The sequence below is a fragment of the Bufo gargarizans genome, chromosome 4 (genome assembly GCF_014858855.1).
Source record: "Bufo gargarizans isolate SCDJY-AF-19 chromosome 4, ASM1485885v1, whole genome shotgun sequence".
NCBI lineage: Eukaryota > Metazoa > Chordata > Amphibia > Anura > Bufonidae > Bufo > Bufo gargarizans.
This window is the reverse complement of record NC_058083.1, coordinates 415,819,023-416,107,380: the sequence shown is the minus strand read 5'-3', so window position 1 is coordinate 416,107,380 and position 288,358 is coordinate 415,819,023. Positions and strand designations below refer to the sequence as shown.

The following is a 288,358-nucleotide window of genomic DNA, read 5'->3' as shown; positions in this document are numbered from 1 at the left end:
CCCACATTCCTCCTCTGACTCCTCTTCCTCATACTCCTCTTGCAGCGTTGCCGCAGGTCCAGCAAGCGATAATGACAAGGCTGTTTCTGGTGGTGATGGTGACCACAACTCTTCCTCTTCACGCTCATCTACAGCCTGATCCAGCACTCTTCGCAGGGCACGCTCCAGGAAGAAAACAAATGGGATGAGGTAGCTGATGGTGCCTTTGGTGCGACTGACTAGGTTTGTCACCTCCTCAAAAGGACGCATGAGCCTACAGGCATTGCACATGAGCGTCCAGTAACGTGGCAAAAAAATTCACAGCTCCGCAGAGGCTGTCTCCTAGCACCCCGAGCTGTCCTAACACACCTTCCTGGCCTGCTTGAGGACGTCCTGTAAGCCTGGGTACTTAGACACAAAGCGTTGTACGATGAGATTCAACACATGTGCCATGCACGGCACATGTGACAACTTGCCCAAATTCAATGCCGCCAACAAATTGCTTCCATTGTCACACACCACTTTGCCGATCTCCAGTTGGTGCAGGGTCAGCCACTGATCCACCAGTGTGTTCAGGGCAGACAGGAGTGCTGGTCCGGTGTGGCTCCCTGCTTTCAGGCAAGTCAACCCCAAGACAGCGTGGCATTGTCGTATCGGGATGTGGAATAGCCCATGGGGAGCTGGGGGGATTCAGTTGATGTGATGTCTGCTGACTGTGAGGTACAGGGTCAAAGTTTACTCAATGATGATGTATAGGGGCGGACCAGACATCGTATATGTTCGCCCGCAGCGGCGAACTCGAACAAGCTATGTTCGCCGGGAACTATTGGGACATCACTGGTCGTAGAGAGAAGAGGAGAGGGCGGACCATGTGACACGGCCACATCCACTCAGCATCAAGGAGGCTTGCCAGTTGTCATGGTAACCTGGAATGGATCACACGGCTGTCCACTGTTTTCCCAGCTGACAACCCGAGGGCCCGTAGTGACACCCACGGAGGCATCTGTGACGATTGTGTGCATTTTTGCTACATGCAATCTTACGGGTTGCCACACTGATGTTTTAGCCTGGATGTAAAAATTCCAGGTTACCATGACCACTGGCACGCCTCCTTGATGCTGAGTGGATGTGGCCGTGTCACATGGTCAGCCCTCTCCTCTTCCCTCTACGACTTGTTCGATGCGCTCCACGGTATGATGGTGCGTTCTAGGGAATGTAAGAGCTCGGGTACACAGTGTGGGCTGGGAGGAGGGGGAGGACTGTCGGACAAGGCGCATGCGTACAGAAAGGATGGGGATGCCAGCACTCGCGGTCACGTTGAACCATTGATGGTAGGCGCCACTATTTTAATACTTTATAGGATGCAGCTGTATCCCTCTTTTGATAAGAGATGTTTTTAACCTTTGATGTAATTGCACTTAGCACTTTTGTATCACAATCTATATAGGCCCTTGGCTTTGGATGTATATGATTTACACTATGCACGTTATGATAATATTTGTATAATCACTGGATTTTTTTATATACTTTTGTATTTACATGGATTTATTTAGAATATGGAAATGACATAGAGAGTGTCATGTGACAGAGCACTTTGAACATCATGTGATTGATACTATGTGATTGATAACATGTGAATTCACTAATTGCACTATGTGATTGCACTGGCTTGTGGGTATATATACCCTGTGTTTTGCACTGTTGTATAGCTTGACAAAGGCCTCATTGAGCAGGCCGAAACGTTGCTGGGGAATAAAGTTTGGGGTCTTCACCCTTTCACTGAAATCTGGAAGTACTGCCTCGTCTTTTGAATACCTACACATATATATATTGTGGAGGTTAGCTGTACAAATGGTAGGCAGTCGGCAGGATTGGATGCAGCATAAGGGTTTTATTGGAAAAAACACAACTCAAATTTGTTCCAACAGGATGGCTTGGCTTCAGCCCATCAAAGTTCAGTCACATAAAGCACTTATCTTCAGCCCTCATGTGTCATATAACAGTTCATGTTTTACACAGGCAAAAATACAGGAGTCACCTTTCTGCAGAATCTTGTCTTTTCCCTTCTCAGGAACACTGTGGAGATGAATGCTCCTAAGTCCTCTGCAGACCAACACCAACCACACACTGACAGTGTGTCTTTTAAATTAGCTTCCAGCTGGGTGAGGTGGTAACACAGGCGATGGAGTATGGGAGTGACCTTCCCACCCAAACTCTTCAGTCACTCCTAAATCCTGGACCCAAATTCCAGCTATCACAAACTCAGCAATCTAACATCACTGGTTGCCATTTACCTCCGGGATTTACATCACTGAGAGCAGCAGCCTCAGTGACACATACTTACCATCAATAACCTCACCCTTTGGATGCTTACATATCCCCCCCCCCCTCTGCCCAAGGCCAGGGGACTGGGCACTTGACCCTGATAGACAGTAAATCCTTGACAAGGCATCAGCATTAACATGAAGCTTCCCTGTCCTGTGCTCTACCACAAAATTAAAGTCCTGCAACTCCAGGAACCACCGTGTTACCCTTGCATTGTTTCCTTTATTTCGGCACATCCATTTTAAAGGGGCATGGTCAGATACCAAGCGGAACTTCCTACCTGCCAAATAGTACCGCAAAGCCACGAGGGCCCACTTTATTGCCAAACACTCTCTCTCCAAACACTCTGGATTTGGTGGGACCTAACTAACGGCCCCACCAAATCCATAGCTATTCTGTCAAATGGAATCTCAATTATTGGCAGGGGAACCAAGGGGCTCCGAAAGTGACTCACAGGAGCCGTTATTTGGCAAGTTGGGCAGGATTGGCAAAACCTTTCAACCTCTTGGTAACAACCTGGCCAATAGAACCTTTGCAGGATTCTTTCCTTTGTTTTATCAGTCCCCAGATGACCCCCAAGTAAATGGGTGTGCGCCATATCAAGGACCATCCTTCTATAAGGTATGGGTACCACCAATTGCTCCACAATTTCATCACGCATCTTAGTAACACGATACAGTAAATTATCACTGACAGCAAAATGAGGAAACCTTTGATCAGCATTAGGCTCCTGAGGTACCTCATTTAGTACAGTTACATTTTCCCATGCATGTTTCAGGGTGGAGTCTCGTAACTGAGCAGTCCCAAAGTTCTCCCGAGACACTTCCAAGTCCGGTACATTCTGCTCAGGGTTAGACTCCTCACCCTCATCCCCAGCCAATACTGCCAGGGGAAAACTGTCTGATACCTCATTGGTCACCCCTACAGCATCTGTTTGGGCTTCTCCCCCTAAAGGAATTGCGCTGAAAGAAGGTGAACATGCAACAGGCGTATCATTACAGTGGGAATGAGACCAGAGATCCCAGAACAACGGAAAATCACGTCCCACAATCAATGGATGTAATAAGTCTGGTACCACACCCACTTCATGGGTCACTGTCCTGCAGCCAGTCTCTACAGTCACTTTGGCCAGCGGATAATGCTTAGTGTCCCCATGGATACAAACGACCCCCACCCGCCTTTCAGGGATGACCAGGTCATGGGGTACGGCAGCACACAAGAGGGTGACCAGGCTACCCGAGTCCAAAAGGGCCACAACACTTACCCCGTTTACCTGGAGTTGACGCTCCTGGGGACCTGGTTCCTGCAGGGGTGTAGCACTGCAAGCAGGATGAGCCAACATGGAGAGGCGGCGGGTGGCACCACACTCCATTGGCTCCTCCCCCTGGGAACAGTGTGCTGCAATATGCCCCGGTTGCTGACACTTCCAACAATGGACCTTAGGTTGGCCTTCGAGTGGGGCTTCAGAACGGGAGGGTACCTTTCTTGGAATGAAAAACCTCTTTCCCCGGAGAGGTAGAAATGGCTGTGGAGGTTGCTCTCTGTCGACGACCACCAGAGGATCCCATGAACTGCTGTGGTTTACCTTCAGGCCTCAGACAGGTCTCGGTAGTCGTAAACCGCTCCACAAGTGAAACCAATTGATCCAGGGTTTTGGGGTCTCCTTGAGCAACCCAGCGGTGAATGTCCATAGGAAGTCCACTCACATAGCGGTCGAGCACGATTCGTTCGACAATGTCTGCTGTACTCAGTGTCTCAGGTTGTAGCCACTTGCGCACAAGGTGTAACAAATCAAACATTTGAGAGCGGGGCGGTTTTTTCTCTTCAAACCGCCATTCATTGACTCTGCGAGCACGGACAGATAAGGTGACTCCCAGCCGGGCCATGATTTCTGCTTTAAGGATATCATAGTCTTTGGCCTGCTCTGCCTTTAAATCAAAATATGCTTTTTGCAGCTCCCCAGTCAAATAAGGCGCCAGAACCTCAGTCCATTCAGCCGCAGGGAGTTTCTCCCTTTCCACAATCCTTTCAAACACCGCCAAATAGGCCTCTATGTCGTCATCTGGGGTCATTTTTTGCAAGGCGCGGTGCACTGCCTTTTTTACATTCACAGTCCCAGCTAACTCCTCCATATTCCTTGGCTGAGCTGACACACTCTCTCTCAGGACTGCGATCTGTTCCAGCAACAGACGGTTGGTTTCCTTTTTTCTTTTCAATATCTTTTTATTGATTTTCAAATAGAAAGGAAGGGGTACAAACAGTTGCAAATCAGGTTTACAATCGTCATATTCAAAATACAAGAAGGCAGTAATAGCAACAAATTAGCGTAGTAGTGTGTAGACAGGTATGCATCAAACCTGAAAGTTGAAGGAAAAGTAACAGGGACTTTAACAACCTCCAAAAATTAGAATGACTGGCTATCATTCCTATGGCTTATAATATTGTGGCAGAGGAAGTAAGGCAAGAGGATTATCAAATCTTCACGTTCCTACATCTCCGCCAACCTCCTTTGATTTTGATTACTAAGGGTAACCATAGCACATGATGATAATGGACTGTTAGGTGAGGATGTCAGCAAGGGTATTCGGGGAACCCTACTACCTACCACACTTATGATGGAGGCTATAATCAAAGAATAGGATATCATAACCTATAACGATAAAAGATTAAGGAGGACAAGAAAACAAAACTAATCAAAACGAAACAGGTGTAAGGGGGGGGAAGAGGAGGAAAGGGGGGGGGAGGTTGAGGTACCTAATGCAAGAGTTACCTAGCGAACTATGTGAGTGTTGTAGATTGAAGTGGAGAAAAATGTGTTGGAATTGTATCAATCAAGATATTCAACTGTATGAAAGTCAATATCTATAGCTATGGGAAAGTAAGCCGGGCCGTGAAGTATGGGTTAAGGTGATGAGGATCTCCAGTTATACCAACGGGACCAGATTTTCTTATACTTGTGATGTGATCTCAATTCCCAATGAGACAATTCTTCCAATCTGGAAATCGATGATACCTTGTGAATCCAGAATGTGTCTGACAAAGGACCGTTTGACTTCCAGTTTGTTGCTATAATAAGTCTGGCTGCCGCTATAAGGGGTCTCAACAGTCCTTTCTCAGATACCGATAATGAGTTTGGCATCATATTCAGTAGAGCGGTTTTGGGACAGCATGTAATTCTTTTGGGGTCTCTTTTGTCTAAAATGCGATTTATATGAGTAAAAATTTGATCCCAGAAGGATTTTGCAAATGGGCAAGACCACCATATGTGGAAGAAGGTGCCTCTCTCATTAAGGCATCTCCAGCACATGTCTGAGGTAGTGCTATACATTCGACTTAACAGGAGTGAGATACCATCTGGATATCACCTTATATGTGTTCTCTTGTATATTAGTACATCTTGAGGAGAGTTTGGGTGAGAGTAAGATTTCTTTAGTGTCTTCACTCGTGAAAGTAGCGTTTAAGTCTTTTTCCCATTCTTTCAAGAAGTACAGGGATTTTGGCGAATCTCCTATAAGTAGATTCTTGCTTATCAGATGTATGAGTTTTTTTGGTGTCTGTGTTTGAGAGATCAACTTTTCAAACCAAGAAAGTTCTCTGGTTTGGCGGTCTTGCGTTAAGGCTAATTTTATAGATTTCACTATAATATTGTGCTGGAGGTAGCTCAGCTTGGGTGTATTAAAATAATTTCTCATATCTGGGAGGTTCAGTATAGCTCCGTCTGAGTCTAGTAGATCAGAGGGAGCAGCATTACTGTTTTGTATTTGTGCTGGAAGAGTTGTGTAGCCTTCACCAATTGTAATGAGAAAATCACTGAGCCTACTTAAATGAGAAGGGAATTCCGAGCAAATATCCCTGATATGTTTCATTTTCCAGACTGATAAAGTGGCATGAACCAATAAGTTGTCCTTATTTACAAAGGGGGTTTTAAGGGGATCTGAAAGCACTAGTCCTTTTAAAGGAAGTCCTGTTAGTTCTTTTTCTATTGAAATCCAGATTTTATGTGAAGGGTGTCTCAACCAATCTATAATTCTGCTCAAGTGGACAGCATAAATGTATTTGTTTAGGGAGGGGACGCCAATTCCTCCTTTGGTTATGGGCAATTTTAGAATGTCATGTGAGATCCTCGGTTTTATGTTGCCCCATATGTATTTAGAGCTGATTTTCTTGAAGGAGGTTAGGAAGTGTTTTGGTAGTTTGATTGGGAGAACTCGTATGAGGTATGTTATTTTAGGTAGGATCAAGGTGTTAAACATATTTTTTCGGCCAAGCCAAGAGATAAATGTAGGATTCCAGGAGTTCAAGATGTCTGGTATAGTTTTAATAAGAGGAGTAAAATTTAGGGTGAATAACCTGTTAAGGTCTGGGGGAATGTTAACCCCTAAAAATTTCAGAGATTTTTGGGTCCATTGGAAAGGTGAATCTTTCTCTAGGGAACTTAAAGTTTTAGGGGAGTAAGATATACCCATTGCCTGTGATTTTGTGATATTTATTTTGAAATTTGAGATTTCTCCAAATTTGTCTAGTATATCAATTATAAGAGGGAATGCTTGTTTAGGATTTGAAATTACTAGTAATAAGTCGTCTGCATATGCGGCTTGTTTTATTTCAATGGTGCCACATCTTAAACCTTTAATATCAGTATTTTGTCTAATGGCTTGCAATAAGGGTTCCATTGACAAAATAAACAGTAGAGGGGATAAAGGGCATCCCTGCCTTGTTCCATTGTTTATGTGTACTGCCCGGGACAGAACGTCATTTACCTTTATATAAGCGCAAGGGGATGCATACATAGAGAAAATAGCCTTAATAAATGAGGTGGGAAAACCAAATTTCTCTAAGGTGTTGTTAATAAAGGGCCAAGCCACTCTATCAAAGGCTTTCTCAGCGTCTGTCCCGAGCAGTACAATAGGAGTTTTGTTCTTTTTAGCTAAAGAGATAGAGTTGATGATATTGTACATGCCATCTCTGCCTTCTCTGCCTAAAACGAAGCCTGTTTGATCAGGATTGATCAACTCCTGGAGTAAGGGTTTTATTCTGGCAGCTAGAATTCTGGCATATATTTTCAGATCCAAGTTCAATAAGGATATAGGTCTGTAGCTGGAACCAAAGTGAACAACTTGGAATTGATTTCTCCTTTGATCATTATATATCTCCCCTCATCATCTGATTTGGTAGATCTGTGTAAGAAATCGGTATTTCTGTGTATTCCTATACTAGTTCCGGATTTGTTGGAGGATGGGGAAGTGTTATGGAAGACGGTTGGTTTCCTGCTGGGCAGCACTGACCTGCACAAACTGCTTAAAGGGGTATTCCCATCTTCATGATCAGGTTTTAAATGTTTTCACTGATCCCATACTTCATTTTTCTAAATTGCTTCTATTATTTATAATGCACCCATTTAGCTAAATTGCCTTCCCACCGATCCATTGTTTACACTTGGCAACCCATAGATACGGCCATCGCTCCAGGGCCGCATCTATGTGCCGCGCTTGCGCAGACCGCACTTACTTTTCACCCAGGCAGCCGATCATTCCCACGAGAGCGCGCACGTCTGCTACAGAGCCACGCATGCGCTCCCCATCTTTCTTCAGGGGAGAGAATTGAGGAAAATTAGCGGAGGAGCAGGGGCTTTGTGATCTATTGGCAGCTCCCAGCAGGGCTGGTGCAAGGATTTTTGCCACCCTAGGCGAAAGCAAATTTTGCCGCCCCCTTGACCCCGCCCCTTGACTCCGCCCAGTCAGACCCCCACACTGCCCTCCATTATGTATTTGCCCCCCCAGTGCCCCCACTAAGTAATACTGCCCCCACAGTGCACAATGCCCATTATGTAATTTGCCCCCACTAAGTAATACTGCCCCCACAGTGCACAATGCCCATTATGTAATTTACCCCCCAGTGCCCACACTTAGTAATACTGCCCCCACAGTGCACAATGCCCATTATGTAATTTTCCCCCCAGTGCCTACACTAAGTAATACTGCCCCCACAGTGCACAATGCCCATTATGTAATTTGAAATTGCCGCCAAACAACCCCCCGTACGTACTTGTGTCGCTCGCTGACGCTGATGATCCTGTAGTGATATTTCCCTACCCCGTAATATTTCAATACCCTGAGTCGTCACGTCACTTCCTGTTGTCCCCCGGATATGACGTTGGATAAGATACGATCATGAGTATCGGCACGAGACCCGTGACCTCCGGTCTCGCGTGATTTTGCGCCGAAGTGACTGAAAAAAAACTCATGCCCGCGCAGGCGCACATCCCAGGACATCCTTGATCCGGCCGGCAAGTACAGGAGGAGTCAAGAAGCCGCAGATGAATGATGTCAGATTTGGATCACAAGTAGGGGGCGTGGCGCGGGCGGTGGCTAGTCGGGAATCAGAGGAAGATGTTACTTAGATGGATCACAAGTAGGGGGCGTGGTGGCGGCTAGTCGGGATTCGGACTCCAGAGCGCCGGCGCCCCCAGGCAGAGTGCGCTCTACGCGGTGGCCTACTCTGCTTATGGGTAGCGCCGGCCCTGGCTCCCAGCGCAGCCCTGATGTCCTCTGTGAGTGGTGAAGAGATCGGGGGTGCGCTGCTGTTTATAACTATGAACTTTGTATCGGGTGAGGGCAGCTGGCAGCTGAGCCGGAGAGGCGGGGGAGGGTAGTGCAGAGAGGAGATCCCGGGGAGAGAAGTCCTGCTGCTGCCGCTGCTGCCACAGGTGTCAGTGACAAACAATCATGATAATGGGCAGGAGAGGCTGTGAGTAATGGACTGTTTATATTTATGAGGTCTCCGTACAGATAGCGAGCTCAGTCAATGCAGCAAGAACCCCCCCCCCCCCCCAATGAGGCTTATAAAAGTGCAGTTTAACCCCTTAAAGGGTTTCTACCACCTCATTTGGACCTGCTAGTGTCTGCTCTACCTAACCATGCTATTCTAAGACCTCTGTATTCCGCCCCGCTCGTCAGTCAAGCCCGCCCATCTCCTTTAGATTGCCAGCCTCCATCTCATTCATTCGCCGAATTCTCGCGCCTGCGCCGTGTGAGTCTGTATTCAGCACAGGCGCAGTGACTGTCTGAACGCTCCTTGCGCCGACATCTCCACTGCGCCGATTACGTCAGAGTGCTCCGAGGAACAGACGGCGCAGACGCAGTGGAGATGCCGGAGCAGGGAGCATTCAGTCACTGCGCCTGCGCAGAATACAGACGCACACGGCGCAGGCGCGAGAATTCTGCGACTTAATTAGATGGAGGCTGGCAATCTAAAGGAGATGGGCGGGCTTGACGGACGAGCGGGGCGGAATACAGGGTGAGTAAACTGAGCCTCTAGGTGCTGAAAAGACACCCCCATAGCACCTAGAGGCTTATTTGCATAGCAATAAAAGTTGTTTTTTTAGTGTAACGGCTACACACAAAGAATAGCATGGTTAGGTAGAGCAGACATAGGTCCAAATGAGGTGGTAGAAACCCTTTAACCGCCGACACGCCAGTGAAGACTAGAACCAGTACTAATTAAATCGGGCCGAACAGTGCGGCTATAGGCTGAACGCTGTGTATAGGGGAGGCCGCATGGGATCCAACTACAGATTAGGGGATTGCATTCTAAGCAATTTCCTTCTATAATAAGGGTGGAGGAGTAATAGCAGAGCCGTCCTGCCGGCCATTTACAGAATACAGGCTGCCCTAAGCAGCACTCGCTAGACGGTGAAGGGCACAATGATGCCACCCGGTTCTGTGCTGGCATTATTCCTGCGTGTAAAGGGGCCACTCTGAAAATAATGTTCTATGAGGCAACTGCTCAGAAACATGTTTTTTAAATTTTTTATTTGGGTTGGGGGGGGGCATTTTTAAAACTTTTGGTGCGTTTTTTTGAGTCCATGACATTTTTTTCAAGCCTTTTCCCATAAACTTTGCTACTGGAATAAAATGACTAAAAGAAAAATTTTAAAAAAAATGTGAACAAAAACTGCTTCAACAATAAGCTGCTGCTGTTCAGCCACAGTACTAATGGTGAAGGAAATAGACGGAGTTAGCAGAGATGTGTATATGGCGGTTTACAATCAATGCGGGTGAAAGATAGATTTAGATGTAGCAGAGCTGAATAAGCGCTGTTCAGCCACAGTACTAATGGTGAAGGAAATAGACGGATTTAGCAGAGATGTGTATGTGGCGGTTTAGAATCAATGCATGTGAAAGATAGAATCAGATGTAGCAGAGCTGAATGAGCGGCTGTTCAGCCACAGTACTAATGGTGAAGGAAATAGACGGATTTAGCAGAGATGTGTATGTGGCGGTTTAGAATCAATGCTGGTGAAAGAGACACAGATGAAGCAGAGCTGTATATGTCGCAGGTCAGCATCAATGCTGGTGAAAGTGAAACAGATGTAGCAGAGCTGAATATGCGGGTGTTCTGACACAGTGCTGTTTGAAGAGAGAAACAGATGTAGCAGAGCTGAATATGCGGCTGTTCTGATACAGTGCTGTTTGAAGAGAGAAACAGATGTAGCAGAGCTGAATATGCGGCTGTTCTGATACAGTGCTGTTTGAAGAGAGAAACAGATGTAGCAGAGCTGAATATGCTGCTGTTCTGATACAGTGCTGTTTGAAGAGAGAAACAGATGTAGCAGAGATGAATATGCGGCGGTTCTGACACAGTGCTGGTTGAAGAGATAAACAGACAGATGTAGCAGAGCTGTATATGAAGCTTTTCAGACAATGGAGAAGACACATGTAGCTGAGCTGTATATGCATCTATAAAGATACATAGTGTAAGGTTTATACACAACTGGAGCACAGCTGTAATGGAAACAAATCTGCATCAGTGCTGGTGGGTGGGGGTTGGTCAAGCTTTTGGGCTAATGTATAATATGGAATTATAGTTTTTGATGCACAGAATGGGTTTGTAAAAGATCAGACAGAGATTTTGTGTGTAAAACTGTACACTGAGCTCACTTCACATGGCTCTCTGAGTGACCATTCCCCTCAGACACTGCAGACTGATGAGTCATACTCTTCACATGAACTAGCACGCAGGACTCAGCTCTCGGTGTGATGTCATAAGGAGGCGTGGCCAGCAGTCACTCTAGCTGCCTAAGCCCGCCCAGCCTTATCTGCAGAAAAGCAGGAAGTTACCAGCTAGCTGGCAGCAATTGAGGATGAAGTAGCAAGATGGGAATACCCCTTTAACCAGCTCCTCCATGGCAGGAGTCTCACTGGGCAACAATGTAGCAGCCTTTATCCAGGACATAAGCAGATTACAGAGCAAAAAAAATTATGCAGCCGTTACCCTTAGCAACCACTTGCCCGCATCCGACACCATATGTGGAGGTTAGCTGTACAAATGGTAGGCAGTCGGCAGGATTGGATGCAGCATAAGGGTTTTATTGGAAAAAACACAACTCAAATTTGTTCCAACAGGATGGCTTGGCTTCAGCCCATCAAAGTTCAGTCACATAAAGCACTTATCTTCAGCCCTCATGTGTCATATAACAGTTCATGTTTTACACAGGCAAAAATACAGGAGTCACCTTTCTGCAGAATCTTGTCTTTTCCCTTCTCAGGAACACTGTGGAGATGAATGCTCCTAAGTCCTCTGCAGACCAACACCAACCACACACTGACAGTGTGTCTTTTAAATTAGCTTCCAGCTGGGTGAGGTGGTAGAACACACGAGATGGAGTATGGGAGTGACCTTCCCACCCAAACTCTTCAGTCACTCCTAAATCCCGGACCCAAATTCCAGCTATCACAAACTCAGCAATCTAACATCACTGGTTGCCATTTACCTCCGGGATTTACATCACTGAGAGCAGCAGCCTCAGTGACACATACTTACCATCAATAACCTCACCCTTTGGATGCTTACTATATATATATATATATATATTGTTTTCCTGATTTGGGTCGGCGCCACAGAGTACCTTATGGCATTCTACAATTTTCTCAATACTATTGACCCTAGTGTCAGGTTTACCTTGACTTATTCCAGTGAAACAATACAGTTTCTGGATACTCAGGTCAGTATTTGTGGAGAGAGGTTAGCCACTGATTTATACATAAAGCCAACTGATAAAAACACTTTATTACGTTTTAAAAGCCATTGTCAGAACTATTGAGTATGAATAAAGTCCATAATTATAAGGCCTATATAAGTGTATGGACATGAGCCTAAGGGACAACCATTTTGTCTTATTTTAAGGCAGAGTGAATTCAGGATTTTTTTTTTACTCTGAAATTGCTAACCTAAGGTTTACAATATATACCAAAGTGTTTACCTAAGTCTGTTTTGTGAGAAGGAGATGTCCCAAGGTCTAATGAAATGTGATGGCCTAGATAAGACAATGTATTTGAATTCTGATGATTTTAGTAAATAGAAAGACTCTAATCTTTCTTTGTGATTTTTATATTAATCAATATAGGAGTAGATTGATTTTATATAATCAATTTTAATAGGTGTGCTGAATATATAGTATATATATAAGAGTATAGTCCTCATAGATATATTCAATTGTAAGATTAGAAATGAGGTATAAACTCCTCTGTCATGTTTAGAATCTGTCTCAGTGGAACACACAAATTAATTATTTCTTTCCTGGAATGGAAAAATGTGGACACAGGTGATCATGAACAAACCCTGTCTCCTCCACGAACAATAAATTGAGATAGCCCTATTTATCTTGATTTAATCAAGTTTGGTCAAAAGACTTAAGGATACACAAGTTAGTTGACCAAGTATAAAACTCATTGTCTCTTCAAGATCTTCTCAAGGTTTCGTCTGAAACCTTAGATTACATTTTATTGCTAGTATATGAATAAGAGAAAAAAATGAATGCTTCGATTTTTGTATGGAATACTAGTGCCATCTAGTGTTAGGGTAACAAAGATCTAGGGTATATTTTTCCCTAGAGGGAGGTTCTATTAATTATAAAGTGAGGTCACTAGTTAATGATAAAACTTGGCCAAGCCCTTTCTAAGAGAGGATAAAAAGATGGTATGGGCTGACAGAAGGGGTCGATCTGGCTCTCGCTCTGAACATCATCTTGACCATCTGGCCAGTCATTGGAGGCAGCCATCTTAGAACCATTGAAACTGATTTCTGCTAGCTGACATTTTGGTATAGTATAACCTTACCTATATTTTATAGGATAATTAATTAATATAATACATATCTATAGATATATTCAATTAACCATACTTTGTGTATAGTATCTGTTTTGGAATAAGATTGGGGTGTACCTGCAGCATCATCCTGAAAATTAATCCAATACAGGGAGATTAAAAATATACTAGTGAAAACACGGTATTATCTCCAAGGAACTGAATTCAGTTCTAGACCAGTATGGTTGATAATATATATATATTTATATAGATAAAAGATAAACCAGATTTGGGTTTAATCGGACATTTGTCGGCTGAGAGAAATCAAGTATTAAATTGACTTTTAATATAAGTGAGGGGTATTATTATAAGAAGGCATAATTACGTATATATAGATATATGTTCTCAATTATTTTTGTCTTTACCACTATTTTGCATATCATTGATTGAATTTTATTACCGCCAATTTTGTTATATATATATTATTTTGCACTATAAATTGTATTAATAAATTACATATACAGACGTGGACAAAATTGTTGGTACCCTTTGGTCAATGAAAGAAAAAGTCACAATGGTCACAGAAATAACTTTAATCTGACAAAAGTAATAATAAATTAAAATTCTATAAATGTTAACCAATGAAAGTCAGACATTGTTTTTCAACCATGCTTCAACAGAATTATGTAAAAAAATAAACTCATGAAACAGGCATGGACAAAAATGATGGTACCCCTAACTTAATATTTTGTTGCGCAACCTTTTGAGGCAATCACTGCAATCAAACGCTTCCTGTAACTGTCAATGAGACATCTGCACCTCTCAGCAGGTATTTTGGCCCACTCCTCATGAGCAAACTGCTCCAGTTGTGTCCGGTTTGAAGGGTGCCTTTTCCAGACTGCATGTTTCAGCTCCTTCCAAAGATGCTCAATAGGATTGAGGTCAGGGCTCATAGAAGGCCACTTTAGAATAGTCCAATTTTTTCCTCTTAGCCATTCTTGGGTGTTTTTAGCGGTGTGTTTTGGGTCATTGTCCTGTTGCAAGACCCATGACCTGCGACTGAGACCAAGCTTTCTGACACTGGCTAGTACATTTCTCTCTAGAATTCCTTGATAGTCTTGAGATTTCATTGTACCCTGCACAGATTCAAGACACCCTGTGCCAGACGCAGCAAAGCAGCCCCAGAACATAACAGAGCCTCCTCCATGTTTCACAGTAGGGACAGTGTTCTTTTCTTGATATGCTTCATTTTTTCGTCTGTGAACATACAGCTGATGTGCCTTGGCAAAAACTTCGATTTTTGTCTCATCTGTCCACAGGACATTCTCCCAGAAGCTTTGTGGCTTGTCAACATGTAGTTTGGCATATTCCAGTCTTGCTTTTTTATGATTCGTTTTCAACAATGGTGTCCTCCTTGGTCGTCTCCCATGTAGTCCACTTTGGCTCAAACAACGACGGATGGTGCGATCTGACACTGATGTTCCTTGAGCATGAAGTTCACCTTGAATCTCTTTAGAAGTCTTTCTAGGCTCTTTTGTTACCATTCGGATTATCCGTCTCTTAGATTTGTCATCAATTTTCCTCCTGCGGCCACGTCCAGGGAGGTTGGCTACAGTCCCATGGATCTTAAACTTATGAATAATATGTGCAACTGTACTCACAGGAACATCTAGTTGCTTGGAGATGGTCTTATAGCCTTTACCTTTAACATGCTTGTCTATAATTTTCTTTCTGATCTCTTGAGACAGCTCTTTCCTTTGCTTCCTCTGGTCCATGTCGAGTGTGGTACACACCATATCACCAAACAACACAGTGATTACCTGGAGCCATATATATAGGCCCAATGGCTGATTACAAGGTTGTAGACACCTGTGATGCTAATTAGTGGACACACCTTGAATTAACATGTCCCTTTGGTCACATTATGTTCTGTGTTTTCTAGGGGTACCATCATTTTTGTCCATGCCTGTTTCATGAGTTTATTTTTTTACATAATTCTGTTGAAGCATGGTTGAAAAACAATGTCTGACTTTCATTGGTTAACATTTATAGAATTTTAATTTATTATTACTTTTGTCAGATTAAAGTTATTTCTGTGACCATTGTGACTTTTTCTTTCATTGACCAAAGGGTACCAACAATTTTGTCCACGTCTGTATATTTTGTCTGTAACTGGGTTTTGTCTTCAATTCAACGCAGATCACGAGCTTGTTTTAGCTTGGTATTTATGATAATAAGTTAGAATCTCCTTTATTACCGATTTTAATTTATTCACATAAATCATATAGACTGTCAATCGGAGACAGCATAAATATTCCGACACCATCACCCCAGACCCATGATTAGATCATTACCGTTTAGCCAGATGCTGCGGGTTAAAAAGAATGTATAGGAAAAAGCCCTGGTAGAAACCAGATTGCATGAAATGGAGTCCAAATTTCGTACAAGAGAATATCAAAAAAACGTATTCTACAAAATCTAGAAAAAACTAAATCTTTAAGTAAAGAGGAGATCAGAAAGGGGCCAGGAGGCGCTAAACAAGCAAAAGTGAGAATTCCCTTTATGTCAGATTACAGTACAAATAGTGATAATATTTCTGCTATTTTGAAAAAGCACTGGAAAATACTCACCAGCAATTTTGAGAATGTTGAAGAGTTTAAAGTTCCGCCTCTGTGCTCATACCGTAGAAATCAAAATTTGGGTAACAGACTTGTAAAATCCGATATAGGATCCTTTAAAGTGACTTTTGAGACATATTTTGGGTCTAACCATAGAGGGTGTTATTCGTGCTATAATTGTGTCAATTGCGCACTCATGTTATGAGGCGACTCGTTTGTTCACCCTACTTCGGGTAAGATGATAAAAATCAAACAATACTTAACATGTGATTCTGCCTATGTGATTTACTTATTGATGTGCCCCTGCCACCTTTTGTATGTGAGCGAAACTACTTGGGATTTAAAAACCCGGTTAAATCAACATAGGTATACGATCAGGAAGTAAAAAATTTATTTACCAGTATCAAAACATTTCACTAAGGCAAAACATTCTGAATGAGACTTACGGTTCAGGATTCTAGTACAAATACCCAGAAGATGTGGGGGTGACAGGACTGCATTATTAAAGAGGAGAGAGCTTTATTGTATTTATACACTAGAAACATTGAAACCTCAGGGCTTAAATGTGGAATTTAAGGTAATTTAGAAAATCTCTGCCATTGATGTATGCGTATTATTCTGTAACTCTAATATGTGGGAAACATCATGTGCCGTTTTATAATTTATTCCTTTTCTTTGTTATTTACAGGACAGGATTGTCTGGTTGCACATCTCGAACAGTCACACTGGGGGTTGAACGGAGGGACCATGCAGGCGATCCACGATTCTAATATAAAATATGTTTTTGTAAAGTGTTGGTTGGGAGGCCACATAAATTGGGACCGCTTTGATTCTTCGTACGCCATTGTCTCTGACTCCATCGCTCCTCTGCCCCCCTCCCCTTTTCAGGGGCAGTGATGGACTCGTGACATTGCCGTTTGCTAAACAAGTTATTATGAAGTAGTTACATGATTTATTATGCTCCGATCACGTCTGGACCTATGCTCCCCCTTGAATTGGGAGGGCACCCGGGATTGGGTGGTTCCTGTATACCCTTGGGGTGTTAGCATGGGTATAGTCATGCTAGAAGGTCTGGGAAGGGTGTGCGCTGTTGGCTAAGGCTGTATAGCTCCCCCCCTACAAGACGTGGAGACACAGGAACTGGTGATCACTCATGGGTTCACTGTGGTCCTGCCAGCTAAATCTATTGTGAAATGCAGGGCAATGAGTTACTAAGTTAATTTAGGTTCATTTGTATATCTCTATATTGCTCATATGGAGGATAAAGGGTGTTCCGGCAAGTATTGGCATGAGCATGTGCCCTGAACACAGTCGAGCAAGCGGTCATCTTTGATGTGGTTCCCATACCCTTTGACATATTCTCGTGTCTCGCCGCTCAAGCCGCTTTTCTGGATGCCAAGCTGGTTCCAACATGCCATCAGTGGTGTAGCTATAGGGGTCGCAGCGGTCGCAGTTGCGACCAGGCCCCCAAGCCAGAGGGGTTCAGAGGGCCCCCATTGCCAGTGGCAATGTATTTTCCCTTTATAAGATGCACTGCATCTTATAAAGAGAATTCTAGTGAGCGCTTCTATTATGAATGCGCTCACTAGTATGCAGGAGGCAGGGAGAGAAGCGCTGCGAGTGCTGTACTTACCCCCTCCTCCTGCTCACTCTTCTCAGGTCCCACGCTGCTCTGTCCGGGCTGCTTGCTGATGGGGGTCTATAGGGTCTAATGGGGGGGACTGGAAGTATGATATGGGAAGTCTGAAGGGTCTAATGGGGAGACTGGAGGTATGATATGGGGGTCTGAAGGGTCTAATGGGGTGACTGGGGGTCTGATATGGGGGTCTGAAGGGTCTAATGGGGGGACTGGAGGTCTGATATGGGGTCTGAAGGGTCTAATGGGGGGCCTGAAGGGTGTGATTGGGGGTCTGAAAGGTCTTATTCGGGTCTGAAAGGTCTGATTAGGGGTCTGAATGGGGGTCTAATCAGATGATTGGAGGTCTGGAGGTTTAATGAGGATCATAAATTGGGGTTTGGAGGTCTAATGGGGGTCTGGAGGTCTGGTCTGAGGTCTAATGGGGGTCTTATCTGAGGTCTGATATTGGGGCTGGATCTGACAGAGGCCTAAAGGGGGTCTGGTCTGAGATGGGGGGGTCTCATCTGGGGTTTGTTATGGGGGTCTGATCTAAAAGGTAAGGGGGTATTTTTTTTAGTTCTGGCACACTATCTGTATGATACCAGCATTTTCAGGGGGACTGTTTCTGCAGTATATTATGGGGGGGGGGGGGGCAGGATGGGATGTTGAGAAGGTGAGGAGGATGATGCAAAAGTAGGAAAGTAAGATGTCTGTTTATTAAACTCTGTAGAGACAAGACGCGGCTGAAAGAAGTCACCATAGCAGTCTGGTCTGAAAGGAGAAGATGAGGAAAGAGAACATCTACATCAGAGAAGAGAAGTCACTGGATGTAAGAGGTACATATGTGGCGCTGTATTACCCTGTATGTTCTGTAGCGCTGTATGTAATGTTTTCCAAGTATGTCTTTAAAGGGGTTGTCCGTTTTTTGTTTTTTCGTACGAGCGCTGCCTTCTCTGCTCTGTTTACCTGCTCATTATTGCAATTGCTGCAGCGAGCAGGTAAACAGAGCAGAGAAAGCAGCTTTCATATGAGCGCTGCCCTCTCCTCAAACCAGCTGATCAGCCAGGGTGCCTGGAGACCCCTGCCAATCTGATATTGAGGACCTATCTTGAGGCTAGGTCATCAGTAATAAAAAAAAGGACGACCCCTTTAACAGTAGGACTGGAGGGAATGGGTTAGGTTGAGAATTTGGCATGGGGGGGAAACGTTTTAATTTTTGCCTCAGACAGCAGAAAGGCTAGATGAACCCCTGCCCCTTGCACTAAGGCCCATGAGCAAATCATGGTATCCAAATAAGACTTTGATCTAAATTTCCTAAAATGCAGTAAAAAAACAAAACTAACACACCTCATACAATATGCATCCAAAGAGGCCGTCGTGACCATCTTGATTGCAGAAACCGCACAAAATCTTAAAATCTCATGTGGGGGTGACGTGCTCATATGCTGTGATCAGCGATGAACACATCATCTGAGGGGTTCAATGACAGGGGTGGTGCAATCTCCGTCCCCGTCATTGCCCCTGCTACATACAAAGGAATGAGCTCCTTGGCAAAGTAATTCGTCACAAATCGAATTTCTTTGTTAAATTCATTGAAGCAACAGAATCAAATTTTTTATAACTTCGCTCATCTCTAATTATAACGGCCTCTCTCATCTATAAGCATTGATCTAGCCTATATCCCTATACCGTATTTTTCGCCCCATAAAACACACTTTTTCTTCCCCCAAAATGGGGGAGAAATGCCCCTGCGTCTTATGGGGCGAATGCTGCCACTTTTACATCGCAAGCTGCGATGTATGAGCAGAGCGGGGACTCGGGGAGGGACTGGGAGGAGCTGGGGGCCGGCAATAGCGGCAGTCAGTGTAGTATAGCACCGCCCCGCCGCTCCGGTATAGTAATATAAGATATAAGATCTCATATTGAAGTAATAGTTATTAAACATGCCCCCCAACTGTTATTACTACCTTACCTCCTAATCGCTGCTGTAGAATTCAGGCCAGGCGGGCGGGCGGCAGCGTAACTTGTGTCACGTGCCTGCGCCGCCTACTTTATGAATGAAGTAGGCGGCGCAGGCAAGTGACGTCAGTGAGACACACCGGCCGGCCGTCCTGCCTGCCTGATTTCTACAGCAGCGATTAGGATGAAAGGTAGTAATAGCAGTTGGGGGGCATGTTTAATAACTATTAATTCAATATGACAACTTATATTTTGTGCGGCGGCGGCAGCGGCGGGCGGGAGGGGGTGGGAGGCGGTTTGGATTGCGATCTGTGGATGGCACTGTTACAGGGGGGGGGGGATCTGTGAATGGCACTGTTATGGGCTGGGGGGTCTGTGGATGGCACATATATAACAGTGCCACCCACAGACCCCCCCCCCCCAGCCCATAACAGTGCCATCCACGGATCCCCCTGTAACAGTGCCATCCACAGATCCCCCCCCTGTAACAGTGTCAGCCACAGACCCCCCCTGTAACAGTGCAAGCCACAGATCCCCCCCCATAACAGTGTCAGTTATCCACAGATCCCCCCATAACAGTGTCCGTCATCCACAGATCCCCCCATAACAGTGTCTGTCATCCACAGATCCCCCCATAACAGTGTCTGTCATCCACAGATCCCCCCATAACAGTGTCTGTCATCCACAGATCCCCCCATAACAGTGTCCGTCATCCACAGATCCCCCCATAACAGTGTCCGTCATCCACAGATCCCCCCATAACAGTGTCCGTCATCCACAGATCCCCCATAACAGTGTCCGTCATCCACAAATCCCCCCCCATAACAGTGTCAGTCATCTACAGATCCCCAGTAATAGTGCCATCCACAGACCACCATTAGTTCCAAACCCACCAAACACACAGCACACCTTTTGGTTAAATTTTTTTTTTCTTATTTTCCTCCCCAAAAACCTAGGTGTGTCTTATGGGCTGGTGCGTCTTATAGGGCGAAAAATACGGTAATTTATTTTCTCACAATATAGAAGAAACCTACAAACCTCACAAGAAATTCATGTTTTCTCTTAAAGACATCAAAATAAGACATTACCTTTCTCCCTGTTTTAAAATTCATACTGTAGTTCTATGTTTACTTGGCCTTTTATTTTGACCCAAGACTCATAAGCAAATATCAATGATAATTTATCTCAGTGCTTCACCTGCAGTATCCGCTTTATATTTTCTCTATGTACATTGGATTTAGTAAATCTAAAATACCTATATTTTTCTGTTAGGAAGGCTCCTCACATTACACATTTTTCTTTCTTATAAAACTAAAAGCATGGTTCATTGTGTCCATTATTTTTGCCTTTAGAAACAAACAGAATGTCAGAACAAAACCAGTGGTGCACGAGATTTAGCATTTCAAGATAGTGAAGAACTAATGGTCTGTTCAAGTAGATCCAGCATGTGGATTAGTTTTGTGACTCATGAGAAATTGGTAGATGGCATTTTTTTCTGTATTGTCACGACATTTACATTCTTGAATTTATATCTTTCTTGTCAGGAATCTTTTGCCTTTAACATATAAGTATATGGCTTTGCAGGTCACAAGAATTTTTGAAACCATATGCAATACAAATTAGTGTTGATCGAACACCTTGGTGCTAGTGTGCTCGAGTAGAACACTTTGCGATGCTTAGGTGTCCTACCAAGCACCCAAGCACAATGGGAGAACCCCAGGCACCCCTGCTCTGAAGAGGGAAGGGTGTAGGGACTCTAGTTCGGCTTAGGTGTCACTGCTCTGACTTCATATATGACGTCAGTGCTTGGGGACTATGTTCAAAAAACCTCATAGTAGTTTTCGATCTAGTGAGTATTCCTATTTAGCCGAAGACTTATTTTATATTTCTGTGTAGGTTAACATGTAGCTATATAGTGTAGTGGTTAACATTCTTGACTCTAATGTACAAGGGTGGGAGTTTGAATCCTGGCAGAAACATTTCAGAAATTGAGATTCAATTTATATATTTTAGATTTTTTTTTATTTTGTAATTGAAAAAAAAAAATGATGGCACCAAATAAATGTGTAATTACCAAAAAAAAAAAATATATATACATATACATATATTATAATATATTATATATTCTAAATATATAATAATATCTGTAAATATATTATAGCCAAAAACATATATATATATATATATATATATATATATATATATGTTTCTGAAGGGATTCAAACTCCCTACCTTGTATAGTACATTAGAGGCAAGGACATTAACCACTACACTATACAGCTAAATGTTAACCTGCACAGAAATATAAAATAAGTCTTCTGCTGAATAGGAATTTTCACTACATCAGAAACTACTATGAGGTTTTTCAGACACAGTTTAGCATTCAGCTTTATAGCTGGATAAGGTCCTTGCCTCTAATGTACAAGGGATTGGGAGTTCAAATCCTGGCAGAAACTTTTCAGAAATAGATGCTAAATTACATTTAAATACACTGACTTGAGCATAGTGCTGCTCGAGCCAAACTTCTGTTCGGCATGCTCGATCAACACCAATAAAATATTGTTAATCAATATTTTAAAAAAAACTTTGTATATTGTCCATAATCTGAAAATGTGTATTTATGGTAGCATTTCATGAGAAATAAGTGATTTCTAACAACTATAGTATATCAATAGCATATTTTAATGTTGTAACATTTTGTGTAAAACAAAGGTGTTTTAACAAAAGTTATTTTTATGGCATACTTTACCCAAGAAAAAACAGTATTAAACCAGATGCACTACAAGGGAACAAGTTTGATTTTAACCCTTTCACTACCTAGCCACTTTCATCTTAAATCCCAGGCCGATTTTTGCAAATCTGACATGTGTCACTTTATGTGGTAATAACTTTAAAGAGCTTTTACTTATCCAGGCCATTCTGAGATTTTTTCCTTGCCACATATTTTAGTTCATTACAGTGGTAAAATTGAGTCAAAAAATTTCATTTTTATTTATTAAAAAATATTATATTTACCAAAACTTTGGAAAAATTAGCAAATTTAAAAATTTAAATTTCTCTACTTTTACAATAGATAATAATAACTCCAAATATAGTTATCACTTTACATTCCCCGTATGTCTACTTCATGTTTGGATTATTTTGAAAATTACATATTTTTTGGGGACGTTAGAAGGCTTAGAAGTTTAGAAGAAAATCTTAAATTTTGCAAGAACATTTTCAAACCCAAATGTTTTCAGGACCAGTACAGTTATGAAGTCACTTTCTGGGGCTTACATACTAGAAACCACCCATAAATCACCCCATTTTAGAAACTACACCCCTCAAGCTATTCAAAACTGATTTTACAAACTTTGTTAAACCTTTAGATGCCCCACGAGAATTAAATGAAAATGGGAATGAAATTTAAAATTGTCATTTTTTTTTTTTTGCAGAATTAAAAATCGTTATCTATTTTTTTCTGCAACACATCAAGAGTTAACAGCCAAACAAAACCCAAAATCCATTACCCTGAATCTGGAGTTTACAGAAACACCCCGTGTGCTAAAAAAACGGATGTATGGGTGTATAGAATGCTTCAGAGTGGAAGGAGCACCATATGGCTTTTGGAGAGCGGATTTAGCTGGAATGATAATTGGGAGCTATGTTGCATATGAAGACACCCTGAGGTGACCCTACAGTGGAAACCCAAAAAAAGTTACCCCATTCTGAAAACTACACCTCTCAAGAAAGATTTCAAGGTGTGGAGTGAGCACTTTGATCTATCAGGCATTTCACAGAATTAGGAAATGCTTGGCTGTGAAAAATAAAAATTAAAAGATTTCCAGAAAAATTGACTTTAGGGCCAAATTTTTTACTTTCACAAGGGGGAACTGGAGAAAATGCACCCCCTAATTTATTGCCCATTTTCACCTGATTACAGCAATACCCCATATGTGCTTGTATATTGCTAAATGGAAAGGTGCACCAAATGGCTTCTGGAAGGCAGATTTCACCAGAATAATTGACAGGCGCCATCTTGCAAATTGAACACACTCTGAGGTACCCCTAGAGTGGAAACCCCCAAAAAGTGACCCTATTCAAACACCCCATATGTGCTAAAAAAAAAATGATGTATGGGCGCAGAGCAGGGCTCTAGAGTCAAACAATTAACAACTAAATATGGATTTTGCTGACCTGAATTGGCAGACATTTATTTTAGGTGCCATCTTGCATTCCATAAATTCCTGAGGTCCCCAGAAATGAAAAACTCCAACAAGTGACTCCATTTCGTAAAAAGCACCCCTGTATGAACATTTTAACCACTTCAGCCCCCCTATCTTAAACACCCTTAATGACCAGGCCACTTTTTACACTTCTGCACTACACTACTTTCACCATTTATTGCTCAATCATGCAACTTACCACCCAAATGATTTTTACCTCCTTTTCTTCCCACTAATAGAGCTTTCATTTGGTGGTATTTCATTGCTGCTGACATTTTTACTTTTTTTGTTATTAATCAAAATTTTTGCAAAAAAATGACATTTTTCACTTTCAGTTGTAAAAGTTTTCTAAAAAAAACGACATCTATATATAAATTTTTCTCTAAATATATTGTTCTACATGTCTTTGATAAAAAAAAATGTTTGGGTAAAAAAAAAAATGGTTTGGGTAAAAGTTATAGCGAATTTCCGCTTTTTGAAGCAGCTCTGACTTTCTGAGCACCTGTCATGTTTTCTGAGGTTCTACAATGCCCAGACAGTAGAAAAACCCCACAAATAACCCCATTTCGCAAAGTAGACACCCTAAGGTATTCGCTGATGGGCATAGTGAGTTCATAGAACTTTTTATTTTTTGTCACAAGTTAGCGGAAAATGATTTTTTTATTTTTTTCTTACAAAGTCTCATATTCCACTTGTGACAAAAAATAAAAATTTGTGACAAAAAATAAAAACTTCCATGAACTCACTATGCCCATCATGAAATACCTTGGGGTGTCTTCTTTCAAAAATGGGGTCACTTGTGGGGTAGTTATACTGCCCTGGCATTTTAGGGTCCCAAATGCGTGCGAAGTAGTTTGAAATCAAAATCTGTAAAAAATGGCCGGTGAAATCCAAAAGGTGCTCTTTGGAATGTGGGCCCCTTTGCCCACCTAGGCTGCAAAAAAGTGTCACATATGTGGTATCGCCGTACACAGGAGAAGTTGGGGAATGTGTTTTGGGGTGTCATTTTAAATATACCCATGCTGGGTGTGATAAATATCTTGGTCAAATGCCAACTTTGTATAAAAAAACGGGAAAAGTTGTCTTTTGCCGAGATATTTATCTTACCCAGCATGGGTATATGTAAAATGACACCCCAAAACATATTCCCCAACTTCTCCTGAGTACGGCGATACCACATGTGTGACACTTTTTTGCAGCCTAGGTGGGCAAAGGGGCCCACATTCCAAAGAGCACCTTCCGGATTTCACCGACCATTTTTTACAGATTTTGATTTCAAACTACTTTGCACGCATTTGGGCCCCTAAAATGCCAGGGCAGTATAACTACCCCACAAGTGACCCCATTTTGGAAAGAAGACACCCCAAGGTATTCCGTCAGGGGCAAAGTGAGTTCATGGAAGTTTTTATTTTTTGTCACAAGTTAGTGGAATATGAGACTTTGTAAGAAAAAAAACAAACAAAAAAGTCATCATTTTCCGCTAACTTGGGACAAAAAATAAAAAATTCTAGGAACTCGCCATGCCCCTCACGGAATACCTTGGGGTGTCTTCTTTCCAAAATGGGGTCACTTGTGGGGTAGTTATACTGCCCTGGCATTTTAGGGGCCCAAATGCGTGAGAAGTAGTTTGAAATCAAAATCTGTAAAAAATGCCCTGTAAAATCCGAAAGGTGCTCTTTGGATTTTGTGCCCCTTTGCCCACCTAGGCTGCAAAAAAGTGGCACACGTGTGGTATCGCCGTACTCAGGAGAAGTTGGGGAATGTGTTTTGGGGTGTCTTTTTACATATACCCATGCTGGGTGAGAGAAATATCTCTGCAAAAAAAAACTTTTCCCATTTTTTTATACAAAGTTGGCATTTGACCAAGATATTTATCTCACCCAGCATGGGTATATGTAAAATGACACCCCAAAACACATTCCCCAACTTCTCCTGAGTACGGCGATACCACATGTGTGACACTTTTTTGCAGCCTAGATGCGCAAAGGGGACCAAATTCCTTTTAGGAGGGCATTTTTAGACATTTGGATCCCAGACTTCTTCTCACGCTTTAGGGCCCCTAAAATGCCAGGGCAGTATAAATACCCCACATGTGAGCCCATTTTGGAAAGAAGACACCCCAAGGTATTCAATGAGGGGCATGGCGAGTTCATAGATTTTTTTATTTTTTTTTGGCACAAGTTAGCGGTAATTATTATTATTTTTTTTCTCACAAAGTCTCCCTTTCCGCTAACTTGGGACAAAAATTTAAATCTTTCATGGACTCAATATGCCCCTCACGGAATACCTTGGCGTGTCTTCTTTCCGAAATGGGGTCACATGTGGGGTATTTATACTACCCTGGCATTTTAGGGGCCCTAAAGCGTGAGAAGAAGTCTGGAATATAAATGTCTAAAAAAATTTACGCATTTGGATTCCGTGAGGGGTATGGTGAGTTCATGTGAGATTTTATTTTTTGACACAAGTTAGTGGAATATGAGACTTTGTAAGAAAAAAAAAAAATCAATTTCCGCTAACTTGTGCCAAACAAATGTCTGAATGGAGCCTTACAGGTGGGTGATCAATGACAGGGGGGTGATCAGGGAGTCTATATGGGGTGATCACCACCCTGTCATTGATCACCCCCCTGTAAGGCTCCATTCATACGTCCGTATGTGTTTTGCGGATCCGATCCATGGATAACATTTTATTTACCTTATGGTCAGCATTAGGCGTTCTGCTGGGGAAACACAAGGGCGGAAAGTGGTGCCCTGTCTGTGGATGTGAGGTGATACCCATTGTAAGAGATCATCAAAACTTTCAATGCTCATCCGTAAGTAATTAAAAAACTTTTCTGAATAATCCCTCAATTCAGGAAACAGAGTTTCAAAAGCTCACATTCTTATTCTTGCAGAGGTTATTGGATGCACCCAATAGCGACGCTGCCACTGCCATCTGGCTCTAAGGTGTCTTCTCCAGCAGGAAACAAGGATTATAGCCTGAAATCCAAAACGAATATAGTCCGCCATCATCTTCACAATATTCAGAGGGAGCATCTGAGGGGTAAGTGACCTTTGCTTGTCTTTTATAGCCACTGTACTATGAATGTGACAGATCCGGTATTTCAACTGATCCGGCAGACTGATCCGGCAAAAACGACCTCCTTTTTCATACGGTTTGACGGATCTGGCAGTTCCTTCCGTCGCCGGAATTACGGATCCGGTGTATGAAAACATGTGCGGTAACATGCGTTTTGCCCGATCCGGCAGGCAGTTGCTTGCCGGCTCACTCTGTCGCAAGTGTGAAAGTAGCCTAATGGACACTACTGATCGGTGCTCAGTGGTTGCAAAATGCACGCACGCAGATTGTGAGTTCGTGCAAAATCCTAAACTGACACTAAGGCCTCATGCACACGACAGGGGTCCTGTTGTTCCATGATCTTTTTCCGTTTTTGTTTCCGTTGTGTTTCTGTGTGTCTTCCGTTTTTTTTGCGGACCGCAAAAAAACAAAGAATGATAAACAAAAAAAGTGAGATTTGAATATCCACACCCAGGATACAGGTATATATTCTGGTCATCTGAGTTTTGTTTGGTGGCCATTTTTTGTAATCTTTACAGGGTACAGAGGTTTGTTTGGTTGCTTGGCTTTGCTTTTCTTGGCTTTTCCCTTGTTGCGTCTTGGTTTCACCATGGCGGATGACTCTGAGGAAGAAGTTGTACTACACTGGTTAGTTTCTCGGCGATGGGGACAGCGCTCCTTTTGTTGGACTAGGAACCGAGTAGAAGGTGGCGATTTTGGATCCATCCGATTGTTTCCCAACGTTCCCGGAAAGGACACTTTCATACCCTCTACCAAGATCTTCGGCAGCATCCTGAGAAGTTTTTGGACACCAATATGAAGCGCAGCATTACTCGTGAGTAGAGTTGAGCGAACACCTGGATGTTCGGGTTCGAGAAGTTCGGCCGAACATCCCGGAAATGTTCGGGTTCGGGATCCGAACCCGATCCGAACTTCGTCCCGAACCCGAACCCCATTGAAGTCAATGGGGACCCAAACTTTTCGGCACTAAAACGGCTGTAAAACAGCCCAGGAAAGGGCTAGAGGGCTGCAAAAGGCAGCAACATGTAGGTAAATCCCCTGCAAACAAATGTGGATAGGGAAATTAATTAAAATAAAAATTAAATAAATAAAAATTAACCAAAATCAATTGGAGAGAGGTTCCATAGCAGAGAATCTGGCTTCCCGTCACCCACCACTGGAACAGTCCATTCTCAGATATTTAGGCCCCGGCACCCAGGCAGAGGAGAGAGGTCCCGTAACAGACAATCTGGCTTCATGTCAGCAGAGAATCAGTCTTCATGTCATAGCAGAGAATCAGGCTTCACGTCACCCACCACTGTAAGAGTCCATTTTCATAAATTTAGGCCCAGCACCCAGGCAGAGGAGAGAGGTCCCGTAACAGAGGATCTGGCTTCATGTCAGCAGAGAATCAGTCTGCATGTCATAGCAGAGAATCAGGCTTCACGTCAGCCACCACTGCAACAGTCCATTGTCATAAATTTAGGCCCAGCACCCAGGCAGAGGAGAGAGGTCCCGTAACAGAGGATCTGGCTTCATGTCAGCAGAGAATCAGTCTGCATGTCATAGCAGAGAATCAGGCTTCACGTCAGCCACCACTGCAACAGTCCATTGTCATAAATTTAGGCCCAGCACCCAGGCAGAGGAGAGAGGTCCCGTAACAGACAATCTGGCTTCATGTCAGCAGAGAATTAGTCTGCATGTCATAGCAGAGAATGAGGCTTCACGTCAGCCACCACTGCAACAGTCCATTGGCATATATTTAGGCCTAGCACACAGGCAGAGGAGAGAGGTCCCGTAACAGACAATCTGGCTTCATGTCAGCAGAGAATCAGTCTGCATGTCATAGCAGAGAATGAGGCTTCACGTCACCCACCACTGCAACAGTCCATTGGCATATATTTAGGCCTAGCACACAGGCAGAGCAGAGAGGTCCCGTAACAGACAATCTGGCTTCATGACAGCAGAGAATCAGTCTGCATGTCATAGCAGAGAATGAGGCTTCACGTCACCCACCACTGCAACAGTCCATTGGCATATATTTAGGCCTAGCACACAGGCAGAGCAGAGAGGTCCCGTAACAGACAATCTGGCTTCATGTCAGCAGAGAATCAGTCTGCATGTCATAGCAGAGAATGAGGCTTCACGTCACCCACCACTGCAACAGTCCATTGGCATATATTTAGGCCTAGCACACAGGCAGAGCAGAGAGGTCCCGTAACAGACAATCTGGCTTCATGACAGCAGAGAATCAGTCTGCATGTCATAGCAGAGAATGAGGCTTCACGTCACCCACCATGTCCGACCATGTCCACGACCATGTCCACGTCCGCGTCCCTTACTAGATGTTTTTCTCATTGTTATGGTTCACCACAACAACAAATATATTATTTGGCCCAATGTATTGTATTCAAATTCAGCGGGATATAAATTTGAGGCCTAGTATTTAGGCGCTGGGTGACCGGTATGGATTTAGTGACAGAATTAGACTTGGAAATGCACAGAAGCGTGTGTGTGTGAAGTTATTCTGAATGACCCAATGTGCACCTTGAATATTATATACCCTTTTAGGGATAGATTTCAAATAGCTCTGATATAGCAGAAACCACTAAATTATGAAATTGTTAAATTGGGAATTGTATTTAAACCCAGAACAAAAAATGTGCTTTGACGGACACTAAATAACTTTCCCAGCCACAACAGGACAGCGTTAACGAGAGATTTAGCAGGATATAAATTTGAGGCCTAGTATTTAGGCGCTGGGTGACAGGTATGGGTTTAGTGACAGAATTAGACTTAGAAATACACAGTAGCGGGTGTGTGTGAAGTTATTCTGAATGACCCAATGTGCACCTTGAATATTATATACCCTTTTAGGGATAGATTTCAAATAGCTCTGATATAGCAGAAACCACTAAATTATGAAATTGCTAAATTGGGAATTGTATTTCAACCCAGAACAAAAAATGTGCTTTGACGGACACTAAATAACTTTCCCAGCCACAACAGGACAGCGTTAACGAGAGATTTAGCAGGATATAAATTTGAGGCCTAGTATTTAGGCGCTGGGTGACAGGTATGGGTTTAGTGACAGAATTAGACTTGGAAATACACAGTAGCGGGTGTGTGTGAAGTTATTCTGAATGACCCAATGTGCACCTTGAATATTATATACCCTTTTAGGGATAGATTTCAAATAGCTCTGATATAGCAGAAACCACTAAATTATGAAATTGCTAAATTGGGAATTGTATTTCAACCCAGAACAAAAAATGTGCTTTGACGGACACTAAATAACTTTCCCAGCCACAACAGGACAGCGTTAACGAGAGATTTAGCAGGATATAAATTTGAGGCCTAGTATTTAGGCGCTGGGTGACAGGTATGGGTTTAGTGACAGAATTAGACTTGGAAATACACAGTAGCGGGTGTGTGTGAAGTTATTCTGAATGACCCAATGTGCACCTTGAATATTATATACCCTTTTAGGGATAGATTTCAAATAGCTCTGATATAGCAGAAACCACTAAATTATGAAATTGCTAAATTGGGTATTGTATTTCAACCCAGAACAAAAAATGTGCTTTGACGGACACTAAATAACTTTCCCAGCCACAACAGGACAGCGGTAACGAGAGATTTAGCAGGATATAAATTTGAGGCCTAGTATTTAGGCGCTGGGTGACAGGTATGGGTTTAGTGACAGAATTAGACTTGGAAATACACAGTAGCGGGTGTGTGTGAAGTTATTCTGAATGACCCAATGTGCACCTTGAATATTATATACCCTTTTAGGGATAGATTTCAAATAGCTCTGATATAGCAGAAACCACTAAATTATGAAATTGCTAAATTGGGAATTGTATTTCAACCCAGAACAAAAAATGTGCTTTGACGGACACTAAATAACTTTCCCAGCCACAACAGGACAGCGTTAACGAGAGATTTAGCAGGATATAAATTTGAGGCCTAGTATTTAGGCGCTGGGTGACAGGTATGGGTTTAGTGACAGAATTAGACTTGGAAATACACAGTAGCGGGTGTGTGTGAAGTTATTCTGAATGACCCAATGTGCACCTTGAATATTATATACCCTTTTAGGGATAGATTTCAAATAGCTCTGATATAGCAGAAACCACTAAATTATGAAATTGCTAAATTGGAAATTGTATTTCAACCCAGAACAAAAAATGTGCTTTGACGGACACTAAATAACTTTCCCAGCCACAACAGGACAGCGGTAACGAGAGATTTAGCAGGATATAAATTTGAGGCCTAGTATTTAGGCGCTGGGTGACAGGTATGGGTTTAGTGACAGAATTAGACTTGGAAATACACAGTAGCGGGTGTGTGTGAAGTTATTCTGAATGACCCAATGTGCACCTTGAATATTATATACCCTTTTAGGGATAGATTTCAAATAGCTCTGATATAGCAGAAACCACTAAATTATGAAATTGTTAAATTGGGAATTGTATTTAAACCCAGAACAAAAAATGTGCTTTGACGGACACTAAATAACTTTCCCAGCCACAACAGGACAGCGTTAACGAGAGATTTAGCAGGATATAAATTTGAGGCCTAGTATTTAGGCGCTGCGTGACAGGTATGGGTTTAGTGACAGAATTAGACTTAGAAATACACAGTAGCGGGTGTGTGTGAAGTTATTCTGAATGACCCAATGTGCACCTTGAATATTATATACCCTTTTAGGGATAGATTTCAAATAGCTCTGATATAGCAGAAACCACTAAATTATGAAATTGCTAAATTGGGAATTGTATTTCAACCCAGAACAAAAAATGTGCTTTGACGGACACTAAATAACTTTCCCAGCCACAACAGGACAGCGTTAACGAGAGATTTAGCAGGATATAAATTTGAGGCCTAGTATTTAGGCGCTGGGTGACAGGTATGGGTTTAGTGACAGAATTAGACTTGGAAATACACAGTAGCGGGTGTGTGTGAAGTTATTCTGAATGACCCAATGTGCACCTTGAATATTATATACCCTTTTAGGGATAGATTTCAAATAGCTCTGATATAGCAGAAACCACTAAATTATGAAATTGCTAAATTGGGAATTGTATTTCAACCCAGAACAAAAAATGTGCTTTGACGGACACTAAATAACTTTCCCAGCCACAACAGGACAGCGGTAACGAGAGATTTAGCGGGATATAAATTTGAGGCCTAGTATTTAGGCGCTGGGTGACCGGTATGGATTTACTAACAGAATTGGACTTGGAAATGCACAGTAGCGTGTGTGTGAAGTTATTCTGAATGACCCTATGTGCACCTTGAATATTATATACCCTTTTAGGGATAGATTTCAAATAGCTCTGATATAGCAGAAACCACTAAATTATGAAATTGCTAAATTGGGAATTGTATTTCAACCCTGAACAAAAAATGTGCTTTGACGGACACTAAATAACTTGCCCAGCCACAACAGTACAGCGGTAACGACAGATTTAGCGGGATATAAATTTGAGGCCTAGTATTTAGGCGCTGGGTGACCGGTATGGATTTAGTGACAGAATTAGACTGGGATATGGCCAAAAAATAACTACACTATTGCTGGTTAAATGCACTTGGTGACGGGCGCAGCTTGCCCCTGATGTAGTATATGGACAAAAAATGAACAGACTATTGCTGGTTAAATGCACTTGGTGTCACAGCTTGACCAACCACACTACTGAGGGTTAAAAGCACTTGGTGACGGGCGCAGCTTGCCCCTGATGTAGTATATGGCCAAAAAATGAACAGACTATTGCTGGTTAAATGCACTTGGTGACGGGCGCAGCTTGCCCCTGATTTAGTATATGGCCAAAAAATGAACAGACTATTGCTGGTTAAATGCACTTGGTGTGATAGCTTGACCAACCACACTACTGAGGGTTAAATGCACTTGGTGACGGGCGCAGCTTGCCCCTGATGTAGTATATGGCCAAAAAATAAACAGACTATTGCTGGTTAAATGCACTTGGTGTGACAGCTTCACCCTGATGTAGGCTTTAGCCAAAAAACAACCACACCATTGAGGGTTAAATGCACTTGGTGACAGGCACAGCTTGCCCCTGATGTAGTATATGGCCAAAAAACAACCACACCATTGAGGGTTAAATGCACTTGGTGACAGGCGCAGCTTGCCCCTGATTTAGTATATGGCCAAAAAATGAACAGACTATTGCTGGTTAAATGCACTTGGTGTGACAGCTTCACCCTGATGTAGGCTTTAGCCAAAAAACAACCACACCATTGAGGGTTAAATGCACTTGGTCGCAGCTTGGATGCACTTGGTCGCAGCACCGCACAAGACACAAAATGGCCGCCGATCACCCCAGAAAAAAGTGACTGACAAACGGTCTGGGCAGCCTAAAAACAGTGAGTGAGCATTTGAATTTCAGCAGCTCAATGATGCACAGCTGCAGATCGATCGATTAATCAAGTGAAGTCCTTTGGAGGAGTTAATCTGCCTAATCTCGCCCTACTGTCGCATCCGCAACCTCTCCCTACGCTAATCAGAGCAGAGTGACGGGCGGCGCTATGTGACTCCAGCTTAAATAGAGGCTGGGTCACATGGTGCTCTGGCCAATCACAGCCATGCCAATAGTAGGCATGGCTGTGACGGCCTCTTGGGGCAAGTAGTATGACGCTTGTTGATTGGCTGCTTTGCAGCCTTTCAAAAAGCGCCAAGAAAGCGTCACAAAAGCGCCAAGAAAGCGACGAACACCGAACCCGAACCCGGACTTTTACGAAAATGTCCGGGTTCGGGTCCGTGTCACGGACACCCCAAAATTCGGTACGAACCCGAACTATACAGTTCGAGTTCGCTCATCCCTACTCGTGAGGAAAGGCTTATGGTCACGTTGAGGTAAGCTATATCATTTTTTTTTTATAAACATTTGTTATTGATTTTTAGTTTATAAATCAACGGATAAAGGATACATTACAGTTCTGAGAGTATCTATTTTTCCCTGACGCAGCAGGGGGTATGGTGTGAAATATAGGCATTATAGTGTACATAAAGACAGAACAGGCGTCAAATGCAAATGGCTTATAGTAAGGCAATAAGTCAGTAACCTAGTAGAGGTAAGCTATATCTTATTCATAGTTCAAACAGTAATGTGCACTGATTCTGTCTCAGTAACATGTTTCTGGAAATGGCTGGTGTTAGACATGTGCTAATGTTTGTAGAAGTTACCTTTCTTTGTCCATAATATGTTTGGCCCATTGTCAAATATATTTAAGGTGTTTAATCCCTGACACATAACATGGCCAGATTAAAGGTAGTCGTGTATTTTAAAATGGTTAACTATTTGTGTTTAGCTAATGTCATCATCATGCAGAGTGTTCACATCATCCTTGAAGTCGCCCATACATTCTGCATGAAAATGGCATAAACACAGTTGCTCAAGCATAGCTTGTGTGAGTAATGCACACACCCCAATTTCTGAAAGTGTTTTTTTTTCAGTTGGACCCATATGTCTCATATCAAACATTAGACAAATCATGTATTGTATGTTACCTTTTTTAGCTGCTTACTGATATTTTTTTCTACATATTTTTCAACAGATTCCTTGCAACTGGGAACTCTTTTGCATCCCTGCATTTTGAGTTTCTTTTGGGAAACTCAACCATTTCTCGGATTGTCCGTCATACTTGCCATGTCATCTGGCATCAACTCCGAGAGACGGTGATGCCACAGCCCAAGACTGATGATTGGGTTCGGATCTCTGAGGGTTTCAATCTTTCTGCACAGTTTCCCAACTGCATCGGGACACTGGATGGCAAGCACATCTGTGTGAAGAAGCCTCCTCACTCAGGGTCCCGATTCTTCAATTATAAGCAATATTTTTCGGTAGTGCTTATGGCTGTTGCTGACAGTAAATATCGGTTGAACTAATGGTTGATATCAGGGCCTATGGAAGCACAGCAGATGCTCACATCTTTAATGCTTCTAGAATGGGCAAGCGGCTTCGTGCCAACCAGCTTGCCCTGCCCGAGTCAAGAAGACTGCCTGGATCAGTTGGTCCGCCTGCTAAATTTGTCATCGTGGCGGATGAAAGGTTTGCATTGACTCATCATGTTATGCGGCCCTTTCCAAAGAGTGGTTTGGATGTCAGGAGGCGTATTTTCAACTACCAATTGACTCGTGCCCGTCGGTATGTTGAGTGCGCTTTCGGCATACTCTCTAGCAAGTGGAGCGTGTTTTTGTCATCCATACAGATGGATCTGGAGAATGCTACCCTGGTGATTCAAGCTTGTGTACTTCTACACAACTTCACCAGGAGTCACGAGGCTTCCTTTTCTGTTGACATGGAAGATTTTCCTACGTCACCAGGTTTGGGTTTGGATAGGACCCTGTATAGACGACCTGGAACTGCAGGCATTGCAGTTCGTGAACTCTATGCAGACTACTTTTTCAGCCCAGAGGGGTCCTTGCCATGGCAGAGGGACGCTATTCGTGGCATTGTTTGATTTCTTCTGTGCTCAATAGTTTTTTTTTTGTTTTCTAGATAGCTTGTGTAATTTATGTCGTAGTTGAGTGTAGGGACTCGCAAGAGAATGAGGACCCTTGACGTGGGCTTGCGGGCTAAGGTTTTTTGGAACAAAAACATAATCAAGTTCACTATAAATAATATATATGTTTATGGATTTTTGCATTTATAAACATCATTATTGTATTTGCTATATGTTTGAAAAAAAATTCTAATACCTAATTTTTTCATAATTTTTTTTTAACACAGAAAATAAATTTTGGTTACTAGAAGTATTGTGTGTGTCTATATAATATCTAAATATGCTGAAATGTGATATATTTTATGTCAAGCTATAATCTAACAATAACAATATCACATTCTCATGTATTCCTGTAACAACATATTGTTTTTTTTTCAAAAATAACACTCAATTCAAAGTGGTGGTAGGAAAATGTACATACCCAAGTGGTTGGCTGGTATTAATATTTCTTTCAACCCATTAGTTTTAGTGTGTTCGTACATTTGTGCCATTTAGTGTCGACCAATATTAGGTTAGATTTATCCCCGTACAAACAGATGTTTAGACTACCCCCGATTCCTTTGCCCTATATAATCTGTATTGCTACTTCACCATCAAAAGGTTGAGTTGTTTGTTGAGCCCCGTCCCATAGTTATTATGTTTGGTTAGAGCCACTATCGTTGAAGTTTATGATTTAAAAAAAAGACACATAGCTTTTGTTACTAGTCAAATTTACTTAAACCCAGGCCCCCCAAATAAAAAAAAAGGCACACAATTTTGCCAAATATTAAGGAAACATAAAGAACAATAAATTAAAACAACAATACCACACATATTTTTATAAATCAAATAATTCCCTGCTGAAGGGCCCAGGAGGAAATGAGGTTCCAGGCCTAACCTGGCCAGGTTGTTGTGCCACAGTCGAATAAGTGGCAGCATGAGAGAATGGGAAGGAATTTGGTTTGTGTCTTGTACCACCCGAGAAGCTGGCACAAGTAAACGTGGGCCATGGGGTTGTGGTTATGTGTAGCTGGGAGCGTGCTGCGAGGGTGCAAACATGATTTGGCAGAGTAGTGTATTTAGTTGGGTTAGAATGTCTCCCTGATATGGGGATGCAAACATGTCTAGTACCATTGCCAGTCCTGCTACACACACGCTATACTTTTCGGGATTAACATGCCTCAGTAATGGTGCAATCCCCCTCAGCATCGCTTTCTTTTGGCCCTTACTCCTCCTCTGGGCAAGGAACTCAATGACTCGGGCGTCTATCATCTGCCTAGGCTGAGGCTGCTGTGACCTTTCGGGGCTCCCCTGGGAAACGGTGGGTGGCTCAATGGACTGTTGTTCAGTCTCCTCTGCAGGTGTTGGAGCCGAACTACTTTCTGGGGAGAAAACCGCTGGAGTCTCACTTCCACCAAAATTTGACTAGTCTGGTTCATCAAGACTGTCCACAGTACTGTATAGAAAAATAACATAAAAACATATATTACATCATTTGAGTACAACATTTCAGTAGTACGTAATGATTTTAACCAAATAAAAGCTTTGTGTATACTATATACGCTGAGCCTGCATAAATGACATATTGTTTTTGAATGTGGTTTTTCCACTTTAGATGTTATTTTATAACATCCACCAAAAATACTTTACTTTTTTTTTTTTTTTTTTTTTTTTTTTTTCGGAGCCTAAACACTAAATGGGAAACACTGCTTGGAGATGATCAGCCCGAAACCAGGTAGACACATTTAAGGAGCTAACCAAGTGCTGAGATTCTGTTCATTTGGATCTGGCCTGTTTCTACCATGCCAACCTCATTATGTCGAATAATAAACAAAAAACCCTGACCAAAAACATGTATCATGCATCACAAGGCCTTGGTGGTAGTTGAATGTCAAAATCTTCTGGAGGGACACAGTTGCAGCATCAATACTCAATATAGTAGGAGTATGTATTTTGCTTTTTATTATAACATGATTAAATTCATTTTGTGGTTTGTACCCCAACATAAGAAATATGTAAATGGGAAATTACAGTATTGAAGGGTTACAAACACAAAAGAAAATAAATCAAAATACACAAATTAGCATCTATGTACCCAAACATATGAACACAAATAACCATACCAAAATCACAACACTATTCAGGCCCTAAAAAATGCAAAGGGCTTGGCCCAGAATTTTCATATTTGGGACACATGATCAGATGGACCAACACCTGGCAAAATATGAGTAGAAAATGCATGCAGTGCACAGGTGCCATCTCCCTTCTCTATTCCTGCACTGATTGCAGATATCTATGTTATTTGATCCAGAAAAAAGTGCTACACAAGAAGAGATACGGGAGACTGCATGAGCGCTGTGCACGTGTTGTCTCGTCATACAGCTCCACACTGGTGTTGCCAGGTGTTTTTCAACCCCAAAAATGAAATTGATCACCTACACAGAGGATAGGTCATCAATAGCAAAACGTCACACAACCACTTTAAGCATTTACTACTAGTGTTAACCTACATTATGAACTATTAAGACCCTGCAAATAATGTTTTATTAGTATCACAAACATACTTACAACCCTCAAAAATTGGAATTGGGCCGTATATAAATATGGCCTTTTTTTGGATCCTCCTTCGCCACTACGGCCACTTTCATTTAATTCCCGGCTGAATTGGTCCCGGCAGCTATTCCATCGGGTCTTAGTCTGTTTCACTATGAAGAAATAAAACAATAAAAATCATAAATAGCACAAAGAAATATTAAATAATAACAGGACTAATAGCAAAGCAAACATTTGACCAAAATGAAGCGGACAACTAAGATAACTGTCCGATAATGCACAATTAGACATCACATGGTACAGTAGTGCAGGTGTGGGTATACTAATATGCAATACGTTCAGGAAGCCTGAGATTAGTCGTGCTATACATTTGTATAATAATACTTTTTCAAATATGGGATAGGGACAACTATTGTATGCTCAATTACAACAGGGACATGTGTCACCAAATAAAAAGTGCACATGCATGTTATCCATTACTACTGTTTGCTGTAGCAAAGGTAGACACAGGCATTTAAAATGCACAAATTATGGAGTATGCTATAAATTGCACGATTGTTACAAAAACCATATATAGGCCTATATAAAATTAAGCAGGCCCACAAACTATACAGTATATTATGACATCATGGAATTAATAGCTACTTCATTAGTGACAACACAGGCCCAGGACAGTACAGCAATATTGCTGGCACTTACCTAAATCTGCTCGGCCTCTGCCATCAGGTTTTTGCCATTTGGACCGCCTCATTGAATGGGCAACTTTCATGCCACCTCCTTCCGTACTCGGTCCTGGTATAAATTTATCCTGCTGTCCCATAATTCGGGCCTCTCCTGGACCAGGGCAATACATTTTTCAATGTTCCAGCGAGGCATATTTGCATGAACACTGAAAATCCTCTGACTGCCAAACCAAATGCCACACTTTTGCCACAGGTGCCTAGCAATCAGCTATCTAAATAACCTGTGACCTTCAGCTTCCTTCCTGTGTATAAATTTATTTTTTAATTTGCCACAAGTTCTGGCAGACAGGTTGCCATGAAAATGAATGTAAAAAAATTAATAAAAAATATATGTAAAATGGGACGCGGATGACATACAGTTGTGCATCCGCACTTTTTGCGGACCCATTGACTTGAATGGGTCCGCAAACTATTTTTCGCGGACAAGAATAGGACAGGTTATATTTTTTTGACTCACTGGAACCACGGACGCGGATAACAAACGGTGGACTATCCACATTTTACACGGCTCCATAGAAATGAATGAGTCCGCATCCGAAACGCTAAAATAGGCAGAACGGACGAGGAAATAACATATGATCGTGTGCATGAGGCCTAACTATAATCGATTTATATATTGTAAGGGGTAGCTACCGTATCTTTCAGGGGATCATCCTCACAGATACAGCTTCAGGACACCAGGTTTCAGGTCCAAACAGTGCATTTATTGTGGCACACCAGCACAAACAAAACAACAAAATAATAAACACTCGCCCTTCCAGGATCTAACTAATACATGAATAACGTGTCCCTGTCTCACCTTGTGTAACACAGTTCACACCCGTGATGAGATGCGGCTTTCCCAGCCAAGCCTCCAGGCTGCTCCCACACCAGTGTCTCTTGGGGGATAGTGGTCTCTCAGCCCTCCTGGCTCGGACCACACAGAACCACTCCAGCCTTCTGTGTGCAACTCCCCACCCCCTCTCACTCTGAGGAATCCTTTATCCCCAGGTGATTACTGCATCTGGTCTTGCTTCAGACCTGGTGATTGTGGAGAAGACACAACAAATCCTTCCATATATCTCCCCTAACAACCATGAGGCCTGTCACTGCCTCACAATATATATATAAATATATATATATATATATATATATATATGTAAAACTAACTACCACTAACTGCAGGTCTTTTTTCACTGAAGTAATAAAAAGGAGCAGATGTTATCGGTGCTCTGCAGCGCGCACCCACACAGATCGTGCATACGTTCAAAAACTATGAAAATTCATTAATTATACTTAAATCTACATATTTAGAAATATAGAGCTCTATATACTGTATACAGTGAGGAACCGAAGTATTTGAACACCCTGCGATTTTGCAAGTTCTCCCACTTAGAAATCATGGAGGGGTCTAAAATTCACATTGTAGGTGCATTCCCACTCTGAGAGACAGAATAAAAAAATAAAAAAAATAAGGAAATCACATTGCATGATTTTTAAAGATTTTTTTTGTCTTGCACTGCTGAACATAAGTATTTGAATACCTAATAAAATCAGTGTAATATTTGGTACAGAAGCCTTTGTTTACAATTACAGAGGTCAAACGTTTCCTGTAGTTCTTGACCTGGTTTGCACACACTGCAACAGGGATTTTGGCCCACTCCTCCACACAGATCTCCTCTAGATCTGTCAGGTTTCAGGGCTGTCGCTGAGCAACACAGAGTTTCAGCTCCCTCCAAAGATGTTCTAATGGATTTAGGTCTGGAGACTGGCTAGGCCACTCCAGAACCTTAATATGCTTCTTACGGTGCCACTCCTTGGTTATCTAGTGCTTCGTGTCGTTGTCATGTTGGAAGATCCAGCCATGACCCATCTTCAATGCTTTGAGTGAGGGAAGGAGGTTGTTGCTCAAAATCTCACAATAAATGGCCCCATTCATCCTCTCCTTAATACAGTGCACTCATCCTGTCCCCTTCGAAGAAAAGCACCCCCAAAGCATGATATTACCACCCCCATGCTTCACAGTAGGGATGGTGTTCTTGGGATGCAAATTATCCTTCTTTTTCTTCCAAACACGACGAGTGAAGTTTAGACCAAAAAGTTCTACTTTGGTCTCATCTAACCACATGACTTTGCTCCAACAGTTAATCTATTTTCACCAAGCTGCTTGGCAATTGCCCTGTAGCACTTTCCAGCCTTGTGGAGGTCCACAATTTTGTCTCTGGTGTCTTTTGGCAGCTCTTTGGTCTTGCCCATGGTAGTAGTTGGCGTCTGACTGACTGTGGGGTGGAGAGGTGTCTTTAACCCCTTAGGGAACGGGCTCATTTTTACTTTAAGGACCAGGCCATTTTTTACAAATCTGACCAGTGTCACTTTATGTGGTTATAACTTTAAACCGCTTTGACTTAGGCCTCTTTCACACGGGCCTAAGATAAGAGGCAGGTGCATTGCGGGAAAATGCACTATTTTTCCGCGCGAGTGCAAAACATTGTAATGCGTTTTGCATGCGCGGGAGAAAAATCGGCATGTTTGGTACCCAAACCCGAACTTCTTCACGGATCGGGGTTGTGTAGATTGTATTATTTTTGACGGCATGTTTTTTGACACCATGTCCCATTTGAAGTTCCCCTGATGCACCCCTAGAGTAGAAACTCCAAAAAAGTGACCCCATTATAGAAACTACGATATAGGGTGGCAGTTTTGTTGGTACTAGTTTAGGGTACATAGAAATAGCTGTTTTGGCACCGTTTTCATTTTTTGTTATTTACATCATTAATCTGACAGGTTAGATCATGTGGTATTTTTATTGACCAGGTTGTCACAGACACAGCGTTACCTAATATGTATACAATTTTTTTTATTTATGTAAGTTTTACACAATGATTTCATGTTTGAAACAAAAAATCATTTATTAGTGTCTCCATAGTCTGAGAGCCATAGTTTTTCAGTTTTTGGGCGATTATCTTGGGTAGGGTATGATTAGTACGGGATGAGATGACGGTTTGATTGGCGCTATTTTGTGGTGCAAATGACTTTTTGATCACTTGCTATTACACTTTTTGTGATGTAAGGTGACAAACAATGGCTTTTTTTTTTACACTTTATTTTTTTACGGTATTTACCTGAGGGTTAGATTATGTGATATTTTTATATAGCAAGTTATTACAGATGCGGCGATACCTAATATGTATACTTTTTTATTTATGTAAGTTTTACACAATGATTTCATTTTTGAAACAAAAAAAATCATGTTTTAGTGTTTCCATAGTCTGAGAGCCATAGTTTTTTTCAGTTTTTGGGCGATTATCTTAGGTAGGGGCTCATTTATAGCGGGATGAGATGACGGTTTGATTGGCACTATTTTGGGGTGCATATGACTTTTGATTGCTATTACACTTTTTGTGATGTAAGGTGACAAAAAAAGGCTTTTTTTACACCATTTTACACCCCATGTGGGGTTAGGTCATGTGATATTTTTATATAGCAGGTTATTACGGACGTGGTGATACCTAATATGTATACTTTTTATAATTTACTTAAGTTTTACACAATAACACCTTTTTTTAAACAAAAAAAATTATGTTTTAGCGTCTCCATATTCTGAGTTATATATTTTATATTTTTTAAGAGATTGTCTTAGGTAGGGGCTCATTTTTTGCGGGTGAGGTGATGGTTAGATTGGTAGTATTTTGGTGGGCATACGCCTTTTTGATCGCTTGCTGTTGTACTTTTTGTGATGTAAGGTAACAAAAAATGGTTTATTTAGCACAGTTTTTATTTTTTATTTTTTACAGTGTTCATGTGATTTGTTTATAGAGCCGGTCGATACGGACACGGCAATACCTAATATGTCAACAATTACATTTTTGTTTATTTTACTTGAAAATTTTTGTGGGGAAAACTTTATTTTTTTAACTTTTTTATTCACTTTTTTGTCTCATTTTGGGACTTCAACTTTTGGGGGTCTAATCCCCTTTACAATGCATTCCAAAACTTCTGTAAAACTTTGTATTACTCATACAACTTCCTGCCTGTAAGATCCAGGGGGCTGGATCTCTCAAGCTCGTCACCGTAAGGCAGCGCCGATGCCTAAAGAAGGCATTGTGCTGCCTTCCATGTCATCGGGTCCCTCTTACAGTCGCACGGGGACCCGATTGCACCACCGACCGCCGCCACAGCAACCTGTAAAAGCAGTAAACAACAGGTCTGAATTGATCGCCGACACGGGGGGGTCAAAGGACTCCCCCACGCATTGTCCCCAGGTGCCTTCTCAATGATTTGAGCAGGCACCTTGCTCCGATCACCGCCGCCCAGCGGCGGTGATCGGAGCTACACATGCCGTGCCGGTACGTCATGTGTCCTTAAGTATCAGGACATCATGCATACTGGTACGTCATGTGTCCGCAACAGGTTAAAGAGCTCATACAGGTGCCACTAAGTTAGATTAATGAGTGGAGTGGAGGTGGACTTTTTAAAGGCACAGTAACAGGTCTTTGAGAGCCAGAATTCTTGCTGTTTCTCAGGTGTTTAAATACTTATGTTCAGCAGTGCAAGACAAATTCTTTAAAAATCAAACAATGTGATTTCCTATTTTTTTTTATTTTTTTATTCTGTCTCTCAGTGTGGGAATGCACCTACAATGTGAATTTCAGACCCCTCCATGAATTCTAAGTGGGAGAAGTAGCTAAATCGCAGGGTGTTCAAATACTTCTGTTCTTCATTGTATTTATATAAACTACAGTTGCTTCTTTTTGACCAAACAAAAAATAAAAATTGGCAAAAAAATGAACACAGATGTGGGAAAAAAAAGAAAAAAGTTAACTGAACAGCACTTGGCGGTCATAGCTCGCACGCAGAAAAAGTTGTGCAGTGCTGGAAAATTGTAAAAAAAAAAAAACAAAGAATAAAAAAAACAAAAAAAAGCACGGATCAAATGGCACCCGTTAAAAAAGGACGGGGGGAAGGGAGACAGGAAGGGACAGGGACAGAGGGTGGTTTAGGGATCTAGAACTGCTGCAAATGGAAAAAAAAATCACTGCAGCAGTTGCACTGCACCAGATGTTCTTCTTTTCTTATTTCTTCTTCTTTACTTGAACAGTTGAAGTCGCAGTGTTGGTGCACCACAAGTCCCAGCAAGCCAACCAGCAGCACAGAGGGGCACAGAACCTCTCTGCATGCAGTCACCAGCTAGAATGGGTTCATGCAGGGAAGTTTAGCCCTTTCCTCTGCTGCTGTAGCGCTGATATTGGCTGGAGCGTTGTTCCAGCCAATATCAGTGCAGGCAGGGGATGCCAAACACTGGTGTCCCCTGCCTGACCTAGGGGGGACAAGTGCTGACAAGTTCAGAAGTCACCCCTGTACAAACCCTGTTGCACCCCCTGCAGCTTCCTGGATGAATAAAAATTCACCCTGCGCTGCGATTGGCCAGTCTGCAGAAATTGACCAATCGCAGCAATCAATGTTGCAGGGGAGCGGAAAAACATCCCTGTACCCCTAGGTAAGATGGCTGCCTGCCATCCTGAGCAGCCATCATCACCCGGTCACCGAGCGATTTCTGCGCTGGTATTTTGTACCTAGTTCGCAGTGCCGTACAGCTACGGTGCTCGTAGCGAACGGGTTTATAAAGCTGAAAACTTCAGTCAGTTACAGTCAGGGTATTTTCACACTTGCGTTAAAATTTTCCGGTATTGAGTTCCGTCACAGGGGCTCAATACCGGGAAAAGCGCTTCAGTTTTATCCTAATGCATTCTGAATGGAAAGCATTCCGTTCAATATGCATCAGGATGTCTTCAGTTCAGTCACTCTTACGGTATTTGGCCTGCTGCGGTATTTACGCTGGCCAAAATTATAGAACACTTGCCTCCATTGAAATGTATTAATGCTGGTACCAAGTGTTCCGGAAAACCAGATCCAGTTTAAAAATGTGGAAAAAAAAAAAAAAAAAAACACACTGGATCCGTTTTTCCGGACGACACCGGAGAGACGGATCCGGTGTTTCAATAAATTTGTCAGCCGGATCTGCATCCAGATCCGGAAACAAATGCTATCCGTTTGCATATGGATTTCTGGATCCAGCAGGCAGTTCCATTGCCGGAACTGCCTGCCGGAATCCAGCAACGCAAGTGTGAAAGTACCCTTATTTTAACGTGCAACTGTCGTTTCAGTTTATTTTTAATATAGTGTAGGACAAAGATGTTAAACATATTTGTATTATACTTTAATAGTGAAAGATGTTTCTTTGTACTAGAAAAGGGTGTAAAGGGTCTTCTTAGCAAAGTTCTATTAGCATTGCTAAGTCAAATCTGTCTTCAGTCTTCAGTTCTACTGAGTGCTTAAGATGTCTGTGTGTAACATACAGAGGCTTCCAGCCCGCCTCTTGTAACCATGCTAGTCCCTGACAATGGACAGGCACCCTATCATTGCCCATCACCCTGCCTATCTGACTTGTTAAACACAGGTATCTTCTGCACAATAGACTGAAGACAGACTCTCCTTAGCAATGTTCAGTCAGAGCTGTGCTAAGAAGACTTTTTACACTTTTGACTTGTTTTAGGTACAAATAAACATCTTTCCCTAATAATGTAAATTTAAAAAAATATTTAAAGGGTTGTCTCACTTCAGTAAGTGGCATTTATTATGTAGAGCAAGTTAATACAAGCTACTTACTAATGTATTGTGATTGTCCATATTTCCTCCTTTGCTGACTTGATAAATTTTTCCATTATACACTGCTCGTTTCCATGGTTACAGTATGACAACCCTGCAATTAGGGATGTGCAAATTTCATGTTATAAAATGTGTTTGCGCTTCGTTTGCTGGTAAAAGCCAAACTGCGTTATGGATTCCGTTACCACGGACCATAACGCAATTCTATGATGAAATGTATAACGAAATGCCTTTACAGTCATTCCGTTATTCATTCCGTCATAATAGAAGTCTATGGCCTGCATAACGGAAACGGGACTGATCCGTGATGCAGGCCACAGACTTCTATTATGACGGAATGAGACAACCTCTTTAACATGACAGTCCCTATACTATATTAAAAATAAACTGAACAGTTAGGCCTCGTGCACACGACTGTTTTTTTTCCGTTTATTGGCCGTTTTTTGCATTCTGTATATAGTCTGTATACGGAACCATTCATTTCAATGGGTCCGCAAAAAAAAAACAGAATGTACTTCGTATGCATTCCATATTTCTGTTTTTCCGTTCTGTTGAAAGATAGAACATGTCCTATTATTGCCCGCAAATCACGTTCCGTGGCTCCATTCAAGTCAATGGGTCCGCAAAAAAAAAATTCAGTTTTTGCGGAACTATCTATTGAAAATGTTATACTGTATACTGTATATGCCACACGGAAAAATCGGAATGGAAAAACGGAACAGAAACGGAAACAAAAAATGGAACAACGGATCCATGAAAAAAGGACTGCAAAACACTGAAAAAGCCATACAGTCGTGTGCAATAGGCCTTACATTTTAAATTAGTATTCATACACTCTACTTTGAGTTAATCAGAACCTGTACAGAAGTCAATAGTTCTGCTTTCCCTACATATGACTTTTCGGTTTGGAATGAATTAAGAAAAGTTGCAGCTTGCTCTATCAGGTATCATATTATAGGTGTATTCTTCTGTATTCTTCATTCAGAGATGTAGTTTGGTGGTTGATAGAGCATTTATTCTGGACTCTGGGGAGAGTGTGGAAACAAAAGCCACCCATACTTGGACAAGATTTTCAGAGATAGGGCTACAGCCGTGAATTCATTCTGTATTCCATTCTAGCCTAAAAACTTTGTAGGGGTTGGAGTCCTCAGACTTACAGTTTGCCATTTAAAACGTTAGTGCCTTCTCATATGGTTCTGCTTTGTAACCTAACCTACTGTACTTTGAAAAGAATAAATAGGTTTGAGATATATCTACCAAATGTCTCCAAACGACTCTAAAGCATTAATTTACAGTATTTATTGAAACAATACAAAGCACAGTAAAGAAACATGATTACTGTTTATAAATGATTCTGCGGTAGGCATAGTCAAACTGTCATGTGCATACATGCAAATGTGATTAGATAGCGTAACTTTAAATTAATTATAATATTTTACTTAAAATTCAAACTAAAACAACTTTGAGATATTTGTTTAAGCCAACGACATGCATTTTGAAGCTATGAAAGCATTTTTATCTCTTTGTGCGTCAATTTATTACAGGTTCAAGAAATTAAGGCTGCTTATGAGAATAACTTCAGAGTCCCAATGGCAATACTTATTCCGGCCTGCTCGGGCAACTCAGTATTTTTCAAAAAGACATTGAGATTAATTCTCAGTTGGTGCCATAAAACCAATTATTCCTATAATAACAATAAGCTGACAGAGCACAGAATTGTGGTCATGGTGATATAGGCACAAAACTGGTTCCCACAGGAAGTTCTTCTATTAATTCTCCATTTATAAATGACATTTCGCTATGGCACAGGAATTTGTATCATAATCAAAAAATGAAAAATATCATACATTGAAATGAAGCAGAATTATTTTATGTTAATTGTTATATTACGTTTTTTTTTTTATATACAGGAAGATTTAGTTCCTTTAAGTAGGTGTTTTATTTTGCTATCATTTATTTAACAATAAATTCTATGCATGTATTTTAAAATTAGAAGGAAGCAAAAAAAAGGAAATTTACATTATTTTTAACAAATAGTAAGGCTGTTAACAGCCTGCATTTGTGGGAGGGGTGTCTGGCTATTTATGCCCCCAGCTACCGCTCAGCCAGGCGCCCGAGCCTCACGCATACCTGCGGTATCGCGTTCCTTCCTCTCCAACCCGAGTCCTTGCTTCCGGTATCCCGTGCACACACGCCGCCGCCGTCCGGACTGCCGCTCGCCAGTCTTCCAGGTAATCAGGGGAGCAGCTGGCTCCGCTCTAGCTGTGCCTCACGCCTGGTCTCTGGCCCCCTGGTGGTTCAAGTTAGAGGCCGCTCTCCCCCAGCATGATCCGCGCGCATGTCTGGGGAAGCGGCATCTGGGTTAAGCTGTTCTGCCGGTCACATGCCGGCACGAATTGGGGGATCATAAGTGAGCTTTATTATAGGTAGGTAGTTTGCTCATTCACTTGCACCATTCAGGAACTCACCGGTATCTTACTCCTGTTTTCAGGGGGGCGCTGTTTCTTTGCGTTAAGACACAGGTAAAAAAAAAGGGGGGGGGGAGACGAAAGGGCATCCCTTAGTTTAAGGGGCTTTTTCCACATGCTCTTCAACTGTTAGCCTGCCTAGTTCTTTGCCATTTGCATCATAATACCAGAATGTGCGGTTCATGTGTAGTTGGAGATTTCACTTTACGGCTTAACCAGCGGTTTCTGTGTTCTGTCGGATCATCCGGGGTCCTGTGCCTCCTGGATCGCCCAGGTTGTCAGTGTTCCTGGATCGCCCAGGTTGTCAATGTTCCTGGATCGCCCAGGTTGTCAATGTTCCTGGATCGCCCAGGTTGTCAATGTTCCTGGATCGCCCAGGTTGTCAATGTTCCTGGATCGCCCAGGTTGTCAATGTTCCTGGATCGCCCAGGTTGTCAATGTTCCTGGATCGCCCAGGTTGTCAATGTTCCTGGATCGCCCAGGTTGTCAATGTTCCTGGATCGCCCAGGTTGTCAATGTTCTGGGATCGCCCAGGTTGTCAATGATCCTGGATCGCCCAGGGTGTCCGACTCTGTTTATTCTGGGTTATTACATCTGTTCTGATGTCGTTTTGTTCCTTTCTTTAGATTGGGCAGTAGTTATTTTTTCTTCTTCTCCTTTGCTTCGTCTAGGAATTCCGAGGCGCTCCCAGGTAAGTCGGTTCAGAGGTGGTTTCTGGGGCAGGGTCAACCATCAGTTCCGATACTCAGGTCCGTTCTTTCTCATTAGTTCCATCATAAACGATCGAGGTTTTGGAGCCGTGCTTCCAAACCCGTTCCTATCCCGTCAGGTAGGTTCATCCGTTGGTCACTTTCACACTCCTTCAGTCTCTCACATTCCCCCGGTCGCTCTCTTCGCATTTCGTCTGTGCCTATCTTTTCCGTTTTATAGGTAGCCATAATTCACCTTTTCTTTCTCAGGTCAAACATGTCTCACGTGTCCGATATGGATGATAACATCTCCCTGCCAGGAACTTCCATCTCGGGGCTCAACAGCAGCTCTTCATTAAGAAATTGGACAGTGCCGAAGTTGATTGCCGAGCTCAATCGCAGGGGGATTCGGCATCCCGCGTCTGCCCGCAAGGCCGAGTTATATCGTCTCCTAATGACCACTCCGGGTCCGTCAGCTGAGCAGTCCAATATCGACTCCATCCAGCTGGCGTTGGCTCAGATCCAGTCTTCCATCGCCGGACTCGCTAGTTCGGTCACGGACATCCAGACTAGGGTAGCAGTCTTGGAGACCAGGCCAGCAGCCTCACCGCAATATCCAGGTTCGGCAGTCATTCCTGCCATTCCTCAGGACGTTGCAGGTAGGCCTTCTGCCACCCCCCAAATTGCTCCTTCCCATTTTGTCCCGGAGCATATCAAGAAGGATATCCTGGTAGGCAAGGATGTAAATTTGGCATCCATTCTGATTGCCTCCCAGGATATTTCCGAGAACCAAGTCATCAACTGCAGAGAGGTTTCTGTGGTTTTGAAGGCCAAGGATGCTCGGCTAAATAGGAAGTTGTCTGTTTCCGAGTTTGTTCTGGCCTTCAGCCTCTACAGGGACGTGGTGTGCTCCGCTCAGCCTAATCGCAGGGAGGAGTTGGACACCTACTTGTACCGGATTACGGATTTGGGGCACAAATACGGCGGCTCGGCATTTTACGACTACCATCGTTCGTTTTCTGCCAAAGCCGCCGCTGCCCTGAACCAATTTCAGTTCATGTCCAACTGGGCAGACTTGGACATGGAGCTGTTCTGCCAACACTTTGCGGGTCTGAAAGCTCCTCTGTGTGCCACCTGCCAATCCATTTTTCATTCTACTGAATGGTGCCCTAATCCGGTGAAAGATCCGCAGTCAGCACCCACGCCAGGTCCTTCCGGGTCCTCCAGGTCTTCCTCTTCTTTAGACAAGCTGGGCAGGCCAATTGTGCACCTTGGCAGTAGCCAGGTGTGTAATAATTTTAATGCCAAGGGCTGCGCCTTCAATGCTTGCCGAGCGCTTCACATTTGCTCCCTTTGTTTTTTGGGCCCACCCCCGTCCTTCCTGTCCCAGGAAGACAGCCAGGGACTCCTGACTAGCCAACCTCAATTTGGAGTTACTGGCTGCGCTTCTGCAGGGCCATCCCGACCGTCCCTTCGTCGCCTTCTTGCTGGATGGGTGCAGAGAAGGGTTCCACACCGGTCTTGTCACGCTCCCCCAGGGCTGCTGGGTGGGCCCCAATCTGCTATCCGCTTCCAGTGACCCTGAGGCGGTGACCACCCTCATTCAGGCAGAAGTCGACAAGGGGTTCGTCATTGGTCCCTTCCTTAAGATTCCATTCCAGTTATGGCGTATTAATCCTATTGGCCTTGTCACAAAACTATCTTCCAATAAAAAGCGTCTCATCTATGACCTCTCCGCGCCTCATATGTCCCCCATCCCCAGTCTCAACTCGCTCATCCCCTCTGACGAATATTCTATGCAGTATTCTTCAGTTGATGAGGCCATTCAGTATATTCTACAAGCAGGTGTCGGGGCTTGGCTGGCCAAGGTAGATATCGCAGATGCTTTCAAGCTGCTTCCAATACATCCGCAGCTTTGGAAGTACTATGGCATCAAGTGGGCAGATAAATTCTACTTTGCCAACCGGCTTACTTTTGGGTCCAAGAGCAGCCCTTGGCTTTTTGAACAACTGGCCAAAGCCCTGCATTGGATTCTCATCCATCACGGTGGGTTACCCATGGTCGTCCACTACTTGAACGACTTTCTGCTCATTAAAAAGGCCCAGTCAGGCCCCGTCCATCCCCCATACACTCCTGGATATTTTTTCCCGTCTTCAGGTTCCTGTGGCTACGGCCAAGACTGAGGGTCCGGCCACTAAGGTCACCTTCCTGGGCATCATATTAGACACCGTCAAGATGGAGGCCATCCTCCCCAGCGAGAAGTTGCTTAGGATCCGCTCAGCTATTTTCCAGGCGGTCCAGTCTCACTCTCTGACCAAGGTGGAGCTGCAATCCTTGCTGGGGATGCTCAACTTCGCCACCAGAATTATGCCTCAAGGCAGGGCCTTCCTCTCCAGGTTGTTATGTCTCCTGCCCTCTGCCCCAGAGCAGGATTCCGTTGTTCATCTGGACAGCCAGGCCATTGCAGACCTTGTCATGTGGAACAATTTTCTCTCTGACTGGAATGGCATTTCTTTGTTCATTCCGCAGAGGGATTCTTCTTCTCCCATGGTTTTCTCCGACGCCGCTTGTTCCTCCGGGTTTGCCGCCATTTTCAGGTCTCATTGCCTGGCTGCCGGATGGCCGCCAGAATTAGCCTCAGACTCAGCAGCTCTCAAATCCTCCCCCCTTCTGGAACTGTATCCCATCGTGGCAGCAGCCCAGGTTTGGGGTCACCATTGGTCTAACACTTCTGTGACGTTCGTTACGGATAGTCAGACCTTGGTGCATATTGTCAACAAGGGCAGGGCCCAGTCCTCCAGGATCATGGCTTTTTTGCGCAAATTAGTTTGGTTATCCCTCCACCACAATTTCCACATGCGTTGTGTTCACATTTCAGGTGAACAAAATAGGGCCGCGGACGCTCTTTCCCGTTCTAATTTAGCGATTTTTTTTTTCAGGAAATGCCCGACGCGGATCGGTCAGGCACGCCCGTGCCCCAATTCAGCACTCTCTTTCTGGATTAGATTCGCTCATAGACGAGGCCAAGTGCCTGGTTGCAAAATCATTGTCACACAATACGGCAAGGAACTATCAGGCCGGCTTAAGAGCTTTTGACAAATTTTCCAAGAGTCATCCGAGGGGTCAACACTCCGAAACCTCCTACATCATGGCCTTTTTGGCCTATTGTCACTCACATCTATCTCTGTCATATAGCACCATCAGACTTTATTTAGCTGGACTACAACATCACGCCATGCTGGCCACTCCTCATCGCAGGTCCTTATTCTCCATTCACGCTATTAAAGCCACCCTTCGGGGTATACAAAAGGAGGGTAAGGGGTCCGTGAGCCACAGGCAACCAGTGTCTGGCAAATTGTTTAGAGATCTCTCCACGTTTTTGGATGGTAATCCTTTTGGGCCCTCCACTAGCCTGATTCTGAAAGCGGCCATGTATCTTACTTTTTATGGGTTCCTTAGGCCCGGGGAGGTTCTGGCTGGCCCAAATCGTCAAAACCATCCTTTGAAGCAACACTTGTCATGGGGCCTGGGCCATTACACTCTCCTGCTACCCTCCACCAAAACCAATCAGACGGGTCCCCCCACGGAGGTCAAATTCTATCCGACCTCAAACAATTGGTGTCCAGTTCAAGTACTGCATCAATTGGTAGCACTGATCCGAGAGTCACCACCAGATAGCCCGCTCCTACCGCACGCAGGCAAGCCTCTCACCACCTCTCAGTTCATATCCTACATCCGTGCCCTCGCCCAGGGTCTAGGTTATGACCCCAAGGTAATTTCGGGGAATTCGTTCCGCATAGGGGCGGCCTCCGCTGCCTCTCGGCATCAGGTGCCAGCCCATGTCATTCGGTCCATGGGGCGGTGGCGGTCCTCCTGTTTTACTAGATACATACCCAATCCTCAAGTAGAGATATCTTGTGCCTTTCGTTCTCTGGCTTTGTAACTTATAATAAAGTGTTGTACCTAACTATTGTTTTTTGCCCCCTTTTTCATTGGTGTACCCGCGCCCGTGGCTCCCATCACAATCCAGCCACTATGTTCAGGGCAGGCTCCTCTGCGTACGCCGACGTTCTCCTAGCCCTGACCATAAATAGTAAGGCTGTTAACAGCCTGCATTTGTGGGAGGGGCGTCTGGCTATTTATGCCCCCAGCTACCGCTCAGCCAGGCGCCCGAGCCTCCCGCCCCTTTTTTCTCAGCTTCCTTCAGGTATGCCCCCTTTTTCATTGGTGTACCCATGTCCGTGGCTCCCGGCACAATCCAGCCACTATGTTCAGGGCAGGCTCCTCTGCGTACGCCGACGTTCTCCTAGCCCTGACCATAATGACAATATTCAGTTTCCGCCTAGAAGTATTTATAATTTGCAATTAAATAAACAAGTTACATAAATGTGCTGTGATTCTCAATATGTACTTTTCACGCCACTTCTTAATGATTTGGAGAAAATAAATGAACACACAAATTGCTACCTTGTGGTCAACTGAAATATTATGCACACACGTATCCAATAAATTGCATATACTTCAAAGCTTGGCCAAATAAATGTTGGTGAGACTCTTGAGCACAGAATTGGATCTCCTTTTTCAGGTTTCCACATAATATTAGGAAAAAAGGTAATACATGTATATAAAAATGTTTTAAAAATATAAAAAGTATCTGTTTCTATTGTATTGTGATGGTAGTATAAGGCATTGGGACATCTTCTCTAGAGATGAGCAAATTTTTCAAATATTTGATTAACCGGTTTGCCGAATTTTTTGAAAAAATTTGGTTTGATCCGAATATACAGTATTTGTGGCGAATTTTGTTAAAAAACTGCTATTTCCCCAGCTGATTGTAGTACATTCGTATGTAAACCTTCATGAATATATGTTGTTAAAATAATGTGTATTCTCTCCCTTTCCCCGCCATTTCTCATCCCCCTCTATTCCCCTCCTCCCCTACTCCCTCCCCTCTCACCATCCCCCCCTTCTAATTGTTCTTCATCAGATCTCATTAATGTAACGCTTATATGTTTGATAACATAGCATCTTCAATATATTGTCATATATTGCTTGTCAAATTGTTATACTTTCTCAATAAAAAGAGATTTGTCAAAAAAAAAAAAACTGCTATTTCCTGGCTACAGAGAGCCTTTACAGTGATGTAGAACACTGTGCCTTGCAGTACCACGCATAGGAAATCTGCTTTGGTTGTGCAATAACACTGTGAGTCTGTATGACATGCTGATGATAGGGGTCGCTCTTAGAATCACTGCACACTTCACTTATTTGGGCAGTCACGGGGCCAAAACTGACCAAATAATGAACTCAACCTTACAGGTCGATGTTAGTGGCAAGAAGAAGCGCTCTCCTTTTACCCCGTCGCCTGCTGATTCCACATAGATATCTACAGACCCTGTTCTATTAAACGTTTATACATGTAGAGCCCCTCGACAGAGTGGAGAGGGTGTCAGAAGTAAGTTTGTGTTGACGTCACTGATTATTTTGCCCTAACTCTGAACCGTGATAACAATAACCCACAAAAAACGGATCCTGTCTGTGGAGCATACGCCTTCACTCGGTCAGCATTTGGTCAGTAATCCATCAGTATTGCTAATGCCAAAAAAAACAGGAGTGGATCCAAAACAGAGATCACACATGAACAGAATATTTGCAAGTCTTCTGTATTTTGTACCCACTCCTGTTTTTGGCTACCAAATCATAAGCCAATTCTCATTGGACCATACAGGCCTTATGGCTGATGCACAGAGAGGATCCGTTGTGCGTCTCATTTTTCCTTCATTCTGTCAGATCAGAAGACGGGTCAAATAAATGATGATGTCAGCCAAGCCAAAAAGGCTAAATAGTGGCTAAGTCATGAAGTGGGGAGGGTGGGAACAGCATGAGAAGTCCACAGAGTGGCCATATAAAATAGTGGTGAGTAGTATTGATCGTTCACCATAGTGCTCGGGTGCTCGGGCCGAACACATTGGGATTCTCGGATGCTCTACCAAGCACCCGAGCACAATGGAAGTCAATGGCAGAACCCAGACATTAAACCAGGCACCCCTGCTCTGAAGAGGGGAGGGTGCCTGGTTCATAGGAAAAGGTCAGAAATTGATTGAAACACCACATAAATAGTTCGGGAACAGCGTGGGGAGGATGTCTGGATGCATCTTGGACTCCTAGGTCACTGCTGGGAACGATGTTGTCCGAGTAGTACGCCACTTTTACAGACTGACAATAATACACACAAAACTAAAAATAAAATCGATTTTAGAGGAAAAATTGTTAGGAAACATTCTGTGTATTCTGTATGTTTTCTTGTATATAAAGTGAAAGTACTGTCAAAAATTACAAGGAAGAGGCACTCCGATACAACCTGTATATCACATAAAGGAGGGCCTCATTCACATTGTGGTACAATTGTTCAGGCACTGGGACTCCTAAACTCATAAAGCCTATTCACTAAGTGAAAGGGCTGCCAAAAGTTACAAGGAACCGGCACTTTTGTTACACCTAAAGGAGGGCATCATACACAGTCTTGATAAATTATGATTGAAGGCCTGCTGGTGACCCTCAAAAAGATTTGGAGCAAGGGCCTGCTGATCTGACCAGCTAAAACATTATGGGCGGGGGCCTGCTGCCGCTATAGTGACTTTAGCTAACCTGGGCCCGATCGCATATCCCCGTGACAGCGACGATCCATTCGGATGTCTGCCCTATCAACTTTCAATGTTATTTTCAGGGTGAACCACGTTGACCATGGGTAATGGGGAATCAGGGTTTAATTCAGAGAGGGAGCCTGAGAAACAGCTTAGGCTACAACTTCCAAGCAAAGCAGCATGCGCGCAAGTTACCTATTAGGAATAATTAGGTGACGGTCTGCAGGTGATTTAACCCTGTAAAAGATTGTAGGTGAAGGCCTGCTGGGGAGCTGACCCTGTAAAACATTATATGCGAGGGCCTGCTGGTGAGCTGACCCTCTAAAAAATTATATGCGAGGGCCTGCTATTGAGCTGAGCCTGTAAAACAATGTAGGTGAGGGCCTGCTGGTGAGATGACTCTGTAAAACATTATATGAGAGGGCCTGCTGGTGAACTGACTCTCTAAAAATTATATGCGAGAGCCTGCTGGTGAGCTGACCCTGTAAAACATTGTAGGTTAGGGCCTGCTGGTGAGATGACCCTGTAAAACATTATATGCGAGGGCTTGCAGGTGAGCTGACCCTGTTAAAAATTATATGCAAGGGCCTTCTCTTTAGGTACCCCCCCTCTTTAGGTAGCCGCACTCGGGATAACATCTCCATTACCTCCTTAGCTATAAGTTTAGCCGATGTATGTCGCAGTGGCACCGCCTCTGGGTACCGAGTGGCGTAGTCTAGGATGACCAGGATGTGTTGGCGACCTCTAGCGGACTTCGGTACCGGGTCTACGAGGTCCATAGTGATTTGCTCAAACGGTACCTCGATGATCGGGAGAGATACCAAGGGACTGCGGAAAAGGTGCTGGGGGCTAGTTGCCTGGCAGGTCGGGCAAGATTTATAGAATTTGTCCACCTCTCTAAACACATTGGGCCAATAAAACCGTTGTAATATCCGATCTTGTGTTTTCTGTATTCCCAGATGACCCTTGAGAACATGTTGGTGGGCTAATTCTAAAACGAGTTTGTGGTAAGCCTGGGGCACCACCAACTGTTCAATATGTTCACCCCGTAGTTAGTTTACCGGATACAACATATCCTAATGAACCACAAAGTGAGGGAACACTGATTCTGCCCCCGCTTGATGTTGTTCACCATCTACTTTCATTACATTTTCCCCGATTCAGTATAGGGTTGGGTCTCGGTGTTGGGCGGTATCAAAATTATCCCTGAAGACATAAAGGTCTGTCAGCTCAGGCCCTGGCAGAAAGTCCTCCACGTCTCCCACTATTACACTCAGTAAAGTTGTCTCCCTCTCTTACACCGAAACTGGCGGTCACCCCTACCGCTGGCCCTTCGGCCTCGGGTTCCCATGGTTCTGGCATCCACCTGGAGCAAAGCCACTCTGCCGGCACTCGTGGTTAGAGACACCAGGGATATTTTTTTAACTCTCCATAAATGTACATCACCCCAACTTTCCAGCCAGTTTACTCAGCGGACCGCACCAGGGTTGCCCTTTCCAGGGTCATCAAGCTCCATGAGTCCAGCATCGCCTCCACTTGAGTGTCTCTCACTTCCACCTGGCACAAATGATTTTGAGTTTCTGGGGTACCCGCTGCACACAGCTTCCTGGCATATAATGACTGACGGAAGCCATAGTCTGTGTCCATGGGTTCCACCTGATGTGGACAGTCAGCTCGCACATGGCCAGGCTCCTGACACCGCCAGCAGACTATCAGAGATGGGTCCATAGGGGGTACATCCCGCACGGGTTTGGTTGACACAAGTCGCTGGGTCTGCGGTGGACATTCATGAGATTTGACTGCCCCCCTCCCAAAAGAACCCCCCTGTAGATTCCGGGTAGCCTCGTGGACGCTCGGGATTGCTCCTGCTGTCTGCAGAGCCATCACATGTTGTAGCAGCAACTGCTTGATCTCTTGCTGCTTCTTATTAGCCTCGCATTGGTGCAGGTTTGTCTCCTGCTTCTGAAGATTAGCCTCCATGAGGGCCGCTACAACAGCCTCCATGTTGTCGTGGAGCACGGGTTGTAATACAGCTGGTTTAATGTACAACATACAACCTTGCCTGAAAAAATGCAGAAACCAAAACCAAAAAATATCGGCATTCACACTAGCCTCACTGCTTTGCACGCATCCTCATCCAATTGTCTGGATTCGCTCTAGTAAACAGGACAAGCGGGTGCAGCATAGAGGCAAAGACATGTTTGTAACTCAAAAACTGCAGTATTTATTCACACTAGTTGCAGGTTCACAGTATAAAATTCAATTTTCAGTATTGGTGTTAGTTCACACCCAAAACAGTTTATACAGAAAAAACATTCACCTTTGATCCTGGGTGTTTAATCCATACCGGGCTTAATGCTCAGCCTCAGAAAGTCTGCCTGCAGGATTTAGGCGGCCTGCTCGCCCAACACACTGTCTTCAACTTTCAGCAGAGTTTAACACAGCTTCAGTGTCAAAGAGGAGTAATCCACCTACCTTACACTGCTGGCTTTTTTTTTAGGCCTGTCAAAACCCGGCCTGGACAGTTGGGAGTAGTCACCCACCCAGCACTTTGACTACTCCCAGTAAGAGCCATCCCGGATCAGCTATTTACAGCCATTCTAAATAGCAAGGTGTCAAGCAGCAACTGCTGCTGACACAGAAAACTGTCTCTTACTCCACCCAAGGTCAGTAACCTCGTGAAACATACCTATCATCTACAATAATTATTTGTACCTTCTTTCAATGCACACACTTTACACAGAAAATGTGGCGCAGCTAATGTCACTATCCGCAGCGGACACCGTCTACAGAAAATGTACACTGGTTGTCAGATATTTTTTGGATGCGCACACTTTACACAGGAGATGTGGCACAGGTAATGTCACTGTCCGCAGCGGACACCGTCTACGGAAAAAGGACACTGAATGTGACAGATATTTTTGGGATGGGCACACTTTACATAGGAGATGTGGCGCAGCTAATGTAACTGTCCACAGTGGGCACCATCTACGGAAAAAGTACACTGGATGCCAGAAATTTTTGGGATGCGCACACTTTACACAGGAGATGTGGCACAGCTAATATCGTTGTCTGCAGCGGCCTAACTATTGTACGCTATTTAGCGCAGGTTGAGCTAAAAATATAGATTGCTGCTGCCACACACAATAGTCCTTAAAAGGACTTTTGGGTCTATGAAAAGTTTTGGTGGTAATAATATTCTTAAATCACTCCCTACACTGTCTGTCCCTTCCTCAGCACAGCTCTCCCTAACTAAGGCTACTTTCACACTAGCGTTCGGGCGGATCCGTTCTGAACGGATCCGCTCATAATAATGCAGACGGAGGCTCCGTTCAGAACGGATCCGTCTGCATTAAAATGGCAAAAAAAAAGCTAAGTGTGAAAATAGCCTCGGACGGATCCGTCCAGACTTTCAATGTAAAGTCAATGGGGGACGGATCCGCTTGAAGATTGAGCCACATTGTGGCATCTTCAAACGGATCCGTCCCCATTGACTTACATTGTAAGTCTGGACGGATCCGCACGGATCCGCACGCCTCCGCACGGCCAGGCGGACACCCGAACGCTGCAAGCAGCGTTCAGCTGTCCGCCTGTCCGTGCGGAGGCGAGCGGAGCGGAGGCTGAACGCCGCCAGACTGATGCAGTCTGAGCGGATCCGCTCCATTCAGACTGCATCAGGGCTGGACGGCTGCGTTCGGGTCCGCTCGTGAGCCCCTTCAAACGGAGCTCACGAGCGGACCGATGAACGCTAGTGTGAAAGTAGCCTTAGAATGAGCTGAATATGCGTCATCTGGTGCGATATAGCACTCAATGACGCGTTAAGGCCAGCCAATCATTGTAATGCCATCAGCCAACATGGCTACAGCATTACAGTGAGGGCAGTACTTACCTGCACGTTTATTGGCTGGTAGCAGCCAAGAAACTTGCGGGGAGGAGACTCGAGCATCGCGCTCGAGCACATGAGGTATTCGGCCGAATATCGCCATGTGCCGAACAAGCTCGATCATCACTAGTGGTGAGGTGGAAGCAGCATGAGGAGACCACAAAGTGGCCAAATGACATATTTTGGAGGTGGCAGCAGCATCAGGAGGCCACATAGTGGCACAATGACAGAGTGTGGAGGTGGCAGCAGCATGAGGAGGCCACAGAGTGGCAAGGTGACATAGTGTGAAAGTGGTGGCAGGATCAGTAGGCCACAGAGTGGCAAGGTGACATATTGTGACATGGCTGGCAGGGTGCACTCCACGTATGCCACCACCTGCTAGTTTATGTTCTGCTCCAGGGCAAGATGCTGGTGAGCAGTTTCTTTACTAGGCGGGTGAAAAAATTCTGCTCATCAGTGACTCTAGACTCAGGCTACTTCTGATGGAGCTGGTACTGCACCTGCCACCTCAACCCTCCCCAGCAGCCATGGCCGTGGAATGTTAGCACAGAGGGCCCCCCGGTCAGACCTGTGAGAAGATGAACGAAAGGGCAGATAGGCAGTGGCCAACTGACTACATAGGATGTCTCTATAGTAGTTCAGTTTGTCCTCCCTCTCAGTGGGTGTAAAACAGGCCCCTATTTTGGACGGGTAGCAAGAGTCCAATAAGGTGGAGAGCCAGAAGTCATCCCTCTGCCGAATGGTGACAATTCGTCTGTCACTACGCAAGCAAGTAAGCATGCAGTGGGGTATTTGCGCAAGTGACTCGGAGGGACTCCCTGCCTCCATCTCCACGGCATAGTGTCACGGTGTGTCTGGGTCCTCTGCCTCATCTTCCTCATCGCCCTGTAGCTCCTCCAGGTGTACCTCCTCCTCTCCTTTCTCCTGTGTAGAAAAAAACACCCATTTCGCTACATATTGCTTGTGCTCCAAAGCCCTCTTCCTCCTCCAGTTCAGCCCCCACAGGGGGGCCATGAGATATAGGGGCCATGTCTCCAGTTCCCTGAACAGCCAGATTTACCATTATCTGTTCCAGGACATGAAGCAGTGGAATAACGTTGTTCATCCCGTAGTCCTGGCAACTGATGAATAATGTGGCATCCTCAAAGGGCCTGAGCAAATGGCAGGTGTCATGCATGAGCTGCCACTGGCTGACATTGAAGTTACAAAGGGGAGTACTCCTGTCCACTTGGATCATCAGAAAATCGTTTATGGCCTTTCTCTGTTTGTATAGTCCGTCCAACATATGGACGGTGGAATTCCAACGGGTGGAAACGTCGCATATCACACTATGTTGGGGATGCCGTTCTGCCCCTGCAGCACAAGGAGGGTGTGATTTGTGGTGTACGAGTGCATGCAAAGTTTCCTGGCCATTTTTAGGATGTTTTTCAGATGGATGGAAGACTTCAGGAACCACTTAACAAATAGATTGAACACGTGTGCCATGAAGGACGCATGGCTCAGCCCTCTTTGACACACCGCCAACACCATTATCTTCCCGTTGTCGATCACCATGGTTCCAATTTTCAGTTATCGCGTAGAAAGCCAGGATTCGATTTCTTGCTATAGGGCATGGAGCAGTTACTCCCCTATGTGACTCAATTCGCCCAGGCAAGCCAGGTGCAGAACATCATGAAAGTGATGTCGCACATGAAAGAGGAGTCGCACATGGCTTGCATACACTAAATGCCTTACAACTAGAGTTGAGCGAACACCTGGATGTTTGGGTTCGAGAAGTTCGGCCGAACTTCCCGGAAATGTTCGGGTTCGGGATCCGAACCCGACCCGAACTTCGTCCCGAACCCGAACCCCATTGAAGTCAATGGGGACCCGAACTTTTTGGCACTAAAAAGGCTGTAAAACAGCCCAGGAAAGGGCTAGAGGGCTGCAAAAGGCAGCAAAATGTAGTTAAATCCCCTGCAAACAAATGTGGATAGGGAAATGAATAAAAATAAAAATAAAATAAATAAAAATTAACCAATATCAATTGGAGAGAGGTCCCATAGCAGAGAATCTGGCTTCATGTCAGCAGAGAATCAGTCTTCATGTCAAAGCAGAGAATAATGCTTCGCATCACCCACCACTGTAACAGTCCATTGTCAGATATTTAGGCCCTGGCACCGAGGCAGAGGAGAGAGGTCCCATAACAGAGATTCAGGCTTCATGTCAGCAGAGAATCAGTCTTCATGTCATAGCAGAGAATCATGCTTCACTTCACCCACCACTGTAACAGTCCATTGTCAGATATTTAGGCCCTGGCACCCAGGCAGAGGAGAGAGGTCCCATAACAGAGAATCTGGCTTCATGTCAGCAGAGAATCAGTCTTCATGTCATAGCAGAGAATCAGGCTTCACGTCACCCAACACTGGAAAAGTCCATTGTCAGATATTTAGGCCCAGGCACCCAGGCAGAAGAGAGAGGTCCCATAACAGAGATTCAGGCTTCATGTCAGCAGAGAATCAGTCTTCATGTCATAGCAGAGAATCATGCTTCACGTCACCCACCACTGTAACAGTCCCTTGTCAGATATTTAGGCCCCGGCACCCAGGCAGAGGAGAGAGGCCCCATAACAGAGAATCTGTCTTCATGTCAGCAGAGAATCAGTCTTCATGTCATAGCAGAGAATCATGCTTCACGTCACCTAACACTGGAACAGAACACTGTCAGATATTTTTAGGCCCCGGCACCCAGACAGAGGAGAGGTTCATTCAACTTTGGGTTGCCCCGCAATATAATGGTAAAATGAAAATAAAAATTGGATTGAATGAGGAAGTGCCCTGGAGTACAATAATATATGGTTAAGGGGAGGTAGTTAATGTCTAATCTGCACAAGGGATGGACAGGTCCCGTGGGATCCATGCCGAGTTCATTTTTATGAACGTCAGCTTGTACACATTGGCTGTAGACAGGCGGCTGCGTTTGTCTGTAATGACGCCCCCTGCCGTGCTGAATACACGTTTACACAAAACGCTGGCCGACTGGCAGGCCAGCACCTCCAAGACATAAAAGGCTAGCTCTCGCCACGTGGACAATTTGGAGACCCAGAAGTTGAATGGGGCCAAACCATCAGTCAGTACGTGGAGGGGTGTGCACATGTACTGTTCCACCATGTTAGTGAAATGTTGCCTCCTGCTAACACGTTCCGTATCAGGTGGTAGTGCAGTTAGCTGTGGCGTGTTGACAAAACTTTTCCACATCTCTGCCATGCTAACCCTGCCCTCAGAGGAGCTGGCCGTGACACAGCTGCGTTGGCGACCTCTTGCTCCTGAACTGCCTTTGCCTTGGGCTTCCACTTGCTCCCCTGTGACATTTGGGAATGCTCTCAGTAGCGCGTCTACCAACGTGCGCTTGTACTTGCGCATCTTCCTATCAAGCTCCAGTGCAGGAAGTAAGGTGGGCACATTGTCTTTGTACCGTGGATCCAGCAGGGTGGCAACCCAGTAGTCCGCACACATTAAAATGTGGGCAACTCTGCTGTCGTTGCGCAGGCACTGCAGCATGTAGTCGCTCATGTGTGCCAGGCTGCCCAGAGGTAAGGACAAGCTGTCCTCTGTGGGAGGCGTATCGTCATCGTCCTGCGTTTCCCCCCAGCCACGCACCAGTGATGGGCCCGAGCTGCGTTGGGTGCCACCCCGCTGTGACCATGCTTCATCCTCATCCTCCTCCACCTCCTCCACCTCCTCCTCATCCTTGTCCTCCTTGTCCTCCAGTAGTGGGCCCTGGCTGGCCACATTTGTACCTGGCCTCTGCTGTTGCAAAAAACCTCCCTCTGAGTCACTTCTAAGTGACTGGCCTGAAAGTGCTAAAAATGACCCCTCTTCCTCCTCCTCCTCCTCCTCCTCCTCCTCCTCCTGGGCCACCTCCTCTTCCATCATCGCCCTAAGTGTTTTCTCAAGGAGACATAGAAGTGGTATTGTAACGCTGATAACGGCGTCATCGCCACTCGCCATGTTGGTGGAGTACTCGAAACAGCGCAACAGGGCACACAGGTCTCGCATGGAGGCCCAGTCATTGGTGGTGAAGTGGTGCTGTTCCGCAGTGCAACTGACCCGTGCGTGCTGCAGCTGAAACTCCACTATGGCCTGCTGCTGCTCGCACAGTCTGTCCAGCATGTGCAAGGTGGAGTTCCACCTGGTGGGTACGTCGCATATGAGGCGGTGAGCGGGAAGGCCAAAGTTACGCTTTAGCGCAGACAGGCGAGCAGCAGCAGGATGTGAACGCCGGAAGCGCGAATAGACGGCCCGCACTTTATGCAGCAGCTCTGACATGTCGGGGTAGTTGTGAATGAACTTCTGCACCACCAAATTCAGCACATGCGCCAGGCAAGGGATGTGCGTCAAACCGGCTAGTCCCAGAGCTGCAACGAGATTTCGCCCATTATCGCACACCACCAGGCCGGGCTTCAGGCTCACCGGCAGCAACCACTCGTCGGTCTGTTGTTCTATACCCCGCCACAACTCCTGTGCGGTGTGGGGCCTGTCCCCCAAACATATGAGTTTCACAATGGCCTGCTGACGTTTATCCCGGGCCGTGCTGAAGTTGGTGGTGAAGGTGTGTGGCTGACTGGATGAGAAGGTGGAAGAAGAGGAGGAGGAAGCCGAGTAGGAGGAGGAGGCAACAGGAGGCAAAGAATGTTGCCCTGCGATCCTTGGCGGCGGAAGGACGTGTGCCAAACAGCTCTCCGCCTGGGGCCCAGCCGCCACTACATTTACCCAGTGTGCAGTTAGGGAGATATAGCGTCCCTGGCCGTGCTTACTGGTCCATGTATCTGTGGTTAGGTGGACCTTGCCACAGATGGCATTGCGCAGTGCACACTTGATTTTATCAGATACTTGGTTGTGCAGGGAAGGCACGGCTCTCTTGGAGAAGTAGTGCAGCCTGGGAACAACATACTGTGGGACAGCAAGCGACATGAGCTGTTTGAAGCTGTCTGTGTCCACCAGCCTAAATGACAGCATTTAATAGGCCAGTAGTTTAGAAATGCTGGCATTCAGGGCCAAGGATCGAGGGTGGCTAGGTGGGAATTTATGCTTTCTCTCAAATGTTTGTGAGATGGAGAGCTGAACGCTGCCGTGTGACATGGTTGAGATGCTTAGTGAGGGAGTTGGTGGTGGTGTTGGTGGTACATCCCCTGTTTGCTGGGCTGCAGGTGCCAACGTTCCTCCAGAGGCGGAGGAAGAGGCTGAGGCGGCAGCAGCAGAAGAGGCCGAGGCAGCAGCAGCAGAAGAGGTAGCAGGGGGAGCCTGAGTGACTTCCTTGCTTTTAAGGTGTTTACTCCACTGCAGTTCATGCTTTGCATGCAGGTGCCTGGTCATGCAGGTTGTGCTAAGTTTCAGAACGTTAATGCCTCGCTTCAGGCTCTGATGGCACAGCGTGCAAACCACTCGGGTCTTGTCGTCAGCACATTGTTTGAAGAAGTGCCATGCCAGGGTACTCCTTGAAGCTGCCTTTGGGGTGCTCGGTCCCAGATGGCGGCGGTCAGTGGCAGGCGGAGTCTCTTGGCGGCGGGTGTTCTGCTTTTGCCCACTGCTCCCTCTTTTGCTACGCTGTTGGCTCGGAGATAATGTGAACGTGCTGGATCCACTGTCGGCCACCCAATTGACTAATGCCTGTACCTGCTCAGACCTTACCATCCTTAGAACAGCATTGGGCCCCACCAAATATCGCTGTTAATTCTGGCGGCTACTGGGACCTGAGGTAGTTAGTACACTAGGACGTGTGGCTGTGGCAGAACGGCCACGTCCTCTCCCAGCACCAGAGGGTCCACTAACACGACCATGTCCGCGTCCCTTACTTGATGTTTTCCTCATTGTTACCGTTCACCACAATAAGAAAAATATTATTTGGCCCAATGTATTGAATTCAAATTCAGGCCTTTTTTTACAGACACCTAACACTATTTGGCTATCTATTTAGGTACCGTATTACACTAATACAGGCACAGCAGTTATGACAGATTTAGCTGAATATAAATTTGAGGCCTATTATTTAGGCGCTGGGTGACAGGTATACGTTTACAGACAGAATTAGACTTGGAAATGCACAGTAGCGTGTGTGTGAAGTTATTGAGAATGACCCTATCAGCACCTTGAATCTAATATACCCTTTTAGGGATAGATTTAAAGTAGGCCTGATACAGCAGAAACCACTAATTTAGAGAATTGCTAAATTGGGAATTGTATTTCAACCCAGAACAAAAACTGTGCTTTGACGGACCCAAAATAACTTGACCAGCTACAGCAATAACCAGAGATTTAGCTGAATATAAATTTGAGGCCTATTATTTAGGCGTTGGGTGACAGTTATACGTTTACAGACAGAATTAGACTTGGAAATGCACAGTAGCGTGTGTGTGAAGTTATTGAGAATGACCCTATCAGCACCTTGAATCTAATATGCCCTTTTAGGGATACATTTAAAGTAGGCCTGATACAGCAGAAACCACTAATTTAGAGAATTGCTAAGTTGGGAATTGTATTTCAACCCAGAACAAAAACTGTGCTTTGACGGACTGTCACGAGGGTGTCAAGAGCCACGCCTGACTCCGTTGTACCCGGGGTCAGGAGGTCGCAGCGGTTGGCTGCACGCTCTATGTCAGATAGGGAAGTTTCCTTATTGTAGTTTTCTGGGTTTGCTTTACAAACCCTTTTGGCTCACTCAGGGATCCGTAGCTCCTTCTCTCAGCTGTTCCTTGTCTAGCACTCCCAATCCTCCTTATATTCCCCTCTCACACTTCTCTGGTTGCCAGATATAGAGCTTCCTGCCTGGACATCTATTCTGACCCACTGGAGCTGTGTTGCTGCGTTCTCTGAGTGTTGCCTTAGAACGCTACCCTCCGGATCCCTGTTGGACCTTTGTGGACAATTGTTGCCATCCACCTGGGTGTTTGTGTTTGTCTGTATTGTCTGTCCTCTCCCTGCTGTTTCCCTCTTAGTGTCAGTGGTGAGGACTAGCGATCCCACCGGCCCGTTCATTATCTAGGGCTCATTTCAGGGAAAGCCAGGGTTTAGGCACGTGATCGCCGCACGGGTGAGGAACCCGTCTAGGGACGTCAGGGCAGGCAGGTGCCAGCTGCAAGGTGAGTTAGGGGTCACCACCTTTCCCTCTCCCTTGGGCAGGGCTTTCCCTGTTTTCCTTCCTGTGCGTGTTGCCGGTCATTACATTATATCTGGCCCTTATTTTTGTGTAGGTAAAAAAAAATATATATATTTTTTTTACCTACTTAGAATCCAGTATGGATCCAATTGCTGCTCTGTCCGAACAATTTCATGGCCTGTCTTTGGAGGTGGCAGGATTGAAGGCGTCGGTCCTCCAGCAACAGCAGCAATTACAACAGACCGCAAGCCCAGCGGTTGCTACTGGTAACCAGGTTGTTGCGGAACCCAAGGTCCCTCTCCCTGACAGATTTTCTGGGGGAAGGGACAAGTTTTTGACGTTCCGTGAGGCCTGTAAACTATACTTTAAACTGCATCCTTACTCCTCTGGTAATGAAGAACAGCGGGTGGGTGTTGTTATTTCCCTGCTGCAGGGGGACCCGCAGTCCTGGGCGTTCTCTTTACCTACTGATTCCCAGGCTCTTCGGTCAGTGGATGAGTTTTTCGGGGCCTTGGGTCTCATATATGACGACCCTGACCGAGTCGCACTGGCTGAATCAAAATTACGGAGACTCCTACAAGGAGAGCGGCCGGTAGAGGAGTATTGCTCTGACTTCCGTAGGTGGGCTATGGATACCCAATGGAACGACCCGGCTCTCAGGAGTCAGTTCTGCTCTGGGTTATCCGAAAGGGTTAAGGATGCGCTTGCATTGTATGAGACCCCCTTTTCCCTTGATGCAGTTATGTCCCTTTCTATCCGTATAGATAGACGCCTTAGGGACAGGTTGAAAAAACCGGAGCCATTGGTAACCCCTCCCAAGCAGCAGTTAGTCTGTATGGACTTAGACGAGCCTATGCAGCTAGGAGGAACTACTCGTCAGGTCCGTCCTCCTGAGGTTCGCCGTAGGCGTGGGGGTTGTTTTTTTTGTGGGGAGAGGGGTCATTTCATTAACGTCTGTCCTTCTTTCCTCAGAAACAAAAAAACCGTCGGAAAACTACTAACCCCAGGCTGTGTGGAGGATGTCAGTCGGGGGGTATACGTTTCCTCCATACGTACATCGCAATTTGTGTTGCCAGCGGTTATTGTTTTTGGTGATAAGACAGAGACTGTTTCTTTCTTTCTAGACAGTGGAGCAGGGGTAAATTTGATAGATGCCCATTTTGCCTGCACTATGGTTTGTCTCTCTGTACGTTACAGAGACCTATTCCCATATTTGCTATAGATTCTGCTCCTCTGTCTCAGAGAAACCTCACCCACATCGTTCATAATTTACACCTTCGGGTAGGGGACCACCATAACGAGATGCTCTCATGTTATGTTCTGGAGGGGCTTCCCACTCCGGTGGTGCTGGGCCTTCCCTGGTTGGTAGCGCACAATCCAGTGGTGGATTGGCAGGCCAGGGAGATATTGGAGTGGAGTGAGCCGTGCAGAGAAAATTGCTTAAATAGCAATTGCTTAGTCGCCTCCATAACTACCCTACCTACATTTGTTTCGGACTTTGAGGACGTTTTTTCTGAAAAGGGTTGTCAGAAGTTACCACCTCATCGTCCTTATGATTGCCCGGTTAACCTTATTCCCGGCGCAAAATTACCCAAGACCAGGTTATATAATCTTTCAGGTCCAGAGAGACAAGCCATGAAGGATTATATCTCCGAGAGTTTGGCTAAGGGACACATCAGACCCTCTTCTTCACCCGTGGCTGCAGGGTTTTTCTTTGTTAAAAAGAAAGATGGGGGCCTGCGTCCTTGCCTAGATTTTCGTGAATTAATTCGGATAACCATCCGAGATCCATACCCTCTTCCTCTCATTCCTGACCTGTTTAACCAGATTGCGGGTGCTAGGTGGTTCTCCAAACTCGATCTTAGGGGGGCCTACAATCTGATTCGTATTAAAGAGGGGGATGAGTGGAAAACAGCTTTTAACACCCCTGAGGGGCATTATGAAAATCTAGTTATGCCTTTCGGCCTGACCAATGCTCCTGCCGTCTTTCAACATTTCGTTAATGACATTTTTAGTCATCTAATCGGCAGGTTTGTGGTAATATACCTAGATGATATCTTAATTTATTCGTCTGATCTGAAAACACATGAGGAGCATGTCAGACAAGTACTGCAGGTCCTACGGACGAATGAATTATATGCTAAAATTGAAAAATGTGTTTTTGCCGTTCAGGAGATACAATTCCTAGGTTATTATTTATCTGCGTCAGGTTTCCGTATGGATCCTAGGAAGGTCCAGGCAATTTTGGATTGGGATCTTCCTGAGAACCTCAAAGCACTACAACGGTTCTTGGGCTTCGCGAATTTCTATAGGAAATTCATTAAAAATTATTCGGTGATCGTAAAAAACCCCTTACTGACATGACTAGGAAGGGACTGATTTTTCTAAATGGTCTGACGCCGCTAAAGTTGCTTTTTCCTCTCTAAAAGAGAGGTTTACCTCAGCACCTGTACTAGTCCAACCTGATGTCTCTCAGCCTTTTATTGTTGAAGTCGATGCATCAGAGGTGGGAGTGGGGGCTGTGCTGTCTCAGGGTCCGTCTCCTGGCAAATGGCGTCCTTGTGCTTTCTTTTCTAAAAAACTATCTGCAGCAGAACAGAACTACGATATTGGCAATAGGGAACTGTTAGCTATTAAACTTGCGTTTGAGGAGTGGCGTCACTTTTTAGAGGGGGCAGTCCACCCCGTCACTGTGTTTACGGACCACAAAAATCTGCTGTACCTCGAATCGGCTAAGCGTCTCACCCCTAGACAGGCTAGGTGGTCGCTATTTTTTACCAGGTTTAACTTTGTGATTACCTATCGTCCTGGGGTAAAGAATACCAAGGCTGATGCACTATCTCGTTGTTTCCCTGGAGGGGGTAATGTGAGTGATCCGGTACCCATTCTACAAAGAGGAGTGGTTGTCTCTGCGGTACACTCTGCTTTGGAGGGGAAGGTGTTAGAGGCCCAGGGGGACGCCCCGGTCTCTTGCCCCTCAGAGAAATTGTTTGTACCGTTGAACCTACGTCTCGAATTATTAAAGGAACATCATAATTCGGCACTTGCTGGGCACCCGGGTAGTAAAGCAACCTTAGAGCTATTGTCTCATCGTTTTTGGTGGCCAAGGTTGCGTCAGGATGTATTGGATTTTGTGTCTTCTTGTTCTACCTGTGCGCGCGCAAAAGTTTCACATACACGTCCTGCAGGGTCTCTATTACCACTCGTCATTCCCAATAGACCATGGACACATCTGTCTATGGATTTTATCACTGACTTACCTTTGTCTGCGGGTAAAACAGTGATTTTGGTAGTAGTGGACAGGTTTAGCAAAATGGCACACTTTATTGCGTTACCCGCACTACCTAATGCTAAAACTCTTGCTCAGGTATTCGTCAGTGAGATCGTGAAGCTTCACGTGGGCCCCTCCGATGTTGTTTCGGATCGGGGAACCCAGTTTATTTCTAAATTTTGGAAAGCTTTTTGTTCCCGTTTGGGGGTTCACTTGTCCTTTTCCTCAGCTTTCCATCCTCAGTCGAATGGACAGACTGAGCGTACCAACCAAAACCTGGAGACATATCTAAGATGTTTTGTGTCTGAAAACCAAGAGTTGTGGTCGTCATATTTACCGTTAGCTGAGTTTGCCATAAATAATCGCCGTCAGGAATCCACTGGCAAGTCACCTTTTCTTGGTGCATATGGTTTTCATCCCCAATTCTGTACTTTCAAAGAGGGGGGGTCTTCTGGGGTTCCCGAAGAGGAACGGTTTTCGTCATCTCTTTCATCAGTATGGCAGAAGGTGCAAGCTAACTTGAAAAATATGGGAGGTAAATACAAATGCATGGCTGATAAGAGACGGTCGCCAGGTCCGGACCTAGGAGTGAATGACTATGTGTGGTTGTCTACTAGGAATATCAAGTTGAAGGTTCCCTCTTGGAAACTGGGTCCTAGGTTTATTGGTCCTTACAAGATTGTAGCCATCATCAACCCCGTGGCTTTTCGCCTGGAGTTACCTCAGACTTTTAAAATCCATAATGTCTTTCATAAGTCGTTACTCAAAAAATATGTTCCACCTCTAGAACCGTCACCGCTGCCACCCCCTCCTGTTGTCGTGGATGGTAGTTTGGAATTTCATATATCCAAAATTGTTAATTCTCGTCGGGTCCGCCGCTCTCTCCAATATCTGGTGCACTGGAGAGGTTACGGTCCCGAGGAAAGAATGTGGGTTCCTGCGTCTGAGGTAAACGCCGACAGGCTAGTCCGGATTTTTCATGCCTCTCATCCTGAGAGACCTGGTCCTGAGGCCCCTCGTAGAGAGGGGGGTACTGTCACGAGGGTGTCAAGAGCCACGCCTGACTCCGTTGTACCCGGGGTCAGGAGGTCGCAGCGGTTGGCTGCACGCTCTATGTCAGATAGGGAAGTTTCCTTATTGTAGCTTTCTGGGTTTGCTTTACAAACCCTTTTGGCTCACTCAGGGATCCGTAGCTCCTTCTCTCAGCTGTTCCTTGTCTAGCACTCCCAATCCTCCTTATATTCCCCTCTCACACTTCTCTGGTTGCCAGATATAGAGCTTCCTGCCTGGACATCTATTCTGACCCACTGGAGCTGTGTTGCTGCGTTCTCTGAGTGTTGCCTTAGAACGCTACCCTCCGGATCCCTGTTGGACCTTTGTGGACAATTGTTGCCGTCCACCTGGGTGTTTGTGTTTGTCTGTATTGTCTGTCCTCTCCCTGGTGTTTCCCTCTTAGTGTCAGTGGTGAGGACTAGCGATCCCACCGGCCCGTTCATTATCTAGGGCTCATTTCAGGGAAAGCCAGGGTTTAGGCACGTGATCGCCGCACGGGTGAGGAACCCGTCTAGGGACGTCAGGGCAGGCAGGTGCCAGCTGCAAGGTGAGTTAGGGGTCACCACCTTTCCCTCTCCCTTGGGCAGGGCTTTCCCTGTTTTCCTCCCTGTGCGTGTTGCCGGTCATTACACAGACACAAAATAACTTGACCAGCCTCAGCAATAACCACAGATTTAAATGAATATAAATTTGAGGCATATTATTTAGGCTCTGGGTGACAGGTATACGTTTACAGACAGAATTAGACTTGGAAATGCACAGTAACGTGTGTGTGAAGTTATTGAGAATGACCCTATCAGCACCTTGAATCTAATATACCCTTTTAATGCATAGATTTAAAGTAGCCCTGATACAGCAGAAACCACTCATTTAGGAAATTGCTAAGTTGGGTATTGTATTTCAACCCAGAACAAAAATATATCCTTTGTCAGATAGCAGACAGTATTACAATTGGCTAGCCACAGCTGAAACACCAGATTTAGGGTACTGCTATTTTGGCAATTGTATTTCACCCCTCAATAAAATAGCAAGCACAGCCAAGCCCCTGATGTAGGATATAGCCAAAAAATAACCACACTATTGATGGTTAAATGGACTTTGTGACAGCTTGCCCCTGATGTAGGATATAGCCAAAAAATAACCACACTATTGATGGTTAAATGGACTTGGTGACAGCTTGCCCCTGATGTAGGATATAGCCAAAAAATAACCAAACTATTGATGGTTAAATGGACTTGGTGACAGCTTGCCCCTGATGTAGGATATAGCCCAAAAATAACCACACTATTAATGGGTAAATGGACTTGGTGACAGCTTGCCCCTGATGTAGGATATAGCCCAAAAATAACCACACTATTGATGGTTAAATGAACTTGGTGGCAGCTTGTGCTGGCGCACCACAAGACACAAAATGGCCGCCGATCACCCCAGAAAAAAGTGACTGAAAAATGCTCAGCCTAAAAACAGTGAGCAATTGAATAGCAGCAGTTCAATGATCCACAGCTGTAGATCGATCACTGACTTAAGTGTTTTGGAGGAGTTAATCGGGCGCTACGTGACTCCAGCTTAAATAGAGGCTGGGTCACATGCTGCACTGGCCAATCACAGCCATGCCAATAATAGGCATTGCTGTGACGGCCTCTTGGGGCAAGTAGTATGACGCTTGTTGATTGGCTGCTTTGCAGCCTTTCAAAAAGCGCCAAGAAAGCAACGAACACCGAACCTGGACTTTTACGAAAATGTTCGGGTCCGTGTCACGGACACCCCAAAATTCGGTACGAACTATACAGTTCGGGTTCACTCATCCCTACTCACAACATAATTCTTGGATCTCTACATGAAAATAATGTATTTGCTGGAAATCGCAAGAGGGGCATAGTTGGAGACATTGACTTCACAAGAGATACAGAGCAGTGGAGTTCAGCCACCTCTATTTGCTTCCCGCTTTTTACTGCTCCTGAATTAAAATTGGGGCAACCAGCTTCAGCTTCCTCTGATGTGTATGCCTACGGAGTCCTTTTGTTATGGCTTTGCACAGGGAGCAAGAATGTTATGCACAATTCTGATGGAACTACTGATTTTAAGAAACTGGACTTGGACTCCAAAGCAGAGGCTCTCCTGTCATGTCTTGTGTGCTGTGGAGATCGAATGCAGATGGAGCAGATAAAAACACATGAATATTTTAAACTTATGGAAGCTGCTTGATTTAATTGTGAATAGATGGTAAAGGCAAAGTTTGCTGGTGTGTTGTCATCAGCGTCTTCATTATTTTTACTGCATGACCCACAACGATGTAATTTGGTCCATACAGCAAAATGAGGTGTACAATCACCCATCAATTTTCCCCCAAAAAATGCCTGTTTCACATAAAAAATTTCACCACTACGTAATTCGGTACATACAGCATAAAGAGGTCTGCAATCACCCATCAATTTTCCCGAAAAATGTTTGAATTAGAAAATGTCACCAATGAAAGGATAATGGAATTAAGTTCATACATAAGAAGGTCTTCAATACCCATCAATTTTCCCCAAAAAAGCCTGTTTCACATTCACAAATTTCACCACTACGTAATTTTGGCCATAATGCAAAAAGGGCTTTACCACATATAACTGCACCGCTGAACGGCTAATAGGCCCTTATTTTTTTCCACTTTTACAGTACACAAGGCTTTTCAACATATAAGTGCAACGCTGAACGGCGAATATATTCTTATTTTGCCTCTAATACAGGACAAACAGGGCTTTAGAATATATAACTGCACCGCTGAACGGCAATTAGGCCCTAATTTTTTTCTACTTTTACACTACACAAAAGGCTTTTCAACATATAAGTGCAACTCTGAACTGCAAATATGTTTTAATTTTGCCACTAATACAGGGCAAAAAGGGCTTTAGAATATGTAACTGCACCGCTGAAAGGCAACTAGGCCCTATTTTTTTTTTTCACTTTTACACTACACAAAAGGCTTTTCAACATATAAGTGCAACGCTGAACGGCGAATATATTTTAATTTTGCCACTAATACACGGCAAACAGGGCTTTAGGATATATAACTGCATCGCTGACCGGCAAATCTATTTTTTCTTTTTCCATTAATACATGCCACAAAAGGCTTTAGAACATATAACTGCAATGCTGACCTGCAAATATATTTTTTCTTTTTCAAATAATACACAACAAAAAGGGCTTTAGAACATATAACTGCACCACTAAACGGCAAATATATTTTACTTTTGCCTGTAATACACGACAAAAAGGGCTGTAATTTTAGCACTTCACCACACAACGTCTAATAAGCCCTTTTTTCCCACTAACACAAGCTAAAAAATGTTTTAGAACATATAACTGCATCGCACATGGGCAAATAAGGCATAGAAATATTTCCTTGTAATAAACTCTGTTAATACCTGTTTCAAACAGCACTTGCACCATAATAAGAACAATTTGCTGGAATTACAGAGCTATATAATGGCAATTTGGATCCCCAGTCAGTGCAGCAAGGTGTAATAGGAATGTTCCTATTACCCAGGCTGTAACCTCCGCTACTGAACCCTGTTCAACATAAATGCTATGGAATGATTCCTCCCTATCCTTTCCCTACACCTTGAATAATCTTGCCCTACACTTGCAAATCGTTTTTTTTAGCACAATAAGGTTTTTTCTAACACTGTCCGTAGCGCCCGCTGACGTCTCTCCCTGCACTAAGTACACTGGTAAATGGCAGGATCTAAGATGGCTGACGCTATTTATAGGACTGTGACATCACAGGGCTGGCTGGCGGCTGATTGGCTGCATGCATGGCATTATGGGTGATTCGGCCTTCCCAGAGTTCCTTTCTCCATGTTCTCACACGTGCAGCAGACATTTCCGGGAAAAAATGCGATTCGTTACCATGAAGGGCAAGTCAATTCGGCTTTGGTGCGAATAGAATTTTTCCTAAAATTTGGAACGAATTCCACTTCATCCACTTCAATTCACTCATCTCTAATCTTCTTATTGCATACACAGTGGTATATTAGCGACCTGTCAAAGAAAATCACCATGCAAAAGAAAACTAAAATGAGCCCAGGTAGAGTTGTTGACAGTTTGTCTAGAGATTGAATGCTAATTAGTGTTGGTCGAGCACCAACGTGCTCGTGTGCTCGAATAGAACACTTCCCAATGCTCTGGTGCTCTACAGAGCCAGTTACTTTAAAAAAATAAAAAAATAAATGTACTTCTGCTGTATAGGAATACTTACTAGTAGTAAAACAGCAGAAGTCTCTTCTTTTTTTTTTTTTTAAGTAACTGGCCATGCAGCTCTATAGTGTAGTGTTTAGCATTCTGGGTTGTAATGTAGAAGGTTGTGAGTTTGAATTCTGTCAGAAATAGAGGCTAAATTAAATTTAAACACACATATATATAGGTTTTTAGCCATAATATATTTACATATATTATTATATATTTAGAATATATATTATAATATATGTAAATAAAATATTATGCATTCATATATATCAGAAGTATGATTTTATATATATATATATATATATATATATATATAACTTTTTATTTTTTGCAATTACATATTTTTTACAATTACTAAAAAAAATATAAAATATATACATTTAGTTTAGCCTATATTTCTGAAAATCTGACAGGATTCAAACTCACAAACTTCTACATTACAGCCCAGACTGTTAACCACTACACTATAGAGCTGCATGGCCAGTTACAAAAAAAAAATATATATGAGACTTCTGCTGTATAGGAATACTTACTACTAGTAAATATTCCTATACAGCAATATTTACTACTAGTAAATATTCCTATACAGCATTTTTTTTTAAAGTAACTGGCTGTGCAGCTCTATAGTGTAGTGGTTAACATTCTTGGCTGTAATGTAAATGGTTGAAAGTTTGAATCCCGCCAGAAACTTTTCAGAAATAGAGGCTAAATTAGATTTAAATACACTGTCTCAAGCACGCGCAATATCTGGCCAAATACCGCGATGTTCTGAGCATAGCAATGCTCGAGCCAAATTGTTGTTCAGCCGAGCATGCCTGCGTAATGCTAATTTTCTTATTCGTCATTTTTGAGGCTAGAAATAAAAGTGAAAGTGATTATGAATCCAGACAGAACAGATAAACTCACTCAGACTACTGCAACACAGAAATGCATTAACAATCAACAATATTTTTTCAGGCAATGCTCTAGATTAAAAAAATTTACATGATCTTCAATTCTCAGTATATCTTAAAATTCATACAATTTAATATAATTTCTCTACTAAAATAAATGCATGACTAGATGCAGATATTAGCTTCCTTTACATAAAAGTAGAGGACTAGGGGGGCGTGGCTTGGCTGCCGAGTCTGATGGACGCTTAGCACAGCAGCTCCGGCACCATAGCGACTTAAAACGAGCAGAAATCCTGCAATTTCACCTGATTCTGTCCGAAAAAGATTCGTCTGGACCTGTACACGATGGGGAAGAATAAAAGGCTACTCCCAAGGCTGCACAGTGAAAACTTGGAGAGATATTTTGAAAGAGGGAAAATCCAAGATGGCGCCCAGAGCCCTGAAGCTGACTCGACTCCCGCTTCTCCACCGATGAGCGCTCCATCTCCTTCACCGATGGCAGAGCATTTCCCCTCGACCTCTCCCCCTGCATTATCGGATCCCTCTCTCCTCACTACGCCTCAGTTCCCTGACACTCCCGAGGATGTCAGAGCGGCGGGAACGGGACACAAAGACGCGCAAGATGGCGCAGCAGGCACCTCTAGATCTCCTTCCTCAAGCACACACAAGAGGAGACCGAGGATAGAGCTAACGGAGGACACTCAGGTTAGTCCAGTTTCCTCTCCTCAAGAGACTGAACTTTTTACTAACTATCCGGTCTCTGATAAGTTAGTGTCAGAAGATTCTCTAAAGCAAATGCTGTTAGCTTTGAAATCTGCAATGCAACAAGATTTAGCAGCCCTAATTGCTCCCATGTCTGCCAAGCTACACAGCGTTGAACAGAGGGTGACGCATATTGAGTCTAAAATGTCAGACTTTGCTTCTTCCCAAAACGAAGTGATCGACGCACATAATGAAATGGCGGATGAAATGGAAAGCATAAAACTGAAAATGGCAGACTTAGAGGATCGCTCGCGAAGGAATAACATCAAATTCCGCGGCATCCCAGAAGATATTTCTAATACTAAGCTGCCTGCTTATATTCAAAAGCTTTTTGTGTCTCTTGTCCCCAAACTTTCTTCACATGATTTAATTGTGGACCGAGCCCACAGAGTCCCGAAGCCGAAACACCTGGGCCCGGATGTATCAAGAGACGCTCTAGCTCGCATACACTTTTTCTCCACAAAAGAAGCGGTGATGTACGCTGCTCAGAAAATGGGCTCTCTCCCGGATCCTTATCAATCTGTCAGATTATATACTGATCTCTCAGCAGTAACTTTGAAACTACGCCGTGAGCTTCTACCTATCACTCTCTCCCTACGCAAACATGAAATCGCTTACAAATGGGGATACCCTATGAAGCTGCTTATATCCAAAGATGGACGCTCTTACCTTGTCCGGTCTCTGGAGGAAGGGAAATCCCTACTAAAAGGATGGCGTATTAATATTTCTGCCCCGGTTCAAAATACTCCATATGTTTATCAACATCAAAAATGACCTGCACAGTTGTCTTCTCAAGGACATTTCTTGTTTTAAATATTACAAGTTCGTACCATTACTTACTCCCTCAAGATGAAGGTAGTGCCGCTGATTCTCCGTGGGCAAGCCGAGAAGATCTCAAAGGAGAGGATATTGAGTCCTCAGATTCTACCTTCAACAATTCCACCAATTGTTTGTTCTATATCATACGTTTTCCTTAGTTTATCTACCTCCCTCAGGTGACGCAACGCGTTTTCAGTTAAATACGCGCTTATTAGGGATGAGCGAACTCGAACTGTATAGTTCGGGTTCGTACCGAATTTTGGGGTGTCCGTGACACGGACCCGAACCCGGACATTTTCGTAAAAGTCCGGGTTCGGGTTCGGTGTTCGTCGCTTTCTTCGCGCTTTTGTGACGCTTTCTTGGCGCTTTTTGAAAGGCTGCAAAGCAGCCAATCAACAAGCGTCATACTACTTGCCCCAAGAGGCCATCACAGCCATGCCTACTATTGGCATGGCTGTGATTGGCCAGAGCACCATGTGACCCAGCCTCTATTTAAGCTGGAGTCACATAGCGCCGCCCGTCACTCTGCTCTGATTAGCGTAGGGAGAGGTTGCGGCTGCGACAGTAGGGCGAGATTAGGCAGATTAACTCCTCCAAAGGACTTGATTAACTGATCGATCTGCAGCTGTGGATCATTGAGCTGCTGATCCTCAATTGCTCACTGTTTTTAGGCTGCACAGACCGTTTGTCAGTCTCATTTTTCTGGGGTGATCGGCGGCCATTTTGTGTCTTGTGGTGCGCCAGCACAAGCTGCGACCAAGTGCATTTAACCCTCAATGGTGTGGTTGTTTTTTGGCTAAAGCCTACATCAGGGTGAAGCTGTCACACCAAGTGCATTTAACCAGCAATAGTCTGTTCATTTTTTGGCCATATACAAAATCAGGGGCAAGCTGCGCCTGTCACCAAGTGCATTTAACCCTCAATGGTGTGGTTGTTTTTTGGCTAAAGCCTACATCAGGGTGAAGCTGTCACACCAAGTGCATTTAACCAGCAATAGTCTGTTCATTTTTTGGCCATATACAAAATCAGGGGCAAGCTGCGCCTGTCACCAAGTGCATTTAACCCTCAATGGTGTGGTTGTTTTTTGGCTAAAGCCTACATCAGGGTGAAGCTGTCACACCAAGTGCATTTAACCAGCAATAGTCTGTTCATTTTTTGGCCATATACAAAATCAGGGGCAAGCTGCGCCTGTCACCAAGTGCATTTAACCCTCAATGGTGTGGTTGTTTTTTGGCTAAAGCCTACATCAGGGTGAAGCTGTCACACCAAGTGCATTTAACCAGCAATAGTCTGTTCATTTTTTGGCCATATCCCAGTCTAATTCTGTCACTAAATCCATACCGGTCACCCAGCGCCTAAATACTAGGCCTCAAATTTATATCCAGCTAAATCTGTCCCTAGTGCTGTAGCTGGGCGAGTTATTTAGTGTCCGTTCAAGCACATTTCTTGTTCTGGGTTGAAATACAATTCTCAATTTAGCAATTTCATAATTTAGTGGTTCCTGCTATATCAGAGCTCTTTGAAATCTATCCCAAAAAGGGTATATAATATTGAAGGTGCACATAGGGTCATTCAGAGTAACTTCACACACACCCGCTACTGTGTATTTCCAAGTCTAATTCTGTCACTAAATCCATACCGGTGACCCAGCGCCTAAATACTAGGCCTCAAATTTAATTCCCTCTAAATCTCTCGTTACCCACCGCTGTACTGTTGTTGCTGGGCAAGATATTTAGTGTCCGTCAAAGCACATTTTTTGTTCTGGGTTGAAGTACAATTCCCAATTTAGCAATTTCATAATTTAGTGGTTTCTGCTATATCAGAGCTATTTGAAATCTATCCCAAAAAGGGTATATAATATTGAAGGTGCACATAGGGTCATTCAGAATAACTTCACACACACCCGCTACTGTGTATTTCCAAGTCTAATTCTGTCACTAAACCCATACCTGTCACCCAGCGCCTAAATACTAGGCCTCAAATTTAAATCCCTCTAAATCTCTCGTTACCGTTGTCCTGTTGTAGCTGGGAAAGTTATTTAGTGCCCGTCAAAGCACATTTTTTGTTCTGGGTTGAAGTACAATTCCCAATTTAGCAATTTCATAATTTAGTGGTTCCTGCTATATCAGAGCTATTTGAAATCTATCCCAAAAAGGGTATATAATATTGAAGGTGCACATAGGGTCATTCAGAATAACTTCACACACACCCGCTACTGTGTATTTCCAAGTCTAATTCTGTCACTAAATCCATACCGGTGACCCAGCGCCTAAATACTAGGCCTCAAATTTAATTCCCTCTAAATCTCTCGTTACCCACCGGTGTACTGTTGTTGCTGGGCAAGATATTTAGTGTCCGTCAAAGCACATTTTTTGTTCTGGGTTGAAGTACAATTCCCAATTTAGCAATTTCATAATTTAGTGGTTTCTGCTATATCAGAGCTATTTGAAATCTATCCCTAAAAGGGTATATAATATTGAAGGTGCACATAGGGTCATTCAGAATAACTTCACACACACCCGCTACTGTGTATTTCCAAGTCTAATTCTGTCACTAAACCCATACCTGTCACCCAGCGCCTAAATACTAGGCCTCAAATTTAAATCCCTCTAAATCTCTCGTTACCGTTGTCCTGTTGTAGCTGGGAAAGTTATTTAGTGCCCGTCAAAGCACATTTTTTGTTCTGGGTTGAAGTACAATTCCCAATTTAGCAATTTCATAATTTAGTGGTTCCTGCTATATCAGAGCTATTTGAAATCTATCCCAAAAAGGGTATATAATATTGAAGGTGCACATTGGGTCATTCAGAATAACTTCACACACACGCTTCTGTGCATTTCCAAGTCTAATTCTGTCACTAAATCCATACCGGTGACCCAGCGCCTAAATACTAGGCCTCAAATTTAATTCCCTCTAAATCTCTCGTTACCCACCGCTGTACTGTTGTTGCTGGGCAAGATATTTAGTGTCCGTCAAAGCACATTTTTTGTTCTGGGTTGAAGTACAATTCCCAATTTAGCAATTTCATAATTTAGTGGTTTCTGCTATATCAGAGCTATTTGAAATCTATCCCTAAAAGGGTATATAATATTGAAGGTGCACATTGGGTCATTCAGAATAACTTCACACACACACGCTTCTGTGCATTTCCAAGTCTAATTCTGTCACTAAATCCATACCGGTCACCCAGCGCCTAAATACTAGGCCTCAAACGCAGCCGCCTGTCTACAGCCAATGTGGACAAGCTGACGTTCATAAAAATGAACCAGGCATGGATCCCACAGGATCTGTCCGTCCCTTGTCCAGATTAGACATTAACTACCTCCCCTTAACCATATATTATTGGACTCCAGGGCACTTCCTCATTCAATCCTATTTTTATTTTCATTTTACCATTATATTGCGAGGCTACCCAAAGTTGAATGAACCTCTCCTCTGTCTGGGTGCCGGGGCCTAAATATATGCCAATGGACTGTTCCAATGTTGGGTGATGTGAAGCCTGATTCTCTGCTATGACATGCAGACTGATTCTCTGCTGACATGAAGCCAGATCCTCTGTTACGGGACCTCTCTCCTCTGCCTGTGTGCTGGGCCTAAATTTATGAAAATGGACTCTTACAGTGGTGGGTGACGTGAAGCCTGATTCTCTGCTATGATATGAAGACTGATTCTCTGCTGACATGAAGCCAGATTGTCTGTTACGGGACCTCTCTCCTCTGCCTGGGTGCTGGGCCTAAATATATGCCAATGGACTGTTGCAGTGGTGGCTGACGTGAAGCCTCATTCTCTGCTATGACATGCAGACTGATTCTCTGCTGACATGAAGCCAGATTGTCTGTTACGGGACCTCTCTCCTCTGCCTGGGTGCTGGGTAGTGTTGAGCGCGAATATTCGAAAAGCAAATTTTTTTCGCGAATATCGCAACTTCGCGATTTCGCGAATATTTCGAATATAGTGCTATATATTCGTAAAAACGAATATTCGTTTTTTGTTTTTTCCCCCCCCCACAAAATTACAGTACACATATAATTGATTGTTTCCCAAAGGTCCAACAGCTCAGATCTTACTCACATTGCCTAGAAAGTGATTGAGGCGCGAATCTTCGTAAGGCGATTTTATTAGCGCACATGCGAATATCGGCACGTCCCAGAACAGAGGCAAAGGGCTTTGCATTCATACATTAGTGAATTGAGTTGCGAATCTTCGTAAGGCGATTTTATTAGCGCACATGCGAATATCGGCACGTCCCAGAACAGAGGCAAAGGGCTTTGCATTCATACATTAGTGAATTGAGTTGCGAATCTTCGTAAGGCGATTTTATTAGCGCACATGCGAATATCTACACTTGTCCCAGAACAGAGGCAAAGGGCTTTGCATTCATACATTAGTGATTGAATTGAGCTGCGAATCTTCGTAAGGCGATTTTATTAACGCAAATGCAAATATCTACACTTGTCCCCAGAACAGAGAGGCAAAGGCCTGTGCATTCATATAGTATAGCACCATATTCGCGAATACGTAGAACTTCGTAAAATTCGATTTACGAATATTCGTATTTTTTATTTTACTTTCCACCTTACAGATTACATTGATCTGTACTCTGTCAACTACTGTCATCACCCCCCACTGTATCTCGATTGATTCCCAAAAGTCTCACATTCCCTAGAAAGTGATTGAGTTGCGAATCTTCGTAAGGCGATTTTATTAGCGCACATGCGAATATCTACACTTGTCCCAGAACAGAGGCAAAGGGCTTTGCATTCATACATTAGTGATTGAATTGAGCTGCGAATCTTCGTAAGGCGATTTTATTAACGCAAATGCAAATATCTACACTTGTCCCCAGAACAGAGAGGCAAAGGCCTGTGCATTCATATAGTATAGCACCATATTCGCGAATACGTAGAACTTCGTAAAATTTGATTAACGAAAATTCGTATTTTTTATTTTACTTTCCACCTTACAGATTACATTGATCTGTACTCTGTCAACTACTGTCATCACCCCCCACTGTATCTCGATTGATTCCCAAAAGTCTCACATTCCCTAGAAAGTGATTGAGGTGCGAATCTTCGTAAGGCGATTTTATTAGCGCACATGCGAATATCTACACTTGTCCCAGAACAGAGGCAAAGGGCATTGCATTCATACATTAGTGATTGAATTGAGTTGCGAATCTTCGTAAGGCGATTTCATTAGCGCACATGTGAATTTTGCATAGCATATGTATTATGCGATGCGAAAATTCGAATTATCGCATATGCGAAATAATAACGAATTTGAATAATCGTGAATATTTTACGAATATTCTTTCGAATATTCACAAAATTTCGCGAATTCGAATATGGGACATGCCGCTCAACACTAGTGCTGGGCCTAAATTTATGACAATGGACTGTTGCAGTGGTGGGTGACGTGAAGCCTGATTCTCTGCTATGACATGCAGACTGATTCTCTGCTGACATGAAGCCAGATTGTCTGTTACGGGACCTCTCTCCTCTGCCTGGGTGCTGGGCCTAAATATATGCCAATGGACTGTTGCAGTGGTGGCTGACGTGAAGCCTCATTCTCTGCTATGACATGCAGACTAATTCTCTGCTGACATGAAGACAGATTCTCTGTTACGGGACCTCTCTCCTCTGCCTGGGTGCCGGGGCCTAAATATCTGAGAATGGACTGTTCCAGTGGTGGGTGACGGGAAGCCAGATTCTCTGCTATGGAACCTCTCTCCAATTGATTTTGGTTAATTTTTATTTATTTAATTTTTATTTTTATTCATTTCCCTATCCACATTTGTTTGCAGGGGATTTACCTACATGTTGCTGCCTTTTGCAGCCCTCTAGCTCTTTCCTGGGCTGTTTTACAGCCTTTTTAGTGCCGAAAAGTTCGGGTCCCCATTGACTTCAATGGGGTTCGGGTTCGGGACGAAGTTCGGATCGGGTTCGGATCCCGAACCCGAACATTTCCGGGATGTTCGGCCGAACTTCTCGAACCCGAACATCCAGGTGTTCGCTCAACTCTAGCGCTTATACTTACCATAGGTGCATTCTAGGTTATGTTATACCTTTCCAAAAGCTGAATAGATTTCTATTCTTTGCTTCAACATAGAACTTTTGCCCCTAATCGTAGACACGATGCTATGTCTACTTCAGTTTTTCTTATTATTTTATGTTCATTTTTTTAGTATACCGGTACTAATGCTTCACTTGGTGATGTTTCTAAATTTGTTTATGTTTCCTTAAGGTCTTTTTGAGCAGAGCGGGGGCCGTCTTCAGCGCCATGGTTTAAAACCATGGGATTGACGATTCTTTCTCTCAACTCCAGGGGACTAAACTGTCCGCAGAAAAGGGCTTATCTTTGGAAAGAGGCGATGTCTGGTAAAGCTGATGTGCTGTGTATTCAGGAATCTCACCTGTTACAGAAGGATGCATACAGGGTTAAACATCGCTTGTTTCCAACCATAATACACTCCCATAATACACAGAAAAACAGAGGAGTATTTATTGCTATTAAGAACTCAGTGTCTTTTTCTTTAATATCGCAGGTGGTAGATCCCCGGGGCAGATACGTTGTCTTGGTATGTGTGGTGAACAATATCAAATACACATTGGTGAACATTTACGCGCCAAATGAACATCAGATTTCCTTCTTACACAAGGTTATGAAGAAAGTTCACAAAATTAAACAAGGTAAACTAATCGTCTGCAGAGATTTCAACTCAATTGTGGATCCCTCTCTTGACTCAACTAATCCCTCCAGACGCTCTCCTATGGGCTTAGCAGCTTTCCTTCACTCCGAAGGCCTTATAGACGTCTGGAGGGCTCAGCACAGCCAGGAAAGGGACTACACCTTTTTATCCTCCTCACACCTCTCTTACTCTAGAATAGATATGTTTCTAGTAGACCAAACGACCCTCTTTCACACTTTAAAATCCTCCATTGGTATTATTAAATGGTCTGACCATGCCCCTATTATACTTCAACTAGCGGAGCAATTCCAATCTCCCCCCCCCCCCCCCAGTGTGGAGGAACAACCCATTCCTTTTTTCCCATTCTAAATACAAGATTGATATTTCCAAATCCCTACAGGAATACTTCCATTTGAATGCAAACTCAGTTCCCGACCCTTACGTGGTCTGGCAGGCGCACAAGGCATTTATCAGAGGAGTCTTGATAAAAATCAACCACATTGAAAAGAAAAAAAGGGAAAAGGAAGTATTAGAGACTCTAGCACGGATCTCATCTCTAGAGTTTAGAAACAAGCAATTCCCAACTGCAGGGGTAACCGCCGACTTGCGTGGTGAAAGGGACAAACTGATGTGTCTCCTTAATAATGATTTTGCTAAATCCCTCATGCGCTCTAAGGCCAAATTATCCCAGTCTCACCTTTCACAACTAAACGCTCCAATCACAGATTTTGAATTAAACAAGCTAGTCTCCTCCCTCCCCTTGGGAAAATCCCCAGGCCCTGACGGGTTATCGAATGAATATTATAAACACTTTTATCCTACTCTAGCCCCTTTTCTTCTTCCGCTGTTTCCGAACACGATGTCTGGCTCCCCCTTCCCCTCAGACATGTTGATGGCGTTAATCGTCACTTTACCCAAACCTGGTAAATCCCCAGATTCACCCCAAAACTTTAGGCCAATATCCCTCCTAAATTCTGATATAAAAATCTTCGCTAAGCTGATCGCATCAAGGCTTGCCTTAATTCTTCCTAAACTGATAGGTGATGACCAATCAGGTTTTGTGAAAGGCAGACAGGCTTCTGACAACACCAGACGCTTATTCAATATTATCAATGTGGCGGAAACACGCAAGACTCCTGGTCACCCTGGATGCAGAAAAGGCATTTGACCGCCTTCATTGGCATTATGCTTTTGCGGTTCTCGACTCCGTGGGTTTTGCCGGCCCTATTACTCATGCAATCCGCGGTTTATACTCAGATCCCATAGCGAAGATTTTTGTTAATGGAGTTCTTTCACAAAGCTTCCATATCACTAATGGTTCCCAACAGGGATGCCCTCTTTCCCCCCTCTTATTTATCCTAGCTTTAGAGCCCCTGGCCCAACACATTCGCCTATCCTCCGACATACAAGGTGTGAAAATAGGCCCAAAGTCCCACGTAATTTCACTATATGCTGATGATATCATCCTGACTTTAACGAATCCTACCCACTCCATGACCCATGAGTTCTCCACCATATCTCACTATGGTAATCTATCATACTATAAGATCAACACTTCAAAGTCTCAGGTACTCCCTGTTAATATTCCACTTTCAGAATTGAGAATTCTAAAAAATATGTTCCCGCTAGATTGGCAAACTTCATATCTCCCCTACTTGGGTATCAAATTGTCTTACCCTTGTTCACTTGCATACCAACACAACTACGCTCCTTTACTCACAACTATGACTAAGGATTTTGCCTCCTTCAGCATGCAGGAGATTTCGTGGGTTGGCAGGATTGCGTCTTTCCAAATGATGACCTTACCTAAACTCATCTATATTTTTAGAGCGCTGCCTGTTCCAGTCCCTGATTCCTTCTTCAGAGATGCCCAAAAGATAATCAACAGTTATATTTGGAAATCTAGCCATCCTAGAGTGGCCCAATCTATTATGTTCAGAAGAAGACAAGTGGGAGGTCTGGGCCTTCCTTCTATTAAGGATTACTATTTAGCTATCAATCTTTCTTTTACTAGAGAGTGGTGAAACCCGCTTTCAACAAAACCATGGGTGGAGATGGAATCCATACTTACCCCTAATGGATTGTTGAGAGACTTACTCATTCTTTCTCTATTAAAATCTAAGATGATAGAGCATCCCCTAATTGTGGTTAAGCAGGCTATCACGGTATGGTCCAAATTTCATCTATCGCAGGGCTTACCCAATCTTAATTTTTTTTCGCAAATATCAATGAGTACCTTAAGTTTATGCATAAATGACATTGACTTGTCAACCTGGATCGGGGCTGGCGTTTTATCCGCTGCCCAATTGGTAGAAAATTCAGCAGTGATCCCTTTTGATAAATTATGCCAACTGTATTGCCTGCCTTCCTCTCAATTTCTCTCTTATATGAGAATGGAATACTGTCTCAGTAATTTCCTTGCCTCCCCTCCCAAATCTCATACAGAAATGATGAGAATCTATAGGACACCTTCATTATTTAGGCATCATACTACTCATCATATATATAACATACTTAATGACAAGGCTAATTTTATCAAATCTCCTCCCCTATTGAAGTGGGAAAGAGAACTAAAATTATCCTTTTCAGAGGAGAAATGGGCTATGGCAGTTAAATTTATTGGGAATACGTTTAAATGTGTTGCACATTATGAGGCTGGGATCAAAACCCTTTTAAGGTGGTACTACACGCCTCATCGCCTAAGCATCATTTATCCTGGTACCTCAGCCTGTTGCTGGCGTGAATGCGGTAATACTGGCTCTCTCCTTCACATACTTTGGGCGTGCCCAAAACTCACTCCTTTTTGGAGATCGATATTTGATATGATAGCCCACATCACGGGTGTACGGTTGTCCCCTTCACCATCGTTAGCTCTTTTATTTCTCAACATAGAGGACTTACCGCCCGATAGTAGACGCATGATAGGACATATCCTGCTCAGTGCTAAACTGGTCATCACCAGACATTGGAAAGAGGTAACTGCACCAGCTCTCTCTAAAGTAATTCAAACTATAAATACTACATGTAGACTTGAGAGTCTACTGCCAGGCTCAATGATTAGCCTGACTTTGAAGGAAAAGACTTGGTCCCCCTGGAGGTTGAGCTCCTACTACACTCCTTGAATCACATATTTTCTAGATTGGCTGTCGCTCTGCTCATGAGACCCTACAGGTTAAGGTATTAATTTTGTTTTATTATTATCTTTCTTTTTTTTTTTTTTTTTTTTTCATTATATTTTTTTATTTTTTATTATGTGGTTATTCTTTGCTAAAGTGAAGTACCCAGTTCTTAGTTCTTCCGATACATTGAGCCATGCTTCTTGACTATTTGGCTCCTGATGGTTATTGACCTCGGTCATCATTGTGAGGCAATCAGAGGGTATGTGCCTCCCCCTCAACTGTATTGTACTACAATGCTCTCGGTATCAACCCGACTGTTCTTTGTACCAAAAATTTTTTTTTGCATAATGTACAACGTCTTTATACGTATGCTTTGAAAAATTAATAAAAACGATTAATCATAAAAGTAGAGGACTAATCAAGTAGTTTACTATTAAATATTAGTCATGCGAGCATTGTATTTCCTTAATACAAAACTAACATTTATAATAAATAGATACATATATTATGATGAATTTATGTTTTCTAAGCATAATCTATACCATTAATTTGCTATTATTCAGTATGTAATAACGGCAAGTGTTAAAATGTAACCCTGCATATCTTAAGGCTATAAAAACAAAATGTAGCAGTTCATTCACGGTAGCTATAATTTTGTAAAGTATGATGTATAATTATAAGGAAAGAGTACTATCACTTTTCGGAATCACAGTATAGCATTCTGCTAATTGTCTACTAGTTTTCTAGTTTGTTTTAGATTTTTGATCTATAGAGAGAAAGAGAGAGAGAGAGCCCACCCGACATATAACAACACCCTTAGCAAGAGATGTGCAAATCAGTCTTTTTTTCAAATGCAAAGGAAAATAATTATCCAAAATGTTCAGCCTTTGAAACAAGCCATAAAGCATGGTACAACAATCGTCAACACTCCAGCTGCTATGAGTTGTAGTCATTGTACCTACTGTGAAACATGTAGTAGGCATGGTTATGTTTTGGGCCTGCTTTGCTACATCTGACACAGGGTTTCTTGAATCTGTGCAGGGTACAATGAAATTTTAAAACTATGAAGGCATTCTGGACAGAAATGTGCTGTGCAGTGTCAGAAAGCTTGGTCTTGGTCGCAGGTCATGGCTCTTCCAAAAGGAAAATGGCCCAAAATGCACAGGTAAAAACATCCAATAATACCTAAGAGCAAAGCATTGGACTTCTGAAGAGATCTTCTATAAGACCTGATCTAAATCCTATTCAACATCTGTGGAAGGAGCTAAGGCATCCTCCAAACCTGACAGCTGGAGCAATTTGCTCACAAGGAGAGGGCCAAAGGAGTAGACAGGTACAGAAGTATTATTTAGAGGTACAGTAATCACCTGATTGCAGTGGTTGCCTGACAAGGTTGTCTAACAATATATTAAGTTAAGGCCTCTTTCACACAAGCGTGTCCGGATAAGATCCGGATGCGTTGCGGCAAACCCGTGCGAGTAGGTGCCCAATTGCAGTCAGTTTTGACTGCGATTGCGTTTTGCTGTTCAGTTTTTATCGCGCGGGTGCAATGTGTTTTGCACGCGTGTGATAAAAAAAACTGAATGTGGTACCCAGACCCGAACTTCTTCACAGAATTTCAGGTTTGGGATTGGTGTTGTATAGATTGTATTATTTTCCCTTATAACATGGTTATAAGGGAAAATAGTAGCATTCTGAATACAGAATGCATAGTACAATAGGGCTGGAGGGGTTAAAAAAATAATAATAATAATTTAACTCACCTTAATCCACTTGTTCGCGCAGCCGGAATTTCTTCTGTCTTCTTCTTTGAGGAATAGGACCTTTGATGATGTCACTGCGCTCATCACATGGTCCATCGCATGATCTTTTAACATGGTGATGGATCATGTGACGGACCATGTGATGAGCATAGTGACGTCATCAAAGGTCCTATTCCTCAAAGAAGAAGACAGAAGAGAAGCCGGGCTGCGTGAACAAGTTGATTAAGGTGAGTTAATTTTTATTTTATTTTTTTAACCGCTCCAGCCCTATTGTACTATGCATTCTGTATTAAGAATGCTATTATTTTGCCTTATAACTGTGTTATAAGGGAAAATAATAATGATCAGGTCTCTATCCCGATCGTCTCCTAGCAACCGTGCGTGAAACCTGCACCGCATCCGCACTTGCTGGCGGATGCTTGTGATTTTCACGAGGCCCCATTCACTTCTATGGGGCCTGCGTTGCGTGAAAAACGCACAAAATAGAGCTTGCTGCGATTTTCAATCAACGCATAAGTGATGCGTGAAAATCACCGCTCATGTGCACAGCCCCATAGATGAATGGGTCTGGAGTCAGTGCGGGTGCAATGAGCTCACTTCACGCATTGCACCCACGCGGAAAACTCGCCCGTGTGAAAGGAGCCTAAGAGTACCATCATTTTTGTCCAGGCCAGATTCATTAGTTTGTTTTATAAATGTTTCTGTTGAACCACAATTCAAAAACAATGTCTGATTTCCATTAGTTTATGGTCATTAAATTTTTATTTATTATTACTCTTGTCAGTTTCAAGTTATTTTAGTGACCATTGTGGGTTTTTCTTTCTATAACGGAAGGGTACCAACAGTTTTGTCCATGTGTGTGTGCGTCTCTCTCCTCTCTCTCTCTCTCTCTCTCTCTCTCTCTCTATATATATATATATATAGTGCCAAAAAAGTATTTGTACCATACTAATTTCTTATAAATTTGTATAAAATACAAATGCAAAAGGAGACTATATATATATATATATATATATATATATATATCTAAGATATAATATAACTAATTCATTTGGCAATTGGGTTCAGTTTTACTTACCACACCCAGACATGATCAGACCTGTTGAATCTAAATATCAATTAAATAGAACTTTGAAATATGAATTAGGCTGGAAAGTTTCAAATAAGATTGCCAATTAGCACATTCTAAGGATATTCAAATACAGAAACAAAGTCATTTAAAGGGTTACAAATTCATTGTTATTCTTCTAAGACTCTTAACAAATCACAGTGAAAGCGGTTATACACAAATGTATAAAACTAGGAACAGTGTTGAATCTTTCCGAATTTAACAAATCGTGCATTGACAAGTCATCCAGAAAGTCACAAACAAACCCAGATGATCATCTAAAGAACTGCAGACCTCACTTGTCTTAGTTAACAGCAATGTACATTATTTCACAGCAAAAAACACACTGTGCAAATGGCATCTATGGGAGAGTCTCAAGGCACACAACTTCTGACCAAAAAGAATACAGAAGCTTGTCTCTAATTTGCCAAACATCTAGATTACCTCTAAGAGGTGTGAGATAATATTCTGTAGACTGATGCCTCAAAAGGTGGAACTTTTAGGAAGACATTGGTCCCCTTACATCTGCAGTAAAGCTTATACCACATTCCACCATAAGAATGTAATACAACAGTCAAACTTGGTGGTGGACGTATGATTGTCTGGGGCTGCCTTGCTTCTGCTGAACCTGGATGATTTGCTATAATTGATAGAACCATGAATTCTGCTCTGTATCAGAAAATTCTGAAAGATAATGTCCACCCATTAGTTTGTGACCTAAATCTTGAGCAGAGTAGAATTATACAGCAGAACAATAACCTGAAGCACACAAGCAAGTACACTTCTAAATGGCTCCAAGAAAATTAAATTAAGCTTCTGGAATTGCCAAATCAAAATCCTGATTTGAATTCCATTGAGATAGTGTAGCAAGATAAACATGCTATTCATGCTTGAAAACCCTCCATTGAACCTGAACTAAAACAATTCTGCAAAGAAGAGTCAGCCAACATCCGTCCACAGCGATGCAAAAGACTCACTGCATGTTATCACAAATGCTTGATTGCAGTTGTCACCTCCAAGAGTGGTACAACCAGTTATAATGTTTTCATTTTGTGATTACTCATGTTGTCCTTATCTTGGATGATCTGAAACATTTAAATGTGACAAATTAGCAAAAACAATCCCAAAGTAAGGAGGGAGGGTTCTGCAGAGGCCATTGTTAAGGGGTGGTGCACTATGGAAGTTACAGTTAAGGAGGCGGGGCACTGCGGAGGTGACTGTTAAGGGGGACAAAGTGGATATCTTTTAATCACATACACAAACATTAAATAAAATAGACAAAATTTACCTGCGCAAAGCCAGGTCCTTCTGCTAGTCTTTCACTCATATCTCTTGTAAATGAATTTACATTTTTTTAAATGAATTTCTGTCTGTTTGTTATCTGTTTGAACTTTATGCATGGTCAAACAACTGGACTAATCTGCACCAAATTTGGCACATAGGTACATGGGGAGTCCAGGAAGGTTTTCATAAATGTATCGGCTCTTTAGAATGTACAATTCCTGAGATATTCACAATAAATATATTAGCCAATAAGAGCTTGCAGCTTCACTCATATCCTGTCATATATAAAGTTACAAACCTAATAGGTCACTGTTAGGGGGACAGAGCATTGTTGAGGTCGATGTGAGTGGGACAGGATGCTGTGGAGGTCACTGTTAGGGGGTCAGAGCATTGTGGAGGTCACTGTTAAGGTTCTGGACAATGTTGCAGTCACTGTTAAGAGGGTGAGGAGCTGTGGAGGCCATTGTTAACCCCTTAGTGACCACAAATACATGTTTTTACGGCAGTCATTAAGGGGCCCTAAGTTGGGCCGCCGCTTTTTTATGTGCTGCACGGATCACCCGGGGGAGGTGCCGATCCAGGCTGTTTTACACTTTACATGCCACGTTCAGCTCTCTCTGTCTCCCATGTGCACCCCGCAAATGCGAACATGGGATACCGATGTGTGTGAAGGCTGGCTAGGTCTTATGTAATTTACAGCAGGCTGCACCAATGTTAGAATAGCATTGCCATTAAAATGCAATGCACTATGGGGATAGTGCATTGCATTTTAAAAGCAATCAAAATACTGTCTGTTATAGTCCCTTTGTGTGACTATTAAGTGGTAAAAAAAAGTACATTTATTAAATAAAAAATTCCATTAAAAAACACTTTTTTCCTATTGAAAATATGCTTTTCAATAAAAAAAAATCCAAAATAAATCTCCCCGATATGTTTGGTATTTCCACATCAGTAATGACATGGAGTACATAAATATCATGTAAATTATACCCTACGGTGAACACCGTAAAAATAAAAAAATAAAAAAGACAGAATTGCTAATTTATTCTTTGTTGCCATGAAAAAAAAAATTTAAGACAACCAGTCAAAAAGCATAATTTACTCCAAAATGATACCAATGGAAAAAAATGTCCTTTTCGAAAAAGGGGTATAATTGCAAAAAAGTAGTAAAACGTAAAAAAAAAAAATATATGTACTTGGTATCACTGTAATCGTACTGACCCAGAGAATAAAGATATTATGTTATTTATTTATAGCGAAAAATGAATGCCGTAAAATTAATAACGTAAAAACGCAGTGGCAGAATTGTTGTTTTTCCCATCTCCCTCCCAGAAAGATTTAATAAAAGTCAATCAGAAAGTTATGTGTGCCACAAAATAGCGTTATTAAAAAGTACAACTTTTCCCACAAAACACAAGCCCTCATACAGCTATATAGACAGAAAAATAGAAAAGTTATAGCTCTTGGAAAAACGTTTGGTCACTAAGGCCAAAAACAGGCTGGTCACTAAGGGGTTAATGAGGTGTGTGCTATGAATATGTATGCTAAGTGGGTGTGGTGCTATGGGGGTCACTGTTCAGGGGGTGGGTCACTGTGGAGATCACAGTTATGGGTTTAGTGTGCTGTGCAGGTCACTGTTAAGGGGGTGGGAGCTGTTGATGTAATTGTTAAGGAGTATGGCACACTGTGGAGGTCATTTTTAAGGGGTAAGAGTGCTGTGAAAGTCATTATTAAGTGGGGCTTTGTAGAAGTCACTGTTAAGAAGGCAGGAACTTGTAAAGAACACAGTTAAGGGGGAAGAATGCTCTGTAGGTCACTGTTGGGGGTGTGGTGCTGTGAAGGTCACAGTTAAGGTGGCAGGGTGCTGTGGAGGTCACTGGTAAGGGAGCATGGTGCTGTGGAGGTCACAGTTAATAGGCAAGCACTGTGAAGGTCACTGTCAATGAGGTGGTCATTGTTAAAGGGGTGAGGTACTGTGAAAGTCACTTTTAAGGGGTCAGGGATCTGTGGAGGTCATTGTTAATGGAGAAGGTCACTGTGAAAATATCTGTTGTAAGGGAAATTGTGGAGGTCACTGTTAAGGGGGCGAGGTGCTGTAGAGTTAACTGTTAAAGGTGTGGGGTTCTATGGAGGGTATTGTTAAGGAGGGCGGGGCACTATGACAGTGTGTGACTGGTGGGGTATATAGGGCTAATAGAGATTTCCCTGTAAAAAACAAGTGCATTGATTGGCATCCTAGGCATTATTGGATCAAATCCAATAAACACACAAACAGAATAACACTTCATACTCGGGCAGCGATGGGTCATTTTTCGAGTACTATATATTTTTTATTACACTCAATGATACTTAATTATATTATATTAAATTACAGTGAACAAAAATATAAAGGCAACACTTTTGGTTTTGCTCCCATTTTGCATGAGTTGAACTCATAGATCTGAAACATTTTCTACATACACAAAAGACCCATTACTCTCAAATATTGTTTACAAATTTGTCTAAATCTGTGTTAGTGAGCACTTCTCCTTTGCCGAGATAATCCATCCCACCTCACAGATGTGGCATATCAAGGTGCTGATTAGACCCATGAATATTGCACAGGTGTGCCTTAGACTGCCCACAATTAAAGACCACTCTGAAATGTTCAGTCTGATCACACAGCACAATGCCACAGATGTTGCAACATTTGAGGGAGCGTGCAATTGGCATGCTGACTGCAGGAATGTCTACTAGAGCTGTTGCCCGTGCAATGAACGTTCATTTCTCTACTATAAGCCGCCTCCAAAGGCGTTTCAGAGAATGTGATGAGCGGCAGGTCCCATATTCGAATTCGTGATATTTAGCGAATATTCGCTAGAATATTTGTTTCATATTCTCGAATATTCGTATTCAAGATTATTTTTGCAATTGCGATTAATCTAAAATGCAAAAATCACGGAATGAGAAGTTGATTAAAAAAGAATATATAGCAGTAAATATAGTGCTATATATTTGTTTTAAGAATATTCATCATATTCTAAAACAAGAATATATAGCAATATAGCGAATATTTGAGAAAATACAAACAGAGCAATTTAACTAAGCTAATATAGTGCTATAATATATATTTTTTATAGTGTACATTTTTTCCAAATCTGAAGTTCAGAAGAGAAAAAAATAAATAATACTATAAAAAAGGTTATAGCACTATATTTGTAAATTGCTCTATATTTGTATTTAGCAAATATTCACTATATTGTTATATATTATTGTTTTAGAATATGACGAATATTCTAAAAAACAAATATATAGCAATATAGCGAATATTAAAAAAATACACATATAGACTCCAATTTAGCTAATATAATGCTATAACCTTTTTTTTTAGTCATACTAGCTAATATAGTATCTATATTAGCTAAATTGCAGTCTATATCTGTATTTTACAAATATTTGCTATATTGCTATATGCTATATATTCTTGTTTTAGAATATGATGAATATTCATAAAAACAAATATATAGCAATACATCGATTATATTCGTTATTTATTTATTTTTATTTTCAATCTGTACAGTTGTTCGGCATACTCCTCCCCGACAAGCGTCCCAACGCCTGTAGGTTAGAATATACCATCGGATCTGAGTTTTCATGATCTCAGGGAAAACTCAGATCCGTTAGTATATTCTAACCCACAGGCGTTTTCATGGTGATGGGGACGCTTGTCGGGGAGGAGTATGTGAACAACTGTACAGATTGGGGAAAAAAGACAAATATTCAAAATAATGAATATATTCGCTAAATTACTATATATTTAGTTTTTTTGAATATTTGTCAATTTTTTCCCTATATGAAAACATGACTCCTTCCTGCTTAAGTTGCTTGTGGGCAAATGACTCATTGGCCCACAAGCAAGAAGCAGTGAGGAATCATGTTTTAAAATGTTAAAAAATTACAAATATTAGATATAGCGAATATATAGCACTATATTCAAAATATTTGTTGCGATATTCGCAAAAAAAAATTGTTATTCGAATATTTGCGCTCAACACTACTCACTAACACAGGTTTAGCCAGATTTGTGAACAATATTTAAGAGTAATGGGTCTTTTGTGTATGTAGAAAATGTTTCAGATCTTGGTGTTCAGCTCATGAAAAATGGGAGCAAAACCGAAAAAAGTGTTGTGTTTATATTTTTTGTTCAGTGTATATTTATTCAATTGCAGACTGAACAAAATATTCAGTGTAATCCGAGCTAGTAGGTTTTCAGACAGGCAAAATTCTTACAGTATTAGAAATAGTAGCTTAAGCCATTATATTAAACGAATTAGGCACTTAGGCACTTAAAAATACAGTATATAGTCATGATAATTTTACAAATAATTCTAACAACATAATGATGATGATGATTATAATTAGACTTCAGTGAATCAACTTTCGGATCATAGATCCAGTCGATTTGTTCAAATAATTATATTTTAATGCTGCATCCGTACAGCATTAAAATGTATTGACTCAGTAGAGCCAAAGTCAGTTAATTCCTACTATATGCATATCTGCATATTGAAAAACAATTTAAAAATGCAATCTGAACGGTTCAGATTGCGATTTTAAATTGTTATTCAATAAGCAGATAGGATACAGCATTAAAAATGTAACTATTTGAACTAATCAACTTTAAATCTATGATCTGACGGTCGATTTGCTCAAGCCTAATGAAAAAATTCAATTCAGATTCACCGAACTTCAACAAGAAATTTGATTCATTATAAATTAATTAGTCATGAACCAATGTAAATTAGGTATACCCAGGGCTCTCAGTATGAAGGCCTGGAAATGAACCCTTTCCTGCCCACTGACAGTATATATACGTTGACGGCTGAGCTTTTAAAAATGGCACCCACTGGCATGTGCAGCAGACACCCACCACTACTATCCACGACCAGCGGTAATGACGGTCACAGAGTTTTAACTCTTTAGATGCCTTCACCCCATACCAGCAATAGCCCATGTTTGGTCACCATCTTATATGGCAGCTAGTTTTCATGCTCTTGTCCCTTATGGCAATAATCCAGCAGCCATGTTTAATCCATCCACCAAGTTCTGCATCTGGTTTTAACCCTAATACATTTTGAAAGCAAAATACAATTAGGGTCATAGTATGGAGGGATCCCAGACCTTATGAGGGGATCCACATGGGTTAATATTTTGTTGCACTGCACATTGACATAGAATTTGTTTAAAATTTGTCGTTGCTGCCGAGTGAAGGAGAATAACATTTTTGCTAACAGAAAGTGGTAGCTAGGAATGATGAATTTGGGTTCAGTTCGTAGAGTAATTTGTCTGGTAATACTGTCGTATTTTCAACGATTGCAATAACAACGCGGACAAATTTTTTCGCTAAAAGAGTGTATTAGCTGCGATAAATTTGGCTGGAGTTGGTGGAGCGATTTGGAGCACATTTTTCAAAAGTTTTATTCGGCTGAGTTGCCGAATCTTCCAAAAAAATTTGCTTCGTGGCGAATTACTTTGTCACGAAACATATTTTTGTAAGTAGTGTGTGCAATGACAGGGAGCTGCAATTGCGGTGTCCCCCATTATTGTACCCCTCAGGATGCCGCGTTCTTACATTATCGCGGCATCTGAGTGTAAAAACTGTGTGAAATCAAGATAAAATAAAAATAAATCAAACTTATTGCTTGCAACAGGCCAGCCGCCACAATCTTGCTTGAAGATCTGGCTGCCACGCCTTGCCCTGTGAATGTGCGGAGATCTGCCAGGCTGGCTGCACATGTCTGACTCTTCTCTTTGTTTTGGTTTGGGTTTGAGCTGGATCCATCTTCCCTCAGGTGTACTGGGTTGATTGTTAGCGAGACTATTTATTCCTCCTTCTCACAGTGGCCTGTGAGGGTTATAGTTAATTCCTGTGGGCTTTGGATGTGTTGTGGATCGTCTGCTCAAGCTCAAGATAAGTCCTCTCTGTTTCTTCCCTTGGTGTCTTTTATCCAGGCCTCTAGTGAGACGCTTGCTTTCTCCTGTTTGAAGAAGCAGGACGCCTCTTCCCCTTTCCCTACTGCTCAGGGTTTTCCCAGGGTATATAGACTTAGGCACGAGGGCATGTGCATATCCACCATAATGGTATGCACATGTGTACAGCAGTATAGGGAAAGCCTTAGGGATCGATAGGAGGTGACCCTTTTCTCCCTAGCTTTTGGGCCTAGTCAATTGTTTTGTTTATTTTCCCTGTGTTTGGTTATTTTCCTGCTTACCTACCTACCGTGACACTTGCACAAAATCTTGCTCTGTCCCTGCACTCTTCCTACACTCTCCCTATCCAATATTCTATAATTAAAAGCATGGCATTATGGGTCATATCACATTTCCTGGCTTCTTGCTTTCAATTTTTAACAAATCTGATTCATTACCATAAAGCACAAGGAAATTCTGCTTTGAATCAAATTTTTCCTAAACTTCGTATCGAATTCCACTTTGGATGCTTCGATTCACTTAACACTAATCATTATGATAGTGTCAGTGATAGTAAAAAAATATATATAATGTTAAACGTGTTACTCTTTCTTTCATAAATTACATTCTCCTATAATAGGAAAATGTATTGACCTCTAGTAATTATATTCACATGTATATTTGTCTTCAGAACCTTTACAGTATGTTAAAAATAACTCTCATATAACAGAACAAGTTTATTAATATGATTAATGGTAATAAATTGCACAGAATGGGGTAGGTCATAGCTTACATGTTGTACACACAGCATTTCAGTAACATCATAGCTGAATTACCAGCATTCTAGAAAAAAGTGTAATACTCCACTTTTAATTAGCTAAATTAGTCATACAACAATTAAAATGTAATTTTCCAGTTGTTAAAAATAGCTTCATATATGTCTATATATGTAATATGCTTATCTGTTTTTACAAATTGTATCATTAAACATAGTTTTTATTTTTATTTTTAATCTAGGGATCATTCATTGACTGTAGATGATATACACATAAAATCAATGTCAAGAAAATACTGTTTCATATTTACAAGGGGTAGTCATAAGGCATCACACAGCATGAATCACAATTTTCTTACTTTGTGCAATTGTTAATGTTAAATAAAAGTAAAAGAATAATCCATCATTTTCATTTTTATTATTTAATATATTAACATTTAATAATGCTCAACTTACATGGTTATGTCATCATGGAGTGATCATATATAGCTGAAAATATTAGCCACACCATCAAGGAAAGCACAATAGGCAAATGGAAATAAAATGCAACTGAACAACATTAACTAGTTCTTCAACAATGGCTAAATTTCCAACTCTTATAAAAGCTCAACAAGCTGAATGTGTTTTCCTATTGCTATATGTGTATATTAAATGAATCATTTGATGTTTACAATAATCTTATCTGTCAGATATCTTTTTACTCCTTTTCTGAATTCTTTGCATGCACCTATATTGTCAATGACCAGCATTTCCACCCACAAAGTCTGGGTGTAGGCATGCAAGCGGCACCTGTCCTTTTAATAAACTATACAGCCACTGATATAAGTCATTGTTTACATGTATTATTAAAGGTTCAAGGCATACTTCATATAATTTACAGCAAGTCCTATATGTTTCAAAAAGTCCTTATCAAGGCAAAAAAGTCCACAAGATCCACTAGATTAACTTATCTGCACTTGATGACATTACAAACATTGTGTTGATTTATGGCTTTTAGGTTGTTTTAGAATTGTCTGTTTTATCTCGTATATTATATGTTCTAAATAATTATTCTACTCTGTGCTTGGTAGATTGGCTTGTTTACCAGCTTGGCTATACCTATTGGTGGCAACTTCATTAGATGAATATCACTGAGCATTTTATTGATGTGCATGACCAAACAAGAGTCAAGAATAACCCTGTGAAACAGTTTTGAAGTGGCACAGACAATTGTATGTAGAAAGGTTATTTACAGTACATCAATTATGCTTATCGTTGTCTTTACGTGGCTATAGAAACCCACACAGAGTCATTGAAAAGGTTAGAAACAACTGATCAAGGAATGTGCAGTTTTATAAACCCATTTGAAATCTCTCCCAAGTTATGTCATTCTTCTATACATTGTAAGATTTCTTTCCATATTAAAGTCCTTGCTATTTTACATTTTTACATGTATAACAAATATATGCGATGCCACATTCACAGAAAATATTAACCTTAGTCAATGACAATCTTTATCTCCTATTGAAAGTGCTTGGACATGATTGTGCCAAGCAAAGCTTTCTACTTAAGTCCGAATCTATCCGTGAATTAAAGCCCTGTAGTTATCTGAGTAACTTCTGACGTCATGTCATCTCTTGCAGGGTCTCCTGAATCCAGACATGACATTTCCACTGCTAGTCATACCTGATGGTTAGTCCTATCTACTGTGTTGGCAGTGGACACGTGGTCACGTGTGTTGTGACGCATGCGGGTGGAGTTCTGCTGCTCAATGGTTGAAGATGTTGGGATGCAAAATTCTCTGAAGCATCTCTTAAAGTTTTCATCTAAAAAAGCATAAAGGACTGGATTAAGGCAGCTGTTTGTGTAACCTAGGGCAATACATACATGCCAGGTTACTGTCTGAAAAAGAGAAGGAGGGATGTTGATCAAGGCTTTAATAATCACATATATGTGAATTGGAGTCCAACAGACAATGAACACTGCAACAACAACAAGCACCATCCTGGTAATTCTTCTGAGATTTCTGTCCTTTTCTTTGGATCCAGAAAGCATTCGGACACTCTTAAGACGTAGGATCATCATCCCGTAGCAAACTGTTATGATAAGGACCGGCATTATAAATGCAAAAATGAAGACACATATTTTCAGGAGGTTGTCCCAGTACCATGAAGGATGTGGAAATATAAGAGCACAATCTGTTGATCCTTAAAAACATAAAAAAAAATTTAATGTACACTTTTTGCAGTTCCTTTTGGTGTCACGTCACACTGATCATGTCCAAAATGAGGGCAGCAAGTTTTAGAGCACAAATAAAGCAATAATTAGCAGCCTCTCCAGAGTGTAAAGTTATTGGTCATTGATTAGGACCACACACTGGACTACATGCTGCTGCTTGCAGACAGACCCACTTTAAAAAGAATCTGTAATCATCTTTCAAAAATGAAACATAATACCCCTGGTTGTTCCTCTCTGGATTCCAGTGCTGTGGATTTTTTTCAACTTGCCCTCCATTCTCCCTCTATGGTCACCATTCCATTTGTGTGCCCAATATGTGCAGTAAAAGTACTAGGCAGAGGAGACATCTCTCCTCAAGGGGCATTAAATTATGCCTTGTGTCATCTCGCAGCCAAGAAGACATGTTGAGAGTTACCTCATTTCGTGAATACAGCCTATGTGAAAAAGTCAATTGTGTTTGTGTCCAAATCATGTTGGCTCCAGAACATTAACAACTAGCGGTATTAGATTTCGTTGTTGAAAAGTGATGACAGGTCCTCTTTTAAGTCTCCTTTCTTAAATTTAAAGAGGTTATCCCTTGAAGTGTATGATAAATAATACATAGCAAATAGCATTGAATGATAGTTGTTAAATGACTTTTCCTGTTCTCAGTTATCAGTTCAGTCTCAATGCAGTTTTGAGCTGAAGTGCCTTTCTGGTTTTGAGAAATACGCTAAGTTACATATGCAATCAACTACAGTCAATGCAGATTAATGAAGACTAAAGTGAAAAGCATAGTGAACTAGACAAGAGCATAGGGTCCACGAGCGTTTGAATTTTATATCTCATAAACCACTTTAAAATTACTTAAAGAAATTGTAAACTTTCAAAACAACATGTAATATAACAATCTACATCTATTTTGGAAGCTAAAAGAATAAAACTGCATATACATTTGTCCATACTGGGTTTTTGAAATAAAATTAAAGTTATATAAAACTGCCTGTCACAGATTCTGTCACTTTTGAGAGAAAAGTAATGCTTTTGTTAACGCTGTTCATAGTGCGATTGATCTGGCAAATTGTTGTGGCTTCCATTATAAGTAGAACACCATCACATGAACTAACCATATCAATAGTTTGATAGAATTAAACTAATTTGGCTCTTAAGTAGGGATGAGCGAACTCGAACTGTATAGTTCGGGTTCGTACCGAATTTTGGGGTGTCCGTGACACGGACCCGAACCCGGACATTTTCGTAAAAGTCCGGGTTCGGGTTCGGTGTTCGTCGCTTTCTTCGCGCTTTTGTGACGCTTTCTTGGCGCTTTTTGAAAGGCTGCAAAGCAGCCAATCAACAAGCGTCATACTACTTGCCCCAAGAGGCCATCACAGCCATGCCTACTATTGGCATGGCTGTGATTGGCCAGAGCACCATGTGACCCAGCCTCTATTTAAGCTGGAGTCACATAGCGCCGCCCGTCACTCTGCTCTGATTAGCGTAGGGAGAGGTTGCGGCTGCGACAGTAGGGCGAGATTAGGCAGATTAACTCCTCCAAAGGACTTGATTAACTGATCGATCTGCAGCTGTGGATCATTGAGCTGCTGATCCTCAATTGCTCACTGTTTTTAGGCTGCACAGACCGTTTGTCAGTCTCATTTTTCTGGGGTGATCGGCGGCCATTTTGTGTCTTGTGGTGCGCCAGCACAAGCTGCGACCAAGTGCATTTAACCCTCAATGGTGTGGTTGTTTTTTGGCTAAAGCCTACATCAGGGTGAAGCTGTCACACCAAGTGCATTTAACCAGCAATAGTCTGTTCATTTTTTGGCCATATACAAAATCAGGGGCAAGCTGCGCCTGTCACCAAGTGCATTTAACCCTCAATGGTGTGGTTGTTTTTTGGCTAAAGCCTACATCAGGGTGAAGCTGTCACACCAAGTGCATTTAACCAGCAATAGTCTGTTCATTTTTTGGCCATATACAAAATCAGGGGCAAGCTGCGCCTGTCACCAAGTGCATTTAACCCTCAATGGTGTGGTTGTTTTTTGGCTAAAGCCTACATCAGGGTGAAGCTGTCACACCAAGTGCATTTAACCAGCAATAGTCTGTTCATTTTTTGGCCATATCCCAGTCTAATTCTGTCACTAAATCCATACCGGTCACCCAGCGCCTAAATACTAGGCCTCAAATTTATATCCAGCTAAATCTGTCCCTAGTGCTGTAGCTGGGCGAGTTATTTAGTGTCCGTTCAAGCACATTTCTTGTTCTGGGTTGAAATACAATTCCCAATTTAGCAATTTCATAATTTAGTGGTTCCTGCTATATCAGAGCTATTTGAAATCTATCCCAAAAAGGGTATATAATATTGAAGGTGCACATTGGGTCATTCAGAATAACTTCACACACACCCGCTACTGTGTATTTCCAAGTCTAATTCTGTCACTAAACCCATACCTGTCACCCAGCGCCTAAATACTAGGCCTCAAATTTAAATCCCTCTAAATCTCTCGTTACCCACCGCTGTACTGTTGTTGCTGGGCAAGATATTTAGTGTCCGTCAAAGCACATTTTTTGTTCTGGGTTGAAGTACAATTCCCAATTTAGCAATTTCATAATTTAGTGGTTTCTGCTATATCAGAGCTATTTGAAATCTATCCCTAAAAGGGTATATAATATTGAAGGTGCACATAGGGTCATTCAGAATAACTTCACACACACGCTTCTGTGCATTTCCAAGTCTAATTCTGTCACTAAATCCATACCGGTGACCCAGCGCCTAAATACTAGGCCTCAAATTTAAATCCCTCTAAATCTCTCGTTACCCACCACTGTACTGTTGTTGCTGGGCAAGATATTTAGTGTCCGTCAAAGCACATTTTTTGTTCTGGGTTGAAGTACAATTCCCAATTTAGCAATTTCATAATTTAGTGGTTTCTGCTATATCAGAGCTATTTGAAATCTATCCCTAAAAGGGTATATAATATTGAAGGTGCACATAGGGTCATTCAGAATAACTTCACACACACGCTTCTGTGCATTTCCAAGTCTAATTCTGTCACTAAATCCATACCGGTGACCCAGCGCCTAAATACTAGGCCTCAAATTTAAATCCCTCTAAATCTCTCGTTACCCACCGCTGTACTGTTGTTGCTGGGCAAGATATTTAGTGTCCGTCAAAGCACATTTTTTGTTCTGGGTTGAAGTACAATTCCCAATTTAGCAATTTCATAATTTAGTGGTTTCTGCTATATCAGAGCTATTTGAAATCTATCCCTAAAAGGGTATATAATATTGAAGGTGCACATAGGGTCATTCAGAATAACTTCACACACACGCTTCTGTGCATTTCCAAGTCTAATTCTGTCACTAAATCCATACCGGTGACCCAGCGCCTAAATACTAGGCCTCAAATTTAAATCCCTCTAAATCTCTCGTTACCCACCGCTGTACTGTTGTTGCTGGGCAAGATATTTAGTGTCCGTCAAAGCACATTTTTTGTTCTGGGTTGAAGTACAATTCCCAATTTAGCAATTTCATAATTTAGTGGTTCCTGCTATATCAGAGCTATTTGAAATCTATCCCAAAAAGGGTATATAATATTGAAGGTGCACATTGGGTCATTCAGAATAACTTCACACACACCCGCTACTGTGTATTTCCAAGTCTAATTCTGTCACTAAACCCATACCTGTCACCCAGCGCCTAAATACTAGGCCTCAAATTTAAATCCCTCTAAATCTCTCGTTACCCACCGCTGTACTGTTGTTGCTGGGCAAGATATTTAGTGTCCGTCAAAGCACATTTTTTGTTCTGGGTTGAAGTACAATTCCCAATTTAGCAATTTCATAATTTAGTGGTTTCTGCTATATCAGAGCTATTTGAAATCTATCCCTAAAAGGGTATATAATATTGAAGGTGCACATAGGGTCATTCAGAATAACTTCACACACACGCTTCTGTGCATTTCCAAGTCTAATTCTGTCACTAAATCCATACCGGTGACCCAGCGCCTAAATACTAGGCCTCAAATTTAAATCCCTCTAAATCTCTCGTTACCCACCGCTGTACTGTTGTTGCTGGGCAAGATATTTAGTGTCCGTCAAAGCACATTTTTTGTTCTGGGTTGAAGTACAATTCCCAATTTAGCAATTTCATAATTTAGTGGTTTCTGCTATATCAGAGCTATTTGAAATCTATCCCTAAAAGGGTATATAATATTGAAGGTGCACATAGGGTCATTCAGAATAACTTCACACACACGCTTCTGTGCATTTCCAAGTCTAATTCTGTCACTAAATCCATACCGGTGACCCAGCGCCTAAATACTAGGCCTCAAATTTAAATCCCTCTAAATCTCTCGTTACCCACCACTGTACTGTTGTTGCTGGGCAAGATATTTAGTGTCCGTCAAAGCACATTTTTTGTTCTGGGTTGAAGTACAATTCCCAATTTAGCAATTTCATAATTTAGTGGTTCCTGCTATATCAGAGCTATTTGAAATCTATCCCAAAAAGGGTATATAATATTGAAGGTGCACATTGGGTCATTCAGAATAACTTCACACACACCCGCTACTGTGTATTTCCAAGTCTAATTCTGTCACTAAACCCATACCTGTCACCCAGCGCCTAAATACTAGGCCTCAAATTTAAATCCCTCTAAATCTCTCGTTACCCACCGCTGTACTGTTGTTGCTGGGCAAGATATTTAGTGTCCGTCAAAGCACATTTTTTGTTCTGGGTTGAAGTACAATTCCCAATTTAGCAATTTCATAATTTAGTGGTTTCTGCTATATCAGAGCTATTTGAAATCTATCCCTAAAAGGGTATATAATATTGAAGGTGCACATAGGGTCATTCAGAATAACTTCACACACACGCTTCTGTGCATTTCCAAGTCTAATTCTGTCACTAAATCCATACCGGTGACCCAGCGCCTAAATACTAGGCCTCAAATTTAAATCCCTCTAAATCTCTCGTTACCCACCGCTGTACTGTTGTTGCTGGGCAAGATATTTAGTGTCCGTCAAAGCACATTTTTTGTTCTGGGTTGAAGTACAATTCCCAATTTAGCAATTTCATAATTTAGTGGTTCCTGCTATATCAGAGCTATTTGAAATCTATCCCAAAAAGGGTATATAATATTGAAGGTGCACATTGGGTCATTCAGAATAACTTCACACACACCCGCTACTGTGTATTTCCAAGTCTAATTCTGTCACTAAACCCATACCTGTCACCCAGCGCCTAAATACTAGGCCTCAAATTTAAATCCCTCTAAATCTCTCGTTACCGCTGTACTGTTGTAGCTGGGAAAGTTATTTAGTGCCCGTCAAAGCACATTTTTTGTTCTGGGTTGAAGTACAATTCCCAATTTAGCAATTTCATAATTTAGTGGTTCCTGCTATATCAGAGCTATTTGAAATCTATCCCAAAAAGGGTATATAATATTCAAGGTGCACATTGGGTCATTCAGAATAACTTCACACACACGCTTCTGTGCATTTCCAAGTCTAATTCTGTCACTAAATCCATACCGGTCACCCAGCGCCTAAATACTAGGCCTCAAATTTATATCCCGCTGAATTTGAATACAATACATTGGGCCAAATAATATATTTGTTGTTGTGGTGAACCATAACAATGAGAAAAACATCTAGTAAGGGACGCGGACGTGGACATGGTCGTGGTGGTGTTAGTGGACCCTCTGGTGCTGGGAGAGGACGTGGCCGTTCTGCCACATCCACACGTCCTAGTGTACCAACTACCTCAGGTCCCAGTAGCCGCCAGAATTTACAGCGATATATGGTGGGGCCCAATGCCGTTCTAAGGATGGTAAGGCCTGAGCAGGTACAGGCATTAGTCAATTGGGTGGCCGACAGTGGATCCAGCACGTTCACATTATCTCCCACCCAGTCTTCTGCAGAAAGCGCACAGATGGCGCCTGAAAACCAACCCCATCAGTCTGTCACATCACCCCCATGCATACCAGGGAAACTGTCTCAGCCTCAAGTTATGCAGCAGTCTCTTATGCTGTTTGAAGACTCCGCTGGCAGGGTTTCCCAAGGGCATCCACCAGCCCTTCCCCAGCGGTGAAAGACATAGAATGCACTGACGCACAACCACTTATGTTTCCTGATGATGAGGACATGGGAATACCACCTCAGCATGTCTCTGATGATGACGAAACACAGGTGCCAACTGCTGCGTCTTTCTGCAGTGTGCAGACTGAACAGGAGGTCAGGGATCAAGACTGGGTGGAAGACGATGCAGGGGACGATGAGGTCCTAGACCCCACATGGAATGAAGGTCGTGCCACTGACTTTCACAGTTCGGAGGAAGAGGCAGTGGTGAGACCGAGCCAACAGCGTAGCAAAAGAGGGAGCAGTGGGCAAAAGCAGAACACCCGCCGCCAAGAGACTCCGCCTGCTACTGACCGCCGCCATCTGGGACCGAGCACCCCAAAGGCAGCTTCAAGGAGTTCCCTGGCATGGCACTTCTTCAAACAATGTGCTGACGACAAGACCCGAGTGGTTTGCACGCTGTGCCATCAGAGCCTGAAGCGAGGCATTAACGTTCTGAACCTGAGCACAACCTGCATGACCAGGCACCTGCATGCAAAGCATGAACTGCAGTGGAGTAAACACCTTAAAACCAAGGAAGTCACTCAGGCTCCCCCTGCTACCTCTTCTGCTGCTGCCGCCTCGGCCTATTCTGCTGCTGCCGCCTCGGCCTCTTCCTCCGCCTCTGGAGGAACGTTGGCACCTGCCGCCCAGCAAACAGGGGATGTACCACCAACACCACCACCACCACCTCCGTCACCAAGCGTCTCAACCATGTCACACGCCAGCGTTCAGCTCTCCATCTCACAAACATTTGATAGAAAGCGTAAATTCCCACCTAGCCACCCTCGATCCCTGGCCCTGAATGCCAGCATTTCTAAACTACTGGCCTATGAAATGCTGTCATTTAGGCTGGTGGACACAGACAGCTTCAAACAGCTCATGTCGCTTGCTGTCCCACAGTATGTTGTTCCCAGCCGGCACTACTTCTCCAAGAGAGCCGTGCCTTCCCTGCACAACCAAGTATCCGATAAAATCAAGTGTGCACTGCGCAACGCCATCTGTAGCAAGGTCCACCTAACCACAGATACGTGGACCAGTAAGCACGGCCAGGGACGCTATATCTCCCTAACTGCACACTGGGTAAATGTAGTGGCAGCTGGGCCCCAGGCGGAGAGCTGTTTGGCGCACGTCCTGCCGCCGCCAAGGATCGCAGGGCAACATTCTTTGCCTCCTGTTGCCACCTCCTCCTTCTCGGCTTCCTCCTCCTCTTCTTCCACCTGCTCATCCAGTCAGCCACACACCTTCACCACCAACTTCAGCACAGCCCGGGGTAAACGTCAGCAGGCCATTCTGAAACTCATATGTTTGGGGGACAGGCCCCACACCGCACAGGAGTTGTGGCGGGGTATTGAACAACAGACCGACGAGTGGTTGCTGCCGGTGAGCCTCAAGCCCGGCCTGGTGGTGTGTGATAATGGGCGAAATCTCGTTGCAGCTCTGGGACTAGCCAATTTGACGCACATCCCTTGCTTGGCGCATGTGCTGAATTTGGTGGTGCAGAAGTTCATTCACAACTACCCCGACATGTCAGAGCTGCTGCATAAAGTGCGGGCCGTCTGTTCGCGCTTCCGGCGTTCACATCCTGCCGCTGCTCGCCTGTCTGCGCTACAGCGTAACTTCGGCCTTCCCGCTCACCGCCTCATATGCGACGTGCCCACCAGGTGGAACTCCACCTTGCACATGCTGGACAGACTGTGCGAGCAGCAGCAGGCCATAGTGGAGTTTCAGCTGCAGCACGCACGGGTCAGTCGCACTACAGAACAGCACCACTTCACCACCAATGACTGGGCCTCCATGCGAGACCTGTGTGCCCTGTTGCGCTGTTTCGAGTACTCCACCAACATGGCCAGTGGCGATGACACCGTTATCAGCGTTACAATACCACTTCTATGTCTCCTTGAGAAAACACTTAGGGCGATGATGGAACAGGAGGTGGCCCAGGAGGAGGAGGAGGAGGATGAGGAAGAGGGGTCATTTTTAGCACTTTCAGGCCAGTCTCTTCGAAGTGACTCAGAGGGAGGTTTTTTGCAACAGCAGAGGCCAGGTACAAATGTGGCCAGCCAGGGCCCACTACTGGAGGACGAGGAGGACGAGGATGAGGAGGAGGTGGAGGAGGATGAGGATGAAGCATGGTCACAGCGGGGTGGCACCCAACGCAGCTCGGGTCCATCACTGGTGCGTGGCTGGGGGGAAAGGCAGGACGATGACGATACGCCTCCCACAGAGGACAGCTTGTCCTTACCCCTGGGCAGCCTGGCACACATGAGCGACTACATGCTGCAGTGCCTGCGCAACGACAGCAGAGTTGCCCACATTTTAACCTGTGCGGACTACTGGGTTGCCACCCTGCTGGATCCACGCTACAAAGACAATGTGCCCACCTTACTTCCTGCACTGGAGCGTGATAGGAAGATGCGCGAGTACAAGCGCACGTTGGTAGACGCGCTACTGAGAGCATTCCCAAATGTCACAGGGGAACAAGTGGAAGCCCAAGGCCAAGGCAGAGGAGGAGCAAGAGGTCGCCAAGGCAGCTGTGTCACGGCCAGCTCCTCTGAGGGCAGGGTTAGCATGGCAGAGATGTGGAAAACTTTTGTCAACACGCCACAGCTAACTGCACCACCACCTGATACGCAACGTGTTAGCAGGAGGCAACATTTCACTAACATGGTGGAACAGTACGTGTGCACACCCCTCCACGTACTGACTGATGGTTCGGCCCCATTCAACTTCTGGGTCTCTAAATTGTCCACGTGGCCAGAGCTAGCCTTTTATGCCTTGGAGGTGCTGGCCTGCCCGGCAGCCAGCGTTTTGTCTGAACGTGTATTCAGCACGGCAGGGGGCGTCATTACAGACAAACGCAGCCGCCTGTCTACAGCCAATGTGGACAAGCTGACGTTCATAAAAATGAACCAGGCATGGATCCCACAGGACCTGTCCGTCCCTTGTCCAGATTAGACATTAACTACCTCCCCATAACCATATATTATTGGACTCCAGGGCACTTCCTCATTCAATCCTATTTTTATTTTCATTTTACCATTATATTGCGATGCTACCCAAAGTTGAATGAACCTCTCCTCTGCCTGTGTGCTAGGCCTAAATATATGCCAATGGACTGTTGCAGTGGTGGCTGACATGAAGCCTGATTCTCTGCTATGACATGCAGACTAATTCTCTGCTGACATGAAGCCAGATTGTCTGTTACGGGACCTCTCTCCTCTGCCTGGGTGCTGGGCCTAAATTTATGACAATGGACTGTTGCAGTGGTGGCTGACGTGAAGCCTGATTCTCTATGACATGCAGACTGATTCTCTGCTGACATGAAGCCAGATCCTCTGTTACGGGACCTCTCTCCTCTGCCTGTGTGTGTGCTGGGCCTAAATATATGCCAATGGACTGTTGCAGTGGTGGCTGACGTGAAGCCTCATTCTCTGCTATGACATGCAGACTGATTCTCTGCTGACATGAAGCCAGATTCTCTGTTACGGGACCTCTCTCCTCTGCCTGTGTGTGTGCTGGGCCTAAATATATGCCAATGGACTGTTGCAGTGGTGGCTGACGTGAAGCCTCATTCTCTGCTATGACATGCAGACTGATTCTCTGCTGACATGAAGCCAGATTCTCTGTTACGGGACCTCTCTCCTCTGCCTGTGTGTGTGCTGGGCCTAAATATATGCCAATGGACTGTTGCAGTGGTGGCTGACGTGAAGCCTCATTCTCTGCTATGACATGCAGACTGATTCTCTGCTGACATGAAGCCAGATTCTCTGTTACGGGACCTCTCTCCTCTGCCTGTGTGTGTGCTGGGCCTAAATATATGCCAATGGACTGTTGCAGTGGTGGCTGACGTGAAGCCTCATTCTCTGCTATGACATGCAGACTGATTCTCTGCTGACATGAAGCCAGATTCTCTGTTACGGGACCTCTCTCCTCTGCCTGTGTGTGTGCTGGGCCTAAATATATGCCAATGGACTGTTGCAGTGGTGGCTGACGTGAAGCCTCATTCTCTGCTATGACATGCAGACTGATTCTCTGCTGACATGAAGCCAGATTCTCTGTTACGGGACCTCTCTCCTCTGCCTGTGTGCTAGGCCTAAATATATGCCAATGGACTGTTGCAGTGGTGGCTGACGTGAAGCCTCATTCTCTGCTATGACATGCAGACTAATTCTCTGCTGACATGAAGACAGATTCTCTGTTACGGGACCTCTCTCCTCTGCCTGGGTGCCGGGGCCTAAATATCTGAGAATGGACTGTTCCAGTGGTGGGTGACGGGAAGCCAGATTCTCTGCTATGGAACCTCTCTCCAATTGATTTTGGTTAATTTTTATTTATTTAATTTTTATTTTAATTAATTTCCCTATCCACATTTGTTTGCAGGGGATTTACCTACATGTTGCTGCCTTTTGCAGCCCTCTAGCCCTTTCCTGGGCTGTTTTACAGCCGTTTTAGTGCCGAAAAGTTCGGGTCCCCATTGACTTCAATGGGGTTCGGGTTCGGGACGAAGTTCGGATCGGGTTCGGATCCCGAACCCGAACATTTCCGGGATGTTCGGCCGAACTTCTCGAACCCGAACATCCAGGTGTTCGCTCAACTCTACTCTTAAGGTGTATTTTCATCTATAAACAGGATTATTCATATGCATCATAGATACATAAAGCTACTGTATGTATTTCACCCAATTAATACCGGACAGAAATAAATCACAAAGATTGTTGACTCACGTAACGTGAAGCCACTATTTTAACCACAATCTTCACAAGTGAAAATCGAATAAACTTTATTGACAATGTAAAACAATTACATACATGATGATAAAAGGCAGCACAAAAGTGAGATGCAAGGATGAGGAACAAGGCCCAAGAGGGGGCTGAGAGGTCAGCACACCAAGAGACCAGGGAAAGGGATGATGCAGAATAATGCAGAATGAAAAAATAGAAAAAAATGCCAGAACCACTATAAGCAATGAGCCCCAAGCTATGCGTCAGCAAAGGAAGGAAGTAAGGGCAAAAAGCTGGTGATTAAAGAAAAATCTTCATACCCTGGATGGTGTGTCAATCTCTCAGCCACCTACTAACCCTACGCCGTTTCGCCAGCAATCTGGCTTCTTCCGTGGATATAGGATGATTATTGATATGTGAATATTTTTCTTTAATCACCAGCCTTTTGCCCTTACTTCTTGCCTTTGCTGATGCATAGCTTAGGGCTCATTGCTTATAGTGGTTCTGGCAGTTTTTTACATTTCTTCATTCTGCATCATTCCTTTCCCTGGTCTCTTGGTGTGCTGACCTCTCAGCCCCCTCTTGGGCCTTGTTCCTCATCCTGGTATCTCACTTTTGTGCTGTCTTTTATCATCATGTATGTAATTGTTTTACATTGTCAATAAAGTTTATTCAATTTTCACTTGTGAAGATTGTGGTTAAATTTTTGGGTAACAATTAGAGTTGAGCGAACACCTGGATGCTCGGTTCGAGACGTTCGGCTGAACTTCCCGGAAATGTTCGGGTTCGGGATCCGAACCCGACCCGAACTTCATCCCGAACCCGAACTCCATTGAAGTCAATGGGGACCCGAACTTTTCGGCACTAAAAAGGCTGTAAAATAGCCCAGGAAAGAGCTAGAGGGCTGCAAAAGGCAGCAACATGTAGGGAAATCCCCTGCAAACAAATGTGGATAGGGAAATTAATGAAAATAAAAATAAAATAAATAAAAATTAACCAATATCAATTGGAGAGAGGTCCCATAGCAGAGAATCTGGCTTCACGTCACCCACCACTGTAACAGTCTATTGTCAGATATTTAGGCCCAGGCACCCAGGCAGAGGAGAGAGGTCCCTTAACAGAGAATCTGGCTTCATGTCAGCAGAGAATCAGTCTGCATGTCATAGCAGAGAATCAGGCTTCACGTCAGCCACCACTGTAACAGTCCATTGTCATATATTTAGGCCCAGGCACCCAGGCAGAGGGGAGAGGTCCCGTAACAGAGAATCTGGCTTCATGTCAGCAGAGAATCAGTCTGCATGTCATAGCAGAGAATGAGGCTTCACGTCAGCCACCACTGTAACAGTCCATTGTCATATATTTAGGCCAAGGCACCCAGGCAGAGGAGAGAGGTCCCGTAACAGAGAATCTGGCTTCATGTCAGCAGAGAATCAGTCTGCATGTCATAGCAGAGAATCAGGCTTCATGTCTACCACCACTGTAACAGTCCATTGTCATATATTTAGGCCCAGGCACCCAGGCAGAGGAGAGAGGTCCCGTAACAGAGAATCTGGCTTCATGTCAGCAGAGAATCAGTCTGCATGTCATAGCAGAGAATCAGGCTTCACGTCAGCCACCATTGTAACAGTCCATTGTCACATATTTAGGCCCACGCACCCAGGCAGAGGAGAGAGGTCCCGTAACAGAGAATCTGGCTTCATGTCAGCAGAGAATCAGTCTGCATGTCATAGCAGAGAATCAGGCTTCACATCAGCCACCACTGTTACAGTCCATTGTCATATATTTAGGCCCAGGCACCCAGGCAGAGGAGAGAGGTCCCGTAACAGAGAATCTGGCTTCATGTCAGCAGAGAATCAGTCTGCATGTCATAGCAGAGAATCAGGCTTCACGTCAGCGACCACTGTAACAGTCCATTGTCATATATTTAGGCCCAGGCACCCAGACAGAGGAGAGAGGTCCCGTAACAGAGAATCTGGCTTCATGTCAGCAGAGAATCAGTCTGCATGTCATAGCAGAGAATCAGGCTTCACGTCAGCCACCACTGTAACAGTCCATTGTCACATATTTAGGCCCACGCACCCAGGCAGAGGAGAGAGGTCCCGTAACAGAGAATCTGGCTTCATGTCAGCAGAGAATCAGTCTGCATGTCATAGCAGAGAATCAGGCTTCACATCAGCCACCACTGTAACAGTCCATTGTCATATATTTAGGCCCAGGCACCCAGGCAGAGGAGAGAGGTCCCGTAACAGAGAATCTGGCTTCATGTCAGCAGAGAATCAGTCTGCATGTCATAGCAGAGAATCAGGCTTCACGTCACCCAACATTGGAACAGTCCATTGGCATATATTTAGGCCCCGACACCCAGACAGAGGAGAGGTTCATTCAACTTTGGGTTGCCTCGCAATATAATGGTAAAATGAAAATAAAAATAGGATTAAATGAGGAAGTGCCCTGGAGTACAATAATATATGTTTAAGGGGAGGTAGTTAATGTCTAATCTGCACAAGGGATGGACAGGTCCTGTGTGATCCATGCCTGGTTCATTTTTATGAACGTCAGCTTGTCCACATTGGCTGTAGACAGGCAGCTGTGTTTGTCTGTAATGATGCCCCCTGCCGTGCTGAATACACGTTCAGACAAAACGCTGGCCGCCGGGCAGGCCAGCACCTCCAAGGCATAAAAGGCTAGCTCTGGCCACGTGGACAATTTAGAGACCCAGAAGTTGAATGGGGCCGAACCATCAGTCAGTACGTGGAGGGGTGTGCACACGTACTGTTCCACCATGTTAGTGAAATGTTGCCTCCTGCTAACACGTTGCATATCAGGTGGAGGTGCAGTTAGCTGTGGCGTGTTGACAAAACTTTTCCACATCTCTGCCATTCTAACCCTGCCCTCAGAGGAGATGGCCGTGACACAGCTGCCTTGGCGACCTCTTGCTCCTCCTCTGCCTTGGCCATGGGCTTCCACTTGTTCCCCTGTGACATTTGGGAATGCTCTCAGTAGCGCGTCTACCAACGTGCGCTTGTACTCGCGCATCTTCCTATCACGCTCCAGTGCAGGAAGTAAGGTGGGCACATTGTCTTTGTACCGTGGATCCAGCAGGGTGGCAACCCAGTAGTCCGCACACGTTAAAATGTGGGCAACTCTGCTGTTGTTGCGCAGGCACTGCAGCATGTAGTCGCTCATGTGTGTCAGGCTGCCCAGGGGTAAGGACAAGCTGTCCTCTGTGGGAGGCGTATCGTCATCGTTCTGCGTTTTCCCCCAGCCATGCACCAGTGATGGGCCCGAGCTGCGTTGGGTGCCACCCCGCTGTGACCATGCTTCATCCTCATCCTCCTCCTCCTCATCCTCGTCTTCCTCGTCCTCCAGTAGTGGGCCCTGGCTGGCCATATTTGTACCTGGCCTCTGCTGTTGCAAAAAACCTCCCTCTGAGTCACTTCGAAGAGACTGGCCTGAATGTGCTAAAAATGACCCCTCTTCCTCCTCCTCCTCCTCCTGGGCCACCTCCTCTTTCATCATTGCCCTAAGTGTTTTCTCAAGGAGACATAGAAGTGGTATTGTAACGCTGATAACGGCGTCATCGCCACTGGTCATGTTGGTGGAGTACTTGAAACAGCGCAACAGGGCACACAGGTCTCGCATGGAGGCCCAGTCATTGGTGGTGAAGTGGTGCTGTTCCGCAGTGCGACTGACCCGTGCGAGCTGCAGCTGAAACTCCACTATGGCCTGCTGCTGCTCGCGCAGTCTGTCCAGCATGTGCAAGGTGGAGTTCCACCTGGTGGGCACGTCGCATATGAGGCGGTGAGCGGGAAGGCCGAAGTTACGCAGTAGCGCAGACAGGCGAGCAGCGGCAGGATGTGAACGCTGGAAGCGCGAACAGACGGCCCGCACTTTATGCAGCAGCTCTGACATGTCGGGGTAGTTGTGAATGAACTTCTGCACCACCAAATTCAGCACATGCGGCAAGCAAGGGTTGTGCGTCAAACCGGCTAGTCCCAGAGCTGCAACGAGATTTCGCCCATTATCGCACACCACCAGGCCGGGCTTGAGGCTCACCGGCAGCAACCACTCATCGGTCTGTTGTTCTATACCACGCCACAACTCCTGTGCGGTGTGGGGCCTGTCCCTCAAACATATGAGTTTCAGAATGGCCTGCTGACGTTTACCCCGGGCTGTGCTGAAGTTGGTGGTGAAGGTGTGTGGCTGACTGGATGAGCAGGTGGAAGAAGAGGAGGAAGAAGCTGAGTAGGAGGAGGTGGCAACAGGAGGCAAAGAATGTTGCCCTGCGATCCTTGGCGGCGGAAGGACGTGCGCCAAACAGCTCTCCGCCTGGGGCCCAGCTGCCACTACATTTACCCAGTGTGCAGTTAGGGAGATATAGCGTCCCTGGCCGTGCTTACTGGTCCACATATCTGTGGATAGGTGGACCTTGCCATAGAAGGCGTTGCGCAGTGCACACTTGATTTTATCGGATACTTGGTTGTGCAGGGAAGGCACGGCTCTCTTGGAGAAGTAGTGCCGGCTGGGAACAACATACTGTGGGACAGCAAGCGACATGAGCTGTTTGAAGCTGTCTGTGTCCACCAGACTAAATGACAGCATTTCATAGGCCAGTAGTTTAGAAATGCTGGCATTCAGGACCAGGGATCGAGGGTGGCTAGGTGGGAATTTACGCTTTCTCTCAAATGTTTGTGAGATGGAGAGCTGAACGCTGCCGTGTGACATGGTTGAGATGCTTGGTGACGGAGGTGGTGGTGTTGGTGGTACATCCCCTGTTTGCTGGGCGGCAGGTGCCAACGTTCCTCCAGAGGCGGAGGAAGAGAACAAGGCGGCAGCAGCAGAAGAGGCCGAGGCGGCAGCAGCAGAGGAGGTAGCAGGGGGAGCCTGAGTGACTTCCTTGTTTTTAAGGTGTTTACTCCACTGCAGTTCATGCTTTGCATGCAGGTGCCTGGTCATGCAGGTTGTGCTAAGGTTCAGAACGTTAATGCCTCGCTTCAGGCTCTGATGGCACAGCGTGCAAACCACTCGGGTCTTGTCGTCAGCACATTGTTTGAAGAAGTGCCATGCCAGGGAACTCCTTGAAGCTGCCTTTGGGGTGCTCGGTCCCAGATGGCGGCGGTCAGTAGCAGGCGGAGTCTCTTGGCGACGGGTGTTCTGCTTTTGCCCACTGCTCCCTCTTTTGCTACGCTGTTGGCTCGGTCTCACCACTGACTCTTCCTCCGAACTGTGAAAGTCAGTGGCACGACCTTCATTCCATGTGGGGTCTAGGACCTCATCGTCCCCTGCATCGTCTTCCACCCAGTCTTGATCCCTGACCTCCTGTTCAGTCTGCGCACTGCAGAAAGATGCAGCACTTGGCACCTGTGTTTCGTCATCATCAGAGACATGCTGAGGTGGTATTCACATGTCCTCATCATCAGGAAACATAAGTGGTTGTGCGTCAGTGCATTCTATGTCTTCCACCGCTGGGGAAGGGCTAGGTGGATGCCCTTGGGAAATCCTGCCAGCGGAGTCTTCAAACAGCATAACTTGAGGCTCAGACAGTTTCCCTGGTATGCATGGGGGTGATGTGACAGACTGATGGGCTTGGTTTTCAGGCGCCATCTGTGCGCTTTCTGCAGAAGACTGGGTGGGAGATAATGTGAACATGCTGGATCCACTGTCGGCCACCCAATTGACTAATGCCTGTACCTGCTCAGGCCTTACCATCCTTAGAACGGCATTGGGCCCCACCAAATATCGCTGTAAATTATGGTGGCTACTGGGACCTGAGGTAGTTGGTACACTAGGACGTGTGGCTGTGGCTGAACGGCCAGGTCCTCTCCCAGCACCAGAGGGTTCACTAACACCACCACGACCATGTCCGTGTCCTTTACTAGATGTTTTCCTCATTGTTATCGTTCACCAAAACAACAAATTTTATTATTTGGCCCAATGTATTGAATTCAAATTCAGGCCTTTTTTTACAGACACTTAACACTATCTGGCTATCTATTTACGTACCGTATTACACTAATACAGGCACAGCAGTAACCACAGATTTAGCTGACTATAAATTTGAGGCCTATTATTTAGGCGCTGGGTGACAGGTATACGTTTACAGACAGAATTAGACTGGGATATGCACAGTAGCGTGTGTGTGAAGTTATTGAGAATGACCCTATGTGCACCTTGAATCTTATATAGCCTTTTAGGGATAGATTTAAAGTAGGCCTGATACAGCAGAAACCACTAATTTAGAGAATTGCTAAATTGGGAATTGTATTTCAACCCAGAACAAAAACTGTGCTTTGACGGACACTAAATAACTTGCCCAGCTACAGCAATAACCACAGATTTAGCTGACTATAAATTTGAGGCCTATTATTTAGGCGCTGGGTGACAGGTATACGTTTACAGACAGAATTAGACTGGGATATGCACAGTAGCGTGTGTGTGAAGTTATTGAGAATGACCCTATCTGCACCATGAATCTTATATACCCTTTTAGGGATAGATTTAAAGTAGGTCTGATACAGCAGAAACCACTAAATTAGGAAATTGCAAAATTGGGAATTGTATTTCAACCCAGAACAAAAACTGTGCTTTGACGGACACTAAATAACTTGACCAGCTACAGCAATAATGACAGATTTGGATGAATATAAATTTGAGGCCTATTATTTAGGCGCTGGGTGACAGGTATACGTTTACGGACAGAATTAGTCTGGGATATGCACAGTAGCGTGTGTGTCAAGTAATTGAGAAAGACCCTATCAGCACCTTGATTCTGATATACCCTTTTAGGGATGTATTTAAAGTAGGCCTGATACAGCAGAAACCACTAATTTAGAGAATTGCTAAATTGGGAATTGTATTTCAACCCAGAACAAAAACTGTGCTTTGACGGACACTAAATAACTTGACCAGCTACAGCAATAATGACAGATTTGGATGAATATAAATTTGAGGCCTATTATTTAGGCGCTGGGTGACAGGTATACGTTTACGGACAGAATTAGTCTGGGATATGCACAGTAGCGTGTGTGTCAAGTAATTGAGAAAGACCCTATCAGCACCTTGATTCTGATATACCCTTTTAGGGATGTATTTAAAGTAGGCCTGATACAGCAGAAACCACTAATTTAGAGAATTGCTAAATTGGGAATTGTATTTCAACCCAGAACAAAAACTGTGCTTTGACGGACACTAAATAACTTGCCATGCCACAGCAATAACCACAGATTTAGCTGACTATAAATTTGAGGCCTATTATTTAGGCGCTGGGTGACAGGTATACGTTTACAGTCAGAATTAGACTGGGATATGGCCAAAAAATAACCACACTATTGATGGTTAAATGCACTTGGTGTGACAGCTTGACCCTGATGTAGGATATAGCCAAAAAACAACCACACTATTGAGGGTTAAATGCACTTGATGACAGCTTGCCCCTGATGTAGTATATGGCCAAAAAATAACCAGACTATTGATGGTTAAATGCACTTGGTGTGACAGCTTCACCCTGATGTAGGATATAGCCAAAAAACAACTACACTATTGAGGGTTAAATGCACTTGGTGACAGCTTGCCCCTGATGTAGTATATGGCCAAAAAATAACCACACTATTGATGGTTAAATGCACTTGGTGTGACAGCTTCACCCTGATGTAGGATATAGCCAAAAAATAACCACACTATTGATGGTTAAATGCACTTGGTGGCAGCTTGTGCTGGCGCACCACAAGACACAAAATGGCCGCCGATCACCCCAGAAAAAAGTGAATGAAAAACGCTCTGGGCAGCCTAAAAACAATGAGCAATTGAATAGCAGCAGTTCAATCATCCACAGCTGCAGACCGATCACTGAATGAAGTCTTTTGGAGGAGTTAATCACTGCCTAATCTCGCCCTAACGTCGCAGCTGCAACCTCTCCCTATACTGATCAGAGCAGAGTGACGTGCTGCGCTACGTGACTCCAGCTTAAATAGAGGCTGGGTCACATGCTGCACTGGCCAATCACAGCCATGCCAATAGTAGGTGATGGCCTCTGGGGCAAGTAGTATGAAGCTTGTTGATTGGCTGCTTTGCAGCCTTTCAAAAAGCGCCAAGAAAGCGCCGAACACCGAACCCGAACCCGGACTTTTACGAAAATGTCCGGGTTCGGGTCCGTTTCACGGACACCCCAAAATTCGGTACGAACCCGAACTATACAGTTCGGGTTCGCTCATCCCTAGTAACAATGTATGTATTTCAGTCCACAGTCACATTAACAATTTTCCTGGTTAATTTTAGATATACAGTATGAGATATGATAAAGCAGTAGAACAGTGTTTCCCGCAACTTCTTCCCGCACACTGCACTTTTCCAAAATGGCAAGATAAAGGGACATGGTGTGGGTAGGGAAGCGGTGTGGGTGTCTTTGGCATGGAAAAATTGCTTAAACTATGCCCACAAGAGGACTGGTGCCTCTACATAACTTTGGTGCTTTCTCCAGAAGCACAGAGGGACATGAGACCGATGTGGGAAACCCCTAAATATATATGTAAATTGTGAAATAGTGTTCAAAAGTCAGTGTTAGGCTCCATTCACACATCCGTGATGTGTTGCGGACCCGCAAATTGCGGGTCGGCAACACACCAGCCCGTCACCCCCATAGAAATGCCTATTCTTGTCCGCAAGGTGCGGACAAGAATAGGACATGTTCTATCTTTTGCAGAGCTGCGGACCCAAAGATTGGGGACGCGCTCCGCAATTGCGGATGCAGACAGCACACTGTGTGCTGTCCGCTTCCATTCCGTCCCCATAGAGAATGAACGGATGCGGACATATTCTGTGGACGTGTGAATGGAGCCTAAGGTTGTGTAAAAGATTTGAGCATTTATGAGCACTAGTCTAAACTAGACTAAACTATTTCTGCAGTCAATAGTATCTAATTACAGTGCAGCTTTTATTTTTTAAGAGCACTATACAAAATTTAAATTGTGCTATGATTGTTATTGGCAACCAAGACACCTTGAGGGTCATTAACTATGCCAGAAACTGGTGTAAAAAAGTTACCATCTGTGAGTTTGCAACTTTTTGCATGGTTTTGTGCATAAATTTAGGGGATATTAAGTCCAGTGTACAATCACTGGTCTTTATAAATGAATCCTATTTGCTTTTAAAAAGTTTCATAAATCTCCCTAAATTTTGCTCTTTTATTCTAAGATATAGATTTAACCCTCACTGCTCTCACATTCATTGCACTGCTAATTATAATTTTTTTGTTTGAGAAACCCATGAGAAAGCTTACAGTAAAATTTGGATAAAGAAAATAAGCCATAGTTTTGTGAATACACAGTACGGTGCTGAGTGGAAACCAGATACAAACAGCATTGATGAGTAATGGGCAATAAAAGGGATTTTTCATTAATTTAATCATGTGGATGCATTGGCTTCTTGGATTTCATATGGAACTTGGCTTGTCCTTTTACCCTTAATACACTGCAGCCTACAGGAGAAGGACACTGTCCCAAATGTTCTATTCTGTTTGTGCCTGAATTATGGTGTAATTTCAACCAAACTTTGGCACATTTTAGATATATTTAGGCAAAAATTCAAAGTGTCTCACATGAGGGGGCATAGCTTAGTGGGAAAGGGGGCATGGGTTAAGCTGCATCATTTTGCACAAACATTTTTGTGCCACAAAATTCTGTGTCAGGCAACAGGTGGCCTAAAGTTAGACACAAGTGTCCAAAGAGTCTCCTAAGCAAGAGCTGTCATAAATTGCAATGGATCTTTAGCCTGCAAGTTTTATACTGTAGCCAGCTTTACTAATCCTGTCTAAAATATACAATGTTTTTTTTTTTAAATGGTATACCTGAACTTCTATGATATCTCCTAATTTATAAGTAGTGGTTTTCCCAACTTTTTTTTTATGAATTGAAGAGAATTTCCTTCTGATTAAGTGATAGCATATATCAAGCCTAAGAATGAAAGCCAGGAAAACCCAATACATCCCATAAATGTTACACACTATATGTAATAGATACAATATAATAATAGATATATAAAATGAAAACATATATTACTTCCTGATCAATTGGTGTATAACCTATGGTGTTCCCACTGATCTTAATAATGCAAACCAGGAAAACTATAAACTTTCTTATTCTCATCACAGAGGTGATTCCCATTATAAAGCCATTATCAGAAAACAACCCTTTAATAAATATTTAATTTGTCTTTTATTAAAAAATAGATTGTACTATTATTATGATGTTTGTATCTATCTATCTATTGTAAAAATGTAACTTTTGAGGTTGAGCACAGAAATCCATAGAAGATGTACTCCTATGAGATATTCATCATATATTAAAGTTATTTGCAGTTTTTTTTCTAAATAATGCAAATCGGAGGGGTCAGCTGTAGCATTTAAAGTTTACAAAGTGCTTAACAAAATCTGTAAAAAGGAGATCAATTTAGCAAAAATACAAAACAAACATCAGGTGGTAAAAGAGAGAAAAACAAATCCCCAAAAATTATTTAAATATATAAATGCTAAAAAAAACAAGGTCTGAGCAGGTAGGTCCCTAAATAATGGTAAAGGGGGGGGGGGGGTAGTGACTGAAGATAAGGAAAAGGCAGAGTTACTAAATGGGTTTTTTAGCTCTGTATATACAAAAGAAGAGAAAGGACCTGATATCTGTGGTGCTGGGGCTGTTAGAACATTTTACTGGATCCGGCAGGGTTCAGCAAAAATGCTTCCGTTGTATTATCTTTAAAATAACCAAGACGGATCCGTCATGAACTCCATTGAATGTCAATGAGGAAAGGATCCGTTTTCGATTGTGGCAGATTGTGGCAGAGAAAACAGATCTGCCCTCATTGACTTGCATTGTGGGTCATGTCTTGCTCCCCATCCCAGGACTGAAAGTAAACTACAACATGTTGCGGTTTGCTCTTCGGTATGGGAACGCAACTAAACGGAACAGAATGCATTTTCGTGTATTCTGTTTCGTTCAGTTCAGTTTTGTCCCCATTGACAATGAATGAAGACAAAACTGAAGCTTTTTTTTCCTGATATTGAGCCCCTATGATGGATCTAAATACCGGAAAACTAAAACACTAGTGTGAAAGTAGCCTCAATAAGGTAAATGTGAACAAGGCTCCGGGTCCAGATGGATTACACACAAGAGTGCTTAAAGAGCTCAGTTCAGTCATTGCTGTTTATAATTAGTAAGGATTCTCTAGGGACTGGTACAGTGCCAAGTGATTGGCGCAAGCAAATGTGGTGCCCATATTCAAAAAAGGATCTAGGTCGTCCACAAGTAATTATAGACCAGTTTGTTTAACTTCTGTTGTGGGAAAAATGTTTGAAGGACTCTTAAGGGACTATATACAAGAGTATGTGACTGTAAATAATATTCTAAGTGATAACCAACATGGGCTTACCAAGGACAGAAGTTGTCAGACTAACCTGATTTCTTTTAGTTTTTTTTTGTTTTTATGAGGAGGTGAGTAGTAGCCTGGACAGAGGGGCGGCTGTGGATGTAGTGTTTCTGGATTTTGCAAAGGCTTTTGATACTGTTCCTTATAGACACTTAATAGGTAAAGTAAGGTCTATAGGCTTGGAAAGTATAGTTTGTAATTGGATTGAAAACTGGCTGAAGGACCGTGTCCAGAGAGTTGTGGTCAATGATTCCTATTCAGAATGGTCCCAGGTTATAAGTGGTGTACCCCAAGGTTTAGTGCTGGGTCCTCTATTATTTAATTTATTTATTAATGATATTGAGGACAGGATGAATAGCACCATTTCTATTTTTGCAGATGACACTAAGCTATCTAGTACTGTGCAGTCTATAGAAGATGTTCATAAAATATAAGCTGACTTGAACACTCTGAGTGATTGGGCATCAACTTGGCAAATGAGGTTCAATGTAGATAAATGTAAAGTTATGCATTTTGGTAATAATAATAAGTGTAATTGAATAAACAGTGACTCAACCAACCTGAGAAATTATGGTTCGGTGCACCCCCACGACACACCCACTATCGATGAAGGAAAAGCAAAATAAATATATTGATTGGGGGAATTCTACTATTTAGTATTGTATGCAATACATGTGATCCACTTAGATGAAAAAAAAAATATGTTTATTAAACTACAAACACCTATATCCAGAAATGTAATTATTGCTTACCCGGTTGGTCGCCCTATAAACTGGCTAAATTCAACCAAACATCCAAGATTCAACCAAACATCCACCTCATGCACTTAAGATATTGTCAGACATACATGATTTGATAAAATATACATAATCCACAATCTGATGCAATAAATGTCTCAAGTCGATGACTTACTGAAGTACAGGGTAGGCCATTTATATGGATGCACCTTAATAAAATGGGAATGGTTGGTGATATCAACTCCCTGTTTGTGGCACATTAGTATATGTGAGGGGGGAAACTTTTCAAGATGGGTGGTGACCATGGCGGCCATTTTGAAGTCGGCCATTTTGAATCCAACTTTTGTTTTTTCAATAGGAAGAGGGTCATGTGACACATCAAACTTATTGGGAATTTCACAAGAAAAACAATGGTGTGCTTGGTTTTAACATAACTTTATTATTTCATGAGTTATTTACAAGTTTCTGACCACTTATAAAATGTGTTCAATGTGCTTCCCATTGTGTTGAATTGTCAATGCAACCCTCTTCTCCCGCTCTTCACACACTGATAGCAACACCGCAGGAGAAATGCTAGCACAGGCTTCCAGTATCTGTAGTTTCAGGTGCTGCACATCTCGTATCTTCACAGCATATGCTGTGAAGATATGAGATGTGCAGCACCTGAAACTACAGATACTGGAAGCCTGTACTAGCATTTTATATTCTATATATTGTTGTATTCGATTTTTTTTATCTATATACTGAAGCTGATCAACTTGAGACATTTATTGCATAAAATTGAGGATTATGTATATTTTATCAAATCATGTATGTCTGACAATATCTTAAGTACATGAGGTGGATGTTTGGTTGGATCTAGAATTTTTTATTTTTTGTCGCAAGTTAGTGGAATATGAGACTTTGTAAGGAAAAAAGAAAAAAAAAGAAAAATCATCATTTTCCGCTAACTTGTGACAAAAAATAAAAAATTCTAGGAACTCGCCGTGCCCCTCACGGAATACCTTGGGGTGTCTTCTTTCCAAAATGGGGTCACTTGTGGCGTAGTTATACTGCCCTGGCAATTTAGGGGCCTAAATGTGTAAGAAGTACCTTGCAATCAAAATGTGTAAAAAATGGCCTGCGAAATCCGAAAGGTGCACTTTGGAATATGTGCCCCTTTGCCCACCTTGGCTGCAAAAAAGTGTCACACATGTGGTATCGCCGTACTCAGGAGAAGTTGGGCAATGTGTTTTGGGGTGTCATTTTACATATACCCATGCTGGGTGAGAGAAATATCTTGGCAAAAGACAACTTTTCCCATTTTTTTATACAAAGTTGGCATTTGACCAAGATATTTTTCTCACCCAGCATGGGTATATGTAAAATGACACCCCAAAACACATTGCCCAACTTCTCCTGAGTACGGCGATACCAGATGTGTGACACTTTTTTGCAGCCTAGATGCGCAAAGGGGCCCAAATTCCTTTTAGGAGGGCATTTTTAGACATTTGGATCCCTGACTTCTTCTCACACTTTCGGGCCCCTAAAAAGCCAGGGCAGTAAAAATACCCCACATGTGACCCCACTTTGGAAAGAAGACACCCCAAGGTATTCAATGAGGGGCATGGCGAGTTCCTAGAATTTTTTTTTTTTTGCATAAGTTAGCGGATATTGATTTTTTTTTGTTTTTTTCTCACAAAGTCTCACTTTCCGCTAACTTAGGACAAAAATTTCAATCTTTCATGGACTCAATATGCCCCTCAGCAAATACCTTGGGGTGTCTTCTTTCCGAAATGGGGTCACATGTGGGGTATTTATACTGCCCTGGCTTTTTAGGGGCCCTAAAGCGTGAGAAGAAGTCTGGAATATAAATGTCTAAAAATGTTTACGCATTTGGATTCCGTGAGGGGTATGGTGCGTCCATGTGAGATTTTATTTTTTGACACAAGTTAGTAGAATATGAGACTTTGTAAGAAAAAACAAAAACAAACAAAAAATTTCCGCTAACTTGTGCCAAAAAAAATGTCTGAATGGAGCCTTACCAGGGGGGGTGATCAATGACAGGGGGGTGATCAATGACAGGGGGGTGATCAATGACAGGGGGGTGATCACCCATATAGACTCCCTGATCACCCCCCTGTCATTGATCACCCCCCTGTAAGGCTCCATTCAGACGTTTGTATAATTTTTACGGATCCATGGATCGGATCCGCAAAACACATGCGGACGTCTGAATGGAGCCTTACAGGGGGGTTATCAATGACAGGGGGTGATCAGGGTGATCACCCCCCTGTCAATGATCACCCCCCCTGTAAGGCTCCATTCAGACATCCGCATGATTTTTTACGGATCCATGGATACATGGATCGGATCCACAAAACACATGCGGACGTCTGAATGGAGCCTTACAGGGGGGTTATCAATGACAGGGGGTGATCAGGGTGATCAGGGTGATCACCCCCCTGTCAATGATCACCCCCCCTGTAAGGCTCCATTCAGACATCCGCATGATTTTTTACGGATCCATGGATACATGGATCGGATCCACAAAACACATGCGGACGTCTGAATGGAGCCTTACAGGGGGGTTATCAATGACAGGGGGTGATCAGGGTGATCAGGGTGATCACCCCCCTGTCAATGATCACCCCCCCTGTAAGGCTCAATTCAGACATCCGCATGATTTTTTACGGATCCATGGATACATGGATCGGATCCACAAAACACATGCGGACGTCTGAATGGAGCCTTACAGGGGGGTTATCAATGACAGGGGGTGATCAGGGTGATCAGGGTGATCACCCCCCTGTCAATGATCACCCCCCCCTGTAAGGCTCCATTCAGACATCCGCATGATTTTTTACGGATCCATGGATACATGGATCGGATCCACAAAACACATGCGGACGTCTGAATGGAGCCTTACAGGGGGGTTATCAATGACAGGGGGTGATCAGGGTGATCACCCCCCTGTCAATGATCACCCCCCCTGTAAGGCTCCATTCAGACATCCGCATGATTTTTTATGGATCCATGGATACATGGATCGGATCCACAAAACACATGCGGACGTCTGAGTGGAGCCTTACAGGGGGGTTATCAATGACAGGGGGTGAACAGGGTGATCACCCCCCTGTCAATGATCACCCCCCCTGTAAGGCTCCATTCAGACATCCGCATGATTTTTTACGGATCCATGGATACATGGATCGGATCCACAAAACACATGCGGACGTCTGAATGGAGCCTTACAGGGGGGTTATCAATGACAGGGGGTGATCAGGGTGATCACCCCCCTGTCACTGATCACCCCCCCTGTAAGGCTCCATTCAGACATCCGCATGATTTTTTACGGATCCATGGATACATGGATCGGATCCACAAAACACATGCGGACGTCTGAATGGAGCCTTACAGGGGGGTGATCAATGACAGGGGGGTGATCAGGGAGTGTATATGGGTGATCACCCGCCTGTCATTGATCACCCCCTGTAAGGCTCCATTCAGACGTCCGCATGTGTTTTGCGGATCCGATCCATGTATCCATGGATCCGTAAAAATCATGCGGACGTCTGAATGGAGCCTTACAGGGGGGTGATCAATGACAGGGGGGTGATCAATGACAGGGGGTGATCAGGGAGTGTATATGGGTGATCACCCCCCTGTCACTGATCACCCCCCCTGTAAGGCTCCATTCAGACATCCGCATGATTTTTACGGATCCATGGATACATGGATCGGATCCACAAAACACATGCGGACGTCTGAATGGAGCCTTACAGGGGGGTTATCAATGACAGGGGGGTGATCAGGGAGTGTATATGGGTGATCACCCGCCTGTCATTGATCACCCCCTGTAAGACTCCATTCAGACGTCCGCATGTGTTTTGCGGATCCGATCCATGTATCCATGGATCCGTAAAAATCATGCGGACGTCTGAATGGAGCCTTACAGGGGGGTGATCAATGACAGGGGGGTGATCAATGACAGGGGGTGATCAGGGAGTGTATATGGGTGATCACCCGCCTGTCATTGATCACCCCCCTGTAAGGCTCCATTCAGACGTCCGTATGCTTTTTGCGGATCCGATCCATGTATCCGTGGATCCGTAAAAATCATACGGATGTCTGAACGGAGCCTGACAGGGGGGTGATCAATGACAGGGCGGTGATCAATGACAGGGGGGTGATCAGGGAGTTTATATGGGGTGATCATGGGTGATCAGGGGTTTATAAGGGGTTAATAAGTGACGGGGGGGGTGTAGTGTAGTGTGGTGTTTGGTGCGACTGTACTGAGCTACCTGAGTCCTCTGGTGGTCGATCCTAACAAAAGGGACCACCAGAGGACCAGGTAGGAGGTATATTAGACGCTGTTATGAAAACAGCATCTAATATACCTGTTAGGGGTTAAAAAATTCGGATCTCCAGCCTGCCAGCGAGCGATCGCCGCTGGCAGGCTGGAGATCCACTCGCTTACCTTCCGTTCCTGTGTGCGCGCGTTCACAGGAAATCCCGGCCCTCGCGAGATGACGCGTATATGCGTCGTCGTGCGCAGGGCTGCCACCTCCGGACCGCACATCTGCGTTAGGCGGTCCGGAGGTGGTTAATAAATATATATATTTTTCATCTAAGTGGATCATATGTATTCCATGCAGTACTAAATAGTAGAGTGCCCCACAATCAATATGTATCTTGAAAATAATATTCTCTGTGCTTCATATGTCCTAGGGGATGTAAGACTGGGTGAGTCACTTGTAGATCATAGATTGAATAACAGCATACAAAGTCAATCAGCTGCTTCTAAGACCGCTAGGATATTGTCATGCATTAAATGAGCATGGACTGGTGGGGCAGGGATGTAATTCTACCACTATACAATGCATTGGTGTGACCTCATCTGGAATATGCAGTTCAGTTCTGAGCACCAGTCCATAGAAAGGACGCACTGCAGCTGGAAAAAGTACAGAGGAGAGCGACTAAACTGATAAGGGGCATGGGGGGTCTTAGCTATGAAGATTAAAATAATTGAATTTATTTAGCCTTAAAAAGAGACGTCTAAGGGGGGACATCATTAACCTATACAAAAATATAAATGGGCCATACAAAAGATACGGAGAAAAACTGTCCCATGTAAAATGCCCTCAAAAGACAAGGGGGACAGGAGAAGAAAAAGTTCAGTCTCCAAAAGCGTCAAAACTTCTTTACTGTAAGAACTGTAAATCTGTGAAATAGACTTTCTCAGGACGTGGCCACAGCAGGAACAGTGGACAGTTTTAAAAAAGGTCTAGATGTATTCTTAAATGAAAACAACATTAATGCTTATGAAAACGTGTAGAAATCTGAGTCTATTTCCTTCTGGTATTCGCGTCCCCACCAATCGCTTGGTTGAACTTGATGTACTTATGTCTTTTTTCAACCGTATTAACTACGTATGGAAGGTGGCATCTCTGAAGAAGTCTTGTAATACTCTATAGTGGCTAATATGCAACAAGGCCAATTAAAACAGACAGAATCTTTCAGCACTGAAAGCACTAGAACAGATAAAGCAAACATTTGCATTCACCAATATTGAGAACTTAGATGAGGATGTTTTAGGGCTTACAGTTCAACATCTATGCCTGCAAGCAAATAATGCAAAATAAGAATAACTTTGCTAAGGGATCAGTTTTGCAGCAAATTATTACATTCAGCTTTCCACATTTTAATCACTCACCTCTGTCAGTTTTTGTGGTTGCCAAAAACATTACAGGTAATCCAATTGCTGAAGAAAGGATCCAGTTGCAGACATTAACAATTTTAGCATTCCGTGGTGTCCTGAAGTCAAGAGCTTTCACTGGATGGCAAACAGCTATATACCGGTCAACACTCATTGTAGTGAGAGTGAAAATGCTTGTGAACATATTATAGTAGTCTATTGAGATAATAATTTTACATACAATATTACCAAAGGGCCATGTTCCCATTAGGTAGTTCACACTTTGAAATGGCAAGGTACTTGTTGCAAGGGCATCTGCTAGGGCAAGATTAAATATGTAGATATTGGTAGCTGTCTTCATTTTGGTGTACCTAGAACATAAAAGAGTGTTCCATTAGCCTTTAGTAAATATCTACATTTTTTTTTTATAAAACTGTAAACTAGAACACCTTTGCTGTATTTACCAGTCTAATAGCCATACATCCTAAGTACTTTCTATAAACACAACTTAGGCAAAAACATAATTCAGATCATTAGAAATGCTATAAAAATGTGAAATACTGTACATACAGTATAGGTGTACTGTGCATGTCTGTGGTATGGTAATTAGATTTCTAAGGGAACCTATCACTACAAGATGAAATGCAATCTGCAGCAGAAACTGAGCAGATCGATAAATAGGGGCATATTTATTAAGACCAGCATATTAGACACCAGTCTTAATAAATCCCTGAGCTGGCGGTGGTTCTGCCGAAGTTGTGAAGAGGTGACAGCCTCTTCATAACTTCGACGGATCTTCTGCCAGTTCTTTTCTATTCCTGAAACAGGCGTAGAGAATAGTAATTGAGACAGGGCCTGCCCCCCTATCCCGCCCATGCCACGCCCACTTTTTTAGACCTGGTGTGATCAGGGGAAAGCTGCAGAGTGTGGCGCAACTAGCATTTGCGCCGCAATCTACGCCTGAAATACACCTACTATAGGCATATTTCAGCTTAATAAATGACCCCCATAGTTTGGTGGGAAAATATTATGGCAAAACCTGTAATTTATAAGCCTACATAAATCACTGCTCTTTCTGAGCTTAGTTGGTCACTGGGGCTGTCTTTTGATAGTACTATGAGTAAAAATAGATGAATGTCAGTCACTGATAAGATGGCCCTTGTGTAGAAAAACTTAATACAGAGCAGAGATTTATTTGTATAAACTACAAGTTTTGCTGATTCTTTTCACACAAAACTATCTATCAATCTGCAATCGCAATGCATTTTGTGGTGACAGGTTCTCTTTAAGAACTGAAAAGACGATTTAAGAACTAAGGGGAAGATTTATCAAACTGGTGTAAAGTAGAATTGGCTTACTTGCCCATAGCAACCAATCAGGTTCCACAGCTCCTATGGAAAATGAAAGGGGGAATCTGATTGGTTTATAAGGGCAACTAAGTCAGTTCTACTTTACACCAGTTTGATAAATCTCCCACTAAATGCTATATCTCTATTCAGCACTATTGATAGAATTAGGTTGCCATATTACAGCTAGTGATGGCCTTGTGGGTCAGTTTGCGGGGAACTTTGAGCGTTCGCGATCCGCTGAAATATGACTATGTTTGCGCGCGCCATATTCCTTTGCATTTCACCGAACTTTGACCCATGACACATCCATCAGGTGGGACAGGACAGCCAATTAAGATTCACATGGACACACCACCATCCTATAGCAGAACCCGATTGACTGCCATTTTACATTCTGTATTTTGTCAGTGTAGGGAGAGGTTGCTTTGTGGAGCAGGGACAGGCAGTTAAGGACACCAAACGCTATCTAATAGGGCCACAAAAGTCCTTTTAAGGACTGGTATAGGTGTGCTATCAATAGGTGTGACATACTAAGGGGTGTGATATACTTATAATATACTTTCTAACATAGAAAGTATATTATAGTGCATTTGTACTGTGCAGCAGTTGTGTGCGGTTCTGCTGCAATACCGCAGCTATATAGAGGGACAAATGCTATTGGAACAACTAATTGCAACGGGTGTGATATACCAGTTGCCCCACAAAAAACTGATTGAGGCAGGGGTGTGATATACCTATAATATACTTTCTATATAGTGCATTTGTACTGTGCATCAGTTGTGTGCAGTTCTGCTGCTATACCGCAACTATATAGAGGGACAAACGCTATTGGAATAACTCATTGCAACGGGTGCGATATACCTGCTTCCAGCAAATAATCATTAAGGGATTATATATACCTGCTTTCACAAATACTGCTCTTCTATAGGGACTTTGTCACATGGTCATTTTGAAAATGACAGGCAGAGGAAGAGGCAGGCCATTCCGCAGGGGTGTTAGGGGTCGGGCAGGTGCACCAGGGCGGAGCCTAAGTGGGAAGTTGAAGAAGGTGCGTGCGATTACGTCAAAGGACGCACCAGAGGTGGTTGAGTGGCTTACTCAGCCTTCTGCTTCTGCACCCCCCTCATCCTCTGTATCAGCACCCTCCTCAGTCTCTGCTGTGTGCACCAACAAAAAACACCACCACAGTCCCTCCACTTGAGTCAGAGGAATTATTTTCCCATCCATTCCCAGACCTTACCAATGCGCAGCCATTCTTGGCATCGGATGAGGAAGAGGATGTAGCAACGGCCGCCACCCAGCGGTCTGACAACAGACTGCATGAGGAGACTACAAAGTGACCTGGTAACAGAGTGGGACGGTTGGTGGCAATACCAGTACCCGCTGATGAAGGTGGATGCAAGAAGGAGCACTTGGTATCAGATGTGTTGCATCAGGCAGGTTGCAGCATCAGAATAGTAGCTGAGGCAGGTAGCCAGAAGAAACCGGTCTCTTTTGTCAAATTGTTGGTGTGGCACCATGGGTGATCTAGTCTGATGCATCAGGCATTGGTGTGTGGAAATCCTGGCTGAGCCATGCCTGATTCATCTTGATGCAGTGTCCCACTATGTGCTATATGTGGGCACTGTAAACTGTTGCTAAATGTCATATGAAATGTATTGTGGTATCATGCTGTAATTCCCTTTAACAGGCTGGCAGTGTTATTTAACTTTTTTCTCCTCTAGGTGGTGCTGGCACCACTTAATATATATATAGCTGGGGGGTGTCAAGTCAGTATATGTGTAGAGGATGAGAATGAACAGAGGATGGAGTTAATGGAGGAGGTTGAAATTTGTTTTTCCTCCAAAATAATTTACAAAAGATTTTACCGCATATAAGTGCAGCGCTTAACCCTGAATACAATTTATTTTCCAGCAAAATAAGGTACAAAAGATTTTACTGCCTCTAAGTGCAGCGCTTAACCCTGAATAAAAAATTTTCCCCAACGAAATTAGTTACAAAAGATTTTACTGCATATAAGTGCAGCGCTTAATTCTGATTTTTAAAAAAATTTTTTTACAACAAAGTAAGTCACAAAAGATTTTAACGCATATAGGTGCAGCGCTGAACACTGAATAAAGTTTATTTTTCCATCAAAATACTTCAATAAAGATTTTACCACATATATAGGAGAACGAAGATGGAAAGGGTCTTCGGATTCCACCCGCACTATACGGATGTCTCAGAAATGAACCGCTGTTCCCGACAGCAGCTCCTGGGAAGGTCATGGAGCGTCCCGGTCATCCGGTCTATTCGCTCCGCTGAAAGATTATTTTCCAACTGTATAAAAGCCACACGGGACCCCCACGCTGCAGATTTTTAATGGAGACATCATGGAGATTAAACCGCATATAACCGCAGCGCTGGCGACTTAATAAAATTAGTTTTTCGATCAAAATACTTCAAAAAAGATTTTACCACATATAACTGCCGCACTGACTGACTGCTACTGCCGCTACCTCAGTGAACCCCTGCTACTTCCAGGGTAGGTAGGCTGCTGCAAAGCAGGTGCTCTGCCCCAGGCATGTTTGGCTCTCGACATCCCACTGCTGCCACCCTGCTGAATCCCAGCCATGCTTTCAACACATATAACCGCCAACGTGAACTGAGAATGTATTTTTCTGTTTCTACTGAAACAGGCCACTAAACGCTTTCAACACATAACCGCCGCCAACGTGAACTGAGAATGCATTTTTCTGTTTGTACTGAACTAAGCCACTAAACGCTTTAAACACATATAACCGCCACCGACGTGAACTGAGAATATATTTTTCTTTTTGTACTGAAAAAGGCCAGTATACGCTTTAAACAGAAATAAATACACCAGTGATTTGCGTATATATTTTTCTTTCTGTACTAAAATAGGCCACTGAACGCTTTTGCCACAAATAAATGCACCAGTGAAATGTGTATATATATATTTTTTTTGCACTGTAATACTCCCCTATACGCTTTCAACAGAAATAACTGAAGAAGTGAACTGAGCATATATTTTTCTTACTGAACTGAAATAGGCCACTATACGCTTTCACCAGAATTAACTGCAGAAATGCACTGAGAATATATTTTTCTTTTTTTTACTGTAATACACCCCTATACGCTTTTACCAGAAATAACTGCAACAGTGCAGTGAGTATTGTGGGGATTTGCCTTGAAAGGCAGGTTAGCGGATGCAGTACAGAGGCAACAACAACGTTTTTGAATTAAACAGTTCAGTGTTTATTCACACATTAGGTAAATTACAAAACAAAGAGTCTGCTTCAAGGAAAAGAGTCACCTTGTGATTCTGGTGTTCGTTCACATCATACGGCAAAGAAGAAGTCCTTAGACAAAGCCAAATCCACCTGTTTTCATACAAACAAGTTAGCAGGCCTTAATCCAGGTCCCAACACAGAGACTGACAGAGCTCCACTGTCAGAGAGGAGTAATCCACTCACAGCTAACACTGCTGGCTGGGTTTTTTATAGGCAAGTCAAGACCCAGCCTGAATTGTGGGGAGTAGTCACCCACCCATCACTTTCGCTACCCCCAGTAAGAGCGATTCAAGTGAAATAAAGAAGTGATGTTACTGCAACTGGTGAGTGCCGCTATTACTTCTTAAATTTGGATTGTACCTTGGTCTGCTTTGACTCCCTTTCATTCATAGCAGAGAACCACTGTTTATTGCTACAATTGACTGGGTTTCACAGTACACCGCCCCACACCTTGATTAGGTTTATAGCAGTGCCGCCTCACACCTCTTCATATTTTACTCCCAGTAAGAGCCATCCCGGATCAGCTATACAGCCATACTAAAATAGCAAAGTGTCAATTAGCATTAGCTGCCGCTGACACCTGAATATACCGGCTCTTACTTCACAGAGGCCAGGAACCTCAGTGATGCATATCTTCCATCAATGACAGATCACTGCACCTTCCTGCATACCTCCCCCTTTGTTCAAGCCTGAGGGGGTTAACACTTGCCAGACAGGGTACCTGGGAGAGGGTATCCGCATTTCCCTGTAAGCGGTCTGCCCTGTGTTCCACTGAGAACTTGAAGTTCTGTAATGACAAGGACCATCTGGTGACCTGAGAATTCCTCTGTTTGGCCTGGCTCATTCACTTGAGAGGGGAGTGGTTGGTCACCAGATGGAACTTTCTCCCCAACAGATAATAGTGGAGAGACTCGAGTGCTCATTAGATGGTCAGGCACTCTCTCTCTACTATACTGTATCTAAACAGGAAAATTTCAACGCTGAGTAATGTTGACAATTTGGAAAAAGAGTTTGCTGCTCACTGAGCAAGCACTCTCTGGGGTAGATGTGGGGAGGGTGGTAGCAAGGAGGCTCAGGAAAGTGAGGTAGCTAGCTGGGTAACAGCTAGAAAGTGGCATAGAGGGAAGAGTGCCAGGGAGGCTAGCCCTGATCTGACACACCCAACAAGTTTGCAAGGTTGGCAGATGAGGGTGATGTCAGTTCAGGGAGAGCACTACTGAAGCCAGACACTTCATCTGCCAGTCAGGGAAATGTCAGCTCCAGTAAGCAGGGGACCAGGAGAGCAGGGCAGGCCAAACAGGTGCTGGTAGTGGGAGACTAAATTATTAGGGGTACAGATAGGGCGATCTGTCACAAAGAGAGGGATCAGCAAACGGTGTGTTGTCTGCCTTAAGTTCAACACATCGCGGATCGGGTTGACAGATTACTAGGAGGGGCTGGAGAAGATCCAGCAGTCATGGTTCATATCGGGACCAATGACAAAGTTAGAGGTAGGTGGAGCGTCCTTAAAAATGATTTTAGGTCAAAAGCTAAGGGCAAGGACTTCAAAGGTAGTATTTTCCGAAATACTACCGATACCACGAGCCACACAAGAAAGGCATCTGGAGATTAGGGAGGTTAACAAGTGGCTCAAGAACAGGTGTAGGAAGGAGGGGTTTGGGTTCCTGGAGAACTGGGACAACTTCTCTGTTGGCTACAGGCTCTATCGTAGGAATGGGCTGCACCTCAATGGGGAAGGGGCAGCTGTGTTGGGGGAGAAGATGGCTAAAAGGTTGGAAGAGTGTTTAAACTAGGGACTGGGGGAGGGTAATTACGTTATAGGATGGAAAGATAGTGCAGATAGAGACTGTGGGCAAGGTAATGGCACTGGGGGAAGAATGGAAGGAAGGAAGAACTAGAACAGCTCAGAAGGAAAAGTGTAGGGTAGAAAATATACATAAACCCCTTAATTGTATTAATACTAATGCCAGAAGCCTGACTAATAAAACTGTGGAACTGGAAATAGTGATGTGTGAGGAGACTATGACATAGTGAGAATAACTGAGACATGGATGGATGATAGCTATGACTGGGTGATTAACACACAGGGTTACAGTTTGTTTAGAAAGGATCACCAAAACCGGAGAGGGGGAGGAGTCTGCATATATGTAAAGCCTTGTCTAAAGCCGCAAGTCCAAAAAGATATAAGTGAGGGACATGAACATGTGGAGTTATTGTGGGTAGAAATACAGTACAGACCAAAAGTTTGGACACACCTTCTCATTCAAAGAGTTTTCTTTATTTTCATGACTATGAAAATTGTAGATTCACACTGAAGGCTTCAAAACTATGAATTAACACATGTGGAATTATATACATAACAAAAAAGTGTGAAACAACTGAAAATATGTCATATTCTAGGTTCTTCAAAGTAGCCACCTTTTGCTTTGATTACTGCTATGTATAAATATATCAGGGGTCAGTACAGAGATCTCTACCATCATCTATTTATCCCCAGGACTGTGACTGTGACAAAGGTATGGAGGAAAGAAGGTTTGTACACAAACATAGAAGAGGATTCCTTACAGTAAGAGCAGTGAGACTATGGAACTCTCTGCCTGAGGAGGTGGTGATGGTGAGTACAATAAAGGAATTCAAGAGGGGCCTGGATGTATTTCTGGAGCGTAATAATATTACAGGCTATAGCTACTAGAGAGGGGTCGTTGATCCAGGGAGTTATTCTGATTGCCTGACTGGAGTCGGGAAGGAATTTTTTTTCCCCTTAAGTGGGGAAAATTGGCTTCTACATTTTTTTTTGCCTTCCTCTGAATCAACTTGCAGGATAACAGGCCGAACTGGATGCACAAATGTATTTTTCGGTCTTATATACTATGTTACTATATAACACATGTATTTCTATGCCAATTGTTGTGTTCCTAAGATTTGAAGCAAACAACTGAGAAACTTAGACACGTTCCTATCATTAATTGTTGAATGATACAAGATTGCTATTGGGAAATCAATCCATTAAATCAAGTCAAAATGGATCTTCGTATTTAGCAATTATTCTCCATTAGCTTGAATAAAAAAATCAATGTCTACTAACATTAGCGTGGAACAGAGTGCTATATTACTCACAATTATTTTTGTAATTACAATTAGACTTTTTTTTTGTCAATCCAAATATAATACAAAAAACACCGAACAGTATGCTGATGTAGTGGAACTGAGTTTGTCAACTCATCCTGCTGTATCTGCTATGTTACATAGGACTTTACCTATTGTGGCATACAAACTTGATATATTTAGCTCTTCTGTATCTGTAATTCATGAATCTGTAAATACCTTGCTTCCTCAAGTATCAACATTAATTTTTTTTGGGAGGACCAGTGTAAATTTCATAACCTTAAATCTTAACTCTAATAGAAATTTATTCAGGGCCTGTATAATACAGTATTTTTTTATTATATTTTTTTAAATGCAGCCAATTTCTGCTGGTTTCTGACAGAAAAACTCTTCTTGACAAAGGTAGAAATCATAGTATGTGCATTTTATTGCAATCAACTAATGCAACAAACTCCTATGTTCAAAATTATGTAACTGTCAATAGTTGGTTGAGGAAGTGAGGAAGCTCAGTCACTCTGTCATGTGATGTAACTGAGGTGTGCTGATGATTGTTATGGTAGCCATAGGGCTAGCAATGGACTCTAGGTCTGCCTAGTACAAAAGTCTACTATTGCTTCCAGAATATAGAAAAATAACATTTTTTAAGTGACAGTTTTTTTGTACATAATTGCTAAAACATAAAAACTATATATTTGATATCTTGACCCACAGAATTTTAAAAGTAATTTTTTTGCACAAAAATGATAATATTTGAAAAACTATTGAAATTTGGTATCACTATAATTGTATCTACCTGCAAGTCAATAATACTATATGCTATGAAAAGAGTAGCTATTCAAAAGTTGCTGTGTTTTGTTCAATCTGCCTTCCGTAAAGTAGAATAGGAAATTATCAAAAGGCATAAGTATTCCAACAGCTTGTCCTGTAAAAATAAAAACCTAGAAAAAACTAGAGACTGAATGCTTATTCGTGGAAGAGGGGCTTAATAATCTTTTTGTCCTACTGCAGATGGGATACAGCAGGGAGGCTCCCGCACCAGGTGGAACTTGTACCAACTGCTTGGTAATTGTCTATAGGACAAGTTCTTATGAAATTGCAAGCTGTAAACATTATAACAAGTGATGAGCAAAGTTATCAAAAATTCGATTCGGCTGCTTCTCTGAACTTCAACAACAAATTCGGATTTGTTACGAAGCACAGCGATTGCACCGCCTCCCATCATTGAACCCCCTCGGATGCTGCATTCAACGATCATTGAGCACCTCAGATGCCGCATTCAATGCTGATTGTGGCATCTGAGAGTCACATTAAGGTATTTCGGGGTTTAATAAGGGGTTAAAAAAAACATACTCACCTCATCCATTTGATCATGTAGAGGCAGCCGCAGCCATCTTGATTGAAGAAAACGATGATGATGTGGTGACGTCACATGTCAGCGCTCGAGATTTGGAGCATTTTCTTCAATCAAGATGGCCTTGATGGCCTCTCCATGTTCAAATGGATTAGATGAGTAGAGATGGCCTTGCAGTTCACCCGGCAGTCTTTTTGCTGCGAACTTTGCACGTTCGCGATTCGCTGAACATGCGAACATATGGTGATGTCCGCTGGCGCCATATTATTTTGCATTGTGCAAAACTTTGACCCATTACACACACATCAAGTGGGACAGGACAGCCAATTAAGACGTTTCAGCACACGGACACAGCCCCGCCATATAACAGAACCCAATCTGGCAGCCATTTTACATTCTGTGTTTTGCCAGTGTAGGGAGAGGTTGCTTTGTGGAGCAAGGACAGGCTGTTAGGGACACCAAATGCTAGCTAATAGGGCCACAAACATCCTTTTAAGGACTGGTATAAGTGTGCTATCGATAGGTGTGATATACTGAGGGGTGTTATATACTTATAATATACTTTCTAACATAGAAAGTATATTATTGTGCAGCAGTTGTGTGCAGTTCTGCTGCGATTCCGCAGCTATATAGAGTGGCAAACGATATTGGGATGACTAATAGCAATTGGTGTGAAATACCTGTTGCCCCAAAAATACTGATTGAGGGGTTTGATATACCTATAATATACTTATAATACTTATGATATACATATAATATACATAGAACGTATATAGTGCATTTGTATTGTGCAGAAGTTGTGTGCGGCTCTGCTGCGAAACCGCAGGTATATAGAGGGACAAGCGCTATTTGAACAACTATTTGCAATGGGTGTGATATATATACCTGCTTCCACAAAATACTGATTGAGGGGTGCAATATACCTGCTTCCACCAAATATTGTTTGAGGCCTGCGATATACCTGCTTCCACAAAATACCGATTGAGGTGTGTGATATATCTGCTTCCACTAAATATTGATTAAGGGGTTCTATATACCTGTTTCCACAAATACTGATTGAGGGGTGCAATATACCTGCTTCCACAAAATACTGATTAAGGGGTTTGATATTCCTGCTTCCATAAAATCCTGAGTAAGGGGTGCATTATACCTGGTTCCACCAAAATACTAATTAAGGGTTTTGATATAAATGTTTCACAAAATACTGATTGAGGGGTTTGATATACCAGCTTCCACCAAATACTGATTGAGGCCTACGATACAACTGCTTCCACAAAATACTGATTGAGGGGTGCAATATACCTGTTTCTACCAAATATTGATTAAGGAGTTTTATATACCTGTTTCCACAAAATACTGATTGAGGGGTGCTATATACCTGCTCCCACAAAATACTAATCAAGGTGATTGACAGACCTGCTTCCACCAAATATTGATTTAGGCCTGCGATACACCTGCTTCCACAAAATACAGATTAAGGGGTTTGATATACCTACTGCCACAAAATACTAATTGAGGGGTGCAATATACCTGCTTCCACAAAATACTGATTAAAGGGGTTTGATATACCTGCTTTCACAAAATACTGATTATGGGGTTTGTTATACCAGCTTTCACCAAATATTAATTAAGGGGTTCTGTATACCTACATCAACAAAATACTGATTAACAGAATGGATATAACCTGCTTCCACCAAATATTGATTGAGGGGTGCGATATACCTGCTTCCACAAAATACTGATTGAGGGGTGCAATATACCTGCTTCCACCAAATATTAATTGAGGCCTTCAATATACCTGCTTCCACAAAATACTAATTGAGGTGTGTGATATATCTGCTTCCACCAAATATTGATTAAGGGGTTTTATATACCTGTTTCCACAAAATACTGATTGAGGGGTGCAATAAACCTGCTTTCACAAAATACTGATTAAGGGGTTTGATATTCCTGCTTCCACAAAATCCAGAGTGAGGGGTGCAATATACCTGCTTCCACCAAAATACTAATTAAGGGTTTTGATATAACTGCTTCCACAAAATACTGATTGAGGGGTTTGATATACCAGCTTCCACCAAATACTGATTGAGGCCTACGAAACAACTACTTCTGCAAAATACTGATTGAGGGGTGCAATATACCTGCTTCTACAAAATATTAATTAAGGAGTTCTATATACCTGTTTCCACAAAATACTGATTGAGGGGTGCTATATACCTGCTTCCAACAAATATTGATTGAGGCCCGCTATACACCTGCTCCCACAAAAAACTAATTAAGGGGATTGACATACCTGCTTCCACAAAATACAGATTAAGGGGTTTGATATACCTGCTGCCACAAAATACTAATTGAGGGGTGCAATATACCTGCTTCCACAAAATACTGATTAAAGGGGTTTGATATACCTGCTTTCACAAAATACTGATTATGGGGTTTGATATACCAGCTTTCACCAAATATTATTTAAGGGGTTCTATATACCTACTTCAACAAAATACTGATTAACGGAATTTATATAACCAGCTTCCACCAAATATTGATTGAGGCCTGCGATACACCTGCTTCCACAAAATACTGATTGAGGGGTGCGATATACCTGTTTCCACAAAATACTGATTGAGGGGTGCGACATACCCATTTCCACCAAATATTGATTATGGGGTTTATATATATGCTTCCACAAATACTGATTGAGGGGTAGGATATACCTGCTTCCACAAATACTGATTAAGGGGTTTGATATACCAGCGTTCCACCAAATACTGATTGAGGCCTGCGATACACCTGATTTCCACAAAATACTGATTGAGGCCTGCGATACACCTGATTTCCACAAAATACTGATTGAGAGATGTGATATACCTGCTTCCACCAAATATTGATTATGGGGTTCTATATACCTGTTTCTGCAAAATACTAATTGAGGGGTACAATATACCTGCTTCCACAAAATACTGATTAAGGGGTTTAATATACCTGCTTCCACAAAATACAGATTGAGGGGTGCGATTTACCTGCTTCCACCAAATATTTATTAAGGGGTTCTATATACCTGCTTCCACAAAATACTGATTGAGGGGTGTGATATACCTACTTCCACAAAACACTGATTAAGGGGTTTGATATACCTGCTTCCACAAAATACTGATTGAGGGGTGCAATATACCTGCTTCCACAAAATATTGATTAGGGGTTCTATGTACCTGCTTCCACAAAATACTGATTAAGGAGATTGATATACCGGCTTCCACCAAATATTGATTGAGTCCTGCGATACACCTGCTTCCACAAAATACTGATTACCAGGATTGATATGCCTGCTTCCACCAAATACTGGTTGAGGCCTGCGATATACCTGCTTCCACAAAGTACTGATTGAGGGGTGCAATATACCTGCGTCCACAAAATAGTGATTAAGGGGTTTGATATACCTGCTTCCACAAAATATTGATTAAGGGATTCTATATACTTGTTTCCACAAAATACTGATTGAAGGGTGCGATATACCTGCTTCCACCAAATATTTATTATGGGGTTCTATATACCTGCTTTCACAAAATACTGATTGAAGGGTGCGATATACCTACTTCCACAAAATACTTATTAAGGGGTTTAATATACCTGCATCCACAAATTACTGATTGAGGGGTGCGATATACCTGCTTTCACCAAATATTGATTGAGGCCTTTGATACACCTGCTTCCACAAAATAGTGATCAAGGGAATTGATATACCTGTTACCCCCAAATACTGATTAAGGCCTGCGATATACCTGCTTCCACAAATACTGCTCTTCTCTAGGGACTTTGGCACAGGGTAATTTTGAAAATGAAAGGCAGGCCGTACCGCAGGGGTGGTAGGGGTCGGGCAAGTGCACCAGGCTGGAGCCTAAGTGGGAAGTTGGAGAAGGTGCGTGCGATTACGTCAAAGGATGCACCAGAGTTGGTTCAGTGGCTCACTCAGCCTTCCACTTCTGCACCCTCCTCAGTCTCTGCTGTGTGCATTCCCAAAGACACCACCACCACCACAGCCCCGCCACTCGAATCAGAGGAATTATTCTCCCATCCTTTCCCAGACCTTACCAATGAGCAGCCATTCTTGACATCGGATGAGGCAGAGGAGGTAGCAACGGCCGCCACCCAGCGGTCTGACGACAGGACCCAGATGAGCCAAGGAGGGTGGTCCCCGCTGTTGCTGCCTACTCCAAGATCTCTCATTTCAGTGGTGTTGAAGGTGACGATGATGACATGTCGATGAACGTCACGTGGGTGCCCACAAAATAGGAAGAGAAGGGGAGTTCAGAGGGAGGGACGGAGCAGCAGATAGGGAGGAGAAGGAGGAGAAGCAGGCAGAACACGCAGTGCACAGGAGGCAAAAAGCAGACTGCAAATTTATCTATTTATCTATCTCGAGTGTCCTGTCTGATAGGACGTTTAGCGCAGCAGGGGGGATTGTGACCGATAAGCGCATTCGCCTAGCTCATGACAGTGTGGACTACCTCACATTTCTAAAAATGAATAAGGCATTGATCTCGGAAGAATTCAACACCTGTGACAACCACGTGAAAATGAATTTCCTCATGCCAGCCAACACATATGTGCCGCTACCCAAAACAATGGTCCTTGTCTTATTTATATACAGCGGCATAAAAGGCCTTTTCTGTCAGGTGAATGCCTAATTTTTGGGGCCTCTACTGATTTTTATCCAGTGACCATCTAATGTACCTCCAGCCACATAGTCAATTCCCAAATTGTTTTTTGCCAGGTTAATGCCTAACTTTTGGGGCCTATACGGACCTACAGTAAAAATTTTATCCAATGACTGTCTAATGTACCTCCAGCCACATATTCACAAGTTCTTTTCTGTCAGGTGAATGCCTAATGTTTGGTGCCTCTACTCCAGTGGCCTACTGTTACATTTTTATCCAGTGACCGCCAAATGTACTGCGAGCCACATAATCACAAGTTCTTTTCTGTCAGGTGAATGCCTACTCCCGTGGCCTAAAATAAAAAATTTCTAGGCTCCAGCAGGACACATTTTTGTGAGTTTCCCTTTAAGATGCATAAAAATTGCCCCTGATTAAAATACATATTTTTGGTGGGAATTGTTGCCATTGATCCTCTTCTGGTATGTCACTGTCCATGTTGTGGGACTATTTGTGCACTTCTAGTAAGTATTTGGTGGCTACAAATATGACCTGATGGTTTTTTAGGTTCGCTTACATTTGATCGCGAACACGTGTTTTCGATCACGAAACGTCCTGGCCAATGTTCGTCCATCACTATAGATGAGTATGTTGTTGTTGTTTTTTACCGCCATTTACGGCAAAATTGATTCTTTACTAGTGATGAGCGGCAGGTGCCATATTCTATTTCGACAAAATTCGTGAATATTCGATAGAATATTCGTTTTATATTCGTCGAAAACGAATTTTCGTCATTATTCTTGTTATCGAGATTAATATGCGATTTAAATAATCGCGTATTGCGATTGTAACTTAAAGGCTACTCTCCTATTGAAATAGCAATGCGATTAATTCAAGTTAGGCTACTTTCACACTAGCGTTCGATCGGATCCATTCTGAACGGATCCGATCATAATAATGCAGACGGAGGCTCCGTTCAGAACGGATCCGTCTGCATTATATTGGCAAAAAAAAGCTAAGTGTGAAATTAGCCTGAGCGGATCCGTCTAGACTTTTACATTGAAAGTCAATGGGGGACGGATCCGCTTGAAGATTGAGCCATATTGTGGCATCTTCAAACGGATCCATCCCCATTGACTTATATTGTAAGTCTGGACGGATCCGCACGCCTCCGCACGGCCAGGCGGACACCCGAACGCTGCAAGCCTGCTGAGCGGAGCGGAGGCTGAACGCCGCCAGACTGATGCAGTCTGAGCGGATCCGCATCCATTCAGACTGCATCAGGGCTGGACGGAAGCGTTCGGGTCCGCTCGTGAGCCCCTTCAAACGGAGCTCACGAGCGGACAGCCGAACGCTAGTGTGAAAGTAGCCTTATAATAATCGAATTTCGATTTTAACTTAAAGGCTACTCTCCTATTGAAAAAGCAATGCGATTAATTCAAGTTATAATAATCGAATTTCGATTTTAGCTTAGCACTGCTATATTCCATATTCGTTAATTCTAGCCTAATATGGAATATAGCAGTGCTAAGTTAAAATCGAAATTTGATTATTATAACTTGAATTAATCGAATTGCGATTTCAACTTGGACCTGGTTTACTATGGTTGGCTTGGTAGAATTAGCGAATATGACGAATGTATTCATCGTATTCCACAAAACGAATATAACGAATGTATTTGTCATATTCCACAAAACAAAGATAACGAAGTATTCTGCATCTTCGTTTTAGCTACCTATTCATCAACTTCGCTAATTCTAGCAATCATATAGGAAAGTTTACTATAGAGACAGCTAACTTTAATTCGCTATGCGATTATATTGCTTTGCTTTTTTTTATAAATAGAATAATTATAATAATTATCAGGTATTATAATTATTCTATTTTTTTTTTTTTTTAAAGCAGTCATATAATCGCATAGTGAATTAAACTTAGCTGTCTCTATAGTAAACTTTCCTATATGATTGCTAGAATTAGCGAAGTTGACGAATAGGTAGCTAAAACGAAGATGCAGAATACTTCGTTATCTTCGTTTTGTGGAATATAACGAATATATTCGTCATATTCGCTAATTCTACCAAGCCAACCATAGTAAACCAGGTCCAAGTTGAAATCGCAATTCGATTAATTCAAGTTATAATAATCGAATTTCGATTTTAACTTAGCACTGCTATATTCCATATTAGGCTAGAATTAACGAATATGGAATATAGCAGTGCTAAGTTAAAATCGAAATTCGATTATTATAACTTGAATTAATCGCATTGCTATTTCAATAGGAGAGTAGCCTTTAAGTTAAAATCGAAATTCGATTATTATAACTTGAAATAATCGAATTGCGATTTCAACGTAATTCTCAAATCCGACAGTACATTCTAGTATATGGAGATGTTCCTATGGTGATGGGGATGCTCCATGAGCACGGAAGTCGGCAGAAGCGGCAACGGGCACTGACTGGAGCAGCCAGGAAGCCAGGAATCCAAAGGACAGGTAAGAACAACTTTAGGGAAGTGGGAAAGAAAAAAATATAGCAATAAAAAAAATTAAAAACAAAAACAAAAAAAAAAGAATATTCGAAATATCGAATTTATATCACTATATTCGAAATATTTGCGAATTAGTGAAGTGCCGATATTCGCAAAAAAAATTCGATATTCGAATATATGCAAGTTATTATTACAATAAAAGATGATACCTCTGTATTAATACAGTATTTTTACAACTGCTAACTGCCTATTTTTATAGTATAACGCTATAAAATATATAGATAACTATGAACAGCATTTCACTTACACTTCTGCATGGTGAAATCAATAGTCATTTTCTGAGGGTTTTTATGCCATTAAAGGTTTACTTGAAAAAAAAAATAACATGATATAAGAGGTTTGTGCTCATTGCATTACCACAAGGTTAATAGGATGTACGCTAGTGTTGTAACATTAACAGATACTCGTATAATTAGCACAGATGTAGCTAAAAATAAAAGTACAGATGTCAAATTGCTTGTGGTTTTCACTAATGGAAATATTGCCTGGAAAGATATCTAAATAGCTGGTTTCCATGAACCTAAAGCCTATATTGTTTAAAGCTTGGATATTTCACACATGAAAATATGTGATTGTACTGAAAAGCACAACTGAAAATAACAAAACATGTAGGAGTAACTAAGTTGCAGCAAATTCGAGCTTCAGATCATAGATCCAAAGTCAATAAAAAAAAAAAAAAATCGTTGTTGTTAATGCTGTTTTCATACAGCATTAAAATATATTGGCTCAGTGTAGGCAAAATTCATTTCAGCCGAAGTTGCGCATGTCTTTAGTGAATTACTACTATATTCCTATCTGCATATTTAAAAACATTCTAAAATAGGAATCCAAGTGGGTTTTGGTACTGGCTGGTACCTCGGTACCAAAGCTCATTTTGGATTCCTATTTTACAGTAATTCACTGAAGACTTGCGCAACTTTGGCCGAGATTAACTTTGTCTACACGGAGCCAATGCATTTTAATGCTTTACAGAAACAGCATTAACAACAAACGCAAAAACACAAATGCAATCTCACTCTGCAACCAGCACTCTGCCCTTCCTCTATACTGGATGTTGAATGAGGCATTAGTGTACATTTTGGCGAGAGCGTAATAAGCCACAGCACAGCATGCACGCCAGGCACACTCTGCTTTTAACCCCGTCCGGTGCCATAACAGCTTCCATCGGATCCAGGGATGCAAGTACCAACATGCATGCTGAGCCCACTATATACTTCTGGAGCCAAATGGCTACTGGTAGGCGCTATAAAAGCAGACTCAGTTTTATGCTGACTATAAAACCAGCCTCAAGGGCACGCTAACTGGTCTGGTGTGCATGACTGCCTGGAGATCGCCACGCCTCCATTATATACTACAAAGAAAAAAAAGAAAAAAAATGGCCCATAACAGGTAAGAACTAGTGTTAGGGACCACTCATTAAGGCGACCTTGACGTGGTGAGTGGCTTATTATGCTTTGGCCAAAATGTACACTAATGCCTCATTCAACATCCAGCATAGAGGCAGGGCAGAGTGCTGGTTGCAGAGTGCGATTGCATTTGTGTTTTTGCGTTTGTATGTGTATTTCGCCATAGCAATGTGCACCTGCATACAGGGTTGTGCTGACTGAACCCCACAGCATTAACAACAAATCTCATTTAGTTCAAGCTTAGTAGTAGCTATATAACTTATATAGGACATTGATTTATTTATAGTTTCGAGAATTTTGAAACATTTGACATTTGCATATTCATTTCTATTTATTAATATTATATAATCAAATTTACTAAATAAGCGTAGCATTAGCACCAGAACATTTTCTATTACTATGGCATTATTGTACTTTATTTGGTTTACAGAGTGCTGTTGCCTTGTGTTTTTTTTCTTTGTGTTTTTAGCCATGGCAGCGTGCACCTGCGCACTGGGATGTGCTGACTGACCCCCCTTTTCTTTGCTATTTATTAATCTTTGTGTTTTATACTTCCATTGTTTCTTAGATTAAGGCCAAACACAGATCTACTAAATCTGTACATACAGAGCTATGCAAATGTTTGGGCACTCCTGGTCAAAATAAAGATGAAACGATCTAAGTAGGGATGAGTGAAGCCAGCTTCAGATCCTAGATCCAAAGTCACTATGCTCAAAACTTCAGTTTAATGCTATACGGAGATCCATACAGAATTAAAATGTGGGAATGTGGGAAAAGTGAGTTATTCCTGAAGGCTCTCGAGAATTCGGTGAATAACTTTGGTATTTGATTTTTAAACTGAGAAACCATTTTAAAATTTCTAATTTGGCTTCGGTTCCAACTGGTACCTCAGAACCAAAGCTAAATTCGGATCCAAGTTTTATAAAAGAACTGACTTCGCCTCGTCAGAGGCCATACATTTTATTGCTGTACGAAGACGGATCTCCATACAGCATTAGGCCTCATGCACACGACCGTTGTGTGCATCCGTGGCCATTGTGCCGTTTTCAGTTTTTTTTCGCGGACCCATTGACTTTCAATGGGTCCGTGGAAAAATCGGAAAATGCACCGTTTTGCAGCCGAGACCGTGATCCGTGTATCCTGTCCGTCAAAAAAATATGACCTGTCCTATTTTTTGGACGGACAACGGTTCACGGACCCATTCAAGTCAATTGGTCCGTGAAAGAACACGGATGCACACAAGATTGGCTTCCGTGTCCGTGATCTGTGGCCGTAGGTTACTTTCATACAGACGGATCCGAAGATCCGTCTGCATAAAAGCTTTTTCAGAGCTGAGTTTTCACTTCGTGAAAACTCAGATCCGACAGTATATTCTAACACAGAGGCGTTCCCATGGTGATGGGGACACTTCAGGTTAGAATATACTAAAATAACTGTGTACATGACTGCCCCCTGCTGCCTGGCAGGTGCTGCCAGGCAGCAGGGGGCAGACCCCCCTCCCCCCCTCCGTAGTTAACACATTGGTGGCCAGTGTGGCCGGCCCCCCCCTCCCTCCCCTGTAGTTAACTTATTGGTAGCCAGTGGGTCCCCCCCCTCCCTCCCCTGTAGTTAACTGGTTGGTAGCCAGCCCCCCCCTCCCTCCCCTGTAGTTAACTTGTAGGTAGCCAGTGGGCCCCCCCTCCCTCCCCTGTAGTTAACTTGTTGGTGGCCAGCCCCCCCTCCCTCCCTGTAGTTAACTCATTGGTGTCCAGCGGCCCCCATCCCTCCGCTGTAGTTAACTCGTTGGTGGCCAGTGGGCCCTCTCCCCTCCCTCCCCCTCCTAATTAAAATCTCCCCTCACTATCATTGGTGGCAGTGGAGAGTACCGATCGGAGTCCCAGTTTAATCGCTGGGGCTCTGATCGGTAACCATGGCAACCGGGACGCTACTGCAGTCCCGGTTGCCATGGTTACTTAGCAATTTGTAGAAGCATCATACTTACCTGCGAGCTGCGATGTCTGTGTCCGGCCGGGAGCTCCTCCTACTGGTAAGTGACAGATCATTAGGCAATGCACCGCACAGACCTGTCACTTACCAGTAGGAGGAGCTCCCGGCCGGACACAGACATCGCTGCTCGCAGGTAAGTATGATGCTTCTACAAATTGCTAAGTAACCATGGCAACCGGGACTGCAGTAGCGTCCCGGTTGCCATGGTTACCGATCGGTGGCCCCAGCGATTAAACTGGGACTCCGATCGGTACTCTCCACTGCCACCAATGATAGGGGGGGAGATTTTAATTAGGAGGGGGAGGGAGGGGAGAGGGCCCACTGGCCACCAACGAGTTAACTACAGTGGAGGGAGGGGGGGCCCACTGGACACCAATGAGTTAACTAGAGGGGAGGGAGGGGGGGATGGCCACCAATGAGTTAACTACAGGGGAGGGAGGGGGGGCTGACTACCAATGAGTTAACTACAGGGGAGGGAGGGGGGCCCACTGGCCACCAATGAGTTAACTACAGGGGAGGAAGGGGGGCCCACTGGCCACCAATGAGTTAACTACAGGGGAGGGAGGGGGGGCCGGCCGAACTGGCCACCAATGAGTTAACTACAGGGGGGGAGGGGGGGGCGGCCGCACTGGCCACCAATGAGTTAACTACAGGGGGAGGGGGGGTGGCCGCACTGGCCACCAATGAGTTAAAAACAGGGGGGGGGTCTGCCCCCTGCTGCCTGGCAGCACCTGCCAGGCAGCAGGGGGCAGTCATGTACACAGTTTTTCAGTATATTCTAACCTGAAGCGTCCCCATCACTATAGGAACGCCTCTGTGTTAGAATATACTGTCGGATCTGAGTTTCACAATCTAGCTCATATCCGACAGTATATTCTAACATAGAGGCGTTCCCATGGTGAAGGGGACGCTTCAAGTTAAAATATACCATCGGATTGGAGAAAACTCCGATCCGATGGTATAAACGACTCCTGACTTTACATTAAGTCAATGGGGACGGATCAGTTTGCAATTGCACATTTTGTGTCAACGTCAAACGGATCCATCCCCATTGACTTGCATTGTAATTCAGGACGGATCCGTTTGGCTCCGCACGGCCAGGTGGACACCAAAACGATTTTTTTTTTATGTCCGTGGATCCTCCAAAAATCAAGGAAGACCCACGGACGAAAAAACGGTCACGGACCTACGGACCCCATTTTTGCGGACCGTGAAAAAATACTGTCGTGTGCATGAGGCCTTAAACTGAAGTTTTGAGGGAAGGGACTTTCCTACTTTTAAGCAATGTCGTGTATTATTTTGATTTTCTACAATTTTAGAGTGAAAAAAGGAAAGGAATACTTTGCAAACATATGGGAACCCGAGGAGATTTGAGCACTCAGGTAATTTTGACCGAGGTCTCAGACATTAAATAGCCTATTAGGGTTAAAGGATAACTGTCACACTTAGACCCTAATTTCAATTTTCATATATGTAGTTACTAATAACATGATATTCCAGAATTAGTTACTATTAGATTGACTTACCCCATATTTAATAAGATTCAGCCCTTAGCAACCAGTCTGCATAAACTGCAATTTCACTATTCAGTTAAGATGGCCGCCACTGCCCTCACCCTGAGGCTAATCCCGCCTGCCCTCACTAGCCAGTAACAATAGCCCCCCAAAAGTGTCAGTAACCAGAGCCCTCCCCCTAAAGGGTTAATCTCCTGCAGCACAAAGGGGTCCTCTTACCACATGCTGCTTTCATTTATTCACTGAGCAGATGGCAGATCTCTCTTGCCTGCTCTGCGCTGCTTCAACTCTACTTCTCCAGCTCTGCTGAGTGTGGGAGCGTCTGCCAAGCGCAGGGACAGGGAGAAGTGCACACAGCCCAGGCACTGTTATCAGCTGCTGGGGAGGACCTGGCTTTAATCATTTACTTACACTCCCTGGCTGTAAGTAAACACATAGACGGACCATGCCTAGCAACCCTATTTTAAGCACAGGTAAAAGTTGGCAGTACAGGGAACAAAAATGTGGAATTAAGGGGTAATTGAATACACAGTGAAAAGTTAAAATATGGCCACAAAGGTGATATTAATCAACACAATCCAATACTCCAAAAAAATAAAAAATAACCTTGCCTATAACCTTGCCCCAAAAAAACAACTATAGGTTTTTCTAAGCAGCTGCCTAACAAACTAAAAATTAAAATGGTTGAGGCCCACAAAGCAGGAGAAGATAGCAAAGCATTATTAGGTTGCCATTTCCTCAGTTCGGTGGCGAATTAAGAAATGGCAGTCAAGATGTAAAGTGGAGGTCAAAAGAAGGTCCGGAAGACCAAGAAAAAGACATCTGCTCGTTGGATTAAAAATCAGAACCCCTGCTTGACTTTAAAAGACCTTTAGGAAAATTTAGCATACTAGAGTTGTGGGTAGAGATAAGCGAATTTCTCAAAAATTCGATTTGCCCAAGATTTGATTTGATCCGAATTTATTTGCGGTGAATAATGTAAAAAAAACAACTGCTATTCCCTGGCTGCACAGAGCCTATATAGTGGTGTAGAATACTGTGCCTTGCAGTAACACGTATAGGGAGTCTGCTGTGGTAGTGAAACAATGTTGGGAGTCAGTATGACAATGACATGACAGGCGTCGCTCTTAGAATCACTGCACACTTCACTTATTTGGACAGTTTCGGGGCCAAAACTGACCAAATAACTCAAGTGTGAACTCAGCCTTACAGGTTTATGCTAGCGCCAGGTATTAAAAAAAACGTACAGAGGCCCAAGATCCTACTGTAGTGTGAAAGAGCACACTCCTTTTACAACATCGTCAGCTGATTCCACATAGATATCTACAGAACCTGTTCTATTAAACACTTATACAAGTAGAGCCCCTGACAGAGGTGAGAGGGTGTCAGCAGTAAGTTTGTGCTGACGTCACTAATTATTTTGCCCTTCCTCTGATCCGTCAGAACAATAACCCCCTGTGACACAGTGAGAGGTTTGGTCTGGGAAAAAGGTATTTTCCTCCCAGCATGTGCTGCTGGGCTGATTTAAAGCCAGGTGAGGTGAAATACTGGACCGGATTTTAAATGCTGGTCTGGGTTTTGGCAGCACCTGGCTGTCCTTAAATAGGCAGCTGGGCTCAGAAGCCATGTCTCTGTGTTGGGGTCAGGGAGCCTTGTGTCTGGATGAAGGCTTGCTACTTGTTTGGCTTGAAAACAGGTTGGTGCTGCTATCAGCAAGGACTCTTTGAGGCAGAATTGCTGCATTGTGTGAATTAGCACCAACACCGCAAGATGACTTTTTGCTTGAAAATGACTGCTTGTTCTGTCAGACTTGCAAGAGGAAGGACGATGGCACAGATAGGCAGCGGCCAACTGACTACATAGGATGTCTCTATAGTAGTTCAGTTTGTCCTCCCTCTCAGTGGGTGTAGAAAGGCCCCCATTTTGTGCTGGTAGGACAGATCCAACAAGGTGGAGAGCCTCTGGCGAATGCTGATAATTCAGCTGTCACTTCCCAATCAAGTGAGCATGCAGCGGGCCATTTGCACAAGTGACTCGGAGGGACTCCCTTCCTCCATCTCAACTACATACTGCCACGGTGTGCCTGAGTCATCCGTCTCGTCTTCCTCATCTCCCTCTTACTTCTCTGGCTGCTCCTGCTCCTTCTCTCCTGTCACCTGTGTAGAAAAACCACCTATTCCTAGCAACTGACAAATAACATGGCATCCTCAAAGGACCCGAGCAAATGGCAGGTGTCACGCATGAGCTGCCACTGGCTGACATCGAAGTTACACAGGGAAGTACTTCTGTCTGCTTGGATCATCAAGAAATAGTTTATGGCCTTTCTATGTTCGTATAGTCGGTCCAACATATGGAATTCCAATGGATGGAAACGTTGCATATCAGCCTATGCTGGTGGACACCGTTCTGCCGCTGCAGCTCGAGGAGAGTGCGCTTGGCGGTGTACGAGTGGCTGAAGTGCATGCAAAGTTTCCACAACCACATTAAACAAGTGCGCCATGCAGGGCGCATGGCTCAGCCCTCATTGACGCAGCGCCGACACCATGTTCTTTCCATTGTGGGTCACCATGGTAAGGATTTTGAGTTGTCGAGGAGAAAGACAGCATTTGATTTCTTGATGAGAGACAGGAAGCAGTTCCTCCCCTGTGTGACTCCGCTCGCCCAGGCATACGAGGTGTAGAACAGCGTGACACTGCTGGGTCCTGTTCTTGTGGTATGCTGGAGTAGCACTGTGAATTGTTCCAGAAGTGTAGCTGAGGACACGGTGGTGGATGAGAAGGCAGAGGCAGAAATTGTTGCAGGATCAACGGGATCAATTGTCGCAGGATCAACGGCATGAGAACATAGAGGTGGTAGCGGCGTCACCTGACCAAGTTTCTGGTTTGGCTGGGCAGTAACCACATTTACCCAGTGGGCCGTAAAGGACATACACTCACCTAAAGACTTATTAGGAACACCTGTTCTATTTCTCATTAATGTGATTATCTAGTCAACCAATCACATGGCAGTTGCTTCAATGCATGTAGAGTTGTGGTCCTGGTCAAGACAATCTCCTGAACTCCAAACTGAATGTCAGAATGGGAAAGAAAGGTGATTTAAGCAATTTTGAGCGTGGCATGGTTGTTGGTGTCAGACGGGCCGGTCTGAGTATTTCACAATCTGCTCAGTTACTGGGATTTTCACGCACAACCATTTCTAGGGTTTACAAAGAATGGTGTGAACAGGGAAAAATATCCAGTATGCGGCAGTCCTGTGCCTTGTTGATGCTAGAGGTCAGAGGAGAATGAGCCAACTGATTCAAGCTGATAGAAGAGCAACGTTGACTGAAATAATCACTCGTTACAACCGAGGTATGCAGCAAAGCATTTGAGAAGCCACAACACACACAACCTTGAGGCGGATGGGCTACAACAGCAGAAAACCCCACCGGGTACCACTCATCTCCACTACAAATATGAAAAAGAGGCTACAATTTGCACGAGCTCACCAAAATTGGACTGTTGAAGACTGGAAAAATGTTGCCTGGTCTGATGAGTCTCCATTTCTGTTGAGATATTCAAATGGTAGAGTCTGAATTTGGCCATCCCTCATGACCATCATGTACCCATCCCCTGATGGCTACTTCCAGCAGGATAATGCACCATGTCAAAAATCTTGAATCATTTCAAATTGGTGTCTTGAACATGACAATGAGTTCACTGTACTAAAATGGCCCCCACAGTCACCAGATCTCAACCCAATAGAGCATCTTTGGGATGTGGTGGAATGGAAGCTTTGTGCCCTGGATGTGCATCACTCAAATCTCCATCAACTGCTAGATACTTTCCTATCAATATGGGTCAACATTTCTAAAGAATGCTATCAGCACCTTGTTGAATCAATGCCACATAGAATTAAGACAGTTCTGAAGGCAAAAGGGGGTCCAACACCGTATTAGTATGGTGTTCCTAATAATTCTTTAGGTGAGTGTATATTGTCCTTGACCAGAGTTACAGCTCCATACGTCGGTTCTGCCGTGCATTGTGACAGGACTGGCCCACCTTCTGTTTTACATATTTGTGCAGGGCTGATACTACCGTTTTGCCAAAGAAATGACGGCTTGGAACAAGCCGTTGGATGAGTGCATGCATATTGTTGTTTCTTGGCAATCGCTTTGGTGATCGATTGCTGACGGAATGAGTGATGAGAAGTAGGAGGACGAGCAGCAGGAGCATCAGGACCACCCTTCGGCTGAGGTGGTGGAGCCTTGACTTCCTGAAATCTGGTGCATGCTACCGGGTGATACAGCTGTTACTGCGGCAGGCTGGACCACCACATTGGAGCCACGGTTCTTTCAGGCTACTTTATGGTGACACTGCATATGTTGACGCAGGGCCGTGTTGCCAACATTGACACCCTGGCCACGCTTCACCTTCTGCCCATAGATTCCGCAAATGGCCATCTTCACCTCCTCCGGTGGCCTAACAAAAAACTGCCACACAACCGAGTAAGTGATTTTACCCCAACACTCCACACTGACTGACTGCTACTTTCGCTTCCTCCGTGAACCCCTGCATCGCTACTTTATGGACAGGTAGGCTCCTGCGAAGGGGGTGGCTTACCCCGGGCACATTTGGCTCTCGACCTCCCACTGCTGCCACCCTACTGGCTCCCGGCCACTCTACCAACTTGCTGGCTCCAGCCCTGCCTCATGCACAAGATGCCACCCTCTTCTCCTGATGATGATGAAGCCCTTTCACCACCGAACTTCCAATTGCGACCTGCTACATCATCATCGAGTACTGTCAGCACATTAATGATGTCCTCCTCAACGGTCTCTTATCCAGGAGCCTAACTGCTCGCAACACTAGCTCTCACGCCATTCTCCTCATCAGTACCTGCCTGTCTACTGGATGAAGCGGCGGATGTCTCCTCTAGATCTTGACTGGGCCGTAGCTGTTGACTGTTCTCTAGTTGACCGAGTCAACCATTCACGAACCGCTGGGTTGCTGGTCAAGACACGACCGCTAGATGACACCGGGAGCTCAGGCCTCTCAAAGTGACCCCTGCTGCCAAGCCTCCTTACTCTACTGCAACTTGTGCCGCACCAGAAACATATCTTTCCTCTGTGCACTTATGTAAGTAAGGGACCGTCGCCCAGTTACGCCCTGTCGCCTAGGGCGGGTAGTGTTAGTAGACAGGGACAGGGGTTGTGGGTGGAGTCAGAGTGCACCCTCTTTCCTTCCTCTCTGTTCCCTGACACGTGGCTTAAGATGCACAAAATTTAGAACAAAATTCTGATGCTAATTAAGCCAACCAATAGGTTGTATAAAATTAGATAAAAATGTCTAGCCATGCACCAAATTTATGAACTAGCATGAGCCACAAAAAGCCATAACACATACAGTAATTGGTGTCACTAGTTGAATGGAAGGTACACTGCAGAAACCAGCTACAGTTTACTATACAGTGGATGGAGCTGTGTAGCACCTACTGACAGCAGTAGAGCTTCTTCTGAACAGCTAATCAGCAGGGGTATCCTGCTGAGAGCAGGAGCGCACGACGTCATGGGTTGCTATGACGCCGTGCGCTCCCTGCTGCCGCCGCAATACAGTAATACACTGGTATGATCTATACCAGTGTATTACTGTACTCAGTAATACATGCTAATTAAAATAAGCCTCTGAGGCAAAACAGGCTACAGGAGTGCACAACCAAATAGGAGTCAGCCATGTCTCCCATATACACTACAAAAGAAAAAAAGGGGGTTAGTCAGCACATCCCAATGTGCAGGTGCACAAGACTGTCATTGTAAGGTACGCTGACTGTTATCTGTGTAAATCTGTATTTTAGTTTATATGATTAGCCCCTTCCCGACATAGGACTAAATATTACGTTATGGCGGCAGGTGCATTCCCTCATTTTGACGTACTATTATGTCATGTTGATCCGGCAGGCACCGGAGCGATGCACGCCCTATAACTGCAGAGGCCTGACAGCCCCTGGTAGCCGGGCTCCTGCTGTATCCACTGGCATCGCTGTATAAGCCGATGACGGTGGATTAACCCCTTCTATGCCACGATCAGCGCTGACCATGGCATATAAGGGATTTTAGGCAGGTGAGGGAGCCCATTGGGTCCCCACGCTGCTGTGGCGGGGACCTAATAGGTGAGAAGGGAGCCCGATGCCATGCAGAGGCTGCCCAATGCCTTGCACGGCATCGGGACCTGCCTTTTACGGGTCCCCAGGAGATCCAGCCTCAGGCTGGGTCTCCTAGGCAATCTGTTAGTGTATTACTCAGTGTAATAAACTAACAGACAATGCATTACAATACAGATATATTGTAATGCATTGCAGAGGGTATCAGACACCCAAAAGTCCCAGAGTGGGACAGAAGTCAAGTTTTAATAAAAAAAGAAAAAAGCCCCTTTCCCCTGATTTTATAGAAAAAAAAATAGAAAAAAACAACACACACACATATTAGGTATCACCGCGTCTATAACGACAGCCTCTATAAATATATCACATGATCCACCCCATCCGATAAACACCATAAAATAAATGAAAACGTTAAGAAAAAGCCATTTTTGTCACCTTACATCACAAAAAGTGCAACACCAAGCGTATGCCCCCTAAATGGTACCAATAAAACCCATCACCTTATCCCACAAACAATGAGATCCTACCCTAAGACAATCCCCCAAAAAATAAAAGACAATGGAGACACTAAAATATGATTTTTTTTGCTTCAAAAATGCTATTATTGTGTTAAACTGAAATAAAATAAAAAAGTTAATATGTTAGATATTTCCGTGTCAGTAACAACCTGCTATATAAAAATACCACATGACCTAACTCCTCAGATGAACACTGTAAATAATTATAAAATACTGTAAATAATTATTAAATAATAAATATAATAATAATCAAACAGTGCCAAAAAAGTCACCTAACATCATTTAAAGTGCAACACCAAGTGATCAAAAACACGTATACCCCCCAAAATAGAACCAATCAAACCATCATCTCAAAAAGTGAGCTCCTACCTAAGACAATCGGTCAAAAAAAAAACAAAAAAACTATGGCTCTCAGACTATGGAGACACTAAAACATAATTTTTTGGTTTAAAAAATGCTATTATTGTGTAAAACTTAAATAAGAAAAAGTATACATATTAGGTATTGCCACGTCCATAACAACCTGCTCTATAAAAATGTCACATGACCTAAGCCCTCAAGTAAACGCTGTAAAAATAAATAAATACAATTTTTTGCCAAAACAACCAATTTTTTTTGCTCACCTTGCCTCAAAAAGTTTAATAATAAATGATTAAAAAGTCATGTGTACCCAAAAATGGTACCAATAAAAAATTGAACTCTTTCTGAAAAAAATGTGCCCCAGCAAAGGAAGATTGGCAGAAAAATTAAAAAAATATGACTTTCAGAAAATGGAGACACAAACATATTTTTTCTAAAAAATGCTTTATTATGTAAAACTGAAATAAACAAAGAAAGTAGACATATTTGATATCACCACATCCGTAACAACCTGCTCTATAAAAGTATCACATGACCTTCCTTGTCAGATGAACATTTAAAAAAATAAAAACTGTGCCAAAACAGCAATTTTTGGTTACCTTGCCTCACAAAAAATGTAATATAGAACGATTAAAAATCATATGTACCCCTAAATAGCACCAATAAAACCGGCAGTCTTTTCCTTCTGCACCCTGCCATGTGCCCTTACATCAGTTTACAACCAGAATCAGGGTAATAAATGTTGAGTTTTGTTTGGCCGGTAAAAAATTTATTAAAATGGAAAATCTGCCCAAAAAGTGAAATTTAGAAATTTCATCTCCATTTTCCTTTTATTCTTGAGGAACACCTAAAGGGTTAAAAAAGTTTGCAAAATCATTTTTGAGTAACTTGAGGGGTGTAGTTTCTACAATGGGGTCATTTATGGGGGGGGGGGGTGTTGTTATGTAAGCCCCACAAAGTGACTTCAGACCTGAACTGGTCCTTAAAAAGTGGGTTTTGGAAATGATCTTTTTTTTTGCTTCTAAAATTCTAAGCCTTCTAACGTCCCCAAAAAATTAAATGACATTTACAAAATGATGCAAACATAAAGTATACATATGGGGAATGTTAAGTAATATATATTTTATGAGGTATCACTTTCTGTTTTAAAAGCAGGGAAATACAAATTTTGAAAATTGCAAATTTTTCTAAATTTTTGGTAAATTTGGGATTTCTTTCATAAATAAAGGGGAAATATATTGACTCAAATGTATGACTGTTACGAAGTACAATGTGTCACGAGAAAACAGTCTCAGAATGGTTTGGATAAATAAAAGCGTTCCAAAGTTATTACCACATAAAGTAACACGTCAGATTTGCAAAAAATCGCCTGAGCAGGAAGGTGAAAACTGGCCCGGGGTAGAAGGGGTTAAAAGGTGTTGGTAAACCTGTTTGTATTGATGACCTATCCTCACAATAAGTCATCAATATCTGATCAGCTGGGGTCCGACACCCTGCACCCCAACTGATCAGCTGCTTGAAGAGGAGAAGGCTTTCCAAGTAAGCTCTAATTCCTCTTCATGGGAAGTGTACCATCATCTCTGAAGTGCAATGTAATTGCAAGTACTTTATCCATTCACTTGAATTAAGCGATTGCTTGTAAATACACTACCCCACCTCTGCAGGGGAGACAACGCATAGTGTAATAAACAAAAAGCAACGCTCACATGGAGCACCAACTCCTCTTCAAACAGATGATTGATGCTGGTGCAACGCGTCAAAACCCAGCAGAACATATATTGATGATCCTGAGCATAGGTCATCAATATAAACAGGCTGCGCAAACCCTTTAAAGCTATGTTCACATTGTGTTTCAGAGCTACATTATTTATGATTTTGTGGGGGATTTCTTCCTACATATGCACTGAACATAAAGGGGGTTATTTATTAAGATCGGTGTTTTAGCGCTGGTCCTAATATCCCCTATATTTGGCGGTGGATCCACCAAAGTTATAAAGAAGCATCCAACACCAATTCTAAATGTAAGGGAGTATCGAAAATTATGAATGAGATGGCCCTGCCAGCCTGTCCCCTTCCCCAGCCATGCCACGCCCACTTTTTAGACCCTGGGTAATAAATGACACACAAAACCCCTATGTACAGTATGAACTTGTATTCCTAGCGCAAAATCTGATTTGGGAGCATGGATATTACATTTGTTTGCATGCAACATCTAATTTACAACTGTGCTACTTTGGTTTGTTAATGCATTTATACTTATTACACAATAGCCTCTTATTAAGGCAGCTGGTTTTACATAAATGTCTTAGAACCATAATAATGAATGTATCTGTCTTCATTATTTGGCTTTATTATCTCCTTAGGCTATAATTATATGACTTAACTGTACAATAATATGATTTCAATGTGCTGAATCATTATTTTAATATATATATTTTTTTAATAATCTTTTATTTTTATTTTCCAAAGTACAAAAAGACAAATACATTAATAATCATGAACCGTCCAAAGGGCCCATGTTACAAAACTATATCATATGTTAACATTCTCCCTTTGGATTAACATTCACATTAAACTTTTACCCCAAATACCAAAACCCACCCCATTGAGAAGAGAGAGAGGGAGAGAAAAAAAACTAAACAAAAAAAAAAACACATGTTAACTCAAACTTCTCGGCCCTGATTCAACCATTTCTTCCAAATATTATCTATTTTTCTCTGTCTGTCACTCAATCTCTCTGTAACCTGTTCCGTTCTGATCAGATTAAGCACAGCTTCCTGCCACTGTCCTACTGTAGGGGGATCTTTATTTATCAATTTCCGAAGTATCAACAATCTGGCCTGGAATAATACTTTATTCAACACCTCCCTTAGTTCTCTGTTTAGCCTAAGATGTGCCGTAGCACCCAGTATACAGACCATGGGGTCCTCCACCACTTGAATGCCCAAAAATAGTGAGGTCGTCTCTACAATCTCCTTCCAATACCTCATCAATCTTGGGCATCTCCAAAAACAATGTATAAGATCCGCCTTCTCACCCCTAAATTTAGGACACTGGTCCGAGGTTCTAACCCCCATTTTCTTTAGCCCCCAGGGAGATCGATGTAATCTATGGAGTATAAAAAATTGCGATATTTTATGTGAGGCCCTTTCTGAAACCCTAATATAACTTCTAAGGGCATCGTTCCATTTTTCCTCCGTAAAAAATAGGAGATCTTTTTCCCAATTTCCTCTAGCTGCTATTATAATCCCTTCTTTTTTTTGCCTCCATCAAAATTCCATATCTTTTTTTCGTAGCTCCTTTTTCTTCCCCTCCATTAATGAATTTAGATATTCTATTTGATTGTTCTTTTCTGTATTTATTTAAATTGACTGATATCCTAACTGCATTTTTTAGCTGGAGATATTTAAAGCTATCTTTTTGAGGGATCCCAAACTCCATTGTCAAAGAAGAGAAGTCCTTCAAGTTATCCCCCTCAAATATTTGCGCTAAATATTTGACCCCCTTTTTTTCCCAATCTATATAGGATTTGATCCTTTGCACTTCCTTTAGGTTTACATTTTTCCAAATAGGTATGTAGTGCAGATACCCCTTAATATCCATAATTTATTTAAGTTCCACCCATGTGTTTCCCATTAAATTCATTATATTATTTCCTGTGATATTTTTCCCCAATGTTCCTGACTCCAAAATCTCTAAATAATTTGTGTCCCCGATCCACCCCATTTTTGTTAACTCCTCCCTCCCCACCATTCCTTTTAACATTCCATTTATCTGAATATATTGTGTTATTAAATAATTTAAAAAAAACAATTTGGAACTGCTAAACCACCATCTCTTACTGGAAGCTGAATAACCTCTCTCCTTAACCTGGGAGTATTACCTTTCCAGATAAACTCCCCCATTAAACTATCTAGCAACCTGAAGAGTTTTTTCGGCAACCACATTGGGGAATTTTGTAGGACATATAATATTTTTGGAAGGAAAATCATTTTTATTAAATTCACTCGGCCCTGTATTGACAATGGTAATTTTTTCCAAATAGGTATTTTGGTTCTAAGTTAATTTATTAAAGGGAGTATGTTTAGTTTCTCATAATCTTGAATATTTGTAGAAATCTGTATACCCAAATATTTGAAACTCTCCTGTTGTTCAAGCACGTGCACCCTTGAAAAATTCTGTGCTAACCCCCTCCCCAATAACATCATATGGGACTTCTCCCAATTTATCTTTAACCCTGAAAAAGAACCAAACTTATCTATTATATCTATAACTCTATTAAACTCATCCCCAGTATTGTGCAAAAATAATAAAATATCATCAGCATACATTAATAATTTTTCCTTTCCATCCTTATACTGAAAACCATTATATTCCCTATTATTTCTTATCAAACATGCCAAAGGCTCTACTGCAATGGCGAATAATAATGGGGAGAGAGGGCATCCCTGCCTAGTGCCCCTATACAGGGCAAAGGGCAGGGACAAGCTCCCATCCACCATCACCCTAGACCTTGGGTTGGAGTATATGAGTTGGATCCATCTTATGAATCCCTCCCCTATGCCAACTCTTTTCAATACTGCCCATAAATACTCCCACTCAATAGAATCAAAAGCCTTTTGAGCATCTAGTGAGAGTATAGCTTTTTCACCAGCTTCTATTTTATTCGCCTCGATATTAAGATACAACCTTCTAATATTTGCGTATATAGTCCTTCCAGGTATAAAACTTGTCTGATCTTCTTGGATTATACCTTTAATCACCTTAGAAAGCCTACCTGCCAAAACCTTTGCTAATATCTTCGCATCCGTATTCAACAAAGATATTGGTCTATACGAGCCGGGATCTAATTGTTCTTTACCCTTTTTAGGGATCAATGTTATTATTGCTTCTTTCATTGATTCTGGTAGATCTCCATTTTTTTGGGCCTCGCACAGTGTCGCTCTCAGTTCCGGTATTAATACCTGCGAAAAGGTTTTATATATTTCAAAGGGGAGTCCGTCACACCCTGGTGATTTTAATGGTTTAACCTGACCCAGAACTTCCTCTATTTCTGCATTAGAAATTTCCAAATTTTCTTTTTGTGTTTTCGTTATCTCAGGAATAACAATCTGATCTAAATAGCTGTCCAGGTCTTTTTTGTTATATTGTACCCTAGACTTATAAAGTTCCTCAAAATAATCAACAAAAACCTTTTTAATTTCCTCGGGTGAACTAACTATTTAATCTCTATTATTCTTAATTGCCCCTATACATATTTTAATATATTTATTGTGATCCTGCTTTTGCATAATTCTCATTGCTTAGTAGTATACTGCAAACCCTGTAGTAAAGTAAATGCATTCAAAGTAGAGATATGAACATTGAACATTGGATTAGTTATCAATTTTCACCAAAAATGTGTGTCCAAACAAATCTGAAGTTTTGGCGAGCTGTTTCAGATGAATCATGTAAGAACAACATCCAACACTATTTTACTGTGAAAATTGATGGGGAAAACCAGGAAGGTAGAAGAAGATGGAGAATCAGATGACACTGGGAGGAAGTGGGAGGAAGGCTTGCCTTAATGGCTCAGAGGCTGACAGCCTAGTCAGTCAATTAGGATCAGGATTCAGGAAGGCCCTGTCACAGACGTACTGAGACATACAGATGTTCCCCCAACAGGTAGCAGGAGATCTGTGAGACTGGCAACATGTGGCTTGATCTGACATGTTTTCCTTTTGGATCAAATGACGTCTGTATTGTTTCTGGTCCTTGTCATACTTTCTTTCCCCAGGTGTGGCTATTGTGGTCATTTTATCTTCTTTATCTATTGTTGTTTCTCCAACTATGCTTTGTGGTTTATAGCTTCTAGCTTGTGTTTGGTTCTCGGCTGAGTTCCTGGTGCTACCAAAGCTTCATTGAAGATAAGTGTTTCCTTTCCCTTTTGTATTTTTATATGTGTGTGTTGCCTTTCTATGTTTGTCATTAGGCCTGAGGGAGACTCCTGTTCGTCCTTCCCTTTGGATCAACAGATAGACTCAGTCCTGATATTAGTTCCAGGGTTCTATAAGGTGAAATAGGATTCTAGGTACTGTATCTGGTGTATGAACTTGCCTACCTTTTGGACCTGCTCACACTGGTAGGCTGTCAGGACTGGAGTTATCGTTTTCTCTAGGAAGTGTCCATTTTCCTTCCCTAGTTTCCACGCCTTATTCCAATATCCCCTTTCCCTCCTCTACTCGGGTTGGTGTTTTCCTCCCACACACGAGTGTGACAGGTCATTTTGCTGAACACCTCACAGAGTGCCATTCTGTGTTCAACTAGTGACCTCAAAGGATGTCTTGTGGCAGTTTCTAAGAAAAAGCTATTACAGAAACAAGCACTAATCTAGTGTGATAGGGACACGATATGGAGAGAATAGTGAGAGAATAAGTACATATAAATGGGAATATTTTAGGTTTTGAACAGTTAAAAACATATACAGAAAATGATGGACAAAGAGAAACAGGTCAATTTTTATGCAGCTTGCTGGCAACTAGTTTTGTATTACAGAACCCAGTAATAAAAATAAATTAATATTTTTCTGTATAAACAGCTAGTTTTATTTTTGTAAAAATGTATGGGGTCATTTATTCCACCTTTCATTTTTGACAGCTCCTTTGGAAAATGAAAGGTGGAATTTTAATGATTGGAATTTACACCAGTTTGATAAATTAACCTGTTAATCTCTAAAGTTCATAGATTTATTGCCAGCACCCCAATACCATATATTATGCTGCACACACTGAGCAAATGCACATTTTTGTCTACAAAAATTTACCATTTGTAATTGGGCCTTTCAGTGTACCTGTGTTACTGAATACATTGTATATTACTGCAAGATTAATGGGTAGTTACAGTAAAAGCAATACTACTGTAACACCATTGTTAGAGCTGTGTTATTGAATACTCCACATTTTTTGCTGCAAAAATAAAATGTATTACTGAAAGTCACCACACAAAATACATTTTTATACCCGTGTTAGTGAACACATTCTATTACTACAATAAATTGTGAACTTTAAATACATTTTATGGTAAAAATTGCAATTATACCCTTGTTAGTGAACACATTCTCTTTCTGTGATATATCATGTAGTTCAAAAGCATTTTTCTGAAAATACCTGCATTGTTATACCCGTGTTAATGAAAGCATTCTATTATTGCTATATACTTTGTAGTTTAAACACGTTTTACTGCAAAAAACTTTGTATACCCATGTTAGTGAATGCATTCTAATACTGTAACATACCGTATAGTAAATACAGATCTTACTACCAAAGCTACCTTTCTATACCCATCTTAGTAAATGCATTTTATTACTGCAATACACTAAGTGGTTTGAACACATTTTATTGCAAATGATGCTTTGCTTTAATGGTGAACAAATTCTATTACTGCTACAAGCCGTGTAGTTCAAACACATTTTATTGGAAAAGATGCCATCTTATATTTGTGTTAGTAAGCCTATTCTATTTATGAAATATATATTTTTAGTTCAAACTAATTTTCCTGTAAAAATTGAATTATTATTACTGATAGAGCTATGGACTACATTCTTTGATTCAGCTAAGGCCTCTTTCACACTTGCGTTGTCCGGATCCGGCGTGTACTCCACTTGCCGGAATTACACGCCGGATCCGGAAAAACGCAAGTGTACTGAAAGCATTTGAAGACGGATCCGTCTTCAAAATGCTTTCAGTGTTACTATGGCACCCAGGACGCTATTAAAGTCCTGGTTGCCATAGTAGTAGTGGGGAGCGGGGGAGTGGCATACTTACAGTCCGTGCGGCTCCCGGGGCGCTCCAGAATGACGTCAGAGCGCCCCATGCGCATGGATGACGTGTCCATGCGATCACGTGATCCATGCGCTTGGGGCGCCCTGACGTCACTCTGGAGCGCCCCGGGAGCCGCACGGATGGTAAGTATACTGCTCCCCCGCTCCCCACTGCACTTTACCATGGCTGCCAGGACTTTAGCGTCCCGGCAGCCATGGTAACCATTGAGAAAAAGCTAAACGTCGCATCCGGCAATGCGCCGAAACGACGTTTAGCTTAAGGCCGGATCCGGATAAATGCCTTTCAATGGGCATTCATTCCGGATCCGGCCTTGCGGCAAGTGTTCCGGATTTTTGGCCGGAGCAAAAAGCGCAGCATGCTGCGCTATTTGCTGCGGCCAAAAAACGTTCCGTTCCGGAATGGAAGACATCCTGATGCATCCTGAAGGACGGACTGTCCATTCAGAATGCATTAGGAAAATCCTGATCAGTATTCTTCCGGCATAGAGCCCCGACGACGGAACTCTATGCCGGAAGACTATAACGCAGATGTGAAAGAGCCCTAAGAAAGCTCCCACATACTTTATCTCTCAGACAATACCTTATGTTCTCCTAGTTCCATCCTACTGAAGAGAACACACCTCCTTGATACATCATATATGCTTTTTGTTGTTAGTGAAAACTCCATCACAAGAGGGTGCGTACAGCTAGATATTTACATAGTTTACATACCACAGTTAGTAAAACAATGCACAATGGTCAGATACCAAGTGCTATCTCTTTTCATATTTTCATATGTTAGCCAATGTAACAATTCCACATGCCTCAGGGGGAATGCCCCTCTGATGACATTATAAACTGCTGAACGTCCTGTAATAAATGAGAATTTTCTTTGACCCCAGTGTGCGTGTCAGTTATTTTCTTCCATGCACGTAAAACACGGAGCAACTTGTAATACCAGTGTGCCGTGTGTTTTAGAGAATTTGTCTTTAAATTATAGAAAAATAAAGATATGCAATGTTGCTAGTACTGCATGCATAGCTATGTTAGTGTTGGTTCTAGTGGCGCTTGGAGCCAAAGTGTTGGTTGGTGGCAGAGGCAGTGGCTATCCTGGTAACAGTGGCACTGGGAAAAAAAAAAGAACAGGGGTTGGGAGGGGGTCAAGGGTATCACAATGACATATCACAGTGTGATAAAAGTGGCACAGAGGGTGAGAACTCTGAGTATTATTTGCACACATATAAATTGGTTTTCGTGATCATTGCATAGTGCTTCTAACGTTTCCATATAAGTCTCCACTGAGTTTATTGTACAGTATTGTATAATCGTGCATTCAGATGAATATAGCTGTGGGCATTTAAATGCAAATGTAGGCACCGTGACCCTATTTTAGCAAATGGTGGCATCACCAGATGCTGTGGGGGAAAAAAGTGGGCACTAGCTAGTGCAACAAGAGTGTTCTCCTTCTCCTGGTCTCCTTTGCAGCAGCCATGCTGCAATCACATGTAGTCCAGTGTTCTTGGCATTGTTATTATCAGTTAGTGAATCTCCGCCCATACTATTCCTACTCCTACTCCGCTCGTCGACAGTTATAAATAATAGAATGTGTGGCCAGGAAACAACTCCACATGCCCAGCAATAAGCTGCACTCATACCTGGCCAAATTGCTGCCAAAGCAGTTGTTGCTGGGCAACTTTGTGGATTCTGCTGCCTTTTGGGAGCTGATAGTGTGTACTTAGCCTAGCTGGTAGAAACCTAGATAGCATTATTTCTCAAAAAAAGCCTTTCCTGCCTTGTGATATTACAGGGTTAAAAAAGTGGACTGCTTCTTGCCATTGTCACTGCCCATCAAGGGGAACACAATGGTGGACACCTGGATCACCTGCTACACCTCCAAGTTTGTGTTGGTCTGGTTTCCACACCAGACACTTATCCACCTCCTATATGTCCTCCTCCATGGACATTTTTCTGTCCCCAACAGAAGCAGGATAGAACATATGTGTAAAGAGAATCATTGCTATGCCAATTTAGAGCAGTTTATCAGCTTGGGTGAGAGTAGCCACACAGCCAATCACTTGCTTAGGTGAATCAAGCAGCAAACATCCTGTTGGCTATCTCCCCGCCAACTCAAACTGGGAAAGGTGGTCAGTGACAATATCAGAAACACCATGGCCTTGCTGCATTTGGGGGAAATAACAAATGCTCCCTATATAGGGCATAACATAAATGTAGTAGTACTTTTTGACAAAGTACAGTGGCTAGCAGAGGGTGTTGATCATGTCCAGGAGAAATTTCCTTGTATTTCAGCCAATCTTATTTAGCAAGGAATGCCCTCCTGGACTTGCAGCAAAACAATGGTCTGCCATTGTACCACTTGATCCATGACATTCCACCTTGCCCATGCTAGAGTGTCTGTACGAGCAGTGTGAAGTCACAAATGAGTTCTTCATGCACCAAACATCTCAGCAGGGACCATGTGCTGTTTTGAGGTCAGGAAGTATCAGGTCATCAGAGACACCTGTCACATACTCAGGCCTTTCAAAAAGGTCAACAAATGTTTCAGTAGGGACAACTGTGGCATGAACTATGTCATCCCCCTGATATCTAGGGAGAGTAGAAGATGTGGTCGTTTTTTCCTGTGCCACTCCAGACTGATGCAAATTAGCAAATGGAGGCATACCACCTGAACAACTAGGTTCAGTTATACCTGGACTCTGGAGTTTCTCCAGCGTATACCATTGCTGGAACTAGCCCACTATGCCCTCTCTGTACTGTCTAGCCTCCATTGTCATTTCAGAGTATTTTCAGCAAGTTACGTTGTCACAAGCAAACGGACAAGCCTGTCATCCACCAAAAAACATCACTATTGTCATAATGAACCAGGCATAGATCTATGAGATTTCTTATGTGGCAAGGAATTCCCTGCTGGACTTGCAGCAAAACAAGGTCTGCCATTGCAGCACTTAATCCATGATGTTTCTGAACTTCACCTTGCCTATTCTAAAGTGTCTGATCTGTCAGATTTTCCCACTCATTTGCTGAGGCCAATAAAATGGATCTGTTATTGCTGATGGTAGCCAATCATGCTATTACTGCTTTCTGCCTCCCTACCATTATAGTTTGTACTGAATGGCTGCTGCCACCGCTGTTACTCTCTGCTACTAATTGACCTAATTCCATTTCCCCTACTGCCAATTAGTGATGTTGCGAACATAAAATTTTCCGTTCGCGGACGGCGAACGCGAATTTCCGAAAATGTTCGCGAACGTGCGAACCGGGCGAACCGCAATAGACATCAATAGGAAGGCGAATTTGAAAACCCACAGGTACTCTTTGTGGCCACAATAGTGATGGAAAAGTTGTTTCAAGGGGACTAACACCTGGACTGTGGCATGCCGGAGGGGGAGCCATGGCAAAACACCCATGGAAAATTACGTAGTTGACGCAGAGTGTGGTAAGTTGAAATCGCAATGTGATTTATAGAACTTGAATTATTTGCATTGCGATATCAACTTTCTCAAATCCGACAGTACATTCTAGCATAGAGTCGTTCCCATGGTGCATGGTGATGGGGACGCTCCATGAGCACGGAAGTCAGCAGAAGTTCTGTTGAAATCGCAATGCGATTTATAGAACTTGAATTGATCGCATTGCGATTTCAACTTAGAGCTTCTGCCGACTTCCGTGCTCATGGAGCGTCCCCATAACCATGGGAACGGCTCCATGCTAGAATGTACTGTCGGATTTGAGAAATTTGTAATCGCAATGCGATTAATGCAGGTTATATTAATCACATTGCGAATTCAACTTAGAGCTGCTGGGTTCCTAATGGTTGTATTGCTAGAATATAACGAAGATTGAGACTATAGTGCTATATTCGTTATATTCGTCAATTCTAGCAATACAACCATTAGGAACTTAGCTTGCATTCGCTAGCTTGAATTCGCAATGCGATTAATATAACCTGCATTATTCGCATTGCGATTACAACTTAGATCTGAGATCCTAATGGTTGTATTGCTAGAATTGACAACAATCTTCGTTATATTCTATCAATATAACCATTAGGAACCCAGCTCTAAGTTGTAATCGCAATGCGATTAATATAACCTGTATTAATCGCATTGCGATTACAACTTTGTGACACTGCAGCTTCAGAATTAATCTAAGATGGATGCTGTCCTTGCTTTTTGATAGGCGGTGGGAGGGTCTGGGAGGGAGGGTAGGCTGGAATGTGTCTGCTGACTGTGAGGTACAGGGTCAAAGTTTGCTCAATGATGACGTATAGGAGGCCGACCGAACATCGCATATGTTCGCCCGCAGCGGCGAACGCGAACAAGCTATGTTCGCTGAACTATTCGCCGGTGAATAGTTCGGGACATCTCTACTGCCAATACCATTACCGCTACAAAGATGCCAATACTATGACCCCATGTTACCCCAACATAGCTGCATACATACCGCATCTACTTGCTTTTTCTGTTCCATGCTGTTATGCTACTCCTGTTGCTACTATTGCTGCCACTATTATGCCTACACACCTTACTCTTTATAATACATCCACATGGTACTGCTGCTACTCCAATAAAAGAGAGAATGTTTCCAGACTTCTGAACAAGCTATTCTTACTACTGACAATTAACACTTATGTGTGTATACATACGGGCAGGCCTTCTGCCCCGTTAATGAATCATTTTTGTATGCTTGTGCAGAACAAGCCACTCTCTCTTCTGCACGCTATGGCCTTGTGCAAAAATATGAGACTTTTCTTTACCAAAAAATTGCCACAAAAGTCCTGACACATTTCCCCTCTAAATTTAGTGTTCTTTCAAATTCTTTTTTGACAACTATGGGAGCAATTTATGAAACTAGCAGAAAAAAAAGATGTTCTTACGGCCCAAGGCAACCAATCACTGCAGGGCTTTGTATTCTTATTGTGCTCTTCAAAAATGAAAGCTGCGCTGTAATTGGTCAGTAGGGACAACAAAGACAGTTTTTCTTTCATACAGTTTTCAGTTTTCATACAGTTTTCACAAACCTGCCCTTATAAGTTTACTTTTCACATGCAGAAATTTATTTTGAAGTATACAACGTTAAACCAGATGTTTTCCAGTCACATTTTGCAACTGATTTGAGCAGTAGTTTAAGAGAAAACATGAAGCACAATCCTCACATCAATTTTTGATGAATCACAGCCTTAGGGCTCTTTAAAATACGTTAATGGATTTAATGAAAAAAATAAATCCTTTTGAGTCATGTTTGGAGACTAGAGTGTTAGGGCAAAATAATTTGTATGTATGGGTTCTACTTCCAGCTCATAAATAAGAAAGCAGCAGATTTAGCATTGAACATTTTCTTTCTAAATTTGCTGGATGCTCTCCTACATCATTTTTAATAATGAAAACTCTAGTGACCTGTGCTGTATACTGACTAGTCCAAGAGTGTTATTAATATTAATGGCTATATAATTTGTGAGACACAATGTTAGACTCAACATTTCTCACAAAAGTTCTTGGAACACTTCATGGTCTATGTTTTGTCCATTTGCAATGCAGGACTGTGACGACAGTATGACAGAAAGCTATATACCCTCAAACTCTTCAGTCATAAATAGAGTTGAGCGAACACCTGGATGTTCGGGTTCGAGAAGTTCGGCCGAACATCCCGGAAATGTTCGGGTTCGGGATCCGAACCCGATCCGAACTTCGTCCCGAACCCGAACCCCATTGAAGTCAATGGGGACCCGAACTTTTCGGCACTAAAAAGGCTGTAAAACAGCCCAGGAAAGAGCTAGAGGGCTGCAAAAGGCAGCAACATGTAGGTAAATCCCCTGCAAACAAATGTGGATAGGGAAATGAATTAAAATAAAAATTAAATAAATAAAAATTAACCAAAATCAATTGGAGAGAGGTTCCATAGCAGAGAATCTGGCTTCCCGTCACCCACCACTGGAACAGTCCATTCTCAGATATTTAGGCCCCGGCACCCAGGCAGAGGAGAGAGGTCCCGTAACAGAGAATCTGTCTTCATGTCAGCAGAGAATTAGTCTGCATGTCATAGCAGAGAATGAGGCTTCACGTCAGCCACCACTGCAACAGTCCATTGGCATATATTTAGGCCCAGCACCCAGGCAGAGGAGGGAGGTCCCGTAACAGAGAATCTGTCTTCATGTCAGCAGAGAATTAGTCTGCATGTCATAGCAGAGAATGAGGCTTCACGTCAGCCACCACTGCAACAGTCCATTGGCATATATTTAGGCCCAGCACACACACAGGCAGAGGAGAGAGGTCCCGTAACAGAGAATCTGGCTTCATGTCAGCAGAGAATCAGTCTGCATGTCATAGCAGAGAATGAGGCTTCACGTCAGCCACCACTGCAACAGTCCATTGGCATATATTTAGGCCCAGCACACACACAGGCAGAGGAGAGAGGTCCCGTAACAGAGAATCTGGCTTCATGTCAGCAGAGAATCAGTCTGCATGTCATAGCAGAGAATGAGGCTTCACGTCAGCCACCACTGCAACAGTCCATTGGCATATATTTAGGCCCAGCACCCAGGCAGAGGAGGGAGGTCCCGTAACAGAGAATCTGTCTTCATGTCAGCAGAGAATTAGTCTGCATGTCATAGCAGAGAATGAGGCTTCACGTCAGCCACCACTGCAACAGTCCATTGGCATATATTTAGGCCCAGCACACACACAGGCAGAGGAGAGAGGTCCCGTAACAGAGAATCTGGCTTCATGTCAGCAGAGAATCAGTCTGCATGTCATAGCAGAGAATGAGGCTTCACGTCAGCCACCACTGCAACAGTCCATTGGCATATATTTAGGCCCAGCACACACACAGGCAGAGGAGAGAGGTCCCGTAACAGAGAATCTGGCTTCATGTCAGCAGAGAATCAGTCTGCATGTCATAGCAGAGAATGAGGCTTCACGTCAGCCACCACTGCAACAGTCCATTGGCATATATTTAGGCCCAGCACCCAGGCAGAGGAGGGAGGTCCCGTAACAGAGAATCTGTCTTCATGTCAGCAGAGAATTAGTCTGCATGTCATAGCAGAGAATGAGGCTTCACGTCAGCCACCACTGCAACAGTCCATTGGCATATATTTAGGCCCAGCACCCAGGCAGAGGAGGGAGGTCCCGTAACAGAGAATCTGTCTTCATGTCAGCAGAGAATTAGTCTGCATGTCATAGCAGAGAATGAGGCTTCACGTCAGCCACCACTGGAACAGTCCATTCTCAGATATTTAGGCCCCGGCACCCAGGCAGAGGAGAGAGGTCCCGTAACAGAGAATCTGTCTTCATGTCAGCAGAGAATTAGTCTGCATGTCATAGCAGAGAATGAGGCTTCACGTCAGCCACCACTGCAACAGTCCATTGGCATATATTTAGGCCCAGCACCCAGGCAGAGAAGAGAGGTCCCGTAACAGACAATCTGGCTTCATGTCAGCAGAGAATCAGTCTGCATGTCATAGCAGAGAATCAGGCTTCACGTCACCCACCACTGCAACAGTCCATTGTCATAAATTTAGGCCCAGCACTAGTGTTGAGCGGCATGTCCCATATTCGAATTCGCGAAATTTTGTGAATATTCGAAAGAATATTCGTAAAATATTCGCGATTATTCAAATTCGTTATTATTTCGCATATGCGATAATTCGAATTATCGCATAATACATATGCTATGCAAAATTCACATGTGCGCTAATGAAATCGCCTTACGAAGATTCGCAACTCAATTCAATCACTAATGTATGAATGCAATGCCCTTTGCCTCTGTTCTGGGACAAGTGTAGATATTCGCATGTGCGCTAATAAAATCGCCTTACGAAGATTCGCACCTCAATCACTTTCTAGGGAATGTGAGACTTTTGGGAATCAATCGAGATACAGTGGGGGGTGATGACAGTAGTTGACAGAGTACAGATCAATGTAATCTGTAAGGTGGAAAGTAAAATAAAAAATACGAATATTCGTAAATCGACTTTTACGAAGTTCTACGTATTCGCGAATATGGTGCTATACTATATGAATGCACAGGCCTTTGCCTCTCTGTTCTGGGGACAAGTGTAGATATTTGCATTTGCGTTAATAAAATCGCCTTACGAAGATTCGCAGCTCAATTCAATCACTAATGTATGAATGCAAAGCCCTTTGCCTCTGTTCTGGGACAAGTGTAGATATTCGCATGTGCGCTAATAAAATCGCCTTACGAAGATTCGCAACTCAATTCACTAATGTATGAATGCAAAGCCCTTTGCCTCTGTTCTGGGACGTGCCGATATTCGCATGTGCGCTAATAAAATCGCCTTACGAAGATTCGCGCCTCAATCACTTTCTAGGCAATGTGAGTAAGATCTGAGCTGTTGGACCTTTGGGAAACAATCAATTATATGTGTACTGTAATTTTGTGGGGGGGGGGGGGGAAACAAAAAACGAATATTCGTTTTTACGAATATATAGCACTATATTCGAAATATTCGCGAAATCGCGAAGTTGCGATATTCGCGAAAAAAATTTGCTTTTCGAATATTCGCGCTCAACACTACCCAGCACCCAGGCAGAGGAGAGAGGTCCCGTAACAGAGAATCTGGCTTCATGTCAGCAGAGAATCAGTCTTCATATCATAGCAGAGAATCAGGCTTCACGTCACCCACCACTGCAACAGTCAATTGTCATAAATTTAGGCCCAGCACCCAGGCAGAGGAGAGAGCTCCCGTAACAGAGGATCTGGCTTCATGTCAGCAGAGAATCAGTCTGCATGTCATAGCAGAGAATGAGGCTTCACGTCACCCACCACTGCAACAGTCCATTGGCATATATTTAGGCCTAGCACACAGGCAGAGCAGAGAGGTCCCGTAACAGACAATCTGGCTTCATGTCAGCAGAGAATCAGTCTGCATGTCATAGCAGAGAATGAGGCTTCACGTCACCCACCACTGCAACAGTCCATTGGCATATATTTAGGCCTAGCACACAGGCAGAGCAGAGAGGTCCCGTAACAGACGATCTGGCTTCATGTCAGCAGAGAATCAGTCTGCATGTCATAGCAGAGAATCAGGCTTCACGTCAGCCACCACTGCAACAGTCCATGGTCATAAATTTAGGCCCAGCACCCAGGCAGAGGAGAGAGGTCCCGTAACAGACAATCTGGCTTCATGTCAGCAGAGAATTAGTCTGCATGTCATAGCAGAGAATCAGGCTTCATGTCAGCCACCACTGCAACAGTCCATTGGCATATATTTAGGCCTAGCACACAGGCAGAGGAGAGGTTCATTCAACTTTGGGTAGCATCGCAATATAATGGTAAAATGAAAATAAAAATAGGATTGAATGAGGAAGTGCCCTGGAGTCCAATAATATATGGTTATGGGGAGGTAGTTAATGTCTAATCTGGACAAGGGACGGACAGGTCCTGTGGGATCCATGCCTGGTTCATTTTTATGAACGTCAGCTTGTCCACATTGGCTGTAGACAGGCGGCTGCGTTTGTCTGTAATGACGCCCCCTGCCGTGCTGAATACACGTTCAGACAAAACGCTGGCTGCCGGGCAGGCCAGCACCTCCAAGGCATAAAAGGCTAGCTCTGGCCACGTGGACAATTTAGAGACCCAGAAGTTGAATGGGGCCGAACCATCAGTCAGTACGTGGAGGGGTGTGCACACGTACTGTTCCACCATGTTAGTGAAATGTTGCCTCCTGCTAACACGTTGCGTATCAGGTGGTGGTGCAGTTAGCTGTGGCGTGTTGACAAAAGTTTTCCACATCTCTGCCATGCTAACCCTGCCCTCAGAGGAGCTGGCCGTGACACAGCTGCCTTGGCGACCTCTTGCTCCTCCTCTGCCTTGGCCTTGGGCTTCCACTTGTTCCCCTGTGACATTTGGGAATGCTCTCAGTAGCGCGTCTACCAACGTGCGCTTGTACTCGCGCATCTTCCTATCACGCTCCAGTGCAGGAAGTAAGGTGGGCACATTGTCTTTGTAGCGTGGATCCAGCAGGGTGGCAACCCAGTAGTCCGCACAGGTTAAAATGTGGGCAACTCTGCTGTCGTTGCGCAGGCACTGCAGCATGTAGTCGCTCATGTGTGCCAGGCTGCCCAGGGGTAAGGACAAGCTGTCCTCTGTGGGAGGCGTATCGTCATCGTCCTGCCTTTCCCCCCAGCCACGCACCAGTGATGGACCCGAGCTGCGTTGGGTGCCACCCCGCTGTGACCATGCTTCATCCTCATCCTCCTCCACCTCCTCCTCATCCTCGTCCTCCTCGTCCTCCAGTAGTGGGCCCTGGCTGGCCACATTTGTACCTGGCCTCTGCTGTTGCAAAAAACCTCCCTCTGAGTCACTTCGAAGAGACTGGCCTGAAAGTGCTAAAAATGACCCCTCTTCCTCATCCTCCTCCTCCTCCTCCTGGGCCACCTCCTGTTCCATCATCGCCCTAAGTGTTTTCTCAAGGAGACATAGAAGTGGTATTGTAACGCTGATAACGGTGTCATCGCCACTGGCCATGTTGGTGGAGTACTCGAAACAGCGCAACAGGGCACACAGGTCTCGCATGGAGGCCCAGTCATTGGTGGTGAAGTGGTGCTGTTCTGTAGTGCGACTGACCCGTGCGTGCTGCAGCTGAAACTCCACTATGGCCTGCTGCTGCTCGCACAGTCTGTCCAGCATGTGCAAGGTGGAGTTCCACCTGGTGGGCACGTCGCATATGAGGCGGTGAGCGGGAAGGCCGAAGTTACGCTGTAGCGCAGACAGGCGAGCAGCGGCAGGATGTGAACGCCGGAAGCGCGAACAGACGGCCCGCACTTTATGCAGCAGCTCTGACATGTCGGGGTAGTTGTGAATGAACTTCTGCACCACCAAATTCAGCACATGCGCCAAGCAAGGGATGTGCGTCAAATTGGCTAGTCCCAGAGCTGCAACGAGATTTCGCCCATTATCACACACCACCAGGCCGGGCTTGAGGCTCACCGGCAGCAACCACTCGTCGGTCTGTTGTTCAATACCCCGCCACAACTCCTGTGCGGTGTGGGGCCTGTCCCCCAAACATATGAGTTTCAGAATGGCCTGCTGACGTTTACCCCGGGCTGTGCTGAAGTTGGTGGTGAAGGTGTGTGGCTGACTGGATGAGCAGGTGGAAGAAGAGGAGGAGGAAGCCGAGAAGGAGGAGGTGGCAACAGGAGGCAAAGAATGTTGCCCTGCGATCCTTGGCGGCGGCAGGACGTGCGCCAAACAGCTCTCCGCCTGGGGCCCAGCTGCCACTACATTTACCCAGTGTGCAGTTAGGGAGATATAGCGTCCCTGGCCGTGCTTACTGGTCCACGTATCTGTGGTTAGGTGGACCTTGCTACAGATGGCGTTGCGCAGTGCACACTTGATTTTATCGGATACTTGGTTGTGCAGGGAAGGCACGGCTCTCTTGGAGAAGTAGTGCCGGCTGGGAACAACATACTGTGGGACAGCAAGCGACATGAGCTGTTTGAAGCTGTCTGTGTCCACCAGCCTAAATGACAGCATTTCATAGGCCAGTAGTTTAGAAATGCTGGCATTCAGGGCCAGGGATCGAGGGTGGCTAGGTGGGAATTTACGCTTTCTATCAAATGTTTGTGAGATGGAGAGCTGAACGCTGGCGTGTGACATGGTTGAGACGCTTGGTGACGGAGGTGGTGGTGGTGGTGTTGGTGGTACATCCCCTGTTTGCTGGGCGGCAGGTGCCAACGTTCCTCCAGAGGCGGAGGAAGAGGCCGAGGCGGCAGCAGCAGAATAGGCCGAGGCGGCAGCAGCAGAAGAGGTAGCAGGGGGAGCCTGAGTGACTTCCTTGGTTTTAAGGTGTTTACTCCACTGCAGTTCATGCTTTGCATGCAGGTGCCTGGTCATGCAGGTTGTGCTCAGGTTCAGAACGTTAATGCCTCGCTTCAGGCTCTGATGGCACAGCGTGCAAACCACTCGGGTCTTGTCGTCAGCACATTGTTTGAAGAAGTGCCATGCCAGGGAACTCCTTGAAGCTGCCTTTGGGGTGCTCGGTCCCAGATGGCGGCGGTCAGTAGCAGGCGGAGTCTCTTGGCGGCGGGTGTTCTGCTTTTGCCCACTGCTCCCTCTTTTGCTACGCTGTTGGCTCGGTCTCACCACTGCCTCTTCCTCCGAACTGTGAAAGTCAGTGGCACGACCTTCATTCCATGTGGGGTCTAGGACCTCATCGTCCCCTGCATCGTCTTCCACCCAGTCTTGATCCCTGACCTCCTGTTCAGTCTGCACACTGCAGAAAGACGCAGCAGTTGGCACCTGTGTTTCGTCATCATCAGAGACATGCTGAGGTGGTATTCCCATGTCCTCATCATCAGGAAACATAAGTGGTTGTGCGTCAGTGCATTCTATGTCTTTCACCGCTGGGGAAGGGCTAGGTGGATGCCCTTGGGAAACCCTGCCAGCGGAGTCTTCAAACAGCATAAGAGACTGCTGCATAACTTGAGGCTGAGACAGTTTCCCTGGTATGCATGGGGGTGATGTGACAGACTGATGGGGTTGGTTTTCAGGCGCCATCTGTGCGCTTTCTGCAGAAGACTGGGTGGGAGATAATGTGAACGTGCTGGATCCACTGTCGGCCACCCAATTGACTAATGCCTGTACCTGCTCAGGCCTTACCATCCTTAGAACGGCATTGGGCCCCACCATATATCGCTGTAAATTCTGGCGGCTACTGGGACCTGAGGTAGTTGGTACACTAGGACGTGTGGATGTGGCAGAACGGCCACGTCCTCTCCCAGCACCAGAGGGTCCACTAACACCACCACGACCATGTCCACGTCCGCGTCCCTTACTAGATGTTTTTCTCATTGTTATGGTTCACCACAACAACAAATATATTATTTGGCCCAATGTATTGTATTCAAATTCAGCGGGATATAAATTTGAGGCCTAGTATTTAGGCGCTGGGTGACCGGTATGGATTTAGTGACAGAATTAGACTTGGAAATGCACAGAAGCGTGTGTGTGAAGTTATTCTGAATGACCCTATGTGCACCTTCAATATTATATACCCTTTTAGGGATAGATTTCAAATAGCTCTGATATAGCAGAAACCACTAAATTATGAAATTGCTAAATTGGGAATTGTACTTCAACCCAGAACAAAAAATGTGCTTTGACGGACACTAAATATCTTGCCCAGCAACAACAGTACAGCGGTGGGTAACGAGAGATTTAGAGGGATTTAAATTTGAGGCCTAGTATTTAGGCGCTGGGTCACCGGTATGGATTTAGTGACAGAATTAGACTTGGAAATGCACAGAAGCGTGTGTGTGAAGTTATTCTGAATGACCCTATGTGCACCTTCAATATTATATACCCTTTTAGGGATAGATTTCAAATAGCTCTGATATAGCAGAAACCACTAAATTATGAAATTGCTAAATTGGGAATTGTACTTCAACCCAGAACAAAAAATGTGCTTTGACGGACACTAAATATCTTGCCCAGCAACAACAGTACAGCGGTGGGTAACGAGAGATTTAGAGGGAATTAAATTTGAGGCCTAGTATTTAGGCGCTGGGTCACCGGTATGGATTTAGTGACAGAATTAGACTTGGAAATGCACAGAAGCGTGTGTGTGAAGTTATTCTGAATGACCCTATGTGCACCTTCAATATTATATACCCTTTTAGGGATAGATTTCAAATAGCTCTGATATAGCAGAAACCACTAAATTATGAAATTGCTAAATTGGGAATTGTACTTCAACCCAGAACAAAAAATGTGCTTTGACGGACACTAAATATCTTGCCCAGCAACAACAGTACAGCGGTGGGTAACGAGAGATTTAGAGGGAATTAAATTTGAGGCCTAGTATTTAGGCGCTGGGTCACCGGTATGGATTTAGTGACAGAATTAGACTTGGAAATACACAGTAGCGGGTGTGTGTGAAGTTATTCTGAATGACCCTATGTGCACCTTCAATATTATATACCCTTTTTGGGATAGATTTCAAATAGCTCTGATATAGCAGGAACCACTAAATTATGAAATTGCTAAATTGGGAATTGTACTTCAACCCAGAACAAAAAATGTGCTTTGACGGGCACTAAATAACTTTCCCAGCTACAACAGGACAACGGTAACGAGAGATTTAGAGGGATTTAAATTTGAGGCCTAGTATTTAGGCGCTGGGTGACAGGTATGGGTTTAGTGACAGAATTAGACTTGGAAATACACAGTAGCGGGTGTGTGTGAAGTTATTCTGAATGACCCTATGTGCACCTTCAATATTATATACCCTTTTTGGGATAGATTTCAAATAGCTCTGATATAGCAGAAACCACTAAATTATGAAATTGCTAAATTGGGAATTGTACTTCAACCCAGAACAAAAAATGTGCTTTGACGGACACTAAATATCTTGCCCAGCAACAACAGTACAGCGGTGGGTAACGAGAGATTTAGAGGGAATTAAATTTGAGGCCTAGTATTTAGGCGCTGGGTCACCGGTATGGATTTAGTGACAGAATTAGACTTGGAAATACACAGTAGCGGGTGTGTGTGAAGTTACTCTGAATGACCCTATGTGCACCTTCAATATTATATACCCTTTTTGGGATAGATTTCAAAGAGCTCTGATATAGCAGGAACCACTAAATTATGAAATTGCTAAATTGAGAATTGTATTTCAACCCAGAACAAGAAATGTGCTTGAACGGACACTAAATAACTCGCCCAGCTACAGCACTAGGGACAGATTTAGCTGGATATAAATTTGAGGCCTAGTATTTAGGCGCTGGGTGACCGGTATGGATTTAGTGACAGAATTAGACTGGGATATGGCCAAAAAATGAACAGACTATTGCTGGTTAAATGCACTTGGTGTGACAGCTTCACCCTGATGTAGGCTTTAGCCAAAAAACAACCACACCATTGAGGGTTAAATGCACTTGGTGACAGGCGCAGCTTGCCCCTGATTTTGTATATGGCCAAAAAATGAACAGACTATTGCTGGTTAAATGCACTTGGTGTGACAGCTTCACCCTGATGTAGGCTTTAGCCAAAAAACAACCACACCATTGAGGGTTAAATGCACTTGGTGACAGGCGCAGCTTGCCCCTGATTTTGTATATGGCCAAAAAATGAACAGACTATTGCTGGTTAAATGCACTTGGTGTGACAGCTTCACCCTGATGTAGGCTTTAGCCAAAAAACAACCACACCATTGAGGGTTAAATGCACTTGGTGACAGGCGCAGCTTGCCCCTGATTTTGTATATGGCCAAAAAATGAACAGACTATTGCTGGTTAAATGCACTTGGTGTGACAGCTTCACCCTGATGTAGGCTTTAGCCAAAAAACAACCACACCATTGAGGGTTAAATGCACTTGGTCGCAGCTTGTGCTGGCGCACCACAAGACACAAAATGGCCGCCGATCACCCCAGAAAAATGAGACTGACAAACGGTCTGTGCAGCCTAAAAACAGTGAGCAATTGAGGATCAGCAGCTCAATGATCCACAGCTGCAGATCGATCAGTTAATCAAGTCCTTTGGAGGAGTTAATCTGCCTAATCTCGCCCTACTGTCGCAGCCGCAACCTCTCCCTACGCTAATCAGAGCAGAGTGACGGGCGGCGCTATGTGACTCCAGCTTAAATAGAGGCTGGGTCACATGGTGCTCTGGCCAATCACAGCCATGCCAATAGTAGGCATGGCTGTGATGGCCTCTTGGGGCAAGTAGTATGACGCTTGTTGATTGGCTGCTTTGCAGCCTTTCAAAAAGCGCCAAGAAAGCGTCACAAAAGCGCGAAGAAAGCGACGAACACCGAACCCGAACCCGGACTTTTACGAAAATGTCCGGGTTCGGGTCCGTGTCACGGACACCCCAAAATTCGGTACGAACCCGAACTATACAGTTCGAGTTCGCTCATCCCTAGTCATAAAGTTTTATGAGAAAATTATTTTTTATTAAATCCACCACCACAATTTTACTGTTGGCCAGTTAGATTACAATCCCAAAATATTATACATTTACTGTACATAAAAGATCAAGTGATTATGTGGCCGGAGTTATATTAGATAGTCAATGGATATCAATTTTACAGCAAGCCAGTGGACTACAGGCCCCAAACATTAGGCATTCACTGGACAGAAAAGAACAAGTAATTATGTGGCTGGAGGTATATTAGACGGTCATTAGATATCAATTTTACTGCAGGCCAGTACAAATAGATGTGAAATGCAAAAACAAAAAACTAAAATATAAAATTGGATTAAAATCATGGCTAAGGAAATCCCCCCTCTTGAAAAAAACCCAAATGATAATAGTTGAAATTCGATAGCAGATGGTCGTCACGGGTGTTGAATTCCTCCGAGGTCCCAAACATTAAGCATTCACCGGACAGAAAAAGGCCTTTTATGCTGCTGTATTTACCTAATACAGAGACCATTATTTGTTCTGGGTGGGCTGTCATGAGGAAATTTAATTATACGTGGTTGTCACAGGTGTTGAATTCCTTTAAGATCCATTCCTCATTCATTTTTAGAAATATGAGGTAGTCCACACTGTCATGAGCTAGGCGAGTGCTCTTATCGGTCACGATCCCCCCTGTTGCGCTGAACGTCCTTTTGGACAGGACCCTCGATGAGGGGCAAGCCAAGAGTTCCATGGCAGATTGTGCCAGCTCTGGCCACAGGTCAAGCCTGCACACCCAGTAGTCCAGGGGTTCCTAGATTCTCAGAGCGTCCACATCGTCCATTAACCCGATGTAGTCAGAAACCTGTCGGTCTAGGTGTTCCCTAAGGCTGGATCCGGAGAATGGCTGTCGATGTGTTGGCTGCAAGAATGATCTCATATCCAAAGTGACCAACACATCTTCAAACCGCCCTCTTCTTGCAGGCGCTGTAAGATTGGTACTCGCAACAGTTTCTCTGTGGGTGGAAATTCCTGTGCCAGTGCCCGTATAATCAGAATGCAGCATCTCTCGCAGCAATGCCTGGAAATGCTGCATTCTGACAGCCCTCTGTGATGCTGGTAGCATGTCCACCATTTTGTGTTTTTATCGGGGGTCTAAGTACTTGTCACCCAGTACTAGTCCTTGCCCTTTATGATTTTTATACGTGTTGTGCTGACAATGCTTTTCCACATTTCAACCATGCTAACCCTGCCTTCTGAGGTGCTAGCGGTGTCCCAGCTGCATTGACAAGCTCTTCCTCCTTCTCAGCCTTTGCCTTGTGCTTCCACTGAGCCCCGCTGTCAGGTGGGAATGCCATCAGCAGCGCGTCTGCCAGCGTGTGCTTGTACTCACGCATCTTATGATCACACTCTAGTGACTGAATTAAGGACGGTACTTGTCCCTCAAACAGTGCAACAAGGCACTCAGGTTTCGCATGGAGGCCCAGTCATTGGTGGTGAAGTGGTGCTGTTCCACAGAGCGACTCACCAGAGCGAGCTGCAGCCGAAGCTCCACTATCGCCTGCTGCTGCTCGCACAGTCTGGCCAGCATGTGCAAGGTGGAGTTCCACCTTGTAGGCACATCGCATATGAAGCGGTGAGCGGGAAGGCAGAAGTTACACTGCAGCATTGACAGGCAAGCAGCAGCAGGGTGAGAATGCCAAAAGCGCGAACAGACGGCCCACACTTTCTGCAGCAGCTTTGACATATTGGGGTAATTTCTGCACCACCAAATTCAGCACATGCGCCAGGCAAGAGATGTGCGTCAAACCGGCTAGGACCAGAGTTGCTACGAGATTTTGCCCATTATCGCACACTACCAGGCCGGGCTTGAGGCTCACTGGCACCAACCACTCATCGGTCTGTTGTTCCATGCCCATCCACAGCTCCTGCGTGGTGTGGGGTTTGTCCCCCAAACAGATAAGTCTAAAACTGCCTGCTGTTGTTTACCACTGGCTGTGCTGAAGTTGGTGGTGAAGGTGTTACGCTGACCGGATGAGGATGTGGTAGAGGATGTAGAAGCAAGGATGAAAAAGCGGAGTAGGAGGAGGAAGCAACAGGAGGCAAAGAGAAATGCCCTGCAATCCTCGGTGGTGGAAGGACATGCGCCAAACTGCTATTCGCCTCAGGCCCAGTCGCCACTTCATTTACCCAGTGTGCTGTTAGGGATATATAGCGTCCCTGACAGTGTTTACGTAGTTAGGTGCACCTTGCCACAGATGGCGTTGCGCAGTGTACACCTGATTTTGTCCCCCACTTGGTTGTGCAGGGAAGGGATGGTTAACCTGGAAAAGTAGTGGTGGCTGGGAACAACGTACTGTGGGACAGCGACCACCATAAGGCTTTTAAAACTCTCCGTCTCCACCAGATGGAATGACAGCATTTCAAAGGCCAGTAATTTTGAAATGCTGGCATTCAGGGCCAGGGATCGTGGGTGGGTAGGGGGGTACTTCCTCTTTTGCTCCAATGTTTGGGAAAAACATTCTGTTTGCGGGATGGCAGGTGCCACTGCCACTCCAGAGGGGGATGAAGAGGCCGAGACTGCAGCAGAAGAGGAAGCAGGAGGAGCCATAGACCTTTCTTTGTTGTTGAGGTGTCCACTCCACTGCAGCTCGTGCTTTGCACTTAGATGCCTGGTCATGCAGGTTGTGCTCAGGTTTAGAACCTTTATGCCTCACTTCAGTCTCTGATTGTACAGTGTGCAAACCACTCGTGTCTTGTCGTCAGCACATTGTCTGAAGAGATGCCATGCCAAGGAACTTCTTTGGAGCTGGTTTTGGTGTGCTCGGTCCCTTGGTGCGGTGGGCAGTAGCAGGCATACTGTCTAGGGGATGGCTGCTCTGCTTTTGCACCCCGCTCCCCTTTTCTGCTGTGCTGGTGGGTCTGTGCAACCACCGCCTCTTACTCCGAACTAGACAGGTCACTCGCATGACCTTGATTCCACTCAATCTTCACCCCTGCCCTCCTTGTCGGTCTGCATACTGCAGAAAGATACAGCAGTTGGCACCTGTGTTTCGTTATCAACCGAGACATGCTGCGGTGGTCCTCCCATGTACTCATCCTGAAACATAAGTGGTTGGGCATCGGTGCACTCAATCTCTTTCACTTCTGGGGCAGGGCTATGTGGATGGATCACGGAAACCCTGCTAGCAGAGTCATCAAAAAGCAGAAGAGACTGCTGCATGACTTGGGGCATTCGGCCCTACCAAATAACGTTGAAGGTTCTGTCGCCTACTCGCACCTGAGGAAGGTGTTTCACTTGTGCGTGTAGCTGGCACAAATAGACCACGTCCTCTCCCTACAATAGGAGCTCTACCAACACCAGCAGCTGTCACAAATGCAGCAAAGGCCGCAAATGTAGTAACTTGCACAAAATGGGTGTTTTTATAGAACCAGAATATAACAGCGATATTTAACGCTTGTATTGGACTGTCACAAATGCAGAAAAGTCCACAATTGTAGTATCTAGGACAAAATGGGTGTTTTAAAAATAACCTGACTATAACAGCAGTATTTATTGCTTATATTGGACTGTCACACATGCAGTAAAGGCCGCAAAGGTACTTTATGGAAAAAATATATTATTTTTTCCACCACAATTAAACAGATGGATTTAACTGAATTTCTTTCACTATCACAAATGCAGTGCAGGGCGCAAATCTACTTTTTAGCAAAATTTTTTTATTTTGTCCCACATAATCTAACAAACGGAATTACTTGTATTGTACTTTACAGGAAAAAAAAAATTGAATATGTCATCCCTTGGGTCCCAGAACTCACAGACGGATTCCCTATATTATTTTCCCTTCCCCTGGCACATATGCAGTACAGGTCCACTTAAAAAATGGGTATATGTTGCCCACTGAACTAAAAGAACAGGGTTAAATTATTGTCCCTGGCACATATTCAGTGCTGGTGTACTGAACTTGCACAAAACAGCACCCACCTACCTCACATACGGATAAAACTTATTTTTCTTTGTCACTGGGCACAGGGCAAGGTACAAAAATGTTGCACTGCACCAACAAAACAAAATCGCAGTAGATCCCAGAGTTAATAAAAACAAGTTGTGATGTGATATCAGATAGATTCTTTCCTATTCTCTCCCTCATAGCAGCAGCATCCTATCCCTACTCTAGTAAGATCATAGTGACGTACGGCGGTACGTGACTCCAGCTTATATAGACGCTGGGTCACATGCTGCATTGGCAAATCACAGCCATGCCATTAATAGGCACACAAGTTAAACGCTTGTTGATTTGCTGCCCTGCAGCCTTTCAAAACGTGCCATTAAATTGCTGAACACCGAACCAGAACTTTTACAGAAATGTTCGGGTCCACGGTCCAAAAATCCTAAAGTTCGGTATGAACCCGAAATTTACAGTTCAGGTTTGCTCAACCCTATGCAGGTGCCATCTCTGATCTTTCAGCAGGGGACTGGGTGGGAGAAAATGTGAACTGGAGCCACCCAATCTACTATCGCCTACTCTTGTTATAGCTTAACCATTCGTAGAGCTGCATTCGGCCCTATCAAATAACACTCAAGGTTCTGTCGCCTACTCACCCCTGAGGAAGGTATTTCACTTGGGTGTGTAGCTGGCACAGATCGACCATGTCCTCTCCCTGCAACAGGAGCTCCACCAACATCAGCAGCACCACGACCAGGGCCATGTCCCTTGTTTGACGCTCTCCTCAATCTTTGCGGTCACCCACCGAAGTAACAGATGTTTTTATTAAATTAAGTTCCTTGTGAATGCAGAGCAGGGGTTTTTTTGACGGCCAAAATGGGTTAATGTCAGCCAACAATTGAACAGACAAGTTTTTTTAAACTTATTTCCCGGTCTGCTATGCGGTGCAGGCAGCAAAGGTACTTTATTGCCAAAAAAAAGTTTTTTTCTCACACACAATGAAACAGATGGATTTACCTGTATTTCTTTACATACCAGAATGCAGTACAGGGCAAAAATGAAACAGATGGATTTAACTGAGATCATATTTCACTCTCACTGATAAAGCACAGGGGTTTGTTGCATAAAAAATTGTGGATATGTCACCCCTACAATGGAACAGATGGATTTGCTGAATTTATGTGCCTGCCTGTCACATGTGCAGGCTTTAGAAGTACATTACACCAAAAAATGGGAATTTGAAGCCCAAAATGTAACAGTGTTATTTAATGGTTTTATTTGACTAACAAGAACACAGTGTAGGCAGCAAATGTACTTTATAGCAACAGAGATGTGAATTTTTCAGCAAAAAATTTAACTGCAGTATTTGGCGGTTTTATTGGACTGTCAGAAATACAGCACAGGGCAAAAAGGTACTTTTATTGTCCCCCCAAAAAGTTTTTTTTTTTTTTTACTTTAAATAAAACAGATGGTTTTAACTGAGATTATATTTCACTCTCACAGATGAAGCACAGTTTTTTTTTTAAACTTAAAAATAGTGGATATGTCACCCCTACAAGGGAACAGGTGGATTTGCTGAATTTATGTGCCTGCCTGTCACATATACATTGCAGGCCTCAGAGGTACTTTACAACAAAAAAAATTAAATATGTCACCCCACAATGGAACAGATGGATTTAACTGATTATATTTCACTCTCAGAAATGCAGCACAGTGTACTTTACAGAAAAAATAGGGATATGTCACCCCTGGGTCCCTGAGCCCACAGACGTTATTATTTGGTCCCTGGCACATATGCACAAAATGGCCGCTGACGCCCACCTAACTAACAGATGAATTAAAACTTTTTTTTCAGTCTCACTGGGCTCAGGGCAGGGTACAAAAATCTTGCATTGCACCCCAAAAACAAAAAATGCTATAGATCGCTTACTTCACACCAAGTGCAGATATCAGAGTCTTTCTTAATCTCTCCCTCACTGCAGCAGCATCCTATTCCTACAACTAGTAAGAGCAGAGTGACGTGCAGCGCCACGTGACTCCAGCTTATATAGAGGTTGGGTCGCATGGCCAATCACAGCCATGCCATTAGTAGGCATGGCTGTGATGGCTTATAAGGGCACACTAGTTAAACGCTTGTTGATTAGCTGCCCTGCAGCCTTTCAACAAGCACCATTAAATCGTCGAACACCTGTAGGGACATCTGCTTTCCAACATGCACTAATGGGGTGATTTATTAGGAATGGCATTTAATACACCAGTCTTAGGGCTCATGCACAGTAACGTATATATTTTGCTGTCCGTAAAACACGGATCCGCAAAAATTATGGATGACTTCCATGTACGGAGTAACTTTTTTTTTTTTTGCAGACCCATTGAAATTAATGGTTCTGCATATGGTCTGCAAAAAAAACAGAACGGACACGGAAAGAAAATACATGACCCCTTAATAAAAAAAAATAATATACTGGCATATAATTTTGGCACATCTCTGACTGGCCATTTGCTAGAAAATGAATTCTATGCCAGCTAGGAAACTTACTTACACTGGTAATTTAGGCTACTTTCACATATGCATTTATGCTGGATCCGTCATAGATCAGCAAATATGCTACCGTCATGATAATACAATCGTTATGAACGGATCTGGATGTATTATCTCTAAAATAGCCAAGACGGCACTAAAACCAAAGTCAATGGCCCCGGATCCGTTTTCTTCTGTGTCCGCAAAAACGGATCCAGCATCATTGACTTACATTGTGTTTCATGCCGGATCTATCTTGCTCCAAATCCCATGTTGGGCAGAAAAACGCTGCATGCAACATTTTTCTGTCTGCGATGGAGACACAACAAAACGGAACGAAATGCATTCTAGTGTATTCCGTTCCGTAGAGTTCAGTTTTGTCCCCATTAACATAGATAGGGGACAAAACTGAAGCTTTTTCCTCTGGCTTTGAGATCCTTTTATGGATCTCAATAGCGGAATGGAAAAACGCTGATGTGAAAGTAGCCTTACCTCATTTTTATTTGTGGAGGACATTAAGGTATATTTGTTGAGTTGTGCACTGTTGGTGATAGAGATGTGGATATCATTCATGATAGTAATGTGAAGCCATTACAATATGGCGCTGGCACCTAGATGTTTACATAGTTTGCATACCAAAGTTAGCAAAATAATGCAGATGCCAAGTGTTATCTCTTTTCTTGTTTTTGTATTTTAGCCAATGAAACAATGGCATGAGCCTTAGTAGAGAAACGCCCTCTCTGATGATAGAAAAACTACTCAACTTCCTGTAATAAATGAGAACTGCTTTGACCCTTGCCTGGTGCCAGTATGGTTTCTTCCATGCATGTAAAATCCTAGGATTAAGACAATTTGGAGCAGCACATTTGGCTCTGATTGAGAGCAGCTTTAACATTGGTTCGGATCTCTCCCAAACTCCCGCCATAAAGTTGCACATTTTTGTACACAATGGGGCTTGAGCAAAAATGTGTGACTTTTTGGTGCTACTTTTCTGGCATGCAGAGTTTACTAAATTCCCCTTCATGTTTTCGAATATATTAAGCGTTGTAATTTTCCATGACATATAGAAAGACAAACTGTACTCCAGCAGTATGGTTCTAATATGCAGTTCAATTATTTCTTTCCCACATGGCTTGTCTGCATGATTTCTCAGGGTTTTGGACTAAGTTAAAATGTTAAATGCATGTTTAATTGTTTCCAAGGCAACACAATCCCATCTTATCCCCCATGCCAGCTGCCCCAACTAAAACTCTATTTGCTTTCTGTGGGCACTACAGACAGATGTGCATATTACAGCAATATATGCCATGGAACATGCCTCTCTGTGCTGGAAACAGCAAATAGTCCGTATTCAGATGAAACATCTCTGCCAACCATACACTTTATTAGATTCCGCCCAAGGTCCCCGGACTGAAACACATTATTATTTCATTTACAATGGCTGATTGCAAAGTGCTGTAATTCTTTTTAATTGCACAGTAGTTCTGAAGGGAAGCGCATAACAATATTGTTTCTGTAGCTAATATGTGCACTCATAATAAAGCAATCATTTTTAAAAATGGTGTTTATTTACAAGGAAAACTAAAGAAAACATATGATAAATATTTTTGCAGAAAATTCAATTTTTCAACATTTAATGCAAACTGGGAAAGATTCATGTAGTGACCTTAAAGTGGTTTTCCAGGATTTCAATATTGATGGCTTCTCATCGGGATAGGTCATCAATATCTGATTGTAGGGCAGGGAGTTTTGACTTCTAGCACCCCCATAGATAAGCTGTTTGCTGCGGTGCTTTGCTGAGTGCTGTGAATTATACACGGCATACCAAGTAGTGATGAGCTTCGCCAAATTTCACAAAGAAATTTGATTTGTGACAAATTATTTAGTTCTGAAGTGCACTCTTTTGAATGTAATGGGAAGAAAAATGAGGGTTGATTTGATTTTTATATTTTTATTTTATTTATAAAACCTTTTTGTTTTACAGTTTTTTTTAAATAGTTCCCTTAGGGAACTATAACAAGACAATTACTGGATTGCTTTTCTCATAGACTCCAATCCATTAGCACTGGAGTCTCTGAGGATTTTACTATATTTCTATGGAACCCTGCTACAAACAGGGGCTCTATACTAAGCAGCTGCCTCTTGTCACAAAAGAAGACAGGGGCTGCTGCTAAAAAGTTCTGGCTCCTCTGATCCCTGGCTGGGAGAGCTGGAGCACACTTGGAGGCAAGCACTTCTGGGTTTTCAGCATTCATATACTGTGGTCAGGATTGACCACAGCATCTGAAGTGTTAAATGTCCACGATCGGCATTACTGCCAGTCGCGGACATTATCCGCGGGTGCTTGCTGTCTTTAAAGGGCTTCTGTCAGCCCACTAAACCGTTTTTTTTCCCCGGTTAATATTAATCCCTACACTGCAAGCTCCCTGTACATATGCTAAATATTCATTTTCGTTCAGTAGATTTTGTTAAAAATCAAGTTTTATAATATGTAAATTACCTTGCTACCAGCAAGTAGGGCGGCTACTTGCTGGTAGCAGCCGCATCCTCCTCTCATCATGACGCCCCCTCCGCCGTTTGATTGACAGGGCCAGGGAACGGGTTCGTTCTCTGCTGGCCCTGTTCGAATTCAAAATATCGCGCCTGCGCCGTACCTTTCTTTAATCGGTGCAGGCGCACTGAGAGGCGGCCTCTCTCCCGGCCGCTCCATCCTCAATGCGCCTGCGCCGGGTGTAGATGTGACGTCATCGGCGCAGGCGCATTGAGGATGGAGCGGCCGACAGAGCGGCCGCCTCTCAGTGCGCCTGCACTGATGACGTCACATCTACACCCGGCGCAGGCGCATTGAGGATGGAGTGGCCGGGAGAGCGGCCGCCTCTCAGTGCGCCTGCACCGATTAAAGAAAGGTACGGCGCAGGCGCGATATTTTAAATTCAAACAGGGCCAGCAGAGAACGAACCCGTTCCCTGGCCCTGTCAATCAAACGGCGGAGGGGGCGTCATGATGAGAGGAGGATGCGGCTGCTACCAGCAAGTAGCCGCCCTACTTGCTGGTAGCAAGGTAATTTACATATTATAAAACTTGATTTTTAACAAAATCTACTGAACGAAAATGAATATTTAGCTTATGTACAGGGAGCTTGCAGTGTAGGGATTAATATTAACCGGGGAAAAAAAACAGTTTAGTGGGCTGACAGAAGCCCTTTAAAGTCCCAACTGCCAATGTAAATAGCCATATGATGGTCGGGAAAAGGTTAAAATATATGGTTTGAGCTTTTTCTGGCATATATCTTAGGCTAAGTGCACAAACACTGAATTTCAAGCATTTTTAAAGGGGTTGTCCACTTATTGATGACCTATCCTCTTGGTAGGGCATCAATGTCAAATTGACAGAGAAAGGGGAGCTCTCAGCATCCCCACCGATCAACTGTTTGAAGAGAAAGCAGAATTCATACGAGCGCTGCATTCTCTTCACTGTTTACCTGCAACCACAACCACAGTATAAGCAGGTACAATTATTAGATTGGTTATGCACAAGATCCGTTTTTTGTTTTTTTTACAGGATCCTGTAAAAAAAAAAAAAAAAAAAAGGATCCTGTTGCAAATTTGGAATTCATTTGAGCCATTTCCATCTGAGATCAGTTTTTTAAGATGGAAAAAATTGTAGTGCATGCAGTACATTTTTATTTTCCCGCCAAAAAATTGGATCTCAGATCGAAATGGCTCAAACGGATGCCAAATGTGCAATAGGATAGTTTAGTTTTTTTTTACAAGATCCTGTTTTTTTTTTCCTTTTCTTCTGACGGATCAGAAGAACGGAACACAGAACGGAAATGTGAACTCTACCTAAATATATCTGATGGACGCACAGAAAAACAATTGCACCAGGAGACCATTTTTTATAATACCACAGTTGTGCGTTATGCCTTTATGTAATGTACTGTACATGTATACTTTTATAGCTACAAGTCAGCTGCAGTATTAGGCTAGGTGAAGTTCACATCTGTGTTGGGAATTCCGTCATAAGAGCAGAAAATGGAATTCAAGCTGTAAAATATATGGTCTATGATGGACACCAACGTAGCCCAATATATGGAATTTGGGGATTTTTGGCCACCCTACTGTGTTTTTCTGTATATATTGTGAGTTGTCCTTATGGGATATTTGTGAACTATGAACAGTTTCAGGGTGAGCTTGAAAAGGCTGGGTTAGGCCAAAAGGTATCACTGAATTAAACTTCACACTTTAGTTTGGATCCACTTCAGTGCTGCCTTTATTTCTTCTCTCATTTTGGTTCAATTATGCTATTTTTTTTCTGGTAAATGTGATGAAAATTGCGATGGAGCCTCCATAATAGAGAGCCTTACCAAAGATTACAACTGTGTCAGTTGTACAAATACATAAATGCCAATACATACACCAACTATTTAAAGGATAATATGACTTTTCGCTGGTGCTCTTGTACCTGCTTTATACTCTGCACATACAGTTTCATTTCAAGGATGCAATTGTGAGAGATTGACAATAACTGAATACAATGTAATGTCAACCAGTTGGAAACTCTGAGCAGAAAAAGCATGCCGGTTTCAAGTGAAATTCTTATTTTAACAAACATTAACACAGTGACTTCTGAAAGTCTCAATACGTATCACAAACACTACAGTATATTTCAAAGCATTGATACTTGAAATAAAATGGCGCACACTGTTTATGATTCATTGCTACATACTGCATGTATTCTGTATATCCAATGCAATCCTTTAGCAAGGGAACTCCGATAAATTGCTATATAATATCATAGCAGACTCCAATAGGCACAAAAATATTTAATTTGGGCAATTTGGGCAAGTTGGCTGATAGTTTAGTTTAACAGACCCAGACCTGCTGCCTCTGTAAAGTATAATAAAATGAGTATCAAAAGACCAGGCACCCAATGTAAAATCTGTACCAGTGGCAACATGACCACCATGGCACTCTATGGCATTAATGCACCTTTTTGTGTACTATATTACTCCATTAGTGTACTTTGGATAAGCACAGTGCAGTGGTGGCCATGCTGGAGTTTGATATATCTGTATCTATGCAATAATGAATAAAATGGAAGGGAGCATAGCCAGCATCTATATTATAGGCTTACAATCCACAAAGACAGAAAGGAGTGCAAACTTTAGTACAAATCTACACCAACTCATAGCAGGCAAAGATCTCAATGCCTGTCTTTAGGACAGTCCAAATGTATTGAAATATTCTAGATAATATATTTAGCACATTTTAGTCAGTTTGAGATTGGAGCAAGACATGCCAGCCTTAGGGCCCTATTAGGCCGCTGGATTTTCAGGTCAATTATCAGGAACAAGTGATCATAGGAACACTCGATAATTAGCCCATATAATCGAGTAACCAATCAGCCGATGAGCAAGCAAATCCTGGCAATTATCAGCAGCACACCTCCCCATTTTATCAGTGATGTGCTGCTGATAATCAACAGAAATGAATGAAGGAGGAACTGAGGTAGCAATTCCTCTCACATTCAGTTTGCATCGGCCTGTATAATCATGCCATTGCTAATTAGTGTTGAGCGCGAATATTTGAATAACAAATTTTATTCATGAATATCGGCACTTCGAGAATTTGCGAATTTTTCGAATATAGTGCTATATATTCGTTCTATTCAATATTCGTAATTTTTTCCATCTGAACACATGATTCCTCAGTGCTTCTTGCTTGTGGGCCAATGACGTCATTGGCCCACAAGCAAGAAGCAGGTAGAAATCAAGTGTTCACTTCAGATGAAAAAATATGATGAATATTCTAAAAAAACAAATATATAGCACTATATTGAATATAGTGCTATATATTTGTTTTTTAGAATATTCGTCATTTTTTTCCAACTGAAGTCATGATTCCTCCCTGCTTAAGTTGCTTGTGGGCCAATGACTCATTGGCCCACAAGCAAGAAGAAGGGAGGAATCATGTGTTCAGATGGAAAAAATGATGAATATTCATTTAAACGAATATATAGCACTATATTCTATAGTGCTATATATTAGTTTTTGACCCACGCCTGTATTCAGCGTGTATTATTTGCATATTACGCGATAATTACCTTGCCGATTTTCACGTACAAAAAGTGTAATATATAACTAATATACAAATTTGCGAATATATGACGAATATTCTACAAAATATTTGTGAAATATCACAAATTAGAATATGACCCCTGCCTCTCATCACTAGTGCTAATGAACGCGATATTATCTGTTGCCACTCGCATTACCCGAACATGGGACAGTGTAATTCAGCCCTTATTAACCACTTCCACACCAGGCCATAACTTTGGAACGCTTTTACTTATCTAAGCCATTCAGAGATTGTTTTGTTGTGACACATTGTACTTCATGTTAATGGTAAATTTGAGTCAATATGTTTTACCTTTAGTTATAAAAAAAATCCAAAAGTTAACAAAAATAAAAAAAAAGTTTTCTAAATTTGAATTGCTTTGCTTTAAAGACAGATAGTGATGCCTTGCCTCATGAAATATTCATTAATTAACATTCACCATATGTCTACTTTATGTTGGCATCATTTTAGTAATCTAATTTGATTTTTTTAAGCCGTTAGTCAACTTTTTTAAGGACCAGTTCAGTTCTGAAGTCACTTTGAGGGTCTTACATAATAGAGGCAGGACACAGAAGGCAAGGAACGCCATATGGTATTTGGAAGGCAGATTTTGCTGAAATGGTCTTTGGGCACCGTATTGCATTTGAAGAGGTCCTGAGATATCCCCACAGTGAAACCCCCCCAAAACTGACCACATTTTGTAAACTACACCACCCAAGGAATTTTTAAGGGGTGTAGCGAGCACTTCACTCAATAGGTGTTTCATAGAATTTTTTATACTTGGGTGTAAAAATGAAAAATTACAAAAAAATTTACAAGAAAATGGTGCGAATATGACCCTACAATTTGCTACCCCCTTTTTCCCCGAATACACTTTTTCCAATTGTGGTTGTAAACTGTTTTTTGGGGATACTCCAGGGCTCAAAAGGGAAGGAGCGGCATCTGGATTTTCTAACATGGAATTTTCTGTCATGGTTTTTAAGAGTGATAATTTTTTTATTTTTTGTTAAATGAGCTATGTGAGGGCTTATTTTGCGCAGTACTTTTTATTGGCACCATTTTGGGGTACATTTGGCTTTCTGGTTGATTTTATCTCCTTTTTTGGGAGGTGAAGTCACAAAAAAGCTGATAGGTGTCATTTCTCGACTTTTTTTTTACACCGTTCACTTAAATGGGGTAGATCATGTGATATTTTTATAGATCTGGTCATTACAGACACAATGATACCACAATTTTAGAAAAAAATTATGTTTTTATTTTACCATTTTCTTAGAGTCATATTTTTTATTATTTTTTGGGCTATACTCTTGTGTGAGGGCTTGTTATTTGTGGGACAAGGTGACGTTTTTATTGCTACCATTTTGGGGTACATATGACGTTTTAATTGATTTTGTCAAAACACTTTTTTTTTTTTTTACACTTTGTGTCCCCCCATTAAGGTTATACAAGACCTCTGGGGGACATGTAACATAATTTTTTTTTCTCTCTATTGATTTCTCCTGTAACTGGTGCTGACATAGAAGCCCCAGTTATAGGGGAAATACACCCCCCAGAGAGTTTGTACAGCAGAATACAGTGCTGTACAGCCTCCGTGCAGGGCTGATCATGGTATATGGAAGACCAAACAGCTCCTGACCACCGGGGCAGGGCAGGTATCGCACATTCCTTCCTGATCTGTATACACAGAGCTCGTCAATGGGTGGACAAGAAGTGGTTAAAAAGGATTTTCCAAGATTTTAGAACTGATGACCTATCCTCAGGCTAGGTCATCAGTTTCTGATCAGTGGGGGTCCAGCACTCTGGACTCTTAGCGATCAGCAGTTTGAAAGGGCCTTTTCTGTGCTTGCCAAACACAGCACCCTACATTGTATAGCAGCTGTGCTTGGTATTGCGCGCAGAACAATTCACTTGAATGGGGCAGAGCTGCACCTAGGCCACGTGGCCAATGAATGTGTCCTCACTGGCCTAGGGTAAACTGCAAGAAGGCCATGGCACTGAGGGTCCCGGGTGTAAGACCCCCACCAATCAGATACTCAGTGGTGAATTGACCATAGACTCTAGAGGGAAATTTTCCAGTGGACAGATGCCCAGGAGGCCGCCTGAACCCTCTTCATGTCCTCCAGGTAAGCAATGATCTGTCGCTCTTAGAGTTAATTAACACTGTGGGCATCAAGTAGTTATGTGCCAACCATAGGTGCCCTACACATTCTTGAATCCAACTGTATTGCCATTCTGAGGCAACTGGAGTAGGAGGACAGAACGTAGCAGCTGGTGCTGGCCACCACAGAGGGGCAGCTTCTGAGGATGTATTTTACTCTGCAGTGTGGTTTTTGATGCTGCTGGGGCAGTTAATAGTATTTTACTGAGGTATTTGACTCTGCTAGGTTGGCATTTTGTGCCGCAATATACAGTGCTGATCAAAAGTTTAAGACTACTTGAAAAATTGCAAAAAATCATATTTTACATTGTTGGATCTTAACAAGGTTCCAAGTAGAGCTTCAACATGCAACAAGAAGAAATGAGAGTGAGACAAAACATTTTTTGAGCATTCAATTAATTGAAAATAACGATTAAACTGAAACAGGCTGTTTTTAGGACCACATGCCTTCAAAAGGCCAAATCTGTGCAAAGATGTGAATCCATTGTCATTTTCTGTCAGGTAGTCACACGTTGTGATGGCCAAGGCAAAAAAACTCTCCCTTTTTGAACGTGGTCAGGTTGTAGATCTGCATAAGCAGGGTCTTTCACAAAGCGCCATCGCTGCTGAGGTGGGACACCGTAAGACAGTCATTTGGAATTTCTTAAATGATCCTGAGGGATATGGAAGTGGAAAACCCCAAAAAATTTCACCAGCACTGAGCCAGAGGATCCAATTGGCTGTCCGTCAAGACACTGGACAATCCTCGACCCAAATTAAGACCCTTACTGGTGCTGACTGCAGCTCCATAACCATCAGACGGCATCTGAAACTGAAGGGCTTTAAAAACAAAAAACGTCTTCAAAGACCTCGTCTCCTTGAACGCCACAGAACTGCTCTATTGGACTTTGCAAGAGAGCACCAAACATGGGACATTCAAAGGTGGAAGAAAGTTTTATTCTCTGATGAGAATTTTTTTTACCTTGATGGTCCTGATGGTTTCCAACGTTACTAGCATGACGATGGTCTGGGGTGCTTTTTCCTTCAGTGGAACAATGGAGCTTCAGGAAGTGCAGGGGTGTCAAACGGCCGCTGGCTATGTCCAGATGTTGCAGAGAGCATTCCTCATGACTGAGGGCCCTCGTCTGTGTGGTAACAACTGGGTTTTTCAACAGGACAACGCTACAGTACACAATTCCCGCAGGACAAGGGACTTCTTCCAGGAGAGTAACATCACTCTTTTGGCCCATCCTGCATGTTCCCCTGATCTAAATCCAATTGAGAACCTTTGGAGATGGATGGCAAGGGAAGTTTACAAAAATGGACAACAGTTCCAGACAGTAGATGGCCTTTGTGCAGCCGTCTTCACCACTTGGAGAAATGTTCCCACTCACCTCATGGAAACGCTTGCATCAAGCATACCGAAACAAATTTTTGAAGTAATCAACAATAACGGCGGAGCTACTCATTACTGAGTTCATGTTTGGAAGTTGGATTTCTGTTTTGGGGGGGGTTTAGTTTTTTGGGAGAGGTGTGGTCCTAAACTTTTGATCAGCTGAAAAACAGCCGGTTTCAGTTTATTCGTTGTTTTCATTAAATTGAATGCTCCAAAAATATTTTGTCTCACTCCCATTTCTTCTTGTTGCATGTTGAATCTCTACTTCGAACCTTGTTAAGATCCACCCATTCTAAATATGATTTTTTACAATTTTTCAAGTGGTCTTAAACTTTTTATCAGGACTGTAGTATTGCTGGACCTGCCTACTTGTGTTGGCCTTGCCTTCTGTACAATTTAGACCCACTTATAACACGGGGCACTTTTCTTTATTTTTCCAGGGCCACTTTAAGTTCCCAGTCCACCCCTGCAGATACCGATGACCTATCCAGAGGATAGGTAATCAATTCTAAAGTCTTGGAAAGCCCTTTAAATTTCCCTCTATCTCTGTCTAATCTATTCACTTTACCTTGCATTTGTATCACACTCTCAATGCTTACAAGTAGAAAGCCACTAGACATCTGCAGAATTAAGAAATTGTTCAACTGCAACACCATTCATCTGACCTATTTTTCTACTTTATTACTCCTGAAATGGTGGGGACTTCTAAGTCCCATTATGTGAATACAGCTCGAATGAATTCCCATCTTAATTTACTTTCAGCAAATGTATCTGTCTCCTATGGTGATGGCTTGGGTTCATTCTGTGTCCGTGCATTTTAAATATCGTTTAACTATTATCATTTCTCAACTTCTAAACCACATTTCAGCTTTTCATTGTTTGCGATATTGTTCAGCAAACTAAAAATAAATCTACCGGCTGTACTTTCTGAAGTGTTAAATTCGGTCTGTGAACATAAACAAGCGGTGCCAAAATATTAGCTACATCTGAAAGGATTGTGCAATAAAGTCAAAAAGCTATTATTCAAATATTTTGTACCAACACTGCAGGGACATAAACTGTCTCATATGAGTTCTCCTGGAAATACTGTAGCATTGCAATGTATTCATTTTAATTAGATCCAGCTTAAGCGCAGCATGCTAGTTTCCAGTAGAAAGCTTCTTCTGTATGCAACTAATTTACACCTCTTCTTGCATTCTGTTCTCTTTCTTACTTGCCTGCTATGTACTGTTAATCGTATCAATGGGCTGTGTAATATGATTTATGTAACATGTTCTCCGTCTGGAAAAAGGGTCGCACAGGCATGCAATGCCCTTGTCACCGATTCCTTCTTTTTTAATCCTGGAAAACACATTTATTGCAGCAGGTATTGATTCTCTCAAATGTGTCGGCTTATACTAGCAAAATTAATCTGTTCAATGAATGATAAATGGCAGAGCAAAAGAATATACATATACAGCACTGGCTTGTGGTTTGCATCTACCTCTCTTCTGCTTTCCTACATGAACAGAAATGATAGATAGAAAATGTAAATTACAGCTCTTTTGTGTTCAGTAGGCGGTGGTTCTGAGAAATGAAAGTGATTTGTGCCACATAGTGCTATAATGTGTTCTTGGTCGATTTAACCGCCGCCTTCTCTAGTTTCTATCTATCTCATATCTATACACTATATGTATTATCTATCTCTTTCTTTTTTTCCTTCTTTTTCTTTCCTTCTCTCATCTATTTCTATATCTAATACCTACACTGAACAAAAATATAAATGCAACATTTTCGGTTTTGATCCCATTTTGCATGAGCTGAACTCTCTGCACTACATTGTCCACAGTTGGTGTGCATACTAATATCAGCTTTGTGGGATTCTTTGCAAAAGCTATTGAAATACATTGAATGAGTTAGTTAACCTCTTGTGCTGTTTTTTACTTGCTACCCATCAAGTTTAGCTCAGCTGCATACTTCACTGAGATCTACTCCAAAATGGCTCCTGAGACGGAGACACTGCCTGCAGGCCTAAAGGTAATAACTGCTTGCAACAGCCAAACCAGCACTTCTCACAGGGACAAACCCTGCAACACACATTGATAGTCTGCAGAGAACACTCGCTGCATATGAAACCTTACCAGGAACACTCCAGGATAAATCTCAGCTCAATTATCCCATGGAATACCCGATGGGGAAAATAAACACTGGAAACCATTTCCAGCCCAGTCATGTCATGCAGTTAATTCTGGAACACACCTCCAGCTCTATAACATGTGTATAACTGTGGACGGACATGCTTCCAGCACTTCATATAATACATGATACTCTGGTAACTCCTTCCGGCTATATAATATTAGGCTTAGCAACCATACTGGTCTTCACCGCAGCAGGAGCCTCTGCATATGTGAGCTTCACTCTCCTAGACAGAAGAAAAAAAACATGCCTGCCTAGAGGGTGTGCACTTCTTTATAGGGGGGTTAATTAGTCTGATTTACTAATGATTTTTCTTCTGTCCTACATGGGAGGAGCAAGATATTAACCCTTTTGGTGTGCTGCTTGAAGGACCATAAGGAGGGATACACTGAACAAAAATATAAACTCAACAGTTTCGGTTTTGCTCCCATTTTGCATGAGCTGAACTCAAAGATCTGAAACATTTTCTACATACACAAAAGATCCATTACTCTCACATATTGTTCACAAATCTGTCTAAATCTGTGTTAGTGAGCACTTCTCCTTTGCTAAGATAATCCATCCCACCTCACAGGTGTGGCATATCAAGGTGCTAATTAGACAGCATGAATATTGCACAGGTGTGCCTTAGACTGCCCACAATAAAAGACCACTCTGAAATATGCAGTTTGATCACACAGCACAAAACTTAAAAGGAGTTGTATTAATGCAACTTAAAATTAAAATATTGAAAAGGATCAATATTCTAGGCTCAAAGTGTCATACTCTACTCCGCTAATTAATCCATACCCCCCTGAGCAAAGGGTACCTGAGATTGTGACTTTGGGGTTTTCATAAGATTTAATCCATAATCATCCAAATTATAACAAAAAAAGGCTTGAAATTTCTTGCTTTGCATGTAATGAGTCTATCTCATATATTAGTTTCACCTTTTAAGACACAGTGGCATAACTAGAAATAACTATGCACCACAGCAAATATTTGAACAGGGCTCCCCACAGCAACTTCTTTCCAACCCCCACTCCTGTGGCTAGTCAAGATCGCTTTCTCAGACCAGGCCCAGCTTCCACTCTGTCTGTTTCCTACACATTTATACTATATGTCATGCCACTGTATATTACTCTTGAGGTGGCCCTGACAATAAAATCTTAGTCCTCCTCCTGGATGGGCCCCTTCTGAGTTTGGGTCCCAAAGCAGCCACTACCCCTATAGCTATGCCCCTGTCAAGACCGCTAGGAGAATTCTAGGGAATCCAACCTCTTCAATAGAAGCTGTAACATGGGTATTGGTGCACATTGCAAACCAGCATAGTTTAAGGAGGAAACCAAAGTTGATCAAGTCTGGTTCATCTTGTGGTGATCAAGCCAGAAACTCAGGTAGACCTGTCTTGATTGCTTCGTATGAGAAATACTGAACAGGGCAGATTATTCTGGCCATTCCAATAACTCTGGTCAGGAAGTACAGTTCACCAATGTTTTATTTCAGGGAAGATGGTTTCCTCAAGAGATGTATCTGTGATCCAATATTAGAGACCTGGGTGCCATATATCTAACTCTTCATTTAGGGCAGGCTCAATAATCAGTCAGTGGTGGAGCAAACAGAAAAATATCTCCACCATGTGCGATATCAACTATTGGCACAGGACTAACTCTGCTCTACGGAACAGTCAATACAGTCAAATTATGACTTGGGCAGTGGAATGTCAAACCGTAGACAGCCATCCACATTCAGGGTAATCTGAATGTTCAGATAGATCTGTTAAACAGGTCACAGTTGTAGTTGCAACAACTGTATTTTTAAACAGATTGTGTGCAAAAGGGATTCCCCCTATTTAGATGTAATGGTGACAGCCCCCATTACAAAGCTCAAGAAGTTCTGCTCCCTGAATCCAGCAGATCAACCAGAAAGAATAGATGGAAAGTCGGAAAGGAACTGTCTTTAAGTCGGAAAGGAATTTTTCATCCAGAAATTCCCTCATATTCTGTGTGCTCAGGAAAATCAAACAAGTGTTACAGTCATAGCCATAGTGCTCATCTGGCCAAGAGGGCAATAGATGGAAAGTCGGAAAGGAACTGTCTTTAAGTCGGAAAGGAATTTTTCATCCAGAAATTCCCTCATATTCTGTGTGCTCAGGAAAATCAAACAAGTGTTTCAGTCATAGCCATAGTGCTCATCTGGCCAAGAGGGCATAATTACCTCACTGGCTACAACTTTCCAGAGGAAAGTTTCACTCCAGATTTATCAGTAAGACTTTTTAAAAAGTTGAAAAGGGGGTGCAGACTCCAGTGCAAAGAGTTTTAGGTATAACAACCTCAAGCACCATTGTGTAGTGGAAAGTACACCAACATAGACTACTGCAAAACTAACTTCAATTATTACCCTCATCATAAATTCCCCCTATGAAGTTTTCAGAGGCACAGCTAGGGGACTAGGTTGACACTCATTCTGGCACACATGCAGGGGTGCACCACCAATGAGGCCAAGTGAGGCGATCGCCTCAGGCAGAACCAGGTAGGGGCAAGAGGGGGGCAGCTGAAGGGTCATGCTGAAGGGAAGGGATTAGGTTAAGCAACTTGCATAAGGAAGGGGGGGGGGTCGCGCAGTTTTAGTGTTTAGAAAGGCTAGGTGCATCCCTCTAAACATGGTGATGGTGATGAATAATGACCAAGAACAAACATCTGGGTCCTCAGCCATGCTGGTGAACATGGCAAGCGGCATGTTTTATTGTTTAGACGCAAAGAGATTTAGACTATTGGATAGCCATTAGTGTCGATCGAGCACCAAAGTGCTTGGGCCAAAAACATTGGGATGCTCAGGTGCTCTACCGAGCACAATGGAAGTCAATGGGAGAGCCCAAGCATTAAACCAGGCAGCCCTTGCTCTGAAAAGGAGAGGGTGCCTGTTTTACAAAAAAAGGTTAAAAAATTATGGAAACACCACCAAAATGGTTTGGAAACAGCATGGGGAGGACATCGGGGTGCATCTTGGAATATTACATACAATTGACAACCACACAAAGGCTATATGCCAAAAGCCAGGTAGACAGATAACAGTCCTTACAATGGCAGCCTTGTGCACTAGGAGACATTCAAAACCAGCTCTCATCAGACTGAGATCCAGTAAGCCTCAAACTTGCTTCATATCTGTTGGATGGCTTGGGTGGACCTGCGCACCTAGATCATTATCATTAGGGTGACAAAAAGTGTTCTGATTGTCCTAACATAATATTAAATAACCTTTCTGTACAGTTTTGTTATGTAAACTCATTTACATAAACATGGGCATATGGGAAAGACAAATTCACAAATTCAAAATTCACAATTACAATTACACTACAAGAAGCAGTAGAAACAAAAGTTTCTAAAACATGTTTGAGCAGTTTTTTCAACGGCTGTGAAATCAAAGGAATATACACCACCTAAATGACTAGGTTCATTCCTACCTAGACTGTGCCCTTTTCTCTGGCATATACCATGACCCCATAGACTTATAGGTCAACTGATTGGGCTAGTTGAAGGAACTGGCACAGGTGGCTACAAATGTACCATTGCCCCACCCTGTATTTAGTGTGGAAGGAAGCATCATCAAACTAACATGGGCAAAACTGTCCTCTACAAGTGTGAAAAACAGTAACATTTTAAAATGAACCGTTGATTGAAATAAGTAATTGTAATACTGTTCTGCTGCCACTACTACTACCCCTCTATAGCTGCACATCCCCTGCACTGAAGATTTCCTCACGCTTCATGGTAACAAATATAATTTTTTCTTAAAATGGCTACTGCACGTGTTAGGACATGGAGCAAAGAACTTTGGGAATGAGGGATCACACACAATGCCATGCATGCAGCCAATCAGCAGCCAGCCAGCCCTGTGATGTCACAGCCCTATAAATAGCCTCAGCCATTTGGGATTCTGCCAGTTTTCAGTGAGCTTAGTGCAGGGATAGAAATCAGCAGGCGCTTGGGACAGTGTTAGAAAAGACTTTAGGCCTCTTTCACACGAAAATGACGGACTGGCTCCGGATGCGTTCAGGGTGCGGTCAGTGAAACCTGCACCATTTTGCAAGCAAGTTCAGTCAGTTTTGTCTGCGATTGCGTTTAGTTGTTCAGTTTTATCTGAGCGGGTGCAATGCGTTTTAAAAGCGTTTTTCACGCACATGATAAAAAACGGAAGGTTTACAAACATCTTTTAGCAACCATCCATGAAAAACGCATTGTATCTGCACTTGCTTGTGCATGCAATGCGTTTTTCACTGAAGCCCCATCCACTTTTTGGGGGCCAGGACTGCGTGAAAAAAGCAGAATATAGAACATGCTGCGTTTTTTACACAACGCAGAACTGATGCGTGAAAAAAAATGCTCATGTACACAGACCCATTGAAAAGAATGGGTCAGGATTGTTCACGTCACTCATTGCAGCCACACGGAAAACTTGCTCATTTGAATGGGGCCTTATTGTGCTAAAAAATTCCCTGATTTACAAGTTCAGGGAAAGATTATTCAAGGTGTAGGGAAAGCATAGGGAGGCATCATCCACGCTATAGAAGAAGAACAGGATGCAATAGGAGAGTGTACAGTGAGTAATAGTTGCTATTATACTGCTGCTTTTAGGTATGCACTAGATGATACCTAATTCCACAAAACCTTGTTTGGTATTAGGGTACAAGTGCTGTGTTGCAGGATGCATTTATAGGAAATATACATATATCATATTAACTGTTCTGCGGTGCAGTTACATTGTTCTACAGCTTTTTTTTGGTGTATAAAAGTAAAAAAAAAAGGAAATTTCATTTGCCATTTTGCGGTGCAGTTACATTGTTCTACAGCTTTTTTGGGGGTGTATAGGTATATAAAAAAGGACATCTTATTTGCCGTTCTGCGGTTCAGTTATATTGCTCTACAGCATTTTTTTGGGGTGTTTAACAGTAAAAAAAAGACATCTTATTTGCCACTCTGCAGTACAGTTACATTGTTCTACAGCTATTTTGGGGGTGTATATGTGTAAAAAAGTACAATTTATTTGCCGTTCTGAGGTGCAGTTACTTTGTACCACAGCCTTTTTTGGGGTGTATAAGTGTAAAAAAAAAAGGGCATCTTATTTGCCACTCTGCAGTGCAGTTACATTGTACTACACACTTTTTTGGGGTGTTGTAATAGTATAAAAAGTATGTCTTATTTGCCATTCTGCGGTGCAGTTACTTTGTACTACAGCCTTTTTTGGGGTGTATTAGTGGAAAAAACAAGTATGCTTTATTTTCCGCTTTGCGGTCGAGTAACATTGTTAAACAGCTTTTTTGGGGTGCATTAATTTCCTTTTAATTTATTTTATCTAACAGTATGTCAGGCAGACAAGTGATAGGCCCTTCAAAGGGAACGGGCAGTGGCCAAAAATTTTCTGTCGCAGGCAGCAGAAGAAGGTGGGGTGGCAGCAGGAGTCGCAGCGAGAGGCCTCAGCTCCCAATGTCATCTAGCAGTCGTGTCTTGACCAGCAACCCAGCGGTTCTTGAATGGTTGACTCAGTCTTTGACTTCATCGCAAGTGACATCAGACACCCCCAGCCAAGAGTCGGTGGGTTCTTCAGACACAACGCTTAGTTGGCATGGCACGGGAGCAGGCCCTGTGCCGTCAACCTGTCCTCAACCTGCCTTTGTCTTTTTCTGCTCCATCTGCTAGAGAAGTATTATATGCCATAGGCTCCGCTCCACTTTTCAGGGAGGACGAGCTACTAGAGGACAGGAAACTGTGCATGCACTTCAGCCACTCTTACACTGCAAAGCACACCCTCATTAAGCTGCAAAGGCAGAATGGCGTTCCTCAACATTAGCTGATATGCAACATTTTCACCTGTTGGAACTCCACCCTCCATATGTTGGACAGACTACATTAACAGAAAAAGGCCATAAACTATTTCTTGAAGATACAGGCGGACGGAGCTACTCCCCTGTGTAACTTCGATGTTAGCCAGTGGTAGCTCATGCGTGACACCTGCCCCTTGCTCTGGTCCTTTGAGGAGGCCTTTTTTGTCAGTCGAAAGGACTACGGGATGAACAATGTCATCCCATGGCTAAATGTCCTGCAACAGATGCTGCTAAATTTGGCCGACCAGGCGACAGGAGACGTGGCAACTATATATCACGGCCACATGAGCCCCGTGGGGGCTGAACTAGAGGAGGAGGACATTCAAGCACAAGCAATGTGTAGAGAAATGGGTGTTTTTTCTACACAGGTGACAGGAGAGGAGGAGTAGGAGGAGCAGAAGGATCCAGAGGAGCTACAGGGCGATGAGAAAGAGGAGGCAAAGGACCCAGACACACTGTGGCAGTATACAGTGGAGATGGAGGCAGGGTGTCCTTCCGAGTCACTTGCGCAAATGGCCCGATGCATGCTCACTTGCTTGCGTAGTGACAGCTGAATTGTCACCATTCGCCAGAGGTATGACTACTGGCTCTCCACCATGTTAGACCCTCACTACCAGTCTAAAATGGGGACCTTTTTTACACCCGCTGAGAGGTAGGACAAACTCAACTGCTATCGAGACATCCTATGTAGTCAGTTGGCTGCTGCCTATGTCTTCCATCGCCGATCCTCACACAGGTCTGCTTTGATGGGCCCTCTGCACTCATGTACCACTGCCATGGCTGCTGGCAGGGTGGGGGCGGGGCCATGAGCTGTACCATCTCTATCAGCAGCAACTTAAGTTTAGAGTCGCTAAGCAGTTTTCTTCACCCACGTACTGAAGAAACTACTCAACAGCAGCTAGACATAGAGCAGAACCTGAACTACCAGGTTGTTGCATACTTGGAGTGCCCCCTGCCACCCCACATCGAAGATGGCAGCAACTGGCCGAGTTTGCCCTGGACAAGCTTTCCTGCCCGGCCAGCAGTGTGGCATCAGAGAGGGTGTTTAGTGAGGTGGGGGCCATAGTTACCCCAAGGAGAACTCGCCTGTTCACCCAAAATGTGGAGAAACTAACCCTTTGTGAAAATGAATCAGGTGTGGATCAGCCAGGATTTTCAAACACCAGTGCCTGATGCATCAGACTAGATAATCCATAGTGCCACACCTACGCTTTAACAAAAGAGGCCTGTTTCTTCTGGCTACCTTCTTCAGCTACTATTATGATGCTGCCACCCGCCTGATGCCACACCTGATCCCAGGTGCTCCTACTGCCAGCCACAATCTTCAGCTAGTACTTATATTGCCCCCCAACTCCCCACTCTGTCACTGTGACATGTTGTGGTCCCCTCATGATGCTGCCACCTCAACGGTATGTCACTGGGTCACTCTGTGGTCTCCTTATCCTGCTGCCACTTCACCACCTTGTGGTCTCCTCATGGCTGATGCCAGATCACTACTCTGTGGTTCTCCTCATGCTGCTGCCACATCACTACTCTATGGTCTCCTCAAGCTGCTGCTACCTCAACACTGTCACTGGGCCACTCTATGGTCTCGTCATGCTGCTGCCATTTCACTACTCCGTGGTCTCCTCATACTGCTGCTACCTCAACACTATGTCACTGGGCCACTCTGTGGTCTCATCATGCCGCTGTCTCCTCACCACTATGTCACTGGGACACTCTGTGGTGTCCATGTACTGCTGCTACATCAATGCTATGTTTCTGGGCCACTCATCATGCTGCTGCCACCTCACCACTCTGTGGTCTTTTCATGCTACTGATACCTCAACACTATGTCACTGGACCACTCTGTGGTCTCCTCATGCTGCTGCCACCTCCAGACTCTGTAACTGGGCCACTCTATGGTCTTCTGATGCTGCAGCCACTTTCAGACTCTGTCATTGTGCCACCCTGTGGCCTCCTGATGCTGCCGCCACAACCAGACTCTGTCATTGGGCCACTCTGTGATCTCCTCATGCTGCCGCCACCTCCAGACTCTGTCACTGGGCCACTCATTGGTCTCCTCCTGATGCTGCTGTTGCCACCACCTCAACACTCTGTCATTGTGCTACTCTGTGGCCTCCTGATGCTTCTGCCTTCCCCAGACTCTGCCATTGTGCAACTCTGTGGTCTCCTCATGCTGCCGCCACCTTCACACTATTTCATTGGGCCACTCTGTTGTCTCCTCATGCTGCTGCCACCTCCATACTCTGTAACTGGGCCACTCTATGGTATTCTGATGCTGCCACCACCTTTAGATTCTGCCATTGTGCCACTCTGTCGCTTCCTGATGTTGCCGCCACCTTCAGACTCTGTCATTGGGCCATTCTGTGGCCTCATCCTGATGCTGCTGCTGCCACCTCAACACTCTGTCATTGTGCCACTCTGTGGCTTCCTGATGCTGCTGCCACCTTCAGACTCTGTCATTGTGCCACTCTGTGTCCTCCTCATGCTGCTACCACCTTGACACTTTGTCATTGTGCCACTCTGTGGCTTCCTGATGCTGCCGGCACCTCCAGACTCTGTCATTGTGCAACTCTGTGGCCTCCTGATGCTGCCACTACCTCCAGCCTCTGTCATTGTGAAACTATGTGGCCTCCTGATGCATCCGCCACCTCCAGACTCTGTAATTGTGCCACTCTGTGGTCTTCTCATGCTGCCGCCACCTTCAGACTCTGTCATTGTGTATCTCTGTGGCCTCCTGATGCTGTCGCCACCTCCAGACTCCGTCACTGTGCCACTCTGTGGCCTCCTGATGCTGCCGCCACCTACAGACTCTGTCATTGTGCAACTCTGTGGCTTTCTGATGCTGACGCTACCTTCAGACTCTGTCATTGGGCCACTCTGTGGCCTCCTTCTGATGCTACTACTGCCGCAACCTCCATACTCTGTCATTGTCCCACTCTGTGGCCTCCTGATGCTGCCGCCACCTTCAGACTCTGGCATTGTGCCACTCTTTACCTCCTGATACAGCCGCCACCTACAGACTCTGTCATTGGGCCACTCTGTGGTCTTCTCATCCTGCTTCCACCTCACCACTATGTCATAGGGCCACTCTGTGGACTTCTTATGCTGTTCCCACCATTCCCATTTCATGACTGGGCTACTATTTAGCCTTTTTGGCCTGGCTGACATCATCATTTATTTGACCATTCTTCTGATCTGTCAGAAGGAAGATAAAATGAGACGCACAATGGATCCTGTCTGTGTAGCAGCAGTAAAGCCTGTATGGTCCCTTCAGAATTGGCTTATGATTTGGCAGCCAAAAGCAGAAGTGCGTACAAAACACAAAAGACATGCAACTATTCCGTTCACGTGTCGTCTCTGTTTTGGATCCACTACTATTTTTTTGGGCATTAGCAATACTGATGGATTACTGACCAAATGCTGACCGAGTAAAGGTGGATGCTCCACAAACACGATCCGTTTTTTGTGGGTTATTGTTCTGACGGATCAGAGGAAGGGCAAAATAATCAGTGGCGTTGACACATACTTACTGCTGACACCCTGTTGGGGGGCTCTACTTCTATAAGTGTTTAATAGAAGAGGTTTTGTAGAGTGATGAGCGGCATAGGCAATATTCGTTTTCGCAATATTTTGTGAATTTTTCACATAATCACAATAAATTAGCAAATTCTAGAATTCGTGATCTCGTCATTATTTTACCCCTGGCAAATTTTGACTTAAAGTTACTTTTATTCAACCAGCAAGTAATTTTTTGACGGGAAATGACATAGGTGTCTTCCAAAAGATAATAAGATGATGTACAAGAGGCATTATTGTGGAAAAAAACATTTCTCAGCTTTTATTTGCATTTGAGCAAAAAGTGTCCAGTCCAAAATTATTTATGCCCTTCTCAATAATCAATAGAAAAGCCTTTATTGGCTATTACAGCAATCAAACGCTTCCTATAATTGCAGACCAGCTTTTTGCATTTCTCCACAGGTATTTTTGCTCATTCATCTTTAGCAATGAGTTCCAAATCTTTCAGGTTGGAGGGTCTTCTTGCCATCACCCTGATCTTTAGCTCCCTCCACAGATTCTCAATTGGATTCAAGTCTGGAGTCTGGCTGGGCCACTCCAAAACTTTAATGTTGTTGCCTGCTAACCATTTCTTCACCACTTTTGCTGTGTGTTTTGGGTCATTGTCATGCTGAAATGTCTACTGTTGCCCAAGGCCAAGTTTCTCTGCAGACTGCCTGATGTTGTCGTTGAGAATCCTCATGTATTGCTCTTTTTTCATGGTGCCGTTTACTGTGATTAAGTTCCCTGGTCCATTGGCTGAAAAACACCCCCAAAGCATTAGGTTCCCACCACCATGTTTGACAGTGGGGATGGTGTTCTTTGGGTTGAAGGCTTCTCCTTTTTTACGCCAAATGAAGGAAACATCATTGTGACCAAACAATTCAATTTTTGTTTCATCTGACCAAAACACAGAAGACCAGAATTCTTCTTCTTTGTTCAGATGAGCTTTTGCAAAGGCCAAGCGAGCTTTTGTGTGCCTTATCTGGAGAAGTGGCGTCCTCCTTGGTCTGCATTGTGCAGTGTCCGTTGGATTGTCTGCCTTGAGACATTGCCACCAGCAGAGCCCAGATTCACCAGGATGGCCTTGGTGATGATCTTTGGATTCTTTTTCACCTCTCTAACTATCCTCCTGGCCAGCACAGGTGTCACTTTTGGCTTCCGACCACGTCCAATGAGATTTTGTGCTCAAATGCAAATAAAATCTGAGAAATGTTTTTCTTCCACAACAATGCCTCTTGTACATAGTCTTATTATTTATTTGGAGACACCTATGTAATTTCCCGTCAAAAAATTACTTGCTGGTTGAATGAAAGTAACTTTAAGTCAAAATTTGCCAGGGGGATGAATAATTACGGGCAGCACTGTATAAGCTAACTATCTAATGTAATTGGATAAGGAATATGATCCAGATGAAGGCACAGAGCACAGCTGTCACTGCTCTCTCTCTCAGAACTGCAAAAAACAGCAGAAAATGTCTGCTGGGGAGGTTCTTATATAGTAAGGGGTAGGCAACTTTTTCCTATTGGTTGCTAGGGATGTTGCTAAGCTTTGACAAAGATATTGCAGCCTTCTCATTGGCCCAGAAGCAAGAAGGGAGGTTACTGATGAAAAAAAAATCTAGAATATTCCAGATTACGAATACATAACACTATATTCTACAACTTTGCGGATACTCAAAGTGCCTAAATTTGCAAAAAAAATTGCAATTAGAATATTCGCGATCAACACTAGTTCTGCAGACATCTATGTTGAATAAGCTGACGACAGTGTAAAAGTAGTGCGCTTCTTCTTGGCGCTAACATCGACCTGTAAGGCTGAGGTCATGCTTGATTTATTTTGTTAGTTTTTGGCCCCGTGCACAAATAAGTGAAGGTTGCAATAATTCTTTTTTTCTTTTTTTTTTTAAACATGAAAGTTTTTATTGAGTTTTTCCAAAATTAAGAGATAATGACATTTGGTCCAAATCAGGCAATGATTACATACAAAGTCATAAGAGAGTTTAAGGAGGAAAGATGAGGAAGGGGGTTGAGAAGGCAGGGGAGGAAGGGAGGGAAGGGATAGGAGTGGAGGATGAGGGGAGGGGGGAGGAGGAGGGGAGGGGGGGAGGGACATAGGATAATAAAATAATGCGGAATGAATGAACCAGATATACTGATAATACCTATTGCAAAAGGTACAGTTTCATAGGAGACATCAGTATTTAGTGATAATAATAAAAACTAAATTAAGTAAAGTAAAGTGGTACATTAATATGGATACTTCACAGGTATTTAATGTATCTCAAGTATGACATTTTAAGATATTATAAACAAGCTGCGAAATCTTGTGAGAAGCCAATTAGAACCCAGTTATATAACTAAGGAATTTGCTAGGTTGGAGTTAGCATGAAAGATACTATTCAGCCAGATTCCCAGATTCCCCATTGTTTATAAAATTTATCTTTTTTAAAGAGAGCGGAAGCAGCTACTCCTTCATACCAACAGTTTTCTTCGACCTTTTTAATGACATCAAGGTTGTTGGGAATCTGGTTGGATTTCCAATGGGAGGCGATAAGTTGACATGTTGCAATACATATATGACCAAAAACTGTTCTAAAATCAAGAGGAATGGTCTCAATACCTATAAAAAGAAGTGCCAATTGTGGTGAGGGTGCAATTGGAAATTGACACATTTTTGCAAAGATACGAAAAGATCTCTGCCATAAGGAATTAATCGGGGGGCAATCCCACCAGCAATGAAGGAAGGATCCTTGTGGGTGTCCACATTTCCAACATTCAGGGGACGTATCTGGGAATAGTCTATTTAGTTTTATCGGGTGATAGTACCATCTATATAGAATTTTCCTAGATATCTCTAAATGAGAGATGCATCTTGAAATATTGGATATTGCATCAAGTGCGGGGGACCATTGTTCTGTAGATAAATTGATGGAAAGGTCTTGAGACCATTTGGACTTGATCACTTGTAATGGGTCTTCTAATGGTATGATAAGAACCTCGTATGTTTTGGATATCCCTTTTCTAATAGCGTTATGATTTAAGAGCCATCCTGTGAAAAAAATTGAAGACGGGTTGTCATTGTTTCGTCTTTGGGGATGGGTAAAGATGGTATTAACAATAGCGTGTCTGATTTGAAGATATTTATAAAAATCTCTTGTGGGAAGACCGTAGCAATGTGAAAGTTCCGAAAAGGGTTTTGGAATGTTGTTTGTGAGGAGATCATTAATATAACATAGACCTTTATTTTTCCATGCAGAGATGTCTAAATCTGGGATACAGGATTCTAATATTGAGGTGTTGTAATCCTGAAGGGGTATATCAAATAATTGACGTTTATTAGCAACTACGTCCCAAACATTGAAGATAGCTTTAATAGTGGCCAAGGTGCTATTGGGCAGAAACTTGAAAAGAGACATAGCTGTAAGAAGGTCTTTTAAAGAATGTTTCCCAAGAGAATGTTTTTCTATACGAGACCATTCTTTTTGTTGGTCATTATGCCATAGATGTTTTAATTGATCTAGGATTGTGGCTCTGTAATATTGTATGATTAAAGGACAGTTTAAACCGCCTTCTTTTTTTAGGAAGATAGAGTATATCTGCCTTTATTCTATGATATTTGCCTCCCCATATAAAATGTAAAAGGGATTTTTGCAGATCTTTAAGGTATTTGATGGGTATTGGAATAGGTAGGTTTCTGAAATAGTATAACATTTTGGGCAGGATACTCATTTTTATAACTGCAATTTTGCCTAGCCAGGAAATACCTTGTGTTTTGAAGCTTGTTAGTTTAGACTTGATGTCCTGAAATAAGGGGATATAATTAAGAGTAAATGTTTCGCTAGGCAGTGCTGTAAGGTTAATCCCTAGGTAGGGTATTGATTTTTTAACCCAGTTAAATTGAAAGGTTAGTTTTAGAGACTTAACAATTTTCTCCTGAATTCCCACGTTTAGGATTTGAGATTTTGTGGTGTTGATTTTGTAATAGGATGCCTTCGAAAAGGATGATAGTATATTACAAGTGTGGGGAAGAGAGGTGGCAGGATTAGATAATAATAAAAGAACGTCATCCGTGAATAGGCCTATGCGATGGTCTTTACCTGAAGTTCAAATGCCAGTAATGTGGGGGGATGATCTGATATGGGTAGCAAGTGGTTCCATTATTAGGGCGAAGATTAAAGGGGATAGGGGGCATCCCTGTCTAGTGCCGTTTGAGATGGGAAATAAATGGGATTTAAATCCAGAGGAGTAAACAAAAGCTTGGGGTGAGGAATATAAGTTTAATATACCAGATAATAAAGGGCCGTTAAATCCAAATTTTTTCAGGACTCAGTGAAGGAATCCCCAATGGATCCTATCGAACGCCGTCTCTGCATCCAGTGAAAGGAGCATGGAAGGCGTTCAACGGGTATGGGCTATTTCAATTAGGTCCAAAAAATGTCTTGTTCCGTCTGAAGTTTGTTGGTGTTTGACAAAGCCTACCTGGTCAGAGTCTATGAGACTTGGTAGTATGTCTGCCAGACGATTAGCTAAGATTTTGGAAAATAATTTTAGATCAGTATTTAAAAGAGATATTGGTCTAAAATTAGCAGATGTATTAGGGGCCTTCCCGGGTTTTGGCAAAGTAATTATTATTGCTTGGAGCATTTCTGTGGGAATACCCTTATCGTGCATCATATGTTGAAAGCAAGAAAGTAGGTGGGGAGTTAAGATATGAGAGAAAGGATTTATAATATTCATTTATAAAACTGTCTGGGCCCGGGGATTTATTTATTTTGAGAGTGGAAATGGTGTCAAGTATTTCTTGTGGAGAAATGGGTTTATTTGTGAGAGTTGATCTGGTAATAAAAGGGGGAGTGATATGTTGTTCAAAAACAAATTAATGTCTTCTGCGGTTGGTTGGTGAGAATTTGGGTTGTTTTTTAAATTATAAAGGGAGTGGTAATATTAGGCGAATTCTTCAGCAATTTTAAGGGGGTTTATTATTTTGTTTTTATTAGTGGACCACAGGAAAGGAATTCGGGTGTTTGCTGCTTTATTTTTTAAGTTTATTGGCCAACATTTTGGAAGCTCTATTTCCTTGCCTGTAAAATTGTGCCTTGGATTGTCTAAGATGTCTTTCAAAATTATTTTGCATCAGGAGATATATTTCATGTCTAGTGCTAATAATTTGTTGAGAAATATGGGAAGTTGGAGATTTTTGGTTGTCTTTTTCCAAAATTCTGAGTTTGTCGTGTAGTTCTTCTAATTCAAGTATTCTTTTCTTTTTTTCTTCTGAGGAATATTTAATAAAAAGACCTCTGATTACCGCTTTCTGGGCGCACCATAGTGTTGTTGGGTTAATCTCTGAGTTAGTATTGAGTTGGAAGTATTCTGTTATCGCCTTTGATATTAATTCCTTGTAGTGTTTATTCGATAATAAAAGGTTATTTAACCTCCATGGGGAAGAGTGTTTGAGGTTGAAAGTCTCTTGAATGGAGATTGTAATAGGGGCATGATCAGACCAAGTAATCAGGCCTATCTTGGAGTCCACCACCTTTTGAAGTAGCCATTTATCAACCAAAAAGAAATCTATCCGGGAATATGAGTTGTGTGGGTTTGAAAAAAAGGAGTAGTCTGTTTCTGAGGCATGAAGTGACCTCTATGCGTCAAACAGCTCTTCCTTGTGACATAGATCCTTAAGTTTATAGTTATCTTTTTTACTTACAGGAGTAGATTTGTCAATACGAGGGTCCATTACCAGGTTAAAATCTCCACAGATGATGGTGGAACCTTTCTTTTGGGTTGAAACGGACTCCAAGATAGACCTAATAAAACTTAAGGTTTTAGAGTTAGGGGCATATAAAGACACTATAGTATAAGGTGAGTTGTTAACCAGACATTTAACAATAATAAATCTACCCATAGGATCTACATCAAGAAAAAAGTTTGAAAGGCGATAGATTTTTTTATAGCAATTAATACACCCCTTTTCTTATATAATAGTGGGAAGGTCTTTATGGCTGATTCTGAAGCTGTCTGCTTCATTTAGATGCGTTTCTTGAACGCAAAATATATCACATCCCAATCTGTGGGCTTCCTTCCATAGAAAATAGCGCTTGGCTGGGCTATTAAGGCCCTTAACATTTAAGGAGGCAATTCGTAAGACCATAATGCGTTAGAGGAAAGATGTGCGCAGAGGGGATTTAATACAGAAAATACCTGCAGTAGTGGGATATTCAGTAAACTACCAATGTACCACGAACAAGTAGTTTTAAACAGAACATTGAAATAAAGTAAAACCAAAATAAAAAATGTAAGGATAAGGTAGTAAAGTCCGGTTCTAAAGTGAACCAATGCGACCCCAGGTCGCTAACATGACATGGGAGGTGGTGGTGAAAATTAGGATGTTAATCTACTTTTAACATTTCCAAACCAGTCTAATACTATTTTTAGAGTCAGACTCATAACAGAGCAGCTATATTGGCACTAGCCAAAATTTGAAATAGTTACTTATTTTGGAGAAGTATAAGCTTTGGGAGAGCCTACTACTGTCCATTCATGGGCAAGTATGTGGTGTTTTTTCTTTGGAGGGCTTCTTGGCTCTTCTGAATCCTTGATGAGAGCGTTCTTAGATAGGAAGTTCATAGCTTCTTTAGGAGAAAGTAACACCGCAGTGCGTCCATTGTAGTGAACTATAAGCTTGACTGGGAATCCCCACTTGTAAATAATTTTTTGCTCTCTCAGAATTTGTGTGATTTTAGTGAATTCCCTGCGTCTGGCTAGGGTAGCAGGTGAGAGACCTGTGTAAAGTGAAATTTCTTGAAATCGTTCAGGAAGGTCAGGCTTTTTGGCTGCAGCTTTGAAAATTGAGTCCTTGATGTGATAGTAATGGATCCTTGCTATAGTATCCCTGGGTAGGGAAGCTGAGATAGATTTAGGAAGCCTGTGGACTCTATCTATTAATAGGTCTGCATTGGAAGCTTGAGGTAGCAGAGCTGAAAACAGGTCGATCAAGTATTCCTGCAGTTGTTCATCCTGTACTGTTTCTGGTATATTCCTAAATCAAATGTTGTTCCTTCTGGATCTGTCCTCAATATCTGCCAGTTTTAGCTTGATAGCAGCTATGTCGTCCTCAGCAGAGTTATGAGCGTCCACAAGACAGTTATGAGCAGTTGTAAACTCCTCCATTTTCTCCTCTAGATGTGCTGTGCGGTCACCTATGGCAGTAATGTCTGCCTTTAGTGAAGAGAGAGCTGTCTTAAGATCGTTATTGAAAGATGATTGAAGATCAGACAATAGCTCTTTCAGAACTTCTAGAGTTATAGGGCCCGCATTGGAAGGTTTCTCTGTACCCATAAAGTCTGGGTGTACAGGGGATGAGGTAGAGGAGTGTGACTTGCCTTGTGATTTGTCCGATGTACAGGACGGTGAACTGTCGGCTGGTGAGTTGTGAAGAGATCCGAAGGCAGGAGCAGCTTCCTCACGCGCAGGGGTTGTGGATTCCCGCGAGCCAGCGCCATTTTGGAACGATGCCGGGCTGAAGAAGCTAGTGAGCTTAGCTGGAGTTCCTGGTCTTCTTTTGCCCCTCGGCATCTTGAGCATGACGGTTAAAGCCTTTAGTTGATAAAGATGAAGTAAGGCTAGTGAAATCTTCTGTAAAGAAGTCCTATGAGCCGTTTTTGAGACTGTGTGTAGCGGAGCTACAGAGACATGCGACCGCTCTGGTGCGCTCCAAGCCACGCCCCCGCAATAATTCTAAGTGAGACGCCTGTCATCTGCATGTCATACGGATTTATAGTATTATTTCACTGCCAACGCAGACTCCCTATGCATGTTACTGCAGGGCACACTTTTCTACACCACTATGCAGGCTCTCTGCAGCCAGGAAATAGCAGTTTGTAACGTAATTTGCCGCAAATTTATTCGGATCAAACCAAATTTTTGAAAAATGTGCTCATCTCTAGCAGCAATGTCACGCAGGTTTTTAAAATTTTAGTCCATGGTGTCGAACTGTGACATGCTAAGACTGCAATTCAACGGTCGCACAAAAATCCAACTTGAATGGATTTTTTTGCGACTGACATTTCACAGTTGCAGCATGTCACATTGCGACACAATTGACTATCATTACAAAAAATGATGTGCAACATTGGTGTGAGAAGAAGTTGCTCAATGCATGTAGCCCTAGCTTTATATTTCATTATTTGTCATGCAACAATGCTACATACATGTTACAAACAACATGCTGCTACTGTGATACGACTGTCGCTTATCAGCCGTAGCATGTCACCTTGCAACACTATGGGAAATTCATTATTTGAAATCTTGTGTGACTTTAGCCTTGAAGAGCATTAAAGTGGATATATTCATAGGAAACCCTTAGAGCGTCATACATAACTTTTCGGGGCAACTGAGGTTTAGGGGCCAAATCTACGAATCGAGCTGGAAACGAATATCAGGAAACTCACTCATCTCTACTTATGATGGATCTATTTTAACAGAAAAAAATGAATGAATCTTGATTGATCTCATTAGTATCATTAATTTTGACAGTAAAAATAGTACTGAAGACTCTTTCTTCAAAAATGCCAAAACTGCTATTGGAAACTAGATTATGCATGTATAAAAAGCATTTATCTAATACGTAAAGGGGCTGTCTCGCCTGGAATGTTTTTGGCATGTTGCTAGGATATGCCACCAATGCCAGATAGGTGCAAGTCTCACCTCTGGGATCTCCATCTATCTCTATAACAGAGGCCCTAGGTTCTGGAGAATGCAGTGAGCATGCCTGACCACTCTCTTTTTATTTGTATGGGAGCATCGACGGAGGCCCAAGGTTCGGGAGAATGCAGTGAGCATGCCTGACCACTCTCTTTTCATTTGTATGGGAGCATCAAAATTAGAAGGGCAGCACGTTCTGCTATTTTCAGAAGTCCCATAGAAATGAATAGAAAGTGCATCAGTCAAGAGCGGTCACTGCTTCATTCACGTGTATGGAACTGTCAGAAGTAGTCCAGCAGGTGCTTGGCTATTTTCTGTGCCCCCATAGAAATGAATGGAGGATGGCCTCACATTATCTTTGTGAGCTTTGTGCTAGAGATAGGTGCAGGTCCCACCTGACATTGATGGTATAATAACATAGATGCCTGCAGCTGCCAAACACACATGCAACAAGTCAACCAGTTTCAAAGGTAAAATTCTGCTGACAGTATATAAGATAGGTTAGTGGTTACCCTGAATATTTTTTTTTTTTTAAAAACAACTTACATTAAAGGGTTATTCCATGATTGATGTAAAAAATGAAAATCAGACATCATATGGTACATGACAATCTCTTTCTAACAAGAACCAGCCCTCTACTGCACATGGACGCAGAGATCTTCCCATTCATTGTTCCAATTGTTCTGCTAAATTATCTTCAGCCTGGCAGTTTAGGGGGCGTGTCCTTTCTGCTCAAGCTCTTTTCCTGTAACTGCATAGCTTCTAACAGAACATATGGCTGGTGGCATTTGAAGATTTAAACCGAGCATGTATGACCAGCTCAGTGAGATGGACAAGAAATAAAAAAGAACAAACAGACGGTGGTACTATACAAACATGTTTTATAGTATAGCTCACTGACTATACTAAATGTTTAATTACATGCAAATACAAAAGTATTCAAATCCAGGTGCTGGTTTAAAAAACAGAGAATATGTTTTGTGACACAATTTCTTTAACACATTAAGGCACTTCAGGCACTAGGACGAGCATTCTTGTCCCAGGGTTAACGCGCTGCCCCACATGAGCTGCCACGATCAGCAGCAGGGGTTTTGCTGATGCTGACAGCCAGTCCCCTGTTGTATCTGCCAGCAGCGGTGAAAACACTGATGCCGGCAGATTAAGCCCCTGTATGATGCGGTCACGCTGACCACGGCATACAGGGGGTTTGTGGCAGCTTGTATATCTCCATCGGTTCCCCGTGCTGCGGTGATGGAGACCCAATGGTTGCTATGGCAGCCCTGATGCCTTGAACAGGCATAGGGACTGCTAGCTACGGAAGCCCAGGAGATACAGCCCCAGGGCTGGGTCTCCTAGGCAACTGTTAGCGTCTTACAGTGTAAGACACTGACAGTTCAATACAGCACATGTATTGTGCTGTATTGAAACAGGGATCAGACCCTGAAATGTTGAAGTCCCATAGTGGGACAAAAAATAAAGTGAAAAAAGAAGTTAAAAAAAGTAAAGTTTTACAAAAACAAATAAAGTGCCCTTTTCCCAAAATAAAGTAAAAAAAAATCTTTTAAAAATAGTGAAAAAAAGAAAAGTAAAAATATTAAGTATCACTGCTTCCGTATCGACCGGCTCTATAAAAATATCACATGACCTAACCCCTCAGGTGAACACTGTCAAAAAAATAAAATAAAAATTGTGCTAAAAAAACATTTGTTGTCACCTTATATGACTAAAAGTGCAACACCAAGCGATCAAAAAGGCGTATGCCCCCCAAAATAGTATCAATCTAACCATCACCTAATCCCACAAAAAATGATCCCCTACCTAAGACATTCTCCCAAAAAATATAAAAACTATGGCTCACAGACTTTGGAGACACTAAAACATCATATTTTATTTTTTGTTTCAAAAATGCTGTTATTTTGTAAAATGTAAAAATGCTTTAATGTAAAACTGAAAAAAAACATTGTCATATTTGGTATTATCGTGTCCATAACAACCTGGTATTGTCGTGTACATAACAAAACTACATGAAAATTGTAAATAACAAAAAATGGTGCCAAAACAGCAATTTTTTGTTACCTTGCCTCACAAAACTTGTAATATAGAGCAACCAAAAATCATATGGACCCTTAAATAGTACCAACAGAACTGCCACCTTATCCCGTAGTTTCCAAAATGGGGTCATTTTTTTGGAGTTTCAACTCTAGGGGTGCATCAGGGAGTCTTCAAATGGGACATGGCAGCTTAAAATTATCCCAGTGAAATCTGCCTTTGAAAAAACTATATGGCGTTCCTTTCCTTCTGCGCAATGCTGTGTGCCCGTACAGCAGTTTACGACCACATATGGGGTGTTTCTGTAAACTAAAGAATCAGGGCAATAAATATTGAGTTTTGTTTGGCTGTTAACTCTTGCTTTGTTACTGGAAAAAGTGGATTAAAATGGAAAATCTGCCAAAAAAGTGAAATTCTGAAATTTAATTTCCATTCATTCTTGTGGAAAGGGTTAACAGAGTTTGTAAAATCAGTTTTGAATACCTTGAGGGGTGTAGTTTCTAAAATGGGGTAAATTTTGGGTGGTTTATATTATAAAATGAGGTAAATGTTGGGTGGTTTATATTATTTAAGCCTCACAAAGTGACTTCAGACCTTAACTGATCCTTAAAAAGTGGGTTTTGGAAATTTTCTGAAAAAGTTCAAGATTTGCTTCCAAACTTCTAAGCCTTCTAACGTCCGCCAAAAATAAAATAGCATTCAAAAAATTATCTAAACATGAAGTAGACATAAGGAATGTAAAGTAATAACTATTTTTGTAGTTATTACTATCTATTATAAAAGTAGAGAAATTTTTTGTACATGTTAGTATTTTTTTTTAAATAAAAATGAAATTTTTTACTCAATTTTACCACTGTCATGAAGTACAATATGTGACGAGAAAACATTCTCAGAATGGACTAGAAAAGTAAAAGTGTTTTAAAGTTATTACCACATAAAGTGACACATGTAAGGTTTGCTAAAATGGCCTGGTCCTTAAGGTGAAAAATGGCTGGTTCCTTAAGGGGTTAAGCTTCAGTCTGCAATCTTCATTCCATCATTATTTTTCAGCTCTCCTGGTATTCAGTTTGCAATCTGCTCCTAAACTACATGAAAAACTGCTCACTCAACTCAACTCACTCAACCTGCCAAAAATGTGGTTTTATTGTGAATTGCAGAAGTTTTCAATGTTTTTTCAATTAATTGTTGGTACCCTTCCATTAAAGGAATAAAAACCCACCATGGTCACTGAAATAACTTGAAACTCACATAATGAATGCAAATTTACTGAAAATCAACTAATTAGAATAAGACAGTGGTTTAGCTGAATAAATTATAAAACAAACCAATGAATCTGGCCTGGACAAAAATGATATTACCCTTAACTTAATATTTTGTTGCACATCCTTTTGAGGCAATCACTGCATTCAATCAATTTTTGTAACTCTCAATAAAACTTCTATACCTGTCCACAGGTATTTTTGGCCTACTTCTCATGTGAAAACTGCTCCAGTTGTCTCAGGCTTGAAGGATGCCTTCTCCAGACTGCATGTTTCAGCTCCTTCCACAGATGTTCAACAGTGATGAGCGGCAAGGGCAATATTCAAATTTGCGATATTTAGCTAATATTTGGGTGAATATTCGTCATATAATCACAAATTCTCCAGTCGTTATTTTCTTGATTGCAAAAATCGGCAATCGGAAAACTCACAATAAAAATTTGTGATACAAAATTTTGCAATCAACGCTACTCCTAAAGTCAAAGATATTGCAGCCTTCTCATTGGCCTACAAGCAAGAAGCAGTGAGGGATCATGGGTACTGATGAAAAAAATCTAGAATATTTGCGATTGCAAAGATATAGCACTATATTCTAGATATTCACAAATTCTCAAAGTGCTAATATTCGCAATAAAAATTTGCGATTAGAATATTTGCGATCAAATTGTTCAATATAATTTTGATCATAACTTCAGAATAGTCCAATTCTTTCCTCTCAGCTATCATTGGATGTTTTTAGCTGTGTGTTTTGGGTCAATATCCTGTTGGAGGACCTATGACATGCGACTGAAACCAAGATTTCTGACACTGGGCAGCACATTTTGCTCCAGAATGCTTTGATAGTCTTGAGATTTTATTGTAACATGCACAGATTCAAGACACCCTGTGCCAGATGCAGCAAAGCAGCCACAAAACATAACCGAGCCTCCTTCATGCTTCACAGGAGGTACAATGTTCTTTTCTTTGTAGGCTTCATTTTTGTGTCTGTGAACATACAGCTGATGCGAATTGCCCAAAGGCTTGTTGTATCTCATCTGTCCAAAGGATATTCTCTCAGAATCTTTGTGGCTTGTCAATATGCATTTTTGTAAATTCCAGTCTCACTTTTTTATGATTTGGTTTCCTCTTCCTCTCTAAGTCCACTTTGACTAATACAGTGATGCATGATTCAATCCGGCACTGATGTACCTTGAATTTGGAGTTCACCTCTAATCTCTTTGGAAGTTGTTCTGAGCTGTTTGGCTAACATTCATATTATCCATTTCTTCAATTTGTCAGCATTTTTTTTCTTGTGGCCATATCCAGGCAGGTTGGCTACAGTCCAGTAGATGTTAAACTTCTGAATAATATGTGCAAATGTAGTAACAAGAACATCAAGCTGTTTGAAGAGGGGCTGATATCCTTTATATTTGACATGTTTGTCTATAATTTTCTTTCTAATCTCAGACATTTCTCTCCTTAGCTTTCTTTGGTCCATGTTCAGTGTGGTATACACCATGATACCAAACAGCACAGTGACTACCTTAACACTTTGAATAGGCAGACTGGATGATTACAAGCACCTTTGGTGCTAATAGTTCAACTTGTCTGTGAAGGTTCTCATTTATCCAGGTCATGGTATATATCTGTAAAGAATAAATCAAGGCAACTGGACGTACTGTAGATTTCTTGAAAACGTTTCACTCGTTCTTCCAACGAGCTTTCTCAATTCTGAGTGATTGTACAAAAAATTCTGGGAATAAATATGTAACTGAATCCACATCTAGTAATTAGACCCAGCATTGGGTCAAATGTGTTGATTCCATTATCCTAATTGGGGTCAGTAGGTGATAAAGACTTCCCAGAAAAAGGTGTCTAGACAGCATTATACGTGGCAGACAATGTACGTGTTTTGGATAAGGAGGCCGATTGGTATAAACGAGGCGTGAAGGAGGCCATCTACGTAAAAATGGAGAAGCCAAGCTTGAATAGAGGTGTCTGCCACGTATAATGCTGTCTTGACACCTTTTTCTGGGAAGTCTTTATCACCTACTGACTCCAATTAGGATAATGGCATCAACACCTTTGACCCAATGCTGGGTCTAATTACCAGATGTGGATTCAGTTACATATTTATTCCCAGAATTTTTTGTACAATCACTCAGAATTGAGAAAGCTTGTTGGAAGAACGAGTGAAACGTTTTCAAGAAATCTAGAGTACGTCCAGTTGCCTTGATTTATTCTTTACAGATAAATAGTTCAACTTGTCCATATGGTCATATTATTTTCAATATTTTCCAGGGGTACCATCATTTTTGTCCAGGCCAGTTTCATTAGTTTTATTTTTATTTTTTATTATTATTATTATTATTCAGTTGAACCACAATTCAAAAGATATATCTGATTTTCATTACATTTTATTTAGCATTATTTTTGTCAGTTTTGTCTATGTGTATATAATGACTGAAAACCATGAGGCAAAACGGTGACAATTTGCACTAAAACCACATTCTCTCTGTTAGAACAAGCACAGGTATTCTTAAAGGGAACCTGGTATTTGAGCTGCCAAAAGCATGTTATAGAATGGGAAGAGCTGAGCAGATTAATATACAGTTGTGTGGGAAAAGTATAACTTGTATTTCAGTCATTTAAATTGCGGCTTATTCTGGGCTTTGAAGTCAAGGAGGCAGACCTATCAGTGATTGTGTATACAGAGACCACTGTCAATCACTATCATGAACACGTCCTTGACTTCAAAGCTCAGAAAGAGCAGGAATTTAAATTAATAAAATACAATTTATACTGAATCTTTTTTCACAAAAACTATATATTAATCTGCCCAGCTTACATATAATTTTCATGGTGACAGGCTCCCTTTAAAGTTACATAGTATTCTTATTTTAATCAAGATCATCTTCCAAAGAAAGCACAGCTATTTAGATACATGACAAAGGGAAGGATTATAATTTAAAACAAAAAAAAACTAGCATTTTTTTATGCATTGTTAAAATGTTTATTGCACAGTTGCGCAGTTTTCTATATTATTATTAATTTATGAAGCTAATTAGTATTCATAAAATGTTGTGCTCCTTGTATTAATTTTCACAATATGGTTCATACTTTGTATCAGCTGCTACAGTAGCAATTAACACTAAGACACGTTTAGCACCCGAGTGAACAGGAGTCCAACACCTTATATTGTCTCTCTACACAGTATACTGTAGGTATCAATTCGCAGGCACACAAAGTTGTGCTCCTATCACGATGGCTTTTGAACATCTGTCATTCACACTTTTCAGCCCTTTTTAAAGCCAAAATCTGGAATGGATTATAAAAAAAATTTGTTTTTAAATCTTTTTCTGTTTCATTTCTGGGTTTGGCTTAAAAGTTTGGTTCCATGTTTTATGTTCCTGCATTGCTTAGAAGAATGAAGTTTTAATTTATGCAAATGAGCCTCTATGAGCAATGGGGTGTTGCCTTTACACCTAGAGACTCCGCTCTCTCTGCAAATGCCCTCTGCCTTTAGATTAACTTTAGGAGAAGTCAGGGCCAGGAGTGATAATGTTTACACTGCCTGGCCCTGTCAATCAATGTGCAAAGGGTGCGGCAAAGGGTGTGGCAGATGCCCCATAACACCTTTGCTACCAGCACTGTACATGTACGGCACTTGAGCAATAAGCAAACATGACGCCCACTCGCACGTGCAGCAGGCATCATGGCCGGCAGGTCTCTGCTGTTTCAAACAGCAGAGATCTGCGGTAATTACCACTGAGAACATTCAAAGTGCAATTCATGATTGTTCAAAAATAATAATAAATAATAGATATTGTAGGCTCATATATTAGCTTCAAAATCATCACAAAAAATAAAAATAAATTTCAAAATATATAAAAAAATATATAAAAGTTTAAATTTCATATAATAAAAATATAAATACCTAAAAACAAAAAAATATAAACATCATAGGTATCACCGCGAACGAAAAAGCCCATACTATTAAAGTATGGCGAATGGCATAACGGAAAAAAGGGTCAAAATAAACAATTTGCCATTTTTTCATTGTTTCTTTTACCCAATAAATTTTATAAAATATCATCAAAAAGTCACACACACTCCTAAATGGTATAAATAAAAACCACAGATTGTCCTGCAAAAAATGAGCCCATACACAGCTCAATAGATATAACCATAAAAAAGTTATGGGGTCAGAATATGGTGATGTAAAATAAAAAGTGTAAATTTATTTTTACACTATTTACACATAAGGGGTATCGTTATAATCATACTGACCCAGAGAATGAAGGGCATGGGTCAGTTTTGCGAACAAAACCCATAACATTTTGGAGGAATTGTGTTTATTTTTCAATTCCCTCCCATTTGGAATTTTTTTACTGCTTCCCACTACATTGCATGTCATAATTAATGGTGGCATTAGAAAGTACAACTTGTCCCGCAAAAAATAAGCCCTCATACAGTTATGTGAACAGAAATATAAAATAGTTATAGCTCAAGGAAGATGAGGAAGAAAAATGAAAATACAAAAATTAAAAACTTCCGGTATCCTAAGGGTTAAAAGGGTTTTTCCAAGTTTAACAAAGACTCTGTCAGCCTCTGTAAGGGTACCTTTATATGCCACAGATTTTGTTTTAGAATGTTCCGCAACTGCAAATCAGTTCCATCACCTGAATGGGGCTTATAGAAGTCCATGTGCTTGCCACCCCATTCATATGAAAGGAGCTCATTTTAAGTCGCAGAAAATTCTGCAACAAAACTGCAGCGTGTGAAGGCAAGCTAAATAGTTGAAAATAACAAAAGAGTCAATACTTACGGTGGAGGATGAGGATGTATAGGGGGACATTGTCGCAGGGCCAACAGCGTGAGAACGTGGAGGTGGAATCAGCATCACCTGGCCAAGTTGCTGGTGTGGCTGGGCAGGAACCACATTTACTCAGTGGACCGTAAAGGACATATATTGTCCTTGACCATAGTTACAGCTTCCGACCAATTTTCCCAAAAAAGGCTGTATTACAAACAAATCTCACCACTGAATGGATAATCTACATAATTTGGTTCATACAGAAGAAAGTTTACAATCACCCATACATTTTCCCCATAAAGTCTGTTTCACAAAAGAATTTCACCACTAAATGGCTAATCGACGTAATTCGGTCTGTACAGCAAAAGGAAATCACAATCACCCATCAATTAAAAAAAAAAAGGCTGTTTCACAAAAATATTTTATCGCTGCAAGAAGCGTTTTGGTGTCTGCCTCCAAAGCGAAATGGAGACAGTAGGGAGGCAAACTAAGGCAAACTGATTCATTCTGAGCGGATCTTTTTCCATTCAGAATGCATTAGGGCAAAACTGATCCGTTTTGGACTGCTTGTGAAAGTCCTGAACGGATCTCACAAATCGAAAGCCAAAACGCCAGTGTGAAAGTAGCCTCACAGCTACCATTCCAGATGGTAGGACAACATTTTATAGCCAGTTCCTTTGAGTATGAATAGTGCCTGTATTGGCATCTAGCGATAAATGTAAAATTGTTTTTGTATGTTGGTCGATAGAGCATATCTTGCTGCATAACCTAGTTATTATTTAACAATAACCTTTAAGGACAAGCCAATTTTAATGTTTTCATTTTTTTTCCCCTGCTTTCAAGAGCCCAAACTTCCCCCCCCCCTGCTTTTCCATTCACATGGCTTTATGAGTGCTTAAAGGCTATGTACACCTTCTGAGGCAATTTTTGTTTTTTGTATTTTACTCATTGTTGGCTGAAAATCATATTTTTGATTGGCATTCACTAAAAATATTGAGTCGTTCTGTCACAAAGGGTTTACTGTTTTTCTAAATGACTGGTACATTCACTTTAATTTTGTGCTGGTCGTCTAATAAACTTTATCTCTAAACAACTACTAAGAAGACATAAACACTTATCAGTTAGATAAGGATTGAGCTTTGATAAGTGTTTATAATGTCAAAGAGAAGAGACAAGGAGCCTGTCTGCTCCCCAACTGATGGAAAAGAGAGAAATTCCAATGACTGCTACAGCATCTCAACTATATACATGGTAACATAGTAAATAGTACAGTATATAAGGCCGAAAAAAGACATTTGTCCACCCAGTTCGGTCTGTTATCCTGCAAGGTGATCCAGAGGAAGGCAAAAAAAACTCTGTGAGGCGGAAGCCAATTTTCCACACTTAAGTAGAAAAAAATTCCTTTCCAACTCCAATCAGGCAATCAGAATAACTCCCTGGATCAACGACCCATCTCGAGTAGCTATAGCCTGTACACAAAAAAGGGTTCTATATAAAAAAAATGATTAAAAGGATAATTTTTAGCTCAAATTGGTCAAAAGGCAATAACAATTAAAAAAAATGCCCCCTAAGGTGTACATAGCCTTTAATTTTAGTGGAACCAGTTGTATTTGTTATGGCATCATATTTTGTACTGAAAGATTCTATGTGGGGTGAAAAAATGCCACGTTTTAGGGGGGTTATTTTCACTATACACTAAAAATGACAATGGCAACTTTATTCTTAAGGTTAATATAAACAATACCAAATTTAGTTTTTCTCATGTTTCACTACTGAAAAAAAAAAAATATTTCAAATAATAAAATAAAAATTCTGCAGAATAAAAATTGCAATGCCACAGAGCTATATGAGGGCTTGTTTTTATTGATATCATTTATCAGTTTGGGCTACATATGACTTGTTCATAGCTTTTAATTCTTTTTTTCCCACTGCAATGTTCACCATGCAGGATAAATTTTAATTTTAATTTTAATAGTTCAGACATTTTGGGATACAGCGATACCAGTTATGTATTTTTTTTATAGTTTATTTTAATATATAAAACTGGGAAAGGATTTTCAACTATTAATTGTGTTTTTTCAAAAACCAAAAAAACTGTTTTTTTACTTAAATTTTAGTCCCCTTAGGGAACTTGAACATGTGATCCTTTCACCTCGTATACAGGGTGGCCCACAAAAAAGTAGCCCTCCACCAGCGATAGTAAGACCCTGTATCATAGACTGCAATGGTATACAACAGTAGTTTATCAGATTTTGACTGCCCTCCTATTAAGTCCTGACAGGCTTTTATGGCAACTGATTGGATGCAATTTTATCATGGGGGTCTTATCAGTGGAAAATAGAATGCCTCTATTCTCCGACCCAGATGCCACGGTAACTATTGACCATGGCATTTACATGGTGACATAGTTTGTAAGGCTGAAAAAATACATACAGTACATACATCGTTTATCCTGTTATCCTGCAAGTTGATTTGAGGGATTAAATGACTATGATTGGAGTTACCACCAGTCCAAATCATTGCAGCCAAATTTCAGCTATATTACAAACTGAGCAAACCATACATTTCCCGAACATCATTCAATGTTATGTGGGCTATGAAAGGAAGGTGACTACCATTTTCCTGAAAAGCTCATGGTTTGTTCAAAAGCAAGGATGCTCAGATGCACAGCCAGTAATCACCATCTCCATGGCATTTGTTGGTTTTACGTTCTTATTATGAAATATAGTTTCTCCTTCAGGTCAAACATCATGGCGGGAATTTATCATGAGGGTCTATATCAATTCAATTTTGCTTTGAGTCTGTATTGCTGTAATTTGGCCCATATGTATCACAATGCCTTGTTTGATAAATTTGGCACATCTTTAAACAAAAATGTTGTCTCAAGCTACTACTTCAATTTTTTTTTATTATTTATTTATACCAATCCGCTGGAGTAAGTCAGTATGACTAGTCTAAAAAAGAAAAAAACATTGAGGATGGCAAATTTGCGATCCAAGATGGAGCCTGTACATGGCACAAACAAGAGATGAAAAGAACCCAGGGGAGAAGCAGTGATGAGATTTTGCATGTCAGGCTGATTGTGCTTCCCAGATGGGGCAGAATAACTCCCATGGAACTCACACAAATATAGTGGACTGCCAGTATGGCTCATAGTTTACACTATTGAGGAAGCAGATGTTATGGAGGAGGGACCTCGTTTCTGAGGATAAAACAGACAGCCGGCTAAAAATAAGGCACAGAAGGGGCCAAGGTCGGCAGATATTTTCACAATGATAAGCCTGTGTAATGTGTCTCTGGCAAAGTTAACTTGTCAAGTGGACTAAATGAAATCAAAACTGGTGGAATGCACCATGACACCAAAAGGTCATGTTAGTGATTTGGAGGATCGAACATAACCCATCAGAAGGGAAATTGAGGCTAATACACAAGTAGTGACTTCTCTCCTGGCTAAGATGGATGATCTGGAGAATGGCATATGTCAAAATAATGTCTGCTTGGTGAGGGTTCCAGAAAGGGTGGAGGGATCTAACCTGGGCACGTACTTTGAGGCATGGCTGGTGGACACCTTTTTGCTGTGGGTACTCTAGGTAGACTACCCATACCTGTTCTCATTAAATTGCTGCACAATAAGGACAATGCTCTGGTGCTGAGTCAAACTAGAGACCATCTTGATATTTGCATTAAAGTAATGTGGATCTGTTGTAATTTGGAGGTGCAAAGCAAAAAGTTACAATTGCTTTACGTGAATAAGCACCTTAGGGCCTTTAATGTGAAGTATTTAATGCCATATTCCATCTACGTAGTTGCAGGTGGTATCATTTGGGTATACAACTTTCTTGGATACCCTAAGGGAGGTGGTGCACTGGCTGGAAAGCTACAAAAGTCAGCAGTGATGAGCGGCAGGGGCAATCACGAGAATTTGTGATCTCCAGTCATTACTTTCTTGATTGCAAAAATCATCAATCGGAAAATTAGCAATAAAAATTTGCGATACAAAAATTCCCGATCAACACTACTCCTAAAGTCAAAAATATTGCAGCCTTCTCATTGGCCCACAAGCAAAAAGCAGTGAGGGATCATGGGTACTGATGAAAAAAATAGAATATTTGCGATTATTCTAGATATTCGCAAATTCTCAAAGTGACAATATTCACAATACAAATTTGCGATTAGAATATTCAACACTAAAAGTCAGTAGGGTCTACAGCAGGAAGATGGGGGAGAATGAGCTGTTGGACTACAGTGAGACCTAAATATACTGCAGGAGGTTGTTGGTGTAAGGGGTTTAACTGCAGGTCTGCATATATCACAGCAAACAAAAGGAACTCACGCCAGCTGGCCAGAAATCAACCTCCGTGTCTTGGGGGACATTAAGTTTAGAGGCCTTAGATGCACCTTTGACTTTGATATAAGTAAGAAGGCAGATTGGGGATATGGCCAAGGAGAAAGAGCCAGGAGTGGATGGTATCACAGCTAAGGTGTATATAACTTATGAGAAGTACTTGCTTCCACATTTGCTGAATATGTGTAAGGACCGTTTTGATGGGAGAAGAGTGTATAAAACCATTATTCTTGTGTTACCTGAACATTGAACCTGCCAGATTCCTCTAGGCCTGTGTCACTGTTGCAATATGATATTAAAAGAAAACTGTCACCATGAAAATGCAATGCAATCTCCAGGCAGCATGTTATAAAGCGAGAGGAGTTGAGCAGATTGATATAAAGTTTTATGGGAAAAGATTCAGCAAAATTATATTTCGTTCATTTAAGTTCCTGCTTATTCTGAGCTTTGAAGTTAAGGAGCTTATCACTGACTGACAGCAATCTCTGTATGCACAGTCATAGAGGAAAGGACATCAATCACTGATAGGACCACCTCAAGAATGAACAGGAATGCAAATGAAGTAAATACAAGTTGTACTGAATTATTTCATAGAAAAATATACATCAATCTGCTCCGTTCCTCCTGCTCTATTACATGTTGTTGCCAGATTACTCTGCATTTTCATAGTGGCAGGTTCCATGATCTTGGCCAAAGTTCTGGCTAGCAGATTGTCTGGAGTACCGTATTTTTCATCCTATAAGACACACTTTTTTCCTCCCAAAAGTGTTTGCCGAACATGCAAATTTCGCCACAAAACAACTGCCGGGCGAACCGCAAGGCCATCTCTATGCACCAGCACAAGGTAGGATGGTGAGTTTGAAGTGTCATACTTTGGGAGTTTTGGACTGTATTTTTGGAGCAAAACTGACCAAGGGCATTATTTCTATGGCATATGAGAAAATGCTACGAGATTTCTTAGGAAAGCTTATGGAGTCTAAGGTAAATGGGTAATGTATGTGAGGGGACTTTGTCCACAGAGGCACAGAAGCATGGGATGAGATTGTGACGTCCCAGATAGCTATATCTTTGAATGTAACATCAAGGTAGGTCCGAAGTGTTTTTGATATATAGGGTGTATAGGACTCCAAAGATGTTGTAATAGATGGGACTGAATATTGAGGCCAAATGCCTAAGATGTTCTATAAAGATGGAGTATCTTAAAGAGATGCTTTAGAGTTGTGTGGTACTGGGTTCTTATTGGGTTGAATTTTAATATTTTAAATATATTTAATAAAATAGTTAATAATTTTACCCTATTTAATAAATACAGTGTATGATGTGTCCATACCCAAGGAGCTGAAAGTGTACATGTTGTGATCTATGGGGGGTGGGGGGGTGTTCATAGGAGACATCAGGGAAAGATTGGTGGTAGCTAAAATATTGTATAATTCTAGGAAATGAATAGCCAAGTATTACATACAAGAAACGCCCCCTACAGGTGTGACTATAGTCTATAGTGGAAGGTGTTAGAGAGTTAGGAAAAGTCACACACAGTTGGGTTGGGGGAGGGGGCTTAGTTGGGGGCTTTTCTTTTAGGTTTTGTATTTTCATTTATTTGCGATATTTGGTTTCACGTGGCTTTTGGAAATAAGATAAAATTAAATGGATTTGCGAAATCTGGCTGATGTATTGTTTTGCTAAAGATGCAAAACAGTTGTCTGATTTTAACATACCTGTCAGCCCAACAGGCATTCAGCCGACAGATATGTATGGCCAGGCCTAAGACCTTGGAAATAGCTTTATAACATTTTCCAGATTGTCATTCCCTGGATTATATAATTTTGTGATTAAATATTATTGTAGAAAATGTGTGTTCACTGCCTAAAGGGTTTGTCAAACAAAGAATATTAGACATTTTTCAAACCAAAACCCTGATCTGAATACTTATGTAATTGCCCGAAAGGAAAAATTCAACTGCCACCAGCTGGATCTACAGCTACAATTTGTGACAGTTACAGAGTGAGTTGCAGCAGAAAGGACATGCTTCCTCACAAAGAACATGCCCCTGAGCTGTCAACTTGAAATAAATCTAGCAAAGTAATTGGAGCAGCTCTGGATGAATGTGTGGCAAACGGCTGATTCTAGCTTTGTTAGAAAGAGACCACCATGCAATTTGATGAGAGAATGCTGAAAAGATGTTGTGCCACACAAAATATTCAACATTTTTCAAACCTAACACCCCTCACTGTATATATATATATATATATACAGTACAGACCAAAAGTTTGGACACACCTTCTCATTCAAAGAGTTTTCTTTATTTTCATGACTATGAAAATTGTAGATTCACACTGAAGGCATCAAAACTATGAATTAACACATGTGGAATTATATACGTAACAAAAAAGTGTGAAACAACTGAAAATATGTCATATTCTAGGTTCTTCAAAATTGCCACCTTTTGCTTTGATTACTGCTTTGCACACTCTTGGCATTCTCTTGATGAGCTTCAAGAGGTAATCACCTGAAATGGTTTTCACTACACAGGTGTGCCCTTTCAGGTTTAATAAGTGGGATTTCTTGCCTTATAAATGGGGTTGGGACCATCAGTTGCGTTGTAGAGAAGTCAGGTGGATACACAGCTGATAGTCCTACTGAATAGACTGTTAGAATTTGTATTATGGCAAGAAAAAAGCAGCTAAGTAATGAAAAACGAGTGGCCATCATTACTTTAAGAAATTAAGGTCAGTCAGTCCGAAAACTTTGAAAGTGTCCCCAAGTGCAGTCACAAAAACCATCAAGCGCTACAAAGAAACTGGCTCACATGCGGACCGCCCCAGGAAAGAAAGACCAAGAGTCACCTCTGCTGCAGAGGATAAGTTCATCCAAGTCACCAGCCTCAGAAATCGCAGGTTAACAGCAGCTCAGATTAGAGACCAGGTCAATGCCACACAGAGTTCTAGCAGCAGACACATCTCTAGAACAACTGTTAAGAGGAGACTGTGTGAATCAGGCCTTCATGGTAGAATATCTGCTAGGAAACCACTGCTAAGGACAGGCAACAAGCAGAAGAGACTTGTTTGGGCTAAAGAACACATTAGACCAGTGGAAATCTGTGCTTTGATCTGATGAGTCCAAATTTGAGATCTTTGGTTCCAACCACTGTGTCTTTGTGCGACGCAGAAAAGGTGAATGGATGGACTCTACATGCCTGGTTTCCACCGTTAAGCATGGAGGAGGAGGTGTGATGGTGTGGGGGTGCTTTGCTGGTGACACTGTTGGGGATTTATTCAAAATTGAAGGCATACTGAACCAGCATGGCTACCACAGCATCTTGCAGCGGCATGCTATTCCATCCGGTTTGCGTTTAGTCGGACCATCATTTATTTTTCAACAGGACAATGACCCCAAACACACCTCCAGGCTGTGTAAGGGCTATTTGACCATGAAGGAGAGTGATGGGGTGCTGCACCAGATGACCTGGCCTCCACAGTCACCGGACCTGAACCCAATCGAGATGGTTTGGGGGGAGCTGGACTGCAGAGTGAAGGCAAAAGGGCCAACAAGTGCTAAGCATCTCTGGGAACTCCTTCAAGACTGTTGGAAGACCATTTCAAGTGACTACCTTTTTGAAGCTCATCAAGAGAATGCCAAGAGTGTGCAAAGCAGTAATCAAAGCAAAAGGTGGCTACTTTGAAGAACCTAGAATATGACATATTTTCAGTTGTTTCACACTTTTTTGTTATGTATATAATCCCACATGTGTTAATTCATAGTTTTGATGCCTTCAGTGTGAATCTACAATTTTCATAGTCATGAAAATAAGGAAAACTCTTTGAATGAGAAGGTGTGTCCAAACTTTTGGTCTGTACTGTATATTTATATATATATATATATATATATATATATATACACCCCCAATACATGTTTTTCATGTCTGTGCTTTCTTTCTCCCTGTCTGGGTATCAGAGTATCCTGGCAGGACTTTTTACATTGAAAGCTTCCTGTTTTCTTCACTATCTGTTTTTAGCCTGGCTGCTTTGTGATGAGTCACAGGCTGGCCCCGCCTTACACACTGTTCAGTCTGCACCTCCTTTGGCCATCTTACTAGACCCATACATGAATCCTGCTAGTGTCTTCTCTCTTGCTCACTGACAGTCCACAGGCTCTTTCCTCACCAACTAGGAGAGCAATAAACAGTAAGAACATCAAAATGCATCTGTATGTAATCCTATCATGTACGATACAGCCTGCTGTGGCTGTAACATATCCTGTAGTGTGTGACACTGCCTACTGAGCTGTGTCTCTAATGCCATCTTGTACAATACTGCTCGGTGTGCGTGTATCTAAGCCTATTATGTCCAATATTGTTCACTATGCCTCTGTATCTAAGTGTATTGCTCCCGTATCAAAGATTCTAATGTGTGATACAGCCTACTGAGCTGTGTATCTAAGGCTTAATTAACTTGACCGTAAAAAAAAAAAAAAGGATACCATCATTGACTTCCGTGAGTTTTCGATGACCCAAATAGGACATGTTCTATCCCTTGTGGAAAAGAAATACGGATGTTGAAAGCACACGGCAGTGCAGATTCGCGATTTGCCGACCGCAAAGCAGATATGGTTGTGTGCATGAAGCCTAACCCCACCTTTTTTTGGTTTTGGTGCTGCCTGATGAAGTGTATATCTAGGCCTATCATGTGTTATACTATCTGATCAGCTTCTGTAAGGGCTCATATACATGACCATGAGCAGCCCAGGAAACAATGTCCGTGTGTTGACCGCAATTTATGATACATTCAGTTTGTATCTGATTGCGGGGCACGTGAGGATGTGAGTACACTGCAATAGCAGTGTATAAAATTACTATGATACAGTCTGGGTCAGTTTGGGTAAGGGGGGCCGCAGTCATGTGGATGAGCTCTATAACTGTCACACTGTGCTCCCATGAGTCATTCACAGTGCGGTCATAACAGTGACTGCCACAGTGCGGTCATAACAGTGAATGCTGCAGTGCGGTCATAATAGTGACAGTCACAGTGCTGCCATAACAGTGACAGTCGCAGTGTGGTCATAACAGTGACAGCAGCAATTCAGTCACAAAAGATGACCATTATCAGTCCATTCATCCCAAAAATAATACTTACAAAAAGCTAAATATTTTTCATATTAAAATGTAGTTTAATCTGTCATCACAATCTAATTAATATCCAAATCCAGAGTGCCTCTATTAATTTAAAAGTTAGCATTGTTTCATATTTTTCTTTAATTCAATAATACAAAAGGTGATAAGAAATGGTGCAGTACACATCTTATTACAGGAAAATGCTTTTTTTTTTTTTTCTCCACTTATCAAACTGCCTCCTGCGCTGATCACTAACTCTCAATTAGCTTGTAAAATCTGTCTTCAGAGAGATGAAAATTATCAGTCTACAGAAGGGTTGAAGGTAAAAGCTGCCATTCATAGAATCTACAGGGAAAGGAGGTCACAGCAACACTGGCCATGCGTTTGCTTCAGTATAACAGACTATGTTACCTGAATGAGTTAACTTAGTATGGCCTAACAGGCTATGCTACCAGAATGGGTTAACTCTCAATTGGGTGTAATCAAAAAATGAGGATTATCTTATTCCCCCCCCCCCCTTAAGCCAATATATGTCAGTTTTTGCTTTATGCCATGACTAAGGATATCATACTTCTGTCTGAAATGTGTAGGCCATGATGTACTACTTGGATGTTACGCGTTTAACGAGATCTAATAAAGGAGAAGATTTTATGGACCTGCTGCTGGATTTCCTCTGTTTGGTATAATGTCATCCATGCTGTTGCTGCTTCTGAGTATAATTGAGAGGGGTGCAGGCGAAAAAGGAAATCCTCCTTCTACATGTGCAGTGTGTGGGAGACATCACAACAGCTAGTCTTCAACTCCTGTGAGTTCAGGGAAAACTGTCAACTAGAGATGGTCACATGTAGTTATTCCTCATATACACACCATTGCTTACTCTGAGAAGTCAACTTTAAACCTGCTTAGGACTACAGCACCTTGTCTGAGCAACAAAGTTCCTTGGTTTCTCTTCATTAGTAAATGTGTTTATTGTTTGCCTGTTAGGATTTTACCGTAGAGGGGTTTTGCCACTTCAGCAAATAGCATTTATTATGTAGAGAAAGTTTCCATGGTTATGACCACCCTGCAGTCCAGCAGCGTGGCTGTGCTTGTGCACTATAGAAAAAAGTACCAGCCTATGTGAGCTCCCACTGACCCGGACACCCGAGAGGTCAGCATTTTTTCTGATGGATTGCAGGGTGGTTGTAACTATGGACACGAGCAGTGTGTAATGTTATAGAAAAATTAATCCAGCCAGCAAAGGAAGCAATATGGACAATCACAATACATTAGTAAATTGTACATGATAAATGGATGCGGACAGCACACATATAACATCCGTGTGCTGTCCATATGTTTTTGTGGCCCCATAGAAATGAATGGGTCTGCATTTGATCTGTAAAAAAAGCTAACTGAAAGTACGTTCATGTGCATGAGGCCTAAGTGTGTATGCATATGTACATATGTAGTTCTCAGTCACTGATAGTTGACCGGGGTGGTCATACGCAGCTGTATAACTTCAGCAAGTGGCATTTATCATGTAGAGAAAGTTAATACAGGGCACTTACTAATGTATTGTTATTATCCATATTGCTACACTGCTCGTTTCCATGGTTACAGCCACAGTGCAATCCATCAGCGGTGGTCGTGCTTGCACACTATAAGAAAAAATGGTGGCCAGGACCATGGGAGCACTCATAGGCTGGTGCTTTTCTCTATAGTGTACAAGCACAGCCACGCTGCTGGACTGCAGGGTGGTCGTAACCATGGAAACTTTCTCTGCACAATAAATGCTATTTTCCGAAGTGACAAAACCCCTTAAATGATTTTTCTTCTTATCTTAGAAGGATGGGCATTCAGAGTTACCATAATGAACCCTTTGGGCTAATACACACAAACGTATTTTCATTCCGCTTCTGTTCCGTATTTTTTTTGCGGTCCGTATGTGTAACCATTCACTTCAATGGGAGCGCAAAAACAACCGAAGTTACTCTGTGTGCATTCTGTTTCCGTATTTCCGTTCCGCAAAAAAGTAGCGCATGTCCTATTATTGTCTGCAAATCACGGTCTGAGGTCCCATTCAAGTCAATGGGTCCCCAACAAATACAGAACGCACACGGAACACATCCGTATGTCATCTGTATTTCATCCGTATTTTGCGGATCCATACTGTAGAAATGCTATGCCCAGCCCATATTGCTCATGTGTTTGGTGATTAATAAGTTACTGTTTCCGATCCGCAAAAAAACAGATCACATATGGAAACCATATGGATATGTTTTGTGGAATAACAGAATGGAAGAGGACTTAAATCAGAGAAAAAAAACCTCAGATGCAGAACAATGGATCCGTGAAAAACGGACCGCAAAACAACAACGGTCGTGTGCATGAAGCCTTTCTGTCATACTGAATAGTTCTTAAACTTCATATAAAGTTGCAAAAACTTCTAATTGTCTCAGCTTTTTCTTTGTGGGACATGCCATGCCCAAACTGCACCCCCATCTTTCACATGTTTATGAACGTGTCATCAGTGCTAGTATTATGTTGAAGTATTCTTGTTTAGTGTTTTTGCGGTATGCAATACCCATATACTTTATGACACTATAAACATAAAGGGGATCAGTCACAGTCATTTGTTTTCATTTCAACTATGGATGTACAGACATGTTCTTAATCTGAAAGGTAAATCCTAGAAAATAATACATGATCTAAAATAAAGTGCAGAAACAATGGAAAAGCAGGCACATAATGGAAGCAGCACGGTAGCATCTCACGGAAAGTAATTACTGACATGTCCTGTGATTGTCTGTAGTCTCCATGGAAACCGGAAGTGTCATTTAGCAGACTGCAAAAAAGTAGTATGCGCCAATGTTCTCCATTTTAACTATTAAATTGTTTGATTTTAGAAAACCAGTCTCATAGACACCTCCTTTAGATAAGAACTAGTGTGGAGAGAAATGTAGTCAAACAAATTGACTTCGATCTGAATTTCAGGAAAAATTAGATTCGCCACAAAGCCGAATTTCCTTGCTCTTCGTGGCAAAGGATCTAGTTTTCATTAAATAGGGGTAAAAAAACAAAACAAAAAAAACATACCTCATCTATTTGCTTGAGGAGAGACAGTCATGGCCATCTTGATTGATGAAACTGTGGAAAATCTTACATGGGATGACGTGTGAGGTCACCACATCAGTGTGCGGGCTGGGCGTGGTGACGTCATCAGTGATGATGTCACCGCAGCCAGCCAGCGTGATGACGTTCACATCACCAAACGAGATTTCACATGGTTTCTTCATCCAAGATGGCCGCGATGGCCTGTACGTGAGCAAATGGATGAGGTGAGTATGTATATTTTTTTAAACCCTGATTAAACCCTTAAAAGCCTCAATTTTAATGTCAGATGCCATGATCAGCGATGAACGCGGCAACTGAGGGGTTCAATAATGGGAGCGATTCCCTGTCATGGCACCTGCTACGTACACTGGAATGCGATTCATAACAAAGTAATTTGTAACAAATTGAATTTCTTTGTGAAATTCGGCAAAGCAGCTGAATCTAATTTTTGATAAATGATGTGGCCATTAAATTTTCTGGTTGCACATTATTAGATTTTTTACAGCAGTAGTTAATGTTCCAAAAGTTGAATTGACTCGTTCATCCATTCAAACAAAGTCTGTGAGGGAGCGTCCCTCTACAGACAAATAATGTGGCCATGATAATACTGGCAGTATCGGTGCATGAACAAATGATATGACTAGTCAAACTAATCAGCCATTGAGCACGTGCTGATAAAATTCGGTTAGTGGCTCAGGCAAATTCGATTATGCTGATTTGTTTTAATACTAAAGCACATGAGCAAATACTTGCAGTAATGGCTATTAACAAGACCACGTGAGATAAAAGGCCATAATAATCTGCCAGCAGAGGGAGCGTCCTGAGCTGTGAGGATGCTCTTTAACCCCTTCAGGACCCTGCCATTTTTCACTTTAGGGACCAGGCAATTTTTGTGTCACTTTATGTAGTGATAGCTTTAAAATGCTTTTACTTATCCAGGCCATTCTGAGATTGTTTTCTCATCACATATTGTACTTCATGACACTGGTAAAATTGAGTAAAAAATTAATATTTAAAAAATGCCAAATGTAGTAGCAAATTTCTACATTTCAATTTCTCTACTTTTATAATAGTAATACCTCCAAAAATAGTTATTACTTCACATTACCCATATGTCTACTTCATGTTTGGATCATTTTGTGAATGCCATTTTATTTCTTGGGGACGTTACAAGGCTTAGAAGTTTAGAAGCAAATCTTGAAATTTTTCAGAAAATTTCCAAAACCCACTTTTTCAGAAGCAGTTCAGGTCTGAAGTCACTTTGTGAAGCTTACATAATAGAAACCACCCAAAAATGACCCCATTTTAGAAACGACACCCCTCAAGGTATTCATAACAGATTTTACAAACTTTGTTAACCCTTTAGGTGTTCCACAAGAATTAATGGAAAATAGAGATTTAAAAATTTCACTTTTTTGCCAGATTTTCCATTTTAATATTTTTTTTCCAGTTACAAAGCAAGGGTTAACAGCCAAACAAAACTCAATATTTATGGCCTTGATTCTGTAGTTTACAGAAACACCGCATATGTGGTCGTAAACTGTGTTATGGGCACATGGTATTGTGCAAAAGGAAAGGAATGCCATATGGTTTTTGGAAAGCAGATTTCACTGGGATAATGTTAAGCTGTAATGTCACATTTGAAGACCCCCTGATGCACCCCTAGAGTAGAAACTCCAAAAAAGTGAATACCATTTTAGAAACTACACCCCTCAAGGTATACAAAACTGATTTTACAAACTTTGTTAACCCTTTTGGTGTTCCACAAGAATTGATGGAAAATAGGGATAACATTTCAGAATTTCACTTTTTGGGCAGATTTTCCATTTTAATCCATTTTTTCCAGTTACAAAGCAAGCGTTAACAGCCAAACACAACTCAATATTTATGGCCCTGATTCTGTAGTTTATATAAACACCCCCTATGTGGTCGTAAACTGCTGTATGGGCACACAGTATTGGGCAGAAGGAAATTAACGGGATCAAGAACCAGAATACAACGTGCCAAATTCGTATGATGCACAAGCGAAAAATTCCAAATCCATAAACAATAGTATACAGGCGGATCTCACACTTCCATATATACCATGCGAAGATTTTCAGCAACCTGTTACTCAGCTGCACATATATGAAGACGGCTGTCTTACGTCTTCCAGTTCACATGCGAAGGAATGGATGTCCGCCTGCAATATGCGATGAAATCTCCCTTTGGAGTAACAATCACACGAAAAGCTTGATCCGAAACAGCCCGGATTACCCTAGTAAAGGACAGAAAAAGATTGCGCAATACCCTCGGGATTTAAAAGTAGGAATACTTTAATCTACTTACAAAAAGCAAGTTTTCACAAGCATGTAAAATACCCGACCCGGGTTTCGCACTTAGCTTCGTCAGGGGCTGCAATCCAAATGCCGCCAAAGGTCAACACATATGTAGCAGTCATTGACCCCGGAACAAGTACGGACTTCCGTTTGTCCGGCAAAATGTTTAAACATTTGTTTAAAAAATAAATACTAAAATTGCCAAGTTAGGTTCTGAAGACACATACACTTAGCAAAATACAATAAAATACAATAAAATACACCAAACTAAAATAGTATTAAACAAAATTGAAAGACTTGCATAATATAATAAAACATCTAAAATAATAGTATTTTTTGATTAAACCATACAGACAGATTTTATATCCCACTCAATATTATGTCCATTTGGCTGCAATGTATTCATATAATAGATCCATTGCGCCTCCCTTTTATTAATCTGTGTGGCAGGATTACCTCCACGCCAGTGACGTTTCACCAGTTCTACACCACAAAACTTTAGACCCGTAGGGTCTTTCTGATGGAACCTCTTGTAGTGTGCAGAGACACTATGAGTCTCGAGTCCTTTTTTAATATTTTTAATATGTTCGCCAACTCGAACCTTTAACTTTCTCAGTGTTCTTCCAATATACTGGAGACCACACGGGCACTCCAGTGCATAAATGACTCCCATTGATTCACATGAGATATTACCACTGATTTTTTTAGAGATAGATTTGGAGGCAGACACAATATCATCTTTTCTAATCATTTTTTTGTCTTCTCTTGAGCGGTTTCTGCAACATAGACAGAAGCCGCACCAAGTGAAGCCGTTACGCAATTTCGATATGCCAGAAGACTCTCTCACATAACTGTGCACAATACGGTTTCTGACAGTGGGGGCTCTTTTAAAAATAAAGGGCGGTTTTTGGGGAATGAGTTCACCTATAACTGGATCATTTCGCAAAACTTTCCAGTTATTTTGGATTATTCTTTTAATATGGGGGCAATTAATAGAATAGGTGGTTGAAAAAGCAAACTTATATTTTTCTTGAATCTGTATTTTTTCTTCCGCAGACACTTTCTTTTTGATAGTACCCAAATTTTCCAACTTAATTTCTTCCTTTTGATTCAACAGGACTTCCTTTTTATATCCCTTTTCTACAAATCTATTTATTATGATGTCACTTTGTGTCTCATAATCTTCAATACTGGTACAATTTCTTTTTATACGTTTCAATTGCCCCTTCGGCACATTACAAATCCATGGTTCATGATGGCAACTATTTCTTTCAATATAACCATTGCGGTCAGTGGGTTTAAAATAAGTGACAGTTTTTATCTTTTTTTCATCCACCCTAATCTCCAGATCCAAAAAATGTATGCTGTTTTTGCTAACATCATGGGTGAAATGAATGTTCCACTTATTTGTATTAATTTGAGAAATAAACCCCATTAACCCTATCTCCGTTCCATACCAAATGCCGATACAGTCATCTATATATCTCCTCCAGAGTTGGAGGCTACCACCCTCCATCTCAACTTTAATAATCGGGTCTATATTAGACTGTTCCCAGTAAGACATAAACAGATTGGCGAAACTGGGTGCGAATTTCGCACCCATCGCCACTCCCGACACCTGGAGAAAAAAACTATCAGCATACCAAAAATAATTATGTCCGAGGCAGTACTGTATGCAATCCATAATAAAGACTTTTTGCTCATTGGGCATTTGAACATCTCTATTCAAATAAAATCTTATCGCCTCCATGCCTATATCATTTGGTATGATCGTGTAAAGTGAAGTGACATCTAATGTCATCAGAATAGCATTTTCAGGTAAATTATTTATTTCTCTCAAAACCTCAAGGATATGCCCTGTATCCCGTAGGTATGATGGTGTATTAGTCACATATTTTTGCAAAAAAAAGTCTATATACTCGGATACACGGCTGGTTATTGAATCAATCCCTGAGACAATGGGTCGCCCTGGGGGGCATTCTGCATTCTTATGAATCTTAGGTAAATAATATATAGTCGGAGTTTTTGGGTACAGGTTTAGAGTTGAGCGAACACCTGGATGTTCGGGTTCGAGAAGTTCGGCCGAACATCCCGGAAATGTTCGGGTTCGGGATCCGAACCCGATCCGAACTTCGTCCCGAACCCGAACCCCATTGAAGTCAATGGGGACCCGAACTTTTCGGCACTAAAAAGGCTGTAAAACAGCCCAGGAAAGAGCTAGAGGGCTGCAAAAGGCAGCAACATGTAGGTAAATCCCCTGCAAACAAATGTGGATAGGGAAATGAATTAAAATAAAAATTAAATAAATAAAAATTAACCAAAATCAATTGGAGAGAGGTTCCATAGCAGATAATCTGGCTTCCCGTCACCCACCACTGGAACAGTCCATTCTCAGATATTTAGGCCCCGGCACCCAGGCAGAGGAGAGAGGTCCCGTAACAGAGAATCTGTCTTCATGTCAGCAGAGAATTAGTCTGCATGTCATAGCAGAGAATGAGGCTTCACGTCAGCCACCACTGCAACAGTCCATTGGCATATATTTAGGCCCAGCACCCAGGCAGAGGAGGGAGGTCCCGTAACAGAGAATCTGTCTTCATGTCAGCAGAGAATTAGTCTGCATGTCATAGCAGAGAATGAGGCTTCACGTCAGCCACCACTGCAACAGTCCATTGGCATATATTTAGGCCCAGCACACACACAGGCAGAGGAGAGAGGTCCCGTAACAGAGAATCTGGCTTCATGTCAGCAGAGAATCAGTCTGCATGTCATAGCAGAGAATGAGGCTTCACGTCAGCCACCACTGCAACAGTCCATTGGCATATATTTAGGCCCAGCACACACACAGGCAGAGGAGAGAGGTCCCGTAACAGAGGATCTGGCTTCATGTCAGCAGAGAATCAGTCTGCATGTCATAGCAGAGAATCAGGCTTCACGTCAGCCACCACTGCAACAGTCCATTGTCATAAATTTAGGCCCAGCACCCAGGCAGAGGAGAGAGGTCCCGTAACAGACAATCTGGCTTCATGTCAGCAGAGAATCAGTCTGCATGTCATAGCAGAGAATGAGGCTTCACGTCACCCACCACTGCAACAGTCCATTGGCATATATTTAGGCCTAGCACACAGGCAGAGCAGAGAGGTCCCGTAACAGACAATCTGGCTTCATGACAGCAGAGAATCAGTCTGCATGTCATAGCAGAGAATGAGGCTTCACGTCACCCACCACTGCAACAGTCCATTGGCATATATTTAGGCCTAGCACACAGGCAGAGCAGAGAGGTCCCGTAACAGACGATCTGGCTTCATGTCAGCAGAGAATCAGTCTGCATGTCATAGCAGAGAATGAGGCTTCACGTCAGCCACCACTGCAACAGTCCATTGGCATATATTTAGGCCCAGCACCCAGGCAGAGGAGGGAGGTCCCGTAACAGAGAATCTGTCTTCATGTCAGCAGAGAATTAGTCTGCATGTCATAGCAGAGAATGAGGCTTCACGTCAGCCACCACTGCAACAGTCCATTGGCATATATTTAGGCCTAGCACACAGGCAGAGCAGAGAGGTCCCGTAACAGACAATCTGGCTTCATGACAGCAGAGAATCAGTCTGCATGTCATAGCAGAGAATGAGGCTTCACGTCACCCACCATGTCCGACCATGTCCACGACCATGTCCACGTCTGCGTCCCTTACTAGATGTTTTTCTCATTGTTATGGTTCACCACAACAACAAATATATTATTTGGCCCAATGTATTGTATTCAAATTCAGCGGGATATAAATTTGAGGCCTAGTATTTAGGCGCTGGGTGACCGGTATGGATTTAGTGACAGAATTAGACTTGGAAATGCACAGAAGCGTGTGTGTGTGAAGTTATTCTGAATGACCCAATGTGCACCTTGAATATTATATACCCTTTTAGGGATAGATTTCAAATAGCTCTGATATAGCAGAAACCACTAAATTATGAAATTGCTAAATTGGGAATTGTATTTCAACCCAGAACAAAAAATGTGCTTTGACGGACACTAAATAACTTTCCCAGCCACAACAGGACAGCGGTAACGAGAGATTTAGCAGGATATAAATTTGAGGCCTAGTATTTAGGCGCTGGGTGACAGGTATGGGTTTAGTGCCAGAATTAGACTTGGAAATACACAGTAGCGGGTGTGTGTGAAGTTATTCTGAATGACCCAATGTGCACCTTGAATATTATATACCCTTTTAGGGATAGATTTCAAATAGCTCTGATATAGCAGAAACCACTAAATTATGAAATTGCTAAATTGGGAATTGTATTTCAACCCAGAACAAAAAATGTGCTTTGACGGACACTAAATAACTTTCCCAGCCACAACAGGACAGCGGTAACGAGAGATTTAGCAGGATATAAATTTGAGGCCTAGTATTTAGGCGCTGGGTGACAGGTATGGGTTTAGTGCCAGAATTAGACTTGGAAATACACAGTAGCGGGTGTGTGTGAAGTTATTCTGAATGACCCAATGTGCACCTTGAATATTATATACCCTTTTAGGGATAGATTTCAAATAGCTCTGATATAGCAGAAACCACTAAATTATGAAATTGCTAAATTGGGAATTGTATTTCAACCCAGAACAAGAAATGTGCTTGAACGGACACTAAATAACTCGCCCAGCTACAGCACTAGGGACAGATTTAGCGGGATATAAATTTGAGGCCTAGTATTTAGGCGCTGGGTGACAGGTATGGGTTTAGTGCCAGAATTAGACTTGGAAATACACAGTAGCGGGTGTGTGTGAAGTTATTCTGAATGACCCAATGTGCACCTTGAATATTATATACCCTTTTAGGGATAGATTTCAAATAGCTCTGATATAGCAGAAACCACTAAATTATGAAATTGCTAAATTGGGAATTGTATTTCAACCCAGAACAAGAAATGTGCTTGAACGGACACTAAATAACTCGCCCAGCTACAGCACTAGGGACAGATTTAGCGGGATATAAATTTGAGGCCTAGTATTTAGGCGCTGGGTGACAGGTATGGGTTTAGTGCCAGAATTAGACTTGGAAATACACAGTAGCGGGTGTGTGTGAAGTTATTCTGAATGACCCAATGTGCACCTTGAATATTATATACCCTTTTAGGGATAGATTTCAAATAGCTCTGATATAGCAGAAACCACTAAATTATGAAATTGCTAAATTGGGAATTGTATTTCAACCCAGAACAAGAAATGTGCTTGAACGGACACTAAATAACTCGCCCAGCTACAGCACTAGGGACAGATTTAGCGGGATATAAATTTGAGGCCTAGTATTTAGGCGCTGGGTGACAGGTATGGGTTTAGTGCCAGAATTAGACTTGGAAATACACAGTAGCGGGTGTGTGTGAAGTTATTCTGAATGACCCAATGTGCACCTTGAATATTATATACCCTTTTAGGGATAGATTTCAAATAGCTCTGATATAGCAGAAACCACTAAATTATGAAATTGCTAAATTGGGAATTGTATTTCAACCCAGAACAAGAAATGTGCTTGAACGGACACTAAATAACTCGCCCAGCTACAGCACTAAGGACAGATTTAGCGGGATATAAATTTGAGGCCTAGTATTTAGGCGCTGGGTGACCGGTATGGATTTAGTGACAGAATTAGACTGGGATATGGCCAAAAAATAAACAGACTATTGCTGGTTAAATGCACTTGGTGTGACAGCTTCACCCTGATGTAGGCTTTAGCCAAAAAACAACCACACCATTGAGGGTTAAATGCACTTGGTGACAGGCGCAGCTTGCCCCTGATTTAGTATATGGCCAAAAAATGAACAGACTATTGCTGGTTAAATGCACTTGGTGTGACAGCTTCACCCTGATGTAGGCTTTAGCCAAAAAACAACCACACCATTGAGGGTTAAATGCACTTGGTGACAGGCGCAGCTTGCCCCTGATTTTGTATATGGCCAAAAAATGAACAGACTATTGCTGGTTAAATGCACTTGGTGTGACAGCTTCACCCTGATGTAGGCTTTAGCCAAAAAACAACCACACCATTGAGGGTTAAATGCACTTGGTCGCAGCTTGTGCTGGCGCACCACAAGACACAAAATGGCCGCCGATCACCCCAGAAAAATGTGACTGACAAACGGTCTGTGCAGCCTAAAAACAGTGAGCAATTGAGGATCAGCAGCTCAATGATCCACAGCTGCAGATCGATCAGTTAATCAAGTCCTTTGGAGGAGTTAATCTGCCTAATCTCGCCCTACTGTCGCAGCCGCAACCTCTCCCTACGCTAATCAGAGCAGAGTGACGGGCGGCGCTATGTGACTCCAGCTTAAATAGAGGCTGGGTCACATGGTGCTCTGGCCAATCACAGCCATGCCAATAGTAGGCATGGCTGTGATGGCCTCTTGGGGCAAGTAGTATGACGCTTGTTGATTGGCTGCTTTGCAGCCTTTCAAAAAGCGCCAAGAAAGCGTCACAAAAGCGCGAAGAAAGCGACGAACACCGAACCCGAACCCGGACTTTTACGAAAATGTCCGGGTTCGGGTCCGTGTCACGGACACCCCAAAATTCGGTACGAACCCGAACTATACAGTTCGAGTTCGCTCATCCCTATACAGGTTATTTAAATATTGATATTCTTTCTCATTCAGCACTTTTTGCATTAGGCCCCTATCCAACAAAACTTTAAGTGTTTTTTTGTATTCAAATATGGGATCCCTTTTTAATTTTCTATATGTGGTAGTGTCGCTAAGAATTCTCTGCATTTCCGTGTTGTAGTCCTCATGATTTAAAACAACTACACCTCCACCTTTATCTGCTGGTTTTATAATTATTTTATCATTTTTTACCAGAGTTTTTAACGCCTCCTTTTCATTTTTAGTCAAATTATTCTTTTTTGAACCTCCTATATCTAATTGATCTAGCCCTTTATGAACCCCACGTTTAAAAGCTTCTATACACTCATTTTCTTTATTATCTGGGAAAAAAGTAGATTTATTTCGCAGATGCGTGTATATTTTAGTATCTTCCGTATTGGAAGTTTTTATTGGATTCTTTTTCAAATATTTACATATATTTAATTTCCTTATGAACCTATGCACATCCAAATACGTTTCAAATTTATTTCCTCTGTATATTGGGGCAAATTTAAGGCCCTTATTAAGCACAGAAAGTTCATCTGGAGTCAAACTATGTGTGCTTAAATTATATATGCCTATGGAATCCCTCTGCCTTTCTTCGCTTCTGGGCTTATTGTGTCTTTTTCCTCCCCTTCTTCCCCTTCCTCTCTTTTTTTCTTTCTTGGTGTCCCTTCCATCTTTTGTGGTGATTGTGGTGTTTTCCCTTTTATCATCTTGTGGGGAAAATTTTCCTCATGAGTGTTAATTCCTCTCATTTCTTTAACATATATTGTGTCTTCACTCTCATTCGTTTTTTTCAAAGGGCTATGGTTATAAGCCTGTCTATTTTCACAAGGGAGACTTCTACCCCCTTCTCTATAGTATGTTCCTCTAGTATGGTTATAATCATTGTACTCCTTTGTGTAAGCTTCTCCCCCTCTATTATTGTAATAGGGGCGTTATTGTTGTCTGTTTCTGCCTGAATTATGGTAATCCCGGGGACCATATTGATATTGATTATAATGCCCACGATGGTTTTGTGCATTATAATGATGGTTCTCATTATATCTGTAATAACCCTGATTCCTGCGATAGCCATTCCACCTATAATCACGAGGTCTATAATCACAAGGTTGCTCCTGACCCCGTCTGGGGTTGGAGTTTACCTGGTGATTATAGGTGGTGGTTCTCTCTAGATCAGGTGCGGTGCACTCATTGCTTTTAGGTTCACTCACATACACTGCTATATCTTCCTTTTTCTGTTTCCATTTGTACACTGTATTATTTTTATACTCCTCCATAACCTTTAAATACTTTTTTTGTTTTTTCTTTTTTACTTCTTGTTCAGCTTTCATGACCTCTTTTTGGCATTTTTGTGATAATTCAGAATATTCAGATAATTCTTTAAAAGGTGCTAGTTTGACCTTTATCTCCTCTATTTTATTGCATATGGAGGAAAGTTTCTTTTTCCTTCTCTCTATAATAAATCTCATAGCACCAAAACCACATGAATTAACAAAACTCTCCCATTCATATAGTTCTGTTTCAATGTCTGAATTCAATGGGAGTTGCCACCTGAGGCCCTCTGGGATCTTTTCTTCCACAAGGAACCGCTCCAGTGAAATCACATCCCAAATAGTTCTAATTTCTTTGACCATTAATAATTCTAAGGTATTAAAAACCACATCAATATCATTACTACAATCTTGCTGAGGTTTCTCATTAAATACTTCGTGTACATTTAAATGCATATTATCTCTGAATGTAAAAATATCCATAATCCACACCAACTGAACCTAGAAACAAAGTAACAGACAGAAACAAATTGGTAGGTGTGGATCAATGGACAATCAGCTGCGGTGCCCTTAATAGGACAGGTTCAAAGTCCTTAATACAAAGTGGAAAAGAGGTTAACGGGTGCCGCGCTAAATTATGAAGCAGTATACGGGATCAAGAACCAGAATACAACGTGCCAAATTCGTATGATGCACAAGCGAAAAATTCCAAATCCATAAACAATAGTATACAGGCGGATCTCACACTTCCATATATACCATGCGAAGATTTTCAGCAACCTGTTACTCAGCTGCACATATATGAAGACGGCTGTCTTACGTCTTCCAGTTCACATGCGAAGGAATGGATGTCCGCCTGCAATATGCGATGAAATCTCCCTTTGGAGTAACAATCACACGAAAAGCTTGATCCGAAACAGCCCGGATTACCCTAGTAAAGGACAGAAAAAGATTGCGCAATACCCTCGGGATTTAAAAGTAGGAATACTTTAATCTACTTACAAAAAGCAAGTTTTCACAAGCATGTAAAATACCCGACCCGGGTTTCGCACTTAGCTTCGTCAGGGGCTGCAATCCAAATGCCGCCAAAGGTCAACACATATGTAGCAGTCATTGACCCCGGAACAAGTACGGACAGTTTTCGCCAATCTGTTTATGTCTTACTGGGAACAGTCTAATATAGACCCGATTATTAAAGTTGAGATGGGGGGTGGTAGCCTCCAACTCTGGAGGAGATATATAGATGACTGTATCGGCAATTGGTATGGAACGGAGATAGGGTTAATGGGGTTTATTTCTCAAATTAATACAAATAAGTGGAACATTCATTTCACCCATGATGTTAGCAAAAACAGCATACATTTTTTGGATCTGGAGATTAGGGTGGATGAAAAAAAGATAAAAACTGTCACTTATTTTAAACCCACTGACCGCAATGGTTATATTAAAATAAATAGTTGCCATCATGAACCATGGATTTGTAATGTGCCGAAGGGGCAATTGAAACGTATAAAAAGAAATTGTACCAGTATTGAAGATTATGAGACACAAAGTGACATCATAATAAATAGATTTGTAGAAAAGGGATATAAAAAGGAAGTCCTGTTGAATCAAAAGGAAGAAATTAAGTTGGAAAATTTGGGTACTATCAAAAAGAAAGTGTCTGCGGAAGAAAAAATACAGATTCAAGAAAAATATAAGTTTGCTTTTTCAACCACCTATTCTATTAATTGCCCCCATATTAAAAGAATAATCCAAAATAACTGGAAAGTTTTGCGAAATGATCCAGTTATAGGTGAACTCATTCCCCAAAAACCGCCCTTTATTTTTAAAAGAGCCCCCACTGTCAGAAACCGTATTGTGCACAGTTATGTGAGAGAGTCTTCTGGCATATCGAAATTGCGTAACGGCTTCACTTGGTGCGGCTTCTGTCTATGTTGCAGAAACCGCTCAAGAGAAGACAAAAAAATGATTAGAAAAGATGATATTGTGTCTGCCTCCAAATCTATCTCTAAAAAAATCAGTGGTAATATCTCATGTGAATCAATGGGAGTCATTTATGCACTGGAGTGCCCGTGTGGTCTCCAGTATATTGGAAGAACACTGAGAAAGTTAAAGGTTCGAGTTGGCGAACATATTAAAAATATTAAAAAAGGACTCGACTCATAGTGTCTCTGCACACTACAAGAGGTTCCATCAGAAAGACCCTACGGGTCTAAAGTTTTGTGGTGTAGAACTGGTGAAACGTCACTGGCGTGGAGGTAATCCTGCCACACAGATTAATAAAAGGGAGGCGCAATGGATCTATGATATGAATACATTGCAGCCAAATGGACATAATATTGAGTGGGATATAAAATCTGTCTGTATGGTTTAATCAAAAAATACTATTATTTTAGATGTTTTATTATATTATGCAAGTCTTTCAATTTTGTTTAATACTATTTTAGTTTGGTGTATTTTATTGTATTTTATTGTATTTTGCTAAGTGTATGTGTCTTCAGAACCTAACTTGGCAATTTTAGTATTTATTTTTTAAACAAATGTTTAAACATTTTGCCGGACAAACGGAAGTCCGTACTTGTTCCGGGGTCAATGACTGCTACATATGTGTTGACCTTTGGCGGCATTTGGATTGCAGCCCCTGACGAAGCTAAGTGCGAAACCCGGGTCGGGTATTTTACATGCTTGTGAAAACTTGCTTTTTGTAAGTAGATTAAAGTATTCCTACTTTTAAATCCCGAGGGTATTGCGCAATCTTTTTCTGTCCTTTACTAGGGTAATCCGGGCTGTTTCGGATCAAGCTTTTCGTGTGATTGTTACTCCAAAGGGAGATTTCATCGCATATTGCAGGCGGACATCCATTCCTTCGCATGTGAACTGGAAGACGTAAGACAGCCGTCTTCATATATGTGCAGCTGAGTAACAGGTTGCTGAAAATCTTCGCATGGTATATATGGAAGTGTGAGATCCGCCTGTATACTATTGTTTATGGATTTGGAATTTTTCGCTTGTGCATCATACGAATTTGGCACGTTGTATTCTGGTTCTTGATCCCGTATACTGCTTCATAATTTAGCGCGGCACCCGTTAACCTCTTTTCCACTTTGTATTAAGGACTTTGAACCTGTCCTATTAAGGGCACCGCAGCTGATTGTCCATTGATCCACACCTACCAATTTGTTTCTGTCTGTTACAGAAGGAAATTAACGCCATACGGTTTTTGAAAGGCAGATTTTGCTGGACACCATGTCCCATTTGAAGCCCCCCTGATGCACACCTAAAGTAGAAACTCCAAAAATGTTACCCCATTTTGGAAACTACGGGATAAGCTGGCAGTTTTGTTGGTACTATATTAGAGTACATATGATTTTTGGCTGCTCTATATTACACTTTTTGTGAGGCAAGGTAACAAGAAATAGCTGTTTTGGCACCTTTTTTATTTTTTGTACAACATTTGTTTTTTACAACATTCATTTGACAGGTTCGATCATGTGGTATTTTTATAGAGCAGGTTGTTATGAACGCAACAATAACAAATATGACCAAATTGTTTGTTTCAGTTTTACATAATAAAGAGTTTTTGAAATAATTTTTTTTTTGTGTCTCCATATTCTGAAAGCCATATTTTTAAAAAAATTTTGGGCGACTGTCTTATGTAGGGGCTTATTTTTTCGGGATGAGATGACGGTTTGATTGGCACTATATCGGGGTGTGTATGACCCTTTGATCGCTTGCTATTACACTATTTGTGATGTAAGGTGACAAAAAATGGCTTTTTTTACACGGTTTTATTTTTTTTAACGATATTAACCTAAGGGGTTAAGTCATGCGATATTTTTATACATAGTATGTCTATACACGGCTATACATAATATGTCTACTTTTTTTATTTATGTAAGTTTTACACAATGATTTCATTTTTGAAACAAAAAAAAATCATGTTTTAGTGTCTCCATAGTCTGAGAGCCATAGTTTTTTCAGTTTTTGGTCGATTGTCTTAGGTAGAGTATGATTTTTGTGGGATAAGATGATGGTTTGATTGGCACTATTTCGGGTGCGTATGACTTTTTGATCGCTTGCTATTACACTTTTTATGATGTAAGATGACAAAAAATTGCTTTTTTACACAGTTTTTTTTATGGTATTCACCTGAGGGGTTATATCATGTGATATTTTTATAGAACAGGTTATTATGGACGCGCCGATATCTAATATGTCTACTTTTTATTTATGTAAGTTTTACACAATAATATCATTTTTGAAACAAAAAATAATGTTTTATTGTCTCCATATTATGAAAGCGATTATCTTAGGTAGGGTACCATTTTTTCAGTATGAGATGACGATTTGATTGGCACTATTTTGGGGTGAGTATGACTTTTTGATCGCTTGCTATTAGGGCCGTTTCACACGAGCAGATGCCGTGCGTGGCATCCGCTCCGTGAAAGAGTGCCAAGACCCGCTGCAGACTGCAGAGGCACGGAGCATTAACATGACTGTTAATGCTCCGTGCCTCTCTGAGATCTCTTTACTACGAAATCACAGTGACAACTGTGATTTCGTAGTAAAGAGATCACAGAGAGGCACGGAGCATTAACAGTCATGTTAATGCTCCGTGCCTCTGCAGTCTGCAGCGGGTCTTGGCACTCTTTCATGGAGCGGATGCCACGCACGGCATCGGCTCGTGTGAAACGGCCTTTACACTTTTTGTGATTTAAGGTGACCAAAAAATGGCTTTTTCAACTCAGTGTTCACCTAAGGGATTAGGTCATGTGATATTTTTATAGAGCAGGTTCTTATGGACGCGGCAATACCTAATATGTATACTTTTTTTATTTACTTAAGTTTTACACAATAGCAGCATTTTTAAAACAAAAAAAATGATGTTTTAATGCTACATATTCTGAGCCATAGTTTTTTATTTTTGGGCGATTGTCTTAGGTAGGGGCTTATTTTATGCAGGATGAGGTGACTGTTAGATTGGCACTATTTTGGCGAGCATATGCCTTTTTGATCGCTTGGTGTTATATTTTTAGTGATGTAAGGTGACAAAAAAATGGTTTATTTAGCACAGTTTTTGTTTTATTTTTTTGACGGTGTTCATCTGAGGGGTTAGGTCATGTGATATGTTTATAGAGCTGGTCTATACTGATGCGGCAATACCTAATATTTCCACTTTTCTTTTTTCCCTTTTTTTTACAATTTTTTTTACTTTATTTGGGAAAAATTACGTTTTTGTTTTTTTTACTTGAAACTTAAAATTTTTGGGGCGTTTACAATCGCGCATACAGAGACAAGCGAACACACATTGTTGCGCGTTCCCGAATATCTATGTACGGGAACGCGAGACAAAACGCCCCAAAAAAGCTCAAGAACTTGTTTGAGCGTCGGGCGTTTTACAGCGCGATCGTACGTGCTGTAAAACGCCCAGGTGAGAACCATTCCCATAGGGAATCATTGGTTTCTCCTTGTTGAGCGTTTTACAGCGCGTAGGAACGCGCTGTAAAACGCTCAGGTCTGAACTTAGGGTTACAGCGCGTTCAAACGTGCTGTAAAACGCTCAACACATGAAAACCAATGCTTCCCTATGGCCCTGGTTCACACTTGAGAGTTTTACAGCGCGTTTGAACGCGCTGAAAAACGCCCTACGCTCAAAAAAGTTCTTGAGCTTCTTTGGGGCATTTTGTCGCGCATTCCCGTACATAGACTTTCGGGAACGCGCGACAATGGGCGTTCGCTTGTCTCTATATGCGCGATTGCAAACGCCGGTACAATCGCACATACAGAGCGCTCCTTTCAGAACGCTCAGGTGTGAACCCAGCGTAAGAAATGATTTGCTGATCCCAATCGCAGACCTGTTATTTTTTTTACTTTTATTGGACATGGCAAAAAATTGCACTCATTGTCAGCCTTTTTAGGGGCTATAAAAAGCTGACTTTAGTCACAAAGGCATGCAATGTGTATTCAGGTAAACCTAAATATTTCCCCACTTTCTCCTCCCTTCTCTCTGTCTCCATTTTTATAAATCGGTAACTATTTGCATTAATGAACAATTATAAAGTACTCTTACACATTCACACCATAGCTCACTTTTGAACCTAGTTAGGTGCACACATTTTCCATCTGGACAGGTCATGTTATAATAGGTATTAATACAGATAAGGGGGGTTGAGAGGGAGACATTTCTTTTGGGGCCCCCAAAGTAGTCGCTTCCCCTGCTTCCCCTATAGCTACGCCCCTAGACAGTACTGTATCAAGGAAGAATGTCTACCATAATTTAAAAGAAGACTGTATACACTGCATTATACCTTGTGCAGTTCTTTCATCTTATTCTTTCAATTTTTATGTACCCTACAAGGCCTGCACTAGGTATAATATAGCAAATGAGTATTTCCTTCAGTTCACCCTTAAATAGGTTTTACAAATGAGAATAGGACCTATATATGAATGTAAGTGTGTACTTCTAAAAAAAAGAAGTACATATATCCTACTTCATATATAGTACATCCATCAGGAGTTAAGAGACAATGCTAGATTATGCTTTCATCTATTTTTGACCTTTCTTGCTATATCTTTAATGATGCACTTTCGTAATTCACAGAAGCACACATTCAGCCAAGGGAGAAATGATGGGAGATCCTCGTGATTGTGTTTTTATCTGCACCTCTGCTTTACATGGTGGTGATAAGGTTGATATATCGCTAGCTAGCTTGTAAGCCTGCATTACAACAAGCTATTTACTACATCACAGGTACGGTAGTCAATAATACATGAAATGGTTATTAAACCAATTCACCATGAACACAGAAAAATACCTTTCTTCATAACAGATTTCCTTTTAAATTAGTAATAAAAGCTCCCCAAAGGCAATCCTGCAAACCATGTGGGCTATATATTTACATCTTTGCTGCAACAAACCTCAATCATAGTCATCATTATAGACAAAGCAACAATGCGTCGATAACAATATAAATTCTTTTCTCAGCCAAGATTGCTCTGTTCCGTGAACTAAAAATGTCCACAATAACGGCATGTCAATACTGCTATGCCCTTCATATTTTTCTGTGATTACATATTACTAAACCCTGTAATTTGAAGGTAATGATGGATGTTATGTCTAATAAGGGGCTTAATGACAGAGAGAGTGCCTAACTCAGGGATTTAAAGAGCACCAAGACCACATGGGACAGATATGGGGAGGATTTTCTGTTGTTAAATTGCGGAAAAAATCTATGCAGAATCTCCATGGAAATTGACCTGCGGTGCTAAATTTAAACTATGGAACTAAGCTGCGGATTCTCCCTGTGGATTTCCTCTCTTTGTAAGGCATAGGGTGAAATCTGTAGCATATCTGCCGAAATATCCACAACTCCACATGTATCTGCGGATTGTTTCTGCAGAAATGAAGTCCCATGTAGATTTATTTATTTTATGCACTTATATAGCGCTACTATATTCCACAGCGCTTTACAGACATTAGCATCACACTGTCCCCAATGGAGATCACACTCTAAGTTCCCAATTAGTATGTCTTTGGAGTGTGGGAGGAAAGCGGAGTATCTGGAGGAAACCCACGCAAACATGGAGAGAACATAAAAACTCCATGCAGATGTTGTCCTTGGTTGGATTCAAACCCAGGGCACCAGTGCTAACCACTGAGCCACCATGCTGCCCAGGTATACCCTATAGACATACAGACGTGGACAAAATTGTTGGTACCCTTTGGTCAATGAAAGAAAAAGTCACAATGGTCACAGAAATAACTTTAATCTGACAAAAGTAATAATAAAATAAAATTCTATAAATGTTAACCAATGAAAGTCAGACATTGTTTTTCAACCATGCTTCAACAGAATTATGTAAAAAAATAAACTCATGAAACAGGCATGGACAAAAATGATGGTACCCCTAACTTAATATTTTGTTGCGCAACCTTTTGAGGCAATCACTGCAATCAAACGCTTCCTGTAACTGTCAATGAGACATCTGCACCTCTCAGCAGGTATTTTGGCCCACTCCTCATGAGCAAACTGCTCCAGTTGTGTCCGGTTTGAAGGGTGCCTTTTCCAGACTGCATGTTTCAGCTCCTTCCAAAGATGCTCAATAGGATTGAGGTCAGGGCTCATAGAAGGCCACTTTAGAATAGTCCAATTTTTTCCTCTTAGCCATTCTTGGGTGTTTTTAGCGGTGTGTTTTGGGTCATTGTCCTGTTGCAAGACCCATGACCTGCGACTGAGACCAAGCTTTCTGACACTGGCTAGTACATTTCTCTCTAGAATTCCTTGATAGTCTTGAGATTTCATTGTACCCTGCACAGATTCAAGACACCCTGTGCCAGACGCAGCAAAGCAGCCCCAGAACATAACAGAGCCTCCTCCATGTTTCACAGTAGGGACAGTGTTCTTTTCTTGATATGCTTCATTTTTTCGTCTGTGAACATACAGCTGATGTGCCTTGGCAAAAACTTCGATTTTTGTCTCATCTGTCCACAGGACATTCTCCCAGAAGCTTTGTGGCTTGTCAACATGTAGTTTGGCATATTCCAGTCTTGCTTTTTTATGATTCGTTTTCAACAATGGTGTCCTCCTTGGTCGTCTCCCATGTAGTCCACTTTGGCTCAAACAACGACGGATGGTGCGATCTGACACTGATGTTCCTTGAGCATGAAGTTCACCTTGAATCTCTTTAGAAGTCTTTCTAGGCTCTTTTGTTACCATTCGGATTATCCGTCTCTTAGATTTGTCATCAATTTTCCTCCTGCGGCCACGTCCAGGGAGGTTGGCTACAGTCCCATGGATCTTAAACTTATGAATAATATGTGCAACTGTACTCACAGGAACATCTAGTTGCTTGGAGATGGTCTTATAGCCTTTACCTTTAACATGCTTGTCTATAATTTTCTTTCTGATCTCTTGAGACAGCTCTTTCCTTTGCTTCCTCTGGTCCATGTCGAGTGTGGTACACACCATATCACCAAACAACACAGTGATTACCTGGAGCCATATATATAGGCCCAATGGCTGATTACAAGGTTGTAGACACCTGTGATGCTAATTAGTGGACACACCTTGAATTAACATGTCCCTTTGGTCACATTATGTTCTGTGTTTTCTAGGGGTACCATCATTTTTGTCCATGCCTGTTTCATGAGTTTATTTTTTTACATAATTCTGTTGAAGCATGGTTGAAAAACAATGTCTGACTTTCATTGGTTAACATTTATAGAATTTTAATTTATTATTACTTTTGTCAGATTAAAGTTATTTCTGTGACCATTGTGACTTTTTCTTTCATTGACCAAAGGGTACCAACAATTTTGTCCACGTCTGTATATAGCCTATAGGTAGATATACCATATACATGGTAGTCAGTCACACAGTGCCCTCTAGGAGCCTAGTGCAGTTATTTTAGTGCTTTTGCCTGGACATTTCAGAGACCAAGATGTACTCATATATTGCTTTCTGACGTCATAAGAATTCCGATATCACAAAAAAACTGTAAAAAAAAAAAATAATAATTAAAGGGGACCTAAGTCTTTGCTGAAACCATGAAGGTGCAGCAAGTCGTCTCAACATGCTCTACACCAACGGGTTTTGTCAGCTCTGCTTGGATTTCCCAGCATGAGAGGTATAGATTCATAGAAAGCATATGTGATCAGTAATTGGATAATGTAAATGAGCCCTTCGATGCATGTTTGCCCCCCTTGAAGCTTTTGTAGGAGAGATAGGGAGTACTGAAACTGGTATCATTAGGATGATATCCTTCACTCCTATTTAGCACTGTTCTAGTACTTTCGGAAAGGTTGCCCCTATGGTAGGTACATTGAGCCAACCTGAGTGGGCACTTGATTTTTCCTAATACTGTAGATGTTCTAGCCTGTGGAGCAAAAAATATCCATCTTTTTTGGAAATCTGAGATTCCAGGTTAAAACAAATGATGATAATTTTCTCATAACTCAACATATAATAAGAATAAGATGTACCATGCCACCGTATTACTTTTTATATGCAAAGATTTCCTAAGGCTAAGTTTTAAGATGTGATAAATTCCATCATTAAGTACATGTGCTTCGGAAGAGTCAAAATCATATGATACATATACTGCATGCTATAGGTATATTGATTCAGTGGTGTTACTTCTTTGATGTCAATAACATCATTACATTATTTATGAACATTGATTTTGCCTCTAGTAGAAATACAAATAAAATAAGTACATTAATAATCTAAAGGATATAATCTATGAAAACTAGTGCAAAAAGAGTGCTGCCCATAACAACCTATCAAGCATTTTTCCACGGTCATCTGAAAAATGAGAGCTGGAATTTGATAGGTTGTTATGGACAACGACCCTACTTTTCCTTTGCATTAGCTTTAAGGCCCCTTGCAGACAAGCGTGTGTGGATAAGGTCCGGATGCGTTGCGAATGCGTTCAGTGAAAAATTAGCGATTTGGCAAACAAAGTCATTCTGTTTTGTCTGCGATTCCATGCGGGCGCAATGTGTTCGCTTCACGTGTGAAAGGGATGAGATGAGCAAATTTTTTGAAAATTGATTCAGCTGATTTGCCGAATTTCACCCAAAAATTAGCTTTGTGATGAATTACTTCACCATGAAGCGCATGTTTTTGTAAGTAGCAGGTGCAATGACAGTGAGCTGCGATCGCACCGCCCCCGTCATTGTACCCCTTAGATGCCGCGTTCATACATGATCGCGGAATCTGAGTGTATAAACAGTGTGAAATTAACCTAAAAAAAAAACATTACATCAAACTTACCGCCTCCATTTGTGCGCAAAGGGCTGCCAGCCGCCATCTTGCTTGAAAATCTCGGCCGAAATCACGCGTGGCACGAGAGTACATCATCACGCCGGCCAACGTGGTGACGTATGATGGCATCATGCCGGCCGTCGTGATGATGTAATCTCGTGCCACACAGGATTTCGGCCGAGATCTTCAAGTAAGATGGAGGCTGGCAGCCATTCGCGCGCAAATGGAGGCGGTAAGTTTGAATTTCAGGATTAATCGATTCGCTGACACGAAGCACTAGGATATTCGGCTTCTGAGCACATCGAATAATTGGTGGCTATAGCTACTTGCCATTTATAAACCCAGGCTGTTGTCCCATGGAAAGCCATTTTCTCAGCTAAAATGCCAAAACCCAGAAACAGTTGGCGGTTATATATTTTTATCATTCATTTCTATAGATGGAAGTGCATGAATTAAGTCAGTTAATTTAGAAAAAATGCTGTTCTGAATTTCACTTAGAAAAGCCAGAAGTTAATGCTCCAGAACTGTTGTTCCTACTAAGGCTAGGTACAGGATGGTGCAACAAAGAAAATGTATGTTATACTCTCAGGTTCACACTCGTGCTTTGTGTAATTTTTTTAAAAGGAGTCTATCACCTTCAATTTGACAGTTAAACCTGTCACAGTTATCATTATTATTATTATTATTATTTATTAAGGCGCCATTCATTCCATAGCGCTGTACATATGATAAGGGGTATACATACATCATACAGACAACTGCACTAAGCATGAACAAGACAAGTTACAGACTGGTACAGAAGGAGAGAGGGTCCTGCCCTTGAGGGCTTACAATCTACATGGTATGGGAGAAGGACAGAGTGAAGTTGGTCATGGCGGTATAGAGGCAGCAGGGTCACTGGTTGTAGGCTTGTCTGAAGAGGTGGGTTTTCAAGTTTCTTTTAAAGGATTCCACTGTAGGTGAGAGTCTGATATGTTGGGGTAGCGAATTCTAGAGTATGGGGGATGCACGGGAGAAATCTTGGAGGCAATTGTGGGAACAGGTGATAAGAGGAGAGGAGAGAAGGAGGTTTTGTGAGGATCGGAGATTACGTGTGGGGATGTATCGGGAAAGTAGTTCAGAGATGTATGGAGGGGACAGGTTGTGGACAGCTTTGTATTGGTTAGTATTTTTAACTGAATTCAAATACAATCACAGCAATTTGATGCCTCATTCTGGGGGAGAAAAGGGTGCACACAGTGTCTTGGGGCTGCCCTTTGTGCACTTAACTCCTCATTAGCATATCAATGTAAAGTACTTTTTGTCCAGAATGAAGCAATGGATCACTGTGAAAGGTATCATTACATTCACCTGAGCTAGCCCTACAAGGCACTGTGCATGGTTTAACAGCAAATTTCATTGTGACAGATTAGTTTTAACTAATACACATGAAGAATGAACTACTTTTCAAATAATGGGGCAGAAGCGCTAGCTAGTCTTCCCTGTATAGCACCATTCCCAAACCTCAACTAATAAAAAGCCTAATTTGGTCTCGAAAGATGGGAATCACAGAGGTCAGTCCCTCACCAAGGATGATGTCAGGGGCGTAGCTATAGGAGAAGCAGGGGAAGCGGTTGCTTTGGGCCTGACCTCAGAAGGGGGCCACCCAGGAGGAGGAATAAAAGATTTTATTGTGAGGGCCCACTCAACAGTATTATACAATTACATTATATACAGTGAAATGGATACAGTATATATGTGCAGCAAACGGATGGAGAGGCTGCAGGGCCTGGTCTGAGAGAGTTATCTTCACTAGTCACAGGAGTGGGGGTTGCGTGGGAGTAGGGGTTGCAAAGAAGTTGCTGGAGGGCCCCATTCAAAAACTTTCTGTGGGGCCCAGTCATTTCTAGTTAAGTCACCGGATGACGTTATGCATATCGTAGCCATATGCCATATCAGTCTTTGATAGGAACACAATTTAAAGACATTAACATAGTAACATAGTTTATAAGGCCGGAAAAAGACATCTGTCCATCCAGTTCGTACAGTTATCCTGCAAGTTGATCCAGAGGAAGGCAAAAAAAAAAAACTAGAAGCTAATTTTCCCCACTTAAAGGGTTTCTGTCACCTGAAAAATGGGCATTAAGCTGGCTGACATTAGCGATGTACTAATGTCAGCTGAACATAACTATATATCTCAATAACTATACCATGTCACGGCCTTTATTGAGAAAAACACATTTTTATAATGTGCCAATTAGCCTCTAGGGGCATGGCCCCTGCTCCTAGAGGCTCCATTTGCCCACCTCTTTTCACGCCAGTCTTCTCTTGATTGACAGGGCTAGGGCAGCGCTGCTCTCGTCTTGCTGGCCGTGTCTGCAGTGTAAATCTTGCGCAGGCACAGTGAGGGAAGGACACTCGGCAGCTGCTGGCTTCCTCACTGAACCAGATTTTCACTGCAGACATGGCCGGCGGGAGGAGAGGAGCGCTACCCTAGCCCTGTCATTGAAGAGAAGAAGGGCGTGAAAAGAGGTTGGCAAACGAAGCCTCTAAGAGCAATGTCCCCCCTGCTCCTAAAGGCTAATTAGCATATTTTAAAAGTATGTTTTTCTCAATAAAGGTTTTAGGCAGTTATATGGCACTAATATTGTTATGTTCAGCTGACATTAGCACATCGCTAATGTCAGCCAGCTTAATACCTATTTTTCAGGTGACAGGAACCCTTTAAGGGGAAAAAATTCCTTCCCAATTCCAATCAGGCAATCAGAATAACCCCCTGGATCAACGACCCCTCTCTAGTAGCTATAGCCTGTAATATTATTACACTCCACAAATACATCCAGGCCCCTCTTTAACTCTTTTAGTGAACTCACCATCACCACCTCCTCAGTCAGAGAGTTCCATAGTCTCACTTCTCTTACCGTAAAGAATCCTCTTCTATGTTTGTGTACAAACCTTCTTTCCTCCAGACGCAGAGGATGTCCCCTCGTCACAGTCCTGGGGATAAATAGATGATGGGAGAGATCTCTGTACTGACCCCTGATATACTTATACAATGTTATTAGATATCCCCTCAGTCGTCTTTTTTCTAAAGTGAATAACCCTAATTTTGACAATCTTTCAAGGTACTGTAGTCCACCCTTTCCAGTTATTACTTTAGTTGCCCTCCTCTGAACCCTCTCCAGCTCTGCTATGTCTGCTTGTTCACAGGAGCTCAAAACTGTGCACAGTACTCCATGTGTGGTCTGACTAGTGATTTGTAAAGTGGCAGGACTATACAAATCATATCTCATCATGGGCATCTGTGCCCATTTTGATGCAGCCCATTATCTTATTGGCCTTGGCAGCAGCTGCCTGACACTGGTTTCTACAGCTTAGTTTGCTGTTCACTAAAATTCCTAGGTTAATTTCCATGTCAGTGTTACCCAGTGTTTTACCATTTAGTATCCTTCCAATAACCATAACCTTCCATTTGTCAGTGTTAAACCTCATCTGCCACTTCTCTGCCCAAGCCTCCAATCTGTCCAGATCCATCTGTAGCAGTATACTGTCCTCTTCCGTGTTAATTACTTTACACAGTTTAGTGACATCTGTAAAAAATATTATTTTACTGTGCAAGCCTTCTACAAGATCATTAATAAATGTATTAAAGAGAATTGGGCCCAATACGGACCCCTGAGGTACCCCACTAGTGACAGTGACTCGATCTGAGTGTGTACTATTAATAACCACCCTCTGTTTTCTATCACTGATCCAGTTACTTACCCACATACAGACATTGTCCCCCAGTCCATAAATTATCATTTTATATACTAACCTTTTATACGGTACAGTGTCAAATGCTTTGGAGAAGTCCAGATATACGACATCTATTGATTCGCCGCTCTCAAGTCTAGAACTTACCTCCTATAGAAACTGATTCAATTAGCTTGACATGACCAATCCCTAATGAAGCCATACTGATATGGCATTATTTGCTTATTTTCATTGCGGTACTCCAAGATATCATCTCTTAGAAAACCTTCAGACAGTTTACCCATGACAGATGTTAAACTTACTGGCCTATAGTTTCCAGGTTCTGTTTTTGGACCCTTTTTGAATAATGGCACCACATTTGCTATTAGAGTCCTTAAATATCAGAAATAAGGGTCTGGCTATGACATTACTTAATTCTCTTAGGATACGGGGGTGTATGCCATCTGGTCCTGGTGATTTGTCTATTTTAATCTTTTTAAGACGCCACTGTACTTCTTCCTGGGTCAGACAGGGCACTTTTAATGGGGAATTTACTTTTACTTTTTGCATTTCATATGACAGTTTATTTTCTTCAGTAAATACAGTGGAAAAAAAAATATTTAATAGCTTTGCTTTCTCCTCATCGCTCTCTGCAACTCCCCCTTCATTACTCAGTAAAGGATCGACACCTTCAGATTTATACTTTTTACCATTTATATAATTGAAGAATATTTTAGGGTTAGTTTTGTTCTCTTTGGCAATTAATCTCTCGGTCTCTCTAGTTTGGCTGCTTTTATTTGTTTTTACATATTAATTTTTTTCCTTATAGTTTTTCAGTGCTTCCTCGATACCCTCCTGTTTTAGTGATTTAAATGCTTTCTATTTGCCATGTATTGCTTTCGTTACAGTTCTATTTATCCACATTGGTTATAAAAATGTTTCTTGTTCCTTAACCTTTTATTTTCCATATGGTATGTACCTCTTACAATTAGATTTTAGGATGCTTTTGAAAATATCAAATTTTGTGGCTGTATTTTTTTTTTTTTAGGACTTTGTCCCAGGTAGTTATTCCTATGGCCTCTCTTAGTTGGCTAAATTTAGCTTTTTTGAAGTTTGGTATTTTTGTTCCTCCCTGAAGAAACACTCTTTTTTAATAACTATTGGTGGGTTATTACTTAATGGTCACTATTTCCCAGGTGTCCCCCAACCTGCACATCTGTTGTTCTGTTAGGTCATTACATACACATTTTCTTAATAAAGAGTCAAATTTAGGTTTCATGCACATGCAGAAAGAAAGGATCCTTAAAAACAGATTTTTTTTCCCCACCCCCATCAATAGAAAGGGCTATTCTCATCCACAAAAAAAAAACAAAAAAAAAAACAGACAAGGACCTGCAGTGAGATTTCATGGATCTGTGATTGGGCAAACAGAGCCATGAAAAAAACAGATGTGTGACTAGCTTGTCTTGGATCAATGTGCTATCTGTGTTAAGAACAGATAGCACACTGAATAAAAATCCATTTGTGTGCATGAGGCCTTAGAGTTAGCAATGATCAGAAAATAACCAGTCATGCTGTGGGGAAATCAATCCTTGTCAATGCTCTTCAGGAATCATCGGCAAACTACCAGCTGGTACTCTCAATGAAAGTAGATATGTTCAGACAGAGATCACGACAACACGGGGTCTAGGTTACCTTTAGAAAATGTAGGCTTTTTTTCTGATTATCATGACTTCATGACTGCTACCACATAGCTGCCTTTTCTATGGGGAGTAATTTGGATAGAAGTATGACTGTATTGTATTACAGAATTCCTGGTTATGCAATTCCTTTAGGATACTTCCATTTTCATTTTGAAAATGGTTTACAATCCCAAATATACAGACATGACCTTTTCCTTTCTATTTTCAGCTGCATCTTTTCTGCAAACCTGACATACAGTATAACATATATATTGACATCATGTCTTCATTCTACATGTGGCAACTTCACATACAAATGCCTTTGGCACCTTCAGGATCTGCCCTCAGTCCTACATTACTGCTCTTTCTGAACCAGTTCCTTTCATCCATCATTTATTTAATGGTTGGATTACCTTAATTAATGTCTTAAGGTAATGAAACAAGTGAGTGATCATCAGAACTAATTAGATGTGTTGATCTGGTAGGTCCGCATTATTGGTTTGACTGTACTGGTGCCCTTGAAATAGATGTCCGTATGCCTCATGGATAGATGGAGAAGAAGATGCAAATCGAAGGTTTGTGAGCTTACCACCTATGAGGTTATCACAAATGAATGTGATAATAATAATAATAATAATAATAATAATAATAATAAATACATTTCTTCCGTGAATAAAATGATTTACTGATTCTCTATCAGTATGTCATTGGGGTGTGGGAGGAAACTAGAGTACGTTGTGGAAACCCATACAAAAATATACAAAACCCATGTAATGCTCTTGGTCGGATTTGAATCTAGGATCATCAACCCAAGGCACTAGTGCTACCCACTGAGCAATGATGCTACCTTCGCTCTATGGTATTCAAACATATTTTGCAGGTGGAAAGCTGAGCAGAAAGCTTAAACATTGTGTGACCTGCTATAATATTCCTCAGCCCTGTTTACCCCTCTTACAAATGGTCTGAAACCTGTGGGTCTTCAGCTATTGTGACCCCCAAACTCACAGCACTGAGTTGCCTATTACAATTGCCAATCGTTGATGTTTACAAGTACAATGTGCTTGCCATTTGGCTGGAACTTTTAGCTAATCAATGTCATGGAAAAGAAACATCATTAATCAAAAATGGTTTTGCTTTTTGATGGATCAGGAAAAACATGGTAGATTAAAAGTACTGTGACCTTTCTTTATGGAGGTCGGCATCATTTTCTGATACTGAACTTCATATCTTCAGCGTACATCTACAAAGCCATAAAGGAGAACAATAAAAATCCTGACAACTTGCAGGCGCCATAAGGGGGATCTTAGTGATGTCAGATTTATAGAGCTCCTATTTAGCTCAATAATCAATCTTCAGAAAGCTTTCATAAATCTATTGCTATATTGAAAGTACTTTGGAGCTAAGTAACAGAAAAATAGTAATCAAACCTCTATAAGGTTACTTTCACACTAGCGTTCGATCGGATCCGTTCTGAACGGATCCGCTCATATTAATGCAGACGGTGGCTCCGTTCAGAACGGATCCGTCTGAAAATTTTTCTAAGTGTGAAAGTAGCCTGAGCGGATCCGTTCAGACTTTACATTGAAAGTCAATGGGGGACGGATCCGCTTGAAGATTGAGCCATATGGTGTCATCTTCAAGCGGATCCGTCCCCATTGACTTCCATTATAAGTCGGAACGGATCCGCTCGCCTCCGCAAGGCCAGGCGGACACCCGAACGCTGCTTGAGGCTTTCGGGTGTCCGCTCACTGAGCGGAGGCTGAGCACTGGCAGACGGATGCATTCTCAGTGGATCCGCCTCCACTGAGAATGCATTAGGGCCAGACGGCTGCGTTCAGGGCCGCTTGTGAGCCCCTTCAAACGGAGCTCACGAGCGGACACCTGAACGCAGGTGTGAAAGGAGCCTAAAGATGCACAATCAGAACAGAATGATAGACCTATTACTTAAAAAACCCAAAGGTCCTCTGTATACAGAAGAACATTAAAGGGGTTGTCTCACTTCAGCAAATGGCATTTATCATGTAGAGACAGTTAATCCAAGGCACTTACTAATGTATTGTTATTGTCCATATTGCCTCCTTTGCTGGCTGGATTAATCACGTTATACAATGCTCGTTTCCATGGTTACGACCACCCTGCAATCCTTCAGCGGTGGCCGTGTACACTATAGGAAACAGCACTGGTTTACACCTATGAACCCGACCACCAGAGAAGCCAGCACTTTTTTTTAATATAATGTGCAAGCACGACCACCACTGATGGGTGGTCGTAACAATGGAAATGAGCAGTGTATAAAGTGATGGAAAATGAATCCAGCCAGCAAAGAAGGCAATATGGATAATAACAATGCATTAGGAAATTGCTTGTATTAACTTTCTCTACACAATAAATGCTGTTCTCTACACAACAATAATATTTGCTGAAGTGACACAACTACTTTAACAATAAATCTGAACATTAAAATATGGAACAAAATAAACAATGTGGACATTTCTTGATCAAGCACACTAACAGTATTTTACACAAACCAATGTTACAGGCAATTATTAGAACGAACCAAACGTTCTCCCATACCTGCTGCCCAGAAACAATGATTTTTGGTGCCAGCTGATAGACACGACAACCCATAAATGAGCATTTGCTTGTTTACTGGGTGACTGCTGGCACGTTTACACAAACTAATTATTATTCTACAAATGCTCATTCTTGAGAATTGTACTGATGATCACTCCTTGTAAAAGGACCTACACAAATGAGTCCTTCCTTAACCACTGGCCGATTTTCTATTTTTGCGTTTTATTTTTTTACTTCCTGCCATTTTGAAGCCATAACTTTTTTATTTTTCCATTTAAATAGCGGCATGGGGCTTGTTTTTTTACGGGTTAAGTTATATTTTTTAATAGCATCATTTAATATTGCATATGATGAAATAGGAAGCTGGAAACAAAATTACAAATGGGGTGGAATTAAAATGCGGTAACATTGACTTGTTACCTTCATTCTTTGGGTCGGGACGATGACAGCAATACCATATTTATATACACAGTTTTCCTTTTGTTTTCATATTGAAAAAATAAAACTTAAAAAAAAGTTTATTTTTTTTAGTTTGCTTCTACATATTTTTTTTATAGTTATGTGTATGGAGTTGCATCATGGCTAATTTTTGTTGTGTGATCTTTAGTTTTTACTGATATCATTTTGGAGTGTGTGAATTTATGATCACTTTTGATTACATTTTGTTTGGGAGGTGAAGCAAGAAAAAAATGGCGAATTAGCCATTTTTAATCTTTTTTTCCGTCAAGTAATTCACTGTATGTGGGATAAATACATTTATATTTTAATAGTACAAGGTGATTCCTATAATGTATATTTTCTATTGTTTATTTTTATTATGTGGAAGAGAGGTGATTTACATTTTTATATTTTTTAATTCTGTAAATATTTTTTTTTGAAATGTATTGCTTTTTTTCATTATTTTTTTTGTGCCCCTATACAGGGCTTTATTATGTGCTCTTCTGATTGTTTCTACCTTACACTGCAATGTATGGTAGATTTGCTATGTTCTTATGGAGCTCTGAGCCCTGCAGGTCTCCATAAGAACTACAGTAGTAATAGGCTGGGCTTCTTCAGAGAGACCTAGGCTATTAATAGGAATAAACAGCTTTTTCAATCTTTGTGTGTAAGGCTTCATTCACACGTCCATGGAACACGGTCCGTGAGATACCGGACTGGCATCCTTCTTAGTGCAGGAGCATCATTGGTTGCTATGACGCAGTGCGCTTTGTGCCTCCGCCGCAGTACAGTAAAACACTCTGATAGATCCTATAGATCATACGAGTGTATTACTATACTGCGGCGACAACACAAAGCGCGCGGCGTCATAGCATCCAATGACGCCGTGCGCTCCTGCACTAAGAAGGATTTCAGTCCGGTATTTCACGGACCGTGTTCCACGGACGTGTGAATGAAGTCTAAGCCGTTTAGATCCCTGAAGAGCAGCACTCCCAGAGTAAGGCGTCGTGGTTAAATGTCTGCGATTGCCATTATCACCAATCACCAACATTGCCTCCTAGTATGTGCTGTTTAATACATCTTTAAAGAACCTATGGCCGAATGTATATAGTTTTAGTGGTAAGAAATTGGTTAACCTTTTGACTTTGTGCACCATTTCATAGCAAGATTACCAACCTATAAAAAAAAAAATTAATTGAGATGTTTACCCTTTGGTGGTGACGTCAATTGCAGCCTGTCAAGGATTTTGCTAGCATGTCACTGAATTTGTGCTGAATTTGGAGAAGCCGGATGGAAACATGCAGTTTTTGCTTTGTTCAAGAGGAACCTGTCAGCTCTGTTTTCTTCTCACTCTGGGGGCGTAATAAAGCAGGGACACACATAGATTTCAGCATTGCCTTATGTGTATTTTAGCAGCAGTTTTTGAGAACATACATAAGTGCGCAGCCAGCGTTGCTGGCTAGGAGTACAATGATATTCATGCTAGGTGATATTCATGTTAGCGCACCCCCGACCACCTCCCCCCAGTCTCCAGATGCTAATTGACTGATTTCTGCCCTTGACTGTGTATAGGGAGGCTTCTGTCCATTAGCTGCTGGAGGGTGGGGGGAGCGTGCATATCATGAACATCACTGGATGAAAAGTTAAAGATGTAAGTTCTTAAAACGGCTGCAGAAATACACATTGCTGTGTCTGTCACTACTAGAATAAAAGAGCCGGCAGGAACTGCCTTAAGATCATATATCATATGCTAGGAAGCAGATACATTCTATTGTACTGATTTTAAAAGCAGTACAAGCAAAACGCATCATTTTTTTTTATTATGACAGCTGCAAATATAATGGTATTTATAAGCTTTTTGTATTTTGTATTTCACACAGATATTACTGCTCACCTCTAACAGTAGCAGATCCTGTGCAATGATTCTAGACCAGGGATCTGCAGCCGTGGTGAAACTGCGACTTCCAGCATGCACGCAGAACTCCCATAGGAGCGAATGGAGCATGTTGGGAGTTGTAGTTTTACAACAGCTGGAGAGCCAGAGGTTGTGGACCCCTGTTTTAGACTGTCATCACATTTACAGGTGAATAAAACTGGTAATTGTTGTGAAATTAGGTTACAATATTGTGGCTTCAAAACCACAGCCCCCCTTTCTTTTTACATTGCTGTCAGTAATATACTGAAGAAAAATGGTGCAGCTAAGTTTGATACAAAATATTGTACAACACAACTGTGTCATTTGTCTGGTGTACAGATTTACGTACGAGGAGGAGAAGGCCCATAGGAGAAGAAGTGAATCCTCCAGTGGGCCGCTGAAGAAGGGTGGACTCCCAGATTTAACGGGAACCTGTCATGTTGATTATAATCTAACTAATTATATACAAATCATTAACTACTAAAAAGTACCTTAGATATATTCACTTACTGGTGTGACAGATGCCTACCTCATAATATACACACAAAGATGCCGCATGCCGCATGCTAATGAGCTGATTTGAGTCCAGCGTGATGTCATTGAGTCCAGCGTATATTTAATTCAGAGCTATAGCCACTCCCCTGCCCACCTGCTGCTGATTCATATGGAAAATAACTGTCACTCAGCAGCAGGTGGGCGGGGAGAGTCAGACGCTCATGAATATTCAGGAATCATCAGGACTGTATTGAGTTTTTCAATACAAGATGTTGACAGATTGACTGGATCAATTAAAGAAAGCGAATCAGTCACTTATTTATGTTGCCCTTAGTTAGGACACCATAAAACTGGTGACAGGTTCCTTTTAAGAGCTTCTTATTATAGATGCATTGGGTGGCAGAGACGACTTCTAGGTACAGAGGCATGTCAGCCGCTTTCCCTGGGGACCTGCCTTCTTAAATTCATTACAAGCACCACATAATCAATCATCTTGAGCATTTTGCTGCCTGCGTCTGTGGGAGCCGGTAGTATTTGCATGCAGCTGTACATTGCGGACCCAGAATGAATTTTACTGCTGGGCCCTAGGCGCCGCAGTCCGACACTAAGACGAGCCCGTATACTTTTATTTTCCCGTAACCATGTGCTGTTGTAGACCTTCTAATCATATTTAGAACTTAGGTGCCCTATAGATGGCAGTGTTCACTCATAAACGAATATACTGTACCGTCTATGTGCCTTCTCTATAAAGCTGGAGCAGACTCAGACCAAATACAATCATTTTGCTAGGCTGTTAATATAATATAAAATATGATTGCTATGTGCTACCTGTCTGTCTGTCTATCTATAGGATGTATTTTAGGAAGCACATCCTGTCTCTACTCGTCATTGGGACAGAGGTTTACAAACTTTTTGAGCCCCTTAACTATTATATTTCCATTGTAATCCATTAAGGAACCCTTCCTTCTGTGCTTGCTGCTTGCTAAGCAGTGACCACAAAAAGTTGGGTTTATTACCTGGCAACAAGCATTGCCACCAGAAGCTCCTATTGGGGATCCGGCAATGTCACATACACTGGTGCTGAAGGTCTTCTGGCTAATTTCACTTCCACTCCGTCCTTTTCAAAGCAAAAACCTTGTTATCTGCATACAGTAATTGTAGAGGTTTATATATATATATATATATATATATATATATATAAAAATCAGCACCAAAGTCACTTGCCCACTGCGCCGTGGTCACCAGATAAACATCCGGAATCAAACAAGCGAACAAAAGACCTCAGCATCGCAAGCTCCAAATGTGGCTCCAAGCTGTATATTCAGTCATGCCCACCATACAAAAATGTATTTTTGTATATGTGTGTGTATATATATATATATATATATATATATACACACACACAAACTAAAAATATTAGAACATAATAATATATACAAACACACACACAGTATATACAAATACACAAGGGAAAAACAGACATGCTTTGAGTTAACCCATCATGATTCTGTATATTATATTATATCACCAGGTCGCTGAACGAGAATAAAAAAAATGGGAGCAATACGAAAGTAATCCTCAATGATAAACTGCTCTCTTTAGATTATAGTATTATTATGCATGCATATATCTTGGATGTTTTATTACTGTTTCAGCACCATGGTCTGTAGTCCACAACCAATCAACAACCAGGGATGTAAAGAGTTACATTGTATCTACACAGTGTCCAGCTTGGGAAGTGGGCGTGCCATGCACCCTGCCCATGATGATATGTTGCCACCCTGCCTATTACATCCATATGCCCAGTGAGCTTGAAAATCAGTGTCCTCATAAAGTCCCAGTCACTGTGTGTGTTATTGTGATGCTGTATCAGCAGGAGATTAATTCAGCAGTCTCCTCCACTTCTCACACTTCAGCCAGCATAGTATTCATTCAGCAATTACAGCAACATCAAGGCTGGAGGTGAAAGGGATAGCAGAAGCAGAGCTGTGAGTAAATTCATCCAAAGTACAGAAAACTTTGCTTTACTACATGATGGGGGTTGTTGGTGACTGGTATATATTGCATGTTCTTAGTCATTTTGCTAGAGGTACACACAGGGTGAGCAGGACAGTAGTAACCTCCAGTCATCCCACAAGAATAGGACCTCTCAAGATCAGTAGATTTCCTCAATGTCCTTGCCCTTCTTTAGCTTTTTCTATATGCACAGTCCTTTACCTTATACATCTGTCCCATCAGTCTTTCTTCTCCAGCACCTGCTGTTCCTAATATATCAATATCCCTGCACTTCACTTCAATGTTAATATTCTAGGTGGCCTTATCAACTTCACTGTAATGGTTCATCATTGCCCTTTTTTTTAACACATTCACTGCTGGTCCCCCCTCCAATTTCCTGTTTTCATCCCATCCACTTACACATGCTTGAAGTACAATCATAGCAGTCTGGTGTCTGACAACTGCTAATTACTTGGAAGCAGAAGCAATTGTGGTCTATATGAAGCTAAAAGTTTCCCCAGCATTTAAGGTGGAACCTCAGCTTAAGGTAGAATGGATCATTGGTCTGCTTACCTGACAATAACATACATGACCAGAACGTTTCCAAAGAGCCCCACCACGCAGATCATGGAGTAGAGAGCTGTTATGATGATGGCTATAATGATGGAGTTGGTGTCCTCCTCAGGAAGCTCTCGCCCCTTGCACAGGTAGGACTGGTTGCCATCTAGCCTGGTTGTGTTACCCAAGGAGCCAACTGGACATCTCATGGTTGACAGTGAGCTATTGGCACCTAGCTCAGAGCTGTTGATGTTGAAGCTGTCAGGGAGCAACAAGGAGCCGTTCATAATGATGTCCATGTTGACAGCCGCCAGAGATACTTGAGAGGTAAGACAAGCTAGGATGTGAGTGCTGGATCTCCAGTCCCTTCAGTCTCTCTCACATCTTCCTCCTCCTCTTCAGCTACTTCCCTCTCTCCCCCTCCTCTTCACAGTCACAGAGAGAAACCTTTCAGCAGGCTAGTAGCTAGGCAATGACAGAGATGGCAACATAAACCAAGGTCCTTGTAGAACTGAGTGGTCCTTGCTGCCCTTGCAGCAGTGGTGTCCATGTGTTGATGTGTCTAGTGGTGGCTGCTACCTGCTGCATCTACATCCACACCACGCCTCTTAACTCATCATTACTAATCTTTCCGAGCATCTCAAGCTATCAGAGGAGGGTTGTAACCACAAGACCAGGTTAGCAGAGCCCGGTGGCAATTTATGACACTCACTGAGGACAAATCAGTAGCTACCATGGCCAGGTGGTATGAACCAACTGTCCTACAGCTCTTTTAGTGTCATATAGAAGCCCCCCTCTAGATATAGTCTCCATCCTTTGATCACATGAACATAAATGTGTATTTTAAGCTATGGAAAGGGTTAAATGAGCATTGTAATGAATACAGGCTCTATATAACAGACTGGAATTTTTAACACTTTTCTTTCCAAGCTGCACAATTTAGAGGAAGCAGTGATTGTATTATGAAGTGTATGGATCAAGGGTTCAGTTGCATCAGTTGGGATATATTCTCTAAAGCTCATGACATGCAGGGATAAGGTGGTCACCTGTGCCTTGTAGTCAGCGTTTCAGTCAGTTTCTTGGCTGTCAAGACTGAAGGAAACAGCTGAGGAGGACAAAATAAGACAAGTGTTCATTCCCTCTGCACACATTAACAGGCAAGGAAGGGAAAAGATGCGCTTAAAGCACCATTACGTCCCCATACAATCTGATGATGCCGACAGCAAGCAGTTGGGAACAGATGATTTACCATTCTAGAAAAAATATGTGTCCGGAAATTATCAAGTCTGGTAAATATCAGCAATATCAAACACTCTATAGGTAAGGGTACTTTCACACTAGCGTTTTTCTTTTCCGGCACTGAGTTCCGTCAAAAAGACTTAATGCCGGAAAAGGTATATCAGGTATATCCCCATCCCATGCATTCTGAATAGAGAGTAATCTGTTCAGGATGCATCAGGATGTCATCAATTCAGTCTTTTTGACTGATAAGGCAAAAGATAAAACCGCAGAATGCTACGGTTTTATCTCTGGCAAAAAAAAAACTGAAATCTTGCCTGAATTTTTTTCCATAGGAATGTATTAGTGCCGGATCCGGCATTCAAAATACCGGAATGCCGTATCTGAAAAAAAGGTGAAAAAAATGCCGGATCCGTTTTGCCGGATGATGCATTTTTCAGACTGATCGGGCATTTTTAAGGCTACTTTCACACTCGCATTTGGTGCCGATCCGTCATGGATCTGCACAGATGGATACGTTCAGATAATACATCCATCTGCATCTGTTCAGAACTGATCCGTTTGTATTATCTTTAACATAGCCAAGACGGATCCGTCTAGAACACCATTGAAAGTCAATAAAGAACGGATCCGTTTTCTATTGTGCCAGATTGTGTCATAGGGAACGGATCCGTCCCCATTTACTTAGATTGCGTGCCAGGACGGATCCGTTTGGCTCAGTTTCGTCAGACGGACACCAAACTCTCAGTGTTTTGGTGTCCACCTCCAAAGCGGAATGGAGACGGAACTGAGGCAAACTGATGCATTCTGAGCGGATCTTTTTTTTTATTTAGAATGCATTAGGGCAAAACTGATCCATTTTGGACCGCTTGTGAGAGCCCTAAACAGATCTCACAAACGGAAAGCCAAAACGCCAGTGTGAAAGTAGCCTAAGACTGATGAGGATCCTGATCAGTCTTACAAATGCCATCAGTTGCCATATGTTACTGCTTGCCGGATGAATCTGCCGCAAGTGTAAAAGTAGCCTTAAGCTCATACAGTCAATATTCAGATAAATGCGGTTTTTATTGAACGTACAAATGGGAGTATCTTAGATTTTCTAAAAAATTCAAACCTAAAAAGATAATTTTGCTACTGTATCTCTAAGTATTTGAAACTTAATGATGGGTTTAAAGAGGACCTCTCACCTATCCTGATATGTCTATATTAGAAACTACTTGCATTCTCCTTGTAGTAAGCATTTTGGAGCATCTATTTTCATGGCTCTATGTTGAACCATTCCTCTATTATTCCTGCTCCAAGTTTATGAATTAATTGCCAGCAGTGCGCAGTAAGGTTCCATCTGGGTGTTAGCACTTAGGGGGCTGTTCCTGCACAGTAGTAGTGATCAGCAGCAGGGGCAATATTAAAATTCGCGAATTCGCTATTATTTTCTTGATTGAGAAAATCGGCAAAGTAATATTCGAGCAAAGCACACGCAATACAGGCGTGGGTCATTTTTGCTACATTTTCCAAGCTGCTAGAAGTTTCCTGAGACTGGACAAAATGGTTGGCATGGCAGAACATTAAAAATGGCTTTATATGCAGATAGAGTGCTCCAATATATATTCGCGATTGCGCTAATCGGCAATTAATGATGCACATATTTTGGCGCAAGACATGAAACTTCACATTTTAGGAGGTCTGACTACATATTACTGATTGGTGCACTATGTATTGTTGTGACAATATATATACACACATATACAGTACAGACCAAAAGTTTGGACACACCTTCTCATTCAAAGAGTTTTCTTTATTTTCATGACTATGAAAATTGTAGATTCACACTGAAGGCATCAAAACTATGAATTAACACATGTGGAATTCTATACATAACAAAAAAGTGTGAAACAACTGAAAATATGTCATATTCTAGGTTCTTCAAAGCAGCCACTTTTTGCTTTGATTACTGATTTGCACACTCTTGGCATTCTCTTGATGAGCTTCAAGAGGTAGTCACCTGAAAGGGTCTTCCAACAGTCTTGAAGGAGTTCCCAGAGATGCTTAGCACTTGTTGGCCCTTTTGCCTTCACTCTGCGGTCCAGCTCCCCCCAAACCATCTGGATTGGGTTCAGGTCCGGTGACTGTGGAGGCCAGGTCATCTGGCGCAGCACCCCATCACTCTCCTTCATGGTCAAATAGCCCTTACACAGCCTGGAGGTGTGTTTGGGGTCATTGTCCTGTTGAAAAATAAATGATGGTCCAATAAACGCAAACCAGATGGAATAGCATGCCGCTGCAAGATGCTGTGGTAGCCATGCTGGTTCAGTATGCCTTAAATTTTGAATACATCCCCAACAGTGTCACCAGCAAAGCACCCCCACACCATCACACCTCCTCCTCCATGCTTCACGGTGGGAACTAGGCATGTAGAGTCCATCCGTTCACCTTTTCTGCGTCGCACAAAGACACGGTGGTTGGAACCAAAGATCTCAAATTTGGACTCATCAGACCAAAGCACAGATTTCCACTGGTCTAATGTCCATTCCTTGTGTTCTTTAGCCCAAACAAGTCTCTTCTGCTTGTTGCCTGTCCTTAGCAATGGTTTCCTAGCAGATATTCTACCATGAAGGCCTGATTCACACAGTCTCCTCTTAACAGTTGTTCTGGAGATGTGTCTGCTGCTAGAACTCTGTATGGCATTGATCTGGTCTCTAATCTGAGCTGCTGTTAACCTGCGATTTCTGAGGCTGGTGACTTGGATGAACTTATCCTCCGCAGCAGAGGTGACTCTTGGTCTTCCTTTCCTGGGGTGGTCCGCATGTGAGCCAGTTTCTTTGTAGCGCTTGAGGGTTTTTGTGACTGCACTTGGGGACACTTTCAAAGTTTACCCAATTTTTCCAGACTGACTGACCTTCATTTCTTAAAGTAATGATGGCCACTCGTTTTTCTTTACTTAGCTGCTTTTTTCTTGCCATAATACAAATTCTAACAGTCTATTCAGTAGGACTATCAGCTGTGTATCCACCTGACTTCTCCACAACAACTGATGGTCCCAACCCCATTTATAAGGCAAGAAATCCCACTTATTAAACCTGACAGGGCACACCTGTGAAGTGAAAACCATTTCAGGTGACTACCTCTTGAAGCTCATCAAGAGAATGCCAAGAGTGTGCAAAGCAGTAATCAAAGCAAAAGGTGGCTACTTTGAAGAACCTAGAATATGACATATTTTCAGTTGTTTCACACTTTTTTGTTATGTATATAATTCCACATGTGTTAATTCATAGTTTTGATGCCTTCAGTGTGAATCTACAATTTTCATAGTCATGAAAATAAAGAAAACTCTTTGAATGAGAAGGTGTGTCCAAACTTTTGGTCTGTACTGTGTATATATATATGTATTCAACAGATCTGCAGAGTCAATAAAGGGTCCATCGCTTTTCACTTTACCTTTGGAGTGCTGCCTCATCTTTTGAATATATATCTAACCATTAGCCATTAAGCCTGCGCCTGGGAGGATCTTGCAACCGCGTTATTGGACTAGTGCTGCTGTGGAATTTTTTTGTTTGATATATATATATATATATATATATATATATATATAAAAGCTATCTAACTATCTATCTAATGTAATGAGTAGTGATGATTGAGCACCAAAGTGGTCGGGTGCTCTGGCCGAACACATCGGGATGCTCGGGTGCTCTACCAATCACCCGAGTATAATGGAAGTCAATGGGAGAACCCGAGCATTAAACCAGGCATCCACAAAACCGGAAAAAAAAAATTGAAGGAAAATTGTTAAGAAACATTCTTTCCTATATATTTACTTGTATATAAAGTACAAGTGCTGCCAAAAATTACAAGGAAAAGGTACTCCGAAACAACCTGTATATCACACAATGGAGGGCCTCATTCATATTGTGGTACAATAGTTTCAGATCCAGACTACCTACCGGAACAGCCTGTCGGATCCTCTACCGCAGATGTGAAACTAGCAGAGGTGATTGATACGGCTGATGTTTACTTGAACTGATACTTTCTGATATGTCAGGAGAAGATGGTTTAGCTAATAACCTGGGCCAGAAAGCTGCCTCTCCTTGTACATATCACTGATACTGAGGGAGTGGGGGTTGGGAGAATGAAGTGGCGGAGGTGGGATTGTGGGATGGGGTTCTGGAGCTAGGACGTTCAGATCAGGATAATATTCAGAATGAAAATATATTTGTTTTATTCATTTACACTTGGGCAACAACAAAATAACAATTTCTTTCCCCAGACAACCCTCGTAATGCACTGAAAAGGTTGTCACATTTCTTCTATCTGGGTTACCTGGGTGCATTTCTGTGACTATATAACATCTGAATGTCCAGGGTCTGACTATGGGTCTAATGACCCAAACTAACAGCATCCTAAGGATATATGATGCCGTCTGTTTGGGTCATTAGACCTACAGAACAGTTGGGACATTTGGCCATAATATGGACATAGGAATGCACCCTTAATACACTAGTATGAAATCCCATTCTTGCTAATTGATAAGTGACATGTAAAACCACCCTTAGGATTTTCTTATAAGGCCTGATGCTGTGCCAATTATAAGCACCAATCGACAATATACACGTCAATTTGCAGTCATTTAAAGGGCCTTTTATATGCCTAGATGTCAAGTGAAAGTGGGATAAATGCTCATTATTACAATCTTTTGTCCCACATTAAAAGGAACCGGTCACCGGGATTTTGTGTATAGAGCTGAGGACATGGGTTGCTAGATGGCCGCTAGCACATCCGCAATACCCAGTCCCCATAGCTCTGTGTGCTTTTATTGTGTAAAATAAACGATTTGATACATATGCAAATGTACCTAAGGTGAGTCCTTTCCTGACTCAGCTCATGTACAGGACTCATATCAGGTTAATCTGCATATGTATCAAATATTTTTTTTTACAGAATAAGAGCACACAGAGCTATGGGGACTGGGTATTGCGGATGTGCTAGCGGCCATCTAGCAAACCATGTCCTCAGCTCTATACACAAAATTCAGGCGACAGGTTCCCTTTAAGTGTATATTCACATGACCATATGTATTCTACAGTCTAAAAAATATGGATACCATCCATGTGACGTCCCCATTTTTTGTGGGCCCATTGAATTCCATCAGTCCACATGGGTCTACATTCACAACTAAAGATATCACATGTTCTATCTTTTGCCGAATGGACATACGGATACGGAAAGCACATAGATGTCTTCTGTCAGGTTTCTATATCTATATGTCCATTCCGCAAAAGATAGAACAAGTCCTATACTTGTCCACAAATGCAGACCACGGACCCATTGAATACAATGAGTCCGCAAAATATGTGGCTACCACAAGGACCACATCCGTATTTTGCAGTTCTGCGATTGGCAGACTGAAAATTACATATGGTTATGTGAGTGCTCCCTTACTTTGCATGTTCTCAGAACTATATTCCATTTACCTGTTTCTGAATTCTTTCGGGATCCCAGCTGCCAGACTGTAGCTCGTAGTTCCTTCACTTAAAGGGGTTATCCCATGACTAATGTAAAAAAAATGAAAATCACACATAATATAGTACATGCCAATCTATTTCTAACAAAGCTAGAACCAGCCCTGTACCTCACATGGATCCAGAGATCTCCACATTCATTGCTCTGCTAGAGTTATATCAAGCTGGCAGCTCAAGGGAGTGTCTTTTCTGCTACAACTAAGGGGGCGTGTCTTAGCTCTCCCTATCACAACTCAGGATGCTGTTGAAGGATGAAAGGATGTCATCTCAGTGAGCAGGACAAATAAATAAGAAAGAACCAGCAGGTGGCGCTACACAGATACATTTTATTGAATAAGTCAGCGGCTAAGCAAAATTTTTAATTACATGCAATTGCAAATTAATTCAGATATAGTTGCTGGTTTGAAAACTGTAGAATAAGTATAGAGGGTTAGCTGTCTGTCAGTAAGTAGGACCACCTACATGACTCCTCAGCATAGAAAAAGTAGAGGTTTAAGTAAATTACAAGTGATACTGAATCTTTTCCCACAAAACTATACAGGTATAGCCAATGTCGTCTTGACTAGCTAAATGCGTTAATTCCATAAAATCACATTACAATAATCAGGCCAGCTCCATGTTCATATTGGCCCTTGGGCGATAAATCTCAGTGGGCCCCCTTGTGGCATTTGTCAAATGTCAGAACATCCAATACAAACAAATTGCAAATTAGCTGATTATGTGCGACACCATGCAAGAATCACCAAACAATCACCAACACACATATAATATAATGACATTTTATTAATAGAAATTCATACAACATAAATCAAACATCATATTAAAATTTAGCAGCAAATGCATAAAGTGCCATGACAGAAAAAGACTCCCATGCAGGTAAACTAGCTCAGATATACTGACTCTGCTATGCCTATGAATATACCAAATAAATAACCCAAGCCAAGCTTGGCAATGATATTTAATCCACAGCCTACTTCTACAAAAATATATATTCTCCTTATGAGATGCCCAGACCTGGGGTAAATAAATCACATGAATAAGGAGGGAAACATAATCCAATCCATAAAGCATCCACTTGATTAGGCACCTGACACACAGGCAAAACATTAGTGTATATACATGTAGAAGGGAGATCAGAAACTAACTGAAACCTGCAGGGAGCAGCCACCCCTTTATTATATTATATGTGCGTTGGTGATTGATGATTATTTGTCAAAAGTCACCACGGAGTCTGAGTGTTAAAAAAAAGGAGCACGGGCTTCCTGCTCAGACACACCTCCCCCCAGCGAAGATCGGGGAAAGCACCCTGTTCTAAAAATGAGCCTCAGCCTGTACTAGGCTTTCAGGCTCATTATTAGTATCTCCCAGTTTAGGCCACTAGGTGGCAGCACTAAACTGTGATATAGTGATTTCTATTTCTCTAAAAAAAATACTTAAAAAGTTAAATCACCCGACTTTCCCCAAAATAAACAAAAAAAGAATAATATTATGGGCATCGTCACATGCAAAAACACCCATACTATTAAAATATAAAAAAAAGATAGCCCATATGGTGAAGGATGTAACAGAAAAAAAGGCTGATTTGCTGTTTTTCATCACTTTGTCTCCCAAGGAAATTGAATAAAAAGTGATCAAGTCATACACACCCCAAAATGGTATTGTCAAAAAAAGACTGATTATCCTCAAATGAGCCCCCACACATCTCCGTAGGCATAACTATAAAAAAAGTTATGGGGTCACCGGGGAACAGGGGTTCTGTAAGGGTTGCCACCTTTCCCAACAAAAAATTAGTTACACAAATTTAAAAGTTTGATGTGTCTATTTAAGTTTTATTTAGCCTCTATTTTTTAAATAATTCTGCTGGGATTTTAACTTACAGCCTTCTACATTAACATCAAGAACCCTAACCACTGAGCTATAGAGCTTCATGTTAACCTGCTGTTACTATATTAAGGGTAAAAATGTTAGTATTAGTTTCCCACATATTATGCATTCATATATATCAGAGGTATGATTTTATATATATTTTTTTGTAATTACACATTTATTTTGTGCCATACATTTTTTATAATAATAATAAAAAAATAAAACAAGATACCTCTGCTATATAGAAATACCTAATACATGAGAAACTACTATGAGGTTAAACTGTCATAGTTTAACATTGAGCTCAATAGGTCAATGGTTTAGGGTCTTGCCTTTAATGTAGATGGTTGTGAGTTCATATCCCAGCAGGAACATTTTAGAAAGAGAGGGCAATGACAATCACACCTCCTCCTCCATGCTTCACGGTGGGAACCAGGCATGTAGAGTCCATCCGTTCACCTTTTCTGCGTCGCACAAAGACACGGTGGTTGGAACCAAAGATCTCAAATTTGGACTCATCAGACCAAAGCACAGATTTCCACTGGTCTAATGTCCATTCCTTGTGTTCTTTAGCCCAAACAAGTCTCTTCTGCTTGTTGCCTGTCCTTAGCAGTGGTTTCCTAGCATATATTCTACCATGAAGGCCTGAATCACACAGTCTCCTCTTAACAGTTGTTCTAGAGATGTGTCTGCTGCTAGAAATCTGTGTGGCATTGGCCTGGTCTCTAATCTGAGCTGCTGTTAACCTGCGATTTCTGAGGCTGGTGACTCAGATGAACTTATCCTCCGCAGCAGAGGTGACTCTTGGTCTTCCTTTCCTGGGGCGGACCGCATGTGAGCCAGTTTCTTTGTAGCGCTTGATGGTTTTTGTGACTGCACTTGGGGACACTTTCAAAGTTTTCCCAATTTTTCAGACTGACTGACCTTCATTTCTTAAAGTAATGATGGCCACTTGTTTTTCTTTACTTAGCTGCTTTTTTCTTGGCATAATACAAATTCTAACAGTCTATTCAGTAGGACTATGAGCTGTGTATCCACCTGACTTCTCCACAACGCAACTAATGGTCCCATCCCCATTTATAAGGCAAGAAATCCCACTTATTAAACCTGACAGGGCACACCTGTGAAGTGAAAACCATTTCAGGTGAATACCTCTTGAAGCTCATCAAGAGAATGCCAAGAGTGTGCAAAGCAGTAATCAAAGCAAAAGGTGGCTACTTTGAAGAACCTAGAATATGACATATTTTCAGTTGTTTCACACTTTTTTGTTATGTATATAATTCCACATGTGTTAATTCATAGTTTTGATGCCTTCAGTGTGACTCTACAATTTTCATAGTCATGAAAATAAAGAAAACTCTTTGAATGAGAAGGTGTGTCCAAACTTTTGGTCTGTACTGTATATATATATGTGCAAGTGCTGCCAAAAATTACAAGGAACCGGCACTTCAATACACCTTTTGTTACACATAAAGGAGGGCATCATGCACAGCCTTGAAAAAATATTATCGATGGCCTGCTGGTGACCATCTAAAACATTAGGGGCGAGGGCCTTCTGCCACTATGGTGACTCTAGATAACTTGATCCCGGTCACATGTCCCTGTGATGGCCACGATCCATTAGGATATCTGCTCTATCAACTTTCGATGTTATTTTCAGAGCGAACCATGGTGACCATGGATAATGGGGAATCAGGGTTTCAATCTGGAGAGGGAGCCTGAAACAAAGCTACGGCTATCACATCCAAGCAAGGCAGCATGCACGCAATTTACCTATTTGGTATAATTAGGTGAGGGCCTGCAGGTGAGATGACTGTGTAAAAGATTGTAGGTGAGGGCCTGTTGGTGAGCTGACCTTCTGAAAGATTATAGGTGAGGGCCTGCACGTGAGCTGACCTTATAAAACATTATATGCGTGGGCCTGCTGGTGAGCTGACCCTGTAAAAGATTTTAGATGAGGGCCTGCTGGTGAGCTGACCCTTTAAAAAATTCTATGCGAGGGCCTGTTGGTGAGCTGACCCTGTAAAACATTCTAAGTGAGGGCCTGCTGGTGAGCTGACCCTCTAAAAAATTATATGCGAGGGCCTGCAGCTGAGCTGACCCTGTAAAACATTGTAGGTGAGGACCTGCTGGGGAGCTGACCCTCTAAAAAACTATATGCGAGGGCCTGCAGCTGAGCTGACCCAGTAAAACATTATATGCGAAGGGCATTGTATGCGACGAATAAGCATGATATGATGGAAGAGAAGAAGGAGGATAAGTAAAGAAGATTCAACCATATACCCTTGTTTATTGTGGAAGGGGTGCATGGTAATACAGTGTATTCAATACTAGAGTTGAGCGGACACCTGGATGTTCGGGTTCGACGGGTTCAGCTAATTTTCACAAAAAAGTTCACGTTCGGAACCCGAACTTGACCCTGAACCCCATTGAAGTCAATGGGGAACCGAACTTTGGAGCATTAAAATGGCTCTAAAAAAGTCATGGAAAGGGCTAGAGGGCTGCAAATGGCAGCAAAATATGGTTAAGAGCATGGCAAGTGTAATATGGATAGGGTAATGACTTAAAATAACATAAAATACATAAAAATAAAAAATTATAATTTTGATCTAGGAGGTCCATATGGAGTAGGAGGTTGATGAGGTGGTGGATGTTGAAGTGGCGGGAAGGAGGAGGAGGTAGCCAACACTGGTTTTTTGTTTAGTGTTTTACTTTATTTTATTATTTTATTTTTTGTTTAAATTTGGGTAGACCCCAAAACATTGGGAAATATAACCGTGATAACCCCCTCCAGCCGTGCTAAACATATGTTTAGACAATACAGGTCCTTCTAAAAAAATTAGCATATTGTGATAAAGTTCATTATTTTCTGTAATGTACTGATAAACATTAGACTTTCATATATTTTAGATTCATTACACACCAACTGAAGTAGTTCAAGCCTTTTATTGTTTTAATATTGATGATTTTGGCATACAGCTCATGAAAACCCCAAATTCCTATCTAAAAAAATTAGCATATCATGAAAAGGTTCTCTAAACGAGCTATTAACCTTATCATCTGAATCAACTAATTAACTCTAAACACCTGCAAAAGATTCCTGAGGCTTTTAAAAACTCCCAGCCTGGTTCATTACTCAAAACCACAATCATGGGTAAGACTGCCGACCTGACTGCTGTCCAGAAGGCCATCATTGACACCCTCAAGCAAGAGGGTAAGACACAGAAAGAAATTTCTGAACGAATAGGCTGTTCCCAGAGTGCTGTATCAAGGCACCTCAGTGGGAAGTCTGTGGGAAGGAAAAAGTGTGGCAGAAAACGCTGCACAACGAGAAGAGGTGACCGGACCCTGAGGAAGATTGTGGAGAAGGACCGATTCCAGACCTTGGGGGACCTGCGGAAGTGGACTGAGTCTGGAGTAGAAACATCCAGAGCCACCGTGTACAGGCGTGTGCAGGAAATGGGCTACAGGTGCCGCATTCCCCAGGTCAAGCCACTTTTGAACCAGAAACAGCGGCAGAAGCGCCTGACCTGGGCTACAGAGAAGCAGCACTGGACTGTTGCATGTCATTCGGAAATCAAGGTGCCAGAGTCTGGAGGAAGACTGGGGAGAGGGAAATGCCTAAAGGCCAGTGTCAAGTACCCACAGTCAGTGATGGTCTGGGGTGCCATGTCAGCTGCTGGTGTTGGTCCACTGTGTTTTATCAAGGGTAGGGTCAATGCAGCTAGCTATCAGGAGATTTTGGAGCACTTCAGGCTTCCATCTGCTAAAAAGCTTTATGGAGATGAGGATTTCATTTTTCAGCACGACCTGGCACCTGCTCACAGTGCCAAAACCTCTGGTAAATGGTTTACTGACCATGGTATTACTGCGCTCAATTGGCCTGCCAACTCTCCTAACCTGAACCCCATAGAGAATCTGTGGGATATTGGGAAGAGAAAGTTGAGAGACGCAAGACCCAACACTCTGGATGAGCTTAAGGCCGCTATCGAAGCATCCTGGGCCTCCATAACACCTCAGCAGTGCCACAGGCTGATTGCCTCCATGCCACGCCGCATTGAAGCAGTGATTCCTGCAAAAGGATTCCGGACCAAGTATTGAGTGCATAACTGAACATAATTATTTGAAGGTTGACTTTTTTTGTATTAAAAACACTTTTCTTTTATTGGTCGGATGAAATATGCTAATTTTTTGAGATAGGAAATTTGGGTTTTCATGAGCTGTATGCCAAAATCATCAATATTAAAACAATAAAAGGCTTGAACTACTTCAGTTGGTATGTAATGAATCTAAAATATATGAAAGTCTAATGTTTATCAGTACATTACAGAAAATAATGAACTTTATCACAATATGCTATTTTTTTTAGAAGGACCTGTATACTGGCTGCAGGGCAGGCCAGCACCTCCAAGGTGTAAAGGGCAAGCTCAGGCCATGTGCCCAATTTGGAGACCCAGAAGTTGAATGAGGCAGACCCATCAGTCAGTACTGTGTAGACGTGTGCACACATACTGCTCCACCATGTCGCACGTCCCCGTAATGTCCACGATCCAATTTGATATCCTCTCTATCAACTTTCAATGTTCTTTTCTGCGCCTACCATGTTGATCACAGTTAGCAGCGAATCAGGGTTCCACGCTGGAAAGGTAGCGTGAGAAAGTTATACCACATCCAGGGGAGGTCAATAACTGCAATGTAATTGAGCTGAAATGTGGGATAATTTATTAAAGTGGAAGAATCGAATGAAAGGGCCAATTAAAGAATAATTTTAGAAATTTAAGTCCCTGTCACCTGTGCAGAGCAGAGGTTTTTTATTGGCAAAAATGGGTTAATGTCAACCACCAATGGAACAGACGATTTTTTAAAAATTTCGGGCCCTGTCAACTATGCAGAGCAGGGGTTGATTCACGGCAAAACTGTGTTCATGTCACCCACCAATTGAACAACAAAAATTAGGTCCCTGTCACATATGCAGAGCAGGGGTTTGTATATGGCAAAATTGATAAAATGTCACCTGACAATGTAACAGATGATTTTTTGAAATTTGGGCCCCTGTCACCTATGCAGAGCAGGGGTTTATTCACGGCAAAAATGGTAAAATGTCCAGGCACCTGCATGCAAAGCATGAACTGCAGTGGAGTAAACACCTTACAAAACAAGGAAGTCACTCAGGCTCCCCCTGCTACCTCTTCTGCTGCTGCCGCCTCGGCCTCTTCTGCTGCTGCCGCCTCGGCCTCTTCCTCCGCCTCTGGAGGAACGTTGGCTCCTGCCGCCCAGCAAACAGGGGATGTACCACCAACACCACCACCTCTGTCACCAAGCATCTCAGCCATGTCACACGCCAGGGTTCAGCTCTCCATCTCACAAACATTTGAGAGAAAGCGTAAATTCCTACCTAGCCACCCTCGATCCCTGGCCCTGAATGCCAGCATTTCTAAACTACTGGCCTATGAAATGCTGTCATTTAGGCTGGTGGACACAGACAGCTTCAAACAGCTCATGTCGCTTGCTGTCCCACAGTATGTTGTTCCCAGCCGGCACTACTTCTCCAAGAGAGCCGTGCCTTCCCTGCACAACCAAGTATCCGATAAAATCAAGTGTGCACTGCGCAACGCCATCTGTGGCAAGGTCCACCTAACCACAGATGCGTGGACCAGTAAGCACGGCCAGGGACGCTATATCTCCCCAACTGCACACTGGGTAAATGTAGTGGCGGCTGGGCCCCAGGCGGAGAGCTGTTTGGCGCACGTCCTTCTGCCGCCAAGGATCGCAGGGCAACATTCTTTGCCTCCTGTTGCCTCCTCCTCCTACTCGGCTTCCTCCTCCTCTTCTTCCACCTGCTCATCCAGTCAGCCACACACCTTCACCATCAACTTCAGCACAGCCCGGGGTAAACGTCAGCAGGTCATTATGAAACTCATATGTTTGGGGGACAGGCCCCACACTGCACAGGAGTTGTGGCGGGGTATAGAACAACAGACAGACGAGTGGTTGCTTCCGGTGCGCCTCAAGCCCGGCCTGGTGGTGTGCGATAATGGGCGAAAACTCGTTGCAGCTCTGGGACTAGCCGGTTTGATGCACATCCCTTGCCTGGCGCATGTGCTGAATTTGGTGGTGCAGAAGTTCATTCAGAACTACCTCGACATGTCAGAGCTGCTGCATAAAGTGCGGGCCGTCTGTTCGCGCTTCCGGCGTTCACATCCTGCTGCTGCTCACCTGTCTGCGCTACAGCGTAACTTTGGCCTTCCCGCTCACCGCCTCATATGCGACGTACCCACCAGGTGGAACTCCACTTTGCACATGCTGGACAGACTGTGCGAGCAGCAGCAGGCCATAGTGGAGTTTCAGCTGCAGCACGCACGGGTCAGTCGCACTGTGGAATAGCACCACTTCACCACCAATGACTGGGCCTCCATGCGAGACCTGTGTGCCCTGTTGCGCTGTTTCGAGTACTCCACCAACATGGCCAGTGGCGATGACGCCGTTATCAGCGTTACAATACCACTTCTATGTCTCCTTGAGAAAACACTTAGGGCGATGATGGAAGAGGAGGTGGCCCAGGAGGAGGAAGAGGGGTCATTTTTAGCACTTTCAGGCCAGTCTCTTAGAAATGACTCAGAGGGAGGTTTTTTGCAACAGCAGAGGCCAGGTACAAATGTGGCCAGCCAGGGCCCACTACTGGAGGACGAGGATGATGAGGATGATGAGGATGAGGAGGAGGTTGAGGAGGATGAGGATGAAGCATGGTCAGCGGGGTGGCACCCAACGCAGCTCGAGCCCATCACTGGTGCGTGGCTGGGGGGAAACGCAGGACGATGATGATACGCCTCCCACAGAGGACAGCTTGTCCTTACCTCTGGGCAGCCTGGCACACATGAGCGACTACATGTTGCAGTGCCTGCGCAACGACAGCAGAGTTGCCCACATTTTAACGTGTGCGGACTACTGGGTTGCCACCCTGCTGGATCCACGGTACAAAGACAATGTGCCCACCTTACTTCCTGCACTGGAGCGTGATAGGAAGATGCGCGAGTACAAGCGCACGTTGGTAGACGCGCTACTGAGAGCATTCCCAAATGTCACAGGGGAACAAGTGGAAGCCCAAGGCGAAGGCAGAGGAGGAGCAAGAGGTCGCCAACGCAGCTGTGTCACGGCCAGCTCCTCTGAGGGCAGGGTTAGCATGGCAGAGATGTGGAAAAGTTTTGTCAACACGCCACAGCTAAGTCCACCACCACCTGATACGGAACGTGCTAGCAGGAGGCAACATTTCACTAACCTGGTGGAACAGTATATGTGCACACCCCTCCACGTACTGACTGATGCTTCGGCCCCATTCAACTTCTGGGTATCCAAATTGTCCACGTGGCCAGAGCTAGCCTTTTATGCCTTGGAGGTGCTGGCCTGCCCGGCGGCCAGCGTTTTGTCTGAATGTGTATTCAGCACGGCAGGGGGCGTCATTACAGACAAACGCAGCCACCTGTCTACAGCCAATGTGGACAAGCTGACTTTCATAAAAATGAACCAGGCATGGATCCCACAGGACCTGTCCATCCCTTGTGCAGATTAGACATTAACTACCTCCCCTTAACCATATATTATTGTACTCCAGGGCACTTCCTCATTCAATCCTATTTTTATTTTCATTTTACCATTATATTGCGGGGCAACCCAAAGTTGAATGAACCTCTCCTCTGTCTGGGTGCCGGGGCCTAAAAATATCTGACAGTGGCCTGTTCCAG

At 42.4% G+C, this 288,358-nt stretch overlaps 1 protein-coding gene across 1 annotated transcript; it reads right to left on the bottom strand.

Annotated features, from left to right (window-relative positions):
- Nucleotides 1-98,577: 98,577 nt before the first annotated feature.
- On the bottom strand, nt 98,578-272,542 carry OPRM1 (opioid receptor mu 1). Its single transcript, XM_044290574.1, has 3 exons — nt 272,017-272,542; nt 128,706-129,058; nt 98,578-100,009 (listed from the first exon to the last, which is right to left on the bottom strand). The coding sequence occupies exons 1-3, from the start codon at nt 272,298-272,300 to the stop codon at nt 99,483-99,485; spliced, it is 1,164 nt and encodes a 387-aa protein (XP_044146509.1). The 5' UTR covers nt 272,301-272,542; the 3' UTR covers nt 98,578-99,482.
- Nucleotides 272,543-288,358: the final 15,816 nt, after the last annotated feature.

What these genes read in the sequence shown, in the direction of transcription:
- OPRM1 (XM_044290574.1), bottom strand. Translation starts at nt 272,300, where the DNA reads ATGGACATCATTATGAACGGCTCCTTGTTGCTCCCTGACAGCTTCAAC. An exon ending in GTCATGTATGTTATTGTCAG is followed by an intron (nt 129,059 to 272,016) that starts GTAAGCAGACCA and finishes TTTATGTTCTAG; the next exon opens with GTACACCAAAATGAAGACAG. An exon ending in AACCACAAAAACTGACAGAG is followed by an intron (nt 100,010 to 128,705) that starts GTGAGTGATTAA and finishes TATGTTTTTAAG; the next exon opens with GATCAACAGATTGTGCTCTT.